The sequence below is a fragment of the Mus caroli genome, unplaced genomic scaffold (assembly GCF_978045245.1).
Source record: "Mus caroli unplaced genomic scaffold, Mus_caroli_1 scaffold_15, whole genome shotgun sequence".
Lineage (NCBI taxonomy): Eukaryota > Metazoa > Chordata > Mammalia > Rodentia > Muridae > Mus > Mus caroli.
This window is the reverse complement of record NW_028227270.1, coordinates 78,974,032-79,262,389: the sequence shown is the minus strand read 5'-3', so window position 1 is coordinate 79,262,389 and position 288,358 is coordinate 78,974,032. Positions and strand designations below refer to the sequence as shown.

General features: G+C 42.5%; 1 protein-coding gene and 1 pseudogene across 4 annotated transcripts; one reads left to right on the top strand and one right to left on the bottom strand.

Moving 5' to 3' along the window:
• Positions 1-133,171: 133,171 nt before the first annotated feature.
• Positions 133,172-144,194, bottom strand: LOC147001018 (uncharacterized; annotated as a pseudogene).
• Hivep1 (HIVEP zinc finger 1) lies at positions 143,273-280,185 on the top strand. 4 transcript variants are annotated; one of them, XM_085831150.1, is made up of 10 exons: positions 143,273-143,357; positions 146,673-146,815; positions 216,038-216,091; positions 241,446-247,408; positions 250,467-250,600; positions 251,358-251,533; positions 254,793-254,894; positions 269,702-270,222; positions 271,660-272,786; positions 280,125-280,185. In XM_085831150.1, the coding sequence occupies exons 2-9, from the start codon at positions 146,776-146,778 to the stop codon at positions 272,782-272,784; spliced, it is 8,115 nt and encodes a 2,704-aa protein (XP_085687276.1). In that variant the 5' UTR covers positions 143,273-143,357; positions 146,673-146,775; the 3' UTR covers positions 272,785-272,786; positions 280,125-280,185. The 4 variants fall into 4 exon arrangements, with proteins under 4 accessions (XP_085687276.1, XP_085687273.1, XP_085687274.1 ...); XM_085831147.1 differs by lacking the exon at positions 280,125-280,185 and having other exon boundaries at positions 271,660-273,511; XM_085831148.1 differs by lacking the exons at positions 143,273-143,357; positions 280,125-280,185 and adding an exon at positions 143,391-143,486 and having other exon boundaries at positions 271,660-273,512.
• The last annotated feature ends 8,173 nt before the right edge of the window (positions 280,186-288,358 follow it).

The following is a 288,358-nucleotide window of genomic DNA, read 5'->3' as shown; positions in this document are numbered from 1 at the left end:
CCACTCAGAGGTGTGTATCTTAATTGATTTCAGATCCAGTAAAGCAGACAGCCAGGATCAGCCATCCAGAAGAGTCAAACTCATGGAGACAGAAAATAAGTTAGAATATACTGGAGGCTGAGAAGGGGGAGTGGAAGCTCCTACTGAAGTCTCAGTGCGGATGATGGAGTGATTCTGCAGATGAGATGTGGTGCTGGCTACACAGCTGTATACTTAAAATCATTCCTGCTGGGCTACAAACGTATGTTTTTCTGTCTTTGCTTACAAACAAGGTCTTGTTGGGTAGTCCACACTGGCTTTGAATTCGGGATTCTCCTGGTCAGCCTCCTGAATGCTGAGATTACCATCATTGTGCCCAGCACACACACACACACACACACACACACACACACACACTCACACACGCACATACACACACTCACACACGCACATATACACACTCACACATGCACATGTGTGTACATGCACAAGAGAACAAAAGCACACACACACATATCTGCTGGGCATAATGGTGGTACACACACACATATCATACTACCAAATATACACCATAATACCAAAAGAAATTGGCTGGTAATAAAGTCAGGAGTGTAAGTAGAAGACTCAGATCTGGGAGAGACACCACTCAACATATGTCTCCTGAACTATGTAAATATATTATGTAATTACCCAACAAGTCATTTCTGAAGAGCCATCTGGACTTCTCAGATCACTTCTGCACTGTGAGGTTTTTTTCTCAATGCAAATATTGCTTTTTTTTTTTTTTCCATCCCAGTGCCTTAAAAAGCACCTACATCATTGCATCATTGTAAGACTGAGGAGACAAACTTCCACAAGCCAGAACATTAAGCAGCCCTGGCTAACTGAAGTAAATCTTCAGTTTCCTTTTGTCAATCCAGAGAGGTGCAGGTTGGGGCAACCAAGAGGCCATCTCCATCCTGGTCTTTGAGGGGCTGGTTACTTCACTGAGCGCACTTGCCTGAAGATGTAGCCTCCTACACAGGGAAACAAGACAGACCAGTTCTGACTACCTTACTCTCTGTGATTTATACACTTGCCAAAGCACTCCTGTTTTGTATGTGAAGCCATTTTTTTTTTTTTTTTTTTTTGGTTATTTGGATTGGTCTTTTGAGACAGGGTCTTGCTAGAGAGTCCAGGTTTGTCTTAAACTTATGGTAATCCTCCTGCTTCAGCCTCTCACGTTCTGGGGTTACAAATGTGTGATATAACACCATGCTTTCCACTGACCATTAATACATCATGCCCTCTTTCATCTGACTCCTTTTGGCCTGCAGTCCTTCCCTACAGGGGCACTGCAGAAGGAAGAAAAGGGCTTCAGCTCTGCCCCACCCAATCCAGTTCCCAGCTGACCAGCCTCTACTTGAATGATTCCATCCCAAGAGAGACAACCTCTACTGAAGGACCTGGTCCAGTACCACTGACATTTGTCCTTATGCTGCCCAGAGACTTCGACTCCTCCATCCAGTTTTATTTTCTAGAAACATAAAAAGAAAATCTAATACCTGTTCAGCATGAAGTAGCTTCAGATAATTTAGAGTGACTACTTGGTAGATGGGAGTCGGCTCTGGGTTCCATCTCCAACATTGCCAAGAGCCGAAGCAAATCCCAAATCCTAGGGTAGGTATCACAGGCTGTGGCTTCCATCTTGCAATGATTCACTCTCAGGCTTTTCCCTCCTCTCCTGATAAACCCAACTCTCAAATAAGCTTGACACCACTACCACCAGCACTCCTCGGGGCCCACAGCCAGGAAAGAAAGAAATCCTTCCAACACATGAACAGCCTAAGGAACCTCTCCCCTCTTGGAAAGTCTATTGTACATGTTAATTAATTTATTTATCTTGGTTGGTTTGCCGTTTTGTTTTGTTTGGTTTTGCTTTTTAAGATTGTGTCTCTGTCTACAGCTTTGGCTGACCTGGAGTTTCCTATGTAGGACAGATTTGTAGCAATCCTCTTGTCCCAGTCTTGGGTTGGCAGTGTTGGGATGGCAGGTATGTATCAACATGCCTGGCTCAGCCTACATCTGGACTGCAGCTTTAGGACAGGGCCAGAAAAACAGAACCAAAGAAGTAGGAGGTAGGGACTGCCTGACCCAAGACTCCAATAAGCTAGGCAGGACATTATATGTGGGGAATTACATTACATAGGAGGGCATTTTCATATGGAATAATAACAAATGTGTGCCCAAGGGAAGGGTAAAATGTAGAGCTAACTCAGTCATGGCTCACATGATTCATAAGCTCAGCCTCTAGGGACAGTGAGACTCTGTGATCTGTCCTGCCCTTCCTCCACCTCAGATGGAGTGGCATCTTCCCCGTTCTTTCATCGGCATAGTGTTCTCCTGACCTGTGGAGGTAAGTGTCGTGAGAAGTATTCTAGGTACGGTATCAATGGCCTAATGTCACAATCTTGAATAACAAAGTTGTCATAGCTAACTTTCATGCTTTTTTCAGGTTTTTTCCATATAAAAATACACATATGTTTTACTAAGGTCTTAAAAAGAGTTTTTTTGTGGGTTTTTTTTTGGGGGGGTGTCTGGCTTTGTTATTGTTGTTTTTGTTTTTTCTGAAGAGCATAGACTTGTGTTGGTATCTAAGATGTGAAGAATGACATTTATCAAAAAGACAGCTTGGCATTGGTTTTGTGTCATTATAAAAAGTAAGTTAGCATTAGAATAATTTTGTAAATAATATAGGAGAAACAAACTGAACAGCTCAGAGAGATGGCAGCTCCATGCAGATAGTGACTATGGATTTTGAACATTGCATACATGTCAATTATTTTTACATATTCATATATCCAATCATTTGTCCCTCTGTCTTCCCTTCCCTTCCACCCTTCCTTCCCTTTTTCTCCTTTCCATCCTCCTTCCTTCCTTTCTTTGCATCATTGTTGCTGAGACAGGACCTCACTGTATTAACCAGTCTGGTCTCAAATACCCAATCTTTCTGCCTTGGTCTCCTATGTGCTGGGATTGCAGGTACGTGATGTCATGCCTGGGGCAATTGAAACTCCTTTTACCTTTTTGCTATGGATTGATCCTTTCAACCCATTTTTAATTATCTCCACCAAACGACTATGCTCTTCACTGGCTTCATCAATCTCTTTCCTCTTTAACATGAAAATATTTTAACATTCGACGAGACGTCGCGGGACATATTTCATTGTCTGAGCAGTGAGATGGGAGGCAAGCCAAAGTTACTTTATCTCTTACAAGTGGAGTTTTCTTTAAAAGCAATTTAAAATGTTTAATTGCGACTGCAACATATAATATAAAACTTACCCCCTGAATCACTGTATGTGTGTAGTTCAGAAGTGTGAACCATTGTATGTGTGAACTACAGTTCAGAAGTGTCAAGAGTGTTCACATTGCCACACAGATGAGCTCCAGAACATTCTAGGCTTGCAAAACAGTCGAGTTTTTTCACATTAAACAACGTTCTCCACTGTTCCCTCAGCCTTTGTCAGACACTCTTCTACAACAATGACATTGGCAACTTTAGATGCTCCACAGTAATAGAATCACCTCAGATTTGCATTTTTTTTAAAAAAAACTGTATTTTGAGATTTAGTAAGTTTCCTCAAGGTTTGTCCATACTTTAACAAGAATCAGAATTTCATTCTTCGGGGTTGAGTGATAGTTCATTTGACCGCAGCCCACTGCACCTTGTTTACCCACTCGTCTGACAGTGGGTATTTAGATGGATTCCACTGTTTGGTTACTGAATATAATGCTGCTCTGATTATGGGTGTGCAAACATGTTCTGCATTTACTTATTTTGCACTTATATCTAACTAGACCCTGGAATTATGAGTGTTCATCTGTTTTTCTTCAAGGTGTCTCCACAAGATGTTTTATAGCAACTGCATTATTTTACATTCTCACTGACTGGGTGGGTACAAGGTTCCAGCTTCCCTGGTCTCTACACCAACACTTGTTGTTTTCTATTTCTTTGACAGTAGCCATTCTGGTGGTATCTTCGTTAGGGCTTAATTGCTGTGAACAGACACCATAACCATGGTTACTCTTATAAAGGAAAACATTTCGCTGGGGCTTGTATATAGGTTTACAGGTTTAATCCACTGTCATCGTGGTTGGAAGCAGGGTGGCACACAGACAGACATGGTACTAGAGAGGTAGTTTGAGAATTATACATCTGGATCCAAAGGCAGCAGGAGAGAGAGAGAGAGAGAGAGAGAGAGAGAGAGAGAGAGAGAGAGAGAGAGAGAGAGAGAGAACGAGAACCACTGGCTTAAACATTTGAAACCTCAAAGCCCACCCCCTCAGTGACACACTTCCTCAAATAAGGCCACATGTTCTAATAGTGCTACTCTCTGATGACCAAACATTCAAGTCTATGAGCCTATGTGGGAGTTGTTCTTACTCAAACCATCACAGGTAGGTATGAGGACACAGCTCACAGTGGCTTTGATTTGCATTTCTCTAGTGATTAGTGATAATTGATATTTTTCCAGGCTCTTTATTCATGTGCGTATCTTTAGAAAAACATCAGTTCAAACCCGTTGCCATCCTTGTTCTGTTCCTTCTTGCTTTTCTTTGCTGCTGAGGATGGAACCCAGGACCTTGTGCATACTGGGTAAGTTCTGCCTGACAGACTCTGCGGGCAGCTCTGACTTCTACTTTGCATCTTGAAACTGGGTCTCTTTAAACTGTCTGGGCTTTATCTGAGTCTATAGCCCAAACAGTCTTGGAACTTATGATCCACTTGCCTCTGCTTCTCCAGTGTTTGGGATGATGGACACGGCCCTTTGCCCAGTTTCTGACCCAGTAAGTTGGAGTATTGCCATTATTGTTGAGTTATGCATGTCAGATACAAGACCCCCAGGTATTTATTTCCATTTTCATCCTCTCAATTGTTTTCCCCAATGCTAAGAACACTCCTTGGCTATAACACCAAAATATAGATAGCAAAAGAAAAGAAAAATTGGATCAGAGGGGTCTCTCTCTCTTTCTCTCTCTCTCTCTCTCTTTCTGAAATATCTGTCTGGTTATAAATCTGTGCATAACATCTATCAGTCTCACAATTGATCTGCTTTTCAGTACTTTGTTTCTATCAAACACACACATACATACACACATGCACACACACACATACACTCACATGCTCACAATTCATACACACCTGTGATTATAAATCTTCCAGGCTCTTGAGAGTCTTACCCTCCATTCCTCATTGCTGTCTGTTGAGAAGCTGACCTTCTTTCACATTGCTCTGGAGAATCTGATCAGAGGTATCTTCGCCTCATCCCTCGTGTCCATCCAAGCATCCAAAGTCATCTCTCAACCACCCAGAGACACAAAACTGCCTACATTGTCTGAAATGCAACAGCTGTGTGTGCGCCTCTTTGCTCCGAGTACTAAACACGCTCTTATTTTTACTGGTATCAAAAGACACATTCATTTAATATTGAGATTTATGATGCAGTTAGGCAAACAACATGATGAAATTTTGGATCATCTTAAACTTTTTCTCTTAGAGCATTGGCTGCTGGAGGCTTTCATTAGCATTTAAATCAGTGTGTTTTTAAAGTCTATTCTGAAATGAATTATGTCTCTTATGACATTTACTTAAATTTATGAAACATACCAAAATATGTAACTTCAGCAACAACTGTTAGATTCCAGTTACGAATGATGATAGACATTTGTTGCTGCATTAGCCAGGGTTCTCTAAAGGAATGAGACTGAGAGAAGGGATATGTAGATTAAAAGGGATTTATTAGACTGACTTACAGGTGGTAGTTCAGCAATGGCTGTCTCACACCGGAGATGCCTAGAATACTGTAGCTGTATAGCCCATGGGGCTGGGTATCTCAGCAGTCCTAAGATGGTGCTGAAGATCCGGAGGATTTCAGTCTTCAGTCTATATTGGAATCCCAAAGGATTTAGTTTTGATATCAGCAAGCAAATGCCACAGCAGCGGGATAGGAGAACTTGCCAGACAGATGGAGGCCAAGAAGGAAAAAAAAACCAAAAAAACAAAAAAGCAGTTTCCCTTTTCCCTATCCTGTTATGTGGGCTGACATATTCTACAGCTAGAATGGGTTCTCCTGCTTCAAATCATCCGATCAAGAAAAGTCCCTCAAAGTCAAAGGAGTGTCCAACATCTTGGGGGTGAGTGATGCTGGATGTAGTCACTTGACAACCAAGATTCACCATCACCACTACTGTCTCTGGAACAGATGTACTACTGCAAAATCTTCAACAGAGCCTTCCCAGAACATAGCCCAACTCAGCCACTCACTGGCTCCCCCAGGGAATGCTTTCTACCCTCTAAGGGACTTCCTGGAGACTTGAGTCCTCATCGTCACCTTTATATAACCCAACCATACAAACAGAAGTACAGAAAAACTGCTTATAGGAAATATACACAGCTCCTCACATTAACAGATTCAGTATTGGTCAACTTGTATACTATCACAATTCAAATTTACATGTACTCCTCAATCAACTCTTGAAGTCATTCACAGATTCTAGATATGCGTAGAGGGGCAAAATTTTGGCTCTCCAGTACACAGCTTCTCAGCTGAAATAGACAGAAGCGATGCTATCTGCCCTACATCAATCCCTGCCCTGTAAATAGTCCCATCTCAGGACCTATTGTTCTATCATCTTTGTATCTATCTATCATCTACCCATAAATCTATATTGGTGGGTTTTGTTGTTGTTGTTGTTGGAGGTGTTTTCATTGCTTAGAATGGCCCCAAGCAAAGTACTGAAGTACCGTGCAAGAAGACGATGCCCTGCCTACTGGAGAATACACATGCATTAGCTGCTTTTCTTGCTCCTGTGACAAAACATCAAACCAGAATCAGCTTAAGGAAGGAACAGTTATTCTGACTCAGTTTCAGAAGGAATACAGTTCCTTATGGTAGGGAAGACATGTTCCCAAAATATTTCCATAGAATTCAAACATTACTTATATGCTTATTAAGCTATCTACAGCTGTAGCTTTCAATAGTCTTCTAGCTGACATGAAGAATTAACATCATTCAGGTTACATTTAGATCTGTTTGTATATTTAAAGGCATAAGAATTGATTGGTGTAGTATAATGTCTGTTAACCTTTGTGTGTGAGAAGTTAAAAGACCAATAGTTCTCAGGTATGTGTGGATTATAAATTGAACCCGAACAGAACAGGAAATGGATGTGGGACTACAACGGAAAACAACAGTTCATGGTACAAGGACAGAATTGACAAGTCTGTCTTTCTCTCTCCTAAATGTCTCTCTCCAGTTAAGAATTGTACCCTACACTGAGAAGCAGGTATTGCATCTGTTGGTCGCAAGGATAACCCCCCAAATTCCCATAGCATCCAGATGAAGTTGTCTACTGTCCACAAGATGTTCAGCAAAGACACCAGGATGTATTTGCCTGAAGAAGAATGGAAGAGACCTGAAAAGAGCCATCTAAGGTGACAAGTTACACTGCAGCAGATCGGAGCCATGAATTCACGCTGTGTCTAATGATCCAGGGATGGGTCCGCAGGGAAGTAAGGGCCAAGGCTGAGAAAAAAAAGCTACTACAACCATCTCTTATTTAATTAGGACTGAGTTCACACCGGACCATTGGGTGGACTCAGCCTCCCGGAAGTCAGCTCCCGGAAGTCTGATGGCTGTGCGCCAGCACTCTGCATTTAAGCCAAGCTTGGCTACAAACCTGATAAAAATGAAATTCAGTCTTCTGGTCACTGCTGTGTTCCTACTTTTCACCATCCAGGATACACTTCCTAAACCAGGTGTAGTATTGTTAAGCGCTCCGTGCTGCCTGTATGATCCAGGCAGGGCTTCTATCTGTGGAGTTCTGCTCTATTGGCTGACTAGACCGTCTCTTCCAACTTTGCTCTGAATCAAAGCCACATGTCTCTGTTTCATGACCAACATTTTTATTAGAGCTAAAGACTGACCCTAAAGGCTCATCTATGCTGCACAATATCGACCACTGAGTTATCAGTACGAATCTTCTTTTCTTTTTCTACACTATTTTGAAATGAGGTCATGCTGTGTAGCTTAGGGTGGCCTCAGACAGTGTCTCTGCCTTGGCCTCCTCAAGTCACAGGATCACAGATGTGTACCGTGACATCTAGCTTAACCCACTTTTTAACTCTGTTTATCTTGGATGCACTTCTCTGCAGCTGTTGAGATAAATGACAATAATTACAGCAAGCATTTGTCAAAGGCTTGCTGAGTGCAAGGTTACACATCCAAGTTCCCTGTGGTCTAGATTCTCAGCCAACCCACTCATCTTCTTAGACACCTTAAGTAAAACTCACTTATTTTATAGGAAAAACATTTTTCTAATAAATCCATTAAAAGTGATACATATAACAGCAACAACAATAAAAACATCACATATTTTTATTTGTTCCTTGCTCTTCCTTTTTAGGGGATGACGTTGTCATGGTGCCATTAATACCTGAACTGCATTTTATTTCACATAGGGCCTCAGGTACTCACATGGGTAAGCAGATACACGGAAATGAAAAGAATCCTCATTATTAGTCCAAAATCTATGATAATCCTATAAACCCTAAGTATGCAGTTTTAATGCCCCCAATTGTCCCAATCCATGGGTTATAAAAGAGTTAACTTGTTTTCCCTAAATGTCAATCAAAGATCTGGGCATGGACCCTGAGTTTCAGGAAGCAACTGGCATCCTGATATTTAATCAATGAGGTATTTTGTTTATTTAAGCATTCCTTCTCAATATTTGTATCCCAAGCCCTACAGTGTGGAATCAGTGTCTGAGAAACCAGGAAGAAAATCTGACCCAAAGCTAGGTAAGTGCCAGTTTCTGATGCAGGAAGAATTAAAGTTAAATCCACCCTGGTTCAGTGAAGGATGACATGTCACCTTTTAAGGTTTCCTCTGTCCAATTACTGTATGAACCCATATCCAGTAGTGTTATAGTAGATGTCTTCCCATGAGGAAGATTCCTCATCTTCAACCCAAGCTTGTTCTTTTTCAGTGCATTCACACTGTAGGATCCTTCCTGAGGTTTGCTGTAATAGATTTGACTTGTACTTCCATGAGGTACCATCACTTGTCTTAAAGGGTGGAAGGAAGCCAATGGATGGTGACCTGAATTCGGGAGGGAAAACTCCATTTTCCTCTGTAGGCGGAGCCAAGTGCAAAGTGAGAGCAGTGTATTTTGGGTCTAATGCACCTCTTGTTCAGCTTGGTGCAGCCAGAATCTACATACCATTTTTCTTAGTGGAAAGGCAGAGAGAGAAGCTGACACCTTCAGGAACAGCGAATGCCACACTTGTTTCTGCTCCCCCTGGATTTATCATGGAAGATGATCTAATCTATCCATTCCCAGAAGAGAGTGTCTTGTAGCACTGGGTATTCTCAGCATGCCAAAGTTCTATGCCCACAGACAAGGTCCATCTCGCCTACTGTCAAGACTTTGGATAGATGTGTGGATGCTCAGATGCCTTGCTCCCTTCTCCTTTCTCATACATATTTCTGGCTTTGTGTATCCCCAGGATTTTGCCCATGTCCTTCATCACTGTGGGCTCCAAGATACACTTTACTTGGTCTGTGAAAAACAGCTGACTCAATCCATTCCCTGAAAACCTCCATGGACTTCTTCACTATTGATTCAGGTTGGACTCCACTTGCATTGGTGAAATTTCAGCCTGGGTTATTCCTGTCCAGTCTTAATACTGAAATTCTAGAGAGTAGCCACCCAATCTGGAAGCCACGACAAAACTCTTGATGGATGTGGGGAACTAGTTCAATATGTCACATCCACATCATCCTAGATCAGATTGCCTGGGGGCACAATGACCAAGCTTTCCCATCCATAGAAGACATGCTTCAGGCTGTCCCTACAGCCCCCCTCCAGCTCTTTAAGAGAGATCCTTAGGGAGGCCCTGGTTTTCACTCTAATTCATTTTTTCTAGTCTTTGTCAGAGACTGGGGTTGGTGGAGGGTGGCTGATCTGTAAGTCTCCAGAAAACTATGTGTCTGTCCTATACAATCTCAGCAAGCTGTTGGCCCAAAGTCTTGTGTTTTGCATCAACCATGTATCTTTCACTTCATATAAACAATACCCTTAACTTTTCATCCTGAAATCTCTTCTTGGTACATTTGTTCATTTTCCATTCATCTTTTCCTTTCTAAATTTTCAATGATGTCCCTGAGCCAGGTGCGGAGAGATGGCTCAGTTAAAATAGCAGGGAATGAACATTACACTAGAAATAAATGTGGTATATTTAAGAATTTATGACAGGTTTTGAGACAGATGTTGATTTTACTTCAAAATAAAGTACAGTTATTTTATGCAACTTTCATGAGTAATTTATCTTGTATAATTGCATTCTCTGTACATTTGTTAATTGTATTCACAATCTGATTGAATTAAAGGGAATAGTGCATGCCAGTTGATTACTAGGTAACAATGAAGAGATTTATACACAGGTCTCCATTTATACAAATGTATATTCTGGCATTTCATAGTTATGTCCACATATATAGAAGCCCATGCATACATGCTGATCCTAATATTTAGAAAGTAATCAAACTATTTCAGTGTATACAAATAAGATTGTGAATATGTGAATACACATATTCTTTGAAGGTAATAGCATGGTGTTTGGTAGGGTAGCACACAAAGCCACTTTGTTAATATTATCATTTGAGAGAACTTTCTGTACTTGGAACTTAGTCAGCTAGGAAGAGAATATGTATATATACAGTTATTATAAATTATGTTAATAGGTTATATGTATATTTGTTAATAGAGTTTTTATCATTTCTGACATTCGTTTCATTTTAAATTTCACTCACAAGTTACATGGCTATATCTAAAATGAGTTACCGACTCACATAAATAACATTGTAGGGATCAGCGCCGGGGTAGCGGGAGCGCAGGGTTGCCTGACACCCGCCAGCTACCCACGACCCCCCACCGCAGGATTTTGGGACTGCTGGTGAGTGGAACACAGCTTCTGCTCCAGTCCAATCACGCGGGACCTGAGACTGCTCTGGTTGGGGAGAGAGAAATCGGGCCTACATAGGGCCACAACCCTCTTCCGGTCAGAAAAGCACCGGGGCAGCTGGGGCGCAGGATCAGCTGACACTCGCCAGCTACCCACAACACCCGCCACAGGATCTTAAGACTTCTGGTGAGTGGAGCACAGCTTCTGCTCCAATCCAATTGCGCGGGACCTGAGACTGCATTAGTTAGGGAAGCAGAAACCGGCCTGAGTAGGGCCACAGGCCTCATCCGGCCGGATCAGCGCCGGGGCAGCGGGAGCGCAGGGTTGCCTGACACCCGCCAGCTACCCACGACCCCCGCCGCAGGATTTTGGGACTGCTGGTGAGTGGAACACAGCTTCTGCTCCAGTCCAATCAAGCAGGACCTGAGACTGCTCTGGTTGGGGAGAGAGAAATCCGGCCTACATAGGGCCACAACCCTCTTCCGGTCAGAAAAGCACCGGGGCAGCTGGGGCGCAGGGTCGGCTGACACTCACCAGCTACCCACAACACCCGCCACAGGATCTTAAGACTTCTGGAGAGTGGAACACAGCTTCTGCTCCAATCCAATTGCACGCGGGAACCAGAGACTGCATTAGTTAGGGAAGCAGAAAACCGGCCTGAGTAGGACCACAGGCCTCTTCCGGCTGGACCAGCACCGGGGTACCGTCAGCTACCCACGACCCCCGCCGCAGGATTTTGAGACTGCTGGTGAGTGGAACACAGCTTCTGCTCCAATCTTTAAACAGTGACAACGATAACAACTAACCCCAGAGATTACCAGATGGCGAAAGGTAAACGTAATAATCTTACTAACAGAAACCAAGACCACTCACCATCATCAGAACCCAGCACCCCCACTTCGCCCAGTCCAGGGCACCCCAACACACCGGAAAAGCTAGACACGGATTTAAAAGCATATCTCCTGATGATGATAGAGGACTTCAAGAAGGACTTTAATAACACACTTAAAGAAATACAGGAGAACACTGCTAAACAGGCAGAAGACAATAAAGAGGAAGCACAAAAATCCCTTAAAGAATGGCAGGAGAACAATGCTAAAGAGTTACAAATCCTTAAAGAAAAACAGGATAACATAATCAAACAGGTAGAAGTCCTTACAGAAAAACAGGAAAACACATCCAAACAGATGATGGAAATGAACAAAACCATACTAGACCTAAAAAGGGAAGTAGACACAATAAAGAAAACCCAAAATGAGGCAACACTGGAGATAGAAACCCTAGGAAAGAAATCTGGAACCATAGATACGAGCATCAGCAACAGAATACAAGAGATGGAAGAGAGAATCTCAGGTGCAGAAGATTCCATAGAGAACATCGGCACAACAATCAAGGAAAATGTAAAATGCAAAAAGATCCTAACTCAAAACATCCAAGAAATACAGGACACAATGAGAAGACCAAACCTACGGATAATAGGAGTGGATGAGAATGAAGATTTTCAACTCAAAGGACCAGCAAACATCTTCAACAAAATTATAGAAGAAAACTTCCCAAATCTAAAGAAAGAGATGCCCATGAACATACAAGAAGCCTACAGAACTCCAAATAGACTGGACCAGAAAAGAAATACCTCCCAACACATTATAATCATAACAACAAATGCTCTAAATAAAGATAGAATACTAAAAGCAGTAAGAGAAAAAGGCCAAGTAACATATAAAGGCAAGCCTATCAGAATTACACCAGATTTTTCACCAGAGACTATGAAAGCCAGAAGATCCTGGACGGATGTTATACAGACACTAAAAGAACACAAATTCCAGCCCAGGCTACTATACCCAGCCAAACTCTCAATTAACATAGATGGAGAAACCAAAGTATTCCACGACAAAACCAAATTCACACATTATCTCTCCACGAATCCAGCCCTTCAAAGGATAATAACAGAAAAAAACCAATACAAGGACAGGAACCACGCCCTAGAAACAACAAGAAGGTAATCCCTCAACAAACCTAAAAGAAGACAGCCACAAGAACAAAATGCCAACTTTAACAACAAAAATAACAGGAAACAACAATTACTTTTCCTTAATATCTCTTAATATCAATGGACTCAACTCCCCGATAAAAAGACATAGACTAACAAACTGGCTACACAAACAAGACCTAACATTTTGCTGCTTACAGGAAACTCATCTCAGAGAAAAGGATAGACACTACCTCAGAATGAAAGGCTCGAAAACAATTTTCCAAGCAAATGGCACGAAGAAACAAGCTGGAGTAGCCATTCTAATATCTGATAAGATTGACTTCCAACCCAAAGTCATTAAAAAAGACAGGGAGGGACACTTCATACTCATCAAAGGTAAAATCCTCCAAGAGGAACTATCAATCCTGAATATCTATGCTCCAAATACAAAGGCAGCCACATTCATTAAAGAAACTTTAGTAAATCTCAAAGCACACATTGCACCTCATACAATAATAGTGGGAGACTTCAACACACCACTTTCACCAATGGACAGATCATGGAAACAGAAACTAAACAGGGACACAGTGAAACTAACAGAAATTATGAATCAAATGGATCTGGCAGATATCTACAGAACATTCTATCCTAAAACAAAAGGATATACCTTCTTCTCAGCACCTCATGGTACCTTCTCCAAAATTGACCACATAATTGGTCACAAAGCAGGCCTCAACAGATATAAAAATATTGAAATTGTCCCATGCATCCTATCAGATCACCATGGACTAAGGCTGATCTTCAATAACAAAATAAATAATAGAAAGCCAACCTTCACGTGGAAACTGAACAACACTCTTCTCAATGATACTTTGGTCAAGGAAGGAATAAAGAAAGAAATTAAGGACTTTTTAGAGTTCAATGAAAATGAAGCCACAACATACCCAAACTTATGGGACGCAATGAAAGCATTTCTAAGAGGAAAACTCATAGCTCTGAGTGCCTCCAAAAGGAAACTAGAGAGAGCACACATTAGCAGCTTGACAACACACCTAAAAGCACTAGAACAAAAGGAAGCAAATTCACCCAAGAGGAGTAGACGGCAGGAAATAATCAAACTCAGGGGTGAAATCAACCAAGTGGAAACAAGAAAAACTATTCAAAGAATCAACCAATCAAGGAGCTGGTTCTTTGAGAAAATCAACAAGATAGATAAACCCTTAGCCAGACTCACTAGAGGGCACAGGGAAAGCATCCTAATTAACAAAATCAGAAATGAAAAAGGAGACATAACAACAGATCCTGAAGACATCCAAAACACCATCAGATCCTTCTACCAAAGGCTATACTCAACAAAACTGGAGAACCTGGATGAAATGGAGAAGTTCCTAGACAGATACCAGGTACCAAAGTTGAATCAAGATCAGGTTAATGATCTAAACAGCCCTATATCCCCCAAAGAAATAGAAGCAGTCATTAATAGTCTCCCAACTAAAAAAAGCCCAGGACCAGATGGGTTTAGTGCAGAGTTCTATCAGACCTTCAAAGAAGATCTAATCCCAGTTCTTCACAAACTATTCCACAAAATAGAAACAGAAGGTTCTCTACCCAACTCATTCTATGAAGCCACAATTACGCTGATACCTAAACCACAAAAAGACCCAACAAAGATAGAAAACTTCAGACCAATATCCCTTATGAATATTGATGCAAAAATCCTCAATAAAGTTCTTGCTAACCGAATCCAAGAACACATCAAAACAATCATCCATCCTGACCAAGTAGGTTTCATCCCAGGGATGCAGGGATGGTTCAATATACGGAAATCCATCAACGTAATCCAGTATATAAACAAACTCAAAGACAAAAACCACATGGTCATCTCGTTAGATGCGGAAAAAGCATTTGACAAGATCCAACACCCATTCATGATAAAAGTCTTGGAAAGATCAGGAATTCAAGGCCCATACCTCAACATGATAAAAGCAATCTACAGCAAACGAGTAGCCAACATCAAAGTAAATGGTGAGAAGCTTGAAGCAATCCCTCTAAAATCAGGGACTAGACAAGGCTGTCCACTTTCTCCATACCTATTCAACATTGTACTTGAAGTCCTAGCCAGAGCAATTCGACAACAAAAGGAGATCAAAGGGATACAAATTGGAAAAGATGAAGTCAAAATATCACTTTTTGCAGATGATATGATAGTATATATAAGTGACCCTAAAAATTCCACCAGAGAACTCCTAAGCCTGATAAACAGCTTCGGTGAAGTAGCTGGATATAAAATTAACTCAAACAAATCAATGGCCTTTCTCTACACAAAGAATAAACAGGCTGAGAAAGAAATTAGGGAAACAATACCCTTCTCAATAGTCACAAATAATATAAAATATCTTGGCGTGACTCTAACTAAGGAAGTGAAAGATCTGTATAATAAAAACTTCAAATCTCTGAAGAAAGAAATTATAGAAGATCTCAGAAGATGGAAAGATCTCCCATGCTCATGGATTGGCAGGATCAACATTGTAAAAATGGCTATCTTGCCAAAAGCAATCTACAGATTCAATGCAATCCCCATCAAAATTCCAAATCAATTCTTCAACGAATTAGAAAGTGCAATCTGCAAATTCATCTGGAATAACAAAAAACCTAGGATAGCAAAAACTCTTCTCAAGGATAAAAGAACCTCTGGTGGAATCACCATGCCGGACCTAAAGCTCTACTACAGAGCAATTGTGATAAAAACTGCATGGTACTGGTATAGTGACAGACAAATAGACCAATGGAATAGAATTGAAGACCCAGAAATGAACCCACACACCTATGGTCACTTGATCTTCGACAAGGGAGCTAAAAACATCCAGTGGAAGAAAGACAGCATTTTCAACAAATGGTGCTGGCACAACTGGTTGTTAACATGTAGAAGAATGCGAATCGATCCATTCCTATCTCCTTGTACTAAGGTCAAGTCTAAGTGGATCAAGGAACTTCACATAAAACCAGAGACACTGAAACTTATAGAGGAGAAAGTGGGGAAAAGCCTTGAAGATATGGGCACAGGGGAAAAATTCCTGAATAGAACAGTAATGGCTTGTGCTGTAAGATCGAGAATTGACAAGTGGGACCTCATGAAACTACAAAGCTTCTGCAAGGCTAAAGACACCATCAATAAGACAAAAAAACCACCAACAGATTGGGAAAGGATCTTCACCTATCCTAAATCAGATAAGGGACTAATATCCAATATATATAAAGAACTCAAGAAGGTGGACTCCAGAAAGTCAAATAACCCCATTAAAAAATGGGGCTCAGAACTGAACAAAGAATTCTCACCTGAGGAATACCGAATGGCAGAGAAACACCTGAAAAAATGTTCAACATCCTTAATCATCAGGGAAATGCAAATCAAAACAACCCTGAGATTCCACCTCACACCAGTCAGAATGGCTAAGATCAAAAATTCAGGTGACAGCAGATGCTGGCGAGGATGTGGAGAAAGAGGAACACTCCTCCATTGTTGGTGGGATTGCAAGCTTGTACAACCACTCTGGAAATCAGTCTGGCGGTTCCTCAGAAAATTGGACATAGTACTACCGGAGGATCCAGCAATACCTCTCCTGGGCATATATCCAGAAGATGTCCCAACCGGTAAGAAGGACACATGCTCCACTATGTTCATAGCAGCCCTATTTATAATAGCCAGAAGCTGGAAAGAACCCAGATGTCCCTCAACAGAGGAATGGATACAGAAATTATGGTACATTTACACAATGGAGTACTACTCAGCTATTAAAAAGAATGAATTTATGAAATTCCTAGCCAAATGGATGGACCTGGAGGGCATCATCTTGAGTGAAGTAACACAATCACAAAAGAACTCACACAATATGTATTCACTGATAAGTGGATATTAGCCCAAAACTTAGGATACCCAAGATATAAGATACAATTTGCTAAACGCATGAAACTCAAGAAGAATGAAGACCAAAGTGTGGACACTGTGCACCTTCTTAGAATTGGGAACAAAACACCCAGGGAAGGAGTTACAGAGACAAAGTTCGTAGCTGTGATGAAAGGATGGACCATTTAGAGACTGCTGTATCCAGGGATCCATCCCATAATCAGCTTCTAAACGCTGACACCATTGCATACACTAGCAAGATTTTGCTGAAAGGACCCAAATATAGCTGTCTCTTGTGAGACGATGCCGGGGCCTAGCAAACACAGGAGTGGATGTTCACAGTCAGCTATTGGATGTATCACAGGGCTCCCAATGGAGAAGCTAGAGAAAGTACCCAAGGAGCTAAAGGGATCTGCAACCCTATTGTTGGAACAACATGATGTACTAACCAGAACCCCGGAGCTCTTGTCTCTAGCTGCATATGTATCGAAAGTTGGCCTAGTCGGCCATCATTGGAAAGAGAGGCCCATTGGACTTGTAAACTTTATATGCCCCAATATAGGGGAATGCCAGGGCCAAAAGAATGGGAATGGGTGGGTAGGGAAGTGGGGGGCGCTATGGGGGACTTTTGGGATAGCATTGGAAATGTAATTGAGGAAAATATGTAATAAAAATATTAAAAATCAAAAAAAAAATAAATAAATAACATTGTAAATTCTAGCCAAAGATAATCTTTGCATTTTCTGACTCTATTTGTTTGTTTTCCTCTAGGGCGTGTTCATTTTCTTAATGTTAACAATAACAAATTGAAATGTTTCCCCCCCAAAAACACATTTAAAGTCTCAACATATGGACAGACTTGGAAATAGAGATGCATACTCTATGAATCATTTCTATGGCAATTTAATAATTTTAATAACCTACTGAATTTCACATTTCATGGTATATAATTTTATATTTTGTAGAATAAATAGTAGTGAGAATCTGAAGGCATTCTTCAAAGAAATGAGTTAAACATAATTTGACAGCAGTACAACTTTCTCAGAAAGGTGCTTACGGGAAATGTAACAAGAGTTGTAGGTTTGTAATTGTCATCAAAGTAAAGTACATGCGAAAGAGTAATGTTTTATAATGAAAGCAGTTCTCGACACACACACACACACACACACACACACACACACACACATCATTTCTCACTGTGTCTCCTGGCATCTACATTCATATCCCTTTTCCATTTTTCATAGGCCTGAAGATTGACTCCAGAGCCTTGAGCATATCAGGAAAGTAATTCTGCTACTGTGGGGCATGCTTAGCCAGAGCGTTCAAAGTTCTAAATAACACACCTTCTGTGAGGCTTCTTAATTTATCAATCTTTGTCACCACCCATTGACTTCCTGTCCCAGATAATCAGGACACAGTGCCCTTAGGTCAGGATGACCTTTGCTTTCAGGATGACTCCTTGTTTCTCTAGGTTCAGGACTTATGCTATGTTGTTATGTAAATATGGTCAATTCTGAACCACGATTATGCTTATTCTCTCAGACAATATGCTGGCTCTCTTGTAAGGTGAAAATAATTGCTTCGTGGTTTTGGAATTTAACTTTTTATTTTTGTTTTTTATTAGATATTTTCTTTATTTACATTTTAAATGTATCCCCTTTCCTGGTTTCTCTTCCAAAAATCCCCTATCCCCTCCCTGCTCCCTCTGATCACTAACCCACCAACTCCTGCTTCCTGGCCCTGGCATTCCCCTATACTGGAGCATAGAACCTTCACAGGACCAAGGGCCTCTTCTTCCATTGATGGCTGACTAGGGATCCTCTGCTACATATGCAGCTAGAGCCATGAGTCCCACCATGTGTTTTCTTTGATTGGTGATTTAGTCCCAGGGAGCTCTGTGCGTACTGGTTAGTTCATATTGTTGTTCCTCCTATGGGCCTGCAAAGCCCTTCAGCTCCTTGGGAACTTTCTCTGGCTCCTTCATCGGGGACCCTGTGCTCCATCTAATGGATGGCTGTGAGCATCCACTTCTGTGTTTGTCAGGCACTGGCAGAGCCTCTCAGGAGACAACTATATCAGGCTTCTGTCAGGAAGCTCTTGTTGGCGTCTGTCTGGGTTTGGTGGTTGTATATGGGATGGATCCCCAGTTAGGGCAGACTCTGGATGGTCATTCCTTCAGTCTCTGCTTCACACTTTGTCTCTGTAACTCCTTCCATGGGTATTTTGTTTCCCCTTCTAAGAAGGATCGAAGTATCCACACTTTGGTCTTCCTTGTTCTTGAGTTTCCTGTGTTTTGCGAATTGTATCTTGGGTATTCCAAACTTAGCTCAGAAGCTCAGAGTTTAACTCTTTCCTGAGAATGTCGTAAAGAGGTGCACTGACTGTATCAACATTACCCCTGCCCTTCATCCCAACTCCAACTCCTCCTGTGTCCCCCGCCCACTCCCTCCCAAACTCATGCCTTCTTATTTAATTATGATTTTTATGTTTGTTTGTGAGGGCACACACTGTTACTCAGTTCATCCAATATCACCAAAACAATGTATGGATAGCACATTCAGTAGAGTTCTGTCGAGTTTCCTTCCTCTCTGGTGCAGACTAACTCTAAAGTTTATTTGTTGGGTTTTATTCTGCATGACCTATCTGTTGATGATGTTGATGAGAGTCGGAGATTTAAGTCATCCACACTGTGATGCAGGGACATGTCTCTCTTTATATTCCCATTAGTGTTTGTTTTATGGAACTGAGAGCCCCGACAGTCAGTGTGTACATTTCTGCAGCTGTTTTACCTCCCTGATGGATTGTTCCCTTTTGAGTACGTAGCTGCTTCCGTTGTGGCTTCTGCATTCACCTGATAGTCTTCTTGGTCAGATACAAGAATGTCTGCACGGGCCTGTTTTCATCCCTCCTTTGCTTAGTGTCGCAACATTCATCTCGAAATCTGTGACTGATTTTGTTAGTGAGCTGGGTTTCTTGAAAACAACAGATAGTTGACTTTTTTATTATTACTATTTGAATCCAACCAGCTGGTACTTTAAAGGAAAGTGTGTGTGTGTGTGTGTGTGTTCACATAGGTCTGCGTGCACGTACTTCTATGTGAGTGCATGTAATCAGGTGCTACCATGAAATGGGTTCAGGTCAGAGAAAACCTCTGGTGTCAATTTTCAGTCTCCACCTTTTTTTGAGGTAGGGCCTCTTGTTTGCTTGTTTGCCAGGCTCTTGGACCTATAAACTTCTAGGAATTTTGCTGTCCTTGTCTCCCATTTTACCTCTTCTGGTACTTAGTGCTTATTTCAGTTTGACACATACGAAGAGTCACCTGGGAAGAGAGAACTTCAACTGAATAGTTGAATCCATTATGGCCTGTGGTCGTGTCTATGCAGAATCATCTTGATTGGTGATTGGTGCTGGAGAACTATTCATCAAACAGGGAGCCCTCACCTGTGGAAAAATGCTAGCTTATATTTCCAATGAGCAAAGACTCAACGTTTTTGTTAATACTGTGTGTTTGGAATCACTATCTTAGACTTACGGGAGATGAAATGTCCAATCAAATGTGTCTTTCTGCACTTAACCTGTAGAAAGATACCATTTATATTACCTACCAAGTCTCCACTAAGAAATGATAGACATCATTTTTCTCTTCTCTCTATGGGAAGCAGCCTCAGATATACACAGTCACAGCCTCCTTAGCCTAGACCCTAAAGTTTCTCTTCTTGTCTTTGTTTCTCTTTGGGGAGTAGATGCTGAGACCAGTCTTACTACACAGATTTTGCTGGCCTCCAATTTATAATCATTTTGTCTTCCTGCCTCAGAGAGTGGGGACTGAGGGGCAAGAGACTCGAAGAATGGAGACAACACAGGCTATCTACTCAAGTCTCATTTATTGAAAGGCAACTATGAGTAGATATACACTCGCTGGGGAGTGCAGCTGGAGACACTTAACCACAAGTCCAGGATGTATGGAAGAAAAACAAGATGTTATCAAAGTGTGTTCAGCTGTGGTGGGCTTCTTGCAAAAACATCATGCTAGGAAAACAAGTCTCTTGTCAGGGTGGGAAAGTACCACCTGTAAGTAGGTAACCCGAGATGGATACAGAGATAATAGCCATTTTCTGCTAGGAGTAGGCACTCAACAGTTGTATATAACCTACGCACAACCTACTGAATACTGCATCATCTCTAGATCTGTGGTTCTCAACCTGTGTGTGGGTCATGACTCCCAGAGGGGTGACACATCAGATATCCTGCATATCAGGTGTGTACATTACAATTCATAGCAGTAGCAAAAATTATAGTTACGGAGTAGCAACAAGATAATTTTATGATTGGGCAGTCACCACAACATGAGGAACTGTATTTAAGGGTTACAACATTAGGAAGGTTAAGAACCACTGCTATAGATTATAATAATATAAAAGCTGTTAAGTGGCTTGTATAGTACTCCATTGAAGAACAATAACAAGAAGCTGGGCGTGCTTAATTGTGCTGCTTGCAGGCAGAGGCAGGTGAATCTTTGAGTTTGAGGACAGCTAGGGCTACACAGAGAAAATGAGTCTTGAATAACAAAAACAAAGAGGAGAAGTAGGAGGAAAAGAATATGCATTTGCACACATCCACCGTGTTTACATTTCCCCCATAGCTCACTGAGTCTGTTGCTGTAAATCCTGGGACACAGAGTCAACTGTACTTCCTTCACTCTGGAGAGAGAAACTATGGTGGGGCACTCTGCCCAGACCCAGACAAGAAAGGTCCCTCATTTACCTGGGATGTCCTGAGCATCTACTTACAGACTTTCCAAGATGAGCATAAGATTTCTGTCTTCCGGGTGTTGGGGGGCGGGGGGCAATTTGACATAACTCTCAGAACTAGAGATGTGATAACTGACAACGGCTACCCAAGAGGCTGTTTCCAGCCCTTCTTTGGGCAACATACATATCAACACAAAGCAGTTTTATCTTGACCAGGAGTGGGACTTGCCGGTCCTGGGAAAGACCTCATTAAAACAAACTTATCACATAATAGAGACCCTTCTCTGCTGGGCAAATCCAAGGTTCCTTTTTACAAAAGAGAAGAGTTTAGGGAAATTTGCAAACCCTGAAATGTCTCAAAAAAAAAAAAAAAAAAAAAAAAAGGAGTGTACCCAGCAAAAGATTTTGCAATCCTTGCGTTTTAGAAATAATGGGATTCTCAAAGACAGCCCATAATAGAAACCCCGGAACAATGAGGTTGTCCAGCTCCCCAGGGCTTAGCCTGATTGGGCTGAACAATTTAATGCAGAAATCCCTCTTTGCGATTCAGCAAAAAAAAACCCAGAGGCATTTGTCCGGAGAACTGCAGGGAGGACAGGAGGAGGCAGACTGGGTGTCTCTGCCCTTCCCAGATAGTTCAGATAGGTGGCCTTTCAGCCCGGCCTCATTTCACAAATGGCAACCTAGGGAACTTCCTAAACCATGGAAGCCAGCTGTTTGCTTTTTGTGTCTCCCTCTGATTATAGTGGGCTCAAGGAGAAATGGTTGGCGGGATTACTAATTTAAAAGCTTTCCACTTGAGAATCCCCCAAAGCCTTCATTTCCTATCTCGAGCCCCCAAAACCACCTCACAAGCAGCTCCAAGCTGAAGCTGCTGGCTGCGTCGTCAGAGAAATTGCAGGATGTTTCTCTCTGAACACAGGCGGCTCAGAAAAGCATAGCACCTGGAAATAGGTTAATGAGCCTCGGAATTGCCTGGGGTTGTCAAGACCAACTGTTGAGAATTCCTGTAGAGTTAAATAGGATGTGGATCTGGCGCTAGTAAATACTATTACCCATGCTTTCTGCCTGCCTGCTCTAGGGTTTGGCAGAGCGCTTGGTTGCGGTTTTGTTTTGTGGTTTTTGTTTTGTCATACACACACACACACACACACACACACATCCCTTTAACTAGACCATTGAGTGGTAGTTGGATTGTGGGGGTGGCTGAATGTGTCATTTAAAAAAGTTCTTTGGAGCAGGGAGAGCTGACCCTTGGAGGCATTGGGTAGACTAGCCGGGGCAGCGCTGGAGAGCTCACCCTAGTGGTGAGGGTGTAAGAGAGCTGGGCTCTCTGAGTGGGCTGCCCAGCTCAGTTGTCACTCAGGCCCAGATCCAGGGCTTTGAGTTGGCCCACTCAGAATCTACATCATCTGTGAACTATTGGAATGTCTGAAAGGACCAGTCCTGCTGATGAAAAGCTGCATGCTCTCCATGACACAGGATAACAAGGAAGAGTCCCAGCGATGATCCAATATTGATGGCGTGGCAGAAGCCAGATGCCGCGAACCAGACCAATGACTCACTGCAATGAACATTTGCAACTGAAGATGTGTGGACAGAGGAATATACCATGGGACACACTGGGACATACTACAGCTTCCACAATGAGATGTTTTCTATGCTTTGTTTTATTTAAGTTGTTTGTCTTTTATTTTCTTTAGTGAGGGGTTGCAAGAGAGAAGGGTGGACATAAGGAGACAGGGAGATGAGCAGGATTGGGGTACATGATGTGAAACTCACAAAGAATCAATAAAAAGTTGAAAAAAAATAGGGAGACTCACTCTGGGCAAATTCCCTAGTATTCATTCATCTGGAGTTAACATAGAGATAGTGTATGTTTTGGAATAATCCATCATGTTCAAGTTCCAGGAAAGCAAGCGATTGGCTCATGTTCTCAGAAAAAGACCCTATTGACCACAGGAAGTAAGACCCTACTAGGCACTTTAAGCATCACATTTTAGTTTTGAACAGCTGTGAAACATGGTAAAAAAATGAAAAATAAGGCAGCAACCATGCTCCACCCACTCCTTGCAGACTGAAGATGCTTGAAGACTGGTTTTGATGGCCCATCAAGACCATAGCCAGTGTGCTGTAGTACACATGGATGCTACCCTCTGGCAGAAGTGTGGCATGCAGAAAGAGTGTGGTGTTATGAGGAGAGCCTGCTTCTCCATCATCAAGGAACATAGCTTCATAACCAAGATCAAGAAAAGGACCTCAGCCCTCAGGGAGCCTCTCATTCCTTCTTCCAGTCCAGACCCTCAGCAGTAACCACTTCCTACATTTGAGACCCTATTGTTTGTATATATATATATATACACACACACACATATATGCATATATATATACATATATATATATATATATATATATAAATATTTACAAGTCTTTACCATTATGTTGATGAGGAAATGATTGGTCTGCCAACAGTTTGCTTTCCTCAAAATGCTTCAAGTAATGAGGTTCAGTTGGGAAATGAAAGAACGTCTATCCGGCTACATTATACGCCTCAGGGGTTCAGCAGGCACTCTCAGCTTCTAACACAGGAAGCAGGAAGTTCTACCAAATTGTACTCTAAAGGAGGGAGATAAAGTCATCTTGGTAACCATGACAAAAAGTTAAATAGCAGTTGAGACGTCTCACTGTCTGAGTTGAGGCATAAAAGTGATTTGTGTCCAAAGAAATGAGGTTTATTAGTGGAATGTTAAAATCTCTGGATGGAAAATGGAGCTTGGTGTGTAACCACTAGTATGGTTATTTCTTTCCAACTACTCCTAGTACATTCCCAATAAATGGACCACTATAGATGGTATCTTACTTCCTGCAGTTTGTAGCTGGCTTTATCAGATAGTGGCTTCCTTCGCCTCAGGTCAAGGTCAGGTCAGACATCATGAGGATGATGACAATGATCACAATGGCAACAACAGTCCCCCTGGGAGCTGAGTTCAAGCTATCCAACTTCACCACTAATTATAAAGCAAGACAAAGGATATAGAACAGTCAGAGTCAAAATCGCAAGTTGCAAAAGAACAGGATGCTATTGCTATGTGCAGAAATATTTAGGAGATCACTTTGCAGTGAGCAGGTCATGGGCTTGTAGAATCACCGGCACATGACTAACATATTGCAGGCTCCTTTGACCTTGTATCAAGCCAAGTGGATGAAACACCTGTTTAGGAAAAAAACAAAACAAAACAAAACATAATCAAATACAGATGATCTCAGTAACACCCCAGGAATTTCTTCCCAAATTTCCTGCCAGGGAAGAAAAGGGACTTTTTCTTTTCTTCTCTTTTCTTTCCTTTCTTTCTCCATTTTTTCTTTTCTTTTTTCTTTTCTTTTTCTTTTGCAAACCACATTTCCCTAATATGGTGATCCCTCCCAGTCTAAACATTTTTTTCTTGGAAAATGTGAAAGCCTGCAATTAATGCTTCCTCCTTGGAAAAAAAGAAATGTTTGCTGAGCTGAAAAGCCAAGTGCATTCCCTACTGAGAAGACTGTAAATGGAAGGACAGATGTGGGGTCTGAGGGAAGACTCACTGATGTGGTCGGAACAGGACGGGCCTGAAAAAGAAGAACAGAAAAACGTGTGTTTGCACAGCTGAGGATCTCGAGAGAGTGTGTGTGCACTCACAAGAGCGTGTGAAAATGGGAAACTCTGTTCCTATGTAGAATGTTGGCTTTATTGCAAAGATCAACTTGAATAAGCTTTAGTTATTGACCAGCCTCGTTGTAGCCATGAATTATCTTACAAAGGAAAGGGAAACAATAACTTTACTAATGAAATAACGAAGTAATCCTCTGGATTGAGAAATGGTGTCCAGTGTTTTGTAAATGGACTTTTTTCCCCCTCTCTCTTGAGAAGCTAATGTTTTTAGTTTTTAACTATTGTGGCTTCATAGAGGGTGGGCTCACTTTGGGAGAGCCCAGGAGTTTGGTCTTTGCCTTTTGAGCACTTGAATGGTAACCGTGAATGGATGCTTGCTTAGGAATGGGGTCAGCTCATCAAATACAACAAACCATCCACAAAAAATAGCCCCTCATTATCTTTTGTTAAATCCCCAAATTGGGATAATTGAAAGAAGCCACCTTCTGAATATCTTTCAGTTAAGATATGTCTCTTGTTGCCCCCATAGATGCTTTCTATGTGCTTTAGAAAAGTCAACTTAGTAACAAGTTAGACACCAAATGAGAGCTAGGAGGAAGGAAACAGAAACGCTGTAGAAAACAACTGTTAACAGTCTAGACATGCTGGGATGATGGTCTAATTGCAGTCATGGGGATAAAAGCCAAGATAAAGATTTATGGCACACTACCACCTGTACTCTACAGTATAATAGCTACTGTGTAGTCGCTTAAATCTAAGTCATCAGAAATTAAAATCAGCATTAAACACGGGAATACCAAACACGCATTGCTATAATAGCCCCAACTGGAGGATTTGATAGGTTTGATAGTTGTGCTTTGCCAGTGGCTAGGTAGCTTAGCCAATGGTACAGAGATAAAATATTCTCAGGGTTTCAGAATGTTCTGCCTGAAAAGGGTGTAAAGACTTTTGTTCTTAGTTGATAACATTGATAATTTGTAAGGGTAGAGGAGCATGAAATTGAACCACACTGGGCATGAATAGGTCGACGATGAATAGGTTGATGAACAGGTTAACACTCCGGGGTTAGTGAATTGATGAGTCACATTATCCACACACCCATCAGAATTGCCACTGCATCTTGTGGCTGTCAAACTACCCCAAGACGCCTGTCTTTGTGTGTATAGTGTTATTCGTGATTGAAGCATTATACCTTAATACCAGCAGGTATATCTGTATGTGTATGTCTGATAAGATCAACACATAATATATAACCTAGATAGTCCTGTTGACTTGTTCATCTAAGAAATAAATGTCAAGATGAGAGTGGGTGGGCCTGAATGTCGCTTCTGTATCCAACCAGCAGAAAAGAGCGACAACACAGCATTCTTCTCAAAGCAGTTTATTCAGGAACCTTTCAACATGCAAGCAGGAATCGCTAGCCCCCAGTTGCAATCCCTTATATAACCCCTCAACCACGCCCCATCAGCCCAGTCCGCATAATCTCAGTTCACTGGCCTTCGTCAAATAGCCTGATCTTGCGTCATGGTGTGCCTGTGCAGCTCTCACAATGGACGTGGCTTATTTTCAGGTGTATGAGGAAGTCAGGTGCAAGTCATAAGACTTGGCTGCAGTCCTGGGCGCCATTTTGGGACTACTGCCATACCCGCTCCCCACACCTGAAGACATGTGAAATCCTGTGACAAAGATGGGGACAGGGCCTGGAGAGATGGGCTCAGTTTGTAAAGTACTGGCCCTGCAAGCAAGAGGGCCTGAATCCAATGCCCAGAACTCATATTTAAAAAGCAAGAACAATAGTGACTGCTTGCAATCTCAGCACTGGGGAAGCAGTGACAGGATGGTCTCAGAGCTCCCTAGGCAGCCGGTCTCGCATAACCAGCACAGCATCTGAGGAACAGCAATGGAGTCTGAACTCTGTCCAAGAGCACATGGTCACACACACACCCACACACGAATATTATATACACAAACTCACACAAGGTAATATAGGCTTGAAAAATTAAAAAGGTTAAAAACACATAAAATACATTTGTTCATGGATGGAGGCATATGATTAACAGAAAGAAATAACAATTATAAAGGTACCCAGCCAAAGCTGGACTCAATGACATAAAGTAAACATAATTGTATCTGAAAAGAGAGATGAACTCTCTAACTCTGGAGTTGAGGGCTAAACAATACTCATTCAATCGACAGGTCATCCAGGCAAAGAGATTTATCACAGAGAAATCAAAGTTAATAAATCTGATAGGCATTCATAGAACTTCACACCCCAAAGCTGCAGGGCATATATTCACCTATCAGAACATGGCATATTCTCTAGGGTAGGCTGTGTATCATGGTGAAGAACACAGCTAAATAATTAAAAAATTAAAATCAGAGCATAGCCTTCTCTGATATGTGACATAAAGCTGGGAAATGATAACTTTAGAAACTGTAAAAGAACATCAAACAAACAAACAAAAACAGTATTTTCCTGGAGAAGTTGCTTAAAGAAATAAAAATGAAAATCATAGTATATCAAAACTCCATGAGCTATTAGCAAAGCAGTAAATAAGAGACACTTCATCGCATTGCCAACCTACAGAAAAAATATTTAAATTAAATATCCAATAATGAGATCCAGGGAACCAGAAAAGCAACATCGTGGGGGGAAAGAAATGGGCAAATTCCTAGACACATAGAACCTGCTGAGATTGAACTAGAAGAACATAGAGAACCAGTCCAGATCAAGAACAGAATAAAATGACTCAGTAATAAAGATCAATAACAGATAATGGGATGAATCAGTAATGAAGATCAATAATGCAGTAGAGTGAATTAGTAATGTAAACTTCTCCCGAGGAAGGAAAGCCCCATGCTGAACTTTGCTAATTCTCTTCAAGCCATTCAAGCATTGAAAGGGAGAGGAGCCCTACAAATGCATTCTGGGAAGCCACTCTGACCCAGAAAACAATAGCAGTCTGGGCAGAACAAAAGGAGAGAGTTACAGACCAAATCCTTGAAGAACATAGATGCAAATATGTCTAGCAAACCAAGTCCAACAGCATGTTAAAATTGTATACACGGTGATCACGTGGAACATATCTCAGAGGTGCATAAATGGTCTGTATTAGTTAGGGTTTTACTGCTGTGAACAGACACCTTGACCAAGGCAAGTCTTCTGAAAAACAACATTTAATTGGGGCTGACTTACAGGCTCAGATTTCAGTCCATTATCATCAAGGTGGGAGCATGGCAGTATCCAGGCAGGCATGGTGCAGGCAGAGCTGAGAGTTCTACATCTTCATCCAAGGCTGCTTGTGGAAGACTGACTTAGAGTGAGAGTATTAAGCCCACACCCACAGTGACACACCTACTACAACCAGGTCACACCTATTCCAACAAGGCCACACCTCCAAATGGTGCCACTCCCTGGTCCAAGAATATACAAACCATCACATTCCATTCCCTGGCCCCCATAGACTTGTCCAAACACATGAGTCTATGGAGGGCCATACTTAAACATAGTGTAATGCAAAATGCATTTAGTCCAACTTTCAAAGTCCTCATAGTCTATAGCAGTTTCAACAACGTTAAAAGTTCAAAGTTCAAGGTCTCTTCTGAGATTCATCCAATCACTTAACTGTAATCCCCAAAGAAAGACAGGAAACCAGCTGGGCAAACTCCAAACTCTGAATCTCCATGGCTGATGTCAAAGCGGTCTTCAGATCTCCACTCCTTTTTCATCTTTGTTGACTGCAACAAACTACTTTCTCCTGGGCTGGTTCCACTCCCTGTTAGCAGCTTTCCTCAGCATGTATCCCATGGCTCTGGCATTTTTAACATCTTTGAGTCTCCAAGGCAATTTCAATGTTACAGCTTCTTGTTTCAGTGTCTGGGATTCCACTTGATCTTTTGGGCTCTGCCTAAGGGCTGGCATCACTTCTCCAGCTCTTCCCTCTGTAGTACTCTAAGCTTAGGTTGATCCATTCTACTACAGGTTCTGTTATTGGTGATCATCCAATGGTACTGAAATATCTAATACACTGGGGTGTTCCACTCCAACTAGGCTTCACCAATAGCCTCTCATAGGCTCTCTTCATGGGGTCAAGCCTCAAATCCTTTGCATGACCCCTTCAGTTCTGGGCCATCAACTACAGCTGAAGCTATACCTTCTCCAGTGGCCTTCCATGACCTCTCTCAGTGCCAAGCCTCAGCTGTTCTTCATGACACCTTTATACCTTCAAAACCAGTAGCACCTGGGTGATTCTTACTCATTACGAAGACCAGCCACAGCACAAGGTACAACCTTAGCTATCTCTGGAACACAGCTTCTTTGTGCTCCCAGAAAGCAATTCCCAGAAGATTTCACCTTGGTGATGCTAGTCTCTTAGCTCCAGTAACCAGCATCAATTGTCCCAGTAGTTTCTTCCATTCTTAACTCTAGAGCCAGATCCACATGGCTGAAGCTGCCAAGTTCTGCTGCTTGCAGGAACTAAAACATAACTCGCTTGTACTATTACATTACCACTGGCTTTATGTTTTCCAAATCCTTCACTGCCTAAGCTTGGCTATCCTGGATCTTCCTCTGTAGATTGACCTTGAATGCAGAGATCAGCATGTTTGTCTCCTGAGATTAAAGGTGTGTACTACCAGGCTTAGAACTAAATTTAGCTGGGTAGGATCTTGCCCCAAGGTCCCACTCCCTTAGTCTGTTATTTCCTAAAACACAGGATTTTGCTCCATTTCACTTGCTGGTACCCCTTTAATACTCGAACCATATATTTTATATTTTTCCATTCTAAGTTTGCTATGCTTGTTCAAACTTCTCTTCATAAGACTTAACCAGAGAACAAAGTCTCTGCTGGACTTTTTTGAAACTTCCTTTGTCAATGCAATTAATCTGAGTCTCTTCACCTTAGCCTCAGGCAGACTTTTCAGGCAAGGGCAAAAAGTAGCCACATTCTTCACCAAAATACCACAAAAACAGTCTTTATGCCACATTCTGAAATTCTTTTCCTTTGAAATCTCTTGGGCCAGGTCAACACAGTTCAAATTACTCCCAGCAACAAAGTCTTCCATATTCCTACTAGGATGACCCATTAAGCCCCATTTAAAGCATTCCACTGCATTCCAAATCCAAAGTCCCAAAATCCACATTCTGTTGAATAAAAGCATGGTCAGGCCTATTACAGCAATACCCCACTCCCTGCTACCAACTTCTGTATTAGTTAGGGTTTTACTGCTGTGAACAGACACCTAGACCAAGGCAAGTCTTATAAAAAAAAAAAAAAAAAAACACTTAATTGGGGCTGGCTTACAGGCTCAGATTTCAGTCCATTATCATCAAGGTGGGAGCATGGCAGTATCCAGGCAGGCATGGTGCAGGCAGAGTTGAGAGTTCTACATATTCATCCAAAGGCTGCTAGTGGAAGACTGACAGAGTGAGAGTATTAAGCCCACACCCACAGTGACACACCTACTACAACCAGGTCACACCTATTCCAACAAGGCCACACCTCCAAATGGTGCCACTCCCTGGTCCAAAATATGTTAAACGTAAAACATCATATCATCCGAATGAAGAATATAAAATATGATCTCAGTAGATACAAACAAGCATTTGATAAAAATCAACAATATTTTATGTTAAAATTCCTACAAATTTATTATGGCAAGAATGTACTTCAATACAATAAAGGCTAATATCATACTAAAACAATAAGGGCTAAAAGAACTTGTGTTAAAACCAGGAACAAGATGAGGTTGTCTACTTTCACAACTCTTCCTCAGTGAAGAACTCAAGCCTTAGCCAGAGCAAAAGTCAAGAAGAAGAAAAGAAACCAGTATCCAAATAAGAAAGCTTGCAAGCCAAGTTTTCCCATTTTCAGATGGCATGGTTTTATAGATTTAAAACCCCAAGGGTCTCATTACCAAGCAGCCAGGACTGATAAATACATTTAGCACAGTGGCAATACACAAAATCAGTACATAAAAATTAATACATTTTAATGTATCAATAACAAAACTATTTATAAAGAGATGATAAATTTAACCTAAATCACAGGAACAACAATATAAAAAAAAAAACTATGAAAAATTTAAATCAGCAAAGAAATGATTTGCTTCTCTAATGAAAATTCCAAACGATCGATTAACCTGGAGAGAGATACACACAAAGTGGAAAGACCCCTCATGTTCACAGATTGGAAGAATTAGCATTATTAAACTCTTAATGCTACTTAAAGCAATCTTCAGATCCCTTTTGATTCTTGTCAAAGTATCAATAACACTCTTCAAGGTTGGATAAGAACACAAAGCACCCCAAAATAACCAAACAATCCCAACAAAAAGAATAAATTTGGAAGCATTCAAGATATGCTACAAAGCATATTTGGCTTCAAAATATAGCATGGATTGTCAGTACAATATTGAAATAAAAACATCCACAAATATATAAACCCATAGAACCTGAATGGAGAACTTAGAAAACATCCAGGCATTCACAGTCAGACAATTCTCAACACAGGCGGAAAGAACCAAATCAAACCTGCTCTTGATAAATAATGACAGGAAAAATTAATGTCCGTATGCACAAAAGGAATTTTTAAGACCTTCCCATCTTTCATGTATGCTAAAACCATCTCGAAATGAATCAAAGACCTAAATATAAGACCCAAAACTACTCAATGACCAGAGGATGTACAGTGTGTTTGGAGATGTGGGTCTGGCCAAGGAGCTTTTAGGACATTACAGAAGCACAAAGAAAGTGAGAATTAACAAATGAGATGACATGAACTAAAAAGCTCTTTTGCTTTACAAATCAAAGAAATCATCAAAGGGTCAAAGAAGCAAGTTAGAGAATGATTAAATTACTTGTGAACCCTTCAAAATACAAGGGATTTATTATGAAGCTCAAGGAACTCCAACAACTCAGCAGAAAAGGGGGGGCAGGGAGCAGAGACATTGATTGTCAAAGGAGCAAGATACTCAAATAAAAAACTCCAAAGAAGATTTAAGTGGCCAAGGAGCACGTGAAAAAAATGTTCAACATCACTAGCTATCAGGGAAATGCAAGTCAAAATCTTACTATCATTTTACTCCAGTTTGAAGGGCTAAACCCTTGTAATCCCAGCTCTCAAGAGGCTGAAACCGGAGGATCACAAGTTTAAGGCTACCCTGGGCTACACAGTGAGACCATGTCTCAAACAAACAACAGCTTGAGAGGGTCAGGTGAACACCTGCAGCTGAGATCTCTGCATCCCTCTCTCCACAGGCAGGCTCCAGACAGAACTCAGCATGGGTGCTGAAAATTTTATAGGCATCAACCAGCAGAATCTAAATGAGCCCTCAGAAAACTCGACCTGGCAGGAGCAGGGTACACTGTTTGTACAACATGTCCCGAAGCAGACCACATCCTGATTCATAAAACAAACTAACTCAACAGAAATGTGGCATGACAATGATCACCCAACAGTGTTGGTTGCCATGGCAGCCAGTGGAATTGACAGGTTTTGTGTAACCTAACCTCAGATTCCACTCTCCACACTCTATGGTACATATGGCTCCCTTGAGAAACTATCTTTATTTAACTTAGGACTTTACAATCCCAAATGTCCCTAACAAGTTTCCTCTCACTGGCGATGGGATTATTCAAACTAGGTTTTCCTCATTCCCTCAGGAACAGGAAGAATGCTTCTTCGTTGCCACACCCACAGCGCTGCTTGCACAGTAGCAAATGAAAAACAAGATTTCACTAAGCAGCACACGCTAGCCTTGAACTCACAATCCTATGGCCTCGGCCTCTCCCGTACTAGAAATACATATAATTGACACCAGAGCCTGGCTACACACCACTGCCTTGACCCTGCAACTTACGCCTTCCACAGCCCATTTCATTCATTATGTTCCGAGGTGCTAGTCCTGCAGGCTCTGTCATTATGCAATGTCTTTCTCAACTACACCATGAATATAATATGTAACTGGTAAATGTCTATCATGCTTATCTTTCTATCATGCAGAGTGGTGCATTTGGCCATCTCTATAACCATATTCACCAATGAGATGAATGGGAGTCAATTATATAATGAAACCAAACATTGTTGGCAGCAGAAATAATGTCCACCGCAGTAGTTCTCAACCTGTGGGTCGCGACCCCCTTAGGTGCCATAGGAGTTATATATCATATATCCTGTATATCAAACGTGTATGTTACCATTCAAGGCAATAGCAAAATTATGGTTAGGAATGACAACAAAGATAATTTTAATGGTTGTGTGCTACCACAAACATGAGAAACTGTATTAAAGGGTTGCAGCTCCAGGAAGAGCTACTGTCCTATCACGTTCTTCTCAGTGAGCACTTGGCAAGGGGGGCATCTCCCAGTGTAAACATTTCAAGGGAAGTGACAAGAAAGAGCCTGCCACAGAAGCAGAAGGGAGAGCTGGGATGCCCTGCTATTACACCACGACTGGCCCCTCACTGCATATACACAGTACTGACTCTGTCTGTGAGGAACCTCTCAGCTTTGAGTGTTGTCCCAACAAGATAGGGAGCATTGTCAGGGTCCACCAAGCATCCAATAACGAACTGACTGTCATCAACATCCTGCTGAAGAACTGAGTGATACCCACTGACGGTATGTCCTAGGGGCAGGACCAAGAGTCTCCATCCACACTGCTCTTGGTCTGCAGAGGGAGGAGCAAGGTGAGTCCAAAGGATGAAAGGGTCTCCCAATAGCCAAAAAAGTCAATGAAAATTCAGAAGAAATATGATGGAAGGAAAAAGAATTCCCAATATCAGCAGTTTCCCCAGTGAGCTGGCTGAGCAGGGCAAGCTTCCTGTGTCCATTGCACACTGTGGGGACACGTGGACAAGCTCCACATGTCTTCTAGAAGAAAAGGAAAGGAGGATTCACTGAAGAAAATCAAGGACACAAAGACCTGTCTCGCTCATGTAACACAGGAATCACTTTCTTTACCCTCTGTCATATATACATGTACATATATAAAACTATATATATTATGTGAATATATTATTTATATTATATTACAATTATTAACATAATATGTTAATATAACCATATTGATATAAAGGATATAACATAAAATATATTAATATTATATATTAATGTGTTAGTAATGTATTATTGATATAAATATACAATATAAAATATGTAATATGGAGTATATTATAATATACTATATAATGTGATATATTCAGTATATTATAAATATATGATATATTTGTATATTTTATATGTTATTAATATATATTATATAAATATAATAGACAATGTATACATTTTAAAAAATCTTTCTTCACCCAGAAACTAAATAGCATACTTCTAAAGAATGTGTAGGTGAAAAAAGTCACAGAGAAAGTCTAAGCAACAGTACAAATGAGCAAAGATGGGAAGTGAGGTGAGGAGGGAAGCAGTAGATGAGGGGATGGCTGAATGATAACGGATGAGACACGCTCACCATGAGAAAAAACCTGGGCGACCAATGTCAACTTAGAGTTCTGTTGTTTACGTAGTCACCACAGGAAGCTGCCGTGGGAAGCAGAAGCAGACAGAGTTCTGAGAGGAAGAGTGGGTGGGTAGAAGACAGAAGTAGGAAGTTGAGAAAAACTATAGGGGATGCTAACGAGAAAGAGACTAGTTTGAATCCCTAGCAGGGTATCCAGCAATATGATGGCAGAGATGGAGAAGGTCTGAAGCAACTGCGTGATGCTGAGCTGTTCCTACTACAGTCTCCCTTGTTTTATCTCTGGCTAGTGGTCATTTAATAATATAAGAAAAGTTCTATGCAAATTGGCCTACTCCCAGCAAGCACAGAATACTAGATTTTTTTTTTTTAAATTTGTTGTGGGATCCTAGGCTCTCTTACCTGTTCAGAACATACAAGTGCTTAAAGAAACCAACAAGAGGTAAAAAGTCTAAGTGGCTTGATTAGACCTCATCTAATCACTTGTGTGTGCTGTGTGCCGTTTTTGCATGTGTTCATGTCGGTGCACAGTTATAGGTGCACACGTGTGTGGAATCGAATGCTAAAGTATGTTCCTTGCATATGGCATACAGTTAGATCATACATACATGTATCTATAGATAGATAGATAGATAGATAGATAGATAGATAGATAGATAGATAGATAGATAGATAAAATCTCACAGATCTTGACAATCTCTGATTTTGGTTGGATTATGTAACCCATTCACATTTAATGTAATGATTCATATTTACATTAAATTGCACATGTCTACATTCTTGCTATTATATAAGTGTAATTTCCTTTATTTCTTCAAATATATTTCTATTTGCTTTGAATTATGACACAGGAATTCTCATCTCAAAAGCAATTTTTGTTTCTTATATCTTTCCTAGTTGGTTAAAAACAATATTTTCTTCATTCTTAGCCCGTGTGGTCATTTTATTTAAAACAAGACATTTACCTATCATCTTGTAGGAATTCTAAATACCATTTAGAGGTACCTAAATTATCTTTCCCTAAAGTATTATTCTTTTCTCTAGTTGGGTTTTGTTTGTTTAGTAATTTAACTGAACTGCTTCAGTGAGTTCTCCTCCTCCTGCCATGTGCAGCTGTGACATTTCTCCTGATATCAATCTCTGGTTTCTGCATATGCATATGAGAGGTACTCAAACCTACACACACACACACACACACACACACACACACACGCACATTCACACACATGCACACGTGTACACACATGTACACGAATAAGGAGACTTGTCAAAATATGTGCAAACAGCCATAGACATATGAAAGATGTATTAATTCAAGGTTATATTGAGATTCCATCTCACCCCTGACAGAATGGCTACCATGAAAACATCTCATGCTGCCAAGGATGTAGGGCAAAGGAGTACTTAAACTCTGCTTGTCGGCATGTGAACTATTGGAGCCACTAGGGAAATCAGAATTCAGGTTCCCCAAGAGTCCCAAAATACCATATAATCCAACTAACCCATTTGTGAAAATATAGTGAAAGGAATGCAAAAGCTCTGGCTCAACAATGATTCTTGTGGTTCTGCTTAGATGTCTACCATAGTTGAATGGAAATGTGGATCACAGAAAAGAAGAATACGAATGCATTCACTCTCACTTGCGTGCATGCAAACACACATACATACATATCCAGGATCCATGGTGTATATACTTATGCACATATACACACAGTAATATGACATGAAAGTAAAGGAGAGACTACTGGAGAAGAGAAAAGGTATTGACAGGAGGAAGATGACAAGAAGGGATGGGATGGGAAATAAATATGCTAAAGAACTTGATGTATTTGACCAGAAAAATCTTACTATGAGGCCCATTATTTTGCCTGATAATTACACAATAATAAAAAATATTAAATGAAGGGGAAGAATGGAGGGGCTGCTGTACTAGCACACATCTGAAATCCCTGAGGTTGAAGCAGAAGGGTCTCATGATGGAGGCAGGCCTGGGTTATGGAGCTAATTTAAGACCAGCCTGGGCAACTTAGTAAGATCCTGTCTGAGAGTGAAGTTTTTCTTAAGGTCTCAGTCTGGAACTGAGTGGTGGAGGACTTGCCTTGTACATACAAGTCTCTCGGTTTAAAACCAGTACCAGAAGTTAACAGAAAGGAAAGGAAAAGAAAGGAAAGAAAGCAAGCTAATCAAACATGCATACCAATTACTGCCATAGAGTGCACAAAACCTTCTGCATTCAAGTGACAAACAGTTGACAGACAATTAGATTTTCAAAGTCTTTGAAACATTTCGTTCTCCAGAATTTTCTATCTGGAATAATTTATTGATTATACATATAACCTTCAACTCAGAAAATATCTAAATGTCCATGGATATCTGCATTATATGGTCTCAGTATATGAAAGAATCCAAGAGTATATCATGTCTAACACAAATCACATTTAATTTGCATTGAAATCCCATTATCTAAAGTCTTCAGAGTTAAAAGTACATCATATAAATCCATTATAAGACCCCAAGAAATAAATAGCAGTCAGCCAGGGTAGGGGCTGCATGTGTTTGTGAGTATCCAGTTAATTCGGGTAATGTGTATGGACGAGACCAACATCCTTTTGAGCTGTGCAAATCATGACCCAATCCACCATAAGGAGGATTCAGTACAGGGAATTATGACATGTAGGTCATCTTTACTTATAATAGCCCAGCCTGGAGCTGGTCTTGGTTGTATCCAGCCATGAACGGTGGACTATGGTGTAAGCACACTATCCTGTGTGCTTCCCTGACAAGAAAAAGAAGAAAACCGCTGATGTAAGCAAGCTTCCTGCCAAGTAGGTGGTGTCTTGAACAAAACTGTACATGTTGATGACTCTATTCATGGGATATTATAGAAAAGGATAAAAATTTCATAGTAGAAAAAGGGCCAAACTATAGTTGTCTCTGTGAGTGGAGGCAGAGATGGACTGGAACAGGGATAAAGGAAATGTCAGGAGAGTATGTCACATGCTGTCACATGATCTCTAGTTGAGGTTAGAGATCCATACATGGCTCCGTGGATAAGCCAGCTTGCTATATAAGCAAAAGTTTAAATCTCAAGCAATGGGAGGCAGAAACTAGGGGATCCTAGGAGTTTACCAGTCGGTCTCCTCAACCAAAACAGAAAAACACACGAAGTTCTGACTATGGCTATGTGGGCATGGCCAATGGTCAAAACTTGAAATGTATGCAGTTGGTTATCACTTTTATATCAAAAGAAGATATTATGCACTCCTAGCCAACCCTTGGTTCTACTTAATATTTATTGGCACACTCAGGAGGAAGTTGACTACTGTCTACAACTGCATATTAAATTTATAGGACAATGGATTGATTGGTGAAAAAAGAAAGGGCTACAATATGAATACATGATATGTATTCATACAATATGAATACATGATAACAACATCAAGTCGGGTTATGTGTTAATAATGGTGGAGTTCTGGTAGCATGTATGTGAATGTTCATTCACCACACAGGTCTTTTAATTTCATAATGTGGTTTGAGTTTTTAATTAAACATCTGGAGGTGAAGGCATTGGGAGCAGGGCTTGCAGCAGGCTATCCAGATAGCCATACAGAATGGTACCTAAACTTTATTCTTGGAAACGGCGTAAAACGTGCAAACACGCAATAGCATCATGTCAATGTTTTCACATGGAGAAGCCTGTGTGGCCATGTCACAACTGAAGCTGATGTCGTTTTGAGAGGATTTGACTGAATAGAGGAACAGCTTTGCAGCTTCAAGTAAAATTTTGCAAATAAATAACAGATATTTATCTAATATTAAGCTAAAATCACACATGCATTAGAAAATTTTTGTCATGAGTAAATGTTCAGAAAGTGTTCTTGTTGGTAAAATTTCATATATCTGCATTTAACATATATCTTGAAAGATAAAATTAAGCATCAGATTCAAGGAAATTGAAAATGTTTGAAGCATTAAACATTTTAACTGAATCTAAATATATAACCAAACTGAATTAAAAAAAAAAACCTTAAAATAACTGATAAAACTTGCTAGATTTAACAAGGGAATAAGATTTGTAGGCTGAGCCTGAAGTCACATTTAAAAACCCACCTTCAAGTTTTATCCAAAAGGTCCCATCTCTGGGAAGTAGACTGATTCCCAAAATATTGTTTCAAGGAATATTTTGGCTTCCCAAGATAGGTGGAAGGTAGTTGGCTTTTCAACAGAGTTCTCAAGGTTCACAGAAGGTTAGCCATCTCATCTCAGGCAGGCAATCTTTTAAAGTAATAGATCTGCACTTCATAACATACATCCCGGGGCTTTCGTGTGGCATTTAACTCTGTTTATGATAACTAAACCTAGCAGTGGCCTGGAACATACTCATAAATGAGTGTATGGAACAGTGGCATGTGTATACAATGCCATGTGTAGATTCCTAATGGAAGGAAATGATCTTCAGAGGAAGGCAAGATGAAGAGCTAACCTCAGAAGCACTGTGGGAGATGGGAGGCTCTTCCTACACAACAGGAGGTGCTAGGTCACTAACTCAAAGGTCTAGGAGAGGCAGCCTCAGACTCCCTGCTATTCAGTGTTGTCAGAAGATAGCGAGGTATGGGTAGAGTGATGCCATCTACCCATACCTCAGCTAGCCTACACTTTCCCCAGTAATAAGCTGGGAAGTAAGGCTGAGCTCTCCTCTTCTTTTCCTTTAGTGCCTTCTAACTTCTCTCTGTAGGTTCTGCTTGTTGTCACCATTGATGGTTTGGATAATGTCATCATTCTATGTGGATGCATACTGTGAGACACATGACCGTGACATCTGTCCTTACAGTCTTTTTGCTCTGAGGACCCCAATGTCTGCTCCTCAAGTCTTTTTTTTTTTCCTTTTGCAGAGAATCAAGATGGCGAGATGCTTTTTAAAAGATTGTGTTTTAAGTTAGCATAAAAAAAATAGAGTTCATGTTGACATTTTTGGGAAATGTGTCATATTCTGTTCTAACCCATGTTCCTCCCCAACTGCCTTCACCTTTGTCCTGCTCTCTCTGTCTCTGTTCTTTATGATTTCAATGCCATGTTCATTCCATGACCTCCCTTAAGCCCTCTTGCTTCTCATGATGACCTCTGTCCATAGACGTATGCATATATATTAAATGTAATTTAAAATCTGGGTTCTACAAGTAAGGGAAAGCATCATGATTTTGTCTATTCTTTACTGCTAAATAAAATTCCATTGTGTACATGGACCCTAATTTCTTTATCCATTCCTCTGTTGAGTCACACCTGGGCTGGGCCCATCAACTGACTCTCATGAGCAGTGGAGCCAGAAGCATGTGTGTAAGTAACACAGAGAAGGAAATTCTTTGAGACACCATGAAGGTTGAATACTCTTTGTCTTAAAGGCTTGAAACATAAGGACTTTCATTCTTTATTTTTTTTAATTTGGGGATATGTGCATTAACCTAATGGCATTTGTTAGAAATGGGGTCCAAACATAACCAAACTGGCTGCAGTACTATCTTACCTCATACACATAGCTTGAAGGCAATGTTGAGGAGTAATCTCAGTTCATACTTGTCAGTTTCCCATTCTTTGAGATGGGGTTTGGAATTTTCCACTCGCCGCATCAGAGTGATCTCGAGATGTTTTATATTTTGCAGCAGTTTGGAGTTGGCGTGAATCTCTAATGAAGGCTGGTTCCACACTGGGGAGACTTGTGTCTTGGACTATATTATGAAACAAGTGACTAAGCTTGGGAGCTCAAAGCCACATGTGTAAGTCACCTGAAAGTCACTTCATTTTCCCAACACTTATCCTTATCCACCTAGAGTGCTCTCACTTCTCCTTACCTGGCTGTAACTTGACCTATTAATAGACAAAGACAATTACATCTTTGCACCATTTTAATAATGAATAGAGATCAGCGAGAAATCCCTACCTTTGCGAATCCCCAGCAAAAGCCAACTATCAAAGCCAACTAAAGGCACTACAGAGAGAAAACAGCCAAACAAGAAAACAGAAGCCTGTTTTTAAAATAAAAAATAAAAAAATATTTTCAGGAAGCATTGTCTTGAATTGTCTTCTGGAGACAGTTTTGAGGGTGGGAAGTTGAGGGAGCAGAGGAAACTCTAGAAACATCTCTTCCTCGGTACAATAGCTACTACTCATTATTCTGAGCGCATTCCCCATCTTAAAATGTCTGCAGAAATGCCAATTTAGATTTTTCTGGCATATGAGGTACAGGAAATCTTTAGTTATTGTAACTCCTATCTCTTGTTAAATTTAAGTTAATCCCACATCTGCTCAGGGAGTCAAAACCAAGTTACAGTATTGAGTCATCAACCCACAATGCTTTGCTGCTTTCCTTATCATTTTTGTGCCAAAAAAAAAAAATGTTGTAGCTAGTGCTTTTCTAAATTCGGTGTGTTCCAAAGCATATTTTGTGCTGTGGGGAAATGAATTTATCAAGCATTACCTCAAGTAGATAGCTTTATAGGGATGCCTGAATAGCCCACATCTGCACCTTGGGCTTTATTCAATGGTCCTGTTCCCCCTCCACCCCATCACTGCCTTCCCTCTCAGCCTATGTGCTTTAAATGGATGGGCATCCTCTCCCAGTTTCTCAATGGGAATGCATTGACCTACAGCAAATTAACAAACCCCACAGTCTTGGTCATAGTGATAGATTTATATTACATGGTCAATAATACCTTTGCAAGTCCACAGTTCCAAATATCTTCCCTTCCACAAGGTTTGAGGATATGAGGAATTAACACTTATGCCTGTTTGTACCAAACAAACAGATTTACCCCACCAACAGTAGCAAACAGACAACTATCTATGTATGTGTCACATAGCTGCTTGCATATGAAAAAGTCATGAAAAGAATTGCATTTTCCCTTGTTGGCATCATAGGAGGCATAGGGGAAACTGAAGGAATGTTCAAACAGTCTGTATTTTACCATTCATTTTGAATGTCTTTCTTTAAATTGAGTTTTCTTAGTGATATAGCTCAGTGGTAGAACCCTTGCCTGGTGTGCATAAGGTCCTACCTAGGTTTAGTACACAGTAATGACATATGTATGTTTATATAAGTATGTGTGTATATATGTTTGTGTGTGTTCAAAAATTAGTGTAATGACTTTTATGTCTTGGCCTCTTGTTAATTCTTTTAAATACCACCATCTAGGCTATATTCCAGAAGGATGAGCTGGGACTCTCACACAAAGCAATACAGATGTCAATATAGAGTCACTGGGATAAGAGTGCTGAATAGAAGTCACAAAGAGCATCTTCAAGATTGTCAAAGCAAAGTTCATTATCAAGAACTGAATATAACACAAAAGAAGACAAAAATCCATGGAACTGGGAGTTTGATTTATCTCCTTTGCTCCAGTTAGTATCATCATTGTCATACCTTTTTGCTTCAATAATCCTTCTCAAATCCAATTTCCATAGTATATTAATGTGTGCATTTTATTTGTCAGGCCCATGATAGCAGAGAAAATTCACAGGAAACGAGCCATCCTTTTCACTGTGCGCTACAGGAGGTCAAGGGAGGGTTAGATGGATAAGAATCCTGTCAAGCACTTAATGACATTAATGGGATCAGCAATGTAGGACTTCTTGGGTAACAGACAATACTGTACAGAATATGCAAGCAGCTCTTTTCCCTTGGTGGCAGTGTCACTGCATCAAAGCCAAACTGTGACTTGGCTAATCAATTCAGAATGATTCTTGTTGAGCAACTGTCACCTCTAAGGGACTATTGATGTGATTTTCTTGCATCTGTTATTTCCCATCAGGTATGAATTAGGCTGTATAATGGGTTCGGGTGCTCAAGTAAATTGACTGTCATGAAACCCTCGTGTGTGAGATTTTCCTGGAACTCATCTTAGCCCAGGGAAGAAAGTAAAGGAGCAGCATTTTGACAAGGGTATGAAAGGGTCACTCTACCCACTGTCAGCAACAACAAAGAATGATGTCAAAAAAGGTTATTGCTTTATTAATCATTTAGTTGGCCAATTAGCAGCCCTATGCTCCACCCACAAATATCTCAGGCACAGTGAAGAACTAATGAGAGAGACAAGCGAGAGAATGGTCTTGTCCTATTGATGGGACCTAACAACACCAGTTGTGTGGGAAGCCACATGTGCTGTTGCAGAGTGGCACAGGCTTCTGCTGGCCACCACGCATACATAGGCAGGAAAGGTTTTTGCCAAGATGAGGTTTTGAGAATTAACCAAAATTGACCAATCAGATGAGAGAGAAGTTGATCAATCAGATGAGAGAAAAGTTAACCAATCAGAAGAGAGAGAACTTAACCAATCAGATGAGAGAGAAAGTAACCAATCAGATGTAGGCATGCAAATGAGGTGGTAAGCATCAACCAAGCACAACCAATCCGGGTGTGAGACACGCCTCTCCTAGGCCTATATAAAGCAGCACCAGTGCTGGGCTCAGGGTCTATTCGCCTCTACAATCAAGCTCTCCCAATAAACGTGTGCAGAAGGATCCTGTTGCAGCATCGTCGAGTCGGACGCGTGCAAGACAGTTGCCAATGTGGAACCAACTGTATATCAAGGTGTATGCCTTGACTCAGTCATTTCTACTTGAACCTCAACGCAAAGGAGATGTTAAAGGGTATAAAAAAGATTACATGTACATGGAATGAAAAATATTTCATTGTGACATTATTTCCACTCATAAAACTTGAGTGATGACATAAATACAGCAAAGTATATCTAGGACGCAGATCAGGAAAACATCAAAAATGCTGATAATATCTAGAAATTGATTGAGAAGAAGGTATCCAACACATCTAAATGAATACAAATAAACATTATAGAACCCCATTACATTAGGTAACATTATATATGTACTATATGTGTACTTACATGGGAAAAGAGAAATGCCTCAAAAACTGTTTATTGAAAACAATGTTTGAGAAAGGCTCTTGCTATGTCATCCCGGACTAGACTCAGGCTGCTGATATGGACCAACATGGCCAACGCTTTACTTATTGTACTTTCCCATACTGCTTGATTAAAAACAAAATAAAACAAAACAAAACAGGTACATTTAGAATTAACACAAGACTAATAAAGCTATTAAAAAAAAAACAAATATGCTAAGAAACTTTGGGTGAGTATAAATGACTGGGGGATTTGAAAGTGTTCTCAGGACTGTGCCACCACTCAAAGATAGCAGTGATGATGGGTCAATGGTGTAATAATCAGGAATGGCCAGGAAACACTGATTTGCAATTTGGGAGGAGAGGCAATAACATCATGCACTGCCATGGAGACAATAGTAATAAATGGAACTGAAATGAAATAAACAAGCACGGGAGGATTAGCAAGCAGATAACACCGGGAGGCTGAGAAAATACGACATGACATTTGAGAGATGTAACTCTAAAACCAAAGCCTGGGATTTAAAACCCTTCTTCAGGGGAGTTTCTGTTGGCCTGTGCAGAGCCTTCCAGAGGAAATGAATGTAAGAGGTGATTTTAAATGTGTGAGGCAGACAGCTTGTTGGAGAGGAAGTCAAACAGAATTTTTTTCACAGAGCCCAAAGGAAGAAAAGAGAATATTTTGCCTTGGGAGTTCCAAAGAGGAAATGTAAAATGAGTCTCCATTATCCTGTTGTTACTGTCAGAGCCTACAGACTAGCTCTGTCAAGTAGTCACAGACACCTTAAAATGCTGTGGCAGGTACATGGTGCAGAAACAACAGAGGAGAAAGATCACCTCCAGAAAAATCACACTAGGGAATGCTCAAGAAAGCCTGTGCTATCTTCCTCCAACCACTGAGACATTGCTGTGCCCACGACCAAAGCCAGCAGGAGTGTTCTCAGTGGCATGGGGCTGTCCTCCAGGAGACAGAAGCTGTCCCTGCGAATGAGCTGTGAGCTTATTGATGTCTTTCCTTGCCCAGTGGTCTGCTTCCAGACCCCAGAGATTTTTTTTTTTTTTTTTTTTTTTTTTTTTTTTTTTTAGATTATGCCTTTCCGTGTTGTGTGACAACATTGCCACTCTGGATAAGGGATAGAAAAGTCATCTGAGGATGTAGCTCTGCCAGGGAGCTGGGGCTAAACAAACAGACAAACAAACAGAAAGAAGATATGTTGAGTGGCTTGATCTTGTGTGGGCCTTCTACAGGTAACTGTGAATGGGAGAGGAGGGGCGTTCAAGTTCCCATTTATAGCAGCAGCTTATGGCAGTGTGGTTACTGAGGGAAGGAGAGGTGTTTTTGTTCAGGGCTTTGCTTCCTGGTAGGTTGCTCTTCCCTTTGCACAAATGTATATAGCTCCACAACTATGAGCATATGGGAGTCACTCACTAGACTAAGTGGATGATAGGAACAGGATGCTACAGAGGAATAAGGGTGGATATGGCCAAGATGCATTGTATACATCTATATATTCTCAAAGACTCTTCTTTAAAGCCAGGCATGCAGGGAGTGGGGGGCAAGGACAGGAAAGTCCCTGGTGATGACTGGCTAGCCAGACTAGCCTATCCTAATTGGGAATCTCTGGGTCACTTAAGAGACCCTGCCTCAAAATCCAGTGTGGATGGATCCTGGGAAACAACACACCTCGGGATGGCTTCTGGCTTCATTGCCACATTCACATATATATGGGCTTATCTATATGTGCTCACCTGCACACACACACACATAGAGAGAGGGTGGAGGGTGGAGGGAGGGAGGGAGGAGGGGGGCTTGGAGAGAGGGAGGGAGGGAGGGAGGAGCTCTTTTCAGCCCATGATGGCAATGATGACCATACAGAGTTCCCTTGTCAGAGACTAGAGTACTAGTGAATCAGAATAGAGGGAAATCATTTGGGTGTAGTTCTGTGATAAAAAGGAGATCTTCTAAACACTGTCAGGATAGGGCTGTACACAAAACATTGGCAGAAAGGTATGCTTTTCCAATATACAATATTTAATGTTATGTTCAAATTGCAATAGCAGACAAATTAATAACTTGTGCCCAAGAACAATGCTTTTTGTTAGTATAGGCATCCTTATACACTGGTGGTCTTCCACTCTAGTTAATAACTCTTCCACAAGGGTTGGATTACACCATTTTACTTGGCAAAAGAGGGCACACACAAACAATGCCCAGTAAATTCAGGGGAGGATGGTAGAATGGAGGAGACCCTTGGCAAAGACAAAGCCCAAGAAGTAGGAGGAGCTGAGAGGAGAGTGCTGATGGGAAGAGGGACACCCAAGAGGGGAGTTAACTTGTGGGGTGGAACTTAGGCATGCACTCACATGCGCTTGCATGCAAGCACGCGCACGCACGCGCGCGCGCGCACACACACACACACACACACACACACACAGAGGACACATACACACAGAGAGAGACAGAGACAGAGACAAAGTCAAACACTCATACCCATTTCTGCTACATTGTGCCATGAATTCAATCAACAAATGATTATAAATACTCAGCAAAAAGTACTGTCTACCATAACTATGTTCAGAATACTTAAAAAAACAAGAACCAAATCAAAACTTCCTAAAGGGTATCATTATCCCCTTAAAATGCAGTGTAGCCACGAGTTACAGACATTTCTACTGTATTAACTATCCTAAGTCACTCTGGCATGCTTTAAAATGTATGACGGCTGGATGTTCTGATGCACACCAGTAAAACTGGCACTCAGGATGTTGCGAAGGGAGGCTAGTCCTGAGTCTGAAGCTAACCTAGACTACACAGTGAGTTTCAGGCCAGCGAGAGCCACTCAACAAGATCATCCATGGATATCAATCAACAAATGAGTGAATTAAAGTATGTTGAAGGAGGTGTTGAGATGCTAGGCAAATAATATGCCAATTTTAATAAGAAACTGAGTATTAATATGGATTTCAGTATCCTACAAGGGCCCCAGCTTAACCCTCAGTGCACATGAGGGATGGCTGAATGATGCCTGATCTTACCTTTCCCTTATTATTTTTACTCTCTCTCTCTCTCTCTCTCTCTCTCTCTCTCTCTCTCTCTCTCTCTGTCTCTGTCTCTCTGTGTGTGTGTGTGTTCGTATGGGTGTCGAGAGAGAACAACATTCTAAAGAAAAGTATAATCTCTTCTCCCAAGCAGTTCAAAATCTGTAAAGAGGCCACAGCCAATATGGCAGCAGCTAGCGCCCAGCAATGATAAGAAATCCTCCTGTGAATGTGCCTTCTACAGCAAGCGCACTGCTGTCTGAGGAGGAGTGCCTGAGGTCTTCTTTGTTTTTCTATTGGTGGTTATGAGGTCACCCAGAGGAACAGTTTCTCACCTTGTTGCCCTGGTAATCAAAAGCACATAATTAAAAGCTGGCTTGTGACAGCAACACATGTGATTCTGTGACCCAGGTTTTGTTTTTTTTTTTTGTTTTTTTTTTTTGTCCTGAGCAATCCTCATTAGACCATGTTAGATTCACAATAGCTTTCAACTCACACAGCGGATGCTGGAATGATCCTAAGTCATTAACCTAAGAATTCCCAACCAGGCAGTGGTGGCGCACCACACACGCCTTTAGTCCCAGCACTCGGGAAGCAGAGGCAGGTGGATTTCTGAGTTCGAGGCCCGCCTGGTCTACAGAGTGAGTTCCAGGACAGCCAGGACTATACAGAGAAGTCCTGTCTCGAAAAACAAACAAACAAACAAACAAAAAGAATTCCCTGAATACAGAAGAGGTTTGAAACCTGATTTTCCCCCCAAAGTAAAGAATTCACTCAAGTAGTTTGGGTCTTCTAACAATTACACAAAGCAAGCTGTGGGTATCTGGTAGGGAAGCCTAAGATCTGGGATGAGGTGGCAGGGAGAGGGGGAGAAAAAAAGACGGGGGGGGGGGAGAGAAAAGAGAGGGGAAAGAAAGGGAAAGGGAGAAGGGAGGAGAAAAGGGGGGCGGGGGTAAAAGAATGGAGAAGACAAGAAGGCAGGGGAGATAGGCAAGCTAAGGATCAGAAAAGGTGGAAGGGGAGGAGGAGGGAGAAGGGAGGGGAAGAGGAAGGAGAAGGGAGGGGAAGGAGAGGAAAGTGGAAGAGAGGAGGGACAAAGACGAAGCCCAAGGACTCTTGACCTCTGCCCAAGGCTCCCACGAGTCTGGATCACTGTTTGGATGAGCAGAGCCAAGTCACAGCCGATGAGCTATTTCCTGTCACCTGGATGGTTGCTTCTGCTCACTGCACCAGCCATAAGCTGGGATGTTTGTTTGCTTGTTGGTTAGTTCGTTTAAGGCTCTGCACTTCTAAGGCCTATTTGTTCACTTCTGTGACCATCTTTTCTTGTTTGAAGAAAATTCTGGGAGAAGACAGCTGAGGAAATCCCATGTGCTTTCCTAGGAGACCTGGGGATTAGGTTTTTATGGGTTTTAGACTTTTTTATTTGTTTTGGTTTGGTTTTAGAGACAAGGACTCATTGTATAGCTCAGGCTAGCCTTGAAAACACGATCCTCCTGCCTCAGGCTCCCTCGGGCACACCTAGGGCTTCCACATACCTTTGGAGACATGAATCTAAACACCTGTCCTAAGCAGGCTTTGGGGAAGTCTTTCTTCAGTCTTTCAAAGTTATTTGAGAATAAAGGCCCTCAGCTTGGCCTGGCCACACAGGCCTGTAATCCCAGTTCATTGACAAACTGAGACCATAGATTGCAAGTTCAAAGCTACTCTGGGCCACCTGTGGGAGCTCAAAGCCAAACTGGGCAGGTTAATGAGACACTGTCTCAAAAAAAAAAAAAAAGTTTATGTTAGTAAATGAAATAAGCACAAATAATCTCAACATGAATATAGTTAGTGAATTAATTACTTTTTTAAAAGTGAAAAGTGTATTATGGTACAGAGAGACTTGCCTTGCATGTATGAACCCCCTTCTCCCCCCCCCAACCCTCCCCCCCATGCCCAAAGAAGAAAGTCTCTCAATCAGCCACAGAAACATTACCTACTGAGTGGACAGAGAGAACAGGTGTGCACAGAGAAGACTCTGGGCAGATGCTGCAAGCATCCCACATGCTCTCCCTCTCCCTCTCCCTCCCCCTCCCCCTCTGCCAACAGGAGGGTGATGGGCTCCTCTTGGGAGTCAGCAAAGGAGGAAGTCACTTCCTACTTCCTGCACTGGAGATTCCACAACCTCTAACCAGTTTATTGAGAATCTGCCTTTCGCATAGTCTCACCAAAATAAGTAGTATCTGCTATCTCCGGTGTGGTACCTGTGGCATGCATGACTAGCACCCCCTGACTGCACGTGTCTGTCATTAGCATTAGCAGTTACTGTTGGCATTATCATTAGCAGTCCTCGCAGGCACCAGGGTACGCGTAGCATCATGTTCTTTGAGAGGTAGACAGAAATTTCTCAAGCACCATGGTTGATTCTTGAAGGCCATCATTTGAGAACTCCCATGGTTACATATATATCATCCCTTATTTCAAAAGCAACTCGGAGCATGTAAGAGGTATACTAACTGCTCCTTCACCTCTATAAATGAGCATGTTATATTTAAATACATACCTATCTCTGGGCAGTGTTCTGGAATACGTGATGGCAATGTGTTCACATGACATCTGGTAGCACCCCTATGTTTTTTACCTGTATGCCCAAAATGGGGCATCGTGAGTTCTTTGTGCCCCATGTTGTGAAATTAAATGTAAACCTGTCTTGACAAATTCGAAGGCTTTGAGGGACAGAAATCCATAGATGGTATGTTGGGGTTCCAAGTGCTAAAATGGCCAAAGAGACTATACCTTAGGGACAGCTTCTGGACCCCCAGTGCCCCATCTATTCTTTGAGGGCAGTGGGTCTGCTGAGAGCTTGGATTCCAGTTTGGGCAGAGAGAAGAAAGGAAGAAGAGGCAAAGTCCTGACAGTGGCAATCAGATGAACCCAGTGGGCCCAGGAACTATGACCGGAGAATGAGAGCAGAGAGGGGGGCTGGGCTGGGCTGAGGACAGTCTGCTAACTCAGATTCCTGGTGTTTGGCCTGGAGAAAGCACCCACTTGAGGTTCCAACAGCAAGAGTAGGAACAAGTCTGTTGTCAGCAGCCAAGGATGGCCCAGGTGAACACAGAAGCACACTGGGCTCTCAGCCTTGCTGTGATCCTGGGTCTCAGGTAAATGAGTTCTGGCCTGTCAGCTAAGGCTGACAGTCACGTAAACAACAGTGCCTGTGTCCATTATTCAAGTGGTGCTAGTGTGCCTAGACTAGAGTTCCTCCAAGTTTAGAATAACCCTTCTCTCAGTGCCTTGAGTTTCTCTCAGACTCTTTCTCGCACAAAGAAACAATCTGGAAGATGTGGGCTTTCTAGAAGCTACAAGTTTTATAATTTGTTGGTAGTTACTGGAGGAAGGCACTGGTTTCTAGTTAAGTTGGAATTTCAGATGGTAAGCATAAATACATTTTAACCTAAGTTCCAAATATTATGTTAGACCTACTTATCTATACAGTCCTTTGTTTGCTATGGTTTGACTTAATTCCTGTCTTTCTTTCTTTCTTTCTTTCTTTCTTTCTTTCTTTCTTTCTTTCTTTCTTTCTTTCTTTCTTTCTTTCTTTCTTTCTCTCTCTCTCTCTCTCTCTCTCTCTCTCTCTCTCTCTCTCTCTTTCTTTCTTTCTTTCTTTCTTTCTTCCTTTTTTATTTTTTACTTTAAGGTAGTAATGGTACTTCAAGTCTAATTTGGATCTTATCTTGGGGGAATGATGCGTGGTTTACCTGAAAATCACAGTTAACTGAAACTTTAAAAGAATTATTAGTATATATTCATTGTACAAAGTAATGGGCATATCCTTGCATAGTTATAATGACAACATTTGAGGAGCTGGGGCAGGAGATTGCCATGATTTCAAAATGAGCAAAGGCTACACAAAAAAACCCTGTTTGGAAAATTGATACACACAAAAACCAAAGCAAAAAACAAACAAACAAACAAAAGACAAATCCAAAACCAGAAACAACTGAGTTCTTTTGTGAGATTCTCATCTAGACATATTCTGTACTATGATGACACTCACCCCCAGGAGCCTCTGCCATCCCCCTTCCCTATTGTGACCACACTCATCCGCCTGAGCCTCTCTTACCCCCTTCCTCTCCCATTAGTTTCTTTACTCTTCATGAATAGCATTAATATTTAGACCACATAAAAAACTAAAGATACTAAAAACACACACAAACAATCCAATAAATAAAGTCAACAGTTCCAAAACATGACCATCACCAGCAGATCACCAGTAATGTGTGAAATGCTGTTGAAGCCAGGACTGGCACACAGATTAAAACACCCCAAGCATTAAGAAAATAATAATCTTGCTAGGATATTTCAGATGAAAAGAATTTGGGTAATTTTATTTACTAAATCTAGTGACATTTGTGCACTGTGAGTAAGAGAGGAAACTGGGACTATTAAATGCTGTACAACTATGAGGTTTCTGTACAATGACAAAGGAATCGCAGGGCATCCTGGAAGCCTCTCAGACTTGGACTTACAAATGTCATCTGACTCTGCAGCTTCGGAAATCCCAGCACATGTCTCTCGGCTGTGCCTGGGAGGCATTGCTGCCAAGTCAGGTCTGCTGGGATTTTGACATCATCCAAGATTTTTCTGTTTATTTCCTTGGTTTCACATGGTCTTGATGGCAATCTTTCAAATGACACCACTGGGTATTTTTTTAACTCCATCTCTTTAGTTCTCTCTCTCTCTCTCTCTCTCTCTCTCTCTCTCTCTTTAAATTTCTTGCTTTGTGGGGGTTGAATTTTAGGTCTCTGATTTCATCTAGAAATAAATGTTTATAAAAATGTATATACACTTCTCAGATGAGACCGTTTTAGAGAGCCAGGGTACTATGTTAATTACATAGGTTACTTTGTTTTCTGCATGGTAGGATGTAGTTCTGAAAGTAGAAACGACAAATCACAAATGTTTCCATTCGTTCTTTGAGAGTTATAAAGATGTATGCAATACATTGTGATCACATCTACCCCAATTTTCCTCCTCCAACTCCCCACCTAGAACTGCCCCATCCCAACATCCCCCTAGTAAGTCTTGCCTGGCAGGTTGGCATTGAAGATTCCAGGATCTAGCATTTAGTAAGACCATTGTCTTTTCTCACTCAGTGGTCTGCATAGCATCTTCAGAAGCATATAAAGATCCTCTGCAGCAAGAAGAGAGTTTCCTGGTGAGACTGAGAGTGAATTTTCTATGTTCTGCAACCAAGTGTATATTGTGTTTGGCAATAGGGTCCTATTATCTAGTTATGGTGCACAACCAAGAGCAACGGCAACAGCCTGTGTTGATTTGGAGACCTCTGGATCCTCCATGATTAGTAACTGCTAGAGAGTTATCCCATGACTGGCACTGTGATCTTCACTGATAGCCCCTGTCTTCTTTGAGAAGCACTCACACAAGAACCCTGTGGACCCATTTAGTTTTGACTTCAGGCATGCTAAGCCATGTATTGTGCAGATAACCATCAATGATGTGAGCTCATATTTAGTATATTCTTAGATGTTATCCGTAATTACCCTAAACCCACAGCCAACTTCATCAGAATAGTGGCAAGTGGAACATCTGAAAAAATTAGCCTTGCCATGGTGATGCGTGTTTATAGCAACGTCAGCCTCAGTTACATGAGCTTTCATTTCTGAGAAAGTGTGTAAGGAATAGAAGGAGTGTAGAATCAGACAAATTAGTCAAAATTATCCTGTCTTAGCCAGCAATAAAACTTTATATAAAATTTTGTGGATCAAATGTGGGCATGATTCAAATATCCCACGAAGGATCTACTGAAACTTTTGTTATTTCTGATTTTCAATTTAAAGCTGTAGGTTTATTCTCTTTTATTGTTTTGAGCACTGTCACATAGATTTTACATTATTATGGTGTAAGTGGCTTTGGCTTTGTGAATCTCTTCCTAATAGTGCTAGGAATTGACTTAAAATGTACCATCCTAGAAAACAAAAGTGATTGTAAAAGCAATCTGAGATGAATAATGCCAGTAAATAGCAGATGAGGGGAGTGTCGGACAGAATAGGCAGAAAGAAGTAGGATGTGCATTCAAAAAATGAAATCTACTTAGCAATTTGTGAGAAATGAATGGAAGTAAGTTATGCAATTTATTAATGGATTGACAATTGTAACTGAATAAACTTGATCACTATTCTGAATATACTGATTTCTTAATGACATAATGTATGCAGCCATTTGCTTATCTTATTCCCTCTAAATTATTATAGATACCATATTGTAATACATTTGTGTGTGCATATAAGTGTTCAGAAGTAGTATATCTATGTATACACACACATACCTATATACATATGCGCACACACACATACACATACATACACACATGTACATATGCATAAACACATACACACATACACATGCATGCACACACATACATACACAAACAAACACATACACACATATACACATGCACACATATACACACACATAAACACAATACACACATATACACATACACACATAAACACACATGCACTGTATATATACATCGTGCAAAAGAATATTTTAAATTTCAACTTCTGAAAATAGTACTCCTCTGCTAATGTATGAGCTTGTGATTTGATTTTATCATTCCTGTTCAGATTTTGTGTGAAGATGCCAGCTGCCTGCTCCCAGGGCTGTTATTTCACCACAAACGTTGGCAAATACAAGGAAATGATGACACTTCTCACCTCCCTTATCCTCCTCCAGTTTCTTCTTCTTTGATGCCCTCCCTATCTTGCCACATAAACACTCTACAGTGCTCCTAACCTAGAATTCCCAGACCCTGGCCCACCCTAGCCACCACCTCTGGTATCTTAGTTTGGGTTTTATTGCTGTGAGGAGACACCACGACCATGGCAACTCTCATAAAGGATAGCATCTAATTGGGGCTGGCTTACAGGTTCAGAGGTTTTGTCCGTTATCATCATTCCAGGAAACATTGCAGCTTACAAGCACATACAGTGCTAGAGGAGGAGCTGAGAGTTCTACATCTTGATCTGAAGGCAGCAGAAGGAGGCTGTGTACCACACTTGGCGGAGCTTGAGCATGTATGACCTCAAAGGCTGCCTCCACGGTGGTACACTTCCTCCAACAAAGCCACACCCACTGCAATAAGGTCACACCTAGAACAATAAGGCCATACCCATCCAATAAGGCCACATCTCCTATTAGTGCTAACCCCTGTGAGTCAAACATTCAAACACTTGGGTCTTTGAGGGCCATATCTATCCAAACCACCACACCTGGGTAGCACACTACAACTCTCTGTTGAAAGTTCATTCTTTCTTCCTCTGCCACCAGCTGCACCAAGTCACCTGCAGTTAAAGACCCCATGGGCTTCCATAACATGCATACCACATGACTCTGTGTCCCTAGCCCAACAATATAACCACCCTTCCCCTAATCCCACTCAAGGTGAGTATCAAATACCATGTAACGACTGAAGAGTTTATTTTGGCTTACAGCCAGACAGGACACAGTCCCTCATGATGGGCAAGACACGATGTCAGGCACTCGATGACTATTCTATTCTAATGGCCTGCTAGTGCCTTCTGGCTCTGTGGAAACTCGACAGCAAGGAGGATACTCATGATCAGTTTCAGCTTTATTTCTTGATGTCCTACAACCAGAGTGTCTGATGTGTTCAAGAATCATATAGATTTGGTGGGCAACATAAAATAGTGATGGGAGGTAGTTGACACTATTTGGGGAGCCTCTGGAGCCTTCATGAGTATCAACTCATAGAGTAGAAGCCTGCACCCACGCTGAGATTATTATTATGTAAATAGCCTATGACTTCTGTGGGTTGTAATATCTACCTACGTAAGGCATTCTTGTTCAGACTCATTTTCCTTATTAAATTAAATTTTAGAATGAGATCCTTTCATGACTTCAAATATACATTGATTGATTGATTGATTGATTGATTACCAGTTGACTGACTTGTGTGGGTTTGGGTAGGTACGTCCCACAGCATGAGTGTGGAGAACACAGAAGAACCTCAAGGAGAATCTACTTTCCTTCCACCACGTGGGTTCCAGAGAAAACTTGGGTCATCAGGCTTGGCAACAAGGGCCTTTACCCACTGAGTCATCTCACTGAGCCCTTAAGCTATCCTTTTTAATTAGCTTACAAAAATAGCAGGCTTCTGTAGTGTTTTTCATTCGTTCTTAATATTGGCTAGTCTTCCCATGCCTTAGTGGGAACCCTGTTACTGATGTTCTGCTCAGTGGCCACACTGTCTAACTCCCTCAAATGTTTATCCGTCTATATCAGCCCCCTTCAAGGCCCAGGGAAGAGTGTAAAAGAGGGGATAAAAAGAGTGTGAGAGTTGGAAGATGGGGGTGAGGGTGGAGTGGGAAGTTGTGAAATGTTGCCTGTTCAAGATGACATAGCTACTGTGCCCATAGACTCTTAGAACTGGTGTTTACCTGTTCGATACTGCGCCCCTCAACATTCTATCATGAATGGGAGAGAGACTCATAAGGTTGTGACACTACCTGAAGAGCAGTCAGTGGTACTATGGCTGCTATGGTATTGGGAGTTACATTCATCAGTGGTGTAGTACTGGTGAGTGACCCTTTCTCAAGTAAATATTCCCCCTCCGTGAAAGCAACTCTAAACAAATGTAGTAAAGAACACAAACAAAAGCAGGGCATAAAAATAGAGGGGACTGGGAACGGAGGAAGATGAGGAAAAACGGGAATGGAAGTATACTATACTATATAGATATGAATATGCATACAATATACAATACCCACATATAACACACACGTACACAAGCATACACACACAAACACACGAGAACATAAATACCCATATAACACACACACATACAGAAACATACACATATAAACACATGCAAATACACGAGAGCATACACATATAACACACACAAATACATGGGAACATACACATACACAAACATACACATATAAACACACAAGAACATAAACACATATATAACATACACAAACATACACATATAAACACACAGGAACATACACACACATATAAACACACACAAACACACAGGAACATACACACATATACACAAACACACACTTATTAACACACTCATACACCCCAAGGCAATAGGACTCTAAAACAGAGTTAGACTCTGGCTAGTGGTCAAATCAATAAAGGCACAGCTGGGACCTGTCAAGTGTACAAGCAGATATTAGACAGTGTGAGAGCAAAGAAGCACATGAGGTTCCCAGAAGAAACTGGCACAACCACTGAAGACTCGCTCCAAGGCCATGACTAACTGTCAATGGATAAGAACCAGTTAGGTGCAGCTAAGTGGTGGTCAGACACTAGCCTTGGCCAGTCAGAACATGATTCTGTCTCTAGGAAAGGAGAGCCTTAACTGAGCTAGTTCTCTGTATCCTAGAAAGTTCCAAGGACAGTGTTCTTATTGAAGAGTGTGGGCATTCTGTTTTTATAGAAGCAACATTGTGAGGTGTTGTACTGCTATTGAAATAGTATGAGTGGTGGTTTGAATGAAAATGTACCCCATAGGCTCATAGGGAGTTAATAGGCTCATTATGAGGAAGTAAGCCTTTGGTGGAGTAGGTGTGGCCTTGTTGGAGGATGTGTGTCACTGGGGATGGGCTTTGAGGTTCCAAATGCTTAAGCAAGCTCAATGTCACTCTCTTTCTTTCTCTCTTTCTTCCTGTCTTCCTTTCTCTTCTTTCTCTTCTTTCTTTCTGTCTTTCTTTCTTTCTTTCTTTCTTTCTTTCTTTCTTTCTTTCTTTCTTTCTCTCTCTCTTAAAGATTTATTTATTTATTTTATGTATATTGAGTACACTGTAGCTGTACTACGGTTGTGAGCCATCATGTGGTTGCTGGGAATTGAATTCAGGACCTCTGCTCACTCTGGCCCCATTCACTCCATCCCCACTCTCTCCAGTCGGCCCACTTGCACCAGCCCAAAGATTTATTTATTATACACTGTATACTGTCTTCAGACACACCAGAAGAAGGAGTCATATCTCATTATGGATGGTTGTTAGCCACCATGTCATTGCTAGGATTTGAACTCAGTACCTTAAGAAGAGCAGTCAGTGCTCTTACCCACTGAGCAATCTTTCCAGCCCCCACCCCACCCCAACCCGTGTCACTTTCTTTTTCTTCTGCTGGCTGATTTGTATGTAGAACTCTCAGCTACATCTCCAGCACTATGTTTGCCTGTGTGCTGTCATGTTTCTCACTGTGACAATAATGGATTAAACCCTTGAATCAGTAAGCCAGTCCCAATTAGTTTTCCTTTATAAGAGTTGCCATGGTCATAGTGTCTCTTTTCATAGCAAAAGAAACCCTAACTGAGACAATGTGATTAAAATAGTATTTGAAAGGTTTTATGTCTAGAAATAAAATTGCTTTGATCCAAGGAGTTTCTTTTTTTTTAATTTATCTTTTTATTAGATATTTTCTTTATATATATTTCAAATGCTATCCCAAAAGTTCCCTATACCCTCCCCCACCCTGCTCCCCTACACACCCCCTCCTGCTTCTTGGCCCTGGCATTCCCCTGTACTGGGGCATATAAAGTTTGCAATACCAGGGGCCTCTCTTCCCAGTGATGGCTAACTAGGCAGCTAGAGATGCGAGCTCTGGGAGTACTGGTTAGTTCATATTGTTGTTCCACCTATAGGGTTGCAGACCTCTTCAGCTCCTTGGGTGCTTTCTCTAGCTTCTCCATTGGGGGCCCTGTGTTTCATCTTATAGATGACTGTGAGCATCCACTTCTGTATTTGCCAGGCAGTGGCATAGCCTCATATGAGACAGCTATACCAGGATCCCTTCATCAAAATCTTGCTGGCATATGCAATAGTGTCTGGTTTTGGTGGCTGATTATAGGATGGATCCCCAGGTGGGGTAGTCTCTGGGTAGTCCATCCTTTCGTCTTAGCTCCAAACTTTGTCTCTGTAACTCCTTTCATGGGTATTTTGTTCCCTATTCTAAGGAAGAATGAAGTATCCACCCATTGATCTTCCCTCTTCTTGATTTTCTTGTGTTTTGCAAATTGTGTCTTGGGTGTTCTATGTTTCTGGGCCAATATCCACTTATCAGTGAGTGCATATCTAATGACTTCTTTTGTGATGGGGTTACCTCACTAAGGATGATATCCTCCAGATACATCCATTTGTCCAAGAATTTCATAAATCCATTGTTTTTAATAGCTGAGTAGTACTCCATTGTGTAAATGTACCACATTTTCTGTATCCATTCTTCTGTTGAGGGACATCTGGGTTCTTTCCAGTTTCTGGCTATTATAAATAAGGCTGCTATGAACATAGTGGAGCATGTGTTCTTATTATCAGTTGAAACTTCTTCTGGGTATATGCCCAGGAGAAGTATTGCTGGATCTTCAGGTAGTATTATGTCCAGTTTTCTGAGGAACCACCAGACTGACTTCCAGAGTGGATGTACAAGCTTGCAATCCCACCAGCAATGGAGGAGTGTTCCTCTTTCTCCATATCCTCGCCAGCATCTGCTGTCACCTGAATTTTTGATCTTAGCCATTCTGACTGGTGTGAGGTGGAATCTCAGGGTTGTTTTGATTTGCATTTCCCTGATGATTAAGGATGCTTAACATTTTTTCAGGTGCTTCTCAGCCATTCGGTATTCCTCAGTTGACAATTCTTTGTTTAGCTCTGAACCCCATTTTTAATGGGGTTATTTGAATTTCTGGAGTCCAGCTTCTTGAGCTCTTTGTATATATTGGATATTAGTCCCCTATCAGTTTTAGGATTGATAAGACTCCTTTCTCAATCTGTTGGTGGCATTTTTGTCTTATTGACAGTGTCTTTTGCCTTACAGAAGCTTTGCAATTTTATGAGGTCCCATTTGTCAATTCTTGATCTTACAGCACAAGCCATTGCTGTTCTGTTTAGGAATTTTCCCAATGTGCACATAACTTCAAGGCTTTTCCCCACTTTCTCCTCTATTAATTTCAGTGTCTCTGGTCTTATGTGGAGGTCTTTGATCCACTTAGACTTGAGCTTTATACAAGGAGATAAGAATGGATCAATTTGCATTCTTCTACATGATAACTGCCACTTGTGCCAGCACCATTTGTTGAAATGCTGTCTTTTTTCCACTGGATGGTTTTAGCTCCCTTGTCAAAGATCAAGTGACCATGGGTATGTGGATTCATTTCTGGGTCTTCAATTCTATTTCATTGATCTACCTGTCTGTCACTGTACCAGTTCCATGCAGTTTTTATCACAATTGCTCTGTAATACAGCTTAATGTCAGGCATGGTGATTCCACCAGAGGTTCTTTTATTGTTGAGAATAGTTTTTGCTATCCTAGGTTTTTTTTTTTTCCAGATGAATTTGCAAATTGCTCTTTCTATCTCAGTGAAGAATTGAGTTGGAATTTTGATGGCGATTGCACTGTAGATTGCTTTCAGCAGGATAGCCATTTTTACTATATATTAATCCTGCCAATCCATGAGCATGGGAGATCTTTCCATCTTCTGAGATCTTCTTCAATTTCTTTCTTCAGAGACTTGAAGTTTTTATTATACAGATCTTTCACTTCCTTAGTTAGAGTCACACCAAGGTATTTTATATTATTTGTGACTATTGTGAAGGGTGTTGCTTCCCTAATTTCTTTCTCAGTCCGTTTATCATTTGTGTAGAGAAAGGCCATTGATTTATTTGAGTTAATTTTATATCCAGCTACTACACTGAAGCTGTTTATCAAGTTTAGGAGTTCTCTGGTGGAATTTTTGGGGTCGCTTATATATACTATCATATCATCTGCAAATAGTGATATTTTGACTTCTTCCTTTCCAATTTGTATCCCCTTGATATCCTTTTGTTGTTGAATTGCTCTGGCTAGAACTTCAAGTACTATATTGAATAGGTAGGGAGAAAGTGGGCAGCCTTGTCTAGTCCCTGATTTTAGTGAGATTGCTTCGAGTTTCCCTTCATTTAGTTTGATGTTGGCTACTGGTTTGCTGTAGATTGCTTTTATTATGTTTAGGTATGGGCCTTGAATTCCTGATCTTTCCAAGACTTTTATCATGAAGGGGTGTTGGATTTTGTCAAATGCTTTCTCAGCATCTAACGAATGATCATGTGGTTTTTGTCTTTGAGTTTGTTTATATAGTGGATTACGTTGATGGATTTCCATATATTAAACCATCCCTGCATCCCTCGATGAAGCCTAGTTGGTCATGATAGATGATCATTTTGATGTGTTCTTGGATCCAAGGAGTTTCTTTTGCACCTTAAGATTTAAAAGTCAAAATGGAGAAATATGATCGTTAGCTGTAGAGATATGAATGGCCAGAATTACAGTGGCTGAGGAAAATATCTTTATGCTCACTTCATAGCATATATATATATATATATGAGACTATATATATATATATATATATATATATATATAGTCTCACTGTTTCTCATTGCAAAATAAATTCACTTTTAATTTTATTATTATTATTAATTTTATGTGTATGACTGTTTTGTCTGAATGTGTGTCTTGTATACCTTGTGTGTACCTGGTGCATGCAAGGCCAGAAAAGGCATTGGATACCCTGAGGTTGGAGTTACAGATGATGGTGAGCTGCCATGCAAGTGTTGGGAACCATATCTGGATCTTCCGCAAGAACAGCCAGTGCTTTTAACGCCTGAGCTGTCTCTCCAGCCTCACAGATTCATTTTCTCTAGTAACCCACATACAATGAACACAGCTGCAGCGCTACCAGAAAGCAGTCACCTGATTTAGTGCCTGGCCACGTTCACTGGTACCTTTGTGATGAAGATGTGTTTGTCCTTCATGTTGACCACAGGGACAACAAGCACAATAGGAAGCCCTCAGACCACTCCACTAGAGGACACACTGACATGTTCTCATTTTGCAAATCCTACTAATTCAGATGACAGAACACAAGCTAACCAGACATAGAGAGTTGGAAAGTTCATTACAACAGAGTGGTGTATACCTGGGAACCTGACGTTAACTCTTTTAGAGAAAGCAGAATAAATGTTTGCCATTTCGTGGTAACCTGCATGTTACTAATTAGTTGTAGTGATTTTTATTAAAAAAAAACAAAACAAAACTACTTTTTCTTTGGAATCATTGTTTTCAGCATTAAAACATTTATGTCACAATACTATGAGACTACATTACCGTCCAATATAAATACATATCTGCACATGTGCATACACTTGTACACACACACACACACACACACACACACACCATCTTTCATAGTCTTTCCATTACTCATATAATCGGTGACAAACATATCTGAGCCCAAGCAGATCTCAGATGTGCCACTCTGATTCAGCTGGGGTTGTGGGTATGCACTGGAGTCATTTCGTCTTTTATATGAGTACAAGTGAGTGAGTGTGGATGGCGTGTATGTGGAGCAGGATATCGGCTGTCCTGGCCTGTGACTCTGGGCCTTATTCCCACGAGATGGTATCTCTCACTGAACCTGGAAGGAGCCTCGTGGCCAGCAAACCCTGCAGTCATCCTGTCTCCATCCCTCCCACCGTGCACAGGAGGGGTAGCACTCTGCCCATGTCTGTAACACAGGCTCTGGGGATTTGCCATCCTTCTTCAGTAAACATTCTAACCCCCTGGGCCATCTCTCCAGACCCATCATTTTAGTAATTTTTATCAGACTCTATGTAAGGAATGTTCATTTCCAGTTGACATTTATTTCACAAGAGAAGTCTGGCAGTTCTCCCATAGCCCCCCCGCAACTCTGACAGTTCATGAGAACTGCCCATTCCAGCAGTAACCAGTGTCCTAAGATAGAGGACCCCTCATTTTCCTACCATCATCTGTACCAAGCCCCAAATTCCTTATTTTATTCTGAGGGGCTGAAGCTTGTTTTGTTTCTTGCTTTTTGTTTTTAATAAAAGCTTATCCTTTTAAGAATAACTATAGGATTAAATTCAGTTTATGAAGATTATTTAACACATAGATATTAGCAAAAGAAGATTCTTCTCCCTATGTGGCCTTAGCATATGTTTTATAGATCCTTCATAAAAATAGCATTAAGAAATTTTGTTGGTAAGATGTGTTTATAGGAATAGATATTTCTCGCTATAACACCCTGTCCTTGTGAGACCCATAAAACAACAAAGGAAGTGAGGGTATAGGGCCTAGTACTTCCCCAAGCTTGGCATGTTTAGGACCCCGTGACCTTTTCATGGTCAATGCTGTTCAATAATAATGCCAAGATTTTATGTGCTTTTGTAAATAGCAATTGTTTCTCGGTGTCTAATGCTATTTCCCAAAGCATAATTAACCAACTGAACTACTGAATATAGAAGCACAAGAGAACAGAGCACCCCTCTCTCCAGCAGACATCACAGGGGACTGGCGGATTCTTTTCTTCTCCCTCACTATTTTGGTTTTTGGACATTAATCATTTTTTATGAAAACACATTACTAACACTAGCACAGTGGTTTATTTGTGCTATAAATGAACTCAATACCCATTGAAAGCATGTCTCCAGTTTAATTTTTAGCACATAGTAAATATTGATAGATGCAACCTACCTTGTGTTTGGGTGGTTCATCTTTTTTTAAGTCTAAAGATTTCCTGAGATTCAAATCTTAGAAGATGGTTTAACTGCACAAACGGCTGCAAATACAGATACTTTTTTTTTCTATAAACAGTGTTGTAAAAAAGACATACTGGATGCCTCAGAGGGGAATATTCCTGTAGAGACTTGTAGATTGGATATCAGTTCACTTCACCTGGGTTTGCTTCTGCCAGAGGTTACCATCAGCTTCTCCTCCAGCTCCCTCCGAGACAGGATGGTGCAGAAGTGAGGACCCTTGGGTCTCTTGGAAAAGGTTTTCCCTATGTCCTAAACCTCCTTAGGGTTAGCAAGCCTTCCAAAGAGGTCCCACTGTCACCATCTGCCTATCTAAAGGTAATCACACCTAATGGAATAAGATGCAGATATTTCAAATGACAGATCTGACTTCTGATTGTGTAAGAATTATCTGGGATGCATTCTAAATGTAGAGAGATTCCCAGACCCCACCTTTGACCCACGACAGGGAGATTAAAGCAAACAGGCTCTTCAGGATTCTCGAAGAAGGAACAATGTCTCTAGGAGGTCACAGCCTGCACATAGAATTACAGGAAAAGCCAGGGCCAAGACAGCAACTCTTACCTACTTGGAAGCAAGGTCAGGAGGGGGCCAAACTAAACAAAACCTTGAACAAAGGGGCGTGGTCTGGAGCTAGAGAGCCTTGGGGAAGAGCATTTTAATGGGGACAGTGACAGAGAAGGATAAGAAATAGAAGGAGGGGCTGGTGAGATAGCTCAACAGCTAAGAGCACTGACTGCTCTTCTGAAGGTTCTGAGTTTAAATCCCAGCAACCACATAGTGGCTCACAACCACCTGTAACGAGATCTGACGTCCTCTTTTGGTCTAGTGTATAAGACAGCTACAGTCTACTTACATATAATAATAAATAAATCTATTTTAAAATTTTTATTATTACTATTATATTCAATACAATATCTATTTTTATGCCAATCATAAAAGTTATGGACATATTATTAAATGAGCATAAATAGATAAAGTCTTTTTTTGTTGGTTGGTTTGTTTTGTTTTTAGTAGCTCTTAAAATCTTGGCTCTTACTGTAGTACAAACCCAAAATAGAAACAATTTTTAGACATCGGAGTTCCTTGTAATAAGGCTGTACTTGAGTGTCTCTCACATCACCGAAGGATTTTTATCTCCATAGTAGATAAGCTAAGAGTTGACAGTTCTTCGGTGCCAAGGAATGAATTGTAGCATGAATATTTGGATACGGATTTCCTGTGCTATGGTCAAAGCTATTTGACTTGAGTGATTGTCATCATTCTCAGCCCACAGGGAACAGGTTACATTCATTTAAGAAATGGTGTGTGCATTAAGATCGTCTATTCATGAAGTAATTCATCAACTGTTTCATGAACAATGGTTCTGCTTGGAGGGTGGCACAGACATTAGGTGAGGGTAAGATTCTGGTTCATTGGCTGTGATGATTTTGAAAAGCATTCATCTCAGAAAAGGAGTAACTTATAAGGTCCTCTTTTTCAAAATTGATATAATACTTATAAATATGAAGCAAAACATTCAGTCACATTCTTTATTGTTCTCTTACAAGCCACCTCCCAAATCAATTGTCTACATTTCTTTTGGCTGTATAAATAATCTTGAAATATGTAAGCTGTTCTGAAAACCATAGTATAGTGTAAAAACCATCCTACTAATACAGAGGCTGAGCTAGGAGAAGCATGATTTCAAGACCATTGTGTGGTACACAGCAAGATACTGTCACATACAAACAAGCAGAAAGTGTATATGGATTGTATAATATTGGACCTACTTCTTACATTACCAAATTAGAGAGACCACAGGATGACAGCCAACAAATTTCTAATTCCTCATATTTTTGAATTTCAATTGATTAGGATATGTTGGTAATATTAATTTTCATATTAAGAGATATTAAGGAAAAGTGATTGTTATTTTTGTTGTTAGAGGTGGAATTATGTTTGTGTGGGTTTGCTGAAAGATTATTTTCTTGCTTCTTCTAGGGTGTAGTTTCGCTCCTTGTGTTGGTGTTTTCCATCTATTATCCTTTGTAGGGCTGGATTTGTGGAAAGATACTGTGTAAATTTGGCTTTGTCATGAAATATCTTGTTTTCTCCGTCTATGGTAATTGAGAGCTTTGCTGGGTATAGTAGCCTGGTCTAGCATTTGTGTTCTCTTAGGGTCTGTATGACATCTGCACAGGATCTTCTAGCTTCTATAGTCTCTGGTGAGAAGTCTGGTGTAATTCTGATAGGCCTGCTTTTAAATATTACTTGACCTTTTTCCTTACTACTTTCAAAATTCTTTCTTTGTTTGGTGCATTTGGTGTTTGGATTATTATGTGATAGTAGGAATTTCTTTTCTGGTCCAGTCTATTTGGAGTTCTGTGGGCTTCTTGTATGGTCATGGGCATCTCTTTCTTTAGCTTAGGGAAGTTTTCTTCTATAATTTTGTTGAAGATTTTTACAGGCCCTTTAAGTTGGGAATCTTTGCTCTCTTCTATAGCTATTATCCTTAAGTTTGGTCTTCTCGTTGTGTCCTGGATTTCCTGGATGTTTTGGGTTAGGAGCCTTTTGCTTTTTGTGTTTTCTTTGACTGCTGTGTCAATGTTTTCTATGGTATCTTCTGCACCTGAGATTCTCTCTTCTATCTCTTGTATTCTGTTGGTGATGCTTGCATCTATGAGTCCTGATCTCTTTCCTAGGTTTTCTAACTCCAGGGTTGTCTCCCTATGTGATTTATTTATTGTCTCAATTTTCATTTTTAGATCCTGGATGCTTTTGTTCATTTCCTTTGCCTGTTTGTGTTTTCCTGAAATTCTTTAAGGGATTTTTGTGTTTCCTCTTTAAGGTCTTCTAGCTATTTAACTGTGTTCTCCTGTATTTCTTTAAGGGAGTTATTTATGTCCTTCTTAAAGTCCACTATCATCATCATGAGAAGTGATTTTAGATCTGAATCTTGCTTTTCTAATGTGATGGTGTACCCAGGACTTACTACGGTGGGAGAATTAGATTCTGATGATTCCAAGTAACCTTGGTTTCTGTTGCTTATGTTCTTATACTTGCCTCTCGCCATCTGTTTATCTCTAATGCTACCTGCCCTGGCTATATCTGACTGGAGCCTGCCCTTCCTGTGATCCTGGTTGTGTCAGAACTCTTCAGAGTTGAGCTGTCTCTGTGATCCTGTGATTCTGGGATCCTGGGACCCTGGACGTGTTAGAGTGCCTGGGAGTGGAGCTTCCTCTGGTTGTTGTGGGACTGGCTGTGGAGTTTGCACCCAAGGTCTGCTCAGGGCACCGGCCCAGCTAAATAAATCTTGAAAGAAAGAAAGAAAGAAAGAAAGAAAGAAAGGAAGGAAGGAAGGAAGGAAGGAAGGAAGGAAGGAAGGAAGGAAGGAAGAAAGAAAGAAAGAAAGAAAGAAAGAAAGAAAGAAAGAAAGAAAGAAAGAAAAGGAATGGAAGAAATCCTAAGTCGAAAGGGAAGTTCCAGAAGTGAGGCCTCTTGAGTGCTAGACAACGCCATATTTCTGACCAAAGATTTGCCTGAAGGCCTAAGATTTACCTAAGCTCAATATAGATTTGGTAAATACCCCAAAGTCTAGTCTTAGTGAAGATTCCAGGGAAACATGGCAGTGGAAAAACTTCAAAGCCAGAAGGAGAAACCAAATGAATACACCCTAAAACGATGTGTAAGCACCGAAGGGGGCCATGGGAGAACTCACATATAAGATGAAGTGAACAATGTTCTTACCAGCCAGACAAGGCTCCTAGGCAGAACCCCTGGGGAGCTGTACTCTCCTCTCCTGAACTGGCAGTTTAGGAGGCAGAGAACTGAAGGGAGATGTCTCTGGGTCTGACCTCTCTAGTACCACCCCTCAGGAAGCAATTTACAAATCTAAAAAATACAACAGCAAAAACAAACTCAGCCCGAAGCAAGCTGAGGGTGTTTATACTCTTTATAACTCTCTTCTTAGAAGTGCTACATTTTAGTTAGTGCCGACTGATGAAAAAGACTTTATGGCCCAGCCTGGAACTTAATGCCAAACTGCCCCCTCATCTCTCTAGTCTATCCTTAACAGCAAATTGCTTTCAAAGAAGGATTGAAACAGTAGCTTTGTTGGTTGGTTGGGAAACATACTCTGAGTATAGGACGGTATACTTACTGGTGCTTTTAAAGCAAACACTAACATCTCAGCAAAGGCCTAATGAATTTGAGCAAGCTAGTAAACAGGGTAAAATTTCATTTACTGGGCTGACTCTTGGTCTCCAAAATATTTTCAACTTTCACTTATTTTTATTTCACAAACAAGAGCAGTGTGCTCGAGTGAGTCTTACACAGGTTTTGCAACACGTTTACAAGCACGGTTCTGTGTGACAAAGAGCACTTTTAGCACCCTGGGCAGCTTGACCACGCAAAGGAAAGAGGGGTTGTTTAGCCTGATCCACCGTGTCTTTTCAAAGCCTTTGGGTCGCTTTCCCTCCATCTCCCATTCTGAAGATGAGAAGGAAAATAAAAAAATACACCATGCAGCGTTTTCAGAGCGTAGACTCTTGTATTGAGCTGCAAGTCCTTCCTCACTGGCCCACTTCATTAAAGGAGCTGCACTTCGTTTTTTGTTTGTTTGTTTGGTTGGTTGGTTTTTTGTTTGTTTGTTTGGTGGTGGGGGCGCTGTGAGATTCTTTCCACTAGGTCGGATCAGTTGAAGAAATGGCCTTCCCGATGCTTTCAGCGGTAGCTATTCTGAAAACATGACGGCACGTCTTCAATACGCTTTCTCTCTTTCTCTCTCTCTAAATCAATGTTTAATGTACTTTATGCATTTGTAAGGCGTCTGCCGTTTCATAAAGCGATGCAGCGTCAGCAAACTGGTTGGTCGGAACCATTAGCATCTTACTTCATCCCTTTTATCCTTTGTATCTGTTACCTCAAAGGCCCTTTCACGTCAGCGGTGTACCCTGGGCGGCAGAGGGAGGGGATGTGCCTGTGCTCTATATGAGAGCCTGCTTAAACATGAACGTGACTTTTGAGAGTGACGCTCTCTGCAGATCCTGTGCTGAAGATGAGGGCTGAGGTATAACGGGACCCCAGCCTGCATAGGAAGTAGGAGAGAGAACACTAGTGCCTGGAACATCCCACAGGTGCTCTGCTTATCTGAAGATGAAGGAGAGAGAACCTGACTCCGTGATCTGTCACCTAAAACTAGTCTTTGTTTGCTCTGAACTGTATTCACATTTGTGTGTTGTTGCACTTGATAGGTTTTGTTTTTTTTTTTTTAACATCAGGCATTGTAAGGGAGGGAAGATATCCCCTCCTACCTACCTGTTCCTCTTAGTTCTCCTGGGAAACTTAGTCAATGCAAGGCTAATTATCAAGAGAACACACAAGCTTTTTAAAATTTGCATATATATGAGTATCTTCCCTGGAGAACAAAAGCCGAAAAGACATAATGACTCGTTACTTTTGTACTCTGCCTAAGATAGGTCGCTCTGTAAAGGAATGACAGGATAAAGAGATCTGTGGGCAGTGTGGTAAATTCTAGGGATGTCTCTAAGGCTGATGGGAGATGGAGGTCACTGCAATTGGATGCTTTATTAAGCTTCATTACAATCTCAAGCTGTAGTCTTTGGTAATAAAGGCTGTTTCCCAATTTGATACAGAAGGACTCGCCTCCCAAAAGAATCTTGCTTATTCATGTAAATGGCCCATATAGTGGGAGCAACTTCACTTCATACCTTCAATCTAATTTATTCACTTAGATATCTAGAGAATGCCTGTGTCGCTATGAGAGCTGTTGATTTTTTAACAAACATGCATATTTGATTTTAGCAGTGGTCTAGAGCCACAGTTATGTTTATACCCACACTCCGTATATGCATTTTACTGAGTTACTTATTTGCCTAGTTGTAAATGCACGGCTGACTGGAGGGTAAAGGCTGCTGTTTAACTTACTGTTGTATTCCTGGATCTCATAGGCAGAAGGAGATCAATACATGCTGAAAGAAGGTTCAATCTATCCACCTGGAATTGGAGACAATTTTAAGTAAAGCATATATACGATCAATCTAAAATTCAAAATGTCATGGGAAACCTCTCAGAAGAAATGGAGAAGTTAAGATACAGCCAAATAAATTGGTTCGTGAATTGGACATTGAGCTCCTTGTTCATTGAGCCATAAGGAAAATCTGCTTCCATATATCATAGATGCAGTGATATCAGGCTTGGATTGTAATGTATTTGGATTACTAATAAATAGTTTATGACTGTATAATTTCACTATATAACATTTCTTCTCTTCCTTTCTTTTATTTTTCTTTTTGGATTTGGTTTTGGTTTTTCAAGACAGGGTTTCTGTGTGTAGCCCTGGCTGTCCTGAAACTTGCTCTGTTCCTCAACCAGGCCAGTCTCAACCTTAGAGGAGCTCCACCTGCCTCTGCTTCCCGAGTGCTGTGATTAAAGGTGTGTGCCCCCATCACCTGGCACTCTATAACTTTCCTGTCTTCACTTACATATCTTTTTTGGAATAACTAATGCTGATACTGCAGAAAAAAATACTTTTATCTTTATGTACACCAGGTTCATATAATAAACATATCAAAGACTCATGAAAATAAAAGTTTGTCTCACTTAAAGTGAAACTTTCACTTATACAAAATCAATTGGGTTATTTAATTCTTTGAGATGTTAAACTTTACAACCCAAACCAAAGCTACCTCCACCTTCTACCAATGGAATCTACTGAAGAACAAAATCACTGTACCTGGTGTAGTTGAGTAGGGTGATTTCCTTGGGAAAGCATTGGTCCTACATACACTCTTCCTCTCTGGTGTAGTGATATAGAATAATTCCTGAGCCAGTAGAATCTAAACTGACCATTTCATTCAGCTAAAAGTTCATCTCCTGCTCTGACATTCCAGGGGGTTGTTTGTTTGTTTGTTTGTTTGTTTGAGGTTTTCAAGACAATTTTCTCTGTGTAACAAAGACCTGGCCGGGCGTGGTGGATGGCACATACCTTTAATCCCAGCACTCGGGAGGCAGAGGCAGGCAAATTTCTGAGTTCGAGGCCAGCCTGGGCTACAAAGTGAGTTCCAGGACAGCCAGGAGTATTCAGAGAAACCCTGTCTCGGAAAACAAAAACGAAAACAAAGACCTGGCTGTCCTGGACTTGAGTTGTAGATCTGCCTGCCTCTGCCTCCCAAGTCAAGTGCTAGGATCAAATGTCCTTTTGAACCTCTGAAATGTGTTTGTTGGACTCCAGCATTATTTGATGTCTGAGTGATCCCAATGAGCAATCAACCATATGAAACCTGCTTCTTAACCAGCAAAATGAAGAGTATCAAAAAATAAGTAAGATTCTGTATGTGGACTATACAGTAAGAATATACAGTTATAATTAGTGTCCTGCAGGTTCCAGTGTGGATGTCACTGAAATCTGGGTTGGGAAGCCAGTTTCGTACAACCTCATCCATATGCTTAGTCAAACCTGTGCAGGTCTGACTAATGGCATTGCCCACTGAGACCTACCTAATCTTTTTCTCTATTAAAGTTTATAATTTTAAAAGTCTCCTGAGTTCAGTGGCTCAAATAAATCTGTATTGCAAGACTTACTAAGAAACTTGATTTTGTTTTTGTTTTTTTTTTTTTTTTAAGTTTTCCTTCAATAAGAAGCTGAACTCACGGGGATTATCTATAGATTCAATAGCCAGCAATATGTAATCCTCACACAGCCTATGTGTGAAAGATTTACTTCATTTTCAAGAATATTCTTTTTTAAAAAGATCTATTTATTTTATGTATGTGAGTCCACTGTAGATGTACAGATGGTTGTGGGCCTTCATGTCATTGTTGGGAATTCAATTTTAGGACTCTGCTCTCTCTAGTTAGCCCTGCTCGCTCTGGCCTAAAGATTTATTTATTATTATACATAAGTACACTGTAGCTGTCTTCTGACACACCAGAAAGGGGTGTCAGATCTCATTACGAGTGGTTGTGAGCCGCCATGGGGTTGCTGGGATTTGAACTCAGGACCTTCGGAAGAACAGCCAGTGCTCTTACCTGCTGAGCCATCTCGTCAGCCCCAAAATATTCTTTTATTGTCCTCACTTGTATTTTGCCTGAATAAGCACATTTAGATCGCAAAATGGCTTAAGTTATTATGGCCTGCTTTTGAGGTTTTCTGAAAGTAAAACAATATGTATAATTACACTTTTAAGCCAGCCGTTTTGACCATTCTTAAAACAAAATCAAACCCCTAATTGTCCCTAATTTTTTCAGTGGTTGCACCAGCATGTTTAGACACAATCGGTCAGCAGCAATCAGGTTTCAAATGAGGCTTCAGGCTAAGACAAGACATCAAGGTGATTGGAAGGAAACATTTGGCTGCAGGCAACATGCAAAGACAACCCTTGTAAGTCAGCAGTTCTCAACCTGTATGATGCTGCGACCCTTTAAGTAGTTTCTCATGTTGTGGTCAACCCCAACCACAAACTTATTTTGTTGTTACTTCATAACTGTAATTTTGCTACTGTTATGAATAGTAATATAAATATCAAATATGCAGGATATCGGATGTGCAACCCCTGTAGGGTCAGAACCCCTCGGTTGAGAACTGCTTTTAAACATGAAGGCAAAGGCCATGGAGCCACCAATCCATTTTGTCGAGATTTCACAGTGAAAAAGGGCAGGCGACATCTGGAGGAATGCTGTAAGAGTAGCAATCTCTCCCCCTCCTGGTGTGCCCTGCTGACAGCTCTCCCCTCATGCTGTACCCTGCTGACATGCTCAAAGCAAAGGAAATTTCAACAAGATGGTGGAGCCATCAATATGGAAGAAGGCTTTGAGGACTCAAGAGTTTGTAATAAATACCAGGAGGGTGAAGGAATAAAACCTTACCCTGCTGTGATGGAGTCTGAATGGATCTCCCATCTTAAGGAAGAATAAGTCATGGTACCCAGGCACCATAAGCTATGCATCCTGACCAAGGCTCTTTGCTTCCAGGGCTCTGGTTGCCTTCTTTTCTTAATTATTCCTCTACAAGACATTGGGATGATGGAACAACACTCTACAGAGCCAGCAGTTTTTCCAACTAGAGGATAACCACTTTGGGTTGCCAAAGTGATATATATATATATATATATATATATATATATATATATATATATATATATCAGAAACTCTGTAATATAATATATGTTATATATATTAACTTTTTAATATATATTAATAATATATACATTATATATGTTAACTTTTTGTTGATTCTTTGTGAATTATACATCATGCACTCCAATCCCAGTCATCTCCCCATCCCCTCATGCTTGCCCTCTAACCATTGCAACCTTCCCTCCCCCTCCCCTGCACAAAAAGGGAATTATGAAATCTGTAGTGTGTCACACGGTATACCTTTTTGTCTACACATCTTTGCTTACAAATGTTCATTGCAATGACCAGATCACTGGTCTGGTTCAAGGCGTTTGGCTTCTACTACACTATAAATACTGGGTCCTCAGTGGGGCTCCTCTAGGATATCCTGCTGTTGCCCTGTGTCAAGGAGATCCTGAAGCTTTGGCTCTGCGGGACTGGCCCCGCTATGAGCTCCAGCAGTTCTTCGATGGGGTAGATGATGGGGTGGGTCAACTCAAAGCCCTGGCTCTGGGGCAGGGTAGTATCTGAGCTAGTCAGCCTCGGACACTTACACCACCAGGGCAAACTCTCCAGCACTGCCCCAGCTAACTCATCCTGTGCTGCAGCTGGCAAGGGGCAGAGCCAGCTATTGAGCTTCCATGACCTGGGCTGGCTCAGTGGCACCCACACCTGCAGGGCCAGCTCTATTGTGCTGCCCAGGTGAGGTGCAGGACCTGCTCTCCCCAATGCTGCAGCAGGCCAGGGGCTGAGACAGCCCTCTTGTTCTCATAACTTCACAACCAGCTCTTCTACTCTGTTTTTTTTTCTCTAACATTTAATATTCTATTTTCCTTCATCTATTTGCTGATGTCTGACAAAGAACCTACCTTCCTTGATAAAATAATAAAATCTTACTAAAAACCTATTTCTTTCTGCATGTTTAAATAAACTGGGCATTATCTGGAGTTGGTTCCCCTCAGGTATATGTTAAAAATAAAAAAGATTAATATCAGTGCTTAAGCGTGCTTGAAGCTCGTTGCCAGGGTGTGAGGTGCAGATTTATATTTCTTAATTGGAGTTATTAATCTTGATACTCTGTAAGTCACAAAGGGTATTTTCTTGGCAATAGCAAAGGAAAAATATCATTTACAGTGTTTACAAATCATAACCTCATTTATAAATATCACAAGCTCATGAATGGCTAATATTCCTAAGAAATCATCTCATTACAAGTGACACTCATCAGTGACCCTTCAACATATAGATTATGAGAATGTGTGTATATGTGTATATATTTCTAGAAGTTACTAAACTGCAAATCTTAAATGATTAATACACTCTCTATCATATTAGTATGATAGATTCAGAGCTATTAAGAAAATAGCCCATTGGTTCTATTGTTTTTTTTTCAGCCTCTATAAAAATAATAAGAAACATGATTTGTGGCCAATGAGTGTGAGAGCTTGCAGGCAAAGACAGGGAAAAACTTTGAATGATGCTTTATTCTTTCTGCATCTAAGAAGTTGACCAAAGGGTTCCAGGGTGCAGAGATGGAAGCTGTGTCCATGGCAACCATACCATCAGCATTATCTCCTAAGCACATAGCAAATAACACAAGTGAAAGACACTAACCTTAGCTCTAGCAAAACCCTAAGATGCCAAACCTAGCCTACCATGATTAACATAGCAGGTTATGAATGACTTCCAAGTGTCTTCCCCCATCCCAGCCTTGAAAGGAAGTCTTCATAGCATATACTCAGGATCAACAAACATATTATATAAAGATCCAGGCATTAGGACTTTGGATTTTGTGGCTCTGATAGCTTCTGCTTCAGCTACTCACCGCTGCCTCAAAAGACACTCAGAGCCTTGGTAATCTGTAATTAGCTAATAGCATTTGGTATTCTCACAGTATTGTAATGCTTGAAAACCACTGTATTTATTAGCTCGGTAATGGGCAGGATTATAAATTCATAGATGCCTGGTCACTTACGATTAAAAGTAGTAACATGGTGGATTTGTTTCTTGGGGCCTTGTTAACAAAGTACTACCAGATAGCTTACTATGGCATTTACTTTTTAAATTCCTTCATGGTTCTGGAGGCCAGAAACCTGCTTTCATGTGCATGGTGAAGTGATTTCTTCCAAAGGCTCTGCAGGTCAATCAGGTCAATCAGCAACGGCCTTATTTCCAAATAAGGTCCCATTTTTGAGGCAGTGAGGCCTAGAATATCCACAAGTATTTGGGGTATATAATTAAATCTGTAGCCCTTGGCATCTTCCATTCACGTTGAGAATGGAACCCGTGGACTCAACACACACTAAGCAAGTGTACCATACCGCTGAGCCCACATTTCTGACCCTAACACATAGCTTCTAAATAGTATATTTCCCTGAGTAAATCAACAATATTGTAAGTGATTTTCATATGAGCTCATGGGTCTTGTTTTTCCAAGGTGGGTCAGATCATCAGTTTTCTTGATAATATTCAAATTTTGGGGTCTAAAAGATCAGTTAAGTTAAAAACCAAGCTCCCAATTAAAATAAATGAACATCACTTTTCAATGCACATTTACAATTCTGTATCATTGTTCAGGACCCTACTCTCTCCAAATCATTGACTGATGCTTTAGGTGAGAAAATGAGATTTGATTTACATATGTTATTTCTTGAGACTGTTATGAAAGCACAGCATTGATGAAATGAATTTTCCCTAGAGTCTGAATGCAGACAACTATAAGATTTTATTGAATGGAAAACCCCCACAATTTCCTTGACATATTTTGGAGCACTAAGTTCTGAAAGGTCAGGCAGACAATGGAACTACTTAGTTTAGCCAATGTTGTAGGAAATTCAGTAGAAAGGATCACCAGAGCCCAGTGAGAGGAAGGAGGCACCTGAGTTGGGCCCAAATGGTGGCTGTATATTGCAGGATGAAATGCAGGGGACATATGACATCATCAGAGGCAGGAAACCGTGTAGGTGCATAAAGGGAAGTTGTAGCCATTTCCTTTGGAGTGAAATATTCTCCTCTGGAGGGAGGAGTCAGGTTGCCAAAACTCAAGCTAAGAAAACTTACAAGGCTCTTGAAACTTCCATAGTTAGAAGATTCTCCAACCTGACCATCCAGATTAAAGGTGGGTCCTCAAGATTATAGGATCTGTGAACAGTTGCTAGGCAGGAGGACACTCTTTGGTAGAGTTGACTGTGAGCTGCTCAGGGGAGAACCTGGGATCTTTTCAGGAACCACCTCCCTTTGAGCTAATGAAACCTGTGACCAACCCCTGTCCCTGTGAGTCCAATTAATGTATTAATTCACAAAGCTAGATGTGGGGGGTTGTTTCTTTGGTCTGTTGCCAGTACTCTCTGAAGTGAATAGATGGTTGTTCCCATCTCCCCAGGAAAAAGTCTTGCAACGGGATATCATCCTGAAGTGAGGCACCAGGAACACACACACACACAGGAGCTACAATTGCAGAATAGAAGAAACAGGTAAAAAGGATTCTGAGTGTCAGCCTGAGAAAAGTTCAGAGCTTCCAAGCAAATGGCAAAAGCCAAATGTGTGATGTGACAAACAAGAAAAATAAGGCAGTGGACTGGTGAGAGGCTTTACAGAGAAGGTGGCAGGTGGTGTGGCCAAGAGGTGGGTTCAATTTAAATAATCAAAAATCAAAAGGATTTCGGTGGCCCTTGACAACTGGCACTGAGAGATGGTTTTAGTGCATCTTTGTTGCTATAACAAAACACAGGAGGCTCAGGTTTCGTACAGAGAAGAGGATCATAACTTTGGAGGCTGTAAATCCATCACCAGGCAGCTCTATCAGCTTCAGGGGAGGTTATCTGCTGTGTAGTATGGAAACTCAAATCATACAGCAGGAGTCTGTGTCAGAACTGCAAAAAAAAAAAATGTAGAAAAGATCAAATGCATGGTAACCTCTCTCTCCAGAAACTAGCCCCCTGCCCTGAGAAAGGCATGGGTCTCTTAGGGGGTGAGCGGGTGGGTAGGCATTTTAGGCATGAGGTAGTAGTCTCATGACCCTCTTACTTTTTAAAAAAGGCTTAAGTTTCCTTACATTAAAGAAGAAGCCACCAGAACATGAATCTTCAGAAAACGAACCACATCCAAACTCTTTTTTTTAAATTTTTTATTACGTATTTTCCTCGTTTACATTTCCAATGCTATCCCAAAAGTCTCCCATACCCACCCCCCCACTCCCCTACCCACCCACTCCCCCTTTTTGGCCCTGGCGTTCCCCTGTACTGGGGCTTATAAAGTTTGCAAGTCCAATGGGCCTCTCTTTCCAGTGATGGCCGACTAGGCCATCTTTTGATACATATGCAGCTAGAGTCAAGAGCTCCGGGGTACTGGTTAGTTCATATTGTTGTCTCACCAATAGGGTTGCAGTTCCCTTTAGCTCCTTGGGTACTTTCTCTAGCTCATCCATTGGGGGCCCTGTGATCCATCCAATAACTGACTGTGAGCATCCACTTCTGTGTTTGCTAGGCCCCGGCATAGTCTCACAACAGACATCTATATCTGGGTCCTTTCAGCAAAACCTTGCTAGTGTATGCAATGGTGTCAGCGTTTGGAAGCTGACCATGGGATGGGTCCCTGGATATGCCAATCACTAGATGGTCCATCCTTTCATCACAGCTCCAAACTTTGTCTCTGTAACTCCTTCCATGGGTGTTTCGTTCCCAATTCTAAGAGGGGGCAAAGTGTCCACACTTTGGTCTTCATTCTTCTTGAGTTTCATGCGTTTAGCAAATTGTATCTTATATCTTGGGTATCCTAAGTTTCTGGGCTAATATCCACTTATCAGTGAGTACATATTGTGTGAGTTCCTTTGTGATTGGGTTACCTCACTCAGGATGATGCCCTCCAGGTCCATCCATTTGCCTAGGCATGGATTGGCAGGATCAATATAGTAAAAATGGCTGTCTTGCCAAAAGCAATCTACAGATTCAATGCAATCCCCATCAAAATTCCAACTCAATTCTTCAATGAATTAGAAAGGGCAATCGGCAAATTCATCTGGAATAACAAAAAAACCTAGGATAGCAAAAACTCTTCTCAAGGATAAAAGAACCTCTGGTGGAATCACCATGCCTGACCTAAAGCTGTACTACAGAGCAATTGTGATAAAAAACTGCATGGTACTGGTATAGTGACAGACAAGTAGACCAATGGAACAGAATTGAAGACCCAGAGATGAACCCACACACCTATGGTCACTTGATCTTTGACAAGGGAGCTAAAACCATCCAGTGGAAAAAAGACAGCATTTTCAACAAATGGTGCTGGCACAACTGCTGGTTATCATGTAGAAGAATGTGAATCGATCCATTCCTATCTCCTTGTACTAAGGTCAAATCTAAGTGGATTAAGGAACTCCACATAAAACCAGAGACACTGAAACTTATAGAGGAAAAAGTAGGGAAAAGCCTCGAAGATATGGGCACAGGGGAAAAAAATTCCTGAATAGAACAGCAATGGCTTGTGCTGTAAGATCGAGAATCGATAAATGGGACCTTATAAAATTGCAAAGCTTCGGCAAGGCAAAAGACACCATCAATAAAACAAAAAGACCACCAACAGATTGGGAAAGGATCTTTACCTATCCCAAAGCAGATAGGGGACTAATATCCAATATATATAAAGAACTCAAGAAGGTGGACTCCAGAAAATCAAATAACCCCATTAAAAAATGGGACTCAGAACTGAACAAAGAATTCTCACCTGAGGAATACCGAATGGCAAAGAAGCACCTGAAAAAAATGTTCAACATCTTTAATCATCAGGGAAATGCAAATCAAAACAACCCTGAGATTCCACCTCACACCAGTCAGAATGGCTAAAATCAAAAATTCAGGTGACAGCAGATGCTGGCGAGGATGTGGAGAAAGAGGAACACTCCTCCATTGTTGGTGGGATTGCAAGCTTGTACAACCACTCTGGAAATCAGTTTGGCGGTTCCTCAGAAAATTGGACATAATACTACCAGAGGATCCCGCAATACCTCTCCTGGGCATATATCCAGAAGATGTTCCAACCGGTAAGAAGGACACATGCTCCACTATGTTCATAGCAGCCTTATTTACAATAGCCAGAAGCTGGAAAGAACCCAGACCTCCCTCAACAGAGGAATGGATACAGAAAATGTGGTACATTTACACAATGGAGTACTACTCAGCTAGTAAAAGGAATGAATTTATGAAATTCCTAGGCAAATGGATGGACCTGGAGGGCATCATCCTGAGTGAAGTAACACAATCACAAAGGAACTCACACAATATGTACTCACTGATAAGTGGATATTAGCCCAAAAACTTAGGATACCCAAGATATAAGATACAATTTGCTAAACGCAAGAAACTCAAGAAGAACGAAGACCAAAGTGTGGACACTGTGCCCCTTCTTAGAATTGGGAACAAAACACCCATGGAAGGAGTTACAGAGATAAAGTTTGGAGCTGTGACGAAAGGATGGACCATCTAGACACTGCCATATCCAGGGATCCATCCCATAATCAGCTTCCAAATGCTGACACCATTGCATACACTAGCAAGATTTTGCTGAAAGGACCCAGATATAGCTGTCTCTTGTGAGACAATGTCAGGGCCTAGCAAACAGAGAAGTGGATGCTCACAGTCAGCTATTGGACAGATCACAGGGCCCCCAATGGAGGAGCTAGAGAAATTACCCAAGGAGCTAAAGGGATCTGCAACCCTATTGGTGGAACAACATTATGAACTAACCAGTACCCCAGAGCTCTTGACTCTAGCTGCATATGTATCAAAAAGAGAGGCCCATTGGACTTGCAAACTTTATATGCCCCAGTACAGGGGAACGCCAGGGCCAAAAAGTGGGAGTTGGTGGGTAGGGGAGTGTGGGGGGGTATATTGGGGACTTTTTGGATAGCATTGGAAATGTAAATGAGGAAAATACCTAATAAAAATATTTTAAAAATGGGGTTTAGAGCTGAACAAAGAATTCTCACCTGAGGAATACCGAATGGCTGAGAAGCACCTGAAAAAATGTTCAACATCCTTAATCATCAGGGAAATGCAAATCAAAACAACCCTGAGATTCCACCTCACACCAGTCAGAATGGCTAAGATCAAAAATTCAGGTGACAGCAGATGCTGGCGAGGATGTGGAGAAATAGGAACACTCCTCCATTGTTGGTGGGATGGCAAGCCTGTACAACCAGTCTGGAAATCAGTTTGGCGGTTCCTCAGAAAACTGAACATAGTACTACCGGAGGATCCCGCAATACCTCTCCTGGGCATATATCCAGAAGATGTTCCAACTGGTAAGAAGGACACATGCTCCACTATGTTCATAGCAGCCTTACTTACAATAGCCAGAAGCTGGAAATAACCCAGATGCCCCTCAACAGAGGAATGGACACATCCAAACTCTTAACAGAGACAGAAAAATCCCAAGGATACAAAGTGTAATCCTATGGGTGAATGAAGGAAAAAAGCAGACAGGATCCGAAGGAAAGAAATGTGTCTCCACTTCTAGTTCCTTACAGTTACAGAGAACGCTCAGGCATCTCTTGTCCCTGAGTCAGTTGTGCTGGTGAGCTTCCGACTGGTGTCAGAAATGCCTGAGAAAATCAACTGACAAGAGAAGAGATTGATTTTTGGCTCTCAGTTTCGGAGGGCTCCATCTATGGTAGTTCAGGCTGTTGCTTTAGGGCCTGGGTGAGGCACTAAATGTGACAGAGAAAAGCTGTTCTCCTGGCATCTGGGATGTAAACAGGGGAGTAAGAGGAAGCAGAGTTACAATACTCCCTTAAGAACAGCCTAACTTCTTCCCATGAGGTCCCACTAATTAAATATTCCACCTCTTTCCAGTAACCCCAAAGATATGTGACTCAGCTTTTAAATCATATAAGCCTTGGAGGGCCATTGACAACACAAACCATAACATTAATTAAACTAGGATAAGATGCTCATGAATACAGATGAACTATATCTCAGGCATCCAATACTATACAAGGATATGTTCTGTGTTCAGCTTGCGTGTCTAGCGCTCGAGTCCCCAGATTCACCCAGGGATCCGGCATCATGGCAACTTCATTATCTGGGACATCACTATCTCATAGAAGAGCTACTCAAAGAGAAGAAATGGTAAGAACAATTTGCATGCATCCTCTCCTGTCCATTTTTGAAGATCAGTCACATAGCTCAGAGCTCTAATCCCCCCCCCCAACCCCTGCCAGCCCCAATCGAGAATGAGTAAGGTAAGAGATCCTTTAGAACATGCTCTATTTAACCTGATGATGGGGAAGAAGAGAAACTCCCGATTGGCTGAGTAACCAGACCTCAGCTGGGGAAAGAGGAACATTTTCCCAATGATTTACAACTTGGCATTTCGATCTGGCTGGAATATCTTTCTCCTGGAAAATCCTCAGGCCACTTTTCTGAGTCATATCAGTATTAGTGAGAGAAACAGACAGTTTTGGATTATTAAGAGAAGGCAGATGGCAATGTCAGAGACAGCAAAGTGTCTTAACTTCTTTGGAAAGATCTAGATCTAGCTTCTCCAGGTGTTTAACCTGATGTTTGACCTGTTCATTTAACTAGAACAAACTGGAAACGAGTGGGGCTCATTTCTGGACAGAAGACAACTTATCATGAAGGCACATGGCGACACTCACTTTGCATATGTAAAAATTCCTTTTTAGTTTTCTACCATTTCTCTATCCAGACAGAATCACTATGTTCTAGAATATACTCTTTCTTTTCTTATTTTCATATTTGTAGGGTTTTACAACTTCAATTTTTTTGAGAGCTGTTTACTTCCTTTCGTCATTCCTTAATGTTATGCCTTTTTGATATTTTTTAACAGTTCTTTCTAAATTCTAGAGACCAACCTCCTGCTCAGTATAAAGCTGTCACCACTTGTCTCCAATGCTGCAGGTTATCCTCTGATGATGGCTCCTCTGTTGTGTCATAATCCATGCCAGCCCTGATGAGCCATTCTCAAACACTCACATTATTTGATGCCTGAGTCTGGTTTTAATTTTTTATCATTGCATCAACATCCTCGAGTATATCTCTGATTAATTCCCTCAGATAATCCCCAACATGGAGAATTGTATATAAAGATCTGAGTTCTTTTAAAAACTTTTAATTGATTTTGCACTTAAGCATACCTATAAATGGATTGGGAGAGAGGACTTCATAGTATCGGGAGATTGTCAAAATGTTATTGTTCTCTCTTTGACAGATAACACATTTTTTTCATTCTACTTTGCCTTGCTTCAATTATTTATCATTGTACACTTATGGATTGTATCATTGTACATATATCATTGTATGCCAAACCAGCAATATTTTTTTGACAATTCGGTTCCATTTTGTTGCTGTTAAGAATCTTTGGTAAAGGGGCTGGTGAGATGGCTCAGTGGGTAAGAGCACCCGACTGCTCTTCCGAAGGTCCAGAGTTCAAATCCCAGCAACCACATGGTGGCTCACAACCATCCGTAACGAGATCTGGCGCCCTCTTCTGGAGTGTCTGAGGTGTCAGCTACAGTGTACTTACATATAATAAATAAATAAATCTTTAAAAAAAAAAAGAATCTTTGGTAAAAGCATTATTGTTGTTGTTAACATTATTATTATTGGATTGAACTCAGGGTCTCTTACATGCTAGGAAGGTCCACTGACTGGGCTACACCATCATTTCACTAAAACGACTAAACCTTTATTTGAACTGCTTATTCCCACCGTAACATTTCACTGTATGTGTGACTAACATCACACCCTTGATGTGCTCCTGGACCCACCTATGTCTTCACTGGATACCATGCGCATATTGAGTGCACTTTTAGAAAGCATAGAGACACTTTACTAGCCTGTCCATATCTAAATCATTGCATCTCCTGTCGCCTTACTTATGAAGACTATTTTATGGTTTACAGAACTCTTGAATGCTAAGCTTATTCTAACAGACCATAGCTACTGTCTTCCAACCTGCAGAGTATTGGTGACAAAGTCTGGAGCTGGCCTTCTTATGTGTGGCCATCAACTGTACAGTGTCAACTTGACTGAGCTACAAGGCACCTACATATTTGCAAGCTATTATTCTGAGCATTACTGTGGGAGTGTTAAAGGGTGACATTAACATTTTAGTGGGTAGGCCAATTAAAGCAAATTTGTCTTAACTATTGTAGACTGGCCTCAGTTAATCAGCTCAAAGGATGAATAGGGACAAGCCACCGTTGGTGAGGGACAATCTCTCCTGCTTGGTAGCCCCTAAATTATCAGTTCCAGTTATCAGTTTTCCAGTTATCAGTTCTTCGTGGAACTCAGCTTTGCTCGCTTAAGGACTGGAATCCACAGTTTCCTTTGTCCTAAACCCCTGACTACCAGACTATCTGCTATAGTAAAGATACAGATGCACAACACACTCCTTATTGGCTCTGATAGCTAGGTCCCTAGAGTCTAAGGGGAACTGATCAATAGATTACTGATACTTTTCTCCTTTCATGCTCATAGAATTTATCTGTAAATTTTAATTTATTATATATTTAAGGGTGAATTCAAATAGAGCCAAGGGTATAGGTAAAGCGCTCACTTTGAATAGGAAAAGGCTTGGGTGCCATCCTCAGTACTCACTGAAATAGGTCATTGAAGCACCTGCCACATGAGGGTTACCCCCTCTGTGTAGTATAGGCATGGTAATCTATGAGGAGAAAGAAGAAAAGTAATTAATTGTATGATTCAATACTGTACCTTCAAACTTCAAACCGATGGCCAGCGAGATAGCTCCGCACTTACCACCAAACCTAACAAAGGGAGTTTAGTTCCTAGGGTTCCACAAGGTGGGAAGAGAAAAACCAAACAATGTCCTCTGATCCCCTCACACATTTATGTCGCTCATGTGTAGGAAGGAGTACACACGTGTAAGTAAGTAATCTAATTTAAAATAAGTTCAAGTTCCAGGCCAAACTCTGAGTTCTGGCAAGCCACTGACCATAGATGCAAATGGCTTTGAGTCGAATGTGACCTGGGTCTAACTCTCTGATATGAACATGCTGTCCTCTTGAATTGAGAAATTATAGACTGTAGGGAGTGGAGAAAGCCCTGTGTGAGAAGTCAGGAGTGGGTATATGCTGTTGACGTGGGCACAGCCATGTTCAAGGACCCCAGAGCCTTAGATCTATGGAGGAATTGTACCCTACTTCTACTCCCTAGGGTTGAGCCTCAGAGGAAACTGGCAAACCTTCCTCTGGTCCATGTGTGGGTATTGATAGTGTTCATAGAAAGTGTCCACCATAGCTTTCTGCTACTCCTACCAACATTAGCTAAACTGTCTTACTGATCTAGTTGTATAAGTCCCAACTTTATCTTTACATGGATGAAATAATGCCATCTCCTTGTTCAGCTGTCCCCAATAATCTTGCCTTCCCATTCAAGACTATATAATGAGCATGTGTTACATCCACGGTGCTGTGGTTTCTTCAGTGGAGAGACTATTTGATCACAGCTTTCTGTCCTTATGTCTGACTGTCTGCCACCCCAGTCAGGTCTGTGTCTAGGGCCATACTGGACACCGCAATGTGCAAATGGCTTTTAACCTATGATGACTTGGCCTCTCCACATTCAGCAGAAACCATGACTTGAATTCTGAACTTGTACCTCTCTTGAGGCTTGGGATACACTCTTCATTCCTTCCTCATGGCATGGGACAACAGGAGGCACAACCACGCCCAATCAGCCTTATGATCACAACGGGGAAAGTAACCAGCAATCCACAGCATTCTGTGTTGCTAGGCAAGGATAGTCTTCAGTTAGATGTATTAAATGTGTTTCAGGTTGAGATATTTTCAACTTACGATAAATGTATTGTTATATAAATCCATTAAAGGCTGGCATGCACCTGCACTCAGATCTTTTACATTCAGACAAACATAAAAATTGTTGAGGTGGGAGGAGAGGAAGAGGGGGAGGAAGAGGGAGAGAGGGAGGAGGGGGAAAGTGGGAGGGAATAAGGGGAGAGGGAAAAAGAGAGACATCCTGGGTATATTTCTATGCACTGTGTGCATGCAAGTACCCATGGAGTCCTTAAAGGGCCTCTGGAACTAGAATTGGAGGCAGTTGTGAGCCCCCTGAGGTGGGTCTGGGAACAGGTCCTACATGCTTTCTGTTGCTGTGATAAAAACTCTCCGATGAAAGAAAGCATTTTGGAGAGGAGCAGATTTGACTTGTACTTTCAGGTCACAATCCATCCTTTAGGAAATCAGGGAAGAGACCCAGTGCTCAGATAGCTTTCTTCGACACCCCAGGCTTACCTGATGACGCCCACAAATGGCCGGAAGCTGGCAGATCACTCATCAAATAAGATGTCTTCTCACAGACTAACCAGCGTAAGCAATAAGTGCTCTTAACTGCTGAGCCAGCTTTCCAGTCCTTAGATAATGAACTTTCAATTAGCACAAGATAATTGCACATACATGTGGGTTACTCTGTGGCATTTCAATACATGTGTGCATTATGCAGCGGTTAGATTGGTGCACCCAGCATGTAACATTTCTACGTATTGTACGAATACTTCCTATGTATATCTATATACACATACATAAGGCATATACTTATATATACAAAACACACATGTACACTTGAGACTATTATTTAGCTTTCAGAAAAAGGAAAGTCCGGTGGCATTCAGAATAACAGGAATGACTCTGGAGGGCATTACGTTAAGTGAAGTAGTGCATAAAAAGAAACACAAAAACTGGTTGAACATACTTAAACGTGTGGGATCTAAAACCATCCGGCTCATTAAAAGTGGATGGTAGAGAAGATGGAGCAATGGCTCAGTGGCTAAGAGACAGTACTGGTTTTGCAGATGACCTGAATTTAGTTCCCAGCACCTGTACTGGGGTCTCATAACCACCTGTAACATTCGCTTCAGCGGATCAATGTTTCTGGCCTCCATGACCTCCTGTACTTATGGGCACATATACATAAACACATACATGCAGACACACATATACCCACACAGATGTGTGTGCGCACACACACACAATTTAAAATAAGAAAAATGAACTAATTCATTGAAAAGTAGACAGTGAGATGCTGGTTGTCAGGAGCAGGGAGTGGTGGACTACATGGTTGCTCAGTCTTGTGGGACAACCAAGTTCTGTACATCTAGTATACAGGATGATGAGCATCATCTTCAACATCCTATATGTAACAATATACACACGCATACACTCACACAAAATGGGAAGAGAATTCTTGTGCTCTCGGCACACAGAGGAAAATCCTAGCAAGCAGAACAAACTAACAGTGGGTCAGTTACCTTGCTCTGGTTAACCATTTAGAGTGTATATGTCACATTGTATAACTAAGATAGACATAATTTTTTTATTTCTTAGCATGCCTTCGTCATGGAGCTGGGAAGACTGCTTGGTGGGTAAGAATGCTGCACAAACATCATGATCTAAGTTCAAATCCCCAGCACCCATGTAAAAATTGTCCTCTGGTTTCCACATACATTGCTCAAAGATTTAACGCCCCCTTTCCTACCTGTAACTCAAATGTTGTGGAGGAAGAAACAGGAGGGTTGCTGGATCTTGTGGCTGCCAGTCTTGCTCCAAGTTTGGTGAGAGACCTTATTTCAAGGGAATTCAGTCCGAGAAGGGTAGAACAGGAAACCCAATGTCTTCCTCTGATCGCCCTGTACATGGGTGAATTTACCCAGAGATACGTGGAAGCACATGGTATTCACACATACAGGTGCATGCATGCTCACATGCCTTCATCAAACCAGAAAAAGGTTTTTAAAAAATTAACAAATACTAGTCAAAGAAATACTTCGATGGCATGCTGTTTTATCTCTCTTTGAATCATTGCTGACAATGACCAAATTCCTACTTTAGGATGACCATCAAACATTTGTCCTCACCAGAGAGTGTATGGTTTGTTATAGTTAAGAAGGCCACAAAAAATAAAGCTCATTGGATAATGTAAATGTTTTCCAAATGACTTAGCTAGGGTCATGGAAGAGCACCCATTTGGCTAATTCTAAATAAAACCCCATAATTGAAGGCTTCAGCGTGATGACCTCTGACTTCATTCAGCAATGAATATTTAATAAGAACCACTCGCATCAGGTACTATGGCGTCCAACGTTAATCAATATTCATATTCATATAGCTTTTCTGATTTATGGTATAAACCACACTACCTGCATAATATATACTAAAACCCACACATTTCCAAGTTTAATTTAATCCCCTATCAGTCATAGTAAGATGCATTATGGCAATATTATGCTTCATACTGGACATGAGCTGAGAAATGGTATTTGTTGAACATGATAGAGCCATTGCATACATGCACTCATGGTGCCCTGAAGAGCTCAAGTTATCCAAGATCCCAGTATTGGTAGGGAGGGGTTCATGACTTTCCACACACACCCCCTGCAGAGAAGCTACTGACCACTAATGGCCACTGAAGGAAGGGAATGTTTTCCTCTGGGATGCAGACCTTGAGCGGAGTCCCATGCCCCAGTTGATACTCCTTCACCCACGCACTCACAGGCAATTACTAAGTTGACTCAATGGGTTTAAAAACAAAGAAAGACAAGGTGAAGGTGGAGATGAAAGTTGTGGTGAGAAGTGGGGAGAAATCAAAATCGGCGGGGAAGGAAGAGAGGGGTGGCAGATTCGATGAAAACGCATATTACATGTGCATGGAATTCTCAATGAAAATATATTATGCTTCTTGATGCCTAGATATTCAGCAGGCTAAAACTCATTCTGCTCTTGTGGATCCCACCCTCAGTGTATACTCAACAGCATCCCATTTTGTTAGGGCTGGCTCTGTGTAGACTTAGCTAAATAAATCCCTTAAAAGAGTACAAAAGATAGCTAGATAACTATCTTATGTGCATGATTTTACACTTTTTTTTTTTTTTGTAAAATAATCGAAGGTCCTGTATGATTTTGTGAAGAATTCTGGGAACTTCTGCTCCATCATGGTGCCCTGGGTGGCAGGGAAGTGGTGTTCTTTGTCTCCTAAGCGCTCAGCTGAGCTCTGTCCATCATATCTCCACTTCGCTCCTGAGGGTCCTTGGGCAGCATCTAGCTCCCAGTGGCTGACTTTCACTCTGCCACTGGTTGATACATCAGAAAAGAAATATTTCCTCTAAACCCTGTCTCACAAAGTGAGCCTCGAGAGAGTAACAAGGCACAGTCTTCCTTTCAGCATCCAGGGAGTTGTTTGGAGACTACAGCCTCACTGAACATGGAGTCTGACAGCACCTTGATTTTGGACTATCTTCCTCCACAGCAGTATACAGTGCCCTTTTATTATTTATAAATGAACCAGACTAGGCATTTTGCACAGCCTCTTTCATGGACTAAGACACTTGACATCCATGGGCTAGAGGAAATGGATGAAAGGACCATCGGGGAGTGAGATGTGTACGACATCCAAAGTCACAATTCCATGCAACAAAAATGATGGTTGTTGACTGCTGAGTCTTAGAAAGGATGGGGAGAGAAAGTGTTTAAGGAGGTAGCTGGTTCAGCGCTTGGGAGGAGAAGAGGGATATCTGGCAATGGAAGGAAGCTCCCACAAGGCTAGACAGTCTCTGAATCCTGGGGCTGGAAGAGAAAATAAACAAACAGACTAAACATTGAGCAACATCTCTACACTGTCATCATTCCAGCTAACAGGCTTACAATAAATCCAGCTGTGCTAGCCCCAGGGACAGGAGGAAGGGCTGAGCCACACATGGGAAGAAGTCCATCTCTTTTGACATCCTTTGCTATGTCATCTACAGCAACTCATGGATAAAGCTTGACGTCTTTCCAGTCAGTAGGAGTCATAAAGATTTCTCAGAAAGCAGATGACATAGTAACACACACACACACACACAGCAAACAAACAACAAAAGTATCACTCACAAACACTATGTTGATTGCTTACTGCTTATTTTTATTAAGAATGGTCATTCATTGTAATTTGAACAACTCTAAAACAAGCAGAGCATGCTGGGATACGCCAGTAATCCTAGAACTAGGGAGGCTGAGGCAGAAGGATTGTGAACTTGAGGCTAGCTTGAGCTACAGAAGCAAATTTCAGGCCAACCTAGGTTATGCAGTAAAACCCTATCTCAAAGAGGGAGGCAGAGGGCTAAAGCGAGAAGAGTGTTGGAAATGGATGGTAATGGAACCTCCTTATAGTCTTGGAACTGGGACACAACAAAAGCCAATGGATTTGGGACTTGATATATATATATATATATATATATATATATATATATATATATATATATATATCAGAGGATGTATGTATTCTATACCATGAGCTCAGAATTACTAATGAGTGTAGAGAAGCCGAATCACAAATAGTTTACATGACAGCCAGGGCTGCGTGCCTATTGAAGACAGCCACAGTCCAATCCCTATGTATAATACATAATTGCTAACCATTTTGATAGGTAAATTCCCACATAGCTTTTTAAACATGGTTTCAAGTTTTCAGTAAAGCAAACACATAGCTGTTTAAATAGTACCAAGAATTCAGAATAACTGCATATACCTTAAATTCTCATACACACAGATAAATTTTTGGAGTGATGCCCCACTTCATTAAAAAACAAAAACAAAAAAAAAAAAAAAAAAAACTAAACTAAACCCCTGAAACTAAAAATATGCTTGATATCCTGGGGCTAAGATACAATTTTGTGACTAGACTTTTATAGATCATTTTAAAAACCTGATCTTTGATAAACATCCCATTGCCACAGTTGATGGAATAAGGTAAAGCTAAGACTGTAGGCGGTGCTTGCTCTGGGCCCCGGCACAGACTTGCATTTGCACTGTACAACCAGGGGCCAGGTAAGACTTTGGATAGTGCTAAGGATGTGGCTCAGTGACAGAGCACTTGTCAGGCGTGCACAAGGCTTTGGTTTAATCCTTATCACTCTAGGATGTGAGACGGTTCCTCCTTCCGCTAGTTTTCCATAAATACTTAAGACAGAGCATAGCTCGCTTGGAAGTGTTTTGTTTCCCAGCCATTCAGGAACTCTAGGAAGCTGCTCTTTGAACTGTGTTGTACTTGTCATCTCTTGTTCAGTGTTAAACAGTTTTGCTGAGCCAACATATCCCAAAGGATACTGGTGCTCCCTCCCGAGCTGTCAGGGAGGCTCAGATCATATTATGCTTGTGGTTATCGCTGATGTACATCTTCTGATTGATGGATTCACAACCTATAACAGAAACCAAGAACCATAAAGGTGACTTACTTCAGAAAGAACTGTGCTATGGTCTGTAGTTCAGTCCACTTGGGGAGAGCAAATGTGTTGGGTTCGGCCTACCATGGGCCATAAAGGTTGGGAGACTTAATGAAATAAAAATGAGTAGGCTCAAGTCATCAAGCCAACCAAAGAATGAATAAATAATAAATATACTAATAAATATAAATATATATCATATATTTTCCTTGAGAAAAAAAATCTCATGTACTCCATTGTATGCTGAAATTCTTTCCATAGTCTCATTTAAATATTGATACATATATGAGTATATACATCTAACATTTCTATATCAGCTCTAGCTATAAAACTGTATAACTATAAAAATAGCAACTAAATGCAAACAAAAATACAATGTCAATAAACTGAAAATTAAAACAGATCTGCCAGGTAACTTGCTGTGTGTTAACTTGGTTATATAAGGTGTTACAGGTTGCTTTTATTCCTTAATTATAAAACCCTAATTCCTTCATGTTTCAGAGCTACATAGTCATAAGGTAATCAATTATATTTGATATAATGCAAGTAGGCGTTAAGTAACATTTTAGATACGATCATATACATTTAAAATGTACTTATATTTTGTCATATAAACTAAACTCTAATTGTTACAACTACATTTTATAACTACTAGTTGTTTCTTTAAAAATTATGAAATACAAAGAATATACATTCCAAAAGATAAATCCCAGAAATCAGTTCACTGTGTTTTTTTCGCTGTCTCTCACCTTTTAAAGGTCTTGCTATGAAGCCTAGGCTAGCCTGGAGCTCACTGTGTAGATCAGGCTAGACCTGAATTGTGGATTCTCCAGTGTCAGCCTTCCTCGCCGTGAGAAAACACGTACACAGCACCACAGGGTGCTCTCTTGTCTGTCTTTTATTTTCTTGGTGTTTAAAATTAATATTGCTGTTCAACAATTTTATACAGGAATATGATGTATCCTGATTACTTTCTTCCTATTCTCATCTCCCTTCCTACCCCTACCCCCTACCTGGCCCTTTTGGAGACTTTTGGCCTTCTTTGCGGCCTATGTGGTCTATGAAACCATTGGATTGGGACTGTGCATTGCAGCCTGGTAGGGTCATCCGTGGTTACACAGCTAAATGTAATGCTTTCTCCTGTCCCTAGGTTTATCAATAGTAAATAATGTAGCTGAGAGGGAAGGGCCCTTCTCAGTCGATCTTTATCCATGCCTGACAATTGACAGACCCACCCTTGCACCTATCTGGTACAGGTTCCACAGCTGTACCAGAGAGCTGCGGATTTGGGATTGTAACGGCTGACTTGCCTCAGAGTCATGATTTCACTGCCCTCTCTCTGTTTTCCAACCCTCACATCCTTTCCATCCTTCCTCCCCCCTTGTTTCCTGAGCCTTGGAGAGGACAGTAAAAATTACTTAAGGCGAAACACTCATCTATCTCTCTCGGAATCCAGTACCTTGTACAGCCACAGAGCTCTGTATTCACCGCTATTTTCGGAAAAATGAAGTTACTCTGTTTGAAGCCGAGAGTAGTATTTATCTGTAGCTATAACATTTAGCGGGCAGCTTAACACGATGTCAGTTTAGCTAAATATCATTTGGTTCTTCCCTAAGGACTATGATGCCCCTCCCCCATCATGGATTTTGTTTGTTTTAGCCAGGGCTCCAGTACCAGGCGTGTATTTCCTCCTACAGAGTGGGTCTTAAATCCAAGAGCAGTTGGCTACCCCCACAGTAGAAATGCCGTTAATATTTAATAGGTTGTTCTCAAAGATTGAAGGAGCCACACAACTGGGCACCTTCTACTTTGCTATTTGTTGCTCTGGTAGACTCCATGACCAAAAGCAAGTTGGGGAAGAAAGGATTTCTTTGGCTTCCCGTAAATTCCAGGTTACAATCCGTTCTTGAGAGAAGGCAAGGCAAGGGGCTCAGTGGTAACTGAAGTAGAAACCATGCTGGTGTTTTGTGTCACTGACTGGTTTGTTTCCAGGCTTCCAGTCAGCTAGCTACCTTCCTTATACAGTTAATGCTCACCTGTCCAGAGATAGCACTGCACACAGTGGGCTGGGCTTTAGTGCATCAACTGAAAATCAAGAAAATGCTAAACAGACATGCCCACGGGCCAATCTGATCGAGGCAATCCCCCAGTTGAAACTCCCTCAGCTAACACTGTGCTGTGTCAGGCTGACAGCTGGAGCTCATTAGGAGAGTCCCCTTAGCAGCCTACCAAGCCCCTTCTGGGACTCTTTCCTTTCCTTTAAAACGCACAATTCTGGAGGGATAAAATGAGAGCAGCAGGCTTGTAAGCAAACGCTTGATGCTCTACGGTTTTCAGTTGTCGGTCGATGCTCTACGGTTTTCAGTTGTCGAGGTTTGCCTCCGGGTGCGTGACTTTCAGCATTAAAACTGGGAAGGTTCCAAGCTCATTCCTTTGCAATCTTCTTCTACCCAGACATGTGCATTTTAAGCAGTACCGTTCTTTTGTTCATTCACTGTTCAATGTTCCTCACTCTGCCCCCCGCCCCCCACCAAGTTTTGGTGACAGAGACAGAGAGACAGAGAGAGACAGAAACAGAGAAATAGAGAGACAGCAACAGAGACAGACAGAGACTCAGCGAGAGAACAAGGAAGTGAGATATGTTCATAATCTTGAGCTAGAGCAGGGCGACTCCTTAGAGTTTCCCACGGTAGTAGTCCTATGGACAGTGAGGGTTCTGTCCTGGGTCTTGAGAGAAGCCTGGCTGTGAACAGAAGGGATCCTACACAACCTTGATGATTTATGCCAACACTGTTTTCATATAGGGAAAAAGTTATGGTCTGACTCAGGTTAGATTTGACTTGAAATACACTGGAATCTTAGCCACTTTGTTTTAAAATTAAAATAAAATAAAATAAAATAAAATGGATGGTATAGGAACCAGCCACTTAAGACTATTGTGAAGATCAGCTTTCTAAGAAACAGCCTAAACAAGAAAGAGCATAACACAGTAAAGCTTGCCCAGCCTTCACCCCAAGGAAGCCAGGGCCTCTGTAAACACCTGCTTCCGTTTTACAACTTGAAATACCCTCTACGTCCTTCTGAACATTTCAGTCAACTCTCCCACCAGATAGTCAGATGTTCTTGCCATACATAATGTCTTCATTCAAATATGAAATGAACCCAACAGACAGACAATTGGCAACCCAGGGAAGTTTACAGGACCCACTTCAGGGTGCTTACTAGATAAATACACTCTGACTTCCCGATTCCCATTCCCTGTGAATATAAAGGGAAACCTTCCCATCTTAATTAATAGATGTGAAAAGAGGAAGTCACAATGATATGGATCTTTTCAGAGGACAATTTTTTGGGCTCTATTATTATTGCAAATTTCATGGTCCAATCAACTCTTTCCAGCTCTTCACAGTTTGTTTGTTTGTTTGTTTGTTTGTTTTGTTTTGTTTTTGGTTGATTTTTCAAAACTAATAGTATCTGGGTTTATTTTAAAAGACTTGATTTTTTTTATATTATTATTAAAAACGCCTTTACTTTCTTGGATTGAAGCAAAGAATTCTATTTTTTTTCCTTTGATAAATAGAAAAGATGATTCAGTAACACAGCAACCACGGAGAGTTATTACTTCTCCTGGAAAGAATTTATTATAATGTCTTCTGCAATCTGAAGAAATCCCTTCACGAGGCGAAAATTCAAAATGCAATGGTAAGAAGGAACTCACTTCTAGATTGCTTACCCAATGGCTCTTGGATACTGTGAGATGGCATTGTAATGGGCCCTTTCCTTCTCTCTGTCTCTGTCTCTCTTCCTTTCCTTCCTTTTTTTTTTTTTTTTTTTTTTTTTTTTTGGTTTGGTTTGGTTGGTTGGTTTTTTGGTTTTCTGAGACAGATTCTCAGCATAGCATATAGCTTTGGCTGTCCTGGAACTAACTATATAGACCAACCTGGCTAGCCTGGAACTCACAGAGATCCACTTGCCTCTGCCTCCTGAGTGCTACAATTAAAGTCACGCAGTGCCATGGGTCTTCCTTCTAATCAAGAAACTTGGACGTAATTTCAATTCCCTTAAATCACACAAAGTAGGACTAGTGTTCCCATGTCTCTCATACGAATGCTCATATCTATCTGGTTGGGATAAAGATTTAGGATTAACTCATATTCCCAGAGTGTACTCTTGGTCATAGTCACCCTTTATATTCCTCTCCACTTAAATATTGTGTTATAGATGACAGGAAGTGAAAATGTATAGCAAATACAATGTAAGTGAAGAAAAGCAGAGGGCAGCAATGAAACTGGGAGTAAGCAATCTCCCTGAAGAGCATGCTGATAATCCACACGCTTGCTCTAGGTGTACACTGGCTTTGAACTTCCTGTGGGCTTCCAAACTCCTATCTCCTGTACAAGAACCAGGTTTTTTCTTTTTCTTTTTCTTTTTCTTTTTCTTTTTCTTTTTCTCTTTCTTTTTCTTTTTCTTTTTCTTTTCCTTTTTCTTTTCCTTTTTCTTTTTCTTTTCTCTCCTTTTCTTTTCTTTTCTTTTTTTCATAGCTTTGAAGTGTGCCTCAAAATCCAAAGCAATGAATTTTGCTTAGATTTTGCAATGGATTTCTGCTAAGTGGATTTCCACTAAGTCTTTATCTCCCAGGGTGAATAAGATATGACACACATAGAGTGTCCAGGTAAAGATTTAGGAATCAAACATATATCTAATGGGATAACTATAGTATGATAAGGTTGTTAAAATTCTATAGACATATGACCTCACTAGGGTTCCAGGAACCAATGAGTTCAGCTCACAGTGATGGCCTGCAAATACTTTCCCGCAGAATTAGCAATACCTGTGAGATTTAGGCTTTAGCTCATGACACAAATGCACGGGTTACCAGGAGATATCCAACTCTGAATATCACCTGCAGCAGCATCTTGCAGAAAGCCAAGGCCCATCTCAATTTCCAGTTATCACAGACACCTCCCTCCAAGAGCCACAGTGACAATGAGGACAAACAAGATCCTCTTCTTTATCCCAGTACTGAAAGAAACTCTGAAAGAAAAGTGGGTTCTAAGGAATCATGAAGATAGGACCCTAAAACTCTCCGAAGCAAGGGAGGACAAAATGCAGAAGTGGAAACAAACCAGTGTTCCGTCACGCTGCATAATTTCACTTTTCAGACTTAAAAATAAATTGCCTTCCAGGAGGTTGGCTCTTCTGTTCGTTCTAACTGTCGGAGTTTCAGGTTCTGTGGCTGCATCGAAGCCATGGCAGATGCTGGTGACATTTATGGGGAAAGGATGGGATGGAAACCACCTGTGGTGTCTCACACCTGTAATCCTAGCACCAGGGAGTCTGAAGCAGGAGAATTGCCAAGGTTTGAAGGACAACCGGTTTGTGGTCGGCCTGAGCTATAGAGCAGGATGCTGCCCTGAAAGAGATCTGGAAGAAGGAAAAGAGGAGGGGAAGGGGGAAGAGGAGGGAAAGGAGGGAAATGGGGAAGAGGGGGAGGAGGAGCAGGGGGAGGAGGAGGAACAGATAAAATATTTATGTATAATTCTTGTAACAAGCTTATAAATGCTATCGATGGCTGGAAATGTGACTGTATCCATAACTGTAGAGATGAAGCATGATGCAGGAGCATGGTGTGTTCCATCGTCTAGGGCTGTACTGATAACACACGCATTGTGTGTTTTTGACTGACTTTGGACCCTATACATGAATCACAGTGACTTAATGCTTGGCTTTTTTTTTTTTCCAAGCTCAAATGATTTCATTTATATAGAAATAGGGCAGGGAAATGTGTGGGTTCCTCTTCTCGTCAGTGACCTGACCTCATTTCCTGTCCATGTTAATCCCACCTGTGAAGTCCATGATATTAAAAAAGTTAATTAAAATTTAAAGCAGTAGTTTTGTTTTTCTATCTCATAGTTTGCTTCTTCCCGTTGGCAAGTTAATCATGTGGTCCTGGATTTTCTCATTTGTACAATATAAGAATTACAGAAAATAATATCCAAAGGCTTTTTTTTCTAATTGAAATCACTCCACAGAATTATTCATCATTAAATCCAGGTTGGCTGGTGATACTTGAGTTGTTCTGCTTTGTGGAAAAGTAAGGTACAAACAAGGGGGAGGGGGAAATAACTGGAATGGTCTCTATGGTACTGAACGGATGCTAAAGGCAAAGGGATTAGTAGGATTAAGATTCTAGTGTAAGAATATTTCCCTGCTAGCTGATTAAGTATGGAATTTCGAGTGCTTAACTTGTTTATAAAATCCATACAGTGTGACAAACAAAAGCCCGGGGCATGTCTGTGCACACAGACCAGTCTCTCAGGCTCTAGTTCTAGCTATGGAGAAGTTCTAGAAATAGTGACAATCCAGTAACAGCTAGCAAGCCGAGAGCACAGATATTGCTTCTAAGTCTGAATTCGCAATAATAAGACATCCAGGGTGTGAGCAGAATACGGAAGATGAGCCCAGAAATCCTGTGACACCACAAAGAGCAAGGTAATGATAGAAAAAGAAACAGGGCTACATTAGAGAGAGAACAGGGTTGGGGAATGCCTTGGAGGTGTGCCCAAACCAGAAGTTTATGAGTGCCGAGACATGTAATGACTGTCAGGTGGCAACCCATTGAGTGAGACAAGTACCCACTAGTACAGGCTTAATCAACCAACAGGGAGTGGGAAATACTCTTTCTCATAATGGAATCTCGGCTAGTAATGTGAAAGAAATGGAGACTGGAAATGTCCTAAAGGCATACAGAAGAAAGATTTAAAGATGCTAAGTTAGTGGGTGAAACCCTAGAAAGAATGAAGATTTATACTTAACCATTTAAGGAGGGGAAAGCCCCAGGTTTATAGTGGAGGAATTCAGCAAACACCAACTGAGCCAAGTCACTGAAGTTTGCATCAACAAGGAGATACCCCAGCACATAATATCCCCTGACCTGAGGCCTAGAGAGGATATAGCATTTCTTCAGGGTTTATTCCAGACATGGATGGCACCTGCCAATTACTGAGAAAATAGTGGCTGGATAGACAATGACGGATATTACACAAAGTAACTGGCTCAGGCTTTTAATGAAAAGTCTCCTGCTTGGCCTGGAGATGTACCTCGGGGGTAGAATGCTCACGTGACAAGAATCAGGATCTAGCATCACACCTCCTGAGCCAAATCAGGAACATGTCAAGAAGTTTGCTTATCATGGATTGAAGGGGCTTGAGAAAGGACAATTTGATGTCACGTGGCTCTAGGCTTGGGTCTCAAAAGGAAATCAGACAATAATGGAGGAAATTGGAAACTGGAGAAATATAAATTCGGTCATATGGTAATTCTTTCTATTGTACCACTATTACCCTATTTCTTTCAATAATTATATTGTAGTTATGTAGGATGTTTAAAGAGGTTGGTAAATGTGTCCAGGAGGTCTCAGTGGATTTTTGGTTTTGTTTTACAACTTTTCTTCTTAAGTATAAAATCATTCTAGTTTTTAAATTAACAAAAATGACAGAATTTTTAAAGTGTACTATTCTGAAATGATGATGATGGTCACTTATTTAACAGATAGTTATTGAGCAGATTTCCTGTGCCGGGCAGGATGCTGAGTGACATCCAATGCTTCTATGCACATTTATATGTATCGAAGAAGAAGAAGAAGAAGAAGAAGAAGAAGAAGAAGAAGAAGAAGAAGAAGAAGAAGAAGAAGAAGAGACCTTTCTCTTTGTAATGGTGACATCACAAGAGTAACGTAGAAAAATACTCTTCATATTAATCTAGTAATATTAGATATTTTCAGTATAAAAACTCCACAGAATTATATGGGGCTTTGTAAGTTAATGCTAACATCTATATGGATGATATCTAATTCTATACAATGACTAATAACAGGTATTAATAAAGCTATTGTACTTTCAATGTATAGTAATTAAAATTGTGTGGTAAGAGAACAAGAAGAGATTAAAGGGACACGACAGAAAACCAAGGCACATTCATCTCTGTGATGCTTTAGCACTGAATGCTGATGGCTAAGTATGTAATAACTGTTATTTGGATAATTAAAACATTTTGGGAAACAGTCGTTTCATTTACTAATTAAGCAAATATTTAAATTCCCACATATTTTAAGAACAAGAGTCAAATATATAGTACAGCCAATTCTGCCTGCATAAAATTGATTTCTAATGAAATAAAGAGGTGAGTAGCCTTTAGGTTTATGAAAATTATTAGTATAATAAACGAGAGAATTGCCTTTATAATATTGGATGAGAAAAAGCCTTTCTTTCTAGAACAGAGGACCTGTGGTGGTCTGAATAAGAGTGGCCCCATTGGCTCATAGATTTGGATGCTTGGTCACTAAGGAGTGGCATTATTAGGATATATGGCCTACTTGGAGGAAATGTGTCACTGGGTGGTGGGCTTTGAGCTTTCAAAAGCCCACTCAGGCCCAGAGTCTCTTTCTCTTCCTGCTGCCTGCAGTTCTGTATATAGAACTCTCAACTTCTTCAGTGTCATGTCGGCCTGCATGCTGCCACACCCACACCATGATGACAATGGCCTAAACCTGTGCACCTGTTAGCAAGCCCCAGTTAAATGCTTCCCTTTCTAAGAGTTGCTGTGGTCACGGTGTCTCTTCACAGTAAGAGACCACTGACTAGAACAGAACCTAGAATGTATTAGGAGAAAAATAAGGGTTTAATATCATCACAGTCTAAATGTTTACACGAAAAAAGATACAAAAATACATTCAAAATGTGGAATACAGTGAAAACATTTTAAAGTATGTAACCAATTTTGGAGAAAAAAAAAAGGGTTTCTATAGCAAAAGATGACTCAACAAAAAAGTAAAAAAAGCCATAGGTGGGACTTTTACATCAACTTCCTTCCCCCATCCCTTCCCCAAGGCACAGGGAACATCACAGAGAAGGGGTCAGAAATAACACATGGCACAGAACTGTGGAATTCAGTCTTCACACTTGAACTTACAGCACCTGTGGTCATGTGCACAGAATCCGTACAAAAGCAAGCCAGTTAAAATCCCAGTGTGGGTGGGGAAGAGGTCCTGGAGACGCCACAGCTAGTGAAGGAGCTAGTGACAGTGGATATCTGCTGCAAGATGTAAAGTCACTTTTCCTAGAGGGTTGGACCACTCATCAACTGCCTACCCTCCAGTGGGTTGCCTGACATTGATACGCATCTGGACAGCATTAACAACTCTCAGTGGGTTATTTAAAACTCCATGGGACTTGATACTTTATTTTAAAAGAGCAATAATAAAACTATATGCTGAATACATAAATAGATAAATAAATAAGTAATAAATTAACACAGAGATACTTTCACCAAATTCAAAATCAGTTGAAGATAATTAAGATCCAACATTGGTGCTTGCTCGTATGCAAAGCCAAGAATTCATATAGTTTGCACAATCTGTTGATGATACAAATTAATTTCAATGACATTATAAAACAATTCAAATATGTACCCCCAAAAGTATGCATATAAAAGATTGTTTGCATTGTTGGCAATAACAAGATTGAAAGGCAACCTCGATATCTCTTGAAATAGGGATGCTTAAGAATTACAGAGCATCCAGATATGTTTAAGATACTTCCCAATAAATGTAGTAATCAAATGGGAGAAAGAAGAATAATGGAACAGAAGGGGTTAAATGAGGCAAAGATCAGAGGGCAGAGTAAAGGGGGAATAGTGGAGAGAAATAACTAACTGTAAAGGCTTTTTAAAAAAAAGATATCATATGGAAGCCTACTACTATAGAAGCATCCTTAAAAATATGCATACATAAAGAGAGTTTAAATAGGGTTTCCTTATAGGGAGACAACAATGCCTTGCTAATGACCACAATCTAGCAAATAAGATGTTCAAAGCCAAGAATGGATTAGCCCTTGTAGAGTTTTTAGTGGAAGGTCCCACAGGCTCCTCAACAGTACATCCTACCACCATTGTTCTTGGTTACCCTCCAGAATTTGTCATAAAACCCTGTTGTGTCATAAACCATGAAGAAGTCAAACAGGTAGTGATCTTGAAGTTTCATCCCTACTGGCCAGCTTTAATGGTACATTAAGGTACTCTGCATGCTACCAGGGAAGAAATGTCATCCTTAGTCTCACCCAGCTGAGAACCCTGCAGGCTAGGTATGTCCCCTGGAGCAATGGTGGTACAAGTGTTAGGAGAGTAACCAAACACTTTCTGATTGGATTTGGGGCCCACTCCACGAGGTCTAACCCATGCCTAATACTATTATCAAGGCCAACAACCAGTGCCTGCATGCTGTTCAAGCTGAAGCCAGGCAAAATCCCAGCATGGAGGAGGTAGGTGCACGTGGAAATTAGTAGGTGGTAGAAGAGGAAGAGTTAAGCACTCTTTAAGGATGTGAACCCTAGAAGGTCGACCATGCTCTAAGTGTGGGCCTCACACCAAAAGTATTTGAGAAACACAAATTAGGCTTGATGGGTCAAAAAAAAAAGGAGGAGGAGGAAGGAGGGGGAGAAAGAGAAGGAGGAGGAGAAGAAAGAAGAAGATGAAGATGAAGAAGAGAAGGAAAAGGAGCAGCAGCAGCAGCAGCCGCAGCAGTGGCAGCTGTGGCAGCAGCTTCCAGAAACCTGCATGGGTAGAGAGATGGAGTGGATCTTAGAAGAGTTGAGATGGTAAATCTGATCAAAATACATTGTACAAGATTCTTAAAAAATTAATAAATATTTTAAAAGGAAGGATGAAATAGTATTACAAGTATAAACATGGAATTTTCATAAAATTATTTTATGTGTGAAATAAAAGTTGCATACCAGTCAATAGAGAATGACTGTATACATGCATATTTTCACTTTATACATACTTGTTGGAAAGGAGGGATGTATATTGTATTTGTATTTGTTCCATATAATCCTTGGTTTGAAAGTTTTAAAATTGTGTGTGTGTGTGTGTGTGTGTGTGTGTGTGTACGTGCGCGCGTGTGGGCCACATGTATGCAAGGACCCAAACAGTCCAAAAGTGAATGTTAGATCATCTGGAGTTAGAGATACAGGTGGTTGTCAATCACCTGCCATGGGTGCTAAGAACTGAATTTGGGTCCTCTGAAATAACAGTGGAGTTCTAACCACTGAGCTATCTCTCCAGCCTGCTTGCTCTGCGTGTTTGCATTGAGCACACATTCATACATGCTATATGCAGCTGTAAACATAAAATAAAACTAATAAAAGCTTCCACGTGGTCGATGCGGTTACATGTCTCTGTGACTCTTCTCTCCAACTCTTAAGGTCAAACTCAGAAGGGGAAAAATTAGCTTAAGGTAGAATATACAATCCAAACCACATATTCTTTAGATCAAACTATACAGTTGTTTCTTTTGTAAAGCTCCAAAATGTGGGTGCCATGATCATCAAGATACATCAGATGAAATGCTAGAAGCAACATCTGCATAAGAGACATGTGGGAGAGTCAAGTGGGTTGGGAGGAGCCAGGGACCATCCAGCTTCGAATGAAAATATGGCGGTTCATGTAGTCCATGTCCAGGCAGGACCCATGAACCTGACTCCAAGACTTCACTGAGTGGCAACGGAATGAGTTCAACAATGGCAACACATTCCTTGCACATTATAAGGACAAGACAAAGTGGGAAACAAATGCAGGTTCTACCAAACAAGGTATAAAGAAGCCCTGGTGCAAAACAGAAGTCAAGAGGTAAGACGATACGTAAACATCTAGAGGGAAGGTTGGAGGGATGGCTCAGCAGCAGCCAAGGGCATATACTTCTCTTGCAGAGGGTCAAGCTGATTCCAGCACCCAGTTGGGCAATTAATTGACAACTACCTAGAACTCCAGTTCCATGGAATCCACTGCCCTTCCCTGGCCTTTGCAGGCATCTGGATTGTCCCTGAAAGATGCAAGATGCAGGTGAGCTCAGATAGAGGGAGGGTGCAAAGCAGCTAATATACTGACTGCATTGAATTTCTTGCATGCATGTGCACACACACACACACACACACACACACACACACACACACACGTTTTAAAAAAAATATAGAGGAAATATTTGACAACCAATGGGTAAATGATGGACCCACAGGACATACTTTTTAAGCTTGCATTTGAATTCTGTAAGAAGACCAATGGGGAAGGGGCAGAGCCTAGAAAATAAAGTTTTCCATCCATCTGCAGTTAAGCAAATTAGAAAACCAGAAGTCATATTTCCTATTTCTCTTCATTCTCCATCATTTTGAGAAAAAAAACATCATCAATTCAACTTTCAAAGTCTCTCTCAAATCTCATCGCCTTCGACTGAGTTTCAACAGCAATGTCCTGAACATGTCTCGCAGGGAAGCCACAGTGATCTGACTCGTCACAAAGTCGCTCCTGTTCTGAACACCTGTCTACATGGCAGCTAGGAGATCTCTAAAGCTGTTCATTCTGTATTGTGAGTGTACACCTCTCCCATGCTGTTTAAGGGGACGGCCGCGTCATGATCTTGAGGACAGAAGTTCTTGTCATGAAGTGCCTTCGCTTTTCCAGCTTCCATCCAGGCCTCTCCTGTTCACTAAGCTAATTTTTCTTCCTCTTTCTCCCTACATCTGTACTCAATATTCATCTCACACCCAATTTCTTCCACATTGATTCTTCTCAGCAATCAGGCCTCAACTGAAATGACAGCTGCCAATCAACGCTTCCTCGACTACACTGTCCCTATTTTGATCTCAGGTCGTAATTACAAAACTGTGTAATTACCTACTCCTTTGACCTATTCTAGATATCCCAAGGCAGGGAATATGTCTGCCTCATTCACTACCGCACTTCAGTGTCCAGCCTTGACATATCGTGGTTGTCCAAAAGTGAATGAATTGGTAAACACACTTGCATAAGTGGGCCCAGAAAGACTTTGAAAGGATGAAAATACCTATTGAAGTGAATATTAATAGGGATAACTATTGATTTGGCTATTTAAAGACAGAAACCATGTTATAGGGTTAGATGTAAGGCCCTCAAGGGAGGTAGAATGGCTTCCCAAACAATACAGTGGGGTTGCAATGTATCTTTCCACCATGTCTGTTCTACTACTAAAATGGTCTTAACAATAACTTGTAAATGCAGCCACTAAGAATAGCACTTAATCAATACCAAATAAACTCACGACAGATTTATGTGTTCATTAAGAAATACAATGATTGGGTCAATGTGATCTTTTCTTCCTTGTTCAGAAGTACAGTGCTTTCAATCTAAGGCTTCATGAATGTTGGGCAGATTCCCCACCAAGTTTTATGCACAGTGTCCTTTTTCCATTTTAGTTAAGTATAGTTTTCCTAGGTTACCAGGACGGCTTCAGCTTACTCTCTACTCTGAGCAAACCTTGAGCTTGTGATCTTCCCTGCCTCAGCCTCCCAAGTACATGAGATCTGCTGTCTTGACTACCAGATCCAGCTTACTATCCCTTTATCCCTGGATGCCTTGAGCTTCACTCTTTGGCATCTAACGCTAGCTTATTTGGTTAATGCTTTAGTCTGGAGTCTCTGTGGTACCACAAAAAGGTTGATCTATTCAGCTGAGATCTTGTGAGAAACACAAATTCAAAATATTGATGTGAATTATCACAAATTATATTTATATTTCTCAGAAGAGGAATATAACTACCTCTTATTGAGGTAGTTAGATGGTAGAAGGTGAGCTAGGAAAAATAGTAATGATAAAGATATGGGAATATAGTTAAAATGTAGATAGATGTAGATATATAGGTATGATATAGATAGTGTTCTAATTGGGGTTACTATTGCTGTGATGAGACTTCATAAGAAAGAAACTTGGAGAAGAAAGGGGTTTATTCAGCTTACTCTTCCACATCACAGTTCATCATCAAAGGAAATCAGGACAGGAACTTTAAGAAGGGCAGGATCCTGGAGGCAGGAGCTGATACAAAGTCTATGGAGGAGTGCTGTTTATAAGATTGTTCATTATGGCTTGCTCAGCCTGCTTTTTTTTTTTTTTTTTTGCTTTTATTTAGTTTTTATTTTCTAAATTTATTCTATATTTTTCCCATTTTTAATTGGGTATTTATTTCAATTACATTTCCAATGCTATCCCAAAAGTCCCCCACATGCTCCCCCACCCACTCCCCTACCCACCCACTCCCACTTCTTGGCCCTGGCATTCCCCTGTACTGAGGCATATAAAGTTTGCATGACCAATGGACCCCTCTTTCCACTGATGGCCGACTAGGCCATCTTCTGATTCATATGCAGCTAGAGACACGAGCTCGGGGGCGGGGGGGGGGGGTAATTGGTTAGTTCATATTGCTGTTCCACCTATAGGATTGCAGTCAGCCTGCTTTCTTATAGAACCCAGGACAACTAGCCCAGAGATGGTACCATCCACAGTGGCCTGGTCTTCTTTTCATCAATCATTAATTAATAAAATGCCCTGCAGGCTTACCTATAGCCCTATCTTATGGAGGCATTTTCGCAATTAAGGTCCCCTCCTCTCAGATGACTTTAGCTTGTGTCAAGTTGAAATAAAACTATCTATCACAGATAGATAAAGAGATTGGTGATAATAAAGTCAAAGAAATGTTTGAAATGGAGATGCATGGAATGCTGGGATAGCAATTCTAAGATGGTTTCTAAAATTACTACCTCATCTCCTGCCTGTGTCCACACCTTGTGAACTGTGACTATCACAGAATTTCCTTCTGTGATTAGGTTACATTACATTCTATTACATGATTGACTTTAAAGGGGGAAATATTCAGGCCTGTATCAACAAGTCATGTTAGCCTTTTAAAAACAGAGCTACAGCTAGGCAGTGGAGTGCACGCCTTTAGTCCCGGCACTTTGGAAGCAAGGGCCATAGAATTCCTGTGAGTTGGGATCCAGTCTGGTCTGCATAGTGAGTCCCAGGATAGCCAGGACTGTTACACAGAGAAATCCTATCTCAAAACTCCCTCCCCATCAAATAACAACAACAACAACAAAACAAACAAACAAACAAAAACCATAGTTACATGCTTTCACTATAGTCAGAAGAGCAAAGAGGAGATCCAATATATTAGAAAGATTCCACAAACATGCTGTTTCTGTAACAGATCCTTAGGTATTTATAAAGCATGGCGACTCCACATTGGCACAGAGAACCAGGTCCTAGGAGATGGGTACAGCAAAGTATGATGCTAACCAATGGTGATAGTGCAGCAGGTACATGGGACCCTGGGATTCATGGAGGCACTAAGAACCAGGGAGAGCATGGTTGCTAAACATCACAGAGTCCCAAAGTGGAGGGTCTATGTGATCTTAAAGTCTCTTCCAGATTTGGCATTCTAAAGTAGTGTAAGAGAAGTCAGCGTTAGATTAAGGTTGAAAAGGATGGATGAACACAGAAGCAGCAAATGCCCAACTGGGGTCCAGATCTAAGTGCTGGTAAATTAGGGTCCATAATGAAGTCAGCAGATGGATGAGCTGAGAAGATGCAAAGAGCATGGGACCACTGGGGAAAACCACAAGAAATTACATGGAAGAACTTACATGTAAGGAGTGCTTGCCTCGTACCAACGCCATCGCTGACTGGTTGCAAATGGCTTTTCTTCTTAATTCCCTTGTACATAGATATTCTTCTCCCAATAAGGTGCAACTGTTTCCACCTTTAAAAGGAAGAAACCAAGAGAGCTGAGAGTAGATAAATGCCTCTTCTTTCTATAACTCATAAAATAAAAGTTGGGGCGAGACATCAAGTGACATGAGTTCACATACTGTTTGTTTGCTAGTGACTTCTTAACTGGACTCCAATGACAATTCTGTTCAAGGAGAATATTGTGAGGACTTTCCCACCCCCTTTGCCATATGCTGTGGTTTCATTGTGCTGGAGCTTCAACCTCTGTTTGCTGTGTGTCCCGTGGTCCCGTGGCAATCGGGGTAAGCAGGGATTTCTGTAAGCATTAGGAGAATGCTAAGAGCAGTCATGAAGTCAGGCTTCAGATGCCTACTGAACTTCAAACAGTGTGCTAGATCTTCACAAATGTCATAGATGACAAAGCAGGATATCTATTTAATGCAGGACAATTTCAGAGCAGTTGTCACCCCTGGGGAAAGCCTGTAAGAACTTCAAGAGCAGACCTAAAAACAGTCTACCAATCTTTAATGGGTGGTGTCCTAAAGCCTTGTTTCCATTTAAAGTGAAAGTAGACCAGTTGGCCTGGATGAGATCAGTATAAAGAAGCCAAGAGATTTCCAGTAAGTGCATGGCTTGAGAGTTTGGGTGAAATCCAAGCCCCAAATGCTTTTATCAAAGTCATCTAAAGAAAGCAGGGGAAAAAATGAGATTATAACTAAGAAAGGTCGAATCTAATCAATATATTCTCATCTGGAAAAATATGTTAAATGAAAGAATGGCTTGAATAGAGCTTTAAGGGGTTTAGCAGAGTAGAGATCTAGATTTTTGCCAGTGCTAATCTAATGCTGCCTGATAGATCACCAGAGAGGAATTAGCCATGACGCCAAACGTCAACTCTTTCCCTGATCATTGGAATCTCTCTTAATAATATCTTGGGTCTTTTCCTTCTAATTCCATGTATATGTGTAGTCTTCCAACTGCTAATAAGACTTTGGCATCAGAACTTAGTATCCAGATTCCAGACAAATGATTAAGTTGGAAATCTTACATAAGCACCAGTCTTTTATAAACTTGAATGATAGTTCATCTCTGAGAAGCTGAACTCTCACTTAGGAAAAAAATCCTACAAGATGGTAATATCTAGGCTTAGTCATTTTCCAGGAATTGGTGCATCTACTTAGAACAACGTAAAGTCAAGTACTAGGTTATAAGGAAATGGATACCATACTCACACATTGCTATCCTAGGGGCTCTTTGAGGAGACGGCTCTGTGATGTCTTTGTTATTGTGCTAATTAATGGTCAATCTCCTTAAGACAAGGAAGGTGAAAGGGATGAGGAAGGTAAGAGTTAAGGGATAGCCAGACTGGGCAGAGGTGTGGTGGTTTGAATATGCTTGGCCCATGGAAGGGGTACCACTAGGAGGTGTGGCCTTGTTGGAGGAAGTCCATCACAGCTACAGTGTACTAATATAAATAAAAATAAATCATAAAAAATTATTTTCACATGACATAACCTTGCTCATTTAAAACATCGTTACTCATGCTAAATGTGTTCATGGTGTTGTGAAAGTGATCACTAATCCATCTCTTCCATCTTGCAAGCCAGAATTAGGTACCCAGGTAACAATAGCTCCTTACCCCTTTCTCCTGACCGTCAGCAAACACCTCTCTAGTTTCCATTTCTTTCTATTTGACCTCTCTACATATCTCATGGATTAGTAGAATCGTACAATACTGTGCTTCTTCTGACTGGCTTACACCATGCTTTTAATGATAACTCGACTTCCCCAATTGTATGTATCTTCTTATCGGTGATAAGATTCTGTTACCACATCATCCAGATGCTAGTTAACCTTTGCTTTGATATGCCAGTCAGCATGCTAAGCATCCTACATGGAATCTCAGTTCCGTGTCACCACAGCTTTATGCTTACTGCTTCACAAGTAAGGACCCAGGCCAAGCCACTATCCCAAGGCCACAGAAGGAGTGAGTGTTAAAGTTTTTGTTCATGCTCAGGTGGTCAGACCTCTTAACCAGTAGATCACATTGCCTCTCACCTACATTGGTAATTTGCAGAGTGTAAAGGCAGTCTCTCCCAAAGTGGCCAGATGGTCTTCAGCCGAGAACTCTATTTAAGGAACCTCCAGTTTCACAAAGTCTTCACAACATCCATTCTAAGAACATACACAGGCTGACCCGTGTTTCTTCAAGGTGATTTGACGCAGTTAGTGTGTGTGTTAGACGCTCTTGAGTCACCAGCATTTTCCAGGGACAGTTCGTAGGTGCCTGCTGGCTTCTCTCTCAGCTGTCCTGCCTGAGTCTTCCACGAGCACAGAATCCTGTCAGCTAACCTAGTCAGCGTGCCAGGCATCTGAGAATACATGTGGGGGAATGTTATCATCTCAGGGATGGGGGAGAGAGGTGAATATCACACCTGCCCTGGGCACCGCCCCTCCCTTTGCATCCCTCTACCCATTCCTGTCCCTGTGCCCCTATTTGTGTTACACCAGGATAACTCAATACGCTTCTTTCTCACTCATTTCCCCTTTGTCTCAAGGCCACCAGGGATCTGAAATGAAGTCAATCAACAAATGTGACCATGGAATTGCAAAGGCAGCTACTCCTTACTTTATGATTTCGAACAGAAGTGTATGCTCAGAGCAGATGTGTGTTTGGAGAATCCTGGGAGATACCATCTTGACAGTGAGGCCTTGGATAAACACGACTCTGAGGTAAACTCCTAACCCGCCATAGCATGGAAGCGCTAGATGCAAAAGGAACTTGCCAGCCTTGTTCAACAGCCTCCCCCCCCCCCAGTAAACGCAGCAGACACCAAGTCATTTTAAACAACAACAGCATAAATTAAATTTGAACTGCAGCGTACATGTCATTGTTGGCTCTTTGCAGAATAAATGCGATACAAGCTGAGCAGATCTAAAAGGCAAGTCATTTCCTCTGTTTCTGGGGAAGCCACCTGTAGGTCTCTGTTTACAGGTCTTCAACATCACCCTTGGAGCACCGTCAGGGGCACACAATGGGTCGGCATGGCTTTCCCATTTATACCGCTATTGAGATAAATGAGGCATTCATGGGAAATAAAACAGTAAATGCATGTTACACGTTGGTTCATAAAAGAAGCACGGCTATTCATCCAAAAGAGAAATACCCACATTGAACTCATTAGAGAAATTATGAAAACACCATTTTGTCACAGTCCTACGCAGCTGGGTCTGGTTGAGGTGAGTGGAAGTTAATCATTCATAAGCAATCAAGAAAATGCCCCGTGGGCTATTTCCTCATAGCCAGCAGCAGCCTACAGTGCCCATACAGAAACCAGGCAGACAGTCCTCAGAGGTGCTAGGGTAGAAGAGGCGGGGCTTTGCTGGCCTAGGAGCCCTTCAGTCCAAAGGAGATGGCCTGTCCGTGAAGACTCACACAGGAAATTCAAGGGTGAAAGCAGAGACTTAAACCTAATCCAAAACAAAGGATTCCACAGCAACTGTTGGTACTTTCAGTTCCTCGGGGAAATGTGGTTGGGGAGGAAAGACACACAACACGAAAGGAGAAAGACAGAATTAGTCTAGGGGATGTTTCTAAGTAATAAAGACGTTGTTTTTAAATCAAAATTGGCTGGAAAATTACCAGACGATCATGGGCACTGATAAATGTCCCTTCGGTGTGCCCTCCATGGCAACTATGGAAGAAAAACTAATAGGGGGAGGGGGAGAAACCATATGATGAGACTGAGATGAGACGGAAATGAACGCTTGTCTTCCATTTCACAGAAAGAAGGAAGCTTTGAGAGAAGGGGCGTGGGGACTTTCTTCATTTAGTCTGGCCGCTTTCCATCTACAGAATGTCATCCCAAAGATTCATTCTGATCGTCTGCTGTCTCATCTGTCGCTAGGTGGGTCTGTGGTGGCTGTGTCTAGAATGGACGATTCTAGAGGATGAGAGTATGATTTATTCATAGATAATGCAGTTGTATTTGTGGGGCAAAAGGAGAAACAAGCCTCTTTGTGCTGACTGGAGGAGTGGCAGGCAGTTTGCCGTGTTGCCTGTGGTGTTATTGCCAGCATCTCGAGGAGCCTGCTTGAGGGCGTGGACCCTATGGCGTCATGGGTAGGCATGGTACCCTCTGCTGGTATGGAAGGCATCTGGAGGTATTTACCGATCAGTGCATGTTGAATCTGGCCTGTCAGTGAGGTCCAGCAGAACACTACAGAGCACTGTCATTAGGAGAATAAATGTAAGTAAATATAAAATATATGCCAGGCCATCTTTTAATATCCACATATTAAAATGTTGACCTTTTAAAAGAATCAATTCAAAAGTGGTCAAATATTATGTAGATTATGTGGCAAATGCCTGAACCTTTGTAGGATATAAAAGTCTTGTTTCAGCTTCATGCTTTGTGTGCACACAGTATATAAAACTTTGGATGAATAAATATTTTTCTCAGTGACTCATACTCTGTTTGTATAGGGATGTCAATTACTTTTACAGAGCGTGGCAATTAAACATATAAAACTCACCTATGAGTCAGTATGTCTTTATATACAATTATGTCTAATAAGAAGGTATGCACATATCCATCGTTACTTTGAAATATCCTTAAACATGTCTGTTTCAATAACAGTTGTATGTATCAGTATGCAACAGGTATACAGCTCCTTTTGATCTGTGTAAGAATAACACACATGCACACATGTTCATCTGTTAGTTACTTTTCTTCATGTTCTGACCAAATACTTAAAAAGTCAGCTCACAGTTTGAGAGTGCAGCCCAGCTCTGCAGGGAAAAGTGGTAGCAGGAACAGGAGCGATTGTGTGCATTGATACTGCAGCCAGGAAGCAGGAAGAGGTGTGGCTACCCTGTGCTCCACTTGCTTTATTCCTTTTGATTCAGTCTGGGATTCCAGGCTACCTCAGAATGGTGTCTCTACTCAGAGTGAGCCTTCCACCTTAGTGAGAACCAGACTCCCGGCCCTGGAAACATTCTTACAGACGCACCCAGGTTTCTCTCCTAGGCAATGCTAAATCCCATCAAGACTAAGCACCCCAATCTGTGTCTTTTTCTTTCTCACTTCATGCAAAAACCATCAACATATCTACGCTATCACAGTCTGGGCTCGCTGAGCAAGAAGGGCCTTGTTCTCATTTGGGGAAGACCATGCATATGCAAATGGGTATATGATCAGCTTTTGGTGCCTCTAAAAGCTACTCGATATGGTCATATTGCTGAGTTTCTTTTGGCTCTCAGTTTTGAAGGTTTTAGCCCAGGCTGGTTAAATCATTGCTTCCTCGCCTGTGGTGAGGCAGGCAATCCTAACATGAGCTTGTAGAGGTGAGTTTCTGCTCCTAGTTACTGTGTGGTTGGCTGAGACATTTTCTGAAAGGAGAACAGAAATGTCCGCAGAAGTAAGGATTCAAATGTGCCAGTGAGCTCATTTTCATAGATAATTATGAAGGTAGTGTTGCATAATCTGCTCCAAGAATCAAATCATCACTGTTTGAATTCATCTTTGGCACCTGTCTTACTATTATAAACACAGAATAAAGACACACACACTCACAAACTCACACACTCACACGCTTGCCACCACTCTTGCTTCAGAACACTCTCTGTGGTTCAGTACAGGTCACTGCAGGCACTGTCAGAGGAGGAAGCAGCTGTGCTGAGCTCTGTGTCCTTGTCAAAGGTTGTCACCTCCTCTATGGTCAGAACGCCACTGTGCCTGTGACCTCAGACAATTCACTGAAGTAATTGCCTACCACTTCAGCTCTCTACAGAGTTCTGTTTCCTTGGCCTGCTTCTTGATGAATCTTTAATGTTTCTCGGCCTCAAAGTTAGTAAGGCAATAAAAGTTGAATTTCTCAGCATGAGCCTCCACTAAATGTGTCTGCTGTGACTAGCCAAGGGGCTGGTCCCATCAATAGGTTCAACTTTGCTTGTGGATTGAGGGTTCTGAATCCTGTAAATGCAGTTGCTACTTTCTTGCCTGGAGAGAGGGTTGGGCTGTGTGGTTTGTGTTCTGGTCTTTTCCAACTTCAGCCATTTTCCAAGACTAAAGTGTTCAAAAATGTCAGCTTCTGAAAACCATATATTTAATTACATGTTGATTCTGAGGATGGCGTTTTGGTTTTTTAGCAAAACAAGCACATTCAAATACAAGTTATTTTTCAGCCCCAGTTTTTCTGCCAAGAAGTTCATGAAGTGGTTACTTTCATGCCAAAATAACTCTGGCTAACGCCAAATGGATAGTACACTAGTTTCATATCACAAGAGGACATGTTTGAGGTATTTAGAATGCTGGACAGAACTTGGATAGCACCCAAGTCCCAGAAAGTCTTTAAACAAGGATCGATGGATACCTTCCTCCTTTCTTTGGTCCCTTCTGCCCCCCCCAAGATAAAAGAAGTCAGTTAAGGGGATCACAGCCAGAGTAAGGTAGTGTGCTCTTGACTGGACATGGTCTCAGTGTGCCTCTGGTTTCTGAGGAATCCTCGAGTTGCCAGACAACGGGGACATTAGCCCTTTCATTTGGTCCCATCTGTACCATCTCTGACTGAGGACAATGAGATGTGCCACTGCTCCATGTTTTCGGCCATTAGTCCCTGTCATTTGCCCACCAACCTCTTCCTGGTGCACATGTAACATCCTATTCTTTCCATTTATTTCATCTATGGCCCTCACTTTCTGCCAACTTCGTTGTCATATGACTGAATAGCCATCCCTCGTGTCGTTCTCACAGACACTATTGTGACTACCCTCTGTGATCCTTGCCTGACCAGCTCTACAAATCCCCAGAAACGAGCAAAAGACAAAACTCACCTTGGGTTTTCAACATACATCTGTTGAGTGGAGTGGAGTGGAGTGAGCTGAATTCAAGATATATGCTTTTCTCATTGCTGTTGTAGATACGTGACAGACACAACCTGAGGGAGAAATGATTTGCTTCAGCTCATAACTTCAGAGGCTTCTAGCAATCTACTGGAAAGGGCACGGTGAAACAACTCACACCGTGGAAGACAGAATTCAAAGAGAAGTGGAATCCATTTGGAACTAGAGCAAGATACAGCCCAAAGGACATTGCCCCTGGACACCTAGTTCCTAGAGAGACAGTACCTCTTACATTTCAGCATAATCAATAATACTACCATGTTATGAATGTATCAAGGATTAATGAGGCCAGATCCTTCATGATCAAATGGTTGCAGAGGCATGCTTACCCAATCGCCATGGTGATTAGGTTCTTGATGCAGTCAAGTTGCCACAGACATCAACCATCCCAGGAAGGTGACTCAAGAGGCACTTCTTTCTTCGAAGCAGTCCAACAACTTGTGGGGAGAGGTGACAATTTCATCTTCAGACCAGAAAACAGTAGTAACGAGGAACATGCTCCTGTCTCTTACACACAGGGGAACACATGAGGCCAAATAGCATAACACCAACTAGCGTGTAGGAGAGCAGAAAACAAAAGAAAACACGATACAGAGCTCGGGGGATTGAGGCAGGAGCATCACAACTGTGAGAGCAGCCTGGACTACACAGTAAGTTTGAGGCAAGCCTGTACTATATATAGTCAGACCCTGTCAATCAATCAATCAATCAACCAATGTACAAGCCTAGGCTATGTAGTAGGACCCTGTCAGTAAATAATAAATAAATAAATAAATAAATAAATAAATAAATAAATAATCTTAAAAGGGAGAAAAATCAGGAAGGAATTGGGGAAAGCAATCATTTAAACATCAACGAAAGGCAAACATCACTTGCGTAATGATACTTACACCAGGGTAAGCTGCTGCCTTTCTTAATTGGCCTTCAGTTTTCACAGGAGGCTCTGTCTCACAGGATGCCAGCGCAAGCCTTGGGGCAGCAGACTCCTCCCTCTTACGGCAGAAACATCAGCTATCTCAGTCTATGCTGGAGCAGGCCAGGGGTGAGTTTGATTGTTCATCTCCTCTATGTTCTTGGCGGTCTTTTTCTGCATATATGTGAAGTACATTTTCTATCACACATTTTCTGTGACATGGCAACTTCTGTTCTCTTCCACTGTGCCGCTGTCCTTGTAATCGGTTTTATTTCACATGGACCGATTGGAACACTCAGTTCTCTCTCCCTTTTTTACAATAATGTATTACATTGTTTGTATGTGTGTGCAAGTATATTTGCATGTATGTGTACATACACACAGGGTGGGGGGAAGTGTGTGAGTGTGTGCATGTATATGTGTGTTCATACACATAGGGTGAGGGAGTATGTGAGTGTGTGTATGTACGTGTGCATGTGTGTATGTGTATGAGTGTGTGCATGGATGCATATATGCATGTGTGTGAGTGTGTGCATGCATGTGTGTATGTGCATGTGTATGAGTGTGTGCATGCACGTATGTGTGCATGTGTACGAGTGTGTGCATGCACACACAGGAGTGGGAATGTGTGCATCCCATGGTTGCCAGCACTATAGTGTCCATGACATGAGGAGGTCAGGAGACAGCTTGCAGGAGTCTGTTTTCTCCTTCCATGTGGGTCTGAGGAATTCAATTCAGGTCATCAAGCTTGACAGCCTTTGAGCCTTTGCCTGCTGAGCCATTTCACCAGCTCCACTCAATATTCTCTAGACCTCATTTTGAACGGTAAGTTCAAACAAAACGACAGCAGGATTTATCAATCACTTTATATATGCTGCTTGAGAAAAAAAATTCAAATTAGTAATAACTCAAGTGATTTTTACACTTTAAAGGAAACTGTATTTTATAGCCCCTTGTTGAAAATGAAAAGTTGTAAGTAATTTTAGGCCTTTTTTAGTACCAGAGAGCTTTACTTTACTGAAATGTGTGTTATCAATAAACACACACGAACGCACACAGTGGCTCTCAATCCCCCTAACGCTACAGCCCTTTAACACAGTTCCTTGCATTATGATGACTTCCCAACCACAAAATTATTTTTTAAAGTGTCATTTTGCTACTGTATGAATCATAATGTAAATTTCTGATATGTGACCCCTGTGGTTGTGGAGTTTGGTATCTATCTGCTCATGTTCCTGAAACCAGTCCCCACAGATACTCAAAATCTATAATCAAACTGAAGAACAAAACCAAGTATGATCTCTAAGATGCTGTATGATGCAACTATCTTTCCTCATTAATGGTATATTTCATTCAGAGATGATCAAACTCTTAAATATTTTAAGTTTTTCATTTAAAATATAAAGGAGGTACTTAAATCCTGTTCCTCTTTAAATGGCTCATTTCCGACCTTACGCTTAACAAAATGTAACCGGTTTTGTTATTTGCCGAATCCACCCATGTACGTATACGATATCTGCTGATGGCTCTCTAGTCAACACTCACTCGCTCCTAATGATCTTGCCTCAACACTACCAGTCTTTGTGATCTACTTAGACCCAGGGCCATCTGTGTGTCCAGTGAACTGGAATCCACCTTTTTGGAGCCTGGTGACATCAGCAGCAGGCACATGGCTGAAGGTCAGGACTCCCTTTCCATGAATCCATTAACAGCAAATAGTTAAGTAGTGAGGGGTTTCCCCCCCCCAGCCCTTCTCCTGATATGCTTTCTTGTGAATACTCCACAACAGTACAGTATTTGTTTTTAATATTTTATTTTATGTGTAAAGTGTCTTGCCTGCTTGTATGTCCTTGCTCCACTTGTATGCAGAGCCTACAGAAGCCAGGAGAGAGCTGGAACCAGATTCCCTGGAACTAGAGTTTCAGGGGGTTGTGAGCTGTCATGTCAGGGCGGGCAATCCAGCCTTTGTCCGCCTACATGTCTCCTTTAGAAGAGCAACCAGTGCTCTGAGAACCACTAGTCATCTCTCCACCCCAATACTGTAATGTCCTTATTATATATTCATTTATATTTATTATATATGTAGCAAAAAATGTTCTCACATTGCACTTGCCTTTTAAAACTCTGCATCCTTGAGTTGCAATTGCTGATGATACATACACATATACCCTATTTAAGCAGACAATGTTGATCTTTGTTGCCTGGCTTGTACATGTAAGGGAAGGATTTCCTGATGTCCCGAGCCCCAGAGGTCCTTACTGATCTGCGCCCTTCTTAGAGCTTTGCAAGGAAAGCTAGCTATGTGTCACACTGACCATCAAGCTTTCCGAAGATGAGTATTTCAATCACACCAGGATCCTTTCATTCTTACTCCCCTGCCCTCATGCCAAACAGTGTCAGAGGGCAGCTAAGGCTAGAGCTAAAGCTGAGATCAAACTATCACTGCTTTGTTGGATAGATTTCCATGATTCCCTCTCTCTTGTGACTGTAGATTACATACTGCTAGCTCTGTCTCTGCAGTGAATGCTCCCCAGGAGTGGGTTCACTGTACGTGAAATATGTTTATAAATACAATGTGCTTGAAGTGTGATGAAGCTGACTGCAACACTGTAACCACAGAATGTGGCTCTCATCAATGCCTAGTCATGACCGCCTGTGACTGTGTCTGTTAATCAGCTTTCCCCTGCCATAAACAACTGGGATAACTTAAAAAAGAGAAAAGACTGCTAGGGTACCACTCAATGGTAGAATATTTATCTAGTATGGCCCAGGCCATGGGTTCAATCCCCAGTTCTGCACTAGAAGAGGAAGGAGGAGGGTGGGAGGAGGGGAAGAAGAGGAGGGGAGGAGGAGGAGGAAGAGGAGGAGGATGAGAAGGAGAAAAGGAGAAGGAGAAGGAGAAAGGAGAAAGAAGGAGAAGGAGGAGAAGGAGAAGGAGAAGAAGAAGAAGAGGAGGAGGAGAAACAGAAGTAAAAAAAAAAAAAGATTATGGTAACAAAGGAGATCAGAGTCTCAGAATGCCAATCACCTTGGAAGATAAGTTCCCTGGTGACTTGAAATCTCCCACTGGGTCCCATCTCTTAAAGGCACAGCCACCTTTAATAGTACCAAGCTGAGAATCAAACCTCTATCGTAGGACCCTTGGGAACATTTCATCTCTAACTATACCACTAAAAACAAACAAATAAACAAACCAAAAACCAAAAAACTTCTGCTAGGTACTCCATTAAATGCTATTTTAAAATATCCATACAATAAAACCATTTGTTGTACATTCATATAGCATATAAAATATTTGGGCATTAAGAAGCAAAATCTAATAAAAAATACTTACCTAACACTAAAACATAATTTATCAAAAGAAAGAGAAAAATAGCAGATAAGCCACAGATAGTTAGATTATTCCATTTAATAAAAGTAGTGGATCATATTATCAAAGGGAAAACAATAAATTTTTGTCAGGAGCTACAATCATCAAGGCAGATAGAGTATATTGTACCATCAAGGACAATATATTGAAAGAACGCAGCTGACTGAAGGAATCTCTCTTTTTTTTTTTTTTTTTCGAGACAGGGTTTCTCTGTGTAGCCCTGGCTGTCCTGGAACTCACTTTGTAGACCAGGCTGGCCTCGAACTCAGAAATCCACCTGCCTCTGCCTCCCAAGTGCTGGGATTAAAGGTGTGCGCCACCACGCCCGGCCCCTAAATAAGGCTTTTTATTTATTTTTTTTTTATTTTATTTTATTTTTTTTTTTATTTTTTTGTTTTTCGAGACAGGGTTTTCTCTGTGTAGCCCTGGCTGTCCTGGAACTCACTCTGTAGACCAGGCTGGCCTCGAACTCAGAAATCCGCCTGCCTCTGCCTCCCAAGTGCTGGGATTAAAGGCGTGTGCCACCACCGCCCGGCTAGGAATCTCTTAAGACAAGACTCTACAGAACACAACCTGAAGTTCCCCAGGTCGTCCAATTCGTGAGGGAAAGAAACACTTGAGCAGTCTTTGCAGTTCCTCCACTGTACTAAAAAACTCACCTCCCAGCATTCATGGGTCATTGTAAAGAAGTAGGGAACTTTTCTGTATAGCAACTTGATTGGGCAAACAAGAAATACAAAGTTGCTTTGGCTTTTTATTTCCTCTTTAGAAAATTCTTTTAAGCCAGGCATTGGTGGCACACGCCTTTAATTCCAGCACTTGGGAGGCAGAGGCAGCCGGGTTTCTTAGTTCAAGGCCAGCCTGGTCTACAGAGTGAGTTCCAGACAGCCAGGGCTAAACAGAGAAACCCTTTTTATATAAGGCAGGCATCTCATAACAAATCACATAGGAGATATTATTGGAAAGCATTTTCATGGACATTGAATTTGGGGGAATTTCATGCTGCCTGTGATATTTACCAGCTGTGTTTTCTTATCCAAAGTAGGTATCCACTGTGTCTCTAATTCTGCATTCTTGTTTTTGTTTGTTTGTTTGTCTTTTGAATTATTGTTTTTTTTTATTATTATTTCATTAAAGGCACACTCTAAAATCTCATTAGACTTGGTTCCCAGAAAAATCTAAATGCTAACATGTTCTCCTGTTTAGGGAATTTTTCTGAAATGTATATAGGCTTTTACATTTGAGACAATTTTGTGTGTGTGGTCTGTATCTGTGTGACATGTGTGTGTGCACATGCGGAGGCCAGAGGAGGAAATGGAACGGTTGGATATATTTACATGCAATGTCCTCCTCTGTTGAGCTCCCATGGCTCACAGTCTCTTGCTGAAAATGGAGCTCCCCACTTGTGGGTTAGGCTGGCAGCATCAAGTGCCAGTGGCCCTTCCTTTTCTGCCATGTTCCAAGTGTGTTCTCATGGGTTCTGTGCATATCCAATGTGATCTCATGGGTTCTGTGCATTTCTGGTTGAGAGGGCTGTGTTAGTTAGTCATGGTTCTCAAGAGTCACAGGACTTATGGGTAGTCTCCATATAGTAAGGGAATTTGTTGATGACTTACAGTCTGTAGTCCAACTCCCAACAATGGTCAGCAGCAGCTGTGAATGGAAATTCAAGGATGGAGCAGTTGCTCAGTCCCACAAGGCGAGCAGGCGAAGAAGGGAGAGAGTCAATCTTCCTTCTTCCAATGTCCTTATGTAGGTCTCCAGCAGAAGATGTGGCCCAGATTAAAGGTGTGTGTCACCACGCTTTTAATTCCAGATGACCTTGAACTCAGAGATCTCCCTGTCTTAATCTTTTGGGATTCATAGCCACAATGGCTCAAGATCTCCATTCCAAGATCCAGGTCAGAAACTTGTATCTCCCAGCCTCCAGATTAGGAACACTGGTGAGCCTTCCAATTCTGGATTGTAGTTCATTCCAGATATAGTCAAGTTGACAACCAGGAACAGCCATCTAAGGCACTTGCTTTTCTTTTGGAGAAACTGTTTTGACAAGGACTATGTCTATGCGAGTTTCATAAAAGGCCATTTGTTCAACATTCATATTTAAAGGATATTTAAATACAAATATTGATATGTCCTTTGATCATTTTAACCTATTTTTCATTATACTGACTAACACTTAGCATTCTGCAATAATTATTTACAGCAAGTATTGTGAATTTGGTAGTGTTGTCCCTTAAGAAGGTAGGAAGTGAAGGAGGAAGGAATGGAGAGAGGGAAGAAGGGAGTGAGGGACAGATTTTTTTTTTATCTTGGGAGCTATGTATCCATCTCTGTATATATGTATATATTCAATATAAACACATTCTCCTTAGCTCCCTAATATTTGACTAGCCCTAGCTAATGAACTAGACTGTATGTTGGGAGAATCCTTATAGGATAATGATATTTCAAAATAGTACTTCTGTATTTCAGTGGTAGACGTCTTTCTACCAAGCCATCGTTGGTTCTGAGAAGAAAGCCTACTCTGGTAGTGCCTCGTTGTTCTGCTAATATACGTGGGCTGATGATTTTATTTAGGGCTTTTCCTCCACTATAATCATCAGTGAGATTTAGCTGAAGTTTTCTCCCATTGTGGTGAGTTTATCGGGTTTTGGTACGAGGTTAAAATAAACTGGGACGATTTCCATCTTTCCTTCCACTTGCATATTTTAAATTGCAAAAAGAAATCTGTAATTTCAGAGTCGAAAATAACATTCATAAACTCATCTGCGTTTGGCAAATTTGGGGGATAATTATCATCTTTTTCGGTTTTATTCAGGGTGGATCATCTACACATTGAGCCAGTTAGAGTTATTTATATATTCCACACAGACCATCCACTTCATCAAGAGTTTCAGAGGGAAGCAGCTCCTATTGTTCATCTTTGCAATACCACCAGTTAAAAAAAAAAAGTTTGAGTAAGAACATACATTGCTTATTCTAACCGTGTGACTATAAAACTGGCTGCCCCGCACTGAGCCTGTGATACACAGATTAGATTTTTTTTAATTATTTTTAAAAATGCATTCTTTTATGTATTTGCTTGGTGTGTGTTTGTCATGGCATGTATGGGACAGTGGTAAGCAGAAAACATCCTGAGGGAGTTGTTTCTCTCACTCTCCGACACGTGGATTCTGAGGACCAAACTCAGTTCGTAAAACTTGGCAGCCAGAGCCTTTACCTACTAAGTCTTCCCCCTGGGAACACCACCCCCCCTCCTTCATCACCCATCTCATTCAATTTTAGCTTCGTTTCTTAAAAAAGACAAAATCTCAATATATTCTGATTATTTCAAAAGACCAACTGCGTACGTAGCCTCAAGGAGGGCGAACATTCCTTGAGATCCACTAGCTTAAGAGTCATGCATGTGTATGCGACTTAGTGTGGCATTCTAACATATGTATAGATTGTGGGAGGATCGGGACCTTTAGGGCCAAATAACATATGTGTCACCCAAAACATCAATCATTTCTCAGAGGTGGAACCAGTCAAACTCTTTTTTCTGGTTATTTTGAAATATACCATGCACCCGTTCACCATAGCATGGTAGCTTTGTATTCTGGAAGCCATTTCTCCCACCTTCCACCTTTCCCTTCTTTCTGATGGTTAGAGTCCATTGTCAGCTTGACAAGGTGGGCCCCTGCGTGCCTGAAAGAGATTATCTTTATGTGGGAAGAGCCATGGACTGTGAGTGCCACCATTCCCTATCTGGAATCCAAGAATGTACAGATGAAGAAAGACAGCCAGGGTGGAGGGGGATGGGGGGTGGGGTGCAGCATGTGTTCATCTCTGTTTCCTGATTGTGGATGTCCTCACGCTCATGCTGCCTTGATTGCCCCACTATGGTGGACTGTACCCAGGAGCAATGAGGCAACATAAACCCTTTCTCCTTTAAGTTGCTCTGGGCAGAATATTTAAAGCAGCAACAGGAAAAGAAACTAAGACACAATTCCAGCATTTAGTAATTTTTATTTTGCTCCCTACATCAATGGTAGCAGCTTCTTGAGATTCTACAGAATAACTTTCTGCAGTATTGGTCATTCTGTGCTTAGCTCATTTAACATGGACCCTTCCAGATCCATCTGTGGTTGCCTCAATTGACAAAGATAGTATCCTTTTTAATGGCTGAATAAAATTCTCTCTCTCTCTCTCTCTCTCTCTCTCTCTCTCTCTCTCTCTCTCTCTCCCTCCCTCCCTCCCTCCCTCCCTCCCTCGTTCTCACTCTGTGTGTGTGTCTTTTATCACATTCTTATATAATCATCTATGTATGCGCATAGGTTGATTACATGCATTAACTGTCTGGGATGCTGATGTAAAGAGTACAAGAGGGCAGACACCTCTGACTTGCCGGCTTCACAACCTGTTGGTAAATGCTCAGTAGCAGAATTACCAGGGCCATATGGAAGTTCTACTTTTTAGTTTTTGGAGGAGTTTCCAGACCAGCTATGCTAATGTTCCCATCAACAAAAGTTCCCATTTCTTCACGGGCATTCACATTCCATAATTTCCATCAGAGTTACTGGGTACAGTGGCAGACATCTATAACCCCAGCAGTGGGCAGATCCCTGAGGCTCATTGGCCAGTCTGTATCACCACATGCTTGAGCTGCAGGTTTAGTGAAGGATTCTGTCTCAAGAATTAAGGCAGAGAGCTAGTGAGAAAGATGGCTAACATCTCTCTCTGGCTACCACATATGTATACAAGTGCAGATGTGCAAAACCTCAAATACTAACTATTATAAAGATGCATTGGTGTACTCAGTACAATACTACTGACCTTAAGTTATCTTTAGGTTTTGTTAATAGCGTCACCATCCCACAGGAACTCAATATCAGCCTCTATCCATTCTTCAAACTACAAATCACATTTTTAATCACATTTTTAATAGTCAGAAAGTATATTTTATCACTTTTTGCTCTTCAGTGTCTATCCCCATTCCACTTCAAGCGATCCACCCCAATAATTCCTTTCAATATTTATTTATTTATTATTTGCCTGTTTTTAAATTGTGGAAATAACTTTTTCTATAACAAGATAAGCACATGAATTCAAAGCTATTTTTTTTTTAAATTATCAGTGAACAGAAGGCTGCACGTGTCAATTGCCTCTTGGATAGAGCTATCACTGCTATTGTTAGTACATAATTAGTCAGAACAACATAACCATGTCACGAAATTTCATAAATAATTACTAAACAAAGCTGAGTTATTAGACATAAAGCATGACGAGGCAAGTGGGGTCACGTTGCTTTTATGTCTGCATAATAACTAATCATCATTTGAACGAGATGGGGCTCACGTCAGTTGTGCGCATGCATTCTGTATTGCATGAGTACAGGCCCCAAGAAGTCTCGTTCTCACACACAGAGGTATAAGTTCTGTAACAGTGGTGCTGCCGCCGAGATCAGCCCCTTCTAGATCTTAAGCTGAGAAGTTCCCCGGGGATGAAAGCGGATGCGTCTATCCTTTGACCATCCAATTTCATTTTTTCAATTTTGTTAATGTGTTACCTGGTCATTGGAGCCCGCTCATTCAGATGTTGCTGGTATGTATGAAATGACTCTTTTGTTTTTACGATTTATTTATTATTATACATAAGTACACAGTAGCTGATTTCAGATGCACCAGAGGACGATGTCAGATCTCATTACAGATAGTTGTGAGCCACCATGTGGTCTCTGGGATTTGAACTCAGGACCTTTGGAAGAGCAGTCAGTGCTCTTACCTGCTGAGCCATCTTGCCAGCCCCCGAAATGACTATTTCATCAGTGAGCCTTTGCTATGTAACAAAATGTCAGTGGTAGACAACACAAGTGCTTTGATCACAAAGGCATAATTTGGAATTATCAAGAAGGGGTCTTCTTGGTCTTCAGTGTTTGGGGATATATTTGGTCTCTACGTATTTAGCTAAATGTTATTCAGGCCAACTTATTTAAAATAGTAAAGTTACAATTCTTTGAAATGGGGTGAGGATGCAGAATTATGAATATCTTTTATGTTCAATAGAGATTTTAAAAGTTCTTTTCTTTTAGAAATGTATTTAAGAGTTTTCTAAACAATAATCTTTAGATGGAGCTAAATGAGATGTTCTTTAAGGTATGTAGAGAGTTTCTTAAAGTTACATGTTACAAGTGTTTTTCTGTGTACAACACAAGTCTGACACAGGCACTCTGTGACATATGTGACAATGCGAAGGACATCATGATAAACCCGCTGTCAATTCTTTCTCTCTAGCAAATGCAGATAAACTGAGAAATGTGCCAGGCCAATCCTGGGGTCCATGGTGCAGCTGCCTTGGCTCCCTGGTAATAGGGTCTCATGAGAGAGACGGAAGGAAGCCATCCATCTCAAAGCTACGCCCCACTTCTGCCCATGTTTATCTGGCCAAAGAAAATCGGAGGACCAAGCCCACTGCTCACAGGGAAAAATGAACACTCCAATGCACCATATCTGCTGATTATTTTAACAAAGTTTGACATGAAGATGCATAACCCAGGCAGGCTTCGGCAAAGCCCTTCCCTTCCTGCCATGAAGATCAAGGACCTTCCACTCAGAGACTACCCACGTCACAGACTGAGGGCAGCATGATGCCAACATTCAAGCCTCCCTGGCATGACATAAGAAAAGCGTCTCCCATTTCAACCCGATGAGATGTTGGTATGGTTTTGGTTCACAGGGCGCCCTGGTCAATTCATGACATTTTGCTTGGTTCGGCTTTTCTAAAGTAAGGTAAGGCTTTTGGACATGTTAAAAGGAGAAGCCTAACATGGATCTCTGAGTTCTGGGCCACCCTGGTCTGCAGAGCATGCTCCAGAACATCTGACATCTGGGAATACACAGAGAAACCCTATCTTGAAATACTTTTTAAAAACGGAGAAGTCTAGACTTTAGGGAGGAGCAGGCAGACGGTCCCCATCATGCAATGGTTTGACTTACAGTTTTGACAATGGTGCAGTCAGTCCATATGAGTAGTAGTTTCATTTCCATATTTGATCTGTTCCCAATTAGCAGTGTGAGCTCTGACTGATACATGCCTGTATCACGCACAACTCTTGTAAGTTTTGGATTTACCACAGAGCTGTGGAGTAACACAATCTAATTTCACGACCGTTCTGCCATCTTGATCTTACCCCCTCTCTACGTTCACCTCAGCCTACCGAGAACAGTAATGTTTCCACTTCCGGTTTGTGCCTTTGGCTTTTTGACCTTTCCTGCTTCTGCCACATGAGTGGCTCTTTCACCGAATGCGTTTGAAAGGTTCTTTCTCATTGGTTTCTACAGAAAACTATTTCCAAAATTAAATTACCCTTCATCTTATTTTTATCTTTCTTTATAGATGTCTTACAGATAGCAAAACAAAGATATGTTTAATCTTGTTCGGGGGTCATTTTTCTCTTTTTAACATTGGATATAAAACACCATTTCATTTGATTTACTGGGAAAGGCTCTCACCTATATAGCAAGGGTTAGCCCACAACTAAGGATCTCCTGCCTCAGTCCCCTGCATGCTAGAATTATAAGCATATACCGCCATGCCTACCTTCACACAGCAAGTCTGATATAACAAGAATTTACTTGTTCCTGGTACTGTTTTTTTCCTCTTCATATCTGATATTTACCATTTTTTTCTAGATGTTTTCCTTATATTTCCTTTTTTTCCTTTCCAGAATTTTCCAAAATCAAACAGCTTTTAATATTTTGTGTTAAATATTTGGAATATATATATATATACATATATATATTCCATATACACTTTAATTTCATGAAGTGACTTTAAAGGTGAATATATGCTTATTGGTATGGACAAGATTCATTCATAATTTTATTCTCCTACTCTCTTTGTTATATTTCTAGGGTGGAAGGTACTGGATTTCTTCAGACCTTGTTAAGTGAGAAATTGTCCCCTTTTCTGCTCTTCTTTAAAGTTTTGATAAGGCCTGTGATATCGGTTTAAATAACCTTTAGGTTTTATTTATGGAATAGATTTTAAACTACACACGAATTCAGTTTCCTTAAGATACAGGACTACATAAATTTCTATGTCTTCTTAGGTTTATTTTTTTCCTCTAAAAATTAGTACATTTTTTGCTGACACTTTCAAAAGCACTGGACTGTTTTCCTTAATGTGACAATGATCACTGTCATTTTCTAAATGAGCTGTGTTCCCTGTGTGATTGTGGCCTCACTGATACTATTCCCACCTTTGGTTTATTTTTAAAGGAATTATTTTTGGCTTTGTTGATGTTCTTTAAGTTAAATTCAGTTTCTATTAACAATCTGCCTTTTATCTCACTTCCATTTTAAAAGGTGTTTCTATCTTGAAGATTAGAGCTTAATTCACTGATGCCAGTCTCCCTCATTTAATTAAATTATTTGAACCCTCGCTGTTCTATGTACCATGTTAACCATACTTATAAGATGATATGTGTGCTACCTAGTTTTATGTCAATTTGATGCAAACTATGACAGGAGAGAACCTTGACTGTGAAAATGTTTCTATAAGATCAGGCTGTAGGCCAGCCTGTAAGGCATTTTCTTAATTTGTGATTGATGTGGGAGGACCCAGCTATTGTGGATGGTTCCTTTCCTGGGTTGTCTATCCTGAGTTCTATAAGAAATGGAGCTGAGCAAGCCATGGAGAGTAAGCCATGGAGAGCAAGCCAGCATCCCTCCATGGCCTCTGCATCAAGTCCTGCCTCTACATTCCTGTCGTATTTGGGTTCCTGTCCTGACATTCTTAAGTGATGGACTCTGGATTTGGAAGGTTAAGTCAAATAAACCCTTCCCACCCCAAGTTGCTTTGGTGGTGGTATTTCATCACAGCAATAGTAACTAAAACGATATGTGACGCCTTATTTTTCTTTTCTAACTTTCTTTGTAGTATCATCAGGATTAACGTGCTATTTTGAACTAATCTAATAGATTTGCTTTGTAATCTCAATTTTGTAATTTCTATTTTGAGGGTTTTGTTACCATTTGCTTACATGGAGTCAGAGAAGGCTCCATCCAAATCTGTCAAGTCCGACCTTGTGACTTGTGTTTGAAGGAGAGTCCTGCACCAGATCATTGGCATTGTACATCAAATCCTGCTCTCTCGTTGTTCATGTTCAGCATTCTACAACTGGCTGAGTTTTAGCCTATGGTTCTTTTATGAAGAGATATGCCAAAAACAAAACAAACAAGCAAACAAAAACCCTTCATTATGGTAGGAGATTAGCTTGTTTTTTTCAGAGTTCTGCTGACTTTGTTTACATACGTTAAGGCAATATTGAATGGTGAGTTTAAATTTTAGTTTCTTCCTAGTTAATGACAATTTTATCATTGAAGTGTACCATTTCATACCTAGTAAGAAGAATACATATTTTCCTTAAATAGTAATTTGATAGACAAGGACCTAGAAACACTGGTTTGGGGGAGCTGACAGTTGTATAGCATTTTTTTAATCATTTCATTTTCAGTAACTGAATGTGTACCCCTTATTTCAGATGTCTGACTTAACCTGCTCACTGCCCCATGTTACTGAGATGGACGTCTTTATCTTTTAATAGGGCTATTCATTGGGCATACATTGTGAAGCAGTTAATGCTTTGTTCTAAAATCTCCATCCCACTGAGTGCTGCATGAATTGCCTTATCTACTTCCTGTTGCTTTTTACTGGTGTTGATTTTCCTTCTTCCTGACTGGGTCTTTGATTCATCCTTCGGTTTCCCCTCCACTACGTTGAAAGAGTGATAAATTCATTGATTATTGTTACAGTGGTTAGTCTCAAGAAACAAACACGGAGTACTAACTTGTTCAAGTCTAGAACCAATCAACCACTTTTCTTTAAGGGAAATGTATGAAATTAGAACACTCTCACTCCACTTGTCTTATTTTAAGAATCTTTGCTTTTGGTTACTATGTGTTTCTGTAATAGGTTTAAATGTGCTCAGAAATTACACTGAAGTTGCAGGTTAAAGGTTTTTTTTTTCCCCCTCTTCTATTGTTTCCTGCAGTAAACACAGAACTGGGTGATTAAAAAAGGGATTTCCTGTATTGCTCCAACTTAGTTGCCTTTTTTTAAACCAACAACTCATTTCAGGAATTTGTTATTGTTTTCATTGGCCGTGCCCTATCATTGATGGTCTTTATGGGTTTATAAAACAGAAAGCCAGTATTTCTCTCATTGGCTGCTTAGCCCTTTGCTTGCATTATTTTTCAATTTCTCCCATCATGTTCTAGATCCTGGTTTTTTCTGCTTGGCTAGTCTTGTGACTTGCTTTTTGACCAACGATCTTATAATCAGGCTCACTTTTTAACAGGTAGTGACTATAGCAGGATATGAGACGATCCCAGTGAAGCTGTCTTAGGCCAGCCAGGCCCAGCCAAACTCACAGCCAACCAGATACACACGTGAACCCAGTAGAGACCACAAGTGCCTTCGTGATTGTAGGCTAAGCAAACGATTATTATTTTAGGCTACTGCTAACTGTTAAGTCCTTCCTTATTCAGAACTTTTACTGTCAGAAAAAAAAAAGGAGAAAGGAAAAGCTTAGATGTTTTTCAGTTTTGTCAGATTAGAATTCTAGCAATCCAGAATAGTGCAGGGGGGAGGGGTGCTGGGGGGAGGGAGGCAATGACATGTGTGTCACCAACATGCTAAAGTTGTCCTGTACTAGTGGATCTTTTTCTCAAACAGTAATTCTTGGGGGGAAATGCGACAGCATTTTAAATCATTAGTGAGTCACCATGGCGGTTTCATTTTGTGGGATATTGCTAGTCATACTCTTGGTTTATTTAACGTCAAGTTCTTGTTGGGCAAAGCAGTTACCAATTATAACACTAAAACTGCAGAAAAACATGATTTATTTACAGCTCTCAGGGGTTTCTGCATAAATACAGCAGACACTTTTATGTATTAGTAACCTGTATAGGAGGAATTTAGACTCTGCGCTGGAAGGACCTGGATTGGTCTCATTTTTAAGCAGGAGGAAGAGGCTCCAGGCAATGGTGCCTTACAACTTCAGGGGGATGGGGAGAGTGAGGAGTAAAAAAATGGAAGCAAATACTTTAGGTATAAAACCGAGAGAGGAATGAGAGAAGTGGGGTGGGGGTGGGGGGTGGAGGTAGGGATGGGGGCTAGGGAAGCGCTTGTGTGATGTTGGTCCTGTTGAAGGAAGGAAATTACATATTGTGTTAGTCATCTTTAGCTTTGCCTGGATAGAATAAAATCAGAAGAAACTGACATTAAGTAAGGACTGAGGTTTGCCTGCATTCAAAATAAATTCCTAATTGGCCTCATTGTACCATTCTACAAAATCATAAAATACATTCCATTAGCATTATCCAGTACAACATTAACTCTACACACATCTTAATGGTATTTTTGACATTCCTAAAGGTATAATTTAAGTCAACATTTACATTAAGAACATTTATGATATAGCTAAAGGAAGAACCACTTAGCTAAAATAATGATCAACATAACAGTTTTCCCCCAGAGACCATATCTAGGTATAGAAAGTATCACTATGTCTGCATAAATATTAACAATAAAGTTTAATAAAATTTTCTGTGTGACTCTGTCCTCAACCTTGACCTATTTTTTTTTCTTTTGAATGACAGGTCTATTATTAAAGAATGTCAAGTGAAAATGTTGTCATTTTACATTAAATGTAGATTCCCTGGCCTTCCTTATTTCTTCCCTCATTATCATTGTCCTATGAACTAAGAAAGAAAAGAAGTCTATCACCAGGCAGCAGAACGGGCTAAACAAAGTCTACATTTGCCAGTTCTATGGTGAAGGGGGAATCGTGGCTTAACAAACACATAATTGGGCAAAGACAAATTCCTAGACTGGCTAACCTAGACACAAGCAAAATATTATACAAAGCAAATCCACCCCCCCCCCGCCCCCTTTGAAATTCATACAGATAGCTTTCCCATTCGAACTGTATGCATGTCTGCTGGCAGACAAGCACAGGTAATTGCCTCCAGGTGTTTGCCTGCAGGAAGTCATTGAAATTCAGTGCCAGCAACAGCAGCTTTCTCAGCAGCAAAATCTAACCTGCAGGAACCTCCCAGGCACAGGTACATTTCAGAATAGCAATGGCAACTGGCTGGAAGGGCCCTCGACCCACAGTGCCCAGCTTAAGAGAGAACAGACAAAAAAGAGGGTGTGCTCATTAATCAAAATTTAAGGCGAAAGCCAGCTGTTCCCTGGCTTTTAGGAAAGTTTTGAAAATGCTACTCTTCTTCCAGAGAAGATATAAATCATGAGCGCCATTACACTTTTCTTCAAGTTCTGCTTTCACAAGCGATCGCAAGTTAAAATAATTTCTTACTGAACACATCCTATAGGCACTGTGACTAGACTAGATACTGCCGGACATTCAATTAAAGATGCCAGATGAACCAGTAGCCTTGAAATAAATTCTCCCGCTCAGATGAGAATACACATTTTGAAAGGCACGAAGTTACAAATGCACACTAAACAAGAATATAGAATGTAGTAAAAATTTCCTTGGGAGAAGCAGCTCTGAGAAAGAATCTTCAGCTAACTGTGGGAAGAGCTAAGCAGCTGCCTTCTCTCGTTGAGTTAAAAAGGATTCCAGTGGAAATTCAGGAATGGGCATCAGGGTTACCTCTGGAAGTCACACTGTGGGTGAGCTTAAGGACCAGCTAGACTTCAGGATCCCCTTTCTAGTGTCCTTGCAGCAGATCCTAGTAACTACAACAACAGTGAGGTTGACTTCCTGGAGACTGTCAGACACCCAATAGGGCACTACAATCAGGGAGACTGAACTTAAACTCTGTGCTGAACATGTCATGTTTTTTGTTCCTCTGTGATCTGGAACATTGTGACACCACACACACACACATACACACACCCCAAGCAGAAGTCTTTCTGGAGCTGGGCGTGGTGGCGCACGCCTTTAATCCCAGCACTCGGGAGGCAGAGGCAGGCGGATTTCTGAGTTCGAGGCCAGCCTGGTCTACAAAGTGAGCTCCAGGACAGCCAGGGCTATACAGAGAAACCCTGTCTCGTAAAACCAAAAAAAAAAAAAAAAGAAGTCTTTCTGGGTAATCTGATCAGCCCATGAGAACAGATCTGAAACTAGGACAAAGAAAGACTTCAAAAGAAGCATAAACCAGGTCAGCTTGCAGGGAACTCCCTGGTCAGTGCTAACCAGCTGCCCATCAGTAAAGGAGGTTCTAACTAGTCAGCTTTTGGGGTGCTGTTCCTAGGGAGATGAGGGTTATCTGGGTCTCAAACAAGAGGAAACGAACCGGAGAAACAGCAGCAGGACCAAGCAGATTCAAGGAGGACACGTAAAAATGAAAAACTGCCAGTAATATACTACAATAAGATGTATATAGGAAGAAGATAAGAAAAGGGGTTTTAGAAAAATATTTTGAGGGGAAGAGTTCTTAGATATTAAAAATTGAACTGTGGAAATGGATAAAATGAAGGAAAATATTAAAAGACACTGCAAAGAGACAAAGTTTAGAGCTAATATGAAAGGATGGACCATCCAGAGACTGCCCCACCTGGGGGTCCATCCCATAATCAGCCACCAAACAGACACTATTGCATATGCCAGTAAGATTTTGCTGACAGGACCCTGATATAGCTGTCTCTTGTGAGGCTATGCCGGGGCCTGGCAAACACAGAAATGGATGCTCACAGTCAGCTATTGGATGGAACACAGGGCCCCCAATGGAGGAGCTAGAGAAAGTACCCAAGAGCTAAAGGGGTCTGCAACCCTATAGGTGGAACAACAATATGAACTAACCAGTACCCCCAGAGCTGTCTCTAGCTGCATATGTAGCAGAAGATGGCCTAGTCGGCCATCTTTGGGAAGAGAGGCCCCTTGGTCTTGCAAACTTTATATGCCTCAGTATGGGGGGGGGCGGATAGGGGACTTTTGAGATAGCATTTGAAATGTAAATGAAGAAAATATCCAATAAAAAAAGCAAAAGAAGCAAAAGAAGAAGAAGGAGAAGAAGAAGAAGAAGAAGAAGAAGAAGAAGAAGAAGAAGAAGAGGAGGAGGAGGAGGAGGAGGAGGAGGAGGAGGAGAAGAAGAAGAAGACACTGCAGAGAAAAAAAACCTCATATGAGAAGCGAAAGTAGAAAAATATGTGATAAAAGATTAAGGGAGAGAGTGGAGATACCTAGGTGGTATAATGGCTGAATTGTGAGTACTTCCTGAAAGGACTCAGAAAGAGTAGATAAAAAATGGTGGGGGTATAACTTGAAAATATTTCTCCAAATGAAACAACACCTGATTTTAAGCCAAAGTTTAACTTCAAAAGAGCCCAAAATATAATAATAAAAATTTAGATATGTTACTGTGAAATTTAGAATATAGGGACTACAAAGAGAACTGATTCTGGGTGCTGAGAAAAATGGCATCTCATGTGAGGAATAGAGATTCAGAGATTCAACTTGCTGGAAGCCAGAAGAACGTGGGTTTAGAACCTTCACAAATCTGGGCCAAGAAAAGTCTTTCTGTCCTAAAATTCTCTCTCCAACCAAAGCATATGTTTAAACCTGAGCATCAAATGAAGCCACTCTCAGGTGTAAAGTCTCTAAGGGTTTTGTTTTCCATAAACCCTTTTCCTGGAGGTCACTGGAGGGTGGGCACACCCAAAACAAGGGAATAAACTGAGAAAGAGAAGTCGTGAGATCCCAGAAATGTTGTCCAGCAAGAGAAAAACAGAGACGACGGTCAGGATGGCCATGAAAGGTACCACACCAAAAAAAAAAAAAAAAAAAAAAATGGCAAGTCAGACCTCAAATGCTTGGATGGAAAACTAGGCAATGGTGTCTCACACCTGTAGCCCTAGCACTCCCGGGAAACTGAGGCAGGAGGAGCACACCCTCAAGACCAGCTTGGACTACACAGTGCACTCCCATCACAAACAAAACTAGAGATGTCCCATAAGGCAAGATTAAAGTTATATGCAGTGAATTTAATGTATTGGTATTCTTAACTAATAGGATGAATTAATAAATACATATAGATCCAGGTAAATATATAGATCAGGGATTTTCTTAGGGAGCTGAAATAAAAGGGAAAAAAAAAGATCATAGTATGGTGGGCAGATTGGCTTTGAGGCATATCCACAGTGACAACCATGGGCACGGGATACTTCTAAATACTGACTGATGACTCGGTCAAATGATTAGGTCCCATGGGATGCTGGGGACTGGGGATGTAGATGACAGTGAGGTAAAAGCAATCTGTTTGAGAGGGTGATACCACCAACAATATCTAATAGCCAAAATTTAAAATTCAGGATACTTAGATTATTTTGAGACATGTGCAAATACACTACCACTGGCTTTAAAGAATTGAACCCCTTTGCTCCTTGGAATGAAAGAATAGATGTCAAGAGACAGCCTTTTCTACCATACCTTACTAGCATCTAACTCTCTAAACCAGGGGCTGTATATCAGATATTTATATTATGATCCATAACAGTAGCAAAATTACAGGTTTGAAATAGCAATGAAATATTTTATGGTTGGGGATTGTGCAATATGAGGAACTATATTAAAGGGTTGAAACATTAGGAAGGTTGAGAACCACTGCTCTAAACTTCCAATCATCTCCTGAGGACAGAGACATGGGAGGCACAGATGTAGAATGTTAACCTATCCATCACTGACATATCTGTGTTGAACTGGATTAAAGTCGCACATATTTATTACAAAATGCTTAAGGGTAGAAAGAGTTACAAAAGAATGAACAACATCTCTCTGGGGCAACAGGAAGCCTTTCTGATTGTACAAAACTGAAGACATGAATAAGATAGATAAAGGTCTTATATTCTATCTTTGGAGACTTTACTGGGTCAAACTGCATGGAGAGGCAATAATTTTATAAATATCTCTTTAAGTGGGGACGGGGAAGTGACCCATTCAGCAAAGTGCTTAGTTTAAAAGCTTGGCACCTGAATTCAAATTCCCAGCAACTCAGAGCACAGTGGCACCCATCTGTAACCCCAGTGTTGGGTGAGCAGAGGCTAGTAGATTTCATCAGCTCATTGGCTAGATAGCCAAACCATGTCAATGGGTTTTCAGGTTCAGAGAGAGACCCTGTCTCAAAAGATAAGGCACAGAGCAATTAAGGAACACCCTCTATGTGACTCTGACATTTACATAGGTATATGAGTGTTTGGAGATACACATGAACATGGTTACACAAATTCTACATGAGAGAGAGAGAGAGAGAGAGAGAGAGAGAGAGAGAGAGAGAGAGAGAGAGAGAGAGAGAGAGAGAGAGAGCGCTTCATTTTACCCTGTTGGTAATCAGGTTTGGAACTAAAATAATTGATGGAGCAACACTGATACATTGTAACAACGATTTCCTGGTTCCTCTTAGAGTTGACCTCTTGTGTTACACAGCTCTATGCAGTGCATCAGGAAAATGGTTTGATTCATTGGTTTGGTGCAGATTTCTGGATTTGTGACACAGTGTCTATCCAAGATTCAAAGCAATCATTGGAAGGTCTGTGTGTGTGTGTTTGTGTGTAGCCCCAGCAGCAGCAGCAGCAGTAGCAGCAGTAGTAGTTTTAAGTGCTACTTTGTATTATTAACATCACTATGTTGCAATGACTTAGCTACTTTGTATAAAGTGCCTGCAGGCCATTGCAATCCATTTGAGGTTAAAGAACCTGGGGATGCTGGGCGTGGTGGCGCACGCCTTTAATCCCAGCACTCGGGAGGCAGAGGCAGGCGGATTTCTGAGTTCGAGGCCAGCCTGGTCTACAAAGTGAGTGCCAGGACAGCCAGGGCTACACAGAGAAACCCTGTCTCGAAAAACCAAAAAAAAAAAAAAAAAAAAAAAAAAAAAAAAAAAAAAAAAAAAAAAGAACCTGGGGATTTGTTGGTTGTTCTGTTGGTTCAATGATCTGCCCTAAGAATCCCAAGGCTCAAATCCCCGGTTGAGAGGAGGCCAGCCTTTTGCATCACCACCATTCAGTGCATGGAGGAAAGGCGCAGTTCTAATGTGAAAGGTGAAGAAGGGCATTGGGCACAGGGAGCAAGGTGGAGCTTGAGGGAGTGAAACACAACTTCAGGCAAGGTGGGTGGAGCCCTGCAGGGGAACAAGGGCCTCTCTCATTAGGGTAGCAGCTGAGAAGGCTGGACATGATGAACTGTGGGGGATCACATGGAGGTGTGAATACCAGCTACAGAGTAGGGAGGGACTTCGTAGGAGAGGGAAGCTATCAGCTTTCTTCAGGAAGGGAGTTAACAGGATCAAAAGCATTATTGTAGGAGATAATTAGGGTGGTGTGCCTGGTTAAAAGAAGCAGAGGCATGTTTGGACTCTGCCCTTCTTTACCAAGTTGATGTCATGGTGGACAACTGCCTTCTCCCCTCAGACCCCCTTAGATGTTAATACAGGCAGCACCAGAGGGCCTTGGGGAGCAACCTGCTCCTGAGTCTTTTATGAAATGTAGTAGAGACACGTTTGTTTTTCATCTTTAGCTATCTTTTGAAGAGGATTGAGGAGAAAATTTACAATGTGTCACATTAGGTCTGTACAGATTTTCTAAATGCCAGAACAAAGGCTAGAGCTGGGGGGGAAGGGGGTGAGAAAAAAAGGAGAGAGGAGGACTGGTTATGAGAGTAAAAAAAAAAAAAAAATCAGGCTTCGAAGACACTGTTGGAGCTGAGGTCAGAACTGCAGGATGTAGGCGGCTGTAAAGAGATAATTCTGATTATAATTAGTCAAGAGATCTAAATTCAAGAAGCCAGGTGTTGGGGCAATAAGCTAAAAGAGAGTAGTATTCCTCTCATCTAAAGATGAGAACACTTGTAAATATTAATAGACGTAACTATAAGTGGATTTGAGGGCAGATGTCTCATGTTCATATAATCTATGTGCGTATATATTCTTGGGGTTAGGAATAAGTCATTTATTTCAAATGCAGAAGCAAAAAGAAAGAGGAAACAGCACCGAGAAATGGCAAGTAGTTGCAAGTGAGGAAATAAATACTTAAAGGGGGGTCTGGGGGGGGCTGCAGAGATGTCTTAGCAGCTCAGCACATTCACTCTTGCAGTGAATTTGAGTTCAGTTTCCAGCACCCTGGTCAGGTGGATTGTGATTACAGCTCCAACGGATCCAACACACACACACACACACACATACACACACACTTGCATGCACTGCCCCTGCCTTAAGTTTAAAGGGAAAGAGACCCTTAATTAGATACTTATGGAAGTAGGTATTTCCATATCACTTAATAACAATGCAGTGCTCTCTCATGTACGATTTCTCTGGCAGTTGAGGGCAGTGTAAAATGTTTCTTAACATATTTAAACTTAGACTACAATTAGCAATGTGTCTGGGTTGGAATTTGTCTACCTAAGTGACATTAGGATGTATTTCTCTTTCTAGATCTTCCTAGATTAAATTAGCAGAATGCACCTTTTTGCTTGTTACATGCCAGACTCTCAACATTGCCATAGACTTAGGCTGTCCCCTGCCCAAGCAAGGAAGTGCGGTGAAGAGCAAGAACTCCATACTGCTCAGCTCCATATAGTATTTCTAAAGCACCCCAGAATTTCTCACTCTTTTTATGAGTTTATTTTATTTATTTATATGTTTGTTTTTTGCAGTGCCGGGGATCAAACCCCAAGGTGTGTATGTTTAGGCAACTATTCTACCACCAAGCTATATCTCCAGCAGCCCCACCGTCTCTCAGTTAAATAATCCTCATTCTCGCTCAGGCTTCCCATGAGTTCACAGAGCAGATACAAACTCTGCCGTAACTTAACTGCAGATTGGCCTCCAGGGATCGTGAATCACAGACCATTATCATAACATTTGTTGTGGATCACTTTCCACATGTGTGTTCGGTTGGGATAAATTGTGTTTTAAAAATTAAGAAAATCTGAGATTTCTTAAGAAGAAATCTTAAGAGGCTTTAATGAAAAACACTTGTGTGGATCCTGTTTTTTCACTGTATGCAAATGGATGCGGGACTATCAGTGGCTCAGACTAGATGCTCCCTGAAGAACCCATGCTTACTGAGACAGTAGAAGAAGTGGTTTTCAAAGATCCGTTCTCCTCCTGGTCACCAAACCTTGCTAAAAGAGAAGTATGCCTTTAGAATTATTATTATTATTATTATTATTTTAATGGATAAGCTATTGGTTGGTAGGCAACATTTGACTTCCTTTTCCTGGGAGTTGCTTTATTTTATTCCATGTGGTGGACTATGGGACTTTCTGCGAGAACGTTGTTATGAAACTGCTCGGGAAGGGAGGGGGACTGTCGTGACTCTCCTGTTACTATGGGAGGGGTGGAATTTTACAACCAGAAGGTTCCACAGCAGTTGGGAACATCAGTTGTGTGAGTAGCAAGTGGAAGACAAATGTGTGTGTCCTGTTACTCCGGCGTTGAGTGCGCTCCATACTGAGACCGTGCCAAGATTTGCTGCTTGCATCAATATTTTTTATAATTACCAACCCTTGTGTTCATAATCCATTAACGGGGGGAAAATCTTTCGAATAAGATCTATACTGTCTTTCGGCTACGTAGCCATCTGGACAGCTGATGCCCCTGCCCCAACCTTATTCAGATGTCTTATTTTAAAAATCATGTCCCATGTTTAAAGTTCTACCTCCTCTTGCAGAAATTAAATTAGCTGAAAAATGTAAAAGCATTAGAAACAGATCAATGTTGTCAAGGAGCCTTTACTTACTGTCTCATCAGTAGTGGCTAGTCTGCCCCCAACCCCCTTCCTGCTCATCGTTCTAATGGTGAGTTGATGTTTCAGTTTTGTTAGTTCTTTCTGTGATACTCCAGTTTTTCCCAAGCTGGTCTTTGACCTTTCTTGGCTTCTTTCATATTAATACCTAAGGACATTTCAGCATAACAGGATTTATCACGGTGGAGGTTGCTGATGGGGGTGGGGGGGCAATAAAACCATAAGGATGCCAATGAGCTCAAAAATCACAAATTCATAGCTGTGGGCTTTTAAAAACAGAAAAATTGACAAACTAGTACGGAATAAGACAGTGGAGAATTTAGGGAAAAATTGATGCCTGAATGGTTGTTTGCCAGAAGCAGTTCAGTTGCAAAAATCTGATTCAGTGAGCAGGCATGCGGGAAAGGTTCTTAGAACCTAGCAATATACTGAGAATTGGGAGTTTCTGGGCTGGGAAGTTCAGGGAAAGAGCAACGTCAAAGAGGGCCAGAGATACCAGGAGTTTAACCAGTAGGCATATATGCTAGCACTACTAAGTACTCGCAGTTCCTCAAATAAGAATGTGTTTGCTCTTTAATTCAACAATTATAGCAGCCCAGAGAGAAAAGGTGAGGCGCATGAGTTGAATTAGGTGAATCAGTTGACACAAAATTTTTCTTATAAAATCACCCTTGAACCTTTAATTCGAGTATAGAATTTCAAAAACAGGTTTCTCTGTGCAGCCCTGGCTGTCCTGGAACTCGCTCGGTAGACCAGGCTGGTCTTGTAGTTGCAGATATCTACCTGCCTTTGCCTCTAGGGCTAAAGGTGTATGCCACCACTACCTGGCTTCGCTTCATGGTATTTTTTCTTGATATTTTTATGGACAAATATTTCCTTCGTTCCCTCCTTAGTCTTCCCTCCACTTCTCTTCCGTTCACACCAAATGCTAAGCCACTAAAACTCTATGAAACTGCAGTAGATGAGAACTTGTGTTTCTAAAACAACCAATGAAAATGATGAGCTAGTCAAGTCAGAAGAGTGACTGGTGAGAACAGGGGCAGAGTATAAAGGGACAGGCTTGGGAACTGGAGGATGATCTGAGAGTTTTCCAGCCATGTTGTTTCTGCAGTTTGCTGGGGATGCTGTACAATCTATGAGACCAGTCTGTATTCCAGGTGCCTCCTCTATAGCCTGAGTAGAGCTCTTTAAACTCTGTTATATAATCCTGAGTCTGGAAATGGAAGTTGAAAAGATGTTTATAAAGACATGATGAAGTAAGAAAAAAAGCTCATTTAGATTGACACAGAAGATGATCAGGATTCAGATTCCAATGGGATTCTTTCATTCCACAAAAATTTGTGTCTACATTGTTCTAAGTGGGAATAAGAAGTCAGAAATGAAACCAGGTCCACTCATTCCAAGCCCTGTATTCTATTTTTCTCTCCCTCTCCTTCCTCCCCTACATCTTTTCTCTTGACAGGTTTTCTCTGTGTATCATTACCTGACCTGGAACTAATTCTGTAGACCAGGCTGACCTCCAACTCACAAAGATCTGCCTGCCTCTGCCTCTACCTCTGCCTCCTAAGTGATGAGATTAAAGATGTGCACTACCTCTGTATTTAAGGGTTGAGAAATAGTATACATCGCAACCAATGTTAGATGTAATAAAAGTAAGTAACGAAGTGATAAGATAGAGTTTGTATATTGGGGGGGGGATACCCAGACATTAGATAGTATGATGTTTAATTACATGTGGTCAGGAAAATGAGACCCTTCGATCATTCAGCAATCCGTAAAACAAAAATTTACACCTGTGCATGCAGGTGGATTACCACGAGGGTCTGATAACTTCTCAGAAATGTTGATGTATAGAGTACCCACCCAACTTTAAGAGAAAACTTGGTGTGGAAGCATGCATCTTTAATATCAGCACTCAATGGGCCGAGTTTGAGGCTAGCCTGGCCTACATAGCAAATTCCAGGGCAGCCAAAACTACACATATCCTGACTCAAAACAAACAAACAAACAAAGCCAATAAGTAGTAATTAATCCTGGAAACAAAAGTCTAGAAGTTGTCCCCCTGTTCCTTTCTCAATAATGCAACACACCCTTCCTAGTTGATCTGCTACTTTAAAAACAAAAACAAAACAACTCATTATGGGCTGGGATTAAAACAATCGCTAATCTCAGTACTTAGGGGACAGAGACAGGTGGATCTCTGTGAGTTCTAGGCTAGCCTGAGCTACAGTATCTCAAACAAAACAAACCATCCCTAAACAAAACTATTGCATGCCACAGGACTGATTGCCCCTACCTCATTCATGAAGGCTGCTCCCCAGTGAGAATGTATTTGGAATTAGGAACTTTGTAGCACTTAGTTAAAATGAGGTCCTAAGTGGGAGCATAGAGCCCATGGTGTTAGTGCTATTCTCAGTCATAATTGGGGAGTGCAGTTCATCTCAGAGGGGAAGACACTGAGCCTGTGGTAGTGGTGATGTGCAGCTGAGATGCCTTTTCTTATTACTGCTCACAGGACAAGGAGCCAAGCAGAGGCAGGAAACAGTCTCTGCTATAAAACCTGTAGGCCCACCCTTAGAATCACCCACTCCAACCATCAAGGCTCTGCCTCCTAAGGGTTCCACAAGCTCCCCAAACAGAGCCATGAGGCAGGGAGCACATCCTTAAAATCCTAAGCCTATGAGGATACTCATCCTCTACCCACAGCAGTGTCTTTATTAAGAGTAACCAGAGGGTTCGTTTTCCTCTCTTTCCTCTTCCATCCATATACACTCTTCAGGAAAGGCCACGTGAAGACTCAGCAAGCAGACAGCCATCTGAAGGCCAGGAAGACAGACCTCAGTAGAAAGGAATCTGCTAGAGACTTAACTGTGGATTTCTATCCCCCAGAACCGCAAGGGGATCCATGTACACTGCCCAAGATCTCTGGTTTATGTTTTTTTTTTTTTTTGTTACATTGCCCTGAGCAGGCTGATACCATGGCTTAGATTATTGTTACTTATTTCTACACAATGAGATCACAGGTCAGCAGGGGTAGCTTCAGAGAACACTGCTCACTCCTTCCCCGTGTTTCTCAGTGCACTACCTAGGACACACTGTACATAGGAGTCTGAGAACTTTCATGTAGCACCTCTGTTGATCATAACTATCTTTCTTCCAGCCTCTTTTAACAGGTAGTACACTAAATAATACTCATGAAACAGTCATACTTAACACTGAAGTAGGCCCTTTCCAAGAGAGCTCGAGACCCGTGTCTTGTAGTGTGAATTAAACAAGCGCCAGGGACATCATCCTTCTCAAAATGAGATAGGCTCAAACCCAAACACCTTTCCCCTTCCCTCCTGTCAATCTCAAACACCCCAACAGCTACACTTTTATGAAATCATCTATCACTTTCTAAGACCATGAATTGCTGTAGATTTCTAAACAACCATGTCTTCCTTTTTTTTTCCCGCTCCACAGATGCAGAATATTATAAGGTTATTAGAGTCTATTTTCCATAAAACACAGCCTTTGTGTTTTCATCATCCGGATGTTCTCTGGACCCCAGGCATGGATGTACCGTGGACTAACTCCACGGTTCACTGGAGATGATGTAACATTTTAGAAATGGGATGAAGGAGAAACAGGAGCGGGGTGCTGGCTCCCACGTCTACTGCCGCTCATCACTACTACAGCTAGTGTGACCACAGCTGCAGTCTTTATACCCAGCTCCCATATCTATCCTAAATCCATCAGCCACAGCGACTATGCTTAAAAAGACTATTCTCAGCCGGGCGTGGTGGCCCACGCCTTTAATCCCAGCACTCGGGAGGCAGAGGCAGGCGGATTTCTGAGTTCGAGGCCAGCCTGGTCTACAAAGTGAGTGCCAGGACAGCCAGGGCTACACAGAGAAACCCTGTCTCGAAAAACCACAAAAAAAAAAAAAAAAAAAAAAAAAAAAAAGACTATTCTCTGTCCAGATGTCTCCAAACGACGACCAACTGCTTGCAGTGTCTTAATTCCTTCCAAACGATGGCTGCCTTGGCTCTTCTCTGACTGACTGGTGCCAGTTCCTTCTGACTGCCTCACAACTACTATTAGAAAACCCTACCCATCCTACAGCCAGGAACAGCCCGGTGCACAGGTCCCATCAGGGTTCCCAGGTGAAGACTGTCCCTCCCACTTTCAATAGTGTCCTTCCTAATTTGGCTGTCACTTCCCACCGCCTAGACTTTCTACTGCATGAAGGAAACAGCACCCCATAGTTCCGCACCTTCTCACTTAGGGGCTGCCTCCCTGGATTGGAGTATGGTGCATATCTTCCAGACAGATCTGAACTTTTCCTAAACGCTCTACTGAGGATTCACCTTCTCCTGGAACTTTTGTGGATAGACACTCCCTCCACCCAAAGATCTCTCAGCAGTCATATAAATAACTCGGTGTAACTTTAATTGACTCTGTTTATAAGCTGGGGCCTCTATCTTTTCTCCCTCTAGGTATTTTTTTCCATGTGTTTGTGCTATCTCCATTAATTTGTAAATTCCCAGGAGGCAGGGCCTGAACACAGCCTCTTGCTGTCATAAAGGGTATGTGTGCCAGGAAGAATGAATGGGAGACCCTGCCTTTTCTTTATTACTAACCTGGTTTGTTTCTGATTTTCAAAATATCTTTCCTTAGTGATGATTCTGAGGCTGAAAACATAATTAAAAATATACATCCAGGTTGAGCTAGTGTCTGGGTAAATACAGTAAAACCGAGAGCTTTCCATAACGCAAGGGGGAGGATGTGCAGGTATTTTGACCCAAAGGGGAATCTGTAGTTTGTTATTGTAGTTTATACCATCTTAGGAGTTGTATTCTTGTCTCTTGAAGGCTGCAGGAATATCCCAGAAAGAAAATATCTGCTTCCAAAGCGCAGATCTAAAAACTGAACAGAGCCTGGGGAAACATCCAAACGATCTTATTACAAGTTTGTTCTGAGTGGAAGGAAAAAGAATGCAATCTGGGAGACCTCCTTCTCTGATTCAAACAGCAAACATAGCACACAGTTCTGAGACTACGATCCCTAGCGGGAAGAGCCCTTTTCAGCTCAGGTGAGAAAGGGAGTCCCAAAGGTCCTTTTCCAGGACCGGTTAGAGCCAGGATTCCGTCCTTTGGCCACCTGCTGCGCTGCCTCCTAGCAGCACCCACAGAGGAGACTATCTTGACTGTCACCAGGCACCAAGCTCAAGGTATAACCCAAGTAGGCGGTGCACCAGATAACATCAAAGCTCCGGTAGGGGCCAGAAAGGGGGGGGGGGCAGCGCAGTGAGGGAACCAAGCGCCTCCCCCAGCGTTTCCTCTCACGCCCACTTCCAACCTAGGAGGCTTTTGGTTTCTGCTTTTGTTGTTTTTAAAATGAAAAGTTGAACCCAGGAAGCTTGGCAGCAGACTTTTTTTTTTTTTTTTTTTTGCCTTGTAGTTCGGTAAGTTTTCCTCCCTCCATTCTTTTGTCTGCTTGGCTTGGGAAGAGCCCGGGCGTAGGGGGGGGACAGTTGCTGCGGAGTGAGCAGGGGAGGGTTTGTAGCTGGGTCGCCGGAGTGGGGGCCGGGGGAGGGGACTCGTTGGTGGACGGGAAAACCCAGCTCGCAGGGCAAAGGGGAGGGACGAGCGGGCGGTGTGACCCGGGGCCAGCAGGAGGAACCTCCGGGATCTCCGCGTGGCGGTGGCGCTGGCGCTGCTGGCCGCACCGGGCGGAGGGCCGGTGTCGTGGAGCCACGGGGCCGTGCCAAGGGGGAGCCCGAGCCAGGCAGCGCCGGGCAGACGCGTGGGAACTGGGGTTGGGGGACGCACGGGTGCGGCCTTGGGTTGGACCGATGCTCTCCCCTAGATGCTCAGCGGGAGAGATAAGGTCAGAGTACCCACAGGACCCTACGTCTCCCAAGGGGCACAACAAAGACGTTTACTTGGCCTGTTGGATGGAGAGAAAGAGGCCCCTTTGGAATCTCTCTGCCTTCCCAGTCTAGAGGCATCATTGGGATCCCCATTGTTCAAGGATTTTTGACAGTTCAAGCTGAAGTTTACCAGTCACCAGGCTGGACGGGTTCACTCATCCAATTCCGTTTATTTGCTATTTGAGGATTTACTGTGTCACAAAACAAACCGAAACCAACTACTTAACATTTAACATAGCTGTCTTTCCCTGCATTTTGGTATGGAAAACAAACAAACCCGCATTTAGACAATTCAGAAAACTTACCAGGAAAGTGTTCTATATTATCTGTCTCAGAGAGAAGTTTTAATACTGGTTTGTTGCTCAAGAAAACACAGTAAAATGACAAATCAAAACCAGATATGCAGTTTTCTCAAACGCTCTTAGCATTGCTGTATCTTGGAGACACCCTGGGTTCATGGATACATTTCTGTTGTCTTCAGCAAATATTGAGTCAAAAATTTCTCTCTGACACTTAACTTTTTTTTCTTCTTCTTCTCTTTCTGTTTCAAGTAACAAAAACTCGACTTCTGAAGACTGTTTTTTTAAAATCTTAACACATTAGCTATGTCTGCATGTTTATCTTTTGATTCAAACAGCTCGGCTGGGGGAGGGGAACTACATTATATGTTTTGTGAATTCTACCCATTGGGTATTTCATTTAATAAAATAGAAGATATCTTACTGGAATATTAAAATGGTACTCTTTCATTGTAAGGCTAACATAGTATTACCCACCACCCGAGCTTTCTAGCTGCATAATCTTTGCTCCTATGACCAAATTTACTTTTTGGTAGACACATTTTCTTCCTCTGCAAAACATTATTTTTGGCTCTAAGCTTGCCATTACCGAGTATTCCATTTTTAATAATTTCCATTCTGGGGCTTTGAGCTTTTCTTAGCTCCAGCAAGCTAGAGGTAGGACTTCCTCGGGGGATTTTAGGGGTCAACCGTTAGCAGGAACGACCTGGACATCTTTATGAAAGCCTAAGAGAGCAAAACAAGTTTGCACAGATGGTCAGCTGTTAGTGGGCGTATGATCGCTTAACAAAGAATATTTTTGTTTTGCGTCATTTTTTTTTTTTTACACCTTATTCTTTCCAACTTTTAGGTGGCCCGTACAATCTTCTACCGGCTTTTTTTGTGGATGCGTGTAATTTTTAAGTTCAAACTGCTAGTATTATACCTAACCTTGAAAACCTGCTTCGTTCCCCAGAGTCAGCTCTCCTGATATTTCCAGAAGTTTCCAGTTCCCGTTCTCTAACGCTTTCTAGCAGCCGGGGTCAAACTCTGGCTTGTAATAAATTAGTCTGTCTTCCCTGTTCACTCCCCCAGAGTTCCAGAAGCCTGCTGGGTGGCTCCGCCCTGCACCCCCTCTTCAGCTTCCAAAGTTCCCTCGCGGGTTAGTCCCCAGCTGACAGGTAGCCAAGGAGGGGTTAACTGCGCTCGTAGCTGCTTAGGCTCTGGGAAGCACCCGCTCTCTCCGGAATAACCTTGGCTTTCCTCGGTCTTTTAATAGAACATCCGCCACCAAAAAAGTGGTTTCAGTTCAGGGCTTAATAACACGTCCCCTCTGACCCTCCAAGTCAACACCCCAGCCCCCTTTCTCTCTCTCTCTCGTTTTTAAAAGTTATTTTTCAAAGTTAATGCGTTTCAAGTTTCACTATGATTTTCCCCTTCCCTCTACGCGGAGCAGAGGAAACCCCCTTGGGGTCCCCCCCTCCCTCCCGGGTCCTCCTCCTCCTCCCTACCAGGGCCAGGGCGAGGGGCGGGGCTGGGAGACACCATGACGTCACCGGGCCGGCCCACAGCCTGCTCTAGAAAGTCAAAAGACGGTAAAGAGAATCCGGCCCCGCCCGGCCCCGCCCCTCCTCCCGGGCCAACCGCCCCCGACTGCGGCCCGGCTGGGCTTCCCCGGGCCGCGGAGCCCCGCCTCCGCTGCCGCCCCGCCCCGCCCCGCCCTCGGGCCGCGCCTCCTCCTGCGTCCTGGGTCCCCGCGGCGGGGCCTGCGGCGGGCGGGCGGGCGGGGCGGCAGGGGGCCCGGGGCCGGCTTCACAGGAGCCCGCCCTCCCGCCGCAGCCCCCGCCCCGCCGCCCCCGGGGATCCCCTGCCGCCCCGCCCACGCGCGGGGAAGCCGCCGACCTTCGCCCTGGCCGCCCTCGCGCTGCCAGCCGTCCTTACGGACACCCGGGAGAGGTAAAGGCCGCTCTCCCGCCGGGTTCCACTCGGTCCCTCCCGCGCCCAGCTCGCGCCTCGGTGCCCGTCGGGAGGAGGCTCCGCTTGTGCTGATGTCCCGGTTGTCAAGTGCAGCGCAGTTCCCGACGGGTGCGGGGCCGGGCGCGGCGGTGGGGGCGCTGCACCGGGGAGAGCGCGGCGCGGGGGGCGGGGGCCGGGACCACCTCCCCCTGGCGGGCGGGCGCGCGGGTGTGCGTGTGAGTGAGTGTGTGCGCGTGTGCCGGCGCCGACCTTGCGGAGGGGATGCTGCGTGCGGGAGCCGCTTGCCACTTCGGCGGGTCCTGGCCGCACGGGCGGCGGGAGCTGCGGTCCTGCGAGCCCAGCAGGTACGGAGGGCCGGCCTCCCGGTCGCCGCGGCCGCTTCTCGCAGGAGGGCTCGGCGGGGCTGCGGGAGACCAGGCCGCGGCTTCCGCACCTCCCGGCTTTGTGGCTCGCTTTCCCTTTCGGTCTTTGCCCGGAGTGCCTGTTTACTCCGGGCCACCTGGGTAGTTTCCCTCCCCGTAGGGCGCGCGCCCGCCGCTGGTGGGTCGGGGCCGGTGAGTAGGGGCGCGGGGCGGCTTGGGCTCGCTGCGGGGTCGGGCTCCAGCGGGAGTTGCGGCTGGAGAGGGGAGGGGGCTGTGGCGAGGCTGGTGCGAGGAGTCTCAAGGCTGCTGCTCTCGCCGACTCTGTCCTCCTCCTCCTCCTCCTGCTCTCCGCATCCACTCCAGGCTCCTTCCGGAGCTGGCACTTCCATTCCCCCCTCCTTCTGGCATGCTAAGCGCTTTGTTCAGTGCAGCGTTGCAGAGGGGTTTTCCCAGGCTCCGCCCTCCACATTCATTCATGTTTTTTCTCCTTGTGACTGTCTTTACGCTTTTTTGATTGTGTCCTGTTTTTGCACCTTGTAGTATGTATTTCTTTCTCGAGAAAGAATGGTCGATCACTGGTCCTAGTCGCCACGGTGGTGCTGTCGTCTTTGAAAATAACCACTTCTCCACCGCGGATTTAAATGTGGGCTGGACAGCTAGGGACAGGGGGGCTGGAGGCTGCAAAACCGGGTCGCACAAAGCTGTTACAGGTTGGGAATTTGCATATTTTAACATTTAAGCTTGGGAGCTGAGGGAGGTCACGTGATCGGCTTACAATCCTAGTTCACGCTTTAAAAACTTCGTAATATCGTGACCGCTTAAAAGCTTTAGTTTTAATACGGAACGGAACACTTACAGCTTTATCTTTAAATTCTCTGTGCAGTCAAAACCTTTTTGGATGCTATAGCTGATGGCTCTGTGGTAGGGGGAGTTGAGGAACCCTATTTTTCATCCATCGTTGACCGTCCTGTTTCTTATTCTTCCCCTGGCGTTAGATTGGGAATAGTTTGTGTTATGCCGACTAATAGCCGTGTTAAGAGCCGTGTTGCGTACAGTCGCAAGCACGGTAATTGTAGCCGCCTTTTCCTTATGCGTTTTAGCTAAAGTGAAAACATACATCTAAAACCTTAGTCTGGGATACACGGTCTTTACCTTAGAGGCGTTCTTCCTGGGAATTAATATTTCAGCATTTTCATGTGGCAGGCAAAGCTTCTACATTGTGTAGCTTAGTCCTCAGTTCTTAGCCCGTTTGGGGTGGATAATGTTTCCTGATTTTACAGCTTGGGAAATCTGATCTTCTTTTCTGAGAGCTTAAGTACCTTGAACAAGGCCACACTGTATGGGGTAAAGCCTGGCCTTGAACCTGGTCAGATTTGATTCCAAAGTATGTCTTCATGATTTGCTGTGTCATTCATCCCTTTGGGAGGGGATTGTCCTTGGTAGGTAAATGTTATCTTCTCAGAGGAAATGGGCAAGGTGTCATGTGGGGCCACATTCCATAGATTTCATAATCTTTCCCAAAACTTGTTTTTTTTTTTTTTTTTCTTTTTGGTTTGGTTTTTTGTTTTCTCTTTGTAAAATGGATGAATTGGAGTTGTTACTTTTTTTTTTTTTTTTTTTTTAATTTCTCCCAAAACTTTTTTTCCCCTACCTCTGTAAAATGGCTGAGTTTGAGCTGTTGATTCGGTTGTTAGGATTAAATTAGGTGATAAGTAGAAACTCTACAGTAAACCCAATAAGTGTTCTCTTGTGTTGTGTATAGTAATAGATATGAGAGGTTTTAAACAAAAGCATCCTTAGTCTATTGTGTTTGCTTAGTGATTAAACTTGGTTTCACCCCATAGGGCCTGCTTAATGGGCTTTGCTTATCAGCACTGTTGCAGGAAGTTGAAGCTAAACTTTTAACTGATTATTGAGAAAGAATCTAGTGGAAGAGAGAGGGAGGTTGCTGATTTGGACAGATGGGTGGTTAACTTTCAGGCATGTTCAACCTTTTGGCATTGCAACATAGGCTGGAGAACCTTGCAACAGAGTTACAAAAAAAAATCTCAAAAGAAATCTTGTAATGTTTTAAGTAAGTTTACTATTTTGTGTTAGGCAGCATAAGTAGAGATCTTCAGTCAGACTTAGGTAGTCCTTGGGCTGTAGGTTGGACATGCCTGTTGGGTAATTACGTCTTGGCATGATGCATTTCAGCTTGAAAAAGCACAGTCAGGACAGACTAGGTCGTGCTGCAGTAACAAGTAATTTCCAAGCCTCAGACACTTAAGTCAACAAAGGACTGCTTTTTGTTTAGGCAGTGTGATCATCTTGTGTCACTGGCAATGCAACTTTTTAGTCACACATGCTGATTGGAACAGTGCCTGGCCTATACCAGAGGGGACAGAATGCTCTGGAATATCTTGCTTTGATAACTAAGTGGGCCAGCATGGATTCGAGGCATGTCTGTGGTCTACTCAAAGGTCAATATGTAGCCGCTGATCACAGGCATGTGCAGTCCCGCCAAGGCATGCCAGCCATCACTGGGGAACAGCCACCATTGCAACTGTGCATGTTAACTCAGTCAACTGAAGTGACATGGCCAGGACATTGGGCTTCCCATATAAATGGGCATATGTATCCAGCATAACTGTCATCTTACACTAACTTTAATTGTACTTAGCAGTGCTGTTCTAAAGTGAGCATTCTCATTCTCGTCTAACTAACGTCTAGAGACTTTTTTTTTCCCACCTGTTTTCTCAACAAGGGGACCTAGAGAGTGACCCGTCTTATGGCAAGATGACCTGTCTTATGTTTAGTTAAAAGCGAATGGTGCTTGCAAAGGTTACCTTCTATTGAGTTTGGGTCAGCACTGCTCTAAGCCCCTACCTTTTGAAGTGTCCTTCTCTTTTGACGGTGGTGAGATTTACTGCCTTTATCTTTTTCTTTGCAGCATGTGGATTAACTGATGGCCGACGAGTACATGGAGCCAGCCTTTTGTAACCTGCTCTTCCAACAGTTTCTAAGAAGAAAAGGGAGCTCTTAAATCTAAGAAAATGCCTCGCACGAAGCAGATTCATCCCAGAAATCTCAGAGGTAAGGCTCTGTGTTCAGGGAAGAAAGGCTTCCAGTGACCCCCATCATCAAGTGCATTGCTGGTATCAGGAATGCCTGTGGCCTCCTTAGGCACTGACCCTGCTTCATGGCCAGCGCCATTATGCCTCATTCCTCTTTGTCTTGTACAGTAACTGTCCCTTACCTGCTGGATGAATTAATTCCTCAAGAATTACAATTCTTTTGTGGTGACCTGCTAAAGGCTGACATTAATCATTTCTTAATAGGAACTAGGGAATCTGAAATGGATGGTTGATGTTTTCTGATAATTGAATCACTGTGATTTTATGTTCATTTGTTCAAAAAAGAATTCCTCCTCTATCCTTTACGTGTCTCTGGGAGATTGAACCCGGGCTTCAAGCATGCTAGTGAGATGTCGTGTCAGTGAGCTTTGCTACTGTACGCCCATATCTGTTGGAGGTTTACGTCTGTACATTATATCAAGGCAAAGAAGTGAAAGAAAGTTGGAAATCACATTTATATACTACTTTACTTGCAGAAGTCAGAACAAACTGACTTATTTTCAACAGAGAAATATCCTGTCGAACTTGTATATAAGGCTAGAGATCTCCCTTGGGGTTAGAATATGGGCTTAACTTGCTTGTGGCTCTGGATTCCATTCCCAGCACCAAGCAAAGCAAAACAAACAGGACATGTATGAAACACATTTCATGTAAACGCTGCAAGGTGAATGGTTTTCCATTAAAAGTAAAGATACTTAATACTGGGAAACTAAGCATATTTTGCCATATCTGTTTAACGATTGTTATTGTTTTAAGGTGTTATATTCACTGTGAATAGCAGTTATCTTTTCTATTTGATTCCAGTATATAGGGATTTAGCAGTATTGAACTTGTGAGAGGTCTCAGTTGGTATAACGCTGGTTGTGCTACTACGAGGACCCAAGTTCAGATGTCTAGAAGCCACGGAAGACCAGAGGCAGTAGTGTAGGTCTGCAGTCACAGTCTGTGGCAAAATAGGGTGTGGAAACAGGAGCATGCCCAGAACGTTGTGGGCCAGATAGCCTGGTATGTCCAGACACTGAGAGCCTTTCTCAGACAAGGTGGCAGGTGTCCTCATGTCCACACCAGTATTCACACACATGCACACAAAGTTATGGATATCTATGTAAAGACTGTAGCAGTGTGAAGCAAAAAACCTGCCAAATCAAAAGATCTTAGGCAAAATGAAATACTGTGTGAAGTAGCCGTGTCTCAATATTAGAGTTGCATCCTGAGGAATGCAGAGCTGGTGGCTCTGTGTTAACAATTACAGAGGGCTCATCTGTCCACGTATATCACGTGGTCTCCACTACTGCACACCTGGCCTGTGTGGTTAAGCCATTGCTCCTAGGCTGCAACCAGGAGCATGTGTTTTAGGCAAGGGCTGATTAAAGCTTTTCTATTCATAACCTCTTTTTTCTGAAGGAAGTTTTACAAGCTCTTGGTTATATACAAATGTAAAATATAAAGTAGGTATAGAAAGCAAGTGTTTATTAACAGTAAGTCATAATTAAAAAAATATACATTGCATGTTTGTTTATGCACATGTGTGTGCATCTATCTCAGAGACCTGAAGAGGGTATCAGAGCCCCTGGAGTTAACAGGAAGTTGTGGGCTGTCCAGGGTTGGGGCTGGCAACTGAACTCTGATCCTCTGCCAGGTTAGCAAGTCCTCTTAAGTACTGAGCCAGCTCTCTAGTCCCAAATCATAAACGCTTAAAAACATAATTATCCATTACTTTTGTCATTTATTAATGATAAAAGAGAATCTACATGCTAAATTGTTTATTTTTATACAAAAGAGTTAGGACTTAGCTGAATATTTGATGCTGCAGGATGTAGAGCAGGTTTTCAGTTGGTCGGTGCTTTGAGGTGAAGTTTTTTGGTGCTAAGAATTCTCTTTTACTTAGTTCATAGTGCTATATGGCAGAAGAATGGTTAGGGGCCTTTCAGAAATAGTTGGAAATTCCATCCTAATCCCAATCCATTTATTTATTTATTTGTTTGTTTAATAAAACCCAAATCAGGAACTAGAATAGCAATTTTTAAAATCAAATATTGTAACACTAACAGTGTAGCCCAAAGGTCAACACTAATTCGATACATACATGCTGTGGTTGGATATATTAAGTTGTTACATGTTTTTAGAGAAGCAGGAAACTTTAACAGATATCATGGCAGTCTATAAACTAGAGTTGTCTGGCTTCTGAGCCTTGGTGTCTCAGGCAGGGTTGAGTGTGAGATGGCCTATGCTGTACAAAGTATGCTTGTCCCCTGCCCAGAGCCAGTGCTGCAGTGCAGTGTGGCAACATGAGTGAGCACCCCGAACACCTTGCATTCAGCATGCATTTTGTTTTTAGTTGTGGTGGGAAATATTAAAAAAGAACTGCAATTTCCTGAGCTATGCCAGCCACCAGCCAGTGGGGTGTTTTTATTTCTGCAGACTCTCTGGCCTGGAACTTCTGAGTTCCCTTGGTGCGTCGTTGCCACACCAGCCCCATGCAATGACCACCCATCTCTCTGTTAGCTGTCACATTTCCCAGTAACCTGGTAAAATTAAAACTCTAGAAGCTTATAATTAAGTAGTCAGATCTATATATCAATAAATTCTCAATTCACATGATGCCCACACAGTAATTTCAGAGCCAATAGATAATGATACACGCTGCTCACCTAGATTAGACAAGTTATCCCAATTATTCTATATCTATATGAATTATAGCTACCTGTGACATTTAAAGCCAAGTAGAATCTGGATCATCTTCTTTCCCTTCCATCTTCCTTTCCTTCTCCTCTGTCTCGCTCCCTGTCTCTGCAACTCTTAGCTCTGCCTCCCTTTCTCTGTCCAGTCACAGGCTTCTTGATGTATTAATAGTTCAATCAATTGGACAGGGAAGATCCTGCTACATTCAGTTACTTAATTTTTAGTCTTTGCATATTTAGAAATATTTTCCTGTTGCAAAAGTATTTTTTTCTTTCTGTTTTTCAACATCCACATTCAGTATTTGAGAGTTAAATAAGCCACCCACAATTTAATAATTAGTGCTGAGTCAATTGTAAAATTGTAAAGTATTTGTATAACTTAAAAGAGTAAAGTGCAGTATAAAAGGTAGAAATGCTACATCTGTCCAGGCCTCTTGCTGTGTGTGGAGGTTGCAGGCCTTGAAGCTGCTTTGGGTGAGTTAGAGAATTGTGCCCCTGATAGCCTGGGATACAGGCACCAAGGTAGACTGTGAATCCTGTGTGGTCAGGCTGTGCTTATAAAAGTTGTTTTTCATCTAGGAATAAATTAATATTAGCATACTAAGATTACCTTTTTATTTATAAATGAAAAGGAGACTTGCCTTTTTGAATCTTGTAATGCCAATTATCATGAAATAGAAATAGATTTTACAACTGTTCAAATTTGTCTTTATACTCTTATTCTATCATTTTTTTCTATGTTTCTTTGCTTTTTAATCCTTTCTTTCTTTCTTTCTTTCTTTCTTTCTTTCTTTCTTTCTTTCTTTCTTTCTTTCTTCCTTCCTTCCTTCCTTCCTTTCTTTCTTTCTTTCTTTCTTTCTTTCTTTCTTTCTTTCTTTCTTTCTTTCTTTCTTTCTTTCTTTCTTTGGTGAAAAAGTTGAAAGTTCACATAATAGCTGAGGTTGGGTCAGGAGCATCCGTGATACAGTTTTCTGCCTCTCTGCCTTACTCCCATAGAAGGTCTTTCGGGATCTTTGCACAGAGCTGGCCTTCTTGGAGCTGTCACCTGTGATGGCAGCCCTTCTTCAGAATCCTTCCTGAGGCCCTGCCTGAGGCCACTCTACAGCGGGGGTGGGGGTGGGGTAGGGTGGGGAGTGGGGGTTGTGGGCATCGACGAAAGAGAGAGAATGTGTGTGTGTGTGTGTGTGTGTGTGTGAGTAGCCAGTGACATTGTTTATATTAGCACCATTACTACTCTGTAGTATCTGCTCTGCATGCCTGCATACACCAGGTTCTCAGCTCAATGCCAGTGTCGTTCTTGTAGGAATGATTCTTGTCTCTGTGATGCTGTTGAGTGACAGCGAGTCTTCAGCGCTGTTGTAATAGGAAAACATACTTTAGGCACATGCCTTCAAGGTTAGAGATGTCTTAAAAATCAAACAGGTTCATTGTAAATGTTCTTAGGAGTGACATATTTGGCCAGTCATCCTGAGGTGACATTTGGACAGATGATCAATTTCTCGAGCTCCTTGAAATCAGTGCTTGTTTTCTGCCTGCAAATGCACTAGAACTATGTGCTGGCATAGGTAACTCCCTGGGCTCCCATAGGAGCTGATGAGTGTAGTGCAGACTTTAATGAGGTGGGGATTTAGATGGAGCACATTAACTGAAGCATTTGGGAGTGGGATCTCCCAGAGTCATGGAGAAAGTGTGCAACTTGAATATGTCTCTCTTTCGTATCTCTTAGAATTTGAGCTCTTTGAAGAGCTGACTTCATCTTGTTTTTGGACTCAGGCAGGGCAGTTGGGGTAGGATGCCTGCCAAGGTGGGCATTGGAGGCTTGCCTTTAGGATTTTTCTGTCTAGAGAGAACCGCATTCCCATCTGTATAAAGGCAGCAGACAAGCTAATAGCGCCTTACTTAGACAGCTAATAGGAGCCCAGAAATTTGTTAATGAGTCCTAAACTTGTGAATTAATTTATGGTTTCTTAGCTTTATAGTGGTGTTACATGAGACACATTTAGTAGGAGCCCTCCATAGCTGTGATTGGTGACTGGGGACTGCAGCCATAGTTGCAGCTAATTCAGGAAACTGAGGCCTGAGGATTCCTGAGGCCAGGAATTCAAAGTTCGTCTGCACAGTTTAGCACTATCTCAACAAACAAACACGCAAACAAGCAATCCTTATTTTCAGAAGGAACTGTTGCTGGTTGTTGGGTCTCTTCTTAGGATGTGCCCCCGTGGTCTCTGCTGCTGGCCTGTGGCTGTGAGTATCAGCACCTAGTTAGTTTTCGAAGAGGAAGGACACAGTGGACCCTGTAGTGTGCTGAGAAGGGAGGGTACACATTAGTCAAGGGCAGTAAACACATTTTCTCTCCATTTTTTTCTTCTTTCTTTCTTGTACTGAGAATTGAGTGTAGAGCCTTGTGCATGTTAGGCAGTGCCCCTTCCACTGAGCTTACCCATACCCTTTAAACTCATTTTAAAATTCAACTTGCTCCTCCATGGTTGCACACTTATATAATTTATAATTTATATAATTTATATAATGCAATCGACCCACATACCTCTCACCCACCTTACTCCCCCACCTGCCGGCCAGCCCCCTGTCCTCCTAACAATGTCCCTCTCAGTGTATACCTTTTTCTTTTGTTTTTGTTAAACACATTTTCAACTTAGGCTGCTTTCATTTTAGGATAAAGCTAAAATTAATTTCAAGGTGTATCTGTTTGTGATCTGAAAGTATTCATTGGCTCATGGACATTAAAATGTCTCTATTAGTCAAATGTAGAGTAAATGAGAATAAGAAACTTGCTTCTCTTCTAAAATTAAAATATTTTTCACTCTTTGGACAGGGCTTAAACTGAGTTGGGTAAGCCCCTCCTCCCTGGCCTACTACAATAGTAGGTTGCTGATTTGGGTGGCCTGGGCTTAGCAGAGCATAGGAGGCCAGGGAGGAGGGCCTTCTGCAGGCTCACTTCCTGTAGGAGGGAGTCGGAGCCCTTGTGCTCACTGGGCAGAGCTTGCATGAGGGTGAAACTCTCAGCTCTACTGGGACAGGCTGAGTGGGGCAGGGCAGGTAGTGGAGTATGGAGTTCACACAGCTTCCTCTGTCAGCGTGTGCGTGCGCGTGTGGGTGTGTGTGTGAAAAACTAGGGGTTGGAAATAAGCCGGTGAAAGAAGCTACCAATATTTAATTTTTGGGCAAGTGCTTTCTCTCTCACTGATAACTTGGCATGTCGTAATTTGTTTTCCCCATGGCCCTTTGGTTTACTTGCCAAAGACATCTCTTCTGCTAGGTAAGAAACTGAGGGACAGGAAATGTAACAACTAGACAGGAGTTCTGAGTCCAACTTGTCTGTACTGGCCCTGTTGTCATTGAAGCCCAATCCCTCTGGGCTTCCTCAGGGAAACAGTCTCTGGAGTATTGTCTTATGCTTAGTATTGACATCAGTAGTAAAAGATTAATCTCTTTAGAAAAATCTCAAATTATATTCATTAATGCTATCGTGCCAATCTTAAGTCTGAACAATATAACCCTTGATTTATTCTCGGCCCTGCAGCTGGGATTGCTCCATGCCCGTGGCTGTGCAAATACACAAGTTAACACTGTCTGGAAAGGGAGGTAAACTAGAGATGAGTGCCTGTGCGCACACGTGTGTGTGTGTGTGTTCCTCTGCATACATTAATGAGTATTAGAAGTACCGGACTGTCCTAAGAGAGCACGTATACACACTGTTAGGCATGTGTGGCCCGTTCTTCCCAAAGAGATGGGCTTTGCACATTTCTGCTCTCAGAGTCACTGTAGTAGACAGTTTGGAGAAGACTTGATTTGGCAAAGGCAGAAGGTAGGGTTGAGGCATAAAAGAGACTGAGTTACACATGACTGGTGCTCTGTCCACATTGTAGGAGTTAGGTTTCCACATCCTTGGTCATGTAATCCAGCTAGGGTCTGTGTCTGTGCTCTTTCCTGTACATAGGCGGCCGTGGAGCTCCAGCAGGGACTGTGCTCTGTGAAGTGGTGTGGCAGATGCCAAGGCCTAAGATCTCACACATGGTCCTAGTGAGGTGACAATGATGCAAGCCATGTGGCCCCAAGTCTGTACCTTGAAGACACGCCCTCCTTATTACCTTCCTGGGCTTTTTTCTTGGCTTCTTAGGTGGTGAGCTTGGTAACTCAGGATGATCCTTGCCAGGCATGTCAGGTACAGGCCTGTTCTGTTCTGTTCTGTGCTGTGCTAGACATTACATTTCAAACTGTGGAAAAGCGAGGCGCTGTTACCTCTTGTTCTATCTGGGTCTAAGGTTTCAAAGCGTCTCCTGCTTTAAGATTGGAATGTCAGTGTGATAAATGGGAGATATTAGCCCTTTTTTGTTTTGGAAATCATATTTTGAGAATTTGGTGCAGCTAACTTTTACTTTTACTGTTTGCATGCATTTGACTATGAACACCTCAAAAATGAGAGCCCTTTTTACCCTCTGCAAATTAACTTTATTAAAATATACTAGGCAGCATGTGGGGCTTATCAGATAATGGGTGTCACCACCTTACAGGATAAAAAGCAGTGTCCTGAGTTTGTCTAGGAGCCTTTGTACTGTTAGGCCTTGATTTCTCTGTGTCTGGTGGGTGGTCATTAGCCATTCTGGAACTCATCTCTGTCTGTCTGTCTGTCTGTCTGTCTGTCTATGTTGTGTGTGGGGGGGGGATGTCTTTGCCAAGGGCTTTACCTTACTTTTGTTGTTTTTTTCTCTTTTCTTACTCTCCCACGAAGTCCCTGGTCCCCTCCAGGTGCACCCTGGCTCCTCCATGCACAGTGTCTGTGCCCCCGTGCACCCTGGCTGCTCAATGCACAGTGTCTGTGCCCTCTTGCACCCTGGCTCCTCCATGCACAGTGTCTGTGTCCTCTTGCACCCCGGCTGCTCCGTGCATACATGTCTGTGTCTTCTTGCACACCTGGCTGTCACCCTTGCTGTTCTTTGCTGCTCTCCTTGCTGGCCTGTGTTAATGTCAGGTCCGACAGAGGACTGTTTGGGTGTGAGAAGGTCATTGCTACTGGAGACACTTATGAGTTTGAACCTTTGGTAGGGATTGATTCTTTTGATGATTGGTCATTACTGATTAATTTCCACATGGTACAACGTTTTAATTGCCTATGCTGAGAAATCATGTGTTCCACATGGTACAACGTTTTAATTGCCTATGGTGAGAAATCATGCGTTTGTTATGAACTTATGTTGAATATAAAATTTCACTATATAGGATTCATTTGTAGTGTTATCTGCTCTGTACTTTTAAAAATGATTGAAAATATTTTTCATACAGTGTGTTACTCATTAAGCACATTATGTTCATAGATACAAAACCCATAAAAACAATATCAGAACTCATAATAGAGACTGAGGAAAGGTGAGGAAAAAATGCTCAGAGAAAGCATTGCGAGACAAAAACCAAACGAAACCAAACAAACACCTCCCCCAGCGCCCCCCAAAACCCCAAGTCTATTGCAATGCCAATGAGTTTGTTTAGTGTTGGCCTTCTACTGCTTGTATATGGGGCTTGCTCTTAAGTGTGGTTTGTATGACCAGTGAGACTCCACTGGAAAAAACTTCTGGGTTATGGATGGGAGCTTATATCTACTTCTCTCAGCCCTCGGACGCCGTCTGGCTTCGACATGTGCAGGTCTTGTGGCTGCAGCCATGGTCTCTGTGAGTTAGTTCATCTGTGCATCAGAGCTGATGTATCTGGAGAGCACTTCCTCCTTGGTGTCCCTGTCCCCACTGGCTCACACAGTCCCTGCCTGCTCTTCTGCCAATGCCCTGATCCCTGTGGAGAGGGCCTTATGGAGAGGTTCCATTTAGGACTGAGGGTTCAAGGCCTGTCTTTCTCTCTCTGTGCTTCTTCTACTTGTGGGTCTCTCTTAGTTCCTATACACTGAAGAAGGAGGTTTCTCTGATGATGGCTTTGGATTGGTGGGGAGGGAAGAGTTGGACTTAGTGATACAACCTGTGTGGTCGTATGCAAGTTGTTTTCCTTGTCTGTGAAGTGCAGATAGTGGGTGAAGGCTAGACCACAGGGCTACTGCAGTGTTTGTCACATGCTGGTATAGGCTAAGTACTTGAAACAGAACAGTCACCTCCCAGAACTGGCTTAGGTCACACCTGGTTTGCATGTGTTTCACAAGTGGAGGCCAGGAGTGCCCACAGAGAACCCTTTACAGATTGCACTCGGTGCTACACAGGCCACTTGGCTGTGCTTATGGGGCTCATTCTTGTCCTGACTACTGGAGACCGGGGATGGAGAACTAGAAGACCAGTGCAGAAGCCACCTGGGAAGAGGACGCCATGTTCGCTTCTACAACTGCCAGTTTCCACTTGAACTCTCAGTCCTTGCCCTTTTATTTTAGATTTGTTAAAAGAGGTTAAACAACATTGGTCTCCATCCACTATTCAGGAAACTGGAAGGTCTCAGATTTTATTATACCGAAGTATTATAAAATATTTCCGCATGACTCATCACATGGGATTTAGAGGTTAGGAGGTGAGTGCCACCTCTGTCCCTTGCTCCACTCCAGTGTAGGAGGAGAGACCCAGCCTGCTCTTCAGGGTTATCTGACTAATGAGAATGCTTTCACTAGGCGCCTCCCGAGCCTCTCCAGTGGTGGGTTTTATAAAGGCTTCTATTATGACTGCAAGCTCGGTCTGTTAATGTAAGGATTATCTAACCAAGTCCGTGAGTAGAGTCTGCCTAGTTCCAGTGGTTGTTTCGGGGAAATCCTTTTACACATTGCTTTTCACATTTGAATGCTAGCTTGGCCATTCCATGCTGACAGTGAATGCCTTGAGAGGTCAGGAAAACAAACCCATGGCTTATTTAAAATCTTTTTTTTTTTCCTACATGTAACTGAAGGCAGAAAGGAAGTAAGTAATAATCTAAAAACCAGTTTTAGATGACAAAGGGGAGGAAACCATTGGTGTTTTTAGAAGGAGCTATCACATAAATGGCTGGCATTATTTAATTTGACTGGAATAATATGGGAAGAGACTTAATATAGAAAATCTGTAATTCTCTTTGGAAGGTAATTATTTTTCAGTTCATATTTAGAGTACATTTGATGTTTTATGAATGCTTATCAACATTAGCCATTTTTTCTTTTCGTAAGGAAATATAAAATGTATTAATATAATTAACCACAGTAATGATTTTATTTTAGAGCATCTTTGCCCAAAACATATTCTGATGAGGTATCATTTTATCTTGCTGTAGAATAGAAGAATATGTAACGTGAATAAAATCTCTTCTCATGTACAAGGCTAGGTAAGCCCCATGGTTAAATGTACTGATTTGAGCAAGTGGGCTGCTGTTTGTTCTTGTATTCAGTGAAAGCAGCTGATGGGGCGGTGATGTGCTTTACCTTCCATCTGTATTTAAAACACTTAGCAGCATGCTTCTGCCTGTCAGGAAGAATGCTCTTCTGAGGACTATCAACATGCCAGTTGCAGAACATACATCAGTTACCGCATTAGCTAGAGAGTGCTCACTGAACATTAGAACTCCTGCCCAGGGAGGGTCATTTGACAACAGCGCTCGGTTCTTCAAGATGGCCTTTTGGGCTGTTAGTATCTAGATTCACACATTATTCAGTTATTATCATAGTTGTTTTTGTTGTTGTTATTGAGACATGGTATTAATATGTAGCTGTGGCTGGCCTGGAATTCAATATGAAGAGAAAGTGGGTTTTGAATTTACAATGATCCTCCTGCCTCTTCCTTCTGAGTGTAGGGATTAAGGCATGAATCACCATGCCTAGCATATTTCATTGATTTCTATTATTTCCATTGTAAAATTTTAACCAAACTTTGAGTTGGTTCTGTGATGCATTCCATTCTAGTGAGTAGTGTGTTGTTGTACAGAGGTATTCAAAGGTAGAAAGCCCTCACAATGTGGTTGGATACAATTAGAGTAATTAACTTAGGAGTCCCTAGGTATGAATGGAAGCATGGTAGTCCTGAGATGTGAGTACCTATCCGATTGATAGAAAGCCTGATTTGTTGGGTGCTGAATGATGAATATACGTTTAATGGATCTGCCTTTGGGAAGCACACGTCCATCTTCTTGTCTTTCAACATTGAGGCTTGTCATGAAGAAAACCATAAGACCAGGCATAATTGCTTAGATACCTACAATATTCAAGTACAAGTAGGCTAGATATATAGTTAGGGCAGTGTGTTATGCTACCCTGGAATCGGGAAAGTAGTTTTCCAGTCTCAGATCCTCAAAGTGGGCAGGACCTTGACTTGTTTTGCTCCATTCAGCCTTTCTCAACAGATGAACAGAGAGATGGAGAAACGATTCCACTTTGCGCTGCCTACTGGCTTCTCGTATCTGATGTTTGTGGAGCGTTCTTTTTCAGTATTTTGGTTTATTTTTGTTTGTGTTGAGAAGGGATGCTGCCATTCTGCCCATGGTGACCTCAAGCCATGGACTCTGGCTTGAGTGACTAATTCAAACCAGGTGCCTTGGCTCCAGTTGTTTTTAAATGATATAGCTTCCCGTAGTTGTGGCTGTCATGGGCTGATGGCAAGGCAGGTGCTGTTCAGATGGTGTTGTGTTCATTATCTAACTTTTCCACAGGTCCTTGTCCAGAGCTGTATGCCAAGGGTTATTTTTTTTTTTCATGTGTACTTATTTCAACCACATGAAGTAGGTGTATTATCACCACTTTATAGCTGAGGAAAGCGAGGGACAGAGGAGTTGTCACTGGCCCAGAGTGTCACCATAGCCACCTGCTTGGCTTCCAGCACTCACAGTCATGCTCACACTGGCTGATGTAGGCACCACCCAGCTCCTTCCTGATGGATGAGTTTGTGAGTGCTCTCCTGCCACAGAGCGGAGCTTGTCAAGAGAAGCATACAAAGTGAGGGTAGGGAGGGAAGGGTTAACGGGAGCATAAAGTTTTCCCTTTAAAGTCTTTTCTCACTGAGAATCCATTTCAGAGTTGTTTGTATATATGGCTGCAAGTTGAAGTCGCCATCACAGTCCTGGGAATTTCTATCTCTTCCTAAGAATAGCCAATCCATAAAGATGTTTGTGTATGTAGCTTGCTGAGTTATGCATAGTTGGAAGTAAGAAAGGCAATATTTTTCTCTCTTGCATTTCAGAGATGAGCCTATTAAATACTAAAGCAAAGTATTAACTGACATTCAAAGCTTTTTCTTGTATGCTATGCATTATAGAAATGTGGACAAGCAGACTGTTTCCATTGTTGGGGGATCTCTCACACTGACCTGTAGGTAAAGGGGGGCACCAAGCACTGTTTGGGGATCAGAGTCAGGAGGTTATATTAGTTTTCTGTTTCACGACTTAGTACAGTGAGATAAAACCTAGTTCCTGCTTTCTCACTTTTCAATATAGCATGTCTTCCCAGTCCTAGAGGAGGTGTAGTGCTACACACACATACAGCAGCAACTGAACACGGCACATGCAGTAGGGACTCCAGCAGAGCAAGGCAGAAATGATGGCAGTGCTGGAGCAGGTGGCATCCTTCTCGGATGTGAGCACTTCAGGATTGTTCTGGTGGGAACTCGGTATATATATATATATATACACACACACACACACACACACATATACACATATATATACACATATATATATACATATATATACACACACATATATATACACACACATATACACACACACACACATATATATATATATGCATACATATATACATATATAGTTTACTTATAGAAAAGAACAACAGAGCAGCAGAGAAAATAATTTGTTTAGCTTTTCTAGAAGGAGGAGCTGGGTAGTAGGACCAGTGTGGGGTCCTGGGAGTGTTGGTTTGTTTACTTAGAGTGAATTACTCAATAAAGTTGAATTCCAAGGACTTCTTAGTCTTCTTATTTGATGTGTATAGTTTATATTTTTTGGTAATGATAAATTTATTAAGTTAATATTTTTATGTTACTAGGGTAGGTGTATTTGAATTTTTAAAAGAAGTTAGAGGCAAGGTGTTGTCATGTACTGTGAAGTTAAAACAAAAACAAAGAGACTCTCAACTTCCATGAAGGACCAGTATGGTTTGTGGCTACCTAGGGAAGAAGATGGAGGATTAATAGAATGAGGTAATCTCTAAAAACCTTAGCAAACCATCCTGTAGATGAACAAGACAGCAGAAGTATATTACCTTGCTCTCCTGTTGGTGAGCAAGGGATGAAATGGCCAGGCCTGAGAACGTAGAAAGCAGATAGATCTCTGGTTCACCACCCAGTATTTGTCATTTTGGAGCAGTGGTCAGAAAACTGATGGCTAAATCCAGACTCTTGTCTGTTTCGGAAGTTGATGGTTTATTCAGCCACACTATGGGGTGTGGGTAGCGTATAGTCAGTAAACTCCAATCTATGTGTCAAATTCAGTTAACCTACCAAGTATATAGAATGGTCAGCTTTTTTTTTTTTTTTTTTTTTTTTTTTTTAAGGTATTTTCCTCATTTACATTTCCAGTGCTATCCAAAAAGTTTCCAATGCTATCCAAAAAGTCCCCAATACACTCCCCCCCCCCCACTCCCCTACCCACCCACTCCCAATTTTTGGCCCTGGCGTTCCCCTGTACTGGGGCTTATAAAGTTTGCAAGTCCAATGGGCCTCTCTTTCCAGTGATGGCCGACTAGGCCATCTTTTGATACATATGCAGCTAGAGTCAAGAGCTCTGGGGTACTGGTTAGTTCATAATGTTGTTCCACCTATAGGGATGCAGACCCCTTTAGCTCCTTGGGTACTTTCTCTAGCTCCTCCATTGGGGGCCCTATGATCCATCCAATAGCTGACTGTGAGCATCCACTTCTGTGTTTGCTAGGCCCCAGCATTGTCTCACAAGAGACAGCTATATCTGGGTCCTTTCAGCAAAATCTTGCTAGTGTATGCAATGGTGTCAGCGTTTGGAAGCTGATTATGGGATGGATCCCTGGCTATGGCAGTCTTTAGATGGTCCATCCTTTCGTCACAGCTCCAAACTTTGTCTCCGTAACTCCTTCCATGGGTGTTTTGTTCCCAATTCTAAGAAGGGGCACAGTGTCCACATTTTGGTCTTCGTTTTTCTTGAGTTTCATGAGTTTAACAAATTGTATCTTATATCTTGGGTATCCTAAGTTTTTGGGCTAATATTCACTTATCAGTGAGTACATATTGTGTGAGTTCCTTTGTGATTGTGTTACCTCACTCAGGATGATGCCCTCCAGGTCCATCCATTTGCCTAGGAATTTCATAAATTCATTCCTTTTACTAGGTGAGTAGTACTCCATTGTGTAAATGTACCACATTTTTTGTATCCATTCCTCTGTTGAGGGGCATCTGGGTTCTTTCCAGCTTCTGGCTATTATAAATAAGGCTGCTATGAACATAGTGAAGCATGTGTCCTTCTTACCGGTTGGGACATCTTCTGGATAATGGTCAGCCTTTTGCACAATCTAGTTTTATGTCGTGTGTGTGCTGCCCCCTTCCCCACAACCCTATGACCTTCAGCCATTGGCAATTGGACCTCATCCCCAGCTCCAGCCTAGATAACTGTTGCCCTGCTTTCCCGTTCTACCTGGCCTTCTCTGGAAATCAGATGAAGGGAATCATAAGATAAATTGTCTTCCTAATATATATGTAACATATTTGGCATAATGTTTGAGATTCTTCCTCCAGAATTTTATCACCTTTTGTTGTGAAGTAGTATTTTTTTTTTTTTTTTTACACAGCTTGCCTGTGCATTTGTGAGCTGGTGGTCATGTGGGCTTACCTGGTATGGTTAACATTGCTGCTGGCAGTCTCAATCCACAGTGTAGTGGGGTTTAACCTCCTCTTTCCTTGGTATTATTGCACCTCATTCTTCGGGACATGTTTTCCTATTCTTTAGCTGCTTGCTTACACAAACCTAAAGTAAGTCCAGTAGGCTGCTTCAGCATACACCCTGATGGTGGCTCTTCAGCCTCATGCTCCCCAATTGGCGCCTTTGTGCTGGCTATCTTGCTATTTCATTCATCTTTACTTTGTGCATTTATCCCTTCATATTTATTATCTGCTTGCGCTTGTCTTGATTTCTGTTTTTGTGCTTTCAGAGATGATTCGAGAGAGCATCTTCATGCATCACTGTCTGGGAGCAGTGCAGAGCAAACTTGGGTGGAATACAGAAACTGTGTCTGGTCTCCCTTCTCTCTCTGTGCTGCCCTTATTGTCAGTGTTTGACCAGTGTGGTCTGACACCAGCTGTCCAGGGTGAAAAGACTGCCTTCTGCAATCTGATTTTAAAAACAGCTTCAAGAAGAAATGGAAAGAAATACTAGTCTGCGCCTGTCTTCACAGTGGCCATTCTTGGCCCGGTGCTGTAGACTCAGACCATTGTTTTATGTCTCTTCAACCTAGAGCAGGTCTTCCTGCAGTGAGGGCTCTCCTCACACATTATCTGAATGTCTTTATTTCCCCTTCACCTCAGGAGAACTGGATTCATGGGTTGGGCTGTTTCCTCCGTGCTCCGGCTTCTCTTTGTCTGCAGTGAGAAGGCAGCTGTTTGTGTTGTCATTTCTAATTTGCTTAGTCTCTGTGTGATGAGTTGGGCTTTCCATAGATACTTAGATTCAGCACCTGTCAGCAGCTGAGTGTCATGTTTTCAGATGCAGAGTTCACTGTGCCGGTCTTACATATTTAGGTGGTTACATTTTTAATGAAGTTTGATAATTTTGTTTGTTTGTTTATTTATTTATTTATTTATTTCATTTGTGTATGTGCTAATGCATGCACATGCCAGTCCTCCCACTCCCCTTGCCTGACCCCACAAACACACACAGAGAACACACATACAGAGGTCAACTTTTGTGATCAGTTCTCCTCTTCTATTATGCGGGGTTCTGGGATTGAACTCAGGCTGTTAGGTTCAGTGACAGGTGTGTCATCTCACTGCCCCCTTTATTTTAATTTAATTTAGATAACTCTAAAATTAGCATACAAGGTATTATATGTTAAGTATTTTCAAACAAAGTACTTTATTTGATTTTCCTCCTTGCCTCTCTCCTTACCCCTCCCCCACTACTCCCAACCCCCTCACCTCTGTCTTTTCCTCCTTCATATCCTGTGATCTCTGTCCACCTCCAACCTTCCTAACCCTTCCCTCTCCAGCCCTCCCATTTTCTCTTACTGGTCACCTAGTAGTCCCTTGGTATATGAGGAAGACTGTTTGAGGACTTGTCCACAGGTGCTCAAGGCCGTTAGAGGAAGTGGCATGCCTGCACGTGTCTTCCTGTCTCCTTCATTATCTCCAGATCCCTTTAGTGCCCGACACAATCTCGGTGCTCTGTAAATAATCCTTATACTGCACTGTGGTGCGTTCCCATAGTTCCCATCCTGTGCTGCTGCTGGTCACTTGTGAGTGGGTGTGCACTTGCACACATGCATGCCATGGGACTCATGGGGGTCAGAGGGCAGCATTGTGTTGGCCCTTGCCTTTCACCTTGTTTGAGGCAGGGTCTCTTTTGCTGTTTGCCACCTCAGAGCCTTTGGTGGGCCAGAGTTTACCCAGCACACAGTGGTTACCTCCCCTCCCTGAGCTTCCTGGGAGTTCTCTGGAGTCTTGTTCACAGCTGGACAGGACCTCACCCTTAGACACAGAGAGCCTCTGGCCTACCAAGTCCAGGTGACTATGGGATCACCACTGTCCTGACCGTGTTCCCTGTCTAATAGGGTTGGCAGTGGCAGTGGACTTGCTGATTCGCAGCCTACCTTGGGTTGAACTGTGGCACTGACTGAGCTAATGTCAGGAACAGCCTCAGGGAAGAATGCTTCAGGCCTCTGCTGTGCGGATCTTACCCTCTTGGTAAGTCTGCAGTGGCCATGAGGATGTGGGCATCCGAGTCTGCAGGTGACTGTGGTAGATTTCCAGAGTTCAGGAAATGCTTGTGATGCCTGGTTGTGTTTCAGGGAGAGGATTTGTGCCCTTACTCTATCTGTGCTGTTAGCTGTGTATACAGACAATCCTCTGGCAGACAGCATCCTGAACCTTAAGGGCATAGAGTTGTGCACAGTGTGTGCTAATAAGCTTCTTGATAAAGGCTCCTTGCAGAACCCCATTAAGTCAGCAGAGATCTACTTGCTGTTTGAAAGATTTAAATTACGGGGTGAATGTGCTTTAAGGCACTTGTAGGCTCTACCGACTTTTACAGTCCACACTCATGATCCCAGTATTAGCTCACTGCAAACCTTAAATACGACCTTTTGTTACTGAAAGAGTGGTTGAGTTGGAGAAGAAAAAGGAAGGGCTTGGAGTGTGGGTTTGGAAGTGAATGCTAGTTCTTCAGTTTGTAAGCTCTGTGGACAGCACAGTGCTTTCTCTCCCTGAGCCTTAAGCTGAGGGAGTAAAGCCAGCCTTATAACTTATTTTGGAGGCTACCATCCAGCACACAGTAGGGTGAGTCATTCCGTGGACTCCTCAGGAGATTGATCAGAGTTTGACTGCTTCAATTCCTTACATAAAGTGTATGTTTATGCAACCCCATTTAACTCCATATAAACTTGAAGCCATCTGTTGGTGGACTCTACTGCACATACTACCATCCAGCACACAGTAAGGTGAGTCATTCCGTGGACTCCTCAGGAGATTGATCAGAGTTTGACTCCTTCAATTCCTTATATAAAGTGTATGTTTATGCAACCCCATTTAACTTCATATAAACTTGAAGCCATCTGTTGGTGGACTCTACTGCACATACTACCATCCAGCACACAGTAGGGTGAGTCATTCCGTGGACTCCTCAGGAGATTGATCAGAGTTTGACTGCTTCAATTCCTTACATAAAGTGTATGTTTATGCAACCCCATTTAGCTCCATATAAACTTGAAGCCATCTGTTGGTGGACTCTGCTGCACACAATGCAGACATAACTTGACTGTGATGCTGTGTTCTTCCGGAAATAGTGAGGGCCAAGAAGGGCCATGACTGTCCAGCAGTCTGAGGTGTTTTTACCCAACTATCTTATGCTCTGCTTATGTTTGATACTGTAGATTCAGAAATTATAGGCAGAGAGGGCCAGCCGTATATGATGATGGCCAGTCGTATATGATGATGGCCAGTGTGGCCATGAAACCAGCTTACGGGCGGATGAGTAGTTTTGGCAAAGTTGCCCTGCCAGATTTACCTCCTTTTTGTTTTTAAACTGGGCTTTGCTCTTTTGGTTCTCTCCCTGTCTCCCTTTATTTATTTTTTAAATTTCTCTCTCTCTCTCTCTCTCTCTCTCTCCCCCTCCCTCCCTCCCTCCCTCCCTCTCTGTTTGTGTATGTGTATGTAAGAGAGTGTGTGTATGGGTGTGTGAATGTGAGTGTGTGTGTGCATATGTGTGAATGTGTATGTGAGTGTGTGAGAGTGTGTTTGAGAGTGTGTGTATATGTGTGAGAGTGTGTGTGTGTGAGAGTATATTTGTGTGTGTGAGTGTATGTGTGAGAGTGTGTGTATGTGTGTGTGAGAGAGAAAGTGTGTATATGTGTGAGAGAGTGCATGTGTGTGTGTGTGAGTCTGTGAGTCTGTGAGTCTGTGAGTGTGTGTGTTGATCAGGAGTTGTCACTTACCTCTACCCAGGGATCCTGGGGATTGAACTCAAGTAATCAGGTTTGGCAGCAAAGGTCATTACCTACTGAGGCATCTTACTGTCCCACCCTCTCCCACCTCAAAGCAATACTCCTGCCTTTCATACAGTACATGAAGTACACAGATTTTGTTAGCACACAGATTATACTGTAGTGCTCTTTGTACACACTGAGGTATTCCCAGTATTCATGGTGAGTTGCTCTGACATCTCCATGTCATGGCCATACGGGTGCCCACCAACACTTTTACTTGAGAGAAGCCATGGTGATGACAAGTCAGCCCATGTCACATGATCGTCCAGGGAAGGGAGGTCTGTACTGGGGAAGTAGACTTTATATTTGGGCATTCTCAGGCTGGCTATGGGAGGAAGCAGGCAAAGGGTTGTCAAGAGTTCATGCTCTGTCTTATGACACCTCAGTTACTGGAGGGGAAGGATAATTGGGTGGTGGTGGCTCCTATGTCAGTTCTGCTTATAGGAGGGCAGGATGGGCCTTGGCACATCCAGATCCTCCCCTTAGCACTCGATTCTTAGAACTGCAGTAAGTAGTTCCTCTTAGTGTTGGGCAAACTCTGGCAGGTTATTATGTGTTCCAGGCTATTTTGTAATGGTTTTAAAAACACTTTTCCCATAAAGTTTCTAGATACTACCTCTTGTTGGAAGCCTTCAGTTTATCCCGAATGTGTGTTTTGCATGGTGTGTGTGTCAAGGTTGTTCTTGGAGATCTAGCACTTGGGCAGGCATACATTTTATAGCACAGACATTCAGAGGATGTCTGACTCTGAGAACTGGGTTCAGAGTTCTGTCATCAAGTGAAGCCAGGAAGCCCTGGCTGCAGGAGGAGGGTAGTATTGGTCACACTTGGACTTGACTTGGGTGCTGTCTAACTAGGTCAGCTTAACAGTGAGCATCTGGCTGTCAGATGAGGTGCAGTAGTCAGGTATGAGTCTCAGAGGTGCTGAATGGTCTTTTGGGATCTGTACTTGGTGTAGCAGTGAAATTTGGAGCTGTAGTGTATTGGCCTGGATCCCCTCAGACGGTGATATCAGTGTGGCATTTGGGATGGTGTTACAGCAATAATTAACTTTTCCCTAAAGGCTGTAAAACCCATTTTTCTGCTGATTTCATCTATGAAGAAAAGTTTTTAAAAGACTTTATGATATGAAGTAGAAGTGTCAACTTTGCATTCACGGTGATTGGGGATTTTTCTCGTTTGCCCACAGTGTTGCATGAATAGCCTTCTAGGACCTTGTGCCTGCCATGAGCTATGGAGGGCGGGCATCAGAGTGTCTCTGACAAGAATTAGGGCTACAGTGAGTATGTAGTTCAGTAAGAGGAGTAAGACAAATTCTAAATTGTACCAGTTGAACTGATGACTAACTACTACACAGGAGAGACAAGGCTGCTAGCAAAGACAGTGACAGGCCATGAGCTCGCACAAGGAAGCTACTTCCCAATGCCAAGAACTCTTTAGTTTTAGGTCGGTATTAAACCAGTTCTTCAGGCCTCACTTTGATAAAGCTATAGTGCGTGTACGTATACTTTCCCTTCATTTGCAGATGCTGCCTGCCAGAAGCAGGGACGCAGAGTTGAGGGAGTGAGGTGCTTGATGGGAGAGTAGCTTGCTGGATGATTCCTGGACTTGAGACCAAGCTAGACCAGGCTACAGATGCTGTGTGAGGCATTCTGATCTGCTGTGCTGCTAGAATAGCCTAGAAGTACAGAGCATGTGTGAAAAGACTATGGATAGGCTGGAGCTGTGATTGTGTTACACATGCAAGAAGTACCATCTGAGAGAATCATGCACTTAGCAAATGTATGAGAAGCTACTGACAACTCATGGGTGTGGATATCGTTACTCTTATTACAGAAAATAAGTATGTGGTATGTATGCATGCATGTATGTATGCTGGGACTTGTACATGGTCAACAGTCATTTGAGTTCAGTCTGTAAAAATGAGAGCTGTTCATTATATTATTGTTGTTGCTATCTTGGAAGCAGGGCCTCACTGTGCAGCACTGGCTGATCTTGAACTCACAGAGATCTGCCCACTTCTGCCTCTGCTAGGATTGCAGGTGTCTGCCACCATGCCTGGCTTGCTTATTCTGAAATTATTTGAAAATAAAGTTGGAGTATACTTTTCAGTAAAATAACAGGCTAATTGATATAAAAATGTCCTAGTTTAGGCTATTAGTTTACCCTGCCAGTAGTGCTTCTGTGAGTGAAAACCAGGAGACATTTAAGTAGTGCCTTGCTTCTTAGATTTCTGGGGGGACTGGCAGTATTTTTAATAAAAATTGTATCCTACTTTTAATGAGGCACAGAGAAGAAGTGAGAGTGGCCAGGTCTTGTTAGCAAATCCAGGCCCATGGGCCCCTTTGCTTGGCGTGAGTCCTTAGGCCTGTGCAAATATAGCTGGAGAGCGGTTTCCAAAATCTTGTAAAGTTACTCTTCCTTTTTAACATTTGCAATTTCATAATGAGGCTTAATCCTACATAAATCCCTACACACAGGGCAGGAGCCCTGTAAGTCATGTTGAACTTTAACTGAGGGGTTGTTTAGGAGAGGAAGTAAGGAAACTCACCCCCTGCTGTAGGGCTGGACCTACAGAAATAAGACAGAAAGTTGGGAAGTGGAGAACATCTTGTACCTGTACAGAGCATGTCCTCAGGCTTGGAGAATCAGAACTTGGCAGTAGAAAGCATGGCAGATACAAAAACAGAAGATCTTTTTTTTTTTTTTTTAAATTGATAAAGTTAATACTAAATGTATGTAGTTTATTTTATTGCATAAGTTAATTGCAAACTGGGCTGGTGAGATGGCTCAGCACCGACTGCTCTTCCGAAGGTCCTGAGTTAAAATCCCAGCAACCACATGGTGGCTCACAACCATCTGTAACGAGATCTGATGCCCTTTTCTGGAGTGTCTGAAGACAGCTACAGTGTACTTACATATAATAAATAAATAAATCTTTTTTTTTTAAAGTTAATTGCAAACTAACCATAAAGTAACACAAATATGAAAATTACTCTCTATAATAAAATGTAGAAATCAGAATAGTGTGAAAATAATTTTTATTTCCCAAAATAAAAATTCCTATTTTTTAAAGATTATTTATAATTTATGTGTGTTGCCTGGTTGACTATGTGTGTACCCTGAGTGCCCCTAGAGGCAGAAGAGGGTTTGGTACTCCTGGAGCTGGAGTCTACCAGTGTTGTGTGACACCGTGTGGGTGCTGGGAACTGAGTCTGGATCTCTGTAAGAACTGCAGGTACTTTTTCCTAACCACTGGACTTCAGCTGTAGCTTGTGATATTTTAAAGAATTCAAGTCTGCAGCTGCTGAGACTTTGTGGAGCAGGGCTGTTTTCTTGTGGTGTTGGTGGTGTTAGTTTAAAGGATTTACATACAGGTTCCATTTCTGGAAATTTATCCCTAAGAAATAACGTAACTGAAGCTAGAGCACTATTGAGTTCCACTTCAGTGTTATCTGTAAGTGTGAGTACTGGGGCTGCTTTACGTACCCGTAATGGAGAGAAGCACAGGGGTCTGTGTGCTAGCTGACACGCACATGAGAACTTTGAAAAGAATGTCTTCCAGGCTCCTACGAGGAGGCCCCTTAAGCTCCACTTACAACCGTCAACTGCTTTCCTAGAGTCCAGAATCCCACAGCCTTCCACAGTCCACCCAAGACAGCGTGCTCAGGTCTGGCACAGCGACAGCCCAGTCCATGCTGCCAACTTATGCCTTAGTTACATTTCTATTGCTGTGATAAAACACCACAACTAAGGAACCGTCCAGAAAGGAGGTTTACTGTGGACTTATAGTTCCAGAGGGGTGAGAGCCTGTCATCCTTGTGGCAGGGAAGGGTAGCAGCTGGCACCAGGGACAACAAGAGGAACAGCTGGGAGCTCACATGTTGAAATGCAGATGGGAAATATTGAAACTAAATGTGAAAATGGTCCAGGTCATTAACCTTTAAAACCTACCCCCACTGACATGCTTCCTCCAGCAGGGCCACACCTTCTAAGCTGCCCAGTAGGGCCACCAGCTGGGAACCAAGTATTCAAATACCAGAGCCTGGGAGACATCCAACTCAAACCACTGCATTTGCCATATGTAAAAACAGATAGTAGATTACACACTTGTATGATCTTCGTGGAAATTCTTCTGTTAGGGTAGCAACAGTATGAAGCTTTTAGCTTATTTCAGACGCATGTTGAACATTTGCCATGAGACAAATGTTCATTGGGTCTCTACCCTGCCATATGTAGAGCTTGGTAGGTAATCTCCTGAGGGCATGTGGACGAGCACATACACACACACACACACACACACACACACACACACACACACACACACATATATACACACAGCTGTATAGCTTGATGGAACATGTTTCTCCAGCAGACTGCCTGGGACTGGGGACTTGAAGAGCAACTCTGAGCATCTGTGTAGATGGAATAGTGCAGACAGATGGCAGTGTGTGAGTCATGGGACAGGGGCCACAGGGCTGCTGAGGTACATATCATGGGGATGGGAGTTTCAGAGACTTGGGGTGCAACTAGTGCAAGAGCAGTGGGTGACTGGGTTATGCAGTGGATAAAAGGAAGAGCCTCTTTCACGGGAAGCTCTTTCATCTTTTAGGGTGTTACCTGCATCATTTATCTCCTCAGAAATGCCCTATTTTCCTGGTTGCTGGGCATCTCCTGTTGTCTGCTAGTTAACAACCAAGTAAGAGATACAGTATCTGTTTGTATCCACTTCTTCCTGCTCTCACTGTTGTGGTCACCCCAATTGATCAATACTGTTTTTGTCTGACTGTACAGTGAATTAATGTCAAAAATTAAAATTCTCTAACTCTTGGTCCATGGACCCATGCTCCTTTGTATAATTTATTCCTGTGGAAGGTTATGCTCCTTATAAACCCACTTGAACAAAACACAGTCATCTGGTTGGTGAGCAGGTTTGACTGTTGAAGACTTTGAAGTCTGAACTAACTGCAGGAAGGGCTTTTACTCTTTTGTTTTTAAGTACTCTTGATGCCAGGAATGAAATCTGCATGATAAATTCTGCTTATTACTTTTCTCCTGAAAAGCATCCTGGGTAAGAGGCTATGGAACATGGCAGTGTGGGGCAGATAATTGCTACCCTGAAGACTCAGTGTCTGTAATGTGCTGGTCTGTGATAGCTCCCTTGTGAAGGCAGAAGCTACTGGCTGTTCAGCTTCTTAAGGAAACAACATGTAGGACCATTTCTCACATGCACGTTTTAATATCTGAGAACTACATTTTGGCACAATTGCTCTCCTTTTTTATCCTGTGTGTTATATGCATTTACAAACAATCTGGAAAGGGCCATGGATTTTACAACAAGCAGAACCAGTGAAGCTTCCCCCTCATGGTTCTCAGTGCCATCAAGGACTAAGATGAACTGTGGGCACTGGCAAGTAGCTTGGCTCTCCCTCTTTGCCTCTGTTGGATTCTGTGGAGGTGACATTTCTGCTCTGAGTATCATTGTTGATATTTTCAAATAATTGTTGATGCACATGCCTCAGACCCATTGTGAAGACTGAGCTGTGAAGTACCCCCAGCAGGCTTCTGTCAGGGGAGAGCTCACCTGACTGTGCCCCTTCGTCCTAATGTACATCCGAAGCTGGCTTTAACTATGGGAGATTTACTGTTTCTCATGCATTCCTCCATTGCTATTTGTCTCTTCTGATTTCAGCTAAAAATGAAATCAGCTATAATTTCAAAATTATCAGAATAGAGGACTGCACCTCTGTAGCTGAAAGGCTTGCTAGGCTAGGCTGCAGGAAGGAGGGGGGCTTTTGTCTGTCCTCTTCTAGCACCCCTAAGATGGTAGGAGGCACAGACGCCCATTTGGTTAAAGACATGTGTGCGCAGGGGAGTAGCCCTCATCCAAAATGCTTGGGACTAGCAGTGTTTCACATCTCTGGTTTCCCTGCACTGTGGAATATGTGACCAGCCTTCACTAGTGTACATCCCTAACACAGTGCCAGTCTAACTGGCATTGCCTTTTTGTTCTGGACCACCTGTCTGTCCTTTACCAGTTTTCTCATTAAATAATTGCTAGTCACCTTTGGTAGAAATTCTGCCTTTTATAAACCAAAGGTCATGACCTAAAGTGAAGAAAACAATCTATCTTATTGTCTTGAATTCCCACCAGAGCCGTGGGGAAACTGGCTTTACAAGTAACTCTTCTTTGGGGTTAGGTGGTGGGAGTCCTGCTCCTACAGGATCCATAGCTCCTACAGGGTTTTTTTTTGTTTTGTTTTTTGTTTTTGTTTTTGTTGTTGTTGTTGTTTTTGTTGTTGTTTTGTTTTGATAAAAGTGACATTCTTTTCTTTTGCCAGTCATTCTCCTCTGGTAGTCTAAATGTTCTGTCCCAACTTAATCCTCAGGCCAGCTTGGCTGGATGACAGGGAGGGCTGGTGTGTAGTGCTGGACAGGGTGGCGCTGGCACAGATTTACAATAATGAAGCCGGATGACTTGGGCTCTTTCTTATTTATTTACTACATTTATTTGTATTTGTATAGGTGTCTGCGTGCCCGTGTGTCTGTGTGTTCCTGTGCATGCTTTTACAGCTCCCCTAGGCTTGGAGTCAGATAGAGACGGTTGTGAGGTGCATGTGGGTGCTGGGAATCAAACCCAGTCATCTGGAAGAGCAGCCACTATTTATTCTTAACCAGTACGCTTCCCTACCGAGCCATCTCTTCAGTTTCTGACTCAGGATTCTTGATTGCAAACTCTCTGGACCTTTAAACTCAGGGACAGAATTTGTGGAAAAATACCAATTTCTGCCGCAGTGTCCCCCTTACAAGTGGGTCTCTGTGTTTAAAGATAGTAACAAGAAGCTTTGCAGCTGATACAAGCGAGATCATTATAAGATCCGTTACTAAGGAGTAGCTAGGGTACTGGGCAGAGAGTACTTAGGGAGGGAGCACCAGAGCACTAAGCCTGGCATGTGCCTGGCCTGGCTCTGCTGCTTGGAGATGAGGGGAGACAGCTTGGCTTGACTGACTGTGGGTCTCCTCTAGCAGTGGAGTCTCTGGCTGTGAGGAGAGAATCCTGTTGTGGTTAGATTTTTGGCTGCACCGCTTGCACACCCGCCCAGGAGCTATCTCGGATCCCTGAATGGAGAATGCACGCACACATGCATGTACATACACACAGTTAATTTTAAAATGCCTTGGCTACCTCATAAGCTGGGTACTCCTAAACCTTCCCATGCTATCCCAGGCACAATCAGGGAAGTGGCCAGTGGCCACTTATCCGAAAAGCTTACCCTCAGAACTCTAAGTGTCTTGCTCTGTGCTCAGCCATTGGCCTCTGGCATCTTTATTGATAGATCAAAAGCCAACTGGGGACAAGAACCATCAGCGTCAGTACACAGAGATTCTGTATTAACTCAAAGCATCAGAACCACTCCTCTACATAACCCTATTGCTGGGCAGCCAAAGGGAGATAGCCCCAGGCCAGCTGGGCCCTGGGGACTTGAGATGTGCTGTTTGTATGTGAGTATGTGCCTGCCTTTGGAGGGGAAGAGGTCCTTTCATCAGAGTCCTAATGGGGCTTTGATCAGAAGGAACTCGGCACCTCTACGAATGAAGAGAGCTCCCAGGATTTGGGGCATTGAATTTCTATCAGAAAGTGCAGATCTGTTGGTGTTCACTGAAGGAAAGCTTTCTGGGAAGATAAGAAAAAATTAAATTTATTCATGTTGTGTCTAAGACAGTTCAGCCACAAAAATGTGAAGAATTGTTGATCTGATTCCCGATTTTGTTCTGATTTTAATAAAATAAAGCGTAGATTATATATATTTAAAATACATTTAACTAAATATACCTAAATAATTGGTTGGTTTGGGGCTTTTGAGACTGTCCATTTCTTTGTGGGAATCCCCGAGGAGAGCAGAGCCGGCAGGCTGGCGCTGCTTCTTTCCCCCTGCCACGTTCCTGGACTGACAGCGTCCAATCTGAAAACCCAAGTGCTTGCCAGCAGGAGCATGGGCCAGGAAATTGATAGTAACGTTCACATATTGTGTGATCACACTAAGGGTTGTCTTAGAAAAAAGGCAAAGCTCTGCTATACAAAACAGCTTGGATGTATTGTGAGGGAATTCCCGTGTCCAGACGGAGCCTGATGTACAGTAGTATGTGCTGAGGAAATTTGATATAGGATGTGGAAGAACAGGAAAAACTAAAGCATTTCTGACAGCACCTTGGTAGAACCTGCTGAAGCTAAGCATTCTCACAGGAGAATATGACTGCCACGCCCAAGATACATTTGGCAAAGACATAACTGAGGATGCTTGATGTTTCCTCAAGTTGAGATCAACTCAATCCTACAGTAGTAGGAAGATAAAATGACATTTGGTATCTATACAGATGACTGAGGCAATAAATGAATAGCAAGTGATCGCTTTGTGCAACACAGTGGATATCCCCCACCAACATGACTGACAGGGAAGTTGCACACACACACACACACACACACACACACACACACACATACACAACACACACATCCATATGAATGAGAAGGGATCTAAAGCAATCATGATGCTTAGGACTGGACACTTGCAGGAAAGTGGCCATCTGGGGATGTGTATGGCAGTGACCACAACAGGCATAAGATGATCTTGGGGGTGCCAGCATAAATCTAGGGGTCACACAGATGGCTTGGTATAAGTTACAGAGTTCTGTGTTTTTATGTGTGTAGTATTTCACAACAGAAGGCTTACTATATCACTGAGCATAAAGCCTCTGCAAAGATAGCCGGCTGGGATGCTGGCGGTCTGGGAGTCCTCAGAAAGCACTTGGAATCTCCAGCACAGGTTGATTTGTAGATGTGGGAGGAAGCATACTCCTGCTGTGGAGTCTACATTACTGTTATTCATACACATTTAAAAGGTTGTTATTGTTTCCTAGCTCACACTTGTGTTACTCATACTTATATAATGCGTTACTCTGGTCACCCCTACAACCCTCAGTGGTCTCTGCCGTCCCTCCCAGGCCTTATTCTCTACTTTTTGCAGATTCATGACTTTTGTTTTTAATTTTTAAAATTACTTTTTCATTTTTTGTTTTACTTTTTCTTGTCCTTGAGAATTCAATACCTTATGAATAATGAAGCATCATCATTCCATCATTTCCCCCTCCCCCCTCTTCCAGTCCCTCCCAACACTGCCCCTCATTCTCCTTTGTGACAATCCACTAAGTACAATTAGTGCTGTCGATATGTGTGTCCCTATGGGGTGGGGGCATCCACTGGAGCATGGCAAATCCACCAGTGGACACAGAAAACGATGACCCTCCATTCCCCAGCAGCTACCCGCTGCCCGTAGCTCTGCAGTAAGAAATGGGGCCTGCCTGGGGCAACACTTGTGTCTGTGCAGGAATTTTCGACGGCCTCAGCCAGGTCTTATGTAGGCACTTAGGCAGGTGCTGTGAGTTGCAACCCGTTTAGTTTAACTGGCGCCATATGTATGACCGGATTGGGAATATCCATGGAACGTGGTGCAGTCAGGGTGGATACATGACTGACGACGGTGACTTCTTTTTTTCCTGAATCTGTCAGTCAAAATGAAATATTTCATTGGTGAGGAATGGGGCCTCCTGAGCCCTGGCTTGTGCCCAGCTTCTTTGCAAATTGGGGATCAAATCCCGGGCCTCACATGTTCTAGGCATGCATTGTACAATTGAGCTAATTAACCCCAGCCTCCTTGTCTGGTTTTGAGTTCCTGTTTTCCTGCAGTCACCTGCAGCTGTTATGACATCATGATGGCAGCCCTTGTGTCTTTCCCAGAATACATTTCACAACCCTTCTCCTTACCGTCCACCTCTTAGAGTTTTTCTAGCCCTCTTCCCTGTGTTCTCTGAGTCTTGTCATGGCTAAGTGACCATCTATCATTATCCTCAATATCTTACACAGCCGCCAGCCTGCATTCACCTCTGTTCACAGGAAACACAGCTTTTCAAATTTAAGTTTTACTTTATCCGTTTGGGTCCTCTTTCTACATGCATGTCTGTCTGTGCACCATGCGCATGCCTGGTGCCCCAGGAAGCTGGAAGAGAGCATAAGGTGTCATGGAGCTAGAGTTACAGATGACTGTCAGCTCCATATGGGTATGGGAGAGCACACGGAGCTCTGTGCCATCCTTCCGCCTCTGTTACTGAGTGCTGGGGTTACAGACATGACACACCCTAGCTCAGGCTGTGTTATGTTCTTCCTGGAGCTAAAAATTCTCCATTTTTTAAAAAAAATAACTTCTCTTAATGCAGAAAAATAAGTGGTTTTAAACTTTGGAAAAGTCATGTCATATTGTGACTGTCTTAGGATATACCCTGTGGACCAAGAGAATTGCTGTGAGTGGCTAACAGGAGAGTTGCTGTTGGAGGAACAGGCTCTGGGTAGAGTTTTCAGTCTGCATTGCATCCTAACAACTAGTGTCAGGTCCTTGGCATTTCATGGCCAGGATGAAGAGTGTTTTGTGGTTAGGCATCTTTAAGGATAGTCTTAGTACCTTGAACCTTCTTTTTATTTTTTATTTTGGAAATGCTTTAAACACTCTGGAACTACTAGTAGTTAACTATTAACCACTAGTAGAGCCTCATAGGGATCTATCTGTTGCTTAATTAGCATCTTAGCTAGTTGGATGTTCAGCTCTGACTGACAATGGCGGTGGCTATAGCAGTGATAAGCTATTGCAGTTAGTAGGTTCTTCTCAAGTCAGTAAACAGCCCGGGAGGCCATCCTGTAGGTCTTGGGTTGTTGTTGTTGTTTTTGTTTTTAAGGTTTATTTTTATTTTATGTGTGTGAGTGCTTTGCCTGCATGTATATCTATACATTACACATGTCTGTGAAGGCTAGTGAGGACTTCAGTCAGGTCCCCTGGAACTGGAGTGATGAGACCATTGTGAGCCTCTTTGTGAATGCTAGGAGGAGAACCCAGGCTCTCTGGAAGAGCTATTGGTGTTCTTCGCCTCTTGACTCATCTCTCCAGTGCCCTGTTCAGTGTTGTGAAGACTTAGTGATGTGAAGACTTAGTGATGTCCTTCAGGCATCAGAGCTCTGCTCTGTAAGTACATTTCACCCTGTTTGTCATAATTGATCCTTGTGGAGGAAATTTAATTATTTAAATTAAGATTCTGGCTAAGGAGAGAAGTTAAATACTAAAGAATCCCGCTTTGTTGGGTAGGGTTATCATTGACTACAAACCACAGAAATAGGTAGATTGTGTTTCACCCTTGAAGAGGTCGTACTTTGTAGGATGGTATTTCCCCTGTGGAAGAAACATGACAGATGCTCTTCTGGGCTCAGGGCTCCATGGGCTGCTGGGCTGAACAAAAGTCAATGGCTGTGCACTACTGTCAGAGCATGGTGATTGCTTACCGAGAGGTGCTGCTTGTCAATAACGTTTGGCTTGTGTTGAACAAAATCATGTAAATGGTGGATGGCAAGAGTGTGCTTTTTTTTATTTATTTGTTTTTTTTTTGCAGTTTTATGAAAACAGCAGAGTGTAATATTCAAAGTGGCTATCTACTCAGTTTCTTCACTTTATAGTTAAGCAACTTAAACTCAGATCCTGGTGCTCTGAGGGGGTTATCGATTTGAGGGGTAGCCCTCCAAAGAGGAAGAAAGGGGTCCCGATTTCATTGACCTGGAAAGGGTCATGGATCTGGGGTCAGTTAGTCTCTGTGTGCTCTCTGAGCTGCACATAGCAGCTTCATCTTCTGCATCTTTGTTTTTAGAACTCTAAATATCCAGAGAGAATGCAGATTGCTAATTATTGGTTATATAAGGATGGGCTGCCAGATACATTACTGTATTCTTTGTCTCATGCGAGAGCTTGGTGTGGATTTGCTAAAGGTCATTACACATAGATTGTAGGTATACATATTTATATTGCAAATAGTTCTAGTATTTGTTCCTTGGTAGAACAAAATAATTGTTTTTGTTGTCTTTAAATATTACTTCTGTAATTTGGGTATGTTTTTTTACTTGGTATATTGTTTTATTTACTGATTTTTTATTTGTGCATGTATATAGTGTGCATGCATGAATATGTGCATGTATGGGAAGGCTGCAGGCAACCTCCTCAGTGCCCTAGTGCTGGCTGCCCTCCTCCTCAGTGGCCCAGTGCTGGCTGCCCTCCTCCTCAGTGGACCAGTGCTGGCTGCCCTCCTCCTCAGTGGCCCAGTGCTGGCTGCCCTCCTCTTCAGTGGCCCAGTGCTGGCTGCCCTCCTCCTCAGTACCCCAGTGCTGGCTGCCCTCCTCCTCAGTACCCCAGTGCTGGCTGCCCTCCTCCTCAGTGCTCAGTGCTAACTGCCCTCCTCCTCAGTGCCCCAGTGGTCTGACTGCCCTCCTCCTCAGTGCTCCAGTGGTCTGACTGCCCTCCTCCTCAGTGCTCCAGTGGTCTGGCTGCCCTCCTCCTCAGAGCTCCAGTGGTCTGACTGCCCTCCTCCTCAGTGCCCCAGTGGTCTGGCTGCCCTCCTCCTCAGTGCCCTAGTGGTCTGACTGCCCTCCTCCTCAGTGCTCCAGTGGTCTGACTGCCCTCCTCCTCAGTGCCCCAGTGGTCTGGCTGCCCTTCTCCTCGGTGCTCCAGTCGTCTGGCTGCCCTCCTCCTCAGTGCTCCAGTCGTCTGGCTGCCCTCCTCCTCAGTGCCCCAGTGGTCTGACTGCCCCCTCCCCGGTGCTCTAGTGGTCTGGCTGCCCTCCTCCTCAGTGCCCCAGTGGTCTGACTGCCCCCTCCCTGGTGCTCCAGTGGTCTGAATGCCCTCCTCCTCAGTGCCCCAGTGCTGAGTGCCCTCCTCCTCAGTGCCCCAGTGCTGACTGCCCTCCTCCTCAGTGCTCCAGTGCTGACTGCCCTCCTCCTCAGTGCTCCAGTGCTGAGTGCCCTCCTCCTCAGTGCCCCAGTGCTGACTGCCCTCCTCCTCAGTGCTGGGGTTGCAAGCCTGTGCCTCTGTATCTGGGTTTGTTATGTGCATTCTAGGACTAGAACCCACTCCCCATGCTGTAAGGCAAGGACTTCACTGACTTATCTCTCCATCTCTTTATTACTACTTTGATGCCTTTCTTTTCACAGGACAGGGTCTTCATTGTACTTACCGAGGCGAAGCCTGCCCACACTCTTAGTTTTAGGAAACACAACTCTTTCCTCCCTCCTGTCCTCCCTCCTGTCCTCCCTCCTGTCCTCCCTCCTGTCCTCCCTCCTGTTTCCCTGTGTGTGAATGCAGGCATGTCATGACATGTATGTTGAGGTCACAGAACTCTGGGTGTCATTGTCATGTCACCTACCTTGCTTGACACAGAGCCACTTTGATACTCAATGTTGCGTATGCTAGGCTAGCTTGGCCTGCAAACTTTCAGGGACTCTTCCTCCCATCTCAGTATAGGAGCACTGCGATCTAAGTGCATGTTAGCATCCCTGGCTTTCAGTGGGTCCTGGGGATTTGTGCTCATGTCTCCACACACTCGTGGGAAACACTTTATTCTCTGAGCCACTTCCCAGTCCACAGGTAGTGTCCTTGCTTCTTTTCTCCCCTTTTTTATTCTTTGAGAACTTTGTATGATGTGTTTTGATCATGGTTACCTCCATCCTCCCAACTCCTTCTGGATCCACCACCTTCCCTACTCACTCGCACCCAGTCCTTTAGTCTGTGAGATGAGCCACGGTTAGTGGCACCTCTTTCTCTTTACCTGAGCCTTACAGTTTTATGTTGTGTGAGGTAAAAGATGGTGTCTCGCTTGTATTTGCCTTTAGCTGGGAATGGCCTGCTCATCCTTGGCTCTCAGGGCATTGCCTGGGTCTGACCTGTGCTCACCAGCTGCTTTCCCCATGAAGGGGGTTCCCATGGTTGGGCTTTACTACATTTTCCGCCATATTCACCCGGTGGCTCTCCCAGGCTGCACTCGGAGTTTGTTCATGGAGCGTTTTTATTATACAGAAGGTATATCTATATCACCTATGTCTGTATCTGTGTATGGGGGGGGGGTTGGTATTTTCTTGTCCTAATCATGCAATTACCTACATACTCTTTTAAAGCTTCTAATTTGTTCCTTTTTGTTCTTCTCTTATTACATATTTTAAAACATCTTGTCTCTGACATCATTTCTTCTTATAATACTGTATCATACCTTAGCTATTAGTATTTTCTCCCTCCTTTCAGGACTATATCAAATTATACATTGCATGAAACCTTGAATTTAACATAATGGTTAATTTTTCGAGGAGTGGTCCCTGACAGCCGCCATGCAGAAATGCGTGGTGTATTAGTTTACTTCGAATGAGGTCCTGTTGATGCATTGCTGGGCCAGGGTTACCACAGGAGTCTCTTAGTGGGCATTAAATTCCGAAAGGGATAGATGTGGCTTACACATCTCTTAATCTTTCCTTTAAATCTGCTTTTTGATTCCCAAGGTTCTAGTTTTGCCAACTGTCTTTACAGCTGATCACCTGGGCAGATGCATGTGGGATGCTCCTGTGTGTGCCCAAGTGTGTGCGTGTGACAGTGCTTCCCACTCGTGTGTGTGCACAAGTGTGCGAGTGTGACAATGTGCTCGTGTGACAGTGCTTCTCATTTCCTGGTAGGTCTCAGTTCCATGAATGGCTTCTCACCAAACCGTGCTGCTTACTGGGCCATGAATTGTACTCTGGATGTGTTTTGATAGAGTGTCCTAGGCTTCCTGGAATTTCTGGTGACTCTGTATTTGTTCCTGAATGCCAGTGCCAATGTAGTGTTTATTTTAACCAGAAATTCCCAGAGCATTGCTTGTCACAGTAACCTGTGGGGCAGGCAGGTCTCAGGGCTGCCGGAAGGGGAGCGAGGATGAGAACACAGGGCAGGGCAGTTGTATTCAGGGACACTGGAGTATCCAACAGCTTTAAGCAGTTATTTTCTGTGTTCCATGGGAGTCAGTGAGTACTGTGTCTGATGCACATGTTGTGTGTCATCTTAAAGCGGCGCCATTAAAAGCCCCTGTGAAGGCACCATTGAAGTGAGTGGTAGCCAGGGAAAGCGGGAGTTTAGCTTTATGAATGAGAATACTTTATAATGAGTATTATCTTGAGCAAATTTATGTGCTTAATAAGCTGACCAATTGTATGATTTTTTTTTTAAAAGAAAAAATTTCTAATTTGTAAATAAAAAAGTTAGCTGAATTTTACAAGAGTAGCATTGTGATTAGGGATGTGGTGAGCACAGAGGTGTCACATCCCTGGGGAGCTTTGCCATTGCCCCCATCCTGGAAGTCTGCAGTCAGGACCGAGAACATCCTCTGCTTGCCACTAGTGTCACTTAGGAACTTGCCTGCTTCCTTTACCTCCGAGCCTTCCCAGAAGCCATGTCTACTCTGCTGCCTTAGAGGCTTCTGTTTATTTCCTGATTCACAGGCTTCTGTGGCTACCTACTTAGGTGAGCTGCTGAGAGCAACAGACTAACGGGATCAGCGAAGTGGTGAGGGGCGGTGTGGAGCTTGGCTCTGTCCCTAGCTCTGGTCTTAGGCAGTTTATTTGCACACCACTTGATCAGAAAACTGTTTGTCCTAGTGAGTATGTGGACCCGAGTAGATCCATGATCATGGAAGCAGCAGGTGGCACCTGTGTCTTGGAAGGAACAAGAGGTTGCTGAGAGTGTGGAGAACCAGGATACTGTGTTCCACCCAAAGTGGTTGGTAGCTTTGGAAATATCCAGTTAAGCAGAGAGAATATGGAAATTTGAGTTTTCTGTTGACATGTCAGAGAAAATGGTTATGTTCCTATATTCTATTTAACAGTTCATGGGCTGAGTGTGTTCTTATGGGTGCTGACAGGGTGGAGGGCTGGCCAAGAGCTACTTGGAACCCAGTGGAGCACAGTAAGGATAGTGGTACCTGAAACTAAGCAGCAGGCTCCGCCTGGAGCAGGCCATTGATTTCTACAGTAAATTTATGTTGTGTAAAGTCATGGTAATAAAGGGTACCCATCTGTGGTAAGGGAATCTTGGCTGGCAGTGATTATCAAGGAGAGATTGTTAGCTTGGCCATAGCACATAAACACCTTTTTATAATACATCTCAAACCTGATTTATTAACAATTAAAACCATGTTATAACTTCAACACTTCGTGCCTGTTAAAATGCTCTCTACCACAACTGTGGTGGTGCCAACATGCCTAGTAAAAGTGTGCTCGTATTTCCAAATGCTGGTTGTTGCCTTCCACACTTATCTATTTGAAACTGAGCAGGTAATTTGTTTGTTTGGTTGGTTTTTTTTTTTGTCCTTAAAGTTTCTTTTTATGAAGAAATGTGACTTTTGGCTGGATGTCGTGCATCTTTTATGCAGCGTCCCTCCTTAGCAGTTACCAGAGGGAGCATTTCAGAGATCTCATTTATTTTGGAGGCTCATTCTTCCCTTCCATTTAAGCCTTCTGTCCACATCCTGTGGCGTGTTGGTCCCTACTGTAAGGTAGGTGTTGGAAGCTTTAGGCCTCAGTCAGTGGCTGACAGAACACTGGAAGAGTAGAGTTCTAGCTTTTGGGTTCCAGAGCCTACACTTGTTGCTGCTGCACTGAGCAAGCTGGGGACACAACATGCAGACCTTGGCCATACTTTATAAATCAGTAAGATGACATGGTTTGGGAGGCCTACAAGGTGTAGGTAATACATTTTTTTAGTCTAGGTGTGAAGTGTAGCCTTCACAGCTTCAGGCCAGCACACAGATACTTTGCCGGGCTGTGGCTGGAGCAAGCAGGAGGTTACCTGCTTTCCCAGCAGGTGCAATAGTGGATTTGGAAGGCATCCTTGAGTACACGGAAGAAACCGATGTAGCTGAATGCTTAACTTTATGACGAACTCCATGCTGGGTGTGTCTCAGGTGCTGCTTGTTCCAGCTGCCATGGCCACAGTGCTTACTCAGGAGCATGGCTTGTGACACACACACCTCATGGCACTCACTTGGGTCAGCCTCCCCCCTTCATTGGGTGTGGTGGCTGAGGGAGGGTGCTTCCCTTTGTTTATACCTTGAAGTGCTGGAGGCCCCATTGCCAAGGCCTGGGTTGCTGCAGATGGCCAGATGGGAATGTCCTCTGCGTCCTCGGTTCTTAGCAGTCCAGAAGAGCTTCTCTACCAGTCTGGAAAGAACATCAGTGTGCTGTGGTGCTCCTGGCAAATGTCCGTCTAGAGCAGCGGCCTCTCCCTTTCACAAGGAAGCAGCACCTACTACGGAGCCAGTCTGGAGACCCGTGTGCTTGACTCTCATGCTGTGTGTAGCAGTTGGCTGCTGCTCCGCACTTTAAAATAACCGCTCTGACATTTTTGCCCTTAGACATCTTTAAGCTTTCCTTTAGTTAGGCATCTCCATTTTGTCCAATTCTTGAACCTCCTTTGAAAGGTCCTGGGGACTCCATGATAGAGCAAATGGGCCTTACTGGGGTTTGAGGCTGACGGTGACAGGGTCTCTTGGTGCTGTTCATGACTACAGCATGTTCCAGAGGTCTCCTGAGCTGCATTTTAGATAAAGAAAGAAACCTGCTTGAACAAAGGCCCATGCCTCCTGGGGATCAAAGGCTCATTAGGATGGAGAGGAGATGCTTACCTCCTCAGTAGTCCAGTTGTCTCCAAACCCACGGGCTCTGCAATCCCCCACATGCCAGCATCTTCCATCAGAGCTTACTTTTTTGTTTTTTATTGTTATCAGGATGTTCTTGTGATTCCTAGGATATTTATATACATGCAAAGACAGCCTGTTGCTAATGGTGCCTATTTGGAAATTCGATTAAGTTCTAAGTTGCAATGTTTGCTTTTTAAAAATGTCTGTGTAGGCTGGATATGGTAAGCCACACCACTGTAGGTAAGACTGCCTGTAATGCCATTATTTGGCAGTCTGAGACAAGTGTAAGAGCAGCCTGGGCTATGTAGTAAGTCTCTGTCTCACTAAACCAAATCAAACTAAACTTAAAAAAAAAAAAAGAGTATTGTTCCGGTTCATCTGAATAGCTTTAGGGACTGCAGCCCGGTAGTTTTCTTCTAACATTATTTAGGAAAAATAGTCTCCTCTGGGTTTGAGGAGTGACATTCACTTGTTTTGTGAGATCTTTAGCCAGCTCATTAGCGATGCTGTTCCTTGTGCATGTGTGTGCATGTGAGCATGCATGTATGTGTGTGTGCATGTGTATGTGCATGTAATGTTGATTGTATAGTGAGCATGCCAGCTGCTCAGTACAGTTTATCCTGTATTAGTAATGTAAAATATAGAGCGTGTTCAGTGTGATGAGGGGCTTTAGACTGCAGAGTCTAACCAGCCCTAGGGATCCAGAGGAGCAGAGCATCTGTGATGAAGGTCTGTGTGTGGAAGGGGCACAGTTTATTCTCCCAGCCTAGTTAGAGTCAGAGCGTGTATCTGAGCTGCAGGAAATTCAGTGACATAGGCACTACTTAGTATGGTGTTGACATGTCGGTATCTTAGGAGAATGTGGCAATGTAAGCTTAGTGGATTTCCCTTAGGGAGCCCTTGCTTCTCCTTAAGGTGAAGGTCCACACCTTCCTGTTGGCACAGGCCTTCTCCTCAGTCCTCTGAACCAGATCTCTGTTTGCACCCCTCCTCAGTGCTTCCTGTCTCAGACTGGACTGCTGGCTCTCTCAGAGCTTGGGGTGCCAGCGTGAGGTTGAGTTTTGTTTCGTAGCTTGTCCTGATGGTAATTACGCTGCTTCCTTCATTGGAAGCCATCCAATGTTGGAGTGGCTTCATTTCGAGTCTCTAGCGTCTTGGATGCATCTCTCTCATTATTTAGAACAGGTGCGTGTCATAAGTAGCAAAGGTGGGTTTCAGTCTGTGACCTCTGGTGAATGCTGCTTTTGTGTAGGAAGGAGGAGAGGTGGAGGGCTGACTTACCTGTACCGTGAAGTTATTTACAGACTAATTCAGTAGGTGGGTTCCTAACTAGTACACTTATTTGTTCCTGGCAAAGTTGAGTTGTCATAGTAAATAAACTTTATTTTTCCAGCATGCGTTTACTTGGGACTTGAATCTTTTATTTTTTATTTCTTTTAATACTGCGTAATGAAGGAATGCTTCTTTTGGGACATTTTGCTTTTTTTAGATGTCACTTAGGGAGTTGGAATTTGATCTGGTTTATATCATTGGATGAGGGTGGAAAGCCAGGAGGTTTTCAGCAGAAGCGCGCTGTGCTTGGCCCTCGATGCTGCTGAACTTATTCCCCGCTGTGCTGTAGGCTGGGCCAGGAGGCTTCGAGCTGTCTGTGTTCCACCAGACCACACTACCTACCTACCCCAAGCTCAGGGTTGCTTCATCCAGCACCCTAGCAAGAGAAAACCGTGGTGAGACTTCAAATTCCAGCTCTGCCTACCCTGTCAGTGTGCTACAGTGTTAAGAATTGCTACCCTCACGTGTGAATGAGGAGAGCATTGCCGTCTGCCACTTGTGGGCACTAGAAAGATTAAAGTTGTCTGTGGGGCTGGCAGGTAAAGCCTGGCACTGGTTGCCTTTGTTTCTGGGCTTATTCGGTTCTTGATCCTCACCTATCCCCCACCCCATAACTTCTAGTCTTACTCTTGGATCTCCCTTTGCTCCGAAGAACAGTTTGATCCTCATGAGGCCTGGAGGGATGGGCTGACTCATTCACTAATATATTTGAATATTTGGCCCTTACTTGTTCATCTGTGTGTTTATGTCACAACTTAATACAATTTTCAGGTTTTTTTTTTTTTTTTTTAGAAATAATTAAATATTTTTATTTTATAATTCTTTAAGATATTTCTGGAGTAGAATCTAGAAAGAAAAATACTGCTAAGGAAACTAGCTTTTATATTGGGTTTCTCCCTACCAATAAGTATCCACTTAAAACTTATGACTTATGCTGCTTTTTAGAAGTAAATAAGTAATAAAATTTAAGACAGGTTTCACTATGTAGCCTTGACTATCCTGGAACTGACTGACACTTGTGATCCACCTGCCTCACTTTTAAAAGTGTTGGAATTACACCTATGTAAGTCCACATCTGGCTTATTTTTAATTTTGTATTTTCTTTGTGTATGCATATATATGTATATACAAACATATATGCTATGTTTATAGGTAAAATGTAACTGCAGTGTATGGTCTCTCTCTCTCTCTCTCTCTCTCTCTCTGTATGTGTGTGTGTGTGTGTTTTATATTCCATGGGGAGAAAACCTATCGAATTGCACTTATGTGCTAGGGTGCACACTCAAGCCACTGTTTCTCTCAGGCAGAGCAGAATTATGGGAAAGAGTGGAACATGATTGGATATCACTACAATTGCTAAGAGATGGAAGCCTTTGTTGTTAGTGTTTAACATTTGTAAACTCTTGGTTAGCTGTTGCCCCCACCCCAGCCCCCCATCACACTCACCCGCAGAGTGGGGCAGTCCTAGGAGAGAGCCCCTCCCTGCAGCTTCCTGCAACCGTCTTTTCCTATAAGCTGGCCCTCACTGATAGGAGAAAGGCAGCCTCTGTTTCAGAATGAGTTCAAGCCCTGTGTGGGGACTTTCCAAAGGAGAGTGGGTTGCCCTAGAGAGAGCTCAGCATTTGGTACATCTAACGCAGGCAGGCCTCTAGGCTGAGAACAGAGTTTGGAAACTCCTGACGCTGGTTTGTGCCTGGCTTGGGATTAGAAATCAATGTCGTTCAGGTGGAACAGGAACTAGGTTTATCCATGACAGAGTAAACTCACCTAGTTTATGTTCATTACTGAAGACATGCCTAAGAAGCTCAGGAAGTGTCTGAAAGGGCTTCAGATGGCTTTTGTAGCACATGCATTGCCACCATTGAAAGTTGTAATCTATAAAACATGAGCATCTTTTTATAAAATGCCCATTGTATATGAAGTAAGTACAGTTATCTGATGTCTGTGCACAGGACATTATTTGATGAGGTTTTTCTTTTCTTTTTTTATTTGGAGACAGGGTTTCTCTGTATAGGCCTGGCTGTCCTGGAACCAGGTTGGCCTTGAACTCAGATATCTGCCTGCCTCTGCCTCCCAAGTGCTGGAATTAAAGGTGTGTGCCACCACGCCTGGCTATTTGATGAGTTTTAAAAAGTTAGCATTTCTGAAGGTGGTGGCAGGTGCTAATACTAATTGTCTGTCTCCTGCGATCCATCCGTGGTCTCAGAAATCAGAACTGCCTTTTGAGATGAACCTAAGATGTCTTTCTTTGTCAAGAACCAGAAATGAACCTCAGATCGCCCTTGTCACACTCACTGTATTATGTTGTCTCAGCTTGCTCCCTCCTCTTGTTCTTTAGCGTAACACAAGGGATTCCTCTCAGGTGGGTCACTTGGTGACCCTTTAGGCCCCAGTAGCAGCCAGTGCAATGATGTAGCCATTGGTGCTGAAGTGGCTGGGAATGTTGCCCTAAGAAGACCAGGGCTCAGAACTTGACCTCGAGGGATGAAGTAAAGATCTCATTACCACATCTTTGAAAAAATTGGGGTTTTCATTGTTAGAAAAACTACACTTCCTGTAGCTGGACTAAATGCCTTTATATTTTGCAGCTTTAAGGATTTCATTTTAAACTACATGTGTATTTACATGCCTGTTTGTGGGTATGTGCATAGGTGTGCAGGTGCCCAAGTGGGTAAAAGCCGTCAGATGCCCTCGAACTGGATTTACAGATGATGGTGAGCCTCCTGACATGAGTGCTAGGAACCAACCTCAGGTCTTCTGCAAGAGTGTTCTGTGCTCTAAACCACTGAGCCCGCCCACCTGACTCCAGCACCCGCCCCGCAGATCAGGAGACTTTCTGTGCAGCTGCTTTAATCCACATGTCCTCAGAGGTGGCAAGGGTGTCTCTGCAGGGACCTATTTCCCTTGGTGTTCCGGAACCCAGTGTGAGAGACAAGGTGCATGGTTCCTTACTGAGCTCTACCGTGGTGTGTGCACAGGACTGTTTGGTGCTCTGTCTAGTCAAATTGTACTGAGTCTTTAAAAAAATTGTATTCTCACTGACAGTTTCTGGTTCCCTGGAAAGTTGTGTTTCCTGTTGTAAGGTTTGTGGAAGGTCAGAGCAGCAGCAGCAGTGGACAGATGTGAACAGTGAGGAGAAGAGGCCCATGGGAAGGGAAGCACCAAGTTCAGTGAGTCCGCCATGCTGCATGCTGACAGAGCAGCATACAGTGCCTGCCTGTCTCCTGCGGAGAGACCAGCAGAGGAGTCCCAAGCCCTCCCTCACTAGGCACTGGCTCACAGTGAAGAGGCTCTAAGGGGCTTAGAAAAGGGAGAACCTTGCCTTGATTACAGCCAGGGAAGCAGCAGGGTGCTGCGGCTGAAGGTTATGTGTGTATGTCTGGAGAGAGAAGAACAACGAGTTTCCTTTTGAGGCCCTATCAGCTCCCCTGCAATGAGGAAGGCATGGGAATGTAGGAGAGAAACCGCTGTGCTGGCCTGTGGCTTTCAGCCTCAGCACAGATGCAGTGGGGTGAGCATCTTGATACCAGCACACTACTTGTTGGCTATTTAAGGGCAACATTATTCTTTTTCTCTGATGAGGCTTCTCACTAGAACAGTAACATTTAAGGGGTGTACGTTTTCATTAACCTCACGCAGAAATGTGAACTCCCAATGGTTAGTACCAGGAAAATGGGTCATCTTGCCTTTTCTTGTCCAAGGAGAGAGAACTGCACTTGAAAGCTAATGGCTTTTGTGTTCTCCTAGCTCTCAGCTCTCAGCAGTGTATAAAAAGTGCCTTTCTGCATTCATTTACTTTCATCTTTCAATGTTGGTGGCAGTCTGAAGTGTTCTATAGTGTTAGACTTGCTTCAGTCATTTGCCTGAGGACCCCCTAAAAAACTAGCTTGATCTGAGTGAGGGTTTGTGCTTTAGGAAGAACAGTATGATATCCGTCCTCCCTCCGTGGCAGAAGAAATGACTGTGTGTTCATCTATATTCATTGAAGAAGAATTGGAAGATCATATACTCACAAGAATCGGTCATTCATAATAGTTCATGTATATGTATATACATGAAGCTACATGTGCATCGTATACATAAACACTTGCACATATGTGTAAAAATATGTGCATATGTGTGTAAATGTGTAAAGTGTACAGCACAGCTGACATGGTGTGGTATGGCACACTTTTCTGGTTTCCCTCACTGTTCCTGATGACTGCTATTTCCAGTGCTACTACAGTGGCCTCATGGTGCTGTCACATGACCACAGTACCTGGCTGTAACTAGGCGATTTCATTGTGTCTGATTGATACTGTGGAACCTTGCTATTTCCCCTCCTTTTATAGTTAACATGCATGATTTAGTGAGGTGCATTTTTCTTATCAAAAAAAATACCAATTTTCTTTTCTTCTTCATTAGAAGTCTGAGCATTTGGGGCCTGCATACATTTTTGTTGTTGCTTTTAATAATATCTGTCTTGCAATAACTTCAAGGAAAAATTACCATCTTAAATACTAGATTTAGGACTGTGTTTATTTTGCCTTGGCAGAGCTGTGGGTAGAAGCGAGGCTGTCTGCACTATTGTCAGGTGAGGTAGTGCTGGGTGCTTCTCCAGTTGAACACCACCCTTATTGGCCTCCGTCTTCATGCTTAATTCACGTTTTCATGATCTGGTCTCTCTGCTGGGGATACTATGTAGGGCGGGATGTGAATTTCTGCAGTGCTGCTGCCTCCTAGGAGGGTGTGATATTTGATAATTATATATATCATTATAAAATCATATTTACAATGAACATTGATAACCAAAGTTACAGTATACTATGGGATATATATTTAATAAATCGGAAAAGAAAGAACTACAACTAGAACACTTATTGTTACGCTAGAGAAGTGGCTGAGTTGGTAAAGTACCTGTCAGTCAGGCACGAGAACCTAGTGCCCAGGCAGAAGAGCTAGGAGTGGTAGGCAGCAGTCAAGCTGATCCTTGGAGCTCATTGGCCTATTCGCCTAAGCGGTGGGGAGCTACTGGTTCAGTGAGAGACCTTGCCTCAGAAGATACGACAGAGAGGTATTGATGAGAAAGCATTGTCTCTGGCCTCCACATGCACAGACATACAATGTACACAGACACACACACACACACACACACACACAGACACCCTAAAATTCTTTGCTAGCAAAATCTATTGTTTATTCACTTACTTATTTACAAATAACATTGTCTCTTTATATAACCAAATAGGTCTCAAACTCATTGTCCTTCTTGCTCAGCCTTAGAAGTGCTGGGATTATTGTTTCTAATTAAAGTAGAAGTCTGAGTGTTGTTACCTGAGGAGTTGCCACAAATCAGAAGACACAGCATGAAATTTTATTCTTTCAATCTATCTATTTTATCTGCCTGCCTGTCTGTCTGTCTGAAAATGTGTAGTGAGTAGGGCTGGAGAGATGGCTCAGAGGTTAAGAGCACTGGCTGCTCTTCTGGAGGACCTGGGTTCTATTCCCAGCATCCACATGGTGGCTCACAGCCATCTGTAATTCCAGACCTATGGAATCTGATGCCCTCTTCTGGCCTCCACAGGTACTACATTTACAGGGCGCTTAGACTTTTATACAGTCAAAGCACCCATATACATAAAGTAAAGTGAAAAACAAATTAAGCATGTAGTATGCAGGACAAACAATCTCTAATTCTTTGGTTTGAATATTTGGTTTCTGGACTGGACTTAGTTTTTGTTAAAGCTATTACATCTCAGAGTATAAACTGAGTTGTTTCTGTCAGCATCCTAGATTTGAGGAGAGAGATTTTACTGCAATAATTACAAGGCTTTTCTGTGCTTACAAAACAAGTTAGCCAAAATTAGCAACATGGCCAAAGTCAGTGTATCAAGCTCATAAAGCCCAGAAAAAGACAAGCATCCTCTGAGACACTACTGTTCATCAGCTGGCACGGAGAGGGGACAGATGGGGTAGTGCACCCTGGTCGGGCGCTGTGGAGCAGTCGTGCAGAGGGAGGGAGCCTTGTCACTGGCACCTTTTGTTACACATCCAACTGCTGAAGTCTTATGTGGGTTAAGAAGACTGGGCAGTTGTTCTGGGAGGTTAGATTAAACTTGGAGCAGTTTCAGGAATATGTTACCCCTGCTACACTGTGGGTAGATGGTCCATGTGCCTGCAGACAATTTGACCCAATATTTTATTATGTACAAAAGCAAGGATGGGTGTACACACACACACATGCACACACTCACGCACATACTTTTTAAAGAGGATGTGAAGGTAGGAGGAGAGGAACATGGGACATGGAGGTGTGACAGTGAAGTGGGAATTTGATCAAAATAAAATGTATTCTTATTTGCAAGGGAGACAAATTGAAGGTTGACTGCATGTGACTGAGTGGAGTAACCCAGGGTGAAATGGCTTCATAGTGTGTGAATCCAGCTGTGTGGCACTTAGGAACTGGTAACCTATGGAGACAGTAACCCGGCAGGCTATGGAGAAGGAGAGAGACATGGCAGTGCACAGAGGATGTTAGGGAGGGGAAGCTGTTCTGTACGATGGGCACCAATGCTGCTGAAGTGCAATCCACAGATCACATCAGGAGTTCTGGGTGTGGTGATGGTGACACTCAGTTTAGGCTCTTTGAGTGGCAGATGATCCACTGTGGGGCTGATGTCTAGATTCTGACAGTGGGGGGAGTTCTTGTGGTATGGGGGTGTATAACAACTCTACTTTCTAAACAAATTTGCTGTCAATCTGAGACTGCTCTAAAAAACAGTTATTCATAAGGGATTCGTATTTTGATGACTTTGATTTCTGGATCTGGGACACTCAGCCTAGTAGTGTACAAATACTGACTTTAGTGGGATGGCCCACAGTCGTGCACAGTTACACAGTGGGCACAGCTGATATTCTGGGCATAGGCTTTCTATAGTTCTGGAAATGATTTGTGCTGACCTACTATTTGCCCCGACCTACTAGGTGTTTCACCCAGAGCAAGTTGGGACTTCTTACCATTGTCTTGCTTTGCTCTGTCTATGCAGTGAGTATATATTGTGGGTATATATTTATCTAACGTCAAACCATCCTTAGATGCAAGTGATATTTTCACCACTATATATATTTTAAATCTATGAATGTAGTTGTTTTTATAATAAAACATTCATAGTTTTAAAATATTAATTTTATCTAATTTTATTATTGATATGTCTCCCAAACCAGCGGAGTTACTGTCCTTTGGAAGACAAGGATTTATTGCTAAAGAGAGACCTTCATGCTTGAACTGCTTGGCAGTTCACCTGTCTTTAACAAACAAGTCTCCTTCTCGTCCTCTACCACGTCGTCTGTGCTCTAGGAGATGGGAGTGCTGCTCATCTCTGTGTCTCACAATCCACCGTGAAAGAACGGGAGGTTATCTCAACTTTTCTTCTCTTTCTGTCCTCCAAGGCTTGTAGGAAGCAGGTCCCAGAACAGCTAGTCTGCTGCTTAGCTGTCGGAGGTGGGCTTCCTGCCCTGGGTACTCTGATTGGTAGCAGGTTGTTCAGGGTGCTCCTCTCCTTCTGAGTTGATGAGAATGACGGATGGAAATGTTAGTCTGGGGCCGGGAGGAGGAGTGGGAGGAGTAACTCTTTCCTCGGATGCGTCTCAGTAATCAGTAGGAAAATGTGGTAAATGTGGAGTTGAAAGCTTCTAAGTCCCTGAAGTCAGCATGGTGAATTGTCCCTTCTCTTTCATGTGTGTGAGCTAGGAGGAATCTGGAAATCGGACAATTCCCATCTGTTTCAAACTTTGCCTTTGTACCTTCAAGGGTCACATGCATAGATTCAGAACCAGAGGTCCTGAAAATGCCGCAGTAATGTTAGGCTCTAGCCTGATGGCATAGGCCAGTGCTATACTGCCAGAGACTTGGGAAATGTGTGTAGCTTATCTATGTTAGCATATGAATACAATATTTCGTGGGAATACTAAAAATGTAGTTTTCTTTAAATAGCATTCACTCAGTCAGTCATGTGCTTAGAAAAACGGAAAAACTCCAGAGCACGTTTGCAAAGCCTATGATGGTGTCAGTCCCACAGCAGGCCACCCCTGAGTTGCCTGTCTCTTTTGAACTTGATGCACAAATAAAATTCTAGAATTATTGATCTTGTAGTTGAAAGGAAGGCTGTAAGACATTCAGTTAAGATTTTTTTTGCCATTTCTCATGGTAGAGTTATAAAAGTGAAGAAGATCTAGTCCTTGCCCTTATAATCTAGCATGGAAGATAGTATCTGAACAAGTACCTTGTTTCTGAGTATTGAGCTCTGGAAATTGAGCCCTTGGGTAGGAGCTGGACAATCTGTGTGCACAACAGGCTGGGCATGCAGGGCAGTTCCCTTCAGCTCCATGAGGTGGCTGCTGCTGGGATAGTGAAGGACAGGCTGCACTGCGTGTTGCGTGGCTGGGAAGAGCTTCCGGTGTGCATGCACTATGTGTGTACACAGCTCACTCTATGCAGCTGGCAGCTGTGTGTAATACGGTCTGGCTCTCGGCCTCAGCATTTGGGGGCATGTGGTAGGAGCTGGGGTATTGGAAGCAGAGCAGTTAGTAATTTAAGTAATTTGATCTGAGTATGTCACTGTGTTATCTGAACTAAGGTGTGCCTGCTCTAGACTCAGGGTGAAAGTCTGGCTCCTTTCGTCATGCTGCACCAGTCTCCTTCACTTCTCTCAGATGCTCTGCTTGGAACGTGAACCTTAGAAACACCCGCATCCTTCCCTTTGTTTCCCTGCAGCCTGGTCTGGTTCCAGGGTTGGTCACATTTTGCTTTTGTCTCTTGATTCTGCTCTGGTCCGATCATCCTGGTATCCTGCTGAGGGTTAGTAGGCCAGGCTGGCCTTGGCTACTTGAGAGGTATCTTCATGGCCCCGAGTGACCCTCCTACCTCTCCCCAGGTGTCACAGTGCCCAGCACATTGATAGGACTTCATAAATGCTTATGGAATAAGTAAATGAAAGTTTTGTTTTTATGTTATTTTATAACGTATGTGTATGCATGTGTGTGTAAACGAACTATTCTGTTATTGATTTACATGGATGCACTCCAACTTGTGCTCTCTTTAAAAATATGTTTTTAGAGGTTATTAAAACCACTATTTAAGTTTGCCTCATGCTTTTTCAGTTACAATCCTTACTTTGAGATGACCAGATATTTAATAACAATGTACAGAACTTTATATTTTTTGTTGTAATATGTAGATTACAACATATCCCAGTGTGCCCCCAGCTGCTCAATCACTTATTAACGTGATGTGTATTTGGGAACCTGCCACTGTGATTCTTCTGTAGCCATACAAAGCAGACACCAGTGTTGTCTTTAAATACATATCCAAGACATGAACTTAAACAGTTTAAATACAAAGTATTAAAGGGGTTTCTGATCATTTGAGATCTCTATGTGATTCTTACTAGATAACAGACTAGTTGTTCAAAGAACAATTAAAAATAACTTGACTTTTCTAAATAAATGCCAGTCTCCAAAGGAGGCAGTATATATTGGATACGGTTGGCTTGGGATCATTCTAATGGATGGTCAAGGTCCATCCATTGTTTCCTTCTCTAGAGCCAAATTGTGGCCTAGCTAAATCTTAAAGGACTCTTATCTAGGAAACCAGATATACATAGGGTCTTGCAGAGAGATGGAATTGGGAATCAGGACTCAGTGGAACACAGTCATCTCTGGATCTTCTATCAGCTTATGAAAGAGGTCAGACAAATGCATTTTTAATTCTGATTTTCCAAAGTTTAGAAAGGTGTTTGAAAACAGAGACCAAGGAATTCGTAGCTGTTACTTTAAGAAGGAAATTAAGTCTGGAGGGAAAGCGGCTGTTATGACTGCTGACATCTGTGGCCTCCTTTCATTTGCGTAAGAGGTGGACTGGCTTCTCTGTGGCTGCGGTTGCCATGGAGAGGTAGTGGGGGAGGACTCCCAGGACTGCAGCCTGCCAGCCAGTGAGCCACAGAGCTGCTTCTCAGAGTGACTGAAGGGGCTGGGAGCTCAGGTGTGCCAGCACACAGATAATGAGGATGGCTGACCTGCCACGGCTGGTAACGTGACTGTGCACATACCCTGGGTGTGACGTGTGTGCAACTGCCTGAGGTTCGATATGTGAATGGAGAAGCCTGTGTTGTTGTGTGTTCCCACCCTTTCATGTGATTTCTCTCCACTCGATTCTAGTTGATGAAGAGTTTAAACAGTTAAACCAAATGTGAACCCTGAAACTGTGAACTTCACCTGGCTTGTTTGCATCTAGATAACAGCATCTTGTAGCAAGGCAAATAAATAATACATACACTCAGGAAAAAAAAAATCTAATATGGTAGGTTGAACAGCGACTGAAAGGAATGAGTTAGTAGCAGGAGATACTAACACATGGGTGTTAGAGCAGTGCGGCTCCCTAATGCAAGAGTGAACAGTGGAGCTGGAAGATGGTTTCTCTCTGCAGAGCCTGAAGAAGCAAAGAAGCAGGGTGTTCTGGAGAGGAGTGTGTTGCATCTCGAGATGAATTGCATCATGGCTAGTAATATTTTTTAGGGGAATACTTTATCATCAAATAGAAAATCATTACTGTTATGAGTTTGTAGTAGGTACTCGTTATAGCATGCTTCCCTTGTCTTGATGTGAGAGCCTGTTAGACAGGAAGCTTCATTAGTTTTGGTTTCTGTTTTCTTGTGGATTGGTAATTTCTTAAAGATTATACTTTAATTTTACTTGGGTGTCATGTCTATGTGTCTGTGTCTGTGTCTGTGTCTGTGAAGGTGTGTGCATGGGTTTGCAGTGTCCAGGGAGGCTGGGGGTGTCAGAGCTCATGGAGCTGGGTTTAAAGGGGATGGTGGATAGTGTATGTGCGTGCGCACGCGCGCATGTGCGTGTGCATGTATGTGTGTGTGTACGTGTGTGCATGTGTGTAAGGAGCTGTGGTGGGCCTCTGTAAGAGCAGCATGTGCTCCTAACTGCTCAATCATCTTTCCAGTTCCATGACTGGAAATTTTGGTTTTGCAAACTCTGAGCTACCACTTAAGAAAATATTTCTAAGTAAATTTAGGACTTTTTTTTTTTTTTTGAGAGAGAGCACATGTATTAAGTTTATCACAAAAGTGAAGTTCATTTGACTTTTACTTTTCTGAAGAAATATAATAGGGGCTAAATATTAATTCTGCTTTATAGTAAAAAAGTTGAAAGCGTTACAGGTAAGAAAATAAGCGACTACTTAACACATATTACAATTTAGTTTAAGAGGATAGTTTATTCTGCCAAAAATGGAAAGGGAGGGAGGGGGAAGAACAGATAGGAGAAAGGAGAGCAGGGTACGTGCCTGCAGCCTCAGTCGGTTGTAGTAGGAGACCCATGAGCTGAAGGCAGCCAGCCAGTTGTTTAGTTGATTTCATACTGTGTCTTAAACCCAGGAGCTGGAGAAGTAACTTTGTAATGGAGTACTTGCCAAGCACTGCAAGGCTCTGGTTTGATGCCCATTCTCACCCAAAAAGATAGATTGTATGAAGTCTGGGCAATAATAAGTATAAGTTTGTAGAACTGAAACATTTATTGTATCATTTACTTGGAAAGTATCATTTTAACTTAAAGTATCTCAGAAGCTGTCAGTAAATATTGAAGACTTTATATATGCAAAATTCTTCTTCAGATGACAGCCTTCCTTGGCATCTTTGAAAGTTGTTTCTTTTGTGCTAAATATTATATCTTTAAAAAGCAATATTTACTTATTTATTTATTTTTTTTACTTACTTACTTTACATCCCACTCACTACCCCCTCCTGGTCACCTGGTCACCTCTCCCACAATTTCTCTTCCATTCCATCCTCCCCTTCTCCTCAGAGCAGGTGGGGACCCCCCTTTATATTTCCCTACCCTGGCACATCAGGTCTCTGCAAGGCTAGGTGCTTCCTCTCGCACTGAGACGAGACAAGGCAGCCCAACTAGCTGCACATCTGCTGCATATGTATGTGTGTGGGGGGGGGGCCTAGATCTAGCCTGTGTATGTTGTTGTTTAGTTGGTGGTTCAGCCTCTGAGAGCCTCAAGGGTCCAGGTTAGTTGATTCTGTTGGCTTCCTGTGGAGTTCCTATCCCCTTCAGGGCCCACAATCCTTCCTCCTATTCTTCCATAATAGTTCCCATGCTCCATCCACTGCTTTTCTGTGGGTCTCTGCATCTGTCTGAGTCAGCTGCTAGGTGGAACCTCTTAGGACAGCCATGCTAGATTCCTGTCTGCAAGCATAAGAGATTATCATTGATAATGTCAGGGACTGGTGCTTACCCATGGGATGGGTCTCAAGTTGGGCCTTTTATTGGTTGGCTATCCTCTCAGTCTCTGTTCCATTTCCCATCCCTGCATTTCTTGTAGACAGGATAAATTTGGGGTTGTAAGTTTTGTGGGAGGGTTGTTGTCCCTGTCACTCCATTGGGATTCCTGCCTGACTACAGGAAGTGGCCTCTTGAGGCTTCATATCCCCCATGCTGTGAATCACAGCTAAGGACCCCCATAGATTCTTGGCTGTTAGACACCAACAACCCAAATAACCCAATTGAAAATGGGGGTACAGAGATAAACAGAAAATTCTCAATAGAGGAAGTTCAAATGTACAAGAGGCACTTAAAGAAATTTTCAAAGTTCTTAGCCATCAGGGAAATGCAAATCAAAACAAGTCTGAGATTCTGTTTTACATCCATCAGAATGGCTAAGATCAAAAACTCAAGAGATAGCACATGCTGGTGAGGATGTGGAGCAAGGGGAACACTCCTCCATTGCTGGTGGGAGTACAAACTTGTGCAACCACTTTGAAAACCAATTTGGTGGTTTCTCAGAAAACTGGGAATAGTTCTACCTCAAGAGCCGGCTATACCACTCTTGGGCATATACCCAGAAAATGCTCCAACATCCCACAAGGACACTTGCTCAACTATGTTTATAGCAGCTTTATTCATTAGAGTCAGAAACTGTAAACAATGTAGATGCCCCTCAACTGAGGAATGGATAAAGAAAATGTGGTACATCTACACAATAAAATACTGTTTAGGTATTAAAACAAAGACATCATGAATTTTGCAGGCCAGTGGATGGATTTTCCTGAGATACCCAGTCTTAAAAGGACATGCATGGTATGTACTCACTTATAAGTGGGTATTAGCCAGAAAATACAGGATGCCCATGCTGCACTCCACAGACCCAAAGAAGCTAAACAAGAAGGAAGGCCCAAGAGAGGATGCTTGAATCTCACTTAGAAAGGGGAATAAAATAGTCATAAGAGTAGATGGAGAGAGTAAACTGGGTGGGAGAGGAGATGGGGATGAGAATGGGGGAGGGGTAGTGTTCAGAATCAGGTGTGGGGAGGAACAGGAGGATGGCCAGATGGCCATGAGAAGGAATGGAAATCTGCAACTGATGGGGTATGGTGGTGGTGGTGGTGGTGGTGGTAAGTGTAAGGGTATCCATCTCCAGGATAAGACAGAGCTGGGATAAAGGAGTCTCCCATGAATACTGCATCTTAAAGCCTTTTCTTGCTTTTAAAATATGTTGTCTAAACTAAGCATTTGTAAATTATTATATACAGTTGTTGAAGTTGATTTTAATTTTCTTAATTTTATAATACATCTTTGAAATTAAGGGAAATAAAATTAATTTTCTCAATTGAGAAGTATGAGAAATTATATATGAGTTTTTATGTAGGTTCTCATTGATGGCACCCAACTGCTTGCTGCGTACTATTCTAAATGTACTTATACTTTGGAGTCTCACACAGTGTTGTGAGGTAGATGTTATTTTTTTTTCCTGTTTTACTGATGAGGAATCTGGAGTTTATTTCAGTGTCAGAGATGAAGAAAGGTAGATGAGAATTTGCAGCTGGAGAGTCCTTACTGTTGTAGTGGGGAAAGCTGTCTCCTTCGATGGCCATTCTATTAAGGTGCTTGTCTCTGTTGAGTAAGGAAGGATTTTTCCTCATCATGGTTGACTTTCCTCAGACTTGTGTAGTGAACACACATGAGCATTTTAGTGTTGAACTAACAACCTCCTCCAAGGCTTAAGTGTTGCTAACACGAATTGTTTCAAATGATAATTTTTTTTAAAGATTTATTTATTTGTTATATATAAGTACACTGTAGCTGTCTTCAGACACCCCAGAAGAGGTCATCAGATCTCATTACGGATGGTTGTGAGCCATCATGTGGTTGCTGGGATTTGAACTCACGACCTTCAGAAGAGCAGTCGGTGCTCTTAACCACTGAGCCGTCTCTCCAGTCCTCATTTACGAGAATAATTTACGAGAATAATCCCATTAATTTTTACTGCTTTATTTAAAAACAATGAAATCAAAAGAGGAATAAAGAGAGTATGGTAATGTCACACTGAAACCTTTTCTGCTGTCATCCATTTACTGATTTTCAAGAGGGTTTCTGTTGTTTGCAGTCAGTTATTTGAGCTGGCTAGTCTCTTTTCTGGAAGCTGTCCTGTATATGGTAGGATATTGAGCAGTGCCACTGATCTGTTCTAGTCAGATACTAGTTACAGCCTCTGTCCCTCAGTTATAACAAATAGAAATGTCTCCAGACATTGCCAAATGCCCTTTAGGGGACAAACTCATTCCTGAATCCAACCACAGGTGATATGAGCAGTGCAGATTGATAGCATCTCAGGGCAATGAGTTGGAATGAGGACATTGATAAGGATGGGAAGATGAAACTTTCAATGCAAGAGAAAGGAGGCTAGCTTGGACTGGCTGGTGTGGCTAAATGCAATGTGGAAAACAGGGCAGGGCAGTACATGACTATAGCAGAGAGACTCAGAGAAGGTCTACTTGGTAGGGGGATGTGGAGGAGGGTACTGAAGTTGTCTGACTTGGAGAGGTATTTTGGTGGTAGAATCAGGAAACTTATTGTCCTCCTGACCAGGGAGAGAGGATGTCAAACACTCTATAGGACTGTCCAGCCACTGGAGGGAAGACTGCTGGCAACCTCTGCCTGCGGCTCACAAGTATTTTGTTGGAATATCATGAAGTTGATGACTTCACTGGGTGGTAGAACACCTACAGCTGGGGTGACTGATGCTACAGATTACAGTGGACCCAGGGCAGGTCAGAACAGGGTTTCAGAGGCAAGAGATGTTAAATGTGGCACCTGGAAGATAATTAACTGCCAAGTTATGCAGAGTGCCCTTCTGGTGTCCAGGAAGAATACAGAACATTCATGTGTGTGGCATGGTTAACACTGAAGAGTTACTGTGCCTGGTTATCCTGGCACTTCCCAGGTTAGTGCTGTGCCATGCCACAGTAAGTATGCTCTTTTAGAAAGATGAAGGACACACAGCTTTCCTCTGGGCTGTTAACCTCTCTCCTCTTCTGCCTCCCCAATTTCTCCCATTATCCTCTCCCTTCCCTCTCATTGTCGTCGTCCACCTCCTTCTCCTGGTCTTCCATCATCCTTATCCTTTCCTGTACCCTGGTGCTGGGATACACAAGTGCTTTATCACTGAGTCATGCCTCCAGTCCCTAGGAAGAAATACTCTTTGTGGTTGGAAACAGCATGTGCTGTCTCCATTCCTCGATCTGTTTAAGAGCAGTGCTTGTACATTGATTTTGTTTTGCTGGGTTATTTATAGCTCAGGGACTTAGGAAAGAGTGAACCTTATCATCTATTCAAAGTAATAACATCGTATCTGTCCTTCCGACATTACAGTTCCATGGCTTCCCACGACTGGCATTTGCTAATGCATTTTCCTTATGACTTGCTTAACATGGCTTCTGTGATGCACTTAGACTCCCAAACCAGTGAGAACGCCTGAAAAATGGCTGAAAAGCTGTTTGGAGTTTGGCTAGTTGAGATGGGCCTGTGCATGTGAAGTTACAAGTCTAATTCCTGTGACATGTGGCATTGAGTTGGCCAAGTGTGTCTGTGTCCTTTATTAGCCTCATGACTTTTCTTTGTAGCTGTGATGACTCTCAATGCATCCTCAGAGTTGCTTGGCTTAGGGACATTAGGTTGAAATTCCATGCACTGCAAATTTTATCATAAATATTTGTTTAGAGGTGTTTGTATGTGCTAAGAACATTTAGTACTCATAATTTTCCATGAGCTGTTATGTCAGGATAGCAGTGGAGAGAGAGTACAGCAGACTGCACATATGACATCAGTTGGCATGATGGATTCATTTCAAACAAGGGTTTACTCACATATATGTGTACAATGCACATGTACATACAAAATATATGAGCTATTACCTAATTATTTAGGCTAGTGGTTTGGAAAGATTATATTAATGGACCCAGAGCAAATTTTTCCCTTAAAATGTGACCAAGTATTTTAATAAACATATTTGGTGATAATGTTGTATAAATACTAGTTATTTGAAAACCAGTTCGGGGCGTTGTTGTCAGGGGCTGGCCAGTACTGAAGAGCTGGCTTTTAGTGTACGGTTGGCTTTGAGTGGATGGTTGGCTTTGAGTGGATGATTGGCTAGTAGTATTAAGAACACATGGTTAAGATGTCTGAGTTTTTGAAGCTTTAAAAATAATTTTCTGTTTTTATGATGTCTGTCACTTAGTAGCTGGTACTGTTTGCATTTGAAGTTATAGCAATCATAGAAAATTAGTGATCAGAAATATATTTAATCTATTTATAGTCATCACCACTAAACAATGAATCCCGTATGACCTTTCCTCTGTGCCTCCTGTGGAAGTCCAGCTGTCCTCTCATTTGGCACACTGAGAGATGGCAATGGACTATTTAAATGCTGTAGTTAATTTTAAACTTTTTCAATTGTGTATGTATGTATATGTGTGTGTGTGTGTGTGTGTGTGTGTGTGTGTATGTGTGTGTGTCTGTGCTCATTCACCTTCTTGTTATAAAATTTTAATTCTCCCCTGGCTTTGAAGACCCATGTACTATGCAGAACAGTGAGGAGTCACCATGTTTGAATGGTGCCACCGTCTAGATTGTTGGGCATGGCAGAGGCCATGTGTCCAGTGTGGTGCTAGGGACAGTGCTGAGAAACACTGCCTGGCCTTGTCCCTTCAGGACTTTGGGTCTGGTGTGTGTCTTTGCAGTAAAGTGAAATGACCACTGTGTAAAAGAGACCCCAGGTCTCAGGCCTGTGGGGATGAGCACCTGAGCATTGGTCTCGGCTTTGTCTCAGAGAGCTCTAGCATGGTGACCGCAGGTTCCCACACATTAGTCACATCAATAGTTGATGTCTGAAACTGTTGACCCACTTCGTTGTTTTCAGCCTTGGTTTCCCACTTCCACCACCTACACTCAGTGTTTCACATCCTCTCTGACTCTCACGGTTGGAGGGGGTCATCACTGCAAAATACGCCAGCTGGGTTATGTTAAAGTAAATGAACTTAGTTCTTAATGGACTTTGGAATGTTGATTGACATTCTGACTAAATTAAAAGAATACCTTACAATATTTATAATAGTATTATGACGGCTAGCATTGTTAACTTGATGGAGTTTAGAGTCTCCCTGGAAACAAACATGGGCACTTGTATATGGGATTTGCTAGATGAGGTTAATTGAGGCAGCTCTACCCACAATAAATGTGGGTGGCATCAGCCTGTGGTCTGGGCTCGAGGACTGAGGAAGGAGAAAGTGAGCTGGGCGCCAGTGTTTGTCTGTGCCACCTCCCACTCCTCCTGCCAGGCTTCCTGCCATGCTCCCATCTTGACACAGTGCACCCTTGAGCCGGGAGCCAAAATAAGCCCCTTTTCCTGTCAGCTGCTTTTCTTCACGTGTTTGCCATAGCAACAAGGAAAGTAATGAATGCAAGTACCTTTGTGGTTGGAAAGGAGAATACCATTAACTGGGAGGAGGAAACCGACATCAAATGTGTAGTAAGAAATGTCACTTCTCAAATACCTGTAGTTTTGAGGTTAAACTGATTGTAAAATCCATACCCAGGAAAACATAATCCTCTGACTGCTTACAAAATGATTCTCTCTATAGTGAGTAGTCTGTATAGGAATGTATACAGATACATGTATGTTAGAATCTTGCCCATCTGGTCAGTACCTTCTGAGTTTCTTGGTGATTTTTAAATTTTTTTATAAGAATTCTTAAATAATAACAAATAATTTATAAATATGTGAGTTTGTATAATATGAAATGTAATAAGATTTCAAATATAATAGACATTTTAAATAACAAAGCTTTCAGCATCTGTAGCAACAAAATATGACAACGTTCAAACCAGAATCAGTTAAAATAAATAAGAAAACTAGCTCTCAATGCCCAGTTGGGATTCAGATGTCTGGCTGTGAGCTGAATCAGTTTTCATTCTGACATCTTCTGTCTTAGTTAGGGTTTTACTGCTGTGAACAGACACCATGACCAAGGCAAGTCTTATAAAAAACAACATTTAATTGGGGCTGGCTTACAGGTTCAGAGGTTCAGTCCATTATCATCAAGGTGGGAGCATGGCAGTATCCAGGCAGGCATGGTGCAGGAGGAGCTGAGAGTTCTATGTCTTCATCCAAAGGCTGCTGGTGGAAGACTGACTTCCAGGCAACTAGGGTGAGGATCTTATACCCACACCCACAGTGACACACCCATTCCAACAAGGCCACACCTTCAGATGGTGCCACTCCCTAGTCCAAGGACATACAAACCATCACATCTTCCTCTGGAATACTCCTGTCTTACAGGCTGGGTGCCTTCCCATGTGTGAGTCTGACTTTCCACCATAACAGGTCTTGGTGATTTTGTTTTTAGTCATTTTTCCAGTTAGTTATTAACCTATTGATTCTAAATGCTTACACTTGACTACCTAACTCCTTTCCCTATTGTCCATAGTGGACAGCTTCCTAAGATCCTAATTAGATGCCTAAAAGGTAAATCATTTCGAAACTTCTATACTCAATGCTGGTTCCTATACATGCAGTTACTATTGGAAGTTTTAAATTATAAATTAGGGACTCTCGAAATTGTAATTACTAAAGTAGAACAATCATAACTATATTCTGTAATAAAGTTATTTAGAACTTAGGAATGAGTTCTGGAATATCCCTTCGAATACTGGGTAACTGAAGCTAGATAAGAGAAAGCAAAACCGTAGTTAAGGGAGATCTGTGTGCAAATCTATAAGGTGCTGAGTGCAGTGTGGAGCAGGTTAGCAGGTTAGCAGAGCTCTTGTATGCTTGCATGAGTGGAACAGTCTACCTGCCTGCAGAGCTCTTATGTGCTTGCATGAGTGGAACAGTCTACCTGCCTGCAGAGCTCTTGTGTGTGTGCATGAGTGCTGGTGGAGAGGGTGAGGATCATTGGTCCTCAGCCTTTGGCCTGACTTCCGCATCATACAGCTCCTGTCTGCTTAGTTCCCAGGAGCCTCTCCTCATCCCTGGGCTCACAGCTTTGTGCTTTCCACATGCTGTGTCTTCTCCTGCTTCGCACTTCCTCCACTCTCCTGCAGTAGCCTCTGCACTGTCAACTGCCGTTAGTCCTTACACTCTGCCTTGTCTAGCAGGAAGGGGAAGAAACTGGAGAGCGCTTATATCAAAGGAGGTTCTTTCAGGGTTCTGGAGAACGCCATGCATGGTAACTCACTTGCTCTTTGTAGCGTGCATTAGAAGTAGAAGCTGCTATTTCCTGTCGGGTAGCATTGGTCAGTAAAAGATTTCAGACTCATGGAAAGCAGCATGAAACAGTTCAGTGATACTAAAATTTGCAAAGCTTGCTATTGATAGGACCGCCTGGACCTGGGTGCTCTCAGAAGAACTCTGGTCCTGTCTTGTGTTTACTTAGAATGCATTGTTACTTTTTGTTTGAAGCCCTGAGTTACCTCTTGAGCTGAAACAAAATATAAGGCTGGGGAGATAGTTGAGAAACAAAGGACCTAAATTTGGTCCTCTGACTACAAACAAAATACAAGCTAGAGGTGGTGGTGCACATTACAGTCCCAGCTCAGCCTGGGAGGCAGAGGCGTGTTCCTAGCTCCAGACCACTGAAGGGCCCTGCTCACAAAAGCAGGGAAATGAGGCACCTAAGGAATGACATTCCTCCTGTGGCTTTCCCCCAAGCTGCTGTCTGGCTTACACATGTGTGCATGAACAACACATATACACAGACACAGACACACACACAGACACACAGACACACAGACACACACACACACAATGACTATATTTAGAATCCGGTTGTGAGCATCTTAGAAAGAAGCAGATGGCAAACACTCTAGCCTTTGTGAACCTCATATAATTTATGGTATCTCATATGGGTTTTCCCCTTTGCCTTTTTACATTTTAAAAGCTAATAAACAGACTGTAGTGAGCAGCCACAGGCTGTCTTCTCTATGTTGACCTTAGTTATTGTTCTCTCCAAAAAGCCCCTCTGCCCCTCTGTGTCCCTTTCTCTCCATCCCAGCCAGCTCCTTTTAGCTTTTAACATAATGGGTATTTTTCTCAACTTTTGTTTATGTGAAGTTATTTTTTTCACTGAAAAGGTATAGAATTTGACTTTTTAAAAAATACTTTATTTAAAGTTCTATGTCCCCCCTAGTGTGTTCTTTGAATAAAAATTCACAAGAATAAACTAACTCAGCATCACGTAGTGTTAATCAAAGACACAGGAGCACCGTTGCTTCTGCTCCTGTAGTAGAATGCCATGAAGTGGGTGAGTCCTGAGGAAAACGGTATTGGTCTGACAGTGTGGGAGGCTGAGGACCGGGTGCTGACACCTGGGTAGGGCCACCTTACTGCACTGTAGCCTCATAGGAGGCCCTGGCTAAGTCTCAGGAGAGTGGCAAAGAACAAACCTACCGCTGCAAGCCATTCTGCAGTGGTTTGCATGACACGGGTAACTTACTATTAGCCCCCACCCCCTACTCGTCATGAATTTCAGAGGGGGCAGGTAGATACTGAAGCTATAGCAGACAGCAGCCCTCCCCGTGCTTTAGGTCAAATATGCGTTGGCTCAGTCATTTGTGGTGGTGGTTCAAAGACTAGAAGTAGTTTATACTGAGAGTGTGGTTAGCTATTCCCTGGCCTGTGGAGTAAGGCCTGTGACAGTCTCTGATGTGGTCATGGGAAACCCGAACTGTAAATTCCCCATAGACATGGTTCTCAGGGAAGGAATCCCAGGTATCCGTGCAGAGGACAGAGCCTAGGATGGGCCGCACTGACTCCTGCTGGCAGATGCTTTTCCTTCCAGGTGAGTTGTCTGGAGCACCGCTCACCAAACTCACCTGTTCCTGGGCCCTTTGTAAACACAGCAGGAGAGAAATCGAGCTTCAAATCCGTGAGCTGCCTCTCAGATCACTTTTGGTTATAGTGCCTTCTCTCAGAACAGGGATCCAGGCAAGCCCAAAGGGGTACCATAGTTCTCTGTAACTGGTAACACAGAGCCATTCTGTTCATATGCTGGATTGGACCCTGTTCGAGACTAGAAGAGAAAGCGAGTTGCACCCCCTAGCTCGGTCTGTCAGGCGGCTAAGAGCAGATGCTGCATGGATGGCACTGTCATGTCTCCTGTCCTAGCGTGGAAGCAGAGCTTCCTGAGGAAAGTGTGCTCTGCTCACTGCTCCAAAGTTGGAGGAAGGGCTCAACATGGAATAAACCAGCGGCTGTGCACTAAGAATGCTTGTGGCTGACAAAGGAAGCAGACGTCAGAGTGTCAGTTCTGCTGGGTCTTGAGAACTCGGTACCCCCCTTTCCCTACACAGTTGTTCCTGCATGTGGAGCCTGCTGCTTACACCCTAGGGAAGTATCACTGCCACTTCTCTTCTCACACGTTCTTTACCCTCTCCTTTCCCCCAAGTTAGAGATGTAGGTTTGCTTGTGTCTGTGGTGATCTGAGGTCCTGAGCACAGCAGCGTCCTGTCATGATAAGAGGTTGGTTGCTGCTTGCCGGTATATTCCCCCACCGCGGCCTTGTGATTCCCGGAGGATTGGGAAAGAAGAGGATGCTGCTTGCTGAGAAGACGAGGCAGTGGCACACAGGACATTTACAAGATGGTGGTGGTAATTGCTAACCAAAGGCTCTGCACCTAACTGTGTGTCTCCTTCCCTAGAGAAGGGGTGTGAAAGATGCTGCCAGAAGCATCGACTCTGCTGAAGAGCAGTTGGCAAATTGCAATATAGAGATTAGGAAAACGTAGAATTCCCAGTGTTTGTATATTCTTCATCTGCATTATAAGACTTGTTATCTCCATTTCCATTGTCTCTTTCTGTGAGAGCCCCTGCTCCCCTCTCTGCCCTAGCACCAGCAGATCAGCCTTGTTTTCGACCATCCTGTTCTAACAGAAAGAACCCAAGCCCTGAAATACCCAAATGTGACTTATCTAGCTTGTAGAACAGTTAATCAGCATGGTGAGTTTGTGGTGAAGGCCCTGGGCATGGCAGAAGGCTGGATCAAGGAGAGCAGGAGTGTTGTGTTAGAAAACATCCTGTGGAGATGCAACACATTGTCTACTTATCCCAGATAGGGATCCCACAACAGATCAGAGTATAGGCACGCTTGGTGAACCGAAGGGTCTGACCAGGGTTACTCACAATAGCAGAATAAGCCAAAGAAAATTGTATCACCAAAGCCAACCCAGCATGGGTGACATCTCACAGATGCTGGGACCATGGAGCCCACTGCACAGCCTACAGGCAGCTTAGCAGCTTGGAGAGTCCTTTCCAGGCTCCTCATTTTATCTTAACCTTTTCTAGGCAGCTCTTCCAGTTTCTGTATCTTCCAGGCTACTGGTCTGGTGTTAGAGTCTTTGCAGCTCAGCTTTCTCCTGTCTGAGGGGGCTCAACTCTTATTGCTTACTCTGGCATGGAGGACTCTAGTGGATTTACTCAGATTCAGGGACTTCCTGAAGCTATTTTGACCTGCTTACTTTCCTGCTTATGGAGCTTCCTGTAGGAAGCAATGTCTTCATCTCAAAGGAACATTTTATGCAATAGGGAGTCACTTCGACCATAGGCAATCTGTTGGCCAGCCAAGCAGGTACACAGTACCTCCTTTTCTATATTTTTGACTAAGCAAATAGACCTTTATGTTAGTCTTTTGTCTTCGATTCTGGAACAATGTAAAAATTTTTCAAGGAGGAAACACATGTATTATTTGCTGTCAAGGTATGAGGCACACAACCAACCGTCCAGAAAACCAGGGCAGCATGTGACAGCTTTATTTAGTGTTTAATGTCCATTCTTCTTGAGTCTCTACTTCCTTAAGGGTGTGTGTGTGTGTGTGTGTGTGTGTGTGTGTGTGTGTATACATGTACATGCAGACACATGTGAGTGTGCAGGGGCTTACATACATGGTGACATATTTGTTGGAATCCATTGTTGACAAGGTTAGCAATCCATGTCCAGTGGACCCTGGCATTAGTAGTCAGAGTCAAGATGGTCTGGCTAGGGGAAAGGGATCCAATGGCAGGCAAAAGAGTCAGAGACAGTCCCTCCTCCAGTTGTTAGGGGATCTGCATGAAGGTCAAGCTGAGATGTATTTATTCCTGCTGCAATATGATGTTTCAAGGTGTGGGGTGTGGCACCCAAGGGGGTCTTCTCCTTCTCTGAGGAGAAGGGGATGGGTAATAGGGCAAGGGACTTGTAAGGGTGGGACTAGGAGAAAAGGAGGAGGCAGGGGCTTCAATTGAGATGTAAAATCAATGAATGAATGAATGAATGAATGAAAATAAAAAGGTCTGGCTTCCTTACCCTTCTACCATAGTTACCATGACTACTGCTCCCTTCATTTGCTGCATCAGAAATCCTCAGTAGTGAAAGAGAAATGGGTGTTGTCATACTTTGTGTCCAGTGCACAGTAGGCAAAGCACTTGTGACTATTGAGAAGATGGTGGAAAGATGACCTGGAAAACATGCCAGTGTCAATGTCTTTATACCGTAAGTGACTGCTTAGATAGCTTTTGCATTTTCCAGACGTTGTGCTTTCAGCTAGAAAGTGACTGCAGTATAGGGCTGACACTAGTGAGAATTACCAAGTCTGGTTTTGGTATAACATTGTTGAGAATGTGTAGCTTTGTGTTTCAGTTTAATTGGAGATTCTTAGCTTTTAGGTGTGTGTGGAGCTTTCTCTCCCTTCTTCCCTCCTCCTTACTCTCCTCCTCCTCCTCATCTTCCTCATCTTCCTCATCTTCCTCCTCCCCCTCCTTCTCTTCCTCCTCTTCCTCCTCGACTTCCTCATTCTCATCCTCATTCTCATCCTCATCCTCGTCGTCCTCCTCCCCCTCCCCCACTTCTCCCTGAGCATCCCTTGGCACCATTGACAGCATTGATAAAGTAAATGTAGCCATCTGCACACCTGATAATACGTTGCTCACAAGAATCAACTGATAAGGCTTTTTTTCCCTTAAAAGTTTGAATCTCAGCCTGATAATACTTATAATTTAGAGAATATTACTTCTCAAGATTGGTTGCTTGCTGTATTCACCTGAGAAACATTTTAAAATGCCAATTTAATTGGTATAAGATGCAGCCTTGGCATCAAGATATTGTTTAGAACAGTAATACCAAGTGACTTGAATGTGCCATATTGGGACTGTTTCAGGGGCTCTGTAAAGTTATCAGACCAGGACTTGGAGCAATGTCAGGAAGGGTCAGCCCTGAGCCCAGTTGCTTTGGCAAGTCTTAGGAAGGAGTGGGCTAACAGTCCCTCCTCTGGGCTTTGGTGAATTCCAGGACAGCTGGAGATTTGGGGAAGGAGATTTGGGCCTAACTTTTACCTGTCAAGAAATGTGTGCTTAACTGAAAAGCTTCTTGTCTTCTTAGTATCCTCTAAGGGGAAAAACATACTACAATTCTTTGCCAGTGTAACGGCACATGCCTGTTTCTCAGTTCTTAGGAACCAAGGCAGGAGTATGGTGAGCTCTAGGCCAGCCTGGCCTACATAGTGAGACCTTGCCAGATAGATAGATAGATAGATAGATAGATAGATAGATAGATAGAGTCTCCCCACGTCCACTGTCAATAGAGAGTCAAAGCACAATAGGGCCCACAGTTCCTGCTGATCATCCACCAAGTGAAGAGGGTGTGTGTGGTCTCCATAGGAGTAACTAGACATTTATCAAGGGACAGAAACACTAGGGCAGGTCTGCTAGAGAGTCAGCAGAATGTCCTGTGTGCCTGTGCACATTGTTACCTAACCCTGACTGGTGCTAAAAGCAAGGTGGCCAGGCTCTGTGTTTAGCTTGTCCTGAGTTTGAAAGCACAGCACAGTGGAGCCTTGTCTGCTCTCGTAATTCAAGATTTCCTTCCTGTGGAGACTGAGACAGACTTGGTGAAAGCTCTATAGCCAATAGACATGTGGTCTGACTTGGTGTCTGTGATTGGAAATTCCAGTGCAGTGCGCCTCACAAAGAATATTCTTGTCTGTTCTATGACTCTCTTTTTGTCTTTGTCATAGGAAAGGAACTTCTTGGTACCCAGTCAGCCTGTCTCCTCTATTCTACTTCATTCACAGCCATCATCCATGTTCCTGAAACTTAGAGACTGTCACTAGAGACTAATATCTCTTTAGACCCTGCTAGTTCAATACTTGAATCTTTAATTTTTATATTTCTCAGACATTGCGTTTTCAGCTAGAAAATGAATTTAGTATAGGGCTGGCTGACACCCGCCCTAGTGTCTCTCCTTCCCTGGTCTTGGCTAGTTTTTCTCTAACAGTGTCATTGTTAAAGGAGAGTGACGGTTTCCAAGATCTTGTGCTCTGAGTGAGTGTATTTAAGTTCCGTTTCTGCATGCAGGGACTCTGTTGTGTTAACCACCATCTCTGTAAGAATACCCTGAGTTTGGTTTCTCTCCATCTACTTTCTACATTTGTGTGTCCAAGCTGCTGCCCACCCTGGACGGTTTGTTTCCCGCCTCTTTGCATTTCCAAGTCCTTGATTCTCCCCAGCCTTAGTGTCCTTCCTCTGTGGATGTTGTCCCTTCCCACACAGCAGGACCTGTGTGTTTGTCTTTCAGTTATTTGCCCGCAGCACTTTTCATCCTGACACTGGTACACATGGATAGGATTAATTTTTATTGAACTTAAAAGTTTTATTTTTATATTGCTATTCATTATAGGTAATTTAGTAATTGAAGAAAATGTAAAGGGTGAAATGAAAAATACTAATATACTGGGGAGGCCTCCCTTTTCTGATCAGAAATGGAGGAGGATTGGGTGTGAGGGAAGGGGAGGGAAAACCGAGCTCAGAATGTAAAGTGATTAATTAATTAATTAATTAACTAGTAAAATATACAAATGGAAAACACAACTACCACACCAGCAACTGCTGAGGTGGATGAGGGGAACGGGATCCTTCCACACTGGGTAGGAGTGGAGTGGACACTGCTGTACCCACTCTGGAAATTAGCCTGGAGGTTTCTGAAAAACCAGAAATAAAACTACTCCATGACCCAGGCCAGAAAACATGTTAATGTACTACTCTCAGATGTGTGTGTCTTAGTGCTTATGTATGGTTGGCCTGCCTGCCCATTGATACCTAAGCCCACATTCATCTTTGTGGTACAGCATCTTCCTTTACCTAACATACCTTGAGTATCTTCCTTGAGTAAGTATTTTTAAGGACCACTTTTAGAAGCTGCATGATGGCGAATAGAAGGTTTCTTTAACTATTCCCCCATTATACATGTGACTCCTTCCAGGCCACTGGTAATGCATGTGCAGTACTTAATGTGTTACATGGCTGTGACTTCAGGTCTCCTGTATTCTGCTGAGTAGATGGAATTTAGTGAGGGAAACAGGAAGACAGGGAAGACAGCTGGATGAGGAAAGAAGAGAGTCGGGTGGGGTGGGAAGGGACTCTCCAGGACAGACTCCCTTAAGGGCTTTGGGAGGAGGGGACATCATAAATTTGGACTCATCTCTTTGGATACGCGTGTTAAGAATGCTAGGTACTCCCATCAGGTGCCCTTTCTATTTCTAGTTAGTATTCAGGCTTTTGTTGAGAGTACAGAGAGATGTGACTTAATCACGAACACTTGGATGTTATGCAACTCACTTTCTCTCCTTATCCTGTTGCTCTTACAAAATTATAAACTGACTAAGCATGTCTAGTCCCCAAATTTAGGTCAGAAGGGCTAAAGAATTGGAAACATTGCAGACATGATGATCATCATGGAGAAAATTCCATAGTTGACTCCATATGGTAAATCTCATGTGACATGCAGGTGACCTATAAATGCTGTGTAAGAGGTGTGTGGGAAACATCAATAAATCTTGTGTTTACACATGAGTGTCACTTTAAAGATTTATCACCTATATGAAAAGAATTCCGAAATCCAAAACATGTCTGGTTTCACTCTGCTAGGTTGAGGGATGCTCAACCTGTATTATGCTGTTGATGAGCGATGAGTTTATGGTGCGTTACTTTAGTGTGGTTATCTGTGCTGTGAATGGTCTTCTTGGCATAGATTTATATTCATATAAAACTTGTTCAAAGTGTTGGTTTTTATATTAGCTTTGGAAAGTAAGTCAGAACACCTGTGAATGTTCTTTTTTGGAATTCTTTAGAAAGTGTTGGATTTTTTTACTTTTGAAAGAATGTGACAAACCTCTAGGCCTGGAGCTTTACTGAAAGCCAGTTAGTTTTTTTCTCCCTCCATTGCTCCAATTGTCTTCATGTGGTCTGCAAAGTCATTCTGGTCAGGCTTTGTTCTTCCTGTGTCACTTTGATAACTGGATCATAGTCTATCTTTCTTTTCCAGTTTGTCATATTAGTTAGGTTCATTAATTCAGAGTTGGAATTACGGGTTTTTTCTTTTCCTCATTTATTTCACTGTTCTGTGATATGAAACATCAGTAGTCTAGAATTCCATTTTTACGTTTGCCAGAGTGGGTTGGTTCTCTTCCCTACATCGGTCCAGAGGTCATGGAGATATAGAGCTTGTAAGTTAAGAGAAGTTGCTAGTAATGGCAGATGCACTAGGTTAGGGGGTCAGCAAAGACTAGGAATGTTCCTTATGTTGAAGAGTATGTGCACATGTGGCTGGATGTGGCAGAATGTTAGTGACACTGTGTCGGTGGTCAGAAAGCTGAGAGAGGGGACACTTTCTCCTTTTATTTAGTCCATGGCTCCACCTCATGGGGTGATAACTGCCTACATTCATGGTGATCCTTCCACTGCAGAAAGCCTCTTTGGAAAGGCTATCCAGACATGCACAGAGGTTTGTCTCCTTCACGGTTCTAAATGCCATGAAGCTGACTATCAAGAGGATGTTGCCATTACTAAAGATGCTCCATTTCATCATGAAGTCAGGCTGCAGCTGGCAGCCACCACTGAGTCCTGAAGGAAGTGTTCTGAGGACAGGGCTTTGCATACTTAATAGTAAAGGACGGGAAGGACAGTGTATGAACACGTTTGTTGCTGAGTTAGTATTGTTCTCCCCACCACCTCCTCAAAGAATAGAATGTAAAACTGTGTTTCTTGTTCTGGGTCACACTGAAAAGTATATATTCCATTAAATATTGGCAAATTATCGTGTATGAACTATAAACACAGAATACATGGCCATGATCTGAAATTTCAGAGCTAGTGTTGAAAGTACATCCTGCTTATTAGGATTGTAAAGCGCAGGTTAGGTGTGAAGAGGACGCTCTGTGAAAACTGACAGAAGCAAAGCTCTCCCAGTTCTCTAATTGAAGATGTTCTTCGCCTATTGAACTGGGGCTGCAGGTGAACGTGTCCTGTGCTGAATACAGTTATTCTAAGTCAGGGCCCAAGTCTGTGTAGCATTATTGTCGAGACAAAAGGCAACCGAATTGAAAACTGAAAAATGAAGTCCAGTATTTTGTGATCAGGGTCATTTTTGTAAGGAATTGTATGACGTGCATACAGAGGTGGCCAGCATCAGTATGCTAAATATCCACACAGATGTGGCCAACCTCAGCATCCTAAATAACCATATAGAGATGACTAGCCTTGGTATTTTAAATAAGCATTTTTAAAGTATTTGTTAAATCTTAAGTTTTTGTTGCTTAGAGCAACAGTAGAATCCACTAATAAAAAGCCGCTTTTCTTAAATAATGTCAAATTACATGTGCATAAACTCTAGAAACACAGCTATTACAACTGTGACTACATATAATATATACATCATTATTTATTACTAAGGTTTAGATGAACTGCTGGCATAGTAATAATAGTTCTTTGGTAATAAACCCTTGTTTCTCAAGGGCTATGTTTTTAAGTCATATGATTTGTTTATTTATAGTTTAAATATCAACAATGTACTTAATGCTTTGTTTAAAAAATAGCCTTTCTGCTTTGGTCACTGTGCTTATCCTGATTCGCCCTCGCCCTCGGGTTTGTTTGTTTGAAAAAAAAATGCTTAGTGCTGGTTCTACATTTTTACATTATTCTTAGTTTTATTTATTTTAAGTTTTAACTGTTACACAAAACCATGTAAATTATACATCTTTGTGAAGCAACATGGTATTTCTAGGTGGCCATTGTATAATGTTCAAAATCGCTAAAAGATACATATTTCCTCAAATATTTATCGTTTCTTTGTGGAAAATTTCAAAGTCCTTTCTTCTTGGTTTTTCTTCTTCTTGTGCCTGGGGTATGTCTAGGGTCTTGCATGCATTAAACATGTTCCAATCCCAGGTACCATGTTATGCTTTGAGACAGACAGACAGACACACACACACATACACACACACACACACACACACACACACACACACACACACACACACACAGAGAGAGAGTTGTGTTTTCCCAAGATTCTAGTGCTTGCCTTCTGATGATCACTAGCAGGAAGCAAACAGACATGGTTTTGGGGAGCAGGTGTGTGCATCCATTCCTCAGGATGGAAATGCAGTGTAAGGCCTCCAAGGTTACATTAGCTTGTTCCTTGCCTTCTGTGGTCCCTGCTGTGCCTGTATGAGCCCTGAGCAGTTGGAGGATGTTTGATGAGTGAACTGAAGGTGGTATGAGCTCTGCCTTTCTTTCTGGCAGGAGGTGGGAGGGGAGCTACAGCAGAGGTAAAGGACCCTAGTGGGGAATGCTTCTTTAATTTATTTAGAGTATGGTCCTGTGCCAGAGGCCATGGACTCCCTGGCTAAGAGTGATAGGTTCTGTATTGTACACAGTCCAGGGCTAGTGTCATTTGGCAGAGGCCAGAGGCTATCGTCCACTTGGCACAACATTGTAGAGCATTTATCTAAATTATACTTTGAGATATCTAAAACACTATGCTGTTACTGGCACCGTGCTTAATGGAGTACAGAGTAGTACCCTGGGAAGTCTGTGCCCTTTGTCATCAGCATTGGGTCTGACGTTGGACTTGAATGATTATATCCACCATCGTCAAGTCTATACAACCTTATAACATTCAGAAAGAGCTGACCATGGGTGTATTTATAAAACCTGGTTCTGCCTAGAGCCACAGACTGACCAGCAGAGCCTGTGGCCGCACTCCCATTACTTCCCTATACTGTAACATTCGTCAAGTCCATCTGTTTGTGTTTGCAGTGCTGAGGCTTGAACCCAGGGCTAACACTTTACCACTATTTCTCCAGTTCTACCTGCCTTGGTTCTTTTTACTTCCAGGTCCAGTCCTTCCTGGCCCAGGTGGTTTTGCCTCTGGGCTGCACCCGCCTTTGAAGCTTTGTACTTATTCAGTAGTTCCATGATGACTTTCTGTGCTGTCTCTTAGACACATCCTCTAACTTTTTAAAAAAGATTTATTTATTTATTTATTTTATGTATATGAGTACATTGTAACTGTACTGATGGTTGTGAGCCATCATGTGGTTACTGGGAATTTGAATTCAGGACCTCTGTTTGCTCCTGTCAGCCCCACTCACTCTGGTCGGCCTATCCTCTAAATTTTTAGATACTCTCTGGCATTGTCAAGGGGCAGGCAGTATTCTGTCACAGTTCTCTTCAATTCATTGTCTCAGTTTTTCATTAGCGTTGTTTCTTGTTTTTGTCCTAGGTCCTTTTCTGTCACTGTAGTGAAATATATCAGGCTGATTCTTCTAAGGGAGAAGGCTGATTCAGTTCCAGACTAAAAGTCTACATAGTATAGTTGCTGGCTCTGCTAGAGCCAGTTTGGCCTCTGGCCAGTCAGCACAGTGTGCTGGAGCACTTCATGGTAGATCACATCTTGGGGGTCTCCTCGTGGTGGATTCACATAGGAAAAGCAGAGAGGCTGGGGAGCACCCAGGCTTGTTCTGCACAGTGTTGCTTTCAAGAACTGACTCGGGGCCCATGAAAACCACCACAGTCCCTCTGAGAGCAAAGACTGTCCCCTCCCCTGCCTGCATGCACTAAGTATTCCCACTTTTTAATACTCTAGGACTTTGTAACACTGCTCCACTAAAGATTGTCCCTGGGGGACACTCAGACTGTTAGTCCGAGGCACCATCTGGCGTAGTCACACTGATATCAATCTAGTGAGCATTTGTTTTAACAGATCCTGGGTTGGTTGGGTACACATCATATAGAAGAAAGTGATTATTTTTTAGACATACTTTTTAACCCACAAAAATACTTCATAGTTATAAAACTGAGTATCTAGAATGCAGTGTGAGGCTGGGTCTATCTCAGCTGATGGAGTTCTTGCCCATCATGCATAAAACCCTGGGGTTCATCTCTACCACCAAGTAAATTGGGCGTGGAGGTGAGTACCAAAACCCACTGCCCTTTGGAGGTGGAAGCGGAAGCTCAAGGCTATCTTCCACTGTCTGAGGCCAGCCTGGGCTATACAAGACCTTGTCTTTTGAAGTGAATGAGGGAACGAACAAATAAGAATGTAGTAATTTGCATTATGGTGACAATAATTTAGGGACATTCTCCTAACTACAAATTGATCAGAGTTGCAGATTTGAAGGGAAGTATTCTCACTTTAATAGTAAAATTTTCCCAAATAAATGGTTTCCGTGCGTTACATGTCTGTTACTGCTTATGAGTCATTGCCTGCTCTACCATATTCCTTATTTGTTATGATTGACATGTGCTTCTTCTTTTCTCTTTTCCTCAGACAAAATCGAAGAAGCACAAAAAGAGCTTAACGGGGCAGAAGTTTCCAAAAAAGGTAAGTTAAAAAAAAAAAAAATCAGCCTTGTGTGACGTCATTCTTTCAGAGTTGCCCGTAGGATCTCTCAGAATTATGCCTTCCCTGCCAGAAGCTGGTGCTGAAGTTCGGGACGTTCTGGGCCATCTCAGCACCACCGTCAGTGTGTTTCTCTGGTACCCGTGTCAAGGGTGCTGCTCCTTTGGGAGCGCTGCAGGAACCTGTCACATAATCGCATAGGGCGTGTGGATACCATGATCCACATGTGCATTCTGCTGTAAGACAGGCATGCTTGGTTGAAGAAACTCAGGCAGGATTTAAAAACTGTTAAGTATTTCAAAGGACGGTGATAACTTTGTTAAATAAGAAAAATAAATCTGAAATACAGTATATAAACTATTTTTCCGTGTATGTGGAAAAGGTCAGGGGTATGGCCTCCTATATGTGGCTATGAATATGTGTAAACACACACGTATGGGATTGGGCAATGTTTGGCGGATATACTTTTGGAGTGGCAGGAAGGGAGAGCACTGGACTGTATTGCTATGAACTATACAGTGGCCATAATTTGTGTTAAAAATCAAATCGAGATGCAAAAATTGATCTTAAGGCAGAAAATATCTCGTCTTCCAGGTACTGAAATCTGCGAGAGGTGGGCTCTGCATGGATGGGAGTGTCCTCCCAGCAAGGTCTCTGAGCAAGAGGGTGGCATCTCTCTAACGTTGGGGGAGAAGATCACGTTTCTCTTAGTGTTCATTTTCATGATTTAGTGTTTCCATTTCCTTATTATATTTCCTAATTTGAGTAGTCTATTGACAGAATAAAAAGAGCAAACTAGAACGCCAGTAGAGGCCTCTGTCTGTCTATCCATGGCCAGCTCGCTCTTCTTCCCTTCCCTTCCCTTCCCTTCCCTTCCCTTCCCTTCCCTTCCCTTCCCTTCCCTTCCCTTCCCTTCCCTTCCCTTCCCTTCCCTTCCCTTCCCTTCCCTTCCCTTCCCTTCCCTTCCCTTCTTCCCTTCCCTTCCCTTCCCGTCTTCCCTTCCCTTCCCGTCTTCCCTTCCCTTCCCTTCCTTTCCCTTCCCTTCCCTTCCCTTCCCTTCCCTTCCCTTCCCTTCCCTTCCCTTCCCTTCCCTTCCCTTCCCTTCCCTTCCCTTCCCTTCCCTTCCCTTCCCTTCCGTCTTCCCTTCCCTTCCGTCTTCCCTTCCCTTCCGTCTTCCCTTCCCTTCCGTCTTCCCTTCCCTTCCGTCTTCCCTTCCCTTCCGTCTTCCCTTCCCTTCCGTCTTCCCTTCCCTTCCGTCTTCCCTTCCCTTCCGTCTTCCCTTCCCTTCCGTCTTCCCTTCCCTTCCGTCTTCCCTTCCCTTCCGTCTTCCCTTCCCTTCCGTCTTCCCTTCCCTTCCGTCTTCCCTTCCCTTCCGTCTTCCCTTCCCTTCCGTCTTCCCTTCCCTTCCGTCTTCCCTTCCCTTCGGTCTTCCCTTCCCTTCCGTCTTCCCTTCCCTTCCGTCTTCCCTTCCCTTCCGTCTTCCCTTCCCTTCCGTCTTCCCTTCCCTTCCGTCTTCCCTTCCCTTCCGTCTTCCCTTCCCTTCCGTCTTCCCTTCCCTTCCGTCTTCCCTTCCCTTCCGTCTTCCCTTCCCTTCCGTCTTCCCTTCCCTTCCGTCTTCCCTTCCCTTCCGTCTTCCCTTCCCTTCCGTCTTCCCTTCCCTTCCGTCTTCCCTTCCCTTCCGTCTTCCCTTCCCTTCCGTCTTCCCTTCCCTTCCGTCTTCCCTTCCCTTCCGTCTTCCCTTCCCTTCCGTCTTCCCTTCCCTTCCGTCTTCCCTTCCCTTCCCTTCCCTTCCCTTCCCTTCCCTTCCCTTCCCTTCCCTTCCCTTCCGTCTTCCCTTCCGTCTTCCCTTCCCTTCCGTCTTCCCTTCCCTTCCGTCTTCCCTTCCCTTCCCTTCCCTTCCCTTCCCTTCCCTTCCCTTCCGTCTTCCCTTCCCTTCCCGTCTTCCCTTCCCTTCCCGTCTTCCCTTTCTTTCTTTCTTTCTTTCTTTCTTTCTTTCTTTCTTTCTTTCTTTCTTTCTTTCTTTCTTTCTTTCTTTCTTTCTTTCTCCCCTTTTTCTCTTTTTATTCTATTTAAGTCTAGACTGATAACTAACTGGGCAATTTCAGAGAAAAGACTTAATCTCTGAGTCTCCGTTCCTTGTAGCAGCTTTGGGTCTATTTGTGTGTAGCATTGTAGCAGAGTTAGTATCTGCCTTAAACCTCCCCCATTGCTGCTCCCTGAGAACTCAGGTAGGAATCTGGCCCTTGATGATTCTTGGAGAAAAGCCAGACAAGAAAGTGTACACACTACTACAGTCATGCTGTCCCCTTGAAAGATACCTGGCCAGCCTTGCTCCATGACCACACTGTGGTATGTAGTAGACTGAGAACAGGCCCCTTGCCGTGACCACACTGTGGTATGTAGTGGACTTAGGACAGGCAGGCCCCTAGCTATGACTACACTGTGGTATGTAGTGGACTTAGGACAGGCCCCTTGCTATGACCACACTGTGGTATGTAGTGGACTGAGGCCCCTTCAGACATTGTTGCAGCCAGCTCTGCTCACAACCAGGAGTGGGAAGAGCTGCTCCATGCAGAACTAATGTCATATGTGTTCCCCGCTTTTCTCCTGGCCAAAAAGTTCTCACAGAGGAAAGGCCACAGAGGTCGGAGGGAAGAGGCTGGGTAGGGAGCCTCCCTCGGAGTAACTATAACTGAGCAGCTCTAGTTGGCAGGGGGCGCTGGGGCCAAACTCTTGGAGTGAATAACAAGTGAGTGCAGTTTGCTCTCTGTAGCTGCTGCCTTTAGTTCTTTACACAGAAGTCCTGGCAGGTGAAAGCAAACAGCTCCTTCAGCATGGAAGTAAGAACAGCAGCTCCTCTCCTTGGGCACAAGGAGGAGAAGGCTTTGCCTAAGAGCAGTGCTGAAGTCTCATGGCTATTTTCTTGTTGACTTACCTATTTTACATGAAGACAACCCACTTGTTCTGTGAAAGGAGGCCATAGGAAATGGAGTTACTTGGCTTTGAATGATGGTGTGGCATCAGGATGCCAGGCTGTCTGGAAACTTCTAACATGAGCAAGGCTGTTTTTGCTTTGTTGATTTTATTTTGATTTGGCCTTTTGTTTTACACTTTCTGGTAAATGGTCCTAAAATGCTGATAACTAGCAATTTCTCCTCCTGGCCATGGAAGAGCCAGATTCTCACCTGGTCCTGGGCCCACCCCACCCCTTCTCTCACACCACTCTGCTTATGGTTCGGATGAGTGACTGAAGCTCAGCGGCGGGCTGCGTAGTGCGGCTCCTTCAAAACCAAACCCGACAAAGAACTTGTCCATGCATCAGAGTACAGTTTGTTTGGTTGGTTGGTTTTTGTTTTTTTTTTAAAGTGTATTAAGGAAGGCAAATATGTCCAATGTAGACCCTGACTTTGATAGTAATAAATCAGTAGGATAAGGAAGCGACTTAAATTGGGCTGGAGAGATGTTCAGAGGTAGAAAGCACTGGCTGCTCTTTCAGAGGACCCAGCTTCAATTCTCAGCACCCACATGGCATCTTGCAACTGTCTGTAATTCGAATTCCCAGGGATCTGGCAACCTCACACAGACATACATTCAGGCAAAACACCAGTGAACATGAAAATAAATAAACCTTTTTTAAAAAAGCAACTTAACAAAAAAAAGGAAGACTAAATAATGTTCAGCTTAGACCCTGATTTGGCCAGTCACAAGCCAGTGGGATAAGGAAGGGACCTGAATAATGCTAATGTACCTATTCTATGCATCTTATCTGCTTATAGATAAACACTAGTCAACATTGATTTAATTTAAACAGTTTGGAAGTAGCTGTGCACCTGAGGTGGTCACACCATCCCTCAATGTCCATGTTCCCCTCCCTAGGTGTTGTCCACTTGTTCTTTTTAATCATTTGGAGGAGGGCATAATTGGCTCCTTACTTCCCACCTGACAGTGAAGCAGATTCCAGAGAGACTAAATGTATTTAATATGTGCCTACCACAGAACAACAGTGACTGTGTGAGAAGGGAATTATTTCTAAGCATAACATTTAAGTTAGCTATAAATTATGCTTGCTCATTCTTAACTTGTACTGTTCTTCACAGTATTTGTCAGATAGCATTTAAACAAAATGTTCTTACCAACATGGTACTAGAACGTGAGTAACAGAAGAAACAGATCAGTTCCGAGTGGGTAGCCTGTGTCTTTGTGTAAGTGTTTGTGATAGTGCTATACTCTCTTGTGGAGATCGGTTTCCATGTGGCCAGCTTGACCTGGAAGCTGTGACCCTCCTGCTGGTCTCCTAGTGGGGTTACAGGCAGGCGTCACCACAGCCTGTTCAGGTCATATGCTGCTTCTTGAATCAGTCTAATGCTTTGTTTTAAAATAGTGGTCAATGCTATTCATCAGCAGTGTAGACATGTAATTGTTCCTTTATGAAGTTTTAGGACAGCCTGGTAACTGCAGGTGTGACATCCAGGCTGGAGGTGATCCTTCCCAGTGCTTCTAGGCTCCCAGTGTGAGTGAGTGGATGTAAAACTGTTTCATGTTTTATTTCTTTGATGACTAAGCTTAAAACACACACGCACACACACACACACACACACACACACACACACACACACACACACACCAGAAGACTGAACACATTCAATTTACTTGAGCAAAGACCCATTTCCAGGTTGCCCTGTACCCAGAGCCCTGTGACGTGAGTGTGGGAGCTGGGAGTCTGTTCAATTGGCTGTCAATACTGTGTTGTGGTTCAGCTGCAGCAGTAAGTTCTGTTGGGCTTTTTATTCACTAAATTAGGTTATAGTTAGATAGGAGCTTGGAACAGGGTACGCTGGCCACACTGGGTGGCCCCAGAAGTCTAATTCTAGTGTTAGTTTGTCTTCCTCCTTGTGAATTTTGCCAGCGCCGTGTGTACTTTCACAGTGCCTTTGAATACACATGAATTCTTGACTTGGTTTCCCTTCCTCAGCATCTCCCCCCCCCCCCCCCCCCCCCCGTGCTTCGACCCTCTGCCTGCATCCATGGCCAGCTTTGTCATTTGGGGGTTTGTTTCTAGTAAGACAAATTCTCTGCCATAATCTTACAACCTGGTCCCCATTTTCTTCTAAGAGATTTCCACATTCAGATTTAAAATACTATCCAGGGTTGTAGTTTTGGCTTTTGGGTGTTTGTTTTGTTTTGTTTTGTCTTTGTTTTTGTTTTAATACCAGTAAGCAACTCTGGTGAGTTGACTCAACAGGTAAAGGAACTTTTTTCAAGCCTGATGACCTGAGTTCAAGTTTCACCACCCACGTGGCAGAAGGAGAAAACTGATTCCCACAGGCTGACCTCAGACCCACCCATCCTCCCCCCATGCACTGGGGAGCACACCCCCTACACCACACACTAAATAAATGTAAAAATATTTCAAATATGTTTAATTGTTTTAATATAGTCTTCCAATTTATTTTCTGAAGTGAATAGTCATTGCCAATATTGTTTCTTTTCATTATTTTTTGAGATTTTATTTTATTATTTCTGGTTTTAGAGCTTTATTGTAGGAAGGTAGGGAGAAAGAAGGTAGAAAGAGGGAGGCGGTCCATGGCTGTGTTGGGGGGGGGTTAGAGATGAGAGTAAGGAAGGTGAGAGCTTAAAGAGCTTTTTGAGATTTAAAAAAAAAAAATGCTTGAATTTGTTTCCTAGGTAGCACATTGTTGGAGTAGCTTGTGTTTTGATAATATGTGTAAGATTTAAGTAAATTGGGCAAAGGCACATTGTTACCAGTAGCTGCCTTACTATGTAGGCTAGCACACCACACCTTCTGGCACCTGACCACTGTAGTTCATACACTGGCTGGCCCTGTCCCATCCTTCCTTTCTGTCCTCCAGCGTGTGTAACCGTGCTCATGTCTCACTGGGTGACCATGAGGTGTACTGGTCAGGTTTCACATTTGACTTGCAGGACTTTCTATCCCTGACTTATGTCACTTAGCATAATGACCCCCTATTCTGTTGAGGTTATGCCAGATATGGGATTTTATTCTCTTTATGGTTGAATAGTATTTCACTCTGTGTATACTACATTTTCCTGTTCAAATTTTCTTCAGCCATTTACCAGTTGCTCAAAACTCCCACACTTCCATAGCTGTTCTAAAAGTGCTGTACTAAACAGGGGGGTATAAATGCATGTGTTATAGTCCGTGAGACCACTATGGAAATTTCTGTCTTTTGTGTCTCTTAAATTGCATTATATAACTGGGTTCATTAGATTTTTCTCTCTTCCTTGTCTGTATGTGTTGATACTGACATGTACATGGGCTCTGAACTGTAGTGGGACCCTTTGGTTTTCAGTGTTTGACACTAGAAATTTTTTTTCACAACTATTTACATTTTAATATTCTGTAGGAATAAATTATTTGGATTTTTTCTTTTTTGGATTAGGAGAGGTAAATGAGCCGTATTCATAGATTGACCCCTGCTCATATAGATGGGGATGGCTTGGGGGATTTTGTTGCTGGTAATATCTTCCACTTTCTTCATAAAGATCTTACGTGTACATGCTGGGGGTTGGGAGGGCTTTCTGTACTTAGTTTTGCCCCCTTCATTAAATTTATTTTTTTATTATTTTGATACTGGGGAATATAATCTGAGCCTCAGATATGACAGGTAAGTGTATTACTGAGCTGTATCCCCAGCCCCTCCCCCCAAATTTTTAAATTAATTGGCATATTTATTTAATTCTGTTTTACTAAAAAATACTTTTTAGTTCTTGTCTGAAGATAAAATGCCAGGTAATTCTATAGATAGATTTTTATCTAATCATCAACCTGAATATTTCCTTATTCTGAAAGTCTGTACATTGGTATGGTTTTGTCCTATTAGTTGGGAATAATCAAGGTTCTATTTTTTGCTCTTTGCATTATTGCTATGGTTTTACTTTTCCTTATTCACTTGGGTTCAATAAAATGGTGACTGAATAGGTTGTGTGTTGGCCAGTGAAGTGGCTCAGCAGGTACACGTGGTTGCAGACCCAGGACACAAGCCTGATGACCTGAACTGAACCTGCAGTATGCATGCACACAGAGGTGAAAGGAGAGGACAGACAGACTTCACAGATGTTCCCTGAGTGCTTCAAATGGTCAATGTGTAGTTCCACACTTCTGCTGTGTGGCTCACAGCACACAGGCTCACAACAAACAAAGAAACAGAAGTTAAGCTTCAGCTTCCGACTTGGGTACAGACAAAAGTGGGTTTTCTTAGGTCAGTTTGCATCTTTTCTGCATATTACTCTCTCTCAACAAATCCTGTGGGGGTTATCCTATGTCCAGTTCTTCCCAGCAGGGCTGCTTTCCTTCTGACACACTGTATTCTAGTTGCCAGAGGTTTTTGTTTTAAAAAAGAACATCCATAAACCATCTTTCTGTATGTGAGCAAGAAATAAGGCTGGCAGGGGTGAGCGGTTTGTGTGAGTGAACAAGACAGAGAATGGAGGGAGTAACCAAGTAGCATGCAGACTGCTCCGGGTTGGTTGACCCCAGACTATCCTTCAGTTACCAGGGAGCTGGAGCCAAGGTTGTGTACCTCAGAAGGGAGTGACAGGAGGACAGCCAGGCAGGAAGCAGGTCACTAGATCCTGGACCCCAGGTGGAGTGGAAGGAAGAAAACTAGACTTTCTTACCCACACCCAAATGTTATGTTTTGTTTTAAGACATTTATAATATAAAGGAATTTCTAGGTAGTAAAAAAAATTGGTGACTTGATTTTCAAATTGTTTTCTAAACTCATTTTTAAAGGTGATGGCTAATCTGGACTAGAGTGTGCTTTACTGCTTTAATTTTAAGGGCATTCTCCTAAAAATATTGTGCTGAGTATAATAATGAAGATAATTAGAACATTATCAGCAAGAAGGACAGTCCTCATGGAGGATAGCAATTTGGGTGGCAGAATGGAAACGTTGGGCAGATATCATTAAATTAAAATATCATTAAATTAAAACGCAATGTTAATATACTTCATGGTAAGATAAAAATGCTTTTTTAAAACATTCTACAGAAAGTATATACAGTAAAAACACTTGAAAAACTCATTTGGGTTTGAAAATTGGAGCATCTTTAACAGTTTACATAGCGAATATTCATGTCCATAGAAGAAACACTAGGGTAATGATTTAGACAAATACCTGGGATCCAAGTTCTTTAAAAGGATGGGCCTGGTTTTCAATATCAGTCTTGTATGGAAACTCGCACACATCTATCTGTATTCAACTGAAAAGTTGTGGTATTAGGAAAAATGAATTTTGGTGAGCACATTTAATGAGAATTTACTTTAAGTAGAGTTTATAAATCCACTTATCTTGGCCAGTGCCCTGAGCAGACCATGAGCGCAAGCTCTGCAGCCAGCCCCACAACACCGAGAGGCAGCTCCACTCCCAGGTGCTCTAACACACCCAGGATCAGAGGATCACAGGATCCCCAGGAGCTTGGTCACACCAGGATCTCAAGGTCCTAAAGGCATCTTGACTTCCAGGAGCTTGGACACACCAAGGATCTCAGGATCCTAGGATCCCAGAATCACAGGATCATAGAGACAGCTTGACTCAGAGGAGTTCTGACACAACCAGGATCGCAATAAGGATAGGCTCTAGTCAGATATAGCCAGGGCAGGTAGCACTAGAGATAGCGAGATGATGGGAGGCAAATAAATGTAAGAACATAAGCAACAGAAACCAAAGTTACTCAGCATCATCAGAACCCAATTCTCCCACCATAGCAAATCATGGACATCCCCAACACACCAGAAAGCAAGATTCAGATCTAAAATCATGTCTCATGATGAGGATAGAGGACATTAGAAAGGACATAAATAACTCCCTTAAAGAAATACAGGAGAACACAGGTAAACAGCTAGAAGCCCTTAGAGAGGAAACACAAAAATCCCTTAAAGAGTTACAACAAAACACAATTAAACAGGCGAAGGAAAGGAACAAAACCATCTAGGATCTGAAAATGGAACTAGAAACAATAAAGAAATCACAAAGGGAAACAAGCCTGGAGTTAGAAAACCTAGGAAAGAGGTCAGGAGTCATAGATGCAAGCATCACCAACAGAATGCAAGAGAAAGAAGAAAGAATCTCAGGTGCAGAAGATGCCATAGAAAACATTGACACAACAGTCAAAGAAAATGCAATATGGAAAAAGCTCCTAACCCAAAACATCCAGGAAATCCAGGACACAATGAGAAATGGAAACCTAAGGATAATAGGTATAGAAGAGAGCGAAAATTCCCAACTTAAAGGACCAGTAAATATCTTCAACAAAATTATAGAAGAAAACTTCCCTAAGCTAAAGAAAGAGATGCCCATGACCATACAAGAAGCCTACAGAACTCCAAATAGATTGGACCAGAAAAGAAATTCCTCCTGTCACATAATAATCCAAACACCAAATGCACCAAACAAAGAATTTTAAAAGCAGTAAGAGAAAAAGGTCAAGTAACATATAAAGGCAGACCTATCAGAATTACACCTGACTTCTCACCAGAGACTATGAAAGCTTGAAGATCCTGGGCAGTTGTCATACAGACCCTGAGAGAACATAAGTGCCAGCCCAGGCTACTGTACCCAACAAAACTCTTAATTACCATAAACAGGGAAAACAAGATATTCCATGACAAAACCAAATGTACACAATATCTTTCCACAAATCCAGCCCTACAAAGGATAATAGATGGAAAATACCAACACAAAGAATGAAACTACATCCTAGAAGAAGCAAGAAAGTAATCTTTCAACAAACCCACACAAATGTAATTCCACCTCTAATAAGAAAATTAGCAGGAAGTAACAACTTTCCTTAATATCTCTTAATATGAAAATTAATATTACCAACATATCCTAATCCATTGAAATTCAAAAATATGAGGAATTAGAAATTTGTTGGCTGTCATCCCGTGGTCTCTCTAGTTTGGTAATGGAAGAAATAGGTCCAATATTGTACAATCCATATACACTCTCTGCTTGTTTGTACGTGACAGTGTCTTGCTGTGTGCCACATAATGGTCTTGAAATCATGCATCTCCTATCTCAGCCTCTCTATTAGAAGGACTGTTTATGTGATGTTTTTATACTGTACTATGGTTTTCAGAACAGCTTACATATTTGAAAATTATTTACACAGCCAAAAGAAATGTAAACAGTTAATTTGGGAGGTGGCTTATAAGAGAACAGCAAAGAGTGAGACTGAAGGCTTTGATATTTATAATTATTGTATCAATTTTGAAGAAGAGGACTTCATAAGTTACTCCTATTCTAAGATGAATGCTTTTTTAAAATCATCACAGCCAATGAACCAGAATCTTACCCTCACCTAACGTCTGTGCCACCCTCCAAGTAGAACCATTGTTCATTGAAACAGTTGTTGAATGACTTCATGGATAGACCATCTTAATACAGACATCATTTCTTAAATGAATGTAACCTGTTCCCTGCTGGCTGAGAATGACGACAATCACTCAAATCAAATAGCTTTGACTGTAGCAGGAAATCTGTATCCAAAAATCGTGCCTACAATTCATTCCTTGGTGCAGCAGAACTGTCAACTCTTAGCTTATCTACTATAGAGGTAAAATCCTTTGGTGATGTGAGGGACATTCAAGTACAGCCTTATTACAATGAACTCCAATGTCCAAAAACTATTCTCATTTTGTGTTTGTACCACAATAAGAGCCAAGATTTTAAGCTCTACTAAAAACAAAACAAACAAAAAGACTTTTATCTATTTATGTTCATTAAAAATCTAATAGTGATATATTTTAAAAATATCATACAGTTAATATTTTTGGAGTCATTTAAAATATATATTGAGGAAAACATATGTACTTTTAGTATTGCTGTAAACGAACATCTACATAAGGCTGTTCAATTGATGTTTTATATCAAACAACTTTTATAATACTCATTTTTATTGTTACAATATTTTAGAAATTTTAAAGAATATGATAAAAAAATGAAAGGTATTGCAGGTTTTGAAGAGGGGCTCTCTGGGAGGAGTTGGGGTACAAAAGGGAAAGATGAATGTGAAGTAAGACTATTTACTCAAAATATGTTACTAAATGTTAACAAATTCAGATAAAAGAATAAAATAAGTTTATAAATCCTACTCTCATAATATTAAATACTACAAATCAACCATGTTTCCTTATAAAGTTGCTAGTTCCTTCATTTTAAGAAATGTTGATTTTTGTATCAGCATTCTTTGTCTAAGTGTTTGAACGCTTCAAAGAAAGGCACAAGTCTGAACCGAAGGGAGCCCTCAGGCTTATACCCAGGCCTTCCTGCATGAAGACACCGCACTGCTGAAGAGCCGTTCATTCCTTGGTGCAGAAGTCTGGGAGACTGCCCAACAAACTGCCCCAGGACAACAGCAGCAGGTGGCTACAGTCTTCCCATGTGCCCTGCACACAGACTTCTCATGTACACTGCACACAGACTTCTCATGTGCATTATCCAGATAACTTACATGTGTCCTGCAAAGATTTTCAATTGGAAAATCAGGCTCAGGATCTGTCCTCCTGTATAAAATACAATGCAGTAATCTTGGGTTACAGTAATATTACTCTTAGTTTACCTGAGCCAGATTTCTGAAAGTATCATATGTGAATTCTGTCAATAGTTTTTGACTTGAAAGTGACAGACTTGATATTACCAGTGCAGGTGAGCCTCGTGGTAGAAGGGACAAAGCGTTCTTGGCACTTCAGTATAAAATAAGTGTCTTTAACCCCTCTGTCCTCACTGTGTTAGAACACAAAACCCTGGGCTGTGTAAAATATAGGAGGTAAAAGGCCCTTAGGTGCTTTCTTTCTTTTAATTCTTAATTTTGTGTGTGGGGTATTTTGCATGCATGTGTGTGGGTGCACAACATGCCTGTAGTGCCTGCAGAAATCAGAAATCAGAAGAGGATATTGTATTCCCTGGAACTAGAGTTACAAACAGTTGTGAACTGCCATGTAGGTTCTAGGGATCCAACAGGTCCTCTAGGAGAGCAGCCAGTGCGCCTAACTCCATCCTCTCACCCTTTTCTAAGGGTGCTACTGACTATTTCACACTGGTAAGTAAATGAGAGATTTAGGCAGCTAACATGATGTTAATTTCATGACGTGTAATTCATTAAAAGATGCAGTTTGCACAGTTTGCGGTATGTCTCCTTCAGCCAAGTGCCGTTGGTTATAAATTGCATAGTAACTTTGTTTAGCATGAGACAAGTCAGTACCAATTACGTTATGACATAGTGCTCTCATGTTTGCTTAGCAGAAGTATTCCGATTGTATAGAAATGAAAATGGTTGAAAATCCTATTTGTCTTAGCTTCTGTTACACATGTATTTATTGCTATAGCTTCATTTTTGACAAGAACATTTAAGATAAGGATGTGTGTCCTGAGCTGCACTGACAGCATCTCTGAGGGCTACAGAGAGTAGCAGGTCTCACATTCATTCCCACTGGGTTCTTGGACCAGTGACAGGTACTGTGCTTTGTCCTTAGTCAGTTGACTTAATGTCACTCGCTGGAGTGTTTTTTAAATACACGTTACAGAGCAACTCAAAGAGATTGTGTGCTGCTGTTTGTCTGCCTAGCCTTTGCTCTGCCTTTGCAAAAGTAGGTAATACAAAAGCAAGCTCAGACCCTGGTTCCTTCCAAAGGGACCTGCTCTTGTGTCTCCTTAAAAAATGACAACAATGGGCTGGAGAGATGGCTCAGCAGTTAAGAGCACTGACTGCTCTTCTGAAGGTCCTGAGTTCAAATCCCAGTAACCACATGGTGGCTCACAGCCATCCATAATGAGAGATCTGATGCCCTCTTCTGGGGTGTCTGAAGACAGCTACAGTGTACTTACATATAATAAATAAATCTATGGGCAAGAGCAAGCAGTGCCAGAGAGAGAAGAAAATGTGTCTGAAGACAGCTACAGTGTACTTACAAATAATAAATAAATAAGTCTAAATAAATAAATCTTAAAAAAATTATTTAAAAAAAGATAACAACGACAAAAACAGCCCAGTGTAGATCTGTGAGGAAGACAATCCCAGGGGAAGGAATTGAGACTAGAAATGAAGGGAGCGAGGGACTGGAGTCAAATGAGTAACTAGAGGTGCAGAACGTAAACTTGAGAAATGCACATAGCAAGATCCTTTGGAAGTAAAGGACTTTCCCAAACACTCCAGGGTGCTCTCCCTGACCCTGCTCTCCCGAGCATCCCACAGGCTCTACTGTGCAGAAAAAAGGTAGCATATTGGAAGGATAACATGGAATTTTTACCTGGCCACCAAGGCTCTGAAATGAAGTGATTTCATTCAGGGAAAGATTGGGAAGCATCAGGTGTGGTTGGGTGGGAGACCAGAATAGGCGAGAGGGGACCTGGGGATGCAGGGAAGAAGCTAGTCTATATTATAGCATCTAGATCATCTAGTGTGGTTGCCCCCCCAGCCCCAGAACTCCTCACTGAGTTAGTCCCTTATTGCCCTGATTTTCCATGTCTTCATTAGTATAATGGTCAGTAGAAGAAATGAACATCAACCACCAACAAAGAGAGTCCTTTAACAAGGTACTGTCACAAAAGTCATTTGACACTTGCAAATTGTTTAAGTCTGTCCCCCATCTAAACTTAAGAGGGATGTGGCAGTGTTAGCTTGGGGTGCACAGCCTCTCAGGCCCCCCACTGAGCACATGCTTGGTTGCTTTGGAACTGCTTACCAGACCTTCTCCAGTCATGACAGAGCTCCACAAGGTGACCCGAGGGCTTTGTATCATTGTTCTCCTTCTCCAGTCATGACAGAGCTCCACAAGGTGAACTGAGGGCTTTGTATCATTGTTCTGCACCCCTCTCCTTGTGGCCCCCTCCCACCCTACCCCTGCCATGGAACTACCCCTGTAGTTCTTCCAGTTTGACTTTGCCCATCATAGTGCCCACAGGCATCTGTGGATAGGAGTTCTTCGTCAGTGAAAGAGTCAAGAAGGATGGATGGGGAGTGGGAGAAGACGAAGTCCTTTTCCTAACAGGCAGGGCTTGCAAGCAATGTACACTATTGCTTTTAGGTCTCAGGTTGCTTATCTGAAGGAAGCTATCTCCTTTAGGGTCTTCAATTATCTGACACAGTGATGCATACAAATCATTGCTGTTTGTCCTAGTAACAAAAACCTTCATTGTGATAGTCTGTGGACAGCTGCAAATTGCTCTGTCCTCAAGATTTTTTTTAATCATAAAGAATGAGACTTTTCTTGTTGTATTTAATATTACAATATCAACATCTTTTTATCCTGGTGGGTGTGAAACCCTGAAGTGAAGATTCTAGATTTCTGACAGTTTAACACTGTCAGAAACAAGTCTGCAGGAATTTCCAGTTTTCCACCTTTGTAGTAGACAGTGTTATATACAGTTTATAACTTGTCACTAAGGACCAGCATAATGCTGGTAAACCACTGAAAGTTAGGGATCAAACAATCTTTAGTATTTGTCACATTGGTAGACATATCCCCTGCCATGGTAGATGTCAGGCTACCAAGGACTCTGACTTAGAGGCTTCCCGAGTGTCACTGAGAGTGGTCCTGAGCACATACTGCTTAGAAAAATGATCATCTCATGTCAGCCAATGTGAGAGAAGCCTGGAACCAACGAATGTAAACTTAATATGTAGACAGCTTTGGACTTTCTTAAGACATCACTAAGGTCTTTGAATCTTTCTCCTGAAAGCAGGCCAAACAAAACAGGGAGATACAACTTTATTTGTACAGTTTGTGTTTTAATCAAAGGTAGAGTGGGCCTCCTATATAACTGCATTTTATGAACCTGAAAAAATACATCAGGATATTTTGGCTTAAACTTCTTACTGTTTCCTTTTAAGTCGTGCTTCTGTATGCTGTGTGGGGTGGGTCTTCATGGGTTTCTGAAGAAGGCATCGGATCTTCTAGAAACACAGCTGCATGTGAACCACCTGACAGATAAGCTCAGCGGAGAAAGGCATGCTCTTAACCCCGGAATCATCTCTCTAGCCCCCCTTTCTACTTCATTTATTTATTCTTTTTTTTTTTTTTCTTTTGAGAAAGAGTCTCACTATCTAGCCCAGGCTGGCTTGGAACTTGCTATATAGATCAGACTGGCCTCAAACTCACAGAGGTTCACCAGCCTCTGCCTCCAAAGTACTGGTGTTAAAAAGGCGTGTGCCACCAATCAGCTTTACCTGTTGTTAAATTTCTATTTTGCATGAGTCATTATTCAAAATTAGAGCATGTTAGAAGAATAGAAGATAGAGTTATGTCATAGCACCTGGTATCAGTTGTGGTTGATGTTCTCTTACCTGCTTAGCTAGCTCTGCTGTAGCAGTCAGAGAACCTGTGTTAAGGGTTCTCTGTGTAACCTGTGTAACTCTCTCTGTGGTGCTTATGAAAAGGATTAGAATTAACACTAAGTGTGCCTCCTCTCCTCTGTGTAATATCTTTAAAAGGTAGCCGGAGAGAGCAGTAAGCAGTGCATTGTTAGGGTACAGCATTTAGGGATACGGTGAGTAACAGGAGAGTGAGATGTTAACACAGGCACAGCTTCTGAGCCTGCCTCTCTCCTTGTCTCTGGGCGTATCCACTCACTCATTCACTTTTGACTGACCCACTCTTGTACTGTGCATGGTTAAGTTTCATGCAGGTTGTATAAGTTGCCCATAAGAGAGAATGCCATAACTAATAAACACGAAGAGAAGGAAGTTGGCTCAAATGGTTCCGAGCCTTAGTGAGGCACACCATGGTGGTTGTGTGGAGCAGAGGAGGCTGCTTTCTCAGTGACAGCTAAGAAGCTGAGGGCCGCAGTCCCCACAGACCTAAGACTTAGGTCCTAAGAGTCTATACCGCCACCCAGTGCCAAGGTGGGAACAGAGCCTTCACCCGTGAGCCTTTGGAGGACTTTTACATTCACTTTGTAGCATAGTTGTGGCATCTTGGCAGGTCCACCATGAGTTTTGTTTTGTTTTGTTTTGCTTTGTTTTTTTCCTGTTGGTTTTGCTTCATGTGAGTTTTCTCTCTGGAACTTTGCTTTATCTTAAAGAAGAATGTTGAATTTCTCTGTTAGTGTGTGCCTAGTATATTGAATTTCTCTGTTACTGTATTATCTGTTGTGTTAAATTCCTCCATTGGTGACTGTTGATATGTGTCTGTTAAATTTCTCTATTAGTGACTATTGTGTTGACTTTTTCTGTCCATGTCTACTATGTTGAATTTACCTATTACAATATGCTGTGTTGAGTTTCTCTATTGATATGTGTTTGTTGTGACAAATTCTATAAAGTGTCATCTTTCAGGTGGTATCTACATCACTTCACCTGGAGAAGTCTCTCTGGGTTGGGAAGTGGGAACCTAGCATGGGAGTTAATTTCCTCTAGGGCACTTTGTGATATCATATGTCAGAACTGTTGATCCTTTGAAAGCAATCTGGATTTTCAAAATTATCAATATGCTTTTCTCACCAAAAATTTTATCTTTGACTTTTGCCGTTTTCCACTGATGAACACAGGGGCTGAAATTCTTTATCTTTCTTGTGTTTCATCCAGTGCTTTTAAATCTGTAAGTTTATGTGTTTGGTTCCCAGAGTTTCTCTGTCTTGTCTCACAAAGGATGCCCATTGTTCATCCCTGTACTGTCAGAGATCCCCAGAGAATTTTGGGTGGTTTCTTCCTTTTTTCATAACCGCCTTAGCATCCTGACATCCTTTGTCTTCTCACATGTCCTTCAGTGTCCTTCAGTATGGTCTCTTTCCCAGTTCTTAAATGAGTTGAGTAGGTCGAAGCCTGCTGGGTTCTGTTTGCCTTTTCCATCTACAGTGTCAATGTTAGCCCTTGTAGTATCCTCTAGACCCTCAGTACTCCCCAGCAACATAAACCGAGTCTTGACGTGGTCTGGTGCACTGGCTCACGTCACTGCATTTAGGGCAGTGGCTCTCATGCCCAGTTCTCTTCTTAGGTAGCCGGCTATCTTTGAACTGGTGCTGGATATTTTATTTGAAAACTACAGAAGTATTTTGAAGGCTTAGTTGCAATCTTCCTTCAGAGATTTTAATTTTCTTCCAGGCTTCTAGGCAAATAGCAATCTAATATGATCTTAATAGTTTCAGGTTTATGACTTTGGGAGCCATGAAAAGTGAACTGCAGGGAATGCAGAGCTTGGTTTCCATCTAGTGCATCCTCAGTCCCAGACAGGGCCCCGAAGCTCCTACCTAGGAGAACACTGGGGACTTTACTGTGTGCACCACGTGGAAAATACCCTAGTCTGCTGCTGCTTTCTGCTTTGTTTAGACAGCAGGGACCCCATAGCCTAAGCTCCCCTTCTGAATATGCCTGCCTGTCCTGGGGGCAAGGACACTGGTGTTTTAATCTGAGGATCTCTAATCCCTCATGGATCTTGATTTGGTAACTTCTTTATCTTTCTAGTGTTTCATTAGCTACAGGCTGATAGATAGTGTGTGTTCTAGGAGCAGGTCTGGATTAGTTAATTTTCTGTTACCAGTAAGACCACATAAAAATTGTGTATGCATTAGTGTATCAACCTTTCATCTGCTTTCAATTTATTTATTTTTTTTTACTTTGTGTATATTTACATATATTTATATGCCTAGAGACTTTAGTTTTAATGTATTTAAATCACCTTTCTTTTTTTTTAAATTTTTTATTAGGTATTTTTTTTTAAATAGAAACTTATTATATTCCAGCATAAGATAAGCTAAGAGTTTACCTGTGGTTTTCTAGCTGTCTCTCTGGTTTTATTTTTATATTGAACCTTTGAGCTTATTTTATACACTCTTTGCTTATAACCTATATTTATTTTATCATCTTGTATATGAGATCAGAATCTCATATTGGAAATGGTACCATCCTTTTCCTAAGGTTTTGAACTCGGCTTTATAACATATTAAACCTTTATAAGTTTCCGTCTCACCAGTGATCTGATCTTGGGCGGGGCAGGGGTGGGAGTGGGGAGGGTGGTCCTGTTTTAGTCACTATGTCACAGCACTGACTTTGTCCTTACCGTTCCTTGCAGAACTTTGCCGTCTAATAGAGTTTATTTTCCTGAATAAACACTATGGTTTGTCATATTTTAAAACTGAGGATTTTTTTCCTTAAAATTTTGTAAAATACAGAAAATTTAAAAGAACTGAGCTGGCACCTTCCCAGTATTAACTCTTGCCAGAGGTGTGATGTGCCAACCCCCTCCTGGCTCTTTTGAGACTGCTTTGTCTGAGCTTGCGCATACTGCAGCCCTCACGCCTACCCCACTTCCCATGTTCTGGGTCCATCATTCCTCAAGTCTGTTGTATTGTCTGCATGTTTCTACTACTTGGTATAAAATTTACTTTTATCAGAGTTTAGGTTTCTGTTGTAAATAAATTTTCCCGTATATTTTCTACCAGCCATGGTATAAATAGAAAGATTGCTGTTTGTAAATATGGTAAGGAGGTAGCACTCAAGACTTTTGGTCATTTCATTGCATCTTTTTAAATGACTGTCCCCACAAAATACTGTGCATCCTTACCATCCACGTCTGGCTTGTTGCACAAGCTGGTTGCTCTCAGGAAATGGTTAAGAACAGCAGTGGTTCTGGTAGAGGTCCTCTTGTCCTGGTCTTGCACTGAGAGGTCTCTGTGTCCTGGTGACTGACATTGTAGCCAGGCATGGCATTGTGTGTGGTGTGGCATTGTGGTGTACATTGGCATGAATTCATCACAGTTTCCCAGTTTTCAAGTTCTGTTTTGATTTTCCTTGTTTCCCTGGTGACTTCTTTTTCCTCTTTAGCTAGTTAGAATTGTATTGCTTAATTTCCATACAGCTGGGGATTTTCCATCTATCTCCCATTATTTATTTCTAGTTGAATTTTGTTGCAGCTAGAAGACATGGTGTGCTCATTTAACTTTTTATGAGTCTAGTTTGACCTTAGCAGATACAGTCTGCTTTTATTGCTCCAGACAATTCACTTTTATTTTCATTTACTAAGGTTATTATTATTAATTATATTAATGTGTGTGATGCAGGGCATTGAATCCAGTGCCCTGAATTGTGAGCATTCACTTTGACATTGAGCTATACTCCTGACCATGCTCACTGCCCTGCCATTCTATGAATGAGAGTGTGGGCTCCATCAAGGTGTCAGGGGCTGTTTCTTTCTAGAGGTAGTGGGAATAATGGGTCCCTGCTCGCTTAGCGTATTGGCAGCATTGGGTATTGTGGCTAGACTCTCAAGGGCAGTGCAACCATTGGATCAGTGTTTCTTTTCTCCAGTCATTCTCTCATCTGTATTTCTTCTTTATTTTGGTACAGCAGGTTGAACCCAGCAGTTTGCATATGCTAAGCACCTGCTGTCTGAGTCAGCTTTGCTTGCTGTAACAACATACCTGAGACTGTCGTTAAAGGAAGGGAAGGGTTTTTCCAGGCCCAGTTTCTTGGTGACCCAGCTCCATGACTTTGAACAGGAGGCAAAACAGAGAATCTTGGATAGACTGTTCACCTCCTGACAACCTGCCACAGAGGAACAGAAAGGCCGGGGACTTCTCTTTGTGAAGACCTGTTCCACAGTATTGCAGTCTGATTATGAACCCATTAGTTGGTCAATTCCCTGAAGAAGTCTGAGTCCTCACGATCAGTCCAGCTAACTCTCCAAAGTTCCACCTCTGAGCACAATTGCCTTGGGGTCAGGACTCTGGGCCCCTGAGTCTGAGGACACTCTGCATCTATGTCTACCCTGGGCTCTTGCTCTCTGGCATACCCTGAAGCCTGTAGCTTTGTAGCCAGTAGGGGCAGGTCGCATCTTTTAGCCTAGTCTCTTACCTGACTGCTGGTTAGCCAGAGACTCTGCTGTGAAGTTTGAAAGGATCTCACTGTAATTCAGGGTAATTTCCTCATTCCAAAGTCCGTGACATCATCAGGCCAGCATAGCCTCTCCAGCACTGAAAGAAACCTGCGCACTTGTTTCAGGTATCAGAGAGGTCACATTTTGCTGGCCATTGTTTTGCTTCCCACATGGCTATGTGCAAAACACAGCTTCATGAGAGCATCTTTAAGGTGGTGGACTTCAAAGCAGAGCAGCAATGCCAGCCATCTTAGGATTCCTTCCCTGTTACACTTCCAGAGCTCATATATAAGCTTAGATTCAGGTTAACAGGCTCAGCATTTCAGTACAGGTCTCCTGACAAGGAAGTTTGTATTCATTTTTTCGGATTAAGTCTTTGTTTTGCCTTCGTATGTATGGTGTGCTGTAGATGCACGTATATATTCATGTGTGTGCATTGCGTGTATGTACTGGGGGCAGGCACTGACACTGGTTTCTTCCTGGGTTATTCTTGTTTTCTGAGACAGGTTTTTTTTCACACTCCAAGCCTGGAGCTCATGATTCTGCAAGGCTAGCCAACTAGCCCAGGAGTCCTCCTGTCTTGACTTCCCCTGGTGCTAAGATCACAGACATGAACTGTCACACTTTCCCCTCCCCTCCCCTCCCCTCCCCTGTGTTCCTCTTGCCTCCTCTCCTCCTCTCTTCTTTTTTCTTGAGTGTGGCTTCTGGGGATCCAGACTGCATGTTTGCATGCTCAGCACCTTCCTAACAGGGCCACATCTCTGTTATCTGCTTTAGCTTTGCTGGTGAGTGCTGAATTGCTTCTCAATACAACATTTTAGGCTGATAGTTTAGTCTTCTTTAAGTGGTGTAAGAATGAAGTAGATAAGAGGTTGGAAAGATGGGTGAGATTTAAGCAGCCGCCACCACGTTACCATTACTTGATCATATATTCCTGGTTAATATTTCTTGATCATCTTCCTGGAGGGAAGGAAGAGCTTGGCAGTGAAGTGTTGTGGCTTCCTGTGCCTACTGTGCAAATCCCCACCTTTCCTGCTTTATATTCAGGACTGAGGATCAGCTGCTGGCAGAATACCTTTCCCACTGTGCCTTCCGCTCGCTCTGCTGGTCTGTGTGCAGCCTGGTTTGCATGCTGTTCCCCATGTGTGTTTTAAACGCGTTTTCTGCACACCACGTTCATGAAACCTCCCTGACTTGAAAGTGCTTCCTTCTGCTCCCTGCCCAGGACTAAGTCAGAGATGTGTCACCTACGTGAAGCAAGCTGTCCCTGCCATGTCTTCATCCCCAATGGTCAGTTGTCTTGGTCCTCCCTAGCTTCCTGATTATACATCCTCTTTGTTATGCGTTTGATTGCCTAGTTTTCTGTATTGTGGCTTCAGTCTTCTCCTCTGTACTGAGGATAGCTTCCTGTCTGCACACACACTCAGCCTCTCACCCTGAGAAATCTCCCTTCTTCTCTGTTAGTAATATCTGGGCTTTGCCCTTCGTGTCCAGCTTCCCAGGGAGAGATCCAGCTTAGCTGGGCCCTGAGCTCAGCCCTCCTCCCCACACTAGCCCCATGGCTGAGGTGGATTTGGCCCCTGGGTCCCACTGACCATGCTTTCAGACCTGAGCCCATCCTCCCCATTCCCATGCCACAAGCCTGGTCGCTCTCCTTAATGCCATTGTGTGTGTTTAACACCCTGGGTCACAGGAGTGCCCAGGTTCTTCACTGTCATGGGTGTCGTTGTATCTTTCCAGGTCCTACCTTGTTGATTCCCACTCCTAGCTTAGCCTTAAGTCTAGCAATTACCCAGGCCTCTGACATCAGGCCTCTTTTCCTCTCCATAGCATGTTTTCTTTGGCTGGTCACTTGTTTACCTTTACAAAAACAGCCCTCACTGTGCATTCCCAGATATCTGCCTCTTAGCCTAGACCTCTCTCTAGGGACAGAAAAGAATGTGCTTGTATACTTCATGTATCACAATTTTCAGCTTGCTGTGCCATTGTAGTAATTATTTTAAACGGTTCTGTAGTGTTTTGTTAACTGCACTGCCATCATTAGCCTGGCCATCTTCCTGCTGAGAATGACTGGTCCTCACTGTTCAGCTGTGGTCCCACACATGCATGGGGAAGTGAGCTTCTGTGGTTGCCAAGTAAAGGGCCCCCCTCCCCTCTCAAACTAGCTCAGTGCTCCCATATAAAGTCAGGAAACCTTTGTAGAACTTCTGGAAAACCACTCTTAAGCCTTGTGCTCTGCCTCTGTTAAGAGTACTGCTATCACTACTAGAACCGCAGACAGCTTTTCAGTCTGACACAGCCCTGGAAGAAGCTTCAAGTCCCCCTCTGCATAGCACCATCATCTGGTCCCCTCCCGAGCACCTCCCATAGAGATCCAGCAGAATCAAGAAGGAATGGGTGGTGCAACTTCAAAAAGGCCTGGCATGTGTCCTTGAGTGACTGGACTGCGCTTCCATATTCTCAGCCAGAGAAAGACAGGGAGAACATGAAAGATAGAAATCAATATGGCAGAAACCAAGTGTGACCATGAACACCAAAGTTAATGTCATAAATATTATTAACAAGAGTTCGAACTTAAGAGAATGAAATGAGGTAAAATGGGGGTGGAGTGGCAGTGGGAGGAGATTTATGTGATACACACATCATAGAGGGAAACAGTTCCATAAGTTGTCCTCTGAACTCTGCATGCTTCATGACATATAGACTGTCACACACACAGATGGATATATATGCATGCATGCATACATACATACATATATACATACATAAAATAAATACAATAAATTAAGAAAAGAGTGGTTGGAAAGATGGCTCTGTGGATACAGTGCTTGCTCTGTGAGCATGAGAACCTGATTTCAGTCCCCAGCATCCTCAGAAAAGCCAGGCATGGTGGTACATGCCTGCAGTACCAGTTCTGAAGGGCAGCGAAAGGAGGGGCCTGGAGATTTGTCAGCTAGCTGATATAGTGCAAATGACAAGATCTAGGTTCAGTGAAAAACGTTGCCTTAAAAATTATACTGAAAAGCAATAGAGGAAGACACAATCTCCTCGAACTCTGGTCTTCAGATTGTACCTATGGACATACCCACACACATAGACACATAACACACAGGGGTACTATACATATCCATATACATAGATGTACAACACAAGTACACACACAGAGGCATACAACACAGGTGCACCTCCACACATACATAGGCAGATGTACTCAACACATCAGCATATTATGCAAATGTGCACACAATCATAGGCACACGACACAGGTGCACACACACACACACTATACCGTGTACTAAAATTAAAGCTACACACCAAGAATTGACAGTAGACATTTACAAATGTAACCGACATGTATGAAATGCAATGGCAAGTGACAGAAAGTCAGGTCCTATTGAAATTGGAACATGTTGCTCAAAACATTTTTCTAATCCTTAACTATAGTTTTTTTTTTTTTCAGAAATATCATAAGTAAAAGAGGAATATTTAGAAATTCTCTTTATTTTCTCATTCTCTTGAGGCAATCTCAGTGTGTGGTCCAAGATGGCCTCAAGCACGTAGTTCCTTGTGGTCCAAGATGGCCTCAAGCACGTAGTTCCTCCTGGGGGCTAAGATTAGAGACTCCTGCACTTTACAGCCAGCTTTCCTTTTCTGGAAAAGCCAAAAGTTGTATTACTTTAATTTAAAACAACATAAGTTTGAGTATTTCAGCTACGGGTTGATTCTTTGTAATGATGGGCACCATTTAATTAAAACAACAATATGAAAGAGTCTATCATGCTGCTTAAATCAGTAATCCCAGCACTCAGGAGGCAGAGGCAGTAGGATCCCAAGTTCAGGACCGCCTGGGCTACACAGCAAGACCTGCTTTAAAAATATATATAAACAATGTAAAAACAGCTTCTTCTGCAAGTTCTGTGAAATAGTAAGATTGGTCCACAGGCCACGCCCCCAGACGGCTTCCCATTCTTGCCTTAGAGTTGCCTTTGTCACCTAATGGTTTGCTCTTTGTGACAGCTCACCACCTGGCTTTTGGAAAGTGGGTGGGGAATCTGCCAGCTTAGGGTGACCACTGATTGATTCTCAGTTTGATACCCTTGTCTGATAGCTCAAAGAGAACATGAGCAAGTCATGACACAGGAACAAGTTATGTGTGTCTTGAGGAGAAACCAGTGAGGAAGATGTCACCTCATAAAAGAGTGACTAGAAGATACAAAAGGCTTGCTCAGCACTGCTCTGTAGGAAAGAGCTGGCACTTCTGAGATGCTTCACTGCAGTGCTTGAGCCACTCCCCTGCCTTCCCATCCTGCCCTTGGAGAGGAAAGGTATCCAGTGGAGTGAGTCAGTATCTTCTTTTTACTGAGGGTATCTATAAGAGCTCGGACGTGCATGTCACTACAGGAATAAAACATTTTATGTAAATTTTCATCATCCTCAGAGCAAAGTAGTTATTACAGTGTAATGTTTTGTTCCAGTATGAATTTCAAATATGTACATTGTAACAGCCATGGGAAAGCAATGAATTAAAATATTTGGCTTTTCTAAAATAAGGAATATATGGAGGAACGACTTTTGTTTATATGTTCAAGGATCCAACAAATCAAAAACAGACAGAATAATGGCAAGTAGTCATTGCTTAAATGCATAATGGTTTAGAGAAGTTGTGACTAGTTCTTGACATTTAAACTGATTTACTTCTAAAGAAGCTAAAAATGAGGTCAGTGTTTTCTTCACCGTAGTGGTTTCTTCTCGCCTGTCTAGCTTTCTAGGTCTACTTGACTTCCTAGTCACCATTAATGCAAAGAAGCATTTGTAGTGGATATTTTTGTTCTATTACATTGGTGTTTTTTATTAAACCAAGAGCTATGACAATCTTAGGACTTCTTCATGTTTTGGGCGAGAAACCAGAAATGAGTATTTCTTTATTTTTGTAACTTTCTGTTCATTGGTGTAATCTCTGTGGTCACAACACTTCCTGATCCCACTGTCCAGTATATCATGACCAGGAGAAGTATATTCACTCCTATATTTATTACTACATGGGAGCGTTTTTCCTCATACAAATAGCAGCATCCTTTGTCCAGAGGCTTGGGAGCCATCAGTAAAGGGTTATGAGTGCAGTAGTCAGTTACCCTATAGGAAGGTGGAGTTTTCTTCTTTGCTTGGGCAGCCTCTCTCAGAGTGTGGTGTCAGTAGAGTCTGTGGTTGGATGAGCAATGATGGGAGGATTGCCCACTTGTGAAAGATGTAATTCCATGACCTGGGTTCCTCCAGACAGGAACAGAGTGTTCTAGAAAAGCTTGGCGTGATATCTATATTAGTGTTTCTATGGACTTGATTGCGAGTCTTCTTAAAATGTCCATAGTGTCAAGAAACAGCTTTGTTAAAGGAGGCTTCTCACCCTTTTGATACTAATCTTAGTTTTTAAACAATCATGGCACATGTACAATTTTACCAACTGATTTTCTTTTTTGTCTTAACAGAAGTCTTAGAGGCTGGCGTTAAAGGAACTTCTGAGTCTCTTAAAGGTGTGAAACGAAAAAAGATTGTTGCTGAGAATCACCTGAAAAAAATACCAAAATCCCCCCTGAGGAGTCCTCTTCAGACAAAACACAAGCAAAACCCAGAAGAGCCACCGTTCAGTGTCCTCCCAAGCGTAGCAGAGTCTCATAAGAAACACAACTGTGTCCCTGCTAAACAGGGGAGGCAATTTACCAAGCAAAATGGAGAAACACCAGGGATGACTGCTGAATCCTCAGAATCTGGAGACTCGGTCTCCCCAAAGAAAGCCTCATCTCCTCACCACCGGTCAGAACTGCGGAGATGGAGGTCGGAGGGTTCAGACCCAGCCAGGCTCAGTGGCCTTGATGGGCAGCAGGACTCCAGCTCCTCGTCCACTAAAGCCAGGACTGACAATAGTGAATGTAGCTCTCCTTGCTGTAGCGCCACGCCCCCCTCCTATACAAGTACCGCGTTCGATGTCTTACTGAAAGCAATGGAGCCAGAACTGAGCACCTTGTCACAAAAGGGCTCATCTTGTGCAATTAAGACAGAAAAACTGAGACCAAATAAAACTGTAAGATCCCCTTCTAAATTAAAGAACAGCTCCCTGGATGCTCCAAATGCTACGTCCCCAGAACTGGTTGTTGAATCGCCGTGTCCTCCGTGTACCTCGTACCCAGTACATGTGGCCTCCACTCAGAAGAGTGAACAAGTGGCAGCTCAGTGTGTTTCTCACCTGTACAGCTCACAGGATCACCTTGTTCCCAAACTTAGCCAACAGAATCAGCAGCTTCCGGGGCACCTGGGCTTCACAGGCTCACTGACAAACCTGCACACCCTTGAGAGCACTAAACTTGAGCCGATCTATAATACAGCAATGACATCCACTGTAGGTCTCACTTCTCCCTCCACTAGAACTCAGGTCACTCCTCCACACCAGCAAATGGATTCTGTGTCACCTTTGTCAGTAAGCCCTGCCAGTTCCACACAGTCGCCCCCAGGGCCAATTTACAGCTCAACCCATGTTGCTTCTGTTGTCAGTCAAAGTGTAGAACAAATGTGCAGTCTCCTTCTTCGAGATCAGAAGCCAAAAAAACAAGGCAAATATATCTGTGAGTACTGCAATAGAGCATGTGCAAAGCCCAGCGTGCTTTTAAAGCACATCCGCTCCCACACTGGAGAGCGGCCCTACCCCTGTGTGACTTGTGGGTTTTCATTTAAGACTAAAAGTAATCTGTATAAGCACAAGAAATCCCATGCACACACCATCAAACTGGGCCTTGTCTTACAACCAGAGGCTGGGGGGTTGTTCTTATCCCAAGAGTGCCCCAAAGCACTTAGTGTCCATTCGGACATTGAAGACAGTGGGGAGAGCGATGAAGAGGGGCTTGCAGATGGGAGACAGAACAACCCATGTGTCAAGGACCTGCAACCTGTGCAAACAATGAAGACGGTATCGAATCCTGAAGCTTTACCCAAATTGATACCAAGCAATTCAGATCATGTGGTCCATGGCTTCTCTTCACAGGACAGACCTTCAGAGTCACAAGCCCCGACAGAGTTACCAAAGGTTGTGGTCCATCCAGTAAGCATGCCCCCCTTGAAAACTGACTGTCTTCAGGTGGCCAATCCCAATCCTGAACTTCCTAGTCCACAGAGCCCGAGGGACCTTCATGTTGCAAGCATACTGTCACATTCAGCCAGTGTGTCATCCCTAGAGATGGATGAGTCGTGCCATCAGAAAGGGGATGTGAGTCAGTCAGAAGGGAAGCCAGATTCTCACAGTGGAACAGCACATGCACAGCTCCAGAGACAGCAGGCCACAGAGGACCCCCAGGAACAGCAGGGGAAGCTGCTGCTGAGTCCCCGGAGCTTAGGAAGTACAGACTCTGGCTACTTTTCACGGTCCGAGAGTGCTGATCAAGCCGTGAGTCCTCCCACTCCGTTTGCCAGAACTTTTCCCATCATGGACCCAGACCCAGCTAAGAACAGTGGAGCCCCAGGGCCTCGAATCAGTGCTCCAGCACCTTCTGCTTTGGCTACCGGAGAGAAGTCATCAGTCGTCACAGGCCAGATGCGCCCACCCTTGGCAACCAAAACTCTGGAGGAAAGGATTTCCAAGCTGATCTCAGACAATGAAGCCTTGGTCGATGATAAGCAACTGGATAGCGTGAAGCCCCGGAGAACCTCACTTTCTAGACGGGGAAGCATTGACTCCCCCAAATCATACATATTCAAAGATTCCTTTCAGTTTGACCTAAAACCGATGGGACGGAGAACAAGCTCCAGCTCTGATATACCAAAGTCCCCCTTCACCCCGACCGAGAAGTCAAAGCAGGTGTTCCTCCTGTCTGTCCCTTCCCTGGACTGCCTGCCTATCACGAGAAGTAACTCCATGCCAACCACGGGCTATTCAGCAATCCCTGCAAATATAATTCCTCCCCCTCCCCCTCTCAGAGGAAGCCAGTCATTTGATGATAAAATTGGCACCTTGTATGATGATGTCTTTGTGTCAGGACCCAACCCATCCATGCCCCCAAGTGGCCATCACCGTCCCCTGGTCAGACAGGCTGCAGTGGAAGACTCCACAGCCAGTGAGAGTCATGTTCCAGGCTCTGGGCAGTCTGTGGATGAGAGCTGTCAAGGGTGCCCATCCTCCAGTGAGGCTGGACCAGTACAGAGCAAAGCAGCGCAGACCCCTCACCTAGAGAAGAAGAAGTCACATCAAGGACGAGGGACCATGTTTGAGTGTGAAACCTGTCGAAATAGGTATCGGAAACTGGAGAATTTTGAGAATCATAAGAAATTTTACTGTTCAGAGTTACATGGGCCCAAAACAAAGGCAGCTGTGAGAGAGGCAGAGCACGGCCCGGCACCTGGTGGGGCACAACCCCAGGTTCTCCACTACAGAGTTGCTGCTCCCACAGCTGTGTGGGAGCAGACGCCCCAGATAAGAAAAAGGAGGAAGATGAAAAGCGTAGGTGATGATGAGGACTTGCAGCCACGTGAGAGTGGGCGGTCTCCAGAAAGCTCTGACGCCCTTCAGCTGCAGCAGGTCCCAGGGACTGCTCCCAGTCCATCCAAACATGCCTCTGCCATGGCAGCTGACCAGGCACACAGAGGCGTCCAGCTGCAGAGCTCTCCTGTCCAGCTTGTGGCCCGGGTCCCTGAACGGCACTTGCCCATGAAGCAGTGCCCCATGGTTGAACAGCAGCTGAATTCTGCAGCTCAGGACAAGATGGAGGTGAAGAGACAAGGGGGTGGCATCTCTGTCATCCAGCACACCAACTCACTGAGCAGGCCCAGTTCATTTGACAAGCCGGAGCCCTTGGAAGGGGGCATCACTTTTTCTTTACAGGAGATAGGCAGAGCTGGGATGCCTGGGGCCCTGAAAGTGATAGGGATGGCCCCAGAGGAAGGCCACCCACCTCAGGATGCCATGCATCAGACAACACTGTCACATGCCCTTAGAGGAGAGCCACGGGAAAGTGCTAGAAAGATTCCAAGTGAGCGGTATGTGTTAGGGCAGCCCTTGAGACTTGTCCGGCAGCACAACATCCAGGTCCCAGAAATTCTGGTCACTGAAGAGCCAGATCGGGACCTGGAAGCCCAGAGTCACGACGAAGAAAAGTCAGAGAAGTTCACATGGCCTCAGCGTAGTGAAACCTTATCAAAGCTGCCAACAGAAAAGCTGCCACCTAAAAAGAAAAGACTTCGGCTGGCTGAGATAGAGCACTCCTCAACCGAGTCAAGCTTCGAGTCCACTCTGTCCCGGAGTCTCAGCAGAGAAAGCAGCTTATCCCATGCATCTAGCTTCTCCGCCTCCCTAGACCTAGAAGACATTTCTAAAGTAGAGCTGGCCCCCAAAATTGACTTTCCAAACAAAGCCGAGTTTCTTTTGATTCCACTGGGTTCAAGCACACTGAGTGTCCCCGGAAGTCACCGGGAAATGAGGCGGGCAGCGTCAGAGCAGATCAGTTCCGTGCCTACACTGATGGAGGTCTCTGATTTCAGAAGTAAGTCATTCGACTGCGGGAGCACTGCTCCTTCCCACGTGGTGCCAGCACTTGTTGAATCACAGCCCTCCTACTCCCCATCTGCTGTTGGGGGCACTGGACACGTGCCCCTTCTAGAACGGAGGCGAGGTCCCCTGATTCGGCAGATATCTTTAAACATAGCTTCAGATAGTCACCTCTCTCCTGGCAGTGCGGCAGCTCTCCAAACCATTGTTCTTCCGAGTGTGAACACAGTGCCGTTTCAGGCTCCGAGGCTCCCCGATATGGCTTCTGCAGACTGCCCTGCACATACTGTGCACCCCCAGGCCCTGGCTAAAGATCTTCAGGCAGAAATTTCAAGTTCCAGCTCTTCGGACACATTTCCTCCTCAACAACTTTTTGGTGCCCATTTATTAAACAAAACCAATACACCCCTTAGTCACCAAAACACACCACTGCCTCTGCCAGTGTCTGCACAGGGTGGCAAACCAGATGCAGCACCCACTGCATGTGTGTCTTCGACAGGGGATGGTAGCTTTGCTCCCAAGTACCAGCTTCAGTGTCAGGCCTTCACTTCAGGCCAGGGCTGCTCTGCTCCTCCTCTGCGTTCTTCACCTAATCAAGTTCTTCCAGGTCAAGCTGGAGCAGATCCGTGCCCAGCGTCAGAAGCACCGTCAGCCAAAGCAGCAGATCCCGTGGCTAAACCCTGCCCTCTGCCGCCGCTGGAGCTCGGGCTCCCGAGGGATGAGGGGCTGCAGAAGCAGCTGCCCTCCTTTGTGCTGCCTGTGCCCCAAAAGAGGCATGTGACAGTGGACTGTTTCACTCCTGTCACATCTCTGCCACAGATCTTAGTGACCCAGGATCTGTCCAACATGCCAATTTGCCAAACTAATCAAAGTCTAGTGCCAGTCAGCGAAGAACAAAATTCCATGCCAAAATCACAGAACTATCTCCAAAATGCATTGCCAACACCAGAGAAGGATCTTGCATGCAAAACTGTTCTCCCAGAGATGGGCCAAAATGTTCCAGTTTCAGAATCCTCGCCGACGGTTCAGAAGGCGTCTGTTGGTAGACTCTCCCCACAACAAGAATCCTCAGCCTCGAGTAAAAGGATGCTTTCCCCAGCAAATAGTTTAGACATTGCCATGGAAAAGCATCAGAAGCGGGCTAAAGATGAGAACGGAGCTGTTTGTAGCACAAACATAAGACCGCTGGAGCTGCCAAGCTCAAGAGCTAATGAGAGCCATAAACAAAAGAAGCCAGTTCTGGTAAGGCAGCTCTGTACTACAGAGCCCCTTGAAGGAGCGGCACTGGAACAGGATGCTTGCTCTGCCTCTGGAAGGAGCAGCAATAATGCTGCTAATTTGACTCAAGTTTTACCAACTGATAATCTGTCATCCAGACCCTCTACGTTTACAGTCACAGACCATGTCAATGAATTGCAGGAGTTTAAAAACACCAAGTTGTCCACATCTCTGACTCCTACAGTGGGAAGTTTCCCTGCTCCATCGGAAAGTGCCTGTGTTTTGCCTTTGAAGTCTATAGACAACAACCAGGAAAAGGGGTTGCCAGGGGTTAGAAATGAAGAGAACAAGGTCATCCAAGGGCAGAGGCAGCCTGTAGTGTCTGGTCTTTCATTGGTGAGCAGCTCAGACACTCAACAGCCGTCATTCCCCAGCCTCAAGACTGCAACCAGCTTTACATGGTGTTACCTGCTGAGACAGAAGGCATTGCCGTTGGCTCAGAATGACCAGAAAACTTCAGCCTATACAGGGTGGACAGTAAGCTCCAGTAACCCAAATCCACTTGGTTTGCCTACAAAAGTTGCTCTTTCTCTTCTTAATTCTAAACAGAAGACTGGAAAGTCACTGTATTGCCAAGCAATAACCACCCATTCAAAATCAGATTTAGTGGTCTATTCAAGCAAGTGGAAAAACAACTTAAGCAAGGTACTTGAGATATAATTCATCTTTAGTGGTGTTTGTGCAAATTAGTTTCAACAAGTCTCAACACCTTTAAGTATCTTACTTACAATAAGTATTTTAATTGTGAGTGACAGGTTGTACTATGTGATTATTAGATGGGAGGTGACATTTTCCCCAGCAGTCCCACTGACTGGGAAGAGTCACCTACAATTCTGGCAGTGATTCTGTCTAAATATTTTGCAAGCAATGACTTCTGCAGGGCACTGATTGTTAGTTTGTTCGTGCTTTTCCCTTCAGCTGACTCTGCTCAGGGGATGCTAGCACTTTGATTTTTCTTGTCACTGAGGAGTTATTAGTTGAGAGAAGATCATGGCTATAGTCTCTCAAGGCTCATTTGGGAAAGCCAGCATGTAGATTTCCAGAGGTGATTGTATTCTGCTGTGTACTGTACAAAGAATCAGTAACATTTGTCCTGTGCCTCCTGCAGACTGGTTTGTTCTTGCCATGCCCATTGTAATATTCTGAGTGACCCTCTGAGAGCCACTGGCTACCGACAGAAAGGTGCATGAAAGAGCTCATTCCATTAGTAGCTGATTTGGTCAAGATTTGTGGGATAATTTAAGGTCACGACATTGTAATTTGTGGAATTCTCTTTAGATTTGTTGGCTTTATAAACTAGGGGAAATCATTTAGACAATCAAATAAATAAGGGCATTATTTTAGGCTCTGTTCATTCAGAATTATTGATTAGCTTTTTGATGTCTGCAGGTTCACAAGCACATAGTTCTGATCCAGAGGCATTTATGGATCTAACCACATGAAATATTGTGGGACTAGCATTACAGTGGGGGTCTGCAAGGCTCTAACATGGCTGTTCTGTGGCGCTTCGGATACGGGAAGGCACTCCACAGTGGTAGTCAGCAGAGTCAGTGGTGATAATAGCAATAACAGATATTTTAGATAAATGAATTTTCTTTAAATTGGTAGATCTTTAAATCACATAAAAATAAGAAAAACTGGGTTTAATTAAGAAGACTACAAGGACTCTGGCAGAGACAGAAGGTTTTGTAAGGAGTTAGAAGTTGGCAACCCGAGTGACCTGGTGGTGGAGAACCTGTGTCAGGGAAGAAAGGGGAATCCAACGACATGGGAATTTTGTTATTTCTAACTTCCCAGACCCCAGGACTCCTAAATTGGTTGGGCCATGCCTCCTCATGAGAACATAAGGAGATGCTGGTTTATATCCCTAATTTTCCTATAAACATGGGTCTCCCAGACTGCAAATGTAACTCAGTGCTAAGCATATGAGGGTCTTCCCTTCCATCCTCAGAACCCAAGGAGAAAGTTAAAAAGCCTTAAGTATTGAGTGCAAGTACCGGGTGCCATGGAAGAAGCCCTGGCAGTACTGAGTACTGGTGCTGTATACTCAGCTTCAGCAGTCAGGAGAGGGCTGCAGGTGGAAGGTCTGTCCAGGAGTTTGTCAGCATGCAGGAATGACTGAGACTGCTCAGAGGGAGGAGAATGGGGAGAGGATGGAGGAGTCTACTTGGGATACAGAAAGAAATTCTTCCTAGAAGGAGGAGAGCCCCAGTAGCAACATAGTAGCAAGCACAACTCAGAAGGTCTTGGCTCAAGAGTTGTTAAGATTAGTGCTGTCATATAAAAATGAGGTGAGTCTCTGCTCTGCTCATTTTATCACTGGAGACTTGAATCCATGAACAAGTGGCTTAGGAGGATGGGACACCTAGCAGACTGTTGTCTATAACCCATATGGGAATAAATCCATGGCTCAGAATGGAAAGGAGCAGGAAGACAGTCTACTGTTAAAACAAGACGCAGGCAATCTGCCCTATACAGATGATGCGGTGGAGCGGGTGAACTCGTGGGGACTGCCCAATGCTCATTTGAGGCCTTTAACTCCCAAGTAGAAGCCAGATCTGATGGTAGCAAAGTGAGCGAAAGATCCAGAGAGTGAGGGCTAGGCATGCTCTTGGATTAAGAGCTTGCTGAACATCTGTAGGTTCTAGGTCCCATCTCTTAAATGCTGCCCACGCCTCCAAAAAAGGTAATGCAAATTTGATTTTTTTTTGGAAAGGAGATAAGAATGCCATTGTTAGGTAGTGAAGTCTGTGCCAGGAGTGTGTGTTCTATGTGGGGAATCTGGTCGGCTTGCCTCCTAGGGACTGGGAGGGAACAGGCGGACTGGTCAGAAATCACCATTCTCCCTTCTGTGGAACTGGCCAGCAGCCTTTGCTTACCACGATGTAGCCACGACTGGGCTCCTGTCCTTTTCCAGGGGACATAGCCACTCCTTCCATGGTGCTCATTCTCTGGTCTCAGGAAGTCACTTGAGTCTGGTTGAGTCCCACTGTGGGAAAGGAGCTCTTCCTGTGCCCCATGTGGAGACCCTGGCAGGAGCTGTAGCCTTGGCTGTTAACACTTGGCTTTGACAAAGTGGACAGCCCTATAAAGTCTTGAATACATCTCTAAGGCAGTATTTACTCTAAGATTGCTATGTATGCTTTCTTGTTCTGCTATCTGTTACCTTTTCCCAAAGATTTTATCATTGTCAGCCCAAACTCTGTTTGACTTCACCTAACTTTTTATGCTAGCCAGTATTTGAGTTTTGAAAACTATTCTAGAGAGAGATACTATGTTCTGCTTCAGAGTAATGGGGGAGGGGCAAGCTGGGGCTTCTGCTTCACCTTGGTGACTCTCCCAAGTTGAAGGGGCTTTGGTGGTGTCTTTGAGGGACCTGAAACTGTATTGTTCTTTCTTCAAGGAAATAACTCTTTAAGAAGTAGAGTTAACCTATGGCACAGTTGGCCAGTAAAACATAAAGACTGCTTAGTCTGATAAAGAAGGATTTCGGTTAAGTTCCTGGACTCCCAGGAAAGGTGGTTCACTTGAGGCATAAGGTGGGAGACTGGAGGCAAGAGAGCAGACTCTGCTACCTCTGTGGCTCCATTTCATTGAGCTAAGCTCTGGTCTGTACTTTGTTATGTTAATTACTAGTGAAACATTATAGCATTTATGTGTCCAGTTTAATGAAATTAGTTTTCTTTTTGTGTTTTCCTTTCAGAGAGCATTAGGTAATCAAAAGGCCACAGTAGTTGAATTCAGCAATAAAGATGACTCTGAAATTAACAGTGAGCAAGATAAAGAAAATTCCTTAATCAAAAGTGAACCAAGAAGAATTAAAATATTTGACGGAGGGCAAGTACATGCTTTATCCTTCAATGTACATTTAACCTCACCTTTTAAGTGTGCATTTGCTGTCACGTGAATGAAGACCTGCCAGCGATGCTTTTATTTAAAGGGTTTTTGTTTTTGGTTTTTTTTATGCTAAGAGAATCTTTCCAACAATATGTATTAGCATTGTGTTAGATAATTCTATTTTGATAGAGGAAGTGATGACCAGGAGAAACTGTGGCTCCTACAGGCCTTTGAGACTAGCTTGAGAGTAAGCCCAGCTTCCAAGGGCACGTGCACGGGGTGTGGCTAGAAAGTTCTCTAAGTGGGGTGTGCCTACTGCCTTTTGCTGTCCTTTTGTTTTGGTACAAGAATAATAAGCTATAGGAGCCAGTGATTTCCAGAATTATGAAAAAAAAAAAAAAAACAAGCTACAAGAGTTCGCAAGAGTCAGGCAAGGCTTGGAAGTAGCTCAGACTTGACAGTCAATGTGATTGAATTTAGCAAAGGAAAGCCTTTCCAACTGGTATCTTAAAATGGTGGAAATATTTAAGAATTAAACTTCCCATTGAATGACTCTGAGTAGAATTAGCTGTCATAGCTTTAGGCATGTTGCAGAAATTAGGAATCTTCTCTTTCTTAAATGTGCATAAAACCATTGGAGAGTTGTGTATAAAGGTTGTGCTTTATTTTTTTAGGTTGAACTTTAGTCAGTATTTTCTCAAAGACGTAGTGCCCAATTTCCCTGCTCTTTTTTTTTCCTTCCTTTTCTTTAAATTAGATACAAGTCAAATGAGGATTACGTGTATGTGCGAGGCAGGGGAAGAGGGAAGTACATTTGTGAAGAGTGTGGAATACGCTGTAAGAAGCCTAGTATGTTAAAGAAGCACATCCGAACCCACACAGACGTGCGCCCCTACCACTGCTCCTACTGCAACTTCTCCTTCAAGACGAAAGGTAAGAGATGCACATTGCTGCGGCCCGCCTGCATGCCTTTACATGGGGGAGCCAGTGTGTGTAGTCACAGGACAAGCCGCTGCCACAGGCTAAGTTACATCTTTCAGCACTGGACTATGTATGTGTTCTTTATGTTTCTAGACCCTTTAAGTAAAATGCTTTTAATGACAGGGTTTTAGAAAATACAGAAGGAAAAGCAACATTTTAAAGGGATTAACTGTTTCTTTTTATATTTTACTTCCCAAATCATAGTTCCATAACAATAGCTAACATGTTTTCAAAATATGTACTTTGGAATTGAAGAAGAGAAAGAAATGTTTGTGATCACAAGTAAATTCATTAGAGTTCAAAAAGATTCGAGACAGATTTTAAATAATAATCAATAAATTTTATAGTCACTCATTTTACTATCTTATTTTAGCCACAAATAGCCATCTTTTATGATAAAGTTTAACCTAATTATATTAAATTATACTAAATTTTAAATTTAAATTCTTAAACATTTCTATTACTAAATGTTGTTAATGGGCTTTCAGAATTAGTCATTAAAATTATATTTAGCATGCTTCTGTTTTATGTTTATTTAAAGCCCAAGCCCTCATGATGAAACAATTTTACCTTTTATGGGTTTCCTGTTATGCATAATGGATACAGTAGTGTAAAGCATTGGCTTCCTGTCCACAGGTCATTATGTGACAGGTCATTAAAGATGGTGGGTTTGTAGCCTACTCTCTATGAAGTAGGACTTCCTCTAGCGAAGCAATCTATTCCTGGGGATACCCGACTTCAATGGCAGTGTCTATTTAAAAAATGGTCATTTTACTGAAACTGTGCTCCTTTGAGTTCACATTTGTCTTTTTGGTTGTGCTGTTATCTTTGTGGTTTTCTGGTAAAGACTAATCATTTCTTTAGCCAGTTTTGCTGCAGTTCTGGCTCAGATTTATTGGCATTTAAAGAAAGTTACAGCTGTCACAACTGAATGCTTCTCCGTGAGCTCAGTGGTATCTGGGAAAGGATCACAGAAACAAAGTGTGCTTCAGAAAGCTCTGAGCTTCTACAGAGTTCCAGGCAGGCCCTAGGGGCAGAGGAGTCTGCAGTTCTGGGCTCTCTGCTAGGTCTGTAGGCCCTCCTTCCCTTCAAGGTGGGCTAAGGAGAAAGTGGTCCTCAGGATTGCCTCAAAATGGAGTCTTGTAACCAATGACTACTGTGTCATTGCTGTGGCACTGTGATTGGGAAGGATCTGTTACCTTGGGACGTGAGAACAGGACATGTTTAAAAAGCTAATGTAGGAAGAAAGCACTGTCATGTCTATAATCATCTTACAGAGAAGATTGAGGTGTGACATGAAATGAGTACGTCCTACACATGGAGATGCATAGTTTTCTTTTAATTACTTAAGGAGTTGATTGATAGTAATAGGTTATGATGTAATATATATATTAAAAACTTAAATTCCCAAATTCACTCAAGGCACAGTTGTAGATTAGTTTCTTAGTACAGACCTTGCTCCATCTAAGGAACCAAAGCTTGTGAAAGCGAACTCCTAGTGAGCCTTTAATTTATCTAAGCATGCTGGTACTTCTATGACTTACGCTTCAGGAGCACCTGGCAGGCAGTGCCATCCAGACCCATTTGTAAGCGTATTGACTTACAAATGGAGACCAAGGCCACTGCAAGAAGGATTTTAACCATTTATTTATTTATTTATTTATTTATTTACTTACTTACTTACTTACATTTTAGTGTGAAAACTTTGAAGCTCTTACAGGAAGTAGAGATTTATATAACAAATTTCTGTGTATCTTAATGACTCTTAACACTCTGCCTTAGTTTTCAGTTTGCTGTAAATGTCAGCCGCAGGCAGACCGGCTGAGGCCTGTCTTATCTGTCGGATCCACCTGGCTGCAGTCAGCAGTGATGCCTCTTAGCAAATCTATGCTTCAGAAGCATCTTAGACTTAGCATCTTAGACTTCTTACGCACTTGGCTTTGGGGTGCTGTGTGGTTGTTTGACAAGAATATACTGGGTATTGCCAGAATTGGCATATACAGTTGTGACCAACTTCTCAAACTATGCATTTATCAAGGAATTGAAGCTGTGTGAATCCAACAGATTTGCATGGCTTTCTAGTACAAGCCCAACATTTGGAACAAAGAGTCCAACATTTTCAGCATTTCTGGTTTGTTCCCATCCCCCAAATTGAATATTTAAATGTTGTGCTGTGTTTACTCTTGCTGACAGGGTTTACTCTTGTTGACAGGGTTTTGGAGTATAGCATCATCCACTCAGGATGACTGGGGTTCTCAGGAGAGTCTGAGCAGCTCCGTGTCATCCTTGGTCACTCCAGGCAGTGTGCCCTGTGAACCTGTGATATTCACACAGGGGGCCATGCCAGCTGACATAGCAGATAGCCTACAGTTCTCCAGACACATTTGCTTAGCATGTGAAGGGAAAGTGCTGAGCTTGTCAGCTACTCTGGGTCATACACAGTGCTGTTTACTATGCTAAAAAGCAACCCAGAATAGTCATCAAGCGTTTAAACTTTAGAACCATAAATGCCCAGGTGCCAGAAATGAAGGAGAAACTAAAAACTAGCAAGGTAGGGGATCATTCAAACATCACAGGGGAGCCAAGGCAATACTCATGCCAATGGGTCTGGATGGCACTGCCTGCCAGGTGCTCCTGAAGCACGCCTGCCTGACCGTCCTTTCTAGTGACGTTGGGTCATATAGGAAATAAGCATTTGAAATTAATGAAATAGTTATGGTTTCAGGCAGAAAACTTATAAGAGATGCTTCTATAACTTGGAATCCTTAGAACACTAAGGATTATTACTGAAGATGGACTAAAAATTAAAATGAGAATACATACAGGAAAGTTATCTACTGTGAGAGCAAGCCAGCAACACAACTAATGGCTTGCTTACATGCCGGTAATGCAGGTCAGACGCACTCTGAAAGAGACACAGTGGGCATGCGCTTAGGAAATAAGAACTGGAGGATACACCTCCAATGGGAAAAAGTAGCTACCATCAAAACGGACAAGGCAGATTTGAAAACAGAATGCCATCGCCAGTTAGTACAAAGGTCATTGCAACTTTCTATAAATACCAGTGGTTTTTATCAACAGTTTTAGCTGTTGAGATTGTCTAGCCATAGTCAGTGTAGCTGTTTCTTTGAAGAATAGAATTTTCCAGAGCTGACGAATGAAATAGCCGAGCACCACTCCATAAGTTTAATAGACACTCTTTCCCCTCAAGGAAACCTGACAAAACACATGAAGTCCAAGGCGCACAGTAAGAAGTGTGTGGATTTAGGCGTCTCAGTGGGCTTGATAGACGAGCAGGACACAGAAGAATCAGGTAAGCCCCGCTCTGTGCTCCTATCTGTGCTCCTAGTACTGTTTGCTTCATACTGTTTATTTTACATACACGCTCCTCTACCCAGCCCACTTCATTCTGTCAGTTCCTCTTACAGTGTTTTGTTTTTTAAGTATATTTATCCTATAGATTCCGGATCAGTGTTTTTATCTAACTGCTTATCTTACCCTACTAGGGAAGAGTTCGGCATCCAGAACTCAAATGCTTAATTAATCTTCTCAAAGTGTGTATGTGTCTGGCCACACTGGGCTTTGGCCAACATTTTGGATTGGTTTCCATTTGCCACTATAAACTGCAAATCACCTGAGAATCCTCAAAGTACTGCCTTCTTCCTTATTCTTCTCTTTTTCATTGCCACCCAGGCTCATACTTGTATGTCCTGTGGAGAGGACCCTGTCCCCTGTTAGCACCCTCCTCCTCCGTCCTCATCCCTACCCCATCCTGCTCTGTTGATATTGCTGCTGTAAGATGTAACAGAGCCCACTGCTGTCCTGAAACTCCATCTGACCCTCTCTGACCTTCCCTTGCATGGCTCTCGCCAGAAGTGTTTTACTTCTCTGACCTCCCAGATCTTAAGGGTTCCCTCAGGAAGTCCTTGACCTGTCTTCCTTGGTGTGTGATTGGTCCATGTTTCTCTCCCTGCTGAGCTGCTGCATGAACAGAGCCCATTGCCTAGCTGTAACCTTCTCTGAGACACTTAGTGCAGCACTCCTGGTGTTGGCACGGGCTAGGACTGTGGCTCGGTGGTGGAGTGCCTGCCTGGTATGCTGTGGGGCTGGGTTCAGTTGCTAAGCTCAACACCTCCCTAGTGAAGAGAACAAGAAAGGGGTGCCATGAGCATTTGCAGATAAAATATTTTACTTGTTAAAAACACTTATTGTGTTGAGAAATATTTGTTTTCTTTTTTCCCTTAATACTATTAACAAATGTAGATAATTATTTACGACCAGTTTAAAGGAAAAGACAGTCTTTTACTGTATTATGAACAATCAGAGTATAGATGTATATTTTTGTAGATTTTCTGTTTTTAAACTCAAGAATTTATCAACTCATTTTATCCAACTTTTCAACCAGTAATCCACTCAATGAATCATCCTGAATTAATTTCTAAATGTGTACGAACAGTGACCGAGTCTCAGGTAGTAAGAGCTACTCCAGCGTAAAAAGCCAGGACGAATGTGTACGGATTTGAGACGGTATGTAGTACCACTGACTGGCTAAGGTGCCAAGTAAAGGCTGAACAAGCCATGCTGCCACTGTGCACACAGCCATGTGCACTTGGAGGAGAGCCTTGGGAGAGTGGGCTACATGTTCAGATTACAGTCCTCCAAGGCTCCATCACAGTGCTGACAAGATACAGCCTGGCCTCTTGCTTTTTTTGTTTTGTTTTGTTTTTTGTTTTTTCGAGACAGGGTTTCTCTGTGTAGCCCTGGCTGTCCTGGAACTCACTTTGAAGACCAGGCTGGCCTCAAATTCAGAAATCCGCCTGCCTCTGCCTCCCGAGTGCTGGGATTAAAGGTGTGCACCACCACTGCTTGGCGGCCTCTTGCTTTATTAGAAGCTTACAGTGCACGTATAAATACAGGTGGCAGTTGTAAACAGTTGGTCTTGATTTTTCTATTATTATCCTTTTTGTTATTTAAAAATTATTATTCAATAATATATGCTCATGCCTGAGAGGGCAATTAAAAATATTTTACATGCTCTGTGCTCATGGCTAAAGTGGATTGTATCTCCTCGCGGCCACCTCATCCTTTGCATGCAGTCAGTGGGGCTTTGGAAAGCACTGCACTCTCCTCTGGTTCATTCCAGCCTCTCTCCACTTCCCATCCCAGACAACAGGCTTCCCTTCCATTCATTTAATATGTAAGCGATACTCATGAGATGCAGTTTTCTTCATGTTGGTGTTTTTAATGTGGAGGGAAAATGGTACTTTAAATGCAGATACATAGCATAGTATCTATTCTTACAATATTATTTTCCAAAGAGGACTTTCCATCCCCTCACCTCTTTAGCATATCATTGTCTGGATTTACATGTTGGCCCAACTGCACTGATAATTGTTGTGTGTTGTCCTCCTCTCCTCTCCTCTCCTCTCCTCTCCTCTCCTCTCCTCTCCTCTCCTCTCCTCTCCTCTCCTCTCCTCTCCTCTCCTCTCCTCTCCCCTCCCCTCCCCTCCCCTCCCCTCCCCTCCCCTCCCCTCCCCTCCCCTCCCCTCCCCTCCCCTCCCCTCCCCTCCCCTCCCCTCCCCCCCCCTCCCCTCCCCTCCCCTCCCCTCCCCCCCCTCCCCTCCCCTCCCCTCCCCTCTCCCCTCCCCTCCCCTCCCCTCCCCTCATCTCCCCTCCCCTCCCCTCCCCTCATCTCCTCTCTTCTTTTTCTCTGCCACTTCCTCCTCTTTCACCTCCTCTTCTTTTTTCTCTTTTTAAAAAACAGGGTTTCTTTGTTTTGTTTTGTGAGGCCTAGCTGCCCTGGAACTCTCTCTGTAGACCACGTTGGCCTTGAACTCAGAGATCTACTTGACTCTGCCTTTCAAGTACCACCACTGCCTAGCTAATTGTGTTTCTTAATGATTGATGCTTGGTCTCATTATTCTTTCTACAGAACTTTCACTCTGATAAGATAATGATAGTGACAGGAGGGTTCTGTATTGTGTAGGTGCAGGTTAGGTGTGGTGTGTGGACGTGTGTGTGTGTGTGTGTGTGTGTGTGTGTGTGTGTGTGTGCTTGTGGAAGAGGAGAGGAGGACGTAGGGTGTGCTGTTCTGTCACTCCCCACCCTCTTCCCTTGGGTCGGGGTCTCACTGAACCTGGAGCTACACCAGCAGCCAACAAGCCTTGCTTACCTTCCTGTCTCCAGCCCGCTGTCCTGGTGACATAAGGCTTAGAGGTGCGTCATGCCTGGGTGTCCTAGTTAGATTTATGTTGCTGTGATAAAACACTGACCGAAAGCAACTTGGGGACAAAATAGTTTATTTCAGAATTACAGCTTCCAGTCTATCATAAAACTCAAGGCAGGAATTCAAGAGAGCAACCTGGAGGGTGGAGCTGAAGCAGAGACTGTAGAGGAATGTTACTGTCTTGCTCCCCATGACTAGTTCAGCCTGTTTTCTTACACAACATTGAGCCACTTGCCCAGGGGTGGCAGCACCCACAGTGGCTGAATTCTCCCACATCAATCATTAATCAAGAAATTGCCCCCAGGGTTGACTATAACCTAACCTGATAGAAGTATTTTCTCATTTTCTCAGGGCTGACGATCCAGATCCCAGACGCCCCTTGCTTGTGGCGAGTTGTCCACAAAACTAACCACAAAACTAACCACACTTGGCTTTTTCTATGGGGTTTGAACATGAATCCACGTCTGTGTAGGAAGCTCTCTGCCCTAGTAAGACATCTCTCTGACTCACTCTCTAGGTTGAGATTTTGCTTATCAGGTTTCTAAATGTTTGGCAATCAGGACTCAGAAACCTTCAATGTAGACCTGTTTGTCTGGAGACTGTGCCAATTTCTAGCCTCCCAGTAGCCTAGAACATGCTAGATATTCTTTTTCTGCTGTCTCCTCCCTCTCTCTAGCCTCTGCATGTCCCCAGGGCTGAGGCCTCTGACCTTCCTGTCCTCTGGCATTGCTCAGTCCACAGATCCCCTCCCCAGTCTTCTGCCCCTTCTCTGCAAACCTGCCTGCACACCATCTCTACGTGGATGTCAGGTGGACAGGACTCAGGTGCAGTGCACTCATACTTTCAGGTTACCCTTTCTCTGAGAGGCGCGCTTCCTCCCTGTCTTCCCTCAGCTGTTCCACCACAGAGCTGGAAGTTGTCTTGATTTCCATCTTTCTGCCTATTCCACCTCTATTATAGCAATAGAACAGGGGCGGGAGAGGCAGCTCAGCACTTATGAGCGCTCGCTACTCTTCTAGAGGACTGAAGTTTAGTTCCTAGCACCCACAGTTGGTGGCTCACAGCTGTCATCAACTCCAGCCTCAAGGGACCTGACCTGGCCTGGCCCCCATGGGCATCCACACACAGGCAGTACACACAGAAATGTGTGTGTGGTGGGAGAGATACAAACTCCTTCAAAATCCTAGTCTTTTAATCTGCTACCTTATCCTATCAGTGCTCTGTTGGCTTCCAGAAGCTCCTGAGTGGTGTTTGGTTCAGCCTTATACCAACTGTTTTCCATGGGACAAAATGACATATTTAGTCCTCCTGCTGCTGAATGTCTGAGACTTGTCTCCTGGCCCTCCATCCCTCACTCCCTCAGCCTCAGCCATGGGCCTGCACAGACCCAGCAAGTTCCTGTTCCAAGGCCTCTGCACTCCTTTCCACGATCTTCACATGGTTTTGGATGCCCCTGGATGCTTAGGCTGATCACCCTGTACTTGTGGTTCTGTGCTTACAGGGCCCTTCTCAGCAGGCACAGTTAGAAAGCATCCAGCCCTCTCCTGCTGCCAGCCTCACCCTATCCTGTTTTACTATGCTCTCTGTTTGCTCATGCTGCCATTTGTACATGTGTGGCGGGTGTATTGATGTGTGTGTGTGTGTGTGTGTGTGTGTGTGTGTGTGTGTGTGTCCCATTCCTACCAAGTAGAAGATAAATTCCATGAGGATAGGCCTTTGTTTTGCTACTGCCCAGTGGCAGGAGGTAGGAGACAGTTGGTGCCTGATCAGTGAGGAGGAGGAACTACCATTTGAGCTAACAGGAAGTCCCTGGCTATTAGTGCCTGTCACGATTGTAATCAAATGGTCATTGTTTGTAATAGACTATTTAATACCACTCAGAATGTTTCTGTTACCACTCCAGATTAATAATAGGTATTACTAAGGTGATAGTAGTGTGCAAGTTTATTAATTTGTTGGGTTATGACCATTGGATCAAAATACCAGAAGGTTTAAATCTCTGTCCATTACATATCCTCATCTATGATAATAATCTCTCCAGATTGATAAAGCTTATTTCCATTTTTACAGTAACTCCTACAAAGAAAATTTGTCCTTTGGACAACATTGGAACATTTAAAGCTGATCAAGTCAGGGCTTGGCCTTTTCCCATAGTTCATTCTGTGGGAAACAGTGCTCCCTAATTTAATAAAAAACAAGATTCCAAATTAGTCTTTATGCATTTTTGAATCCACACACAAAATAGAGTCACCAGAGGATACCACATCTGTTCCCTGCCCAAAGGGAGATTCTACCTAGCATGGAATAAGGGATTTGATACCCTGAGATGCCTTGTTAATACAAACTTTGACCCATTCAGGGTTTGCTCTTCCAAGTCAATCACTACTACACAGAGCAGTGTTAAACTAAATCAGCCGCACGAGCTCTCAGCATCATCACTGTCCTCAACAATGAAAACCCAGGGTCATAGAGAACGAGCCAAATGACCTTTGCCTCCACATTTCTAGAGCACTGGAGAAAATAAAATTGTGCAGGATTTAAGCAAGTATGCAGGGTACGAGACGGTAAAGACTTCAGTTGACATAAAATAAACAAAAGCAAACCAAAACAGACATTATAAAAGAAACAACATGTGAGTTTAACCACTTAGAATAAAAGCACTGGCAAGGGATAGTTAACAACCATTGATGTTCATGTGTGAAAGCATGAGGCCTTTGATTCTCACTGCCCTGCACAGAGGATGTCAAAGATCACATGAATGTCAAATCAAATATAACTCTCAAGCACTTGCTTCCCCCTCTGAATCCCTTCACAACATTCTGTCTGCATCCCTTCCCTGGCTGTGGCCCAGCCTGCCTGGTGGCTGCCATCCGCTAGCCTCCCTAAGCTCTCTTCTTTCCCCCAGTTTGGGCCTCTTTGTCCCAAAGAGCCCTTGTCCAGAAGACTTAAGTTCTCCAGCCCCATACTAAGACATTTTCCAATAAAGTTGGGGGAAGATAGTTCCTCCCTGCCTTCCTTCGGGGCTACCCTAGGCCTCCTTGCCATTGAGCCTCATCTGGATTCACCCCTGACATCTTGGCCCTGGGACCAAGAGCTCCCAGAGGACAGAAGTGCTCAGCCTTGCCCTTGTCTGTGCAGTACAGAGAAACAAATATGTCAGGAAGCCACACAGGTGCCAATAGGCATTCCCCCGTTCTTCCCAGGCCTGTGGTTATGGTGTCTTTCATCACTCCAATATTAGGTATGGATATCAGGCCTTCACATAGGCTAGGCTAACTCTGTACTGTCAATCAACCTTCAGTCCTCAGAGGCCTCTGTCCTGCCTTAGACTGATTCCTACTATGAGACATCAGATTAGCTCAATGAAAACTGGAAATCAGAAGTAACCCAGTGAGCTCCTTCATCTCTTGGAGTTTTGCCTTGACACAGCTGAAGTTGGTCATTTAATCCCAGTCACAGATTTCAGCTATCCACTATGTAAATGTAGTAATTAAAGAAGTAGCCAGATTGAGTGAGCCAAGGAGCCAGTACCATGAAACACCAAGTCTGTAGCAACTGGAAAACGGTGACATTGTCATCTTGAGTATGGTAGCATACTTTAGTCCCATCTACTTGGTGTACTCCAGGGAGTCAGATCTCTTGAACCCAGAAATTTTCATGCTGCCTGGACAATAGAGATAGCCTATCTCAATAAAATAAAGTAAAATTTTAAAATCCCCAAACAAAAGAGTTTTTCCTCTAGGTTTTACTAAGAGGAACCAACAGGCTGGTAGTTTTGACAGCCATGGGGTTCTACAGTTAGTTCTTCAAGAAAGACTGGTAGGCAGCTGAGGAGTTGACTCCATAAGTAGAGCACTTGCTGTAAAATACGAGGACCCGAGTTCAAATCCCCAGAACCCATCCAAATGGCGGTGCATGCCTGTAATCCTAGGGGCTCCCTGACCAGCCAGTGTAGCTGCAACAGCAAACAGTAATAGACATTGTCTTTAGCTGTAAGAAGTCCAGGAAGAAAACCAACCCTGACCTCTGGTAGGAGAGCACACTCCACACACATGTGCATACTGCATGCATACATACATACATACACAAATAAGAGAATTAAGAAGGCCTGTTACATTTGGTACACATCCATGAAAGTCACAGCCTTAAACTTAGCCCTTGATTATTACAGACATGGGGAGTGGGATGAGTCTTTAAAACAAACAGCAGGACATAATTCAGGAGATTTGACTCTTCCAGAAGCCTCGGTGCTTTTCCAGTTAAAAGGCACATTTAGGGTCCTGGTTGCCAAACCGTTCTTTTCTCTAGGTCATAAATAATCATTACCAAGGAATGTCTGAGCCTTTCTTCATTAAATAAGAACATGTTGAGCCCTCAAATGCAACTGCACGATTTCTGCTAAGCCTGGTGGGCTGCTCCTCGTTGTTTAAACACCGTCACCATTTGGTAGTCTCTTGGCCAGCTGTACAGCTTTGTGGGGAAACTTAAAGCTTTTAAATATGTTGTCCTTTAGTTATTCCTCTATAGGAATAACTTGTCCTTGTTTTTGTGAAGATTTCGATTGTTCTTGATTACGTATGTGCATGTTTGCCTAAGTGTGGCTCTGTGCATGTGTACGCAGTACTTGCTGAGGCCAGAAAAAATACTGGATCCCTGGGAGTTAGAGGAGAGCTGCTTGATGTGGGTGATGCAGACTGAAGTCTGACGCTCTGCAACAGCAGCACGTGCTCTCCAGCCCACTGTAGTTCTCACTGAAGGTTCTCTCTACATTGAGTCTCGCTTAACTTCACTGGCTTCAGTCTGTACAGCTGCTTTCTCTGAGCAGCAGCTCTGTCCCAGATGTCGGGTGATAGTTTTTCTTAGGCACATTCTCCACTGACAGAACGTGTTCAGTGAAGGTCAGAGAAACCCGGGGTGAGGTGGGCCACAGGTCCTTGCACTTCCTGATTCTCTAGCGGGCCCTTGCAGAAGTGGGCTTTGTAGCTTTCCCCTCACTCCTCTAGCACAGAAATTTATGATGTCATTTTCAGTGGAGCTGGCTCAGGGATGGAGAATCAAGTAGAGCTTGAATATACATTTTTGTACACAGCCATTATAATTCGGACATAGCAATGTATAATGTATACTTATGGTATATGCTCCTGAAAAGTTGGCTCTTTTCAACTTCCTACTGCACATTCCCATATCCTTGCCATATAAGATTATGGCCTCAGGAGTCGTGCCCTTGTGTTTTGAGGGTATTAAGGAATATATCTTCGTTTGCACCTTTGTGTCAAAAATGGTGCCACCAGCAATTTGCTTTTCAGCCTTTGATCCAAAGAATGTTTTCATCAACAGAGTGCTAGACTTCAGCACAAGGAATGTTAATGTGTGCCCTCAGTGGCCAGCCCAGGGACAGCAGCCTCAAAGGGCTAGTGTAGGGAGAAGTATGCTTTGCAATGGAATTTTAAGTACTGACCTATATACATGAGACAATGGTTCAGACCACAGGCTTGCAAGCCTGTGTCATGTTTACCCTTAGAAACACTGAGTGAGTTTTATAAAAGTACTAGCAACATTTTCCTTCTAAATGAGGCCAGTAGGCCTTCAGCACCAGAATTTTCACACAAACATCTATTGCTTTTAAGTTTCTTTGTAGAATAGGAAATCATAATGGCCTTTAAGACGTATACTTACTGCAGTGTTGATAGCAATTACTTACAAACAACAGAGCAAGGGTGGCCTTCTGGTTTGTGCCTAAAGCTAACAGGTCTGCAGTTCTGGCCCACTGTGTTCATATAGGTTGCTTTCCTACTTTAAATAGAACCATTATTCACAAGCTTTACAGAAGTGTTTCCCTGGCTGCTGTTGTTTGGCTTTCAACCTAGTACTTTCTAACTGGGAGGAAAATAAATCCAGACTAGTTATAACAAAAGAGTTAGGGAGGGGACCTTGTCTTCTGGGCTGCTGCTGTCTTTGTGGCTCCAGCTCATCCAGCAGGTGTCACTGTCTGGCAGCGATGGGAGCAGATTATGGCTCATCCAGGCAGCCTTGGGAAGAAGGCCCTTTCCCAAAGAAACTCTCAGGGAAGCCTTTGTTATAAGCTTTTGTGAGCATTCATTTTGGAGGAAAAAAACCCCAAACCATTGCTACATTAAAAGATCCTCTTTTCCTTCTGGGGTTAAATTGTACATGCAAAAAAGAAATAACTTTTATAATCTAAAAATTGTGTCGTGTGTTAGAAACATTTACAGTGAATGGGGATTGTGTCTGGAGGAACAAATTGCATGGAGCTTTTAAGTGCCATTTATTTACAAATTTGTTAAGCAAATGTGGATGTCTTCTCTATAGCCTCTAATGGCTACCACAGAGAAGCCAGAGCATTTATCTTCCTGGGGTATTAGCCTATGTTGTACACACTAAAAATACTAATAGCTGCAATATGATAATAAGAAGGCAGTGAATCCTGTTGGAATGGTGAGGAGAGTCTGGGGTTCACATTGCTGGCTTGGATGCTTTCTAGCCATCTAATCCCCCTAAGTTCCTTTGTAAGGTATGTTATCTATTAACTGTCATATCATAGGGATTTTGTTTTGATTTGGTAATATGATACAAACAGCCTGGTGCCAGCAACCTTTTTCTTAAAGTGCTGGGTAGTAAGTATCTCAGGCATGCTTGGCTGTATGTTCTCTGTTGTCACTGTTAGCAAACTTCAGTTGTACTGCAGCATACAAACAAGCTTGGCTGTGCCCCCGCCACCATCACAAAATTTTCTTTACAAGAATATAGACAGTGAGCCAAATATGGCAGTGACTAGAGTTGCCAGGCCAGGTAACCAAGGAACTGTGAGTGCCGTCATAGTTACTATGTTAAATAGCACAAGCAATTTCATAAACTCATACTTGGTGAGGTTTTGGAGAAATGGTCAAGTCTGTGTCATCCTCTTTGGCATACTGATAAAAGCTACAAACAGGGCTAGAGAGATGGCTCAGCAATTAAGAACACTTACTGCTCCCAGCACCCACATGGTGGCTCACAAACCTCTGTAAATCCAGTTTCAGGGAGATTCTGAAGCCTCTTCTAGCCTCCCTTAGTGCCTGTGTACACATACTATACATACACAGTGCAGGCAGAAGAGTCATGGAATAAAGATACATCTTTAAAAACATTTTTACTTAAAAAACAAAACAACAAAAATAACAAAAATTAAAACAAACAAAACCAGCCAGGCATTTCTCTGGGGACCGGTCCTGATTCACTGCCAGCAGGCATCTCTGGAAGCTGGCCTCTTAACTAGCATACAGCAGTACATAACCAGTGCAGCAGAACTGAACAGGCTGCCTAGAGCCCTGTTGGAAAGAACTGTCTTCTGGGAATGACCTGGAAATTGTGTGAGAGAAGGCTCAAATGCCATGTATACAAGGCCCTTCCCCCAGTCTGAGAGTCTGACCGTTGCTGGAGTTGGGGTGATTCTTCTTAGTGTTGTAGCTGCCCGTATTCGTAACCCCAATCCCAACCAAGCTGGACTTAGGCAGAAGGATTGCTGTGGTGTGGCTATTTAAGGTTCTTAGAGCTTTTTCATGTATCTCCGGGAAACTCTATCTTCTACTCATGGATATTACCCACCTTATCATTTTCTTTGTTCCAAAATATTGGATTGGTATGACAAATAGATGGTAACCCACTATTCATTTGTAGATTTCCAGAACTTTTGACAGTGACCTTTCTCTTTGGGAAATTCAGACATCAATTCTCTCAGAGAAAGAAAGACCATTCTCTCCAGACCCTGGGAAGGGAGCTGAAAGAAAAGAATGGCAGTCTCTCCTTGGGTTCCCTCAGCATCGAGGCTGATGGCTCTTTCGAGGAAGGAAGTTTAGAGCTGTATGACAACTAACCCTGACAACTCACTCTTAAACTTTGTTAGGGAGATAAAACATTATTAAGAAATTAAGTTCAATTATTAGTTTACACTCTCCTTGGAGGCTATGTTTCATATAGTCTGCTATCCATAATCAAATAATTATATGAAGCTTTTAATGTCTCTGCCTTTAAACAAGGAACTCATGTGTATCTTTAATAAGCTAGCTTAATGACTATAATCTATTGTTGACCTTTCAGATCATCCTCTAGTCAGTTTTAAATATGGCTGAATGGAAGTGTTTAGCACAAACTGTGTGCGTTGAATCTCAACTCTGTATAACACTAAAACTCATTAACTGCATTTTTCACTTGCTGTAACCCTTAATTAGTGCTTGTTTTAATTATGACCAGGTGGTGTTGGCTTATATATACTGCTAAGCTAAATTCTCTACTAGTATAGATGGCTGGAGCAAGCGTAGAGCCATTTTACATTCATATGTAAAGAAAGAAAGAGTAAGAAAGGCAAGAGTAGGAAGAACACTATCGGATAGTAAAAAATAAATAAGTATAAAGCATGCACCTAGGCTAGGGTGCGTGCCATAATTTCCAGTGCCTGTAGATGCCAGTGCTTGTAGAAGAGATAGAATTCATTTCAAGTGTTGACTCCTATTAACAGTGGGAGATGCTTACCAGAGAAGTCTTGATGTGATGTGAATTTATAGAAAAGTGTATTGTCAAGTTTATGAGACACAAAATCAAGACTGAGAGCACTGACATTTTTTTAAAATATATTTTCTATTATATGGAAAAAAACTGTAGCATGGAGAATTCCTAAATACTCTTTGCTCAGCTTCCCTGTGTGTGATAGCCTCACATGTTCATAGAGCACACATGGATGCTAGAGTTTACCTCAGCTCATTATTATTGACTGGAATAAAGCCTTCATTCACGTTATACAGCTACTTAGGTACATCCCTTATCTGTTCCAAGGTTATTATCATGTTATTCCATCATTTTCTGGGTCCTGTAATATGTTTATTGTAGTTTCTTTTTGAACCTTGATAATGAGTATTGAGTATTGCAGAATACTTTTCAATTTGGCTCTTACGGTATATTTTCAAATTAGACTGAGGTTATACATTTGGAATGAGGTAAGGGTGATGTTTGCAGTTAAGGGACTCATGATGTCATACTGGCCTCTATCCCTGGGCTAAGGTGGTACCTATTATAACACTGTGCTGTAAGTTTAACTGTTTTTCCCTCTTTGAAACTTTGAAACCATGCATATTCTGTTTATTTAATGCAAGTCTTATCAGTAGTATCACTATGGTGCGTTATTAACTGAACTTTTCTATGCAAATGCTTTATTTACTCTCCCACTTGTATCTGTGGACTCAGACTGAACTTACTCTGAAAGGCATCCCCAGGTCCTGTGGTTATCAGTGTCTCGCTTGGGTTCCAACATTGGCTATAGACAGTAAGAGCCCTTCAGGTCTGATCCGATCCAATCATCTTTCCTATGCAGTTCCTTTCTTTAGGATCTACCCCCAAGAAGCTCTAGCCCCAGAGTTACGCATTTCTCTAAAGCGTCTGGTCCTTTTTGCTGGAGAATAGAACTTAGAAACCAAGACAATATGGTTGCTGGCTGGTGTGCTCATTGCTGTTGATTGCCAATTCTTTGTGCAGCAATCAGTAGGCTGAATTAGGCATGCTGGCACCACATACCTACAAACAACACATATCTATGATAAATAAACATTCTACCCTTTTCTATCCCCTAGAAATCACCCTCCAATATTTTGGTGCATAGTTTCTATAAGACTTTTTTCTTTTCTGTAAGAATTTATTTTTATAAGAATATATTTTGCCATGTAGAAAAAATAATATTGAAATAAATGAATGCTTGGGAAGTCTGATAAAAATATCTATTGCATATTTGTTTCTATTTTCTGTTTTCAAAAAGTAGAGTGGGCTCCTTGTCCATGGCTAATACCTCCCAAGAAGCCAGTGAATACCTGAAACTTTAGCTAGTATGGCATGCTGCTTTTTATCGGACTTAGTAAAGAGTTAGCAACAATAATGCATAGACAAGAAGAGATACAGAAATACACTGTAATAATGAAAATGATGTGTCGTATGTCCAAGGTATTTTCTGCCCTGTGGCACAGTGATGCCTGCAAAGCCCCAGGCTAAGATGAAGTGACATGAACCATGCAGCTAACCTACTTCCCTAGCCTTAGACATTATAGTGACACAGCAGCTGACAGTACTTGATGCTCTGAATATCCTGTTGCCCAGACAAGCTATTGAGTTAGCAGGCAGGTCTTTGTTCTTCAGTGGATAAGGAGCAGATTCCATGTTCTGGGAGAGGCAGAACAGGCTGGGCAGTCTCCTCCACTGCTCAGAGCTGGGCATAGGATAGAACATTACTTTTGGCATCCTCTGCTTAATTTTTTTTTTTTTTGGACCAAAATCTACTGAAACCAATATCATCATTTAATAAGAATTTGAAATGTATCACATACAACTAAGCCATATATGGTCTGATAGCCAAGTGGGTTGTTGTCAAAGAAATATTGTAGACATTTTCTTTCCCACACCTCTTAAGTATTAGCTGTCTGCTTTGTATGGTTTTAAATATAAAGTTTTTTAAACCAAGTTCCACATGAATACATGGGAATTTTGACACTGTCACTTGAATCATCTTGAATATTCTTGAAAAGTGATGTTAGTATTAATGGCTTTTAGATAATACTCCTTTTTTTTTTGTAAGCAATGGATCAAGTCTTATAGAAACAAGAAGAAACATTGGTGGTTTTTGAGAAGAGGAATGATGGTGGTGGTTCAGTGTGTGAAAAGTTTACTGCATAAGCACAGAGGATTGAATTAGATCCCCAGGACCATGTGCAAAGCTGAGCGGAGTAACATATGCCTCTGGCCACAGCTCTGGGAAGCAGACATGGGCAGATTTCCAAAGGCTCCCTAGGAAGGCTGATCTAGATTAAACACATTTGAGGTTCAGTAAGAGATCCTGTCTCAAAAAACAACATGGAGAAATTGGTGAGGAATACATGGGGATTGGGGGCATAAGGCCTTAAATATCAAGTGAGCATTGTTACTGTTACATATCAATTAAAATGTTTCCAAATTTACATTTTACTAACAAATCAAATACCACAAAGTGTTAATTTCATAATAAAAGGAAGATATAGGTATATAAACTAACATGACCATTCCATGGCCATAAATGAATGATTTTTATTGTAGATATGAAAGACTAGCCAGAGGTGTCTGAAGAGTTCGGAGCAGAGAAGGTGGTAGGCTGACTGAGGCTAGCAGATTGGAGCTGGGCATGAGAAGAGGAGCAGCAAAAAGGAGGGGTGTGGGGAGCATCGAGTGAGAGCAAGTATGGAAGAGAGGCAAAGAGCGGGACCTCAAGGAAGAGAGAGTGATGAGCCTGTTGAAAATAGCAGGATTGCAAAGCAATTGAGTCACTGGGGGACGGAGGCCCATGGCTGAGTTCCGGTAGGGGAAGAGGGAAGGAGAGCTAGGATAGACTTTTAAATGTACAACAGGTAGTGTGATACTCGCACCTAGGGGCCAGCATTGCTATAGCATGCTAACAGGTACCATGGATAGCCATTTGTCCCTCTGCCTTTTGGAGTTTGGGGAGATGGAGTTTCCTTTGGGCCCGGCAGTGGGAAAATAGAAAGCTTAGGAGTGGTTGGTTTTGTCATATTTAAGAGTATTATTTTTCAAATATAATACTTAGGCTTTATCCCTTTTCTTTACATGTCACACTGTGCTTGTGCTTTGCTCTTTGAAGGTTCATTTCATGTGCCTTCCTGCCACCCTGATCATGGCCCTTCCCCTCATGTCCTTGTCTAGGCCCCTGCCACTTGCCTGGCTGCTTTTCTGTGTCACTCTTCTGATGTATGCCCTGAGTGGCCATCTTCTGTATGCTACACAGTACTGCCAAGCTCCTAAAAAGGGAGACATTGTATGTGTGTAATTGTAGAACATTCTGTAACAGATCCTTTTGGTTGTCATATTAGATGAAAAGCAAAGATTCGGTTGCGAGCGGTCTGGATATGATCTTGAAGAGTCTGATGGCCCAGATGAGGATGATAATGACAACGAAGAGGACGATGACGACAGCCAAGCAGAGTCTGGCCTCTCAGCAGCACCCTCAGTCACAGCGAGCCCACAGCATCTCCCATCCAGAAGTGGCCTTCAGGACCCTGGGAGTGTCGAGGAGGAGCTTAGAGTTTCCAGTTGCTTCTCAGGGGTACATACAGACCCAATGGACATTCTACCTAGAGCACTGCTCACCAAGATGACTGTTGTGAGCACAGTGCAGAGTGACCCTAACAGGACAGACTTACCAGCAAAGGCCAGGCAGAGTACTGAGAAGGATGAGCATGAGCAGGCTCCTCCTGCCGACATCCCCAGGTCCCCCGAAGTCACCCCCAGGTCCCCCAGTCATCAGCTGTCTGTGCATTCCTCTGAATCCGATGTCCTGAGAAGTCCTGCAGCTGGAAACCCTGCCGCTGGAAGCCCTGTGGCTACAGTACAGGTAGAGGAGTGTCAGGGGTGCGGGTAGGGGCTTCTCTGGGTTTTGTTTTCTCTTCTTATTCCATAAGGAAAACTTAATAGATTAAAGAAAGTCATTTATGACCATATGAGTGTGTACCTTTTTGTTGTTAGTTGATGACAGAATTCATTTATGTCTGGTAAAGCCTTGTGAATTATCTCGACAAAAACCCAAATAGTATAATCTGTGGTGCCTTGTTAAAAAATAAACTCCTTAATTATTTGCAGGGCTTTTAAACACACACACAAGTATGCATTTACCAGTTTTAAACCCACATCCCGAGACGGAAGGCCCCAGTGGTTTGACTCTTGCTTTTCCACTAATGTGGTTGTGATGAGTTTACAGCACATTTTCCAAATTTTGTGCTTTGCTAGTAGGCTTCATGACAAAATTAGTGGGGCACAAAAATGATTCAAGATTTCATGTTGTTTGCATGAGCACACTGCTGGGAACACTTGGGAAAGCTTTCTTCCAGAGGGGGCTCAGTGCCAGACACCCAGCTCCAGAGAAGTGTAAGAAGTTTACTGCATGCTTTGCCCTGGCTGCCTCCTAACCAACAAAGAATTTTGTCTCTCACTGGCAATTCTTTACCTTCTCCTGTGTGTTGAATAAGGCAGTAGGGCTTATTTCTTAGTGGGAAAAGATATTTCCTACTGGAAAAAAAATAAGCTTAGAATTTTACATACTAATCTAAACTTAATTTCTCAGTGTAATATAGAAATTAAATTATAATGTGAACTAATGTAGCTATGGAAATGCATACATATGCAAGAAAAAGCTAGTATGTAAATAAAATTCACGGATGAAAAGGACAGGCAAGATTCATCCTTCCCCCAAACTTTTAAGATATTGTTCACCTGTCTTCTAAGCTGCTGTATCAGCATCTTAGATATGGTAGTTACATAACTACCGATGCCTGAAAATCCAGTTATCAGCTTATGAATGAGTTAGCAATTAATGAACAACTATAGACCTCTGTCTTAATAACAGCTCTTCATTTCATAGAATGAATAATATTTTGGTTAATTTTTTTCCCAGTTGAGTTGACACAGCCAATTAAGATGGCATTTCTCAACATCTCCTAGTCTCTAAAATACGGTGATGCAGGTGGTACCTGAAAAATATCATCAGCATAAATGTAGAGACATGCTCATCTCAGTATAAAATGATGCCTAAGAACTGGTTTGCAGATTGCAAAATACTATACAATTTTTTTTTCTGGTATTGGTAGTAGGAAAGAAATTTTAAATAAAGCTATTTTTGTTGTTGAAAATTTCTAAAAGAAAAATCAAAGCAAATTTTTTAGCAAGCTGACAAATGTCAAATACAAATATATCATGGAACACAATGAAAACAGACTGAACGCTAGTATCTTAGCGGTGATGAAGGCTATCTGGCTCATTGTCTCTTGTCTTTTAGGATTCATCATCTGTGGAACTGCCTCCTGCCGTAGCCCAGCTCAACCCTCAGCAGGCCGCCAGGATTTCTTCCTCAGCCTCACCTCACCCTGACAGTCAAGACCAGAAGCAACAAATACTCTTGCAACCACCTCCCGGCTTGCCTTCCCCGCAGACACATCTGTTCAGCCATCTCCCCTTGCATTCCCAGCAGCAGTCAAGGACCCCATACAACATGGTTCCCGTAGGGGGAATCCATGTGGTGCCTGCCGGCCTCACCTACTCCACTTTTGTACCCATACAGGCCGGGCCAATGCAACTGACCATCCCCGCTGTGAGTGTTATTCACAGAACCGTGGGCACCTCTGGGGATACCATCACTGAAGCTTCGGGCGCTCCTAATCGCCCCACCGGAGTGGCAGAATTGAGCAGTGTGGTGCCCTGTATTCCCATAGGCCAAATCCACGTGCCAGGCCTGCAGAACTTAAGCCCCCCAGCCTTGCAGTCGCTTACGTCCCTGGGGATGGAAACAGTCAACCTGGTGGGCCTGGCAAACGCTACCGTTGGCCCGCAGGGGCACCCCCCGGGCCTGGCCCTCAACGCAGTGGGGCTCCAGGTTTTGGCCAATGCGCCCGCCCAGAGCAGTCCCGCCCCACCGGCACACATTCAGGGACTCCAAATCCTCAACATCGCCTTGCCCACCCTGATCCCCTCCGTTGGCCCGGTGGCTGTGGGCACCACGGGGACTCCCGAGACGGCCGCTCCCAACAGCAAAGCAATGGAGCTGCAGATGCCCGCAGGCCAGGGACACAGTGCTGAGCCTCCACAGGGGTCACCCGAAGGCCCTCAGGAAACCCCACAAACAATGTCAGGTCCCTCAGCGGACCACGCAAGACCTGAAGGCTCAACCAAAATGGACACCACGAAGGGGCCCTCTGCGGGTCACGTGTTGCCTGGGCGCTCCCCTGCGCAGGCGCAGCCAGCACCCACACCGGAAGCTTTACAGAAAGTTGAAACTTCAGCCCCTCCATCACTTCCCACAGACAGAGCGGCCCCCAGGCCCCCAGTGCCCCACAGGCAGCCCATTGTACACTTCAGCGATGTGAGCAGCGATGATGACGAGGACAGGCTTGTCATAGCAACCTAATGGTTTGTTTTTTACTGATTTTTTTTTTTTTATAACAGGTTTTTTTGAAAAACCCTCCTTTCCTTAAAGCACATTTTTTCTGACATAAACTCATGACTAATCTTTGTGCAATCATGAACTTTTGACCAATAATTGTTGTTTTGTGTTAGCCCCAACCATTTTTGTATATGTTGTATAGACAATTGTGCCTTTTAGAAGTTTTATGTTTAGAATCTGTACAGATGGTTGAATATCTATATACATACAATGTTATATATGTATATGAAAACCAGGTAGTTGTGTTTAGTAGAAACTTGTCAAATAAATCAGATGACTAAATGATATGTTGCACTGTTAAATATAAATTTTTACGGCTGTGGGGCAGTTTCTGTGTATAAATTAGTATGTAAACCTCATATTTATTATATTCATATTAGTCTTTGCAAATGGATCTGTCATTGTGTGAGACAGTAACTGTACACTTCAGACAGATTTTCTGTGTTATGAACTGTTTCAGTAAATACTGTTCACAGGCTTTACTGGTGCTTACGTCGTGCTGTCTTTACACCTCATTGGCAAACGAAGTTCCTAACCAGGGCTTTCCATAGCTGCTCCTTAGTTTTGAGAGGCAAAGCTTCCGTGGTCTTCTTTCCCTGTGAAACTGTAGCTAGAGCCCAAAAATCAAGAGATAAAGACAAGCTTTTCCTTAGTGTCAGATGGCGTTTTATAGCTATTTAATCCTTAGAGAATTGACTACTTAAGAACATTTTCTATAAATGTATAAGATGGACCTCCTGAACAGAGCAAAGTCCCCAAATGTGGTTCTAGACAATGTAAACTTAGTGAGAAACTAATTCTGAGCTCACGGGGCTCCCTCCCAGGCCTTGCCCTGTGTTCCTTAGCCAAGGGCCTCTAGCTTTCTCAGATCTGCTTTATGTAGAGAGTTCTGTCCAGCACCAAATCCTGATGGATCCAACAAGGCTTACAAGAAGAAAAACCTAGATGTCTAGCTTAAGTGACCCTAGAAATGATTGCTTCTACCCTGACGACCCCAGCTGTCCGTCAGGCTGGAAGCTGTCACGTGGTGGGCTCACACCCTTCTCACTGCGGCTGTTTGCCTTATTATCTAAGGTTATTGCAGGTGCTGGGTTTGTGTGGAAAATATTTTTATGTTGGAATTTGAATGCTTAGCACATTAAGGCAGTATATCATGGGTTTCCATGTTCCCTTCATGAAGATGGCAAGTACGTGAGGAAGCCAGTGAGATTATGCTATAAGGGAGTGCAAGAAGGCTTTGAAGACCCTGTTAGTCACCCTGGGAACCATTTCTTTGGCTTTGAGAAAAGGCACCTGGAACCCCACCTATCCGCCTGTTAATTAAGACGACCAAGCTGCGCTCCAGTGGTGGCAGGCTCTGGGTCTGGAGTGCTGTGGACATGGATAATGCTTTTACTTACAGAGGTACATTTTTGCAGCCTAGGTTCTGAAGTTTCTGCAGGTAGTGCAGCCTTCCTTCAAAAAAGAATCCTAGAAAACTCAACTTTAGAAATTCCACTGCTCTAACATAAGAGTTTCGAACAAGCTCTACTACCCAGTTTCTCACAGTCTTTGGTTTGACTTCTTGTGACCCTGGATTCTGTTTTTTGCCGGGCATTTAAAGCAATATATAAGCAACACTACCTCCAATAAGGATGCTGTAGATGAATCTATGAGTTCTCTAAGCTCAAAAGTTATGCTCACAATTTTACCTTTTAACTTTAAATAGAATATTATTAATTTGTAGGATCCCTACATTTAACCATAGTTTAAATCCTGTTTGATGTCCTTCTGGAAACTTAATAATGAGCTAGTATAAGCTGAGCAGGGGCCCAGACTAAGGTCTAGGAAAAATGGGTTTGCCTTTTCACCGTACTATTCTGTAGGCTAAACTAGTGATCTTTCTTTCTTTCTTTCTTTCTTTCTTTCTTTCTTTCTTTCTTTCTTTCTTTCTTTCTTTCTTTCTTCCTTCCTTCCTTCCTTCCTTCCTTCCTTCCTTCCTTCATTCCTTCCTTTCTTTCTCTTTTTTTTTTTTAAAGATTTATTTTTTTATTATATTTAAGGACACTGTAGCTGTCTTCAGACACTCCAGAAGAGGGCGCCAGATCTCGTTACGGATGGTTGTGAGCCACCATGTGGTTGCTGGGATTTGAACTCCGGACCTTCGGAAGAGCAGTCAGGTGCTCTTACCCACTGAGCCATCTTACCAGCCCAACTAGTGACTTTTTAAGTGCAGTTAGTCATCATATTATTCAAATTAAGGTTTTCAAACTACAGCAAGGAAAGAAAGACGAAAAAAAGATGCAGATGCATTTTCAAAGTGCTTGGAGTTTGGTTTTCCCTGGCGAGTGATAAATGGAAAGCTAGGCAGTGATCCTTCTTAGAGGTGGACAGTGGTCATCGAGTATGTTCTGCTGCTGGCCCAGACTGCCCAGAAGGTGGGGTGAGTGTAGTAATTAAGTACACTTTTCATTCACCAATGTTTCTAACTTTTGGCAGATTATCAGGATATAATTCCATCATAATTGAGTACCATCTTTGCCAGATATAAAATATTATTAAAACTGGAGCCACTGTGTTTTGAAATAATTACATGCACAAAATATGCAAGTGAATAGTTCATTTTGAGCAATTCCTCCAGTTATCTTCCCCAAAGAAGCTCTGTTCACTTAGCATCCCCAAATATTCACAAATGGTGCCCCAGTGTGGGTGACACTGCATTAGACCTCTGTTCTTTTGTGTTTCCAGACATGGCATAAAATCTATTAAATTATTGATAAAACTATAAGTGAGAAGAAGTTTGTGGGATTTGAGATGAGTTTGGGGCCTAGTGTGTGTTAAGCCTTGGTTAGCAATTCTCAACCTCTGGGCCAGGACCCCTTTGGCAAACTTCAAACTCCAAAAACTATTTGAATTACAATTCATAACAGTAGCACAATTACCATTATGAACTATCAACAAAATTAGCTTTATGGTTAGGGGGTCAGCACAACATGAGGAACTATAGTAAATGGTCACAACATGAGGAAGGTTGAGAACCACTGCCTTGGGTTCATTCCCTGGCATGGCAAGAAAGATATTTAAAAACAATATGAATGTTAATCTCATTTTGCATGTATCTACCACCAAGCCTCTACCAGGACTGTTAGGGGAAAAAATAACCTGAACTGAAGGTCATTTTTCTGGTTTTCACAAATGAATCTACCTGGTAGGAAATTTTATTATAAGTTAACATAAATCAAGGACATTCGTGTCGCTTTGTTTTCATGCTCGAAACTTTGGCCACAGTGATAATTATTCCTTTCAGAATGATAATTAACTGACATTTAATGTAGTGATTTTTGTTTCTCGTTTCATTTTTTTTTTAATAACACAGCTCTGATAATTTTTTTCCTTTCACAGAAGTGGTATAAATAACACTTTTCTCATTAATCTCTGCCCCGGATTTTAAATGATGGCACTTAACAAGCGAGGCTTGGAGACTGTGCTCAGTGTTTTTGTTTAAAGGTTGCCAAGTACGGTTTCTTTTTTCTTTTTTTTTTTTTTTTTTTTTTTTGACAAATGCTCAGGTCAGGCTACACCATCTTCTTGGCAGTTTTCCATTTAGCCTTGAGTTTTTCCTCTAGGTTTTCATTTTTGTCAGTATATTTACTAATTCTTTGAAAATATCATACCGTGCATTTTGGTCATCTTCCCAGTCTCCTCCCCTTAACTCCTGTTTTGTTTTGGTTTTTTTTCTTTTATGACATCAGGATAAAGCAACACCAACATGGTGATCTTCATTTAATAACTATATATAAAACTTGGGAGTAGCAAATATTAAAAGAAGAATCTGCCTTCAAAGCCACTTCCTATGATGTTTGTCTTATTTAAAAGTTAAAGATAATTATTACAAAATGACAAAGATAGTTAAACATTATTTGTAATATTTCAATGACAATAACTTTTTACTGTTGTATGTAAAAATGGAGAGAATGCATTTAAAGGAAGGATAATAGAATGTTTTCCCTCCATAAATTACATAATCTGAGAGTCACAGGAACTTATTTCCTGTAAACATTAGGTTCCCTAGCTTCTCATACAGAGGTTGATCTATAGCCTCACCCATTCTGGGAGAAACCACTGTGGACACATCTGCATGTATACCCACACAGATGTTTTCCTGTTTTCTGACTTAGGGTTGGACCTGAAGATTCTCAGGCTCTGAAAGCTGAATGTTGACCTAATTACCAACCAATTCCAATACTACACACATTACACAACAACATACACTTTCCAACCCAAAGTAGCACTTGCTTGAGTCATATAAACTAGAGAAGCATAATAAGCCATATATATCATAGAAACCATAGACTATAACCATATGAAAGTTCAGAGTTATGGTTATAAAATAATAAGTGATTTATGTGTAATGGGGACTGCTGTCCTTTGAAGGATCTATAGGATTTGAAACTTTAAAATAACCACGATGCCAAAAGAATAAAACAAGAATAGTCATAGAAACTAAGAAAAATGGAAGAGAGAAGAGTCACTTAGATGTTCAGTAACTATTCATCACCAGCATCGTAGAAAGTACTTTGAGACTATGATTGTAATACAAATTAAATGACATCTACCCTTCAGGATCTTGGGCTTTATAGGAAAGTAAGTTAGCAAAATTAATAGTATCTTTCATGGTTTGAAGTGGTACAGGATGTAACCAAGTAGAAATGCAAAAGAGGGAAATTCTGACTGGACTCACTAGCAAATGCTTCAAGGAGGTGATATTAAACTTTAGCCATATGGGGACTCCATTAAGCAAAGAGTGCCTACTTATTAGTAGGTGGGAAGAATAGTACAGACAGGAGGGAAACCTAAGGGAACCAGACATCAGACATAACCAGACACATCCCATTCACAATCTCATTGGTTCCTCCTGATCAGCTTGGATCTCCTTAAGACTTAAGCAAGGAAGCTGTGTCTCACAATCATGATGAAACCCTGCCTTGCTGGATTGAGCAGAATGTCAGCATTCTTTATATGTAAGCCACTTGTTTGGGATTCAGCAAAGCATCTGGTGAGGCTGCGAAGACATTCTGGACAACAAAGGCTAGATCTAAGCTTGATTAGCACTGTGGGTGCATCCACATGGGGTGCTCAGCAGGTCATCTTAGTGGAGAAAAAGGGGGCACGGGCTGAGGAGCCTAAAGCCCTTTCTCTCTTTTCCAGTGACCTAATATTTTATGGCACTAACAAGACAGCAGAAGTTGGGAGGAGAGGGAAGTCATACAGTGCAGAGTGGAAGGCAAGTAAGTCTAGCTCAGCAAGCCAAGAGATTCCATCACCTGAAGAGATGGACTAAGTATGAGCTAGAGTTTAACAGGAAACCAAAGCTTTGGCATTTGGGTTGAAATTATACCAATTTAGGCTGGAGATATGGCTCAGCGGTTAAGAGCACTGACTGCTCTTCCAGAGGTCCTGAGTTCAATTCCCAGCAACCACACGGTGGCTCACAACCATCTGTAATGGGATTTGATGCCCTCTTCTGGTGTGTCTAAAGGCAGCTACAGTGTACTCATATAAATAAGTCTTAATAAATAAATAAATTATACCAACTTACCAGTTTAGTATCTGCCATTCTCCCTTCCCTAGTCCACCAGGAAAAGTATAATCTTGGGGGTAGTAAGAATATGCTCTTTAGAGGGGTTGGGGATATGGCAATAGATAAAGCCCTTGGCACACAGCGTGAAGACTTCAGTTCGGATCCCCAGTACCCACAGAAAAGGTCGGCTGGAGTTGTGGCTACCTATAACTTCAGAACTTCAGGGGTAGAGACAAGGCTTGGTCCTTGATGCAAGTTGCTTAGCTGAACTAGGCATAATCAGTGGGAGCCTGGATAAGAGACCCTGCCTCGCTGGGCATGGTGGCGCACGCCTTTAATCCCAGCACTTGAGAGGCAAAGGCAGGCAGATTTCTGAGTTCGAGGCCAGCCTGGTCTACAGAGTGAGTTCTGCCTCAATAAATAGAGAGTAATTGAGCAAGACACCTTACATCAACCTCTGGCCTCCACACATAAGCACACACCTGTGCAGGTGTACCCCAACATGCGCACCCCACACACATGTGCACAAACAAGTAACTGTACACAGATACTCAAAAGAAATTACATTTCAAAAATCAAGTAGTAGTCTTACATTAGCAAAATAGCTCATATTAGATTTTTGTTTTTAGGGATTATATATAGACTGCACCAGTTGTAGACTGATACGGTACAAAACTCGCCACACACCAGGATGATTGTGATAAATACAATGTGATATTATCCCCATTTTATGGTTGAGAAAGTTGCTCAGGGTTACAAAGCTAGCCGAATAGCGAGGCTGTCTGATATTTCCCATTGAATTCTGCTGAGTTCCCAGTCCTTATTTACAGTGGCTGAGTTATAGCTTGTTCATTTTTAGTGAATGTTTTGTTAGAATTCAGAAAACATTCCATTTACATTTCCTTCAGAAATGAATATGTCCAGTGCCATGCATATTTGTGTAGATAATAGATTTTTTAGAACCTTTTCTATGCTCTTCCTCATACTCCATATAATAGTAGCTATAAAAATATTTAGTGATGAAACATTTAATTCAAATAGCAGGAGATAAAAGGGTAATCAGAAGTGACAATTCTAATCAAGCAAGAAGACATGAAAATTCCTACATACATTAGGTTTCAATTATTAACCATTATAGAGCAAAAATGTCTCTGTTACTTATCTGACGATTATAAAACTTAGATGAAGAGGGAGAAAGATAAATGTGGATTCACACAGTTTTGGATCTAGGTGTGGTTGAAAACCACCCTGGCTCTATTATAATAATAGCCTAATTTCCCTGAGTTTTCGCCTTTCAGAAATATTTTCAAAAAGAAATGGAACAAATTTTCAGTGCTTATGACAAGCACGATTACTCCAAAACGTGTGCATATGAGACAAGGCATCAAATTGTGCCTCTCTAAATGCACTTATTTAACTACAATGCAAAGAAAGTAATCATAAAATTTAGAGGGAATCAAAGATATTCATCACTTCTATTTATGCAAAAGAAGCAGCAAGAGAGAAAGAGGTAGCTGATCACAAATGCTTCTCCACATGGTCACCACACAGCACTTAACCTGGTTTTTTTCCCCCTCTTTTATTCTGGGTTTTAAAAATGTAGAAGTGATTACATTACCCTGTTTTAGTTGGCCATATATTTGTGGGCTAAAAACAAATATATGTTTCGTGAAGGCCAGTAGACGTTAGCTACCTACCCTTTATTCTTGCTGGAGACAAACCATCTTTCACTCATTTGTTTTAGTGACTTGAAAGACAGTATGCTTCGTTATTTACCCATGGATGTTGCCAAATGAGATCTAAGGAAGCCAGGCTGGATGGAAGACATGAGGCTTTACATTCCTGGAGGTCAGTCATGGACGGAAAAGCCAGCTTTGAGATCACTCAGTTATCCCAGCGTGCCTAGTTTTCTTTGCTAATAGCAAGGCTTATTTTTGCTCGGTGGGGTCAAATGTTAAGACTGGGTTTGATTCGCTGTTTGTATTCTTTGACAGATTTGGATTTTGTTATTTGGAGCATCTTCATCCACGAGGCAAAAAGGCATGCTCAGTTGCTCTGGCATTCAGAGTCAGTGGAAGAATTTTACACACTTCATGCAAAGAGTCTAGTTATTAATAGCCACTCAGGAAATCATAATTATTGATTCCAAAAAAAACCCCAATCTTCATTAAAAGCATATTAACTATTCTGGTGAAGAGTTAATATGACCCACATCCATTTCATACTCTACAAAGGCTGGAGACATTTTGCATTCATTATGCTGATTATGAAAAATTCAAAAATATTCTGTGGTAAGTATGAGGAGAAAACCATTTAAAAAAATCTACCAAAAGATAAAATGAAATAAAATAAAATAAAAAAGGCCCGGTCACAAAGCACTAAAAAACACCTGTGTATTAAAGGCTGCAGAGTTAAATATTTAATGCAACATTTTTCTTGGCCTTGTCCTGAGTTGGAAGTAGAGTAAAACATTCAGGGTAGGGTGCAGCAGCCTTCTTTGATGCTTAAGCAACCCTGAGGCCTCAGGTCAGAGCTCTGAAGTCCCTTAAACAGAGATAACCATCAGACCCGACACAGGGACCCCCGGGACCTATCCCAGAAAAAAAAATGTTCTGTTTGTTTTGTTTTGTAACTAAACAAATTCCTTGAACCTTTTGTTTTCATTTTTCTAAATCCTTCCAAAAAAGAAAAGACTTGGGGGCGGGGGGAGGCACGTTGAAAGACACAACAGATTCAGGGGTCAAAACATGTAAAGTTGCTGCTCTGGGTCCAGTTGTGTGCTCTTTAGGATCCCCGCTGAAGCTGAGATGCCCATGGCAGGCGCTCATTTTTGTCTCCTAAGGCCCTGAAAGCTTCTGAGGCGACTGTGTCATCTCAGCTATTCAGATGCCGACCACTCCAGCATGAAGACTACCCGCCGGATGCATTTATAAATGATTTCCCGTGAGGTAGAGTATTCGTGGTTTACAAATGAACAACTTACAATCTCTGCACATTTCCTCAAATCAGCCAGCGTATAGAATCTAATCAGCCTAGTTCAATGGCTGCTCAAGGCTTAAGTGGCCATAGACAATATTCTTGTTATACACCATCTTACGGATGCATGCTTTATGAGACCACGTGAATTAAAAAGAAAAAATAGCAGCAACACTGTTCATCAAACAAAAACAAGCATATGCTCTGACTTATTTAAGTATTGGATAACAAAAACCCAGTGTTGAAGAACAGACTGCCTAAATCCAGACTCCTGGTGGTTAGTCACCCAGCTAATTGTCCAAATATATATTTCCTGTGCCTCAGTTTTCTCATTTATCACATTTATCAGTCTGCAAAAATAAGTCCTTACAGTCCTTACTTGAGGGGGCTTTTGGGGAAATTAAAGCATTAGTATTATATATTAATTCTTAGGACACAGTAATATGTGTATAAATGTTAGCACTGTATTAATGCTTTATAATAGAACAGATACTAAGAAATACTCAGGAAGAGTTTATCACCAGTGAAAGGACAACCGTATCTTCATTTGAAGGTGTGTTGAGATACACGCGCGCGCGCACACACACACACACACACACACACACACTTTAAGATACTGTGTCTTACTCAAAATGCCCCCCTTAGTGTTTTACAGAAAAATCAAACAATCACATCCACACTGGTTACTTTTCTGTTGCTGTGATAACACACCATGCCCAGATGCCACTTACAGAAGGGAGATAGTTTGAGGGGTGGGGGGCTCACAGTTCTAAAAGTATAAGAGCCCATTATGGGAGAGAGGCACAACAGCCATCACACGCATGGGGGAGGGGCAGCAGGTATGACACAGCAAGGGACAGTGAGAGCTCACACCCTCAAATGGAAGCAAGGATCAGAGACCAAACAGCCAGCCTTCAGTGAAGTCCTTCTCTCACCAAGGCTCCACAACTTCCCACAATGGCAGTGCCACCCACTGGGGAGTAAGTGTTCCAGTGTGGGAGCCTATGGAGGGCATTTCTCAAAGAAACCACCTCATAGGAATTAAATGATAAGATATGATAGATGCCCAGAGAACTAAAAGTTTGAAAGAATAGAGTGTTGTGATGTATCCTCAGAGAGAAGGGCTTCCTCAGGCAGAGGAGTGTGTGGGACCTGCGCAGCTGGTGATGTCAGAAGGCAGGATCCGTGCTTTTCTCTGGTGGGCTTTGGTTTTGAGTGAAGCTAGCTGAGCCCTTACAGAACCCAAGACTTCCTGGAAGCAGGCACTGATGCAGATCCTATAGATGGGTGCTGCTCTACTTGCTTGCTCCCTAAGGCTTGCCCAGCCTGCTCTCTTACATCATCTAAGACAACCTGGTCAGGCCTGGCACCATCCACAGGAAGCTGGGCCCTCGACCATCAATTGCAAAGATACCCTACAGATATGCTTCCATGGCCAGTTGGAAGAAGGCATTTTCTCCATTAAACTTCCCTCTTCCCACATGACCCTAGCCTGTGTCAAGTGGATACAGAAACTATCCCACATGGCTATTATCTCTGGTGCTTGCCGTGGTGCTAGAAAGCTAATTAGCTTGACGCCATAGGACACCAAGCTTTCAGGTATAAACAGAAGTCATGAAGGCTCATGGCCTCAAGTTGGTCAACATGTAAAACTTTGGTACTATACAAAATGATTATACCATTTAGAAGATAACCTAGGTTATGAAAAGATAGTGTCTCAGATAGCTGACAGAATTCTTATCCTAAACATATTCTATGTCAGTAAAATGCCAAATGTTCCAATAGGAAAATGTTTTTTTTTAAAAAAGAGAAACTAAGCCGGGCGTGGTGGCACATGCCTTTAATTCCAGCACTCGGGAGCAGAGGCAGGTGGATTTCTGAGTTTGAGGCCAGCCTGGTCTACAGAGTGAGTTCCAGGACAGCCAGGGCTATACAGAGAAACCCTGTCTGGAAAAACCAAAAGAGAGAGAGAGAGAGAGAGAGAGAGAGAGAGAGAGAGAGAGAGAGAGAGAGAGAGAGAGAGAGAGAGAGAGAATGCACGTCGTAGCAAAAAAAAAAAAAAGATACACACAATCAACAAATAGGTGATAAAACATGAATTTTAATGCAAATGAGGAGACTGGAAATTGAAATGAGATTTGTGTATCCGGTGTCAGTGTGGGATGAGTGGAGGGAGCAGTGTCTTCCTGGATACCGGACAGAGGGAGGTCTTAGATGATGGAATCACTTGGAAAGATAATTTTGCACCATTCATTAAAGTAAGATTGCAAAGTGACTGTTCCTGGAACTCTGCTTCCCTGTGTTAACTCTACAGGAATGCTTGCCATAAAGACTGAAAAGCGTAGACATGACACAGACAACTCATAGTTCTATGTGTGTCATGGGAGAGACACCAAGGATGACGCTGATCTAACTCTTTTCTTACAAAGCACTTGACTCTTATGCTTGTTTCCTGTCCAAGTCGAGAACAAACGAGTCGACGCACAGAGACGGAAGAATCGGCTTTGGTAAAGGCTGACATGGAGCAAGTCTCTTTGATTCATGTTCAACTGTCCTTGCTATAGTCTCCCTCCCATACTGGCCTTCACTCTATCCTTCTTTGCAAGCCCCACCCACTGCTATTAAGCAATAAAGAAGCCTGGTTTTTATATAAGCACACAGTGATTTAAAATAAAAAATAGGGAGACAGATTCTTCAACTTTGCCTTTTCTTTCTTCTTCTTCTTCTTCTTCTTCTTCTTCTTCTTCTTCTTCTTCTTCTTCTTCTTCTTCTTCTTCTTCTTCTTCTTCTTCTCCTTCTCCTCCTCCTCCTCCTCCTCCTCCTTCTCTCCTCCTTCTCCTCCTTCTCTCCTCCTCCTCCTCCTCCTCCTTCTCTCCTCCTTCTCCTCCTTCTCTCCTCCTCCTCCTCCTCCTCCCTCCTCCTCCTCCCTCCTTCTCTTGCTTCTCCTTCTTTTTTTAACTTTGCCTTGGCTCCACCTTACTTAGAGTCATGGTTCAGTGGTCTTTGCTGACAATGAATAATGTATGTATCCTTCTCATCCCAGGGAGGATGGGTGATTTTGAAAACACAAACTCAAGTCTACACTTGCTCTTGCTGCATTTGCTGTTAGTATTATTATTAATCCATGAACATGGTGACTGTCTTTACTCAAATGGTTTTCCTTACAATTCATATTTAAACATATCAATTTATTTTAATAATTTTAATCAGACCAAGAATTAAATAGAAATGGACAATGATGCTAGACATTCTTTCTACACTTGCCTCAGGTGTGCCAAACATTCTGTCATTCTTCATTTAATCCTATTCTTCACTGTCTTGGCACATTTTGTGCTACTGTAACAGAATATATGACACTGGGAAATTTAATAAAAAGAGAGAAGTAACTTCTCATGGTTCTGGAGAGAAAGAATTCCATGACAGAGCAGCTCATGCCCAGTGAGGGACAACTTCATGAAGTGTCACAACGGAAGCACAATGGTCAGGAGAGAAGAAGAAGAAGAAAGAGTGAAAATTCAAAAATGCATCTACTTTTATAACCAGTTGCAATTCAGGTACGAGGATGGAGCCTTTGTTTCCTAAGAACCCCCAATCTTGTTGCCTTTGTGTCTGATACCTGCTTTGTGGAAGAATCTATTCAAACCAAAGTATTAAGATCACAGGGCTTCCACTCATTTTCTATTAGTGGCGATGAAGTTTAGAATGGACAAACATTTGACTGAGGTGACCTTCTAGTGTGTATTTGTATACCCAGTTCTAGCTACAAGGATCATTACTGGATGACATAAGTGAACGCATTGAAATTGAAATTCAGTTGTTTTCTTGGCAATATGTGTTTGTAGTGGTTCACAAACTGTAATCTGTATCCACTGGAAATTAAAAGTCCTTCATTTTATAAACTATAATTATAAACATTCAATATTTTGAAAGGGGAAAATGCGTCTATTCATACCAGGTATTTAGCAATCACCTGCATACTCCTTCTAATTGTAAGCTTCTGTAAGATTTCCATTGTTTCTAAAATTCTTAACAAGCAATTATAAATAGATGTGCTAGTATGAAAAATGAAAATAAGATCCCTTGTTTCCTGTATTTATTTATTTTATGTAAATTAGTGATCTATCTGCATATACACCTGCATACCAGAAGAGGGCATCAGATCCCAGGATAGATGGCTGTGAGCCACCAAGTGGTTGCTGGGAATTGAACTCAAGACCTCTGAAAGAGCCATCTCTTTAGCCCCCTCCTGTATTTCTTAAACACCATATAATTTCCTTTTGTCCAAGTTTTTACTCAAATACTGAAATCATTTTAGATCATTCCATAGTCTTTTTTCTCTATATTGTCTTAGATGTTGACCTAAAATATTAGAAATTTACATGAGAGATGACTATTCAAATACATGAACATATCTTCACTTCCACACGCTTCAGAGTCTCCTATTGTGAATAATATTCAGTGCTGAGTAAGCTGGGAAGCTGTCCATGTGATTTGCAGATGAGTGAACAGCATGTGTTTTCACTGCAGCAGGCAGAACTATAGCACAATGATGCAGATTCCTGAGCCAACAAAGGTAACCCAAGGCATTAGCTGCTGCTTTAAGTACGCAGATAACCTTATCATTCTGATGATAAGGATGCTTAGCTTGGCTCAGGAACTTTATCCAATCTGATACAATAGAGAAGAGCTAGGGCAATACAAAAGCCCAACCCCTGGGGACTTCTAATGGATTCTCAAGCCAGCAAAAATACATTCTCATGCCAACATAGTGGCTCCTTCCCTTTGATTCATGAAAATGTGATTCTTATAAACGCTGGATGCTGACAGAGTCAATGTGAGTAGGAGAGGTGAGAGCTCATATTGTCACAATGAAAATTTGGCTGTCAAATTATAAAGCACAAGTATCTGATGAGCCACCATGAAGAATGTTGGCTCTCTCTCTCTCTCTCTCTCTCTCTCTCTGACTCTCTCTCGTCTGTAACAATAGTGAGGCACCTTGGAAGCTATGTTTTTATCTGCATAAGTAGACTGGGGTTATCATCAGAGCCAAGCAAGACAAACAATGGAAGCCCTTCTATTTTGTCTTTGCAGACCGGATTTTCTGGACACCCAGAGGCAATTCTACTGTAGTCAGTTCTCAGCTCCTAAAATTAAGAAGTTAGACAAGCCTATACCTTGAACTCAAATTGCAAGGGACAGTGACATGATGGGAAGAAAAGACCCAATTGAAGTTGCTGGTTAATGAGATACCTAGAAATCAACTTGGGGAACTTATCATACTGAATAATAATAATAATAATAATAACAATAAAAGAGCAACTTCTATACATCACTGCATTCTCAGTTGTAATGAGGCTTTTCCTTTGTGGAACAGGAAAGAAAGCATACAAGCAACTTAAAAGATTACCTGAAGAACATCACTCTGAAGTTGCTTCTTCACGCCCTCCTGGAGGAATGGAACATGAAAAGAGAATGCCCATCAGTGTCTAAATCAGAAAGCTGGCAGGGTGACTGTCCGTTTTAATGAACATCGCCCTCTTCTAACTAGTAGCAAAAATTCTAGTCATGTGACCTATTGACAAGAAATTGAATTCGATTTCGAATAGTCTTCTTTTTAGCTTAGGAATGAAGAAAATGGCTCTCTTCAAAGAGGTAAGATGGTATGACATAGTAGTGATCAGGTCCTAGCCCACAAGGCAGATCATGCGGGTGCTCACTGATGAGGCCATTTGGGACTTTCTTTCTCTGATCTTACATTTCTTCCTTCTTAAAGAATAGTATTTCTCCCACTGCCTCACAAGAGTCTTGTGGGGGAAAGCTAATAAAAAAATGCATTAGGCTTATCAAGTAACATAAACACCACTGTGCAACACAGAGCAGGTCTTTATGCATACCAATCAGTATTTCTTAGTGATTCCTGATAGTAGTGACTCTATGTAAGAGCTGACCATGGGGTGTGCAGCCAGCTTGAAGAGGTGGCCCTCTCCAGTGACTCAAAAAGCATTATTGTCTTAGCACCAAAGAAATGCTATTTCTTCCTTCTCCTCCTCTTCCTCCTCCTTCCCTCTCCTTTACTGTTGGGAACTAAGGGGGGTGTCAGGGAAGGAGGAGGAAGGAAGGATAGTCCACGTCCGGCCAGAGTTCCTCCTATGCTCTGGGCAGGCAGATGTGGGAAGGCTGCCAGACGCTTTCCACTCCGCCCAGGTGGGCATCTAAGCCACTGACCCCACCCGGTGGGGGGTGGGGTGGACAAGGGGCAGCCCCCATACCAGGGGCCCTGGGGTGATACCCTCGGCCCCCAGGGTTATGGGAGAGAGGGCTGAGGGAGAGAGGTTCCCATGCAGGTGAGAGTCCTTAGTCCAGGCCTTGACTGGAGCACAGGAGTCCTTCCATTGGGAGATTAGAAACAGCTCATTGGGAGAAAGCCTATCCCATCGTCCAAGTGCAGTGGGCCTTGATGAACCTCTGTTCTATGGTTTTAGAGCTTTATTGTAGAAAGGCAGGAAGAAAGGAGAGAAGGTGGAAAGAGAGAGAGAGAGAGAGAGAGAGAGAGAGAGAGAGAGAGAGAGAGACTGGCCATGGCCAAGAGGAGAGAAAGGGGGAAAGGAGAGAGAGAAGAAAGGGTAGAGTAAGAGGGAGAGAGCAAGAGGGAGAGAGAGTAAGAGAGTGAGAGGAGAAGTTAGAGAGTGAAGTGGGGCCAAGCAGCTGTTATCTTTACTGTTGCTAGGTAACGGAGGAGTCTAGCCTGAAGGTCAGAAGCTTGGGACATTGTCTACGTGACTGTTAACCACACTTCTCCTGTGGGGGCTGTGGAGGCGGTAACTTATATAGGAGCCAAGGTTCCAGGAGACATGAGAGAACGCCTACTGTCCCATGTAGGTAAATTATCACCATTCAGGTTCTACCGGGGTTCAGACCTCAACTCAGCTGGAGACCAAACTGTCTGTGTATAGCCCAATGTCCCACACTTTACTTTCTTCCCTTCTCCTCCATTTCTTCTTC

What these genes read in the sequence shown, in the direction of transcription:
- Hivep1 (XM_085831150.1), top strand. Translation starts at nt 146,776, where the DNA reads ATGCCTCGCACGAAGCAGATTCATCCCAGAAATCTCAGAG. An exon ending in TCATCCCAGAAATCTCAGAG is followed by an intron (nt 146,816 to 216,037) that starts GTAAGGCTCTGT and finishes TCTTTTCCTCAG; the next exon opens with ACAAAATCGAAGAAGCACAA. An exon ending in CTTCTCCTTCAAGACGAAAG is followed by an intron (nt 251,534 to 254,792) that starts GTAAGAGATGCA and finishes TTTCCCCTCAAG; the next exon opens with GAAACCTGACAAAACACATG.